General features: G+C 36.7%; 14 protein-coding genes and 4 pseudogenes across 14 annotated transcripts; 16 read left to right on the top strand and 2 right to left on the bottom strand.

Moving 5' to 3' along the window:
* Nucleotides 1–12,711: 12,711 nt before the first annotated feature.
* LOC113179754 (MOB-like protein phocein pseudogene) lies at nt 12,712–13,367 on the bottom strand (annotated as a pseudogene).
* Nucleotides 13,368–32,417: 19,050 nt separating this feature from the next.
* On the bottom strand, nt 32,418–32,826 carry LOC113179665 (histone H3.3A-like; annotated as a pseudogene).
* A 7,385-nt stretch (nt 32,827–40,211) lies between these two features.
* Nucleotides 40,212–42,731, top strand: LOC113179755 (protocadherin alpha-1-like). Its single transcript, XM_026384490.2, has one exon. It carries the CDS (start codon nt 40,212–40,214, stop codon nt 42,729–42,731), a length of 2,520 nt encoding a protein of 839 aa, XP_026240275.1.
* Nucleotides 42,732–48,583: 5,852 nt separating this feature from the next.
* On the top strand, nt 48,584–51,056 carry LOC113179694 (protocadherin alpha-2-like). The gene is given in 2 exon segments (XM_026384429.2): nt 48,584–50,976; nt 50,978–51,056. Coding segments are annotated over 2 exon segments (2,472 nt in total).
* Nucleotides 51,057–55,868: 4,812 nt separating this feature from the next.
* LOC113178694 (protocadherin alpha-3-like) lies at nt 55,869–60,763 on the top strand. Its single transcript, XM_077796034.1, has 2 exons — nt 55,869–58,259; nt 60,674–60,763. Exons 1-2 carry the CDS (start codon nt 55,869–55,871, stop codon nt 60,761–60,763), a joined length of 2,481 nt encoding a protein of 826 aa, XP_077652160.1.
* Nucleotides 60,764–61,260: 497 nt separating this feature from the next.
* LOC113179756 (protocadherin alpha-4) lies at nt 61,261–63,711 on the top strand. Its single transcript, XM_077796517.1, has one exon. The coding sequence runs from the start codon at nt 61,315–61,317 to the stop codon at nt 63,709–63,711; it is 2,397 nt and encodes a 798-aa protein (XP_077652643.1). The 5' UTR covers nt 61,261–61,314.
* Nucleotides 63,712–74,489: 10,778 nt separating this feature from the next.
* LOC113179757 (protocadherin alpha-5-like) lies at nt 74,490–76,877 on the top strand. The gene has a single exon (XM_026384492.2). The coding sequence runs from the start codon at nt 74,490–74,492 to the stop codon at nt 76,875–76,877; it is 2,388 nt and encodes a 795-aa protein (XP_026240277.2).
* Nucleotides 76,878–81,138: 4,261 nt separating this feature from the next.
* On the top strand, nt 81,139–83,646 carry LOC144253654 (protocadherin alpha-6-like). The gene has a single exon (XM_077796125.1). It carries the CDS (start codon nt 81,139–81,141, stop codon nt 83,644–83,646), a length of 2,508 nt encoding a protein of 835 aa, XP_077652251.1.
* A 4,008-nt stretch (nt 83,647–87,654) lies between these two features.
* LOC144253658 (protocadherin alpha-7-like) lies at nt 87,655–90,042 on the top strand. The gene has a single exon (XM_077796157.1). The coding sequence runs from the start codon at nt 87,655–87,657 to the stop codon at nt 90,040–90,042; it is 2,388 nt and encodes a 795-aa protein (XP_077652283.1).
* Nucleotides 90,043–92,714: 2,672 nt separating this feature from the next.
* On the top strand, nt 92,715–96,086 carry LOC144253665 (protocadherin alpha-8-like). The gene is made up of 2 exons (XM_077796203.1): nt 92,715–95,111; nt 96,081–96,086. The coding sequence occupies exons 1-2, from the start codon at nt 92,715–92,717 to the stop codon at nt 96,084–96,086; spliced, it is 2,403 nt and encodes an 800-aa protein (XP_077652329.1).
* A 2,965-nt stretch (nt 96,087–99,051) lies between these two features.
* On the top strand, nt 99,052–101,517 carry LOC144253668 (protocadherin alpha-9-like). The gene has a single exon (XM_077796248.1). The coding sequence runs from the start codon at nt 99,052–99,054 to the stop codon at nt 101,515–101,517; it is 2,466 nt and encodes an 821-aa protein (XP_077652374.1).
* Nucleotides 101,518–104,533: 3,016 nt separating this feature from the next.
* On the top strand, nt 104,534–106,933 carry LOC113179674 (protocadherin alpha-10-like). The gene has a single exon (XM_026384394.2). The coding sequence runs from the start codon at nt 104,534–104,536 to the stop codon at nt 106,931–106,933; it is 2,400 nt and encodes a 799-aa protein (XP_026240179.2).
* Nucleotides 106,934–113,154: 6,221 nt separating this feature from the next.
* On the top strand, nt 113,155–115,620 carry LOC113179735 (protocadherin alpha-11-like). Its single transcript, XM_026384475.2, has one exon. The coding sequence runs from the start codon at nt 113,155–113,157 to the stop codon at nt 115,618–115,620; it is 2,466 nt and encodes an 821-aa protein (XP_026240260.2).
* A 3,624-nt stretch (nt 115,621–119,244) lies between these two features.
* Nucleotides 119,245–121,299, top strand: LOC113179736 (protocadherin alpha-12 pseudogene; annotated as a pseudogene).
* A 4,460-nt stretch (nt 121,300–125,759) lies between these two features.
* Nucleotides 125,760–168,571, top strand: LOC144253692 (protocadherin alpha-13-like). The gene is made up of 3 exons (XM_077796403.1): nt 125,760–128,144; nt 168,122–168,280; nt 168,338–168,571. The coding sequence occupies exons 1-3, from the start codon at nt 125,760–125,762 to the stop codon at nt 168,569–168,571; spliced, it is 2,778 nt and encodes a 925-aa protein (XP_077652529.1).
* Nucleotides 168,572–168,762: 191 nt separating this feature from the next.
* Nucleotides 168,763–202,645, top strand: Pcdhac1 (protocadherin alpha subfamily C, 1). Its single transcript, XM_077796441.1, has 2 exons — nt 168,763–171,198; nt 202,271–202,645. Exons 1-2 carry the CDS (start codon nt 168,763–168,765, stop codon nt 202,643–202,645), a joined length of 2,811 nt encoding a protein of 936 aa, XP_077652567.1.
* A 168-nt stretch (nt 202,646–202,813) lies between these two features.
* Pcdhac2 (protocadherin alpha subfamily C, 2) lies at nt 202,814–242,187 on the top strand. Its single transcript, XM_026384424.2, has 4 exons — nt 202,814–205,375; nt 214,371–214,429; nt 217,570–217,658; nt 241,802–242,187. Exons 1-4 carry the CDS (start codon nt 202,814–202,816, stop codon nt 242,110–242,112), a joined length of 3,021 nt encoding a protein of 1,006 aa, XP_026240209.1. The 3' UTR covers nt 242,113–242,187.
* A 25,186-nt stretch (nt 242,188–267,373) lies between these two features.
* Nucleotides 267,374–268,259, top strand: LOC113179758 (growth arrest-specific protein 7 pseudogene; annotated as a pseudogene).
* Nucleotides 268,260–277,882: the final 9,623 nt, after the last annotated feature.

The following is a 277,882-nucleotide window of genomic DNA, read 5'->3' on the forward strand; positions in this document are numbered from 1 at the left end:
ATTCCAATTTTACTAAATTTAATAACTAAATTTTGACTTATTCCAGAATTTTACTACAATTTTATGCCTGAATTTGAAGAACAATGGAGAATAATATCAAAAGCTTTTCATTTTTCATAAGGTTGAATTGTATGAGGCTTGATTCTGAATTAATTGTAGTAAATAATGCTCAGTGGCATCTCTCAAAGTGGTCCTGATATTGGGATCAGCAGAGATTTCCCATTGAGTCAAATTGTCAATATCCTGATATCTGCTCAACATAGGGTTCTTAAGAGAAAGAAGCTCACAAAGTATTACCTTGCTTAACAGAAGAGGTGATAGCTATCCCAGTAGATGAGTAGACATACAAACAATATGAAAAAGCAAGGGAACACATCATCCCAAACAGCCAATTATGCTTCAACAACTGACTCCATCAATACCACAGTTCAGGAAAGTTCAGATAAAGAATTTAGGAAGTTCATAGTTAAAGTGTTCTATAAGCTACACGAATTTATAAGGAGTGAAATTATAGGGAAAATAAAGGAAGTGAAAAATCACTTCAATAGAGAGATTCTGAAAAAGAACCAAACAGAAATCCTAGAAATAAAAGACTCAATAAACCAAAATTTACAGTTCAATGGAAAGCATTACAAATAGATTAGATACTCTGAAGATAGATATATTTGGCCTCAAAGACAAAGTATGTAATCTTGAAAATAAAGTTGGCCATAAATAAAAGATGTTAAGAGGGGGCTGGGTTTGTGGCTCAGAGGTAGATACATGTCTAGCATGCATGAGGCACCAGATTTGATCCTCAGCATCACATAAAAATAAAATGTCTTGGAAATAAGAACTAAAAGTATAATCTAGAGCTAGGATAAAGAGATAGTAACATTGATTCTAATTTATGCTTTAAAAGAAAGCGTAACTTAATTCTAAATTATAATTCTAATTTATGCATTAGAAGAAATACATCCAAATGGGTTGAAGATACAATGTTAGCTGTTAGAATAACAACTATCAATCAGTAAAATATTGATATATATAATCAAAGTTAATGTTGAAGTTATGTTCACCTACAACTAAAAATAATTTCTTTCAAAAAAAGTTGATAAGAGACAGTGACAAGAATTTTGAAGTATCATGTTCAGTCACAAGCTGGGATCCTAATTAGAATAAGATATACTCCATGTTCATATAAATATGTCAAAATAGACTGTACTGTCATGTATAACTTAAAAGAATGAATAAAAATTAAAAATAATAAAAAAGCAAAAAAAGAAATCTGGAACATCAAGAGGCAATCGAAAATTAAGAATCATTGGGATAGATGAAAGCTCTGAAACATAAGCTAAAGGAATGCACACTATTCAATGAAATAGTATCAGAAATTTTCCCAAACCTTAAAAATGAAGTGGAAATTAAAATGCAAGAGGCATATAGAATTCCAAATATACAAAATCACAATATATATATATTCCAGGTACATAATAAATATGTCTAACATACAGAATAAGATTTTTTAAATCTACAAGAGAAAAATGACTGGTCATAGTTAGAGGTAAACTAATATGGATTTCAACTGATTTCTCAACCCAGACCTTAAAATCCAGGAGGGGAAAATGCATGCTAACCAAGAATATTATACTCAATATAATTAAGCTTCAGATTTGAAGATAGAAAAAAAAGACAGCCTTCCATGACAAACAGAAGCTAAATGAATTCATAACCAGAAAACTTGCACTACAGAACATAATCATAATGAATATTTCATAATCAGAAATATTTTATGAAGAAGAAATAAAAAATAAAAATGAAAACCAGCATAAGTGTAGGGCATGGCTGCCTGCTTCCCAGTTTTGGGGCCGCACATGTGGCTGGGACGGCTCCCAACGATTAGCCAGGCGGTGCTGTGGGTGGTGACGGAGGAGGCGGACCACCTCCAGGATAGGTCCAGGACTCTTCTGCCCTCGTGGACAGCTTGTGCCTTCCCTTACAGACTATGGGATGGGTGTACATGTGAACTTGCTCCACCCCTCTGACCTTTATTCTGATTGGCTCCTGTGCACTATATAAGCTGTGTGTACTTCCTTATTAAATGAGATCCTGCTTTGACTGTTCTCCCTAGCACATCTGATTGTCCTCTTAGGAGGGAGGGCTGGGTGTGAGCAGCCAGTTGATCTTTAACTCTCTTGACTCATCTTGGTCAGAGCGTGCTTTCCCCACTTCTCCTGCCAGTCAGGAGGAGACGGGGGCTAAAAACTCTGACACATAGGAATGAATTAAACTAGAAGAATAGCCAATGAAAGGAGAATCGAGTCCAATTTAAACACTAAAAATACATCACAATGACATGAAATAAACAGTGTCCCTCCATAATAACATTGAATATAGATGGTCTAAACTCTTCAAACATAGATTTGCAAATTGTATTAAAAACAAGACCCCAAAAAATGCTGTTTTCAGGAGACTCAAATAACATGCAAACATCCACAGACTGAAGATGAAAGAATGGGAAAAGAGATACCATGAAAATGGTACTCATAAAAAAAACATGGGTAGATATTCTCATATCAGACAAAGTGGATTTCAAGCCAAAATGAATCAGAAGAGACATGGTCAATTTATACTGCTTAAGGGAATAATACCACAACAAAATAAAATGATTGTAAGTATTTATACCCTTAACAATTGTGCACCTATGTGCATTAAACAATCTTTTTTCAATATTAAGGATCAAATAAACTGCAGGACAATAATATTGGGTGACTTTAACACACCTCTATCACCACTAGATAGATCATCCAGACATCAACTATAAAAAGATTCTATAGAATTAAAAATATAACAGAAATATATAGAATATTTCATCCATCAATGACTGAATTCACTTTCTTCTCAGCAGCACATGGAACATTTTCTAAAATGGACCATATATTAGGCCACAAAACTCTTTGGAAATACAAAAAAAAAGGAGATAACACCCTGCATTCAATCAGATGATAATGGAATGAAATTAGAAATCAACCATAAGATAAAAAGTAGAAAACACTCTAATACCTGGAGACTAAATAATACATTTTTTAAATGATAAATGGATAGGAGAAGAAATTAGGATGAAATAAAAAATATGTAGAGATAAATGAGAATAGTGATACAACATATCAAAATATCTGGGACAGTATGAAGGCAGTTCTGAGAAGAAATTTTATAGCATTAAGTTCATAAATAAAAACATAGAAAGATACCAACTGAATAATCTAACATTATGTCTCAAGGCCCTAGAAACAGAAAAAACAACCAAATTAGTAGAAGACAGAAATTAATTAAAGTCAGGGCCAAAATCAATGAAATATAAAGAAAACATTTAAAAAGATCAATAAAACAGAGAGTTGTTTTCTTAAAATGATAAACAAGTTGATAAACCCTTAGCTAAACTAACCAAAACAAAGCAAGAAAACACCCTCAAATTAACAAAATTAGAGATGAAAAAGCAAATATCATCACAGACACTACTGCAATTCAGAGAATAATAGAAACTACTTTGAAAATTTATACTTCAATAAGTTATAAGATCTTGAAGATATTGACAAATTTCTAGAGACATATGAATTACCAAAATTGAACCACAAAGGTATAAATACTTAAATATATCTATATCAAGTAATAAAATTGAAGCAGTTATCAACAAATATAACTTTTATTTCCAACAAATAAAAAGAGACAAATCAGAAGAGATGGGGCATTAATATATGAAATATAAAAGAACCAGACTGGATGGATTCTCAGGTGAGTTCTACCAGATTTTTAAAGAAGAAATAATACCAATCCTCCTTAAATTATTTTATGAAATAGAAAATGACAGAACACTGACAAATTTATTCTATAAACCCAGTATCAACTGATACTCAAACTATAACAAAGATTTAAAAGAAAGAAAAATTCTGGCCAATATCCTTAATGAACACAGATGCAAAATGTATTAATAAAATATTGCAAAACTGCATAAAAATCCCATTAGACAGACAATACACCATAATCAAGTGTGTTTCATTCCAGGGATGCAACATACAAAACATGCAACATATGTTGATTTAAAATACAAAAATCAATAAATGTAATTCATTGCATAAATAGACTTAAATTTAGGGCTAAAATAATCATAGTATAAGGGGAAAACATTTGACAAAAAATTATTTTTATGTGGTGCTGAGGATTGAACCCAGTTCCTCAAATGTGCTAGGCAAACACTCTACTGCTGAGCTACAACCTCAGGCCCCCCATTTATGTTTAAAACTAGAAATAGAAGGAACTTACCTCAACATTATAAGGGCTATATATGACCCAAAGCCAACTTATACTGAATGAATAAAAATAAGGAATTTCCTCTAAAAACAGAAAAAAGAATACTCACTTTTATCACTCCAATTCAACATAGTGCTTGAAACTCTAGCCAGAAGAATCAGGCAAGAGAAAGGAATTAAAGATATATGAATGGGAAAAGAAGAGCTCAAATTATCTCTGTTTGCTGACAACATGATTACATATTTAGAAGACACCCCCTCAAATCCACTAGAAGACTTCAAGAGCTGATAAATTAATTCAGCAAAGTAACAGGATACAAGATCAACTTTCATAAATCAATTATGTTTTTATACACTAATAATGAACCTGATGAAAAAGAAATTAGGAAAACTATCCCATTCATACTAACCTCAAAAATAATAAAATACTTGGGAATCAATCTAACAAAAGAACAAAGTACCTCTACAATGAAAACTATAGAACACTAATGAAAGAAATTGAAGAAAAACTTAAATGATGGAAAGGTATCCCAAGTTCTTGGGTAGGTGGAATTAATATTCTCAAAATGACCATACTACCAAAAGTGCTATACAGGTTCAATCAAATTACCATCAAAATACCAATAATATTCTTCACAGAACTAGAAAAATCAGTGCTGAAATTCATTTGGAAAAATAGAAAATTCAGAATAGGGTCCTTATTTTGAATATCTAGTCTCTCTCCCCCAGAGAGTGCACAAATATCAGAAATAATCCTTATCAAGAAAAGTAAAGCTGAAACATCCAATACTGGACCTCAAATTATACCATAGAGTTATAGCAACAATAACAGCATGGTACTGGCACCAAAACAGACATGAAGACCAATGGAATAGAATAGAAGACACAAAGACAAACCCACGTAAATGCAATTATCTGATACTGGACAGAGGTGCCAAACACATTGATTGGGAAATAGATAACCTTTTTATCAAATAGAACTGGGAAAACTGGAAATACATATGTAGAAGAATGAAATTTGACCCCATCCCACACCCTGCACAAAAGTCAACTCAAAGTGTATCTGAGACCTAGGAATTAGATCAGAAACTGCAAACTGATAGAAGGAAATGTAGACCCAATACTCCAACATGTTGGTAAAAGAACTGACTTCCTTAAAATTATAAAGCATAAGAAATAAAATAAAAAATCAACAAGTGAGATGGCCAAATTAAAAATATTTTGCACTACAAAGGAAAACATTATGCATGAAGAAAGCCTACAGAATAGGAGAATATCTACTATCTGTTCCCCAGAGAGTGCATAAATATCAGAATGTACAAATAACACAAAACACTTAACCCCCCTCCCAGAAAAAGATACAAATGGCCAATAAATATATGAAAATTATTCAACATGTCTGGCAACTAGGAAAATGCAGATCAAATCTACATTGAGATTTCATCTCACTCCCGTCAAATGGCTATTATCAAGAATAAAAATAATAAATTTGTGAGGATGTGGGAGAAAATGTGCACTCATACATTGTTGATGGGACTGCAAATTAGTACTCTGGAAAGTAGTATAGAGATTCCTCAAAAATTAGGACTAGAACTATCATATGCTCCTGTTATCCCACTCCTCAGTATATATCCAAAAGATTTAAAAATCAACATACTACAATGATTCAGCCACATCAATTTTTATAATGGTTGAATTCAAAGTACTCAAGCTAAGGAACCATCCTAGGTGCTCTTCAACAGATGAACTGATCAAGAAAATTTATATATACACAATGGAGTATTATTCAGGCATAAAGAAGAATGAATTACAGCATTTGCTGGTCAATGGATGAAATTGGAGAGTACCATACTAAATGAAATAAGTCATTTGACCCAAAATCCAAAGGACTAATGTTTTCTCTGATGCAGAGAAGCTAATAAAAAACAAGGGGGATGCTGTTTAGTTGGATTTTTCACTGCTGTGATCAAAAGACAAGAACAATTTTAGAGAATAAAAATATCTTATTTGGGGGCTATGGTTTCAGAGATCTCAGTCCACAGAGAGTTGGCTCCATTCCTTGGGGCTTGAGGTAAAGCAAAACATCATGGAATCTTGGGAAAAGAGTAGGGTGGGAAAACAGTTGGGAACATGTCAACAGGAAGGGTTGGGGAGGAAGAGAATGTTCCACTCAGCCAGGACAAAATATATATTGTAAAAGCATGTGACCAGGGGCTCCCTTTCTCCAGGCTTACTCTTCCTGCCTATAGTTACCAACCATTTATTTCCCAGTAGGGGATTAACACCTGATTAGGTTAAGGATCTCAGAATCCATTCATATCACCTCTAAACTCTATCATTTTACACATGAGTTTTTGGGGGACATCTCACATCTAAACCACAACACAGGTGGAGAAAGAGAGAAAGGAGAAAAGCAGAGAGGGAATTTCACCAAAACAGAGGAAATATCAGTAGCATAGATGAAGGCAATTAAAGGGGAGGAAGGTGGGACAGGAAAAGGGAAGAATAGTGGAATGAATCTGATAGATCTTTCATGTGTACATAAATATAGCCCTGTGAATCTGAACATCAAGTATATTCATAAGATGCTAACTTTTAAAAGTATAAATAATTGCAGAAATATTAGTAAAATAGAGGTTGAGAAGTAGGGAGAGGGAAAAGGGGAAGTGCTGAGGACTGAAATAGGACAAATTATGTTCCATGTTTTTGTGATTATGTAAAAATGTATCCTGAAGTTACATATAACTAAAAAGAATCAAGAAAAAAGTCATTTGATCATAAAAAGAGAAGAATTAGGGATCACCACTAGTAGTGAATATCAATTGCCCCAATGTTAGAGAACTCATACTGGTGGAAAAAAGAACAATAAATTAAGACATATATATAAGTGTCTCATTTAATTTAGTTGTTAGTACAGCTGAGTGAAATTACATTGATGAGGTAAAATTAATGTTGAGAATGTGAGCAAATTTTACTGTGTGCATAAGTTAGTTAATACAAGTAGATTTATAGTAGTAAGAAATCCAATGAATATAAGGAATGCAGAATGTATTTAGAAGCAATTGAATCTATTTTGCAAATCAGAGAATTCATACTGATTGTAAACATAAAATATTAGGAATTGAAGAATGCCTTTATTGTTTGTGGACAAATTACTCAATATCAGAGAATTCATACTAGTGAGAAATTGGATGAATGTAAAAAATATGAAACAGATTTAAAATTCATAACTTACTATTTATTAGAGAATTCATACTGGTAAGAAGCATTATGAATATAAGAAATACAACAAGTTCTTAATTATTTGTGCATAACTTACCCTATCTTATAGTATTAAATGGATGAGATATTTCATAAATACAAGAAATGTAAAAAGGTATTTATACATAATTGAATTCTTCTAAAAATTGGATAATTATACTATTGATAACTTTACGAATTTAAGGACTATGTAAAAAGAAATTAGAGAATTCATACTGGTGAGAAACTTGATGAATGTAAGAAATGTGAAAAAATATTCAGACTTGACTATGTCCTCACTCTATATTAGAGAACTCATACTGGTGAGAATTCTTGTTAATGTAAGAAATAAAATCAAACCTTTTCTATTTGAATAATTTGAATTTAAAAAACACTTTTAAAATTTTTGAATATTAAAAACACTGTTTTTTAAAACCCCTATGAGTAAAAGGAAAGTTGAAAAGCCTTTAAGGTGCATTGAAATGCAATTTACTGGAGAAATACAAATTATTGGAAATTAGAATATTCATATTTTGAGAATGTCTATATATGCAAGTAATGTGAAAAGACTTTTAGATATAATTTAAACCTTACTACATTTCACTGAGTTTATATGCTGGTGGAAATTATGAATGTATAGAATATGAAAAAATCTCTAATTAGGTAAACATCTTGAAATAAAAAAGAGAACTCATACTGATAAATATCTTATAAATATGAGCACTGTGATGCAAATTTAATGTTCATGAAATTACTCAAATTAGTTCAATTTAATTTATATCAGAGAAAATTTTATAAATGCAAAGTATGTTTTGTCCATTTCAGAAGTCTCAGTGATTTCTTGAAATCATTCATTCTGTTAAGAAAAAACATACAGAGAAAGGCCAATGGGCAAAACATACATATTTCTCCACATTGAGGAGTCTTAGCATAATTTAATTGAACTGAGCATATATTTACTTTTTATATTTGTTTGTAGAATATCATAATATACATTCTAAAAGAAAATTTGGAAAATATAGAAAATTCACATGCTACCTTAATCTCATGTCACTGAATGGCACATTTTACTAGGTACAATTGTGAAACAGAGAGCACTGTGGAAAACATCTGATTTGGAATAAAATTTATACATTTGAGATGGATCTTATGGAAGAAAAGTGAATTTATATTTCTGCTTCCCCAGTAGTGTGTTTTTTTCAATTTGGATGAAAAAGTTTTCAACTAAAATCTGGACTTTAAAATTGTTTCACTAAATAAATCCTTAACTAAAGCAAATGGGAGATATGAGAACCTTTCAATGGACTCATTTGTAGATCCATGAAGCTCAGTCTACTTCCTTGCTTATATCTTCTTTGCTTTCCTGACACTTCCTTTACTCCCAAAAACTTGCTTTACTTTCATGGATTACTAACCTTTAGTTCTCATTCTTAATGCAAAGTGAGATAGATGGCTCCTTGGGGAGAGAGAAAAACAGATCATGAGTATATAGAGCCCTGGATCTTCAAGAATGTCTAGTCACGCATGACAATTTAGTTAGATGAACAAAACCTCCATGGTGTGCTTATAGCAAATTGACAATAACAAAAGCATAATCAGTTTAAATATCATATGTTACTTAAGAGATAATTGCACATGAATAATGGTCAGCATGTACTGGCTGCTCCCTGAGATTGAATTAAATCAACAGTTGTGCAGATACATGACAAAATAAGGGAACAGTGGGCAAGCACCATATTCCAACTCAGAGAACCATTGATTATATAAAGCACAGGAATAGTGATTATTAAGAATAATATCAAAGTAATAAAAAAGACACATTGAAAGACTACACCTGTCCTGGGAGCTTAGCCATTCAACAGGGGAGGAGAAACTCCTTCCTAGAGAATTGAAGAAAAGAAATAATAAATATTTCAAGAAATTTAGCACTCCACCATCAGGTCAATAGGCATATAGAGTATAAAGCAAATTTACTATATAATGAACCAGTGTGACTAAAGGGCAGATCTGCACTTGCTGCTGGAATCATTTTTGCATTTATCATAATTGCCATTCAAAGTGGTGTAAGGGATTGATTAAAGCACTTTGAACAAGTTCAGTGATTAAGTACCCCAGAGTGAAATCTCTGGGTCCTCTGGCACAGAGTTATAGTGCTGGCTTAGGACATATAGTAACATGAAAGCAGCCTATTAAAAAGGCTTTATAAGACAGTAGGAGAAGGGATACATTTCAGCTCATGGGCAAACTTAAATGTGAGAAATCAAGGAAACAAGATGTCTCCCAAAGTTTGCAACCTCCCAAGCATTGAATTCACAAATATCAAAGTGGATGAAATTTCAGATAAATAATTCAAAAAGTTGAGAGTTACCATGATCAATGAACTAATAGAAGACCTAGGGAATAAATTAAGATAAAAAATACAAAAGGTGAATCAGTTCAATAAAGAGAGATTCCAAAAAAGAATCAAACAAAAATCCTGGAAATGAAAGACATAATATACTAAATAAAAAAATTTGTTGAAACTCTCTGAAAGAAAACTGACACAGAACTGATTACACACACACCAAGGCAGAAACAGATTTATTGCCAAGCACCTGTCACAGATGCTCTGCATAGAGATAGAGTAGCAGCAAATGAGGGAGGGCAACAATAACTCCCCTCAGGGGTTACTTTTTCTAGGCCAGAATAATGGCCGCCTGTTAGGAGCGGGTTTAGCTCTTGTGACTAGAATAGAAAGCATCACCTCATTTAGCAGAAGGCAAGTTTCTGCCTTGGGGAACAGAGATGGGCAAGTATTTATATCTTAAAGAGAGAACAGAGACCAGCAAGTCTCTGTCTCTCAAGGAGAGAACAGAGACTGGCAAGTTTCTGTCTCTCAAGGATGGGCAAGTTTCTATTTCTTGAGAATAACAACAGTATTCATAAAGTAGGATGGGGAAAGGAAGATGGCTGTAGTTATGGCGATACTGTCACCAATATATTGAATCATGCAAAAGACAGATTTTCTAGGCTTTCAAATACAAGGTATTTGAACACTCATTCTACAATAAAGATAAAATATAAAGAAATCATTATCAGAATATATAAGAAATCTTAGACAAAATTAAGAGTGAAAACTTAAGACTCATTGGAATAAAGAGGGATCTGAGATACAGCCTAATGGCATTGATAATCTTTCCAGTGAAATAATTCAGAAAAAAATATATAAAATAAAAAACCTTTATGATACATTGTAATTAAAAATGCCCAACATATGTAACAAGCAGTTTTAAAAAACTATTTTGTAATCTTCATTCACATGTCTCAGCTCCTAATTTTGACTCATTTATTTTAATATTGACTCTCTTCCTCTCTGCCCCATCTTTCTTTCTTTACACACACACACACACACACACACACACACACACAATTTTTTTCTAAACACTTTAAGAGTAAATAATTTAAATCATGTACTTTTACCCTTAAAATACTTCAGTCTGTATTTCCAAAGAAGAAGAATATTTGCCAGGTGAAGTTTCACATGCCTGAAATCCCAGCAACTCAGGAGGCTGAGGCAGGAGGATTGTACATTCTAAGCCAGGCTCAGCAACTTAGTGAGGCCCTAAGCAATGCAGTGAGACCCTGTCTTTAAATAAAATACAAAAAGGACTGAGGATGTGGTTCAGTGGCTAAGTGTCCTGGAGTTAAATCCCTGTGCTAAAGAGAGACAGGGTGAGCGAGAGGGAATTCTTAGATAACAACAGAACAGTTATTAACCTCAAGCAATTCAACATTGATGTAACTACTTTTATAGTCTAAGAATAAGAGCTTTAAAAGTTTCAATTGAAAAAAGTCAGCTCACAATTAGAGGAGGGCCTATCAGAATTACTTCCGAATTCTCAGCAGAAAGGCTAAACTCTAGAAGGGCTTAGAAAGGTGTGTTCCAAGCCCTGAAAGTAAAATGACTTCCACGCCATGAACATAAATAACACTCAACATTGTTATATCCTCCAAAGATATCCTTAAGAATTGAAGTAGAATGAAAAATCTTCAAAGATAAGTGTTATGGCTTGGATATTATGTGTCTCCCCAAAGTTCCTATTAGTTAATGCAGGAATGTTTGGAGGTGAGATGATTATATTGTGAGAGCTATAATCTAATCTGTCCATTTTAGTTTGAATGAACAAACTGTGTGTTAACTGTAGGTTGATTGTGGTTGGAGCAGGTGAGCCACTGGGGGAATGCCCTAGAGGTTTATTTTCCCTAAAGACACTTACTTCCCTGTTTCTTGACTGCCATGAATTAAGCAGCTTTACACCATGGTGTTCTGTCTCACCTTGAACCAAAAACAATGGAGTTGACTTACCATGGACTGAATTTCTGGAACTGTGAACAAAAATAAACTTTTCCTCCTCTATGTTATCTTTGTCATGTATTTTTGTCTCAAGTACACAAAAATGACTAACACAAAAATTGGTGCTAACAAGTGGGGTCATCGCTATGAGTAACCTGACCATGTTTCAAAAGCCTTTGTAACTGGTTTGGGAAAGTTTGAAAATGCAGGTTGGAGAAGACTTAGAATGTTGAACAATTCACATCAGAGCTCAGAAATGATAATTCAAACAGAAATGCAGACTGCACTCTTGATGTTACATCCTAGCAAAAACTTGTCTACATTTTGCCCATGTTCTGAGCCTTGGTGTGAGACTGAATTTAAAGGTGTTGAATTAAGTTTTAAAACAACAGGGAATTTGAGCAGTAGCATGGATACTTTTATAAGCTTTTAGACAGTTTTTTTAAACCAAACTGTAAATTATTTTATTAACAAGCATTATAAATAGATAATACTAATCTTATTTAAAAACCATGAGGGGGCTGGGTTGTGGCTCAGTGGTAGAGCGCTTGCCTAGCAGGTGTGAGGCACTGGGTTCAATCCCCAGCACCACGTAAACAAACTTAATAAACAAAATAAAGGTATCGTGTTCATCTACAACTAAAAAATATTTAAAAAATAAAAATAAAATCCATGAGTACCACACTGGTGAGTATACAGCTCATGGATAACTTAAAAAAGTATTTCCCATTTTTAAAGGCAACACACCATATACAAAAACAATGAAGCTGTAATATGGGTGATTGATGTTTATAAAATAATATATATAGTACAATATTAATGATATGATCAATACATTTTCTATGACTCCCTTCATGTTTCACTTTCCTTAGAAAATGAATTCTGAACTTTCTCTTCTAAAATTAGTACAATCAGATTATCCTTCAACATCAAATTATATTTTATCATGAGTTTAGTAAATTGATGACATAAAAATGTTTCATTTTTATATTCATCAAATATCTGCCAGTGATAAAAATAAGCATGTGAAAATATTCTGTAAATTTTACAGTATAGTCATCCTAGTTTTTCTATAGATGAGTCTTTTATGCTAATACTGCTTTGAAAATATTTATTGCTATTCAGAAGTCATGAAGCATAATCAAGTGTGTGTCTAGGATAGTCAATAGCAGGACACTCTTCTGGAGTTTTATGAGCTGACCAAAGAAAAACCCATGGTTCATTTGCTATTATTTGGTACATGTATCTGGATGGCATTCCCTCTAAATTTTGACAGAAAGTCCATTTAGTTTAGAATTGCCTTAAATGTTCATACTCCCATATACCTTCATCTTGGCCTTCAGATGGTTCATGAATTTTGTCAGTATTAGAGGAATATTGCCTCTATGTTATGTTGAGTATATTGCTGGACAGCAAGTGTGCTGTCCATTTCCTCAAATGATTCATCAGGCCAATTATAGAAATCCTGAGCTTTGGTTCCTCCTCAGAATTACGGTCCCTGCCACCATCACTATAGTGTCAGTCTCTTAGAACTGAAGAAATAAAAAAAACTTTCAGTATGAAAGGAAAATGCATGTAAAACCAGGTCAAGGAAGACGTTGTTGAAGAGATTACAGTAACTAAAAAGATGCAAAGTATCTTGCACAGAGATAATTGGAAAGATGACTTGAAGCCATCTTTAGAATTTGAAAGACCATACTCATTTCAGACCCATGGATGTAGAAGAAAAAATTTGAGATGAGATCATGGGGCCTTGCTTACTTATGAACTTGTTTCATTATGCTCAGCCATGCAGCCACTCAGAAGCTACTGAAGCCATGATTCCAGGGTCCAAGGTACTGAGGAAGCTGATATTAAATCTTGGCATCATCCATGTAATTCTGGTTAATCAAGAATGCAGAATGCTGAAGTTAGGGTATCATGAATATTTCCACTGAGTTTTAAAAGAAGAGCCTACAAGATCAGACAAAGTTTAGCAGGGTTGGAATCCCTGCCTCTGAAATGGTAATGCATAAAGATGTGAAGGTAAAAATGAAACTAGAATGGTAACCTGGAGAATTAAGATGTGCCAGTAATATGGAATGAGTACTGAGAAAAGCTGCTGGCTATGAAGAGACGAGGCTAGAACAGAACCCATGGTGATACAACTAGCAAGGCCAAAGAGATAGGGCTGCCAAGCCTTTTGGATAGAATATCTCTCCATAATGTGTCATAGATGATACATGTGGAGTTACAGAACCTGTTTGCCTACCTGAGGTTCAGTATTACTTTGGTTCCATCTCTTCTTTCTATACCACTGTTCCTCCCTTTTGGAATGGGAATGTTTACTCTGTGCTATTCTATATTGTGTGTGTGTGTGTGTGTGTGTGTGTGTGTGTGTGTGTATAAAACTTGCTTTTGATTTTTATAGGGGCTCATAGCCAAGAGTTTTCCTTGAGTCTCAGAGGAGATGATTAGAACATAGACTTCTGGGTAATACTGAAACTTTTAAGACTGTGGGATTCTGGAAGATAAACTAAATACCTTTTGCATTGTGAGATGGACCTGAACTTGGGGAGGCCTGCGGTGGAATACTGTGGTTTTGATATGAGATGTTCCCCAAAATCTCTCATCTTAATGTATAAGTCTTTGAATGTGAGATGATGAGATGATAAGAACTATAACCTTATCAGTTAGTTTGAATGGACTGACTTGTGTTAACTGTAGGCCTATGCTGGAAATGTTCATGTGCTCTGTGGCCACTTTCCCTGCAGCCATTTCCTCTCTGTACTTCTTGGCTGCCATGAGATGAGCAGTTTTCCTTTCCCACCATCCTTCTACCACCATGTTTTGCCTTACCTTGGGCCCAAAATGATAGGGTTGACTAACTATGGACTGAATCTGTGGAACCAATGAGCCAAAATAACCTTTTTTCTTTGACATTCTTTTTGTTGGGTATTTTAGTTGCAATGATGTGAAGTTGAATAAATAAGCATTAATTTAAAAAATTTATGGGTTCTAAATCAGCATTACAGAAAATACATTAAGGAATACCACACAGAAAAATAAGTAAAAATTAAACTCTGAAGCTTGTTAATGGACAAATCTCATTAGAAGAGAAGCTAAGCAATTGATTATTAGGACCATAATAAGCACTAGAAATAAAGTAATACACATCTTTATACAGTAACACTGATTTTATTTATTCATTTAAAAATATTTTTTAGTTGTCAATGGGCCTTTATTTTATTTTTTATATATGGTGTTGGGGATTGAACCCAGTGCCTCACATGTGCTAGGCAAGTACTCTTACCACAGAGCCACATCCCCAGTCCCTGATTTTATTATTTTATTGGTGCATTATAGTTACACATATCAATGAATTTTGTTATATAACTGTACATGTACACAATATAATTTGGCCAATATCATTTGCCAGAATTTCTCACCTCCCTCCCTGCCTTTCACCCCTTAGTCATTTTTCTTTTTTGATCTCCCTTTGGTTTTTAGGAGATCAAACACCACCTTTGTTTTCTTTCTTCCACTCTAGCTTTCACATATGAGAGAAAACATATGACCTTAATCTTCTGAGTTTTACTTATTTTGCTAAATATGATGGTCTCTAGTTCCATCAATTTTTCTGCAAGTGCCATAATTTAATTTTTTCTTTATGGCTAAATAAAACTCCATTAAATAACACTGATTTTAAAGGTCTCATCCCTCCACTTAAAATACAGACTGCTTCAGAGGGTTTCAAGGTCACTTTCCTGGCTGCTCCATGGCATGAAACCAAGAAAGCAGATATGCAGCTTCTCAGCTAGGTGAGTTAACAAAAAAATGGGTGAGGACTTCATTAGAATTTAATATTGGACATTCAAAGCATATCAGGGACTCAGGAGGTTGGAAATAATAAAATAAGGAAGAAATTCCCAGTACCACTGCCATTGCTATGAATGGAGGCACAATCCAGAGTGGTCCCTCCATAAACATAGAAAAGGGATAAAGTAATTAAAAGAACCAGAATTTTTCATAGGCCTGAAGTGTGTTTGCATATGGAGAGTTTACAAATAAAAGACATTGCCTTACTAAACTTGAAGGCATGCTGCAAAATATCATTGTGTGGAAAAAAGCCACATCTCTCCCAGCTGCATGCAGAGGACAGAGGAAGGAACCATTTTGTAGCTGCAGCTCAAAAGCTGGAAGCTGGGGAGCTAATTTTTGACAAACCCAAGCTTCGCTCAAAATGCAGTCCCAGAAAATCCACACTGCAAAACATAGAGTGTGCCTAAGTTACCAGGAGAAAATTAAACATGGAGAGAGGTTTACACAAGGGACTACTGGTTGTGAAAACCCACCCAGCTCTTCTCCTCCCCCTCAATTCTGGCTGCTTAAAGAACTGGCTGGGAGAGACCTGCATGGCTGGGAGTTCAAAAGGGCAGGGATGGGAGAGATTGAGTTTGAAGACTGAATCTGAAACAAGGAAATGCAGTGTCTACAAGTGACATAGTGGATTAAGATGGGCTTCTACACCACATGAGTGTAACCCAGAGGAGATCTCTGTCGTGGAGTCTTCCAGCATGGATGGGCAATTGCTGGGCCCTGGATGTACACTGATTTAAAATCTAGAGGCCAATTGGAATTCAGTGAAGATCCTGGAACATACTTAAGCCTAAACTCTGCCTCTATTGTTCTGCTTGCAGAATTGCCTTTTTCACTCAAGCAACCCCACCCTGAGAGTGAAGCAAGCATCATACTCCAGATGACCCCACCTTCACTGCTGAGAAGAGAAGCTAAGAATTGTTTGAACTCCAACAAAAATAAATCTTTAGCTTTCATTGAGATCTTTTCATCTCTTCTATGTTTAATCATGACCTTAATAGTTCATGAACATTTATACATATTCATATAATTTAAAATCATTTATAGCATTTTTGAAGCCAGTTATTTTTCATGGATCAGTATTTTGAGAACTAAGATGTTTGAATGTTTGATTAGTGTTTTCAGTACTGTTTTGTATATATTCTCTCTCTCTCTTTCTCTCTCTCTCTCTCTCTCTCTCTCTCTCTCTCTCTCTCGATCTCATTTATCTGTTTCTCTGGATACTCTTCTCTACATTTTTCTGCTAACAGCCAATTCTATTATTCTTCCTTTCACACTTCCTTTAATTTTTTACTTCTACCTTCTCTCCTCCTCCCTCATAATCATCATATATTACATCATTTCTGTTCTCTCCCTACTATTTGAAATTGTAAACCTTTTTACAAACTCACTGTTTTACTGTAGCCAATAAACGATCATTTCATTTCTGTTTATTGTGACAGTTAACATTCTAGATGTCATAGCAGGAATTATATAATTTAATGGTGCATATTGTTTGCATTCGTAGTTGTTATAATTTGTCACCCCCTAAACAGTGAGGTACTGGAAAATTTATATAAGTCCACTGTGTAGAAATTCTCCTGGTTCCAATCCATACTCTTAGATGGGATGACACATAAACAACATAAAACAGCAAAGGAATAAATCACCTCAAACACACCAAGATAATTCAATAAAAGAATTGATCAATATCACAGTGGAAGAAATTTCAGAGAAGAAGCTTAGAATGTACATAGTTAAACTGATTTGTGAGGTAAAGAATGATGTAAGGAGTGAAATCATAGAGAGAAAAACAGGATGTGAAAGATCACTTCAATAAAAACATAAAAACCCTGAAAAAAATAAGCAGAAATCCTGGAAATGAAGGAATCAGTAAACCAAATTAAAAATTCAATAGAAAGTATTGCCAACAGACTAGGTCACTTGAAAGACAGAGTTTCAGGCAATGAAGACAAATAATAATGTTACGCATGGAGAAAAGATGTTAAGAGACCATAAACAGAATTTCCAAGAAATAGAGGATAACCTGAAAAGACAAATCTAAGATTTATCAAGATTGTTGGAGGCTCAGAGATACTAACCATAGAAATGCACAATCTTTTCAATGAAATAATAACAGAAAATTTCTGTAACCTAAGCAATGAAATGAAAAATCAAAAACAGGAGGCTTATATGGCCCCAAATATACAAAATTACAACAGACACACACCAAAACACATTATTATGAAAATGTCTAATTTACAAAATAAGGATAGAATTTTAAAGGCTGCCATAGAAAATAACAGTTCATATTTAGAGGGAGACCAATCTGGACCTCAGCTGATTTTTCAACCCAGACTCTCAAGGCTTGGGGGGCAAATATATATATGAAAGAAAAGAGACACCAGTCAAGTGTTTATACTATATCCAGCAAAATTAAGCTTCAGATTGATGATGAAACAAAAACCTTTCACAATAAACAAAAGTTAAAAGAAATTACAACTAGAAAGCTTGCACTACAAAACATACTCAAAATATTTCATGAAGAAGAAATAAATAAAATTGAAACCAGAAAAGGGAGGAACTACACTAGAAAAATAGTCAATCAAAGGAGAAACTAATTCATAAAAAAACCAAAAGGAAATCAAAGTGACAAGGAATAAAAAATCATTTCTCAATATTAGCATTGAATGTAAATGACCTAAATTCTCAATAAAAAGATGTAAACTGATAGATTAGATTAAAAACAAGATCTGATAATAGGCTGTCTCCAAGAAACTCACATCATATGCAAAGACATTCACAGACTAAAGGTAAAAGAATGGGAAAAACATATCATGCACATGAATCTTATAAACAAGCAGGGGTTTTTAGCCTCATATCCAGATAAAATGAACTTAAAGACAAGGTTAATCTAAAGGGACAAAGAAGAACATTTCATAATACCTAAGGGAATTATACATCAATAAGACATAACAATCATGAATATTTATGCCCCCCAAAATGGAGCATCTACATACATCAAACAAACCCTTCTTAATTTCAAGAATTGAATAGATACAACACAATAATACTGTGGTGACTTTGACACGTCCTTCACCACTGGATAGAATATCCAATCAAAAACTAAACAAAGAAGCAATAGAACTAAAAAATATAGTTAATAATTTAGACATAACAGACCTATATAGAATATTGTATCCATCAATGAATTACTACACTTTCTTCTCTAAAATGATGCAAAGTTCTCTAAAATCCTTCTCTAAAATGATGCAAAATTCTTAGACCATATTTTAGGACACAAAGCAACTCATAGAAAATACAAAAAAAAAGAGATAATTCACTTCATTCTATCAGATCATAATGGAATAAAATTAGAAACAAATGATAAAATAAAAATAGAGGCTACTCAAATGTAGTATAAGACAGGAGATAATTAAAACCAGAGTCAAAATCAAAGAAATTGAAGCAAAAAATTAAAAAAATTAACAAAACAAAAAGTTGGTTCTTTGAAAAAATAAATAAAATTGATAAACCCTTAGCTAAGCTAAGGAAGAGAAAGAGAAAACTCAAATTACTAAAATTTATGATGAAAATTAAGTATCATGAAAGACACTTCTAAAATGCAGATGATCAAACTATTTAAAAAATGTATATTCCAATAAAATAAAAAATCTTGAAGAATCAACAAATTTCTAAAGACACATGACCTACACAAATTGAATCAGGAGGACATAAAAAATTTAAGCAGATAAATTTCAAGTAATAAAATTGAAAATTCTGTCAAATGCATACCAACAAATTAAGTCCCAGGACTAGATGGAGTCTCAGCTGAGTTCTACCACATCTTAAAAGAAGAACTAACACCAACCCTCCTCATACTATTTCATGAAAAAGAAAATAAAGGAATCCTTTAAAAATTTTTTCTATGAAGATAGTTATCATACTTATACCAAAACCAAAGACACATAAAGGAAAGAAAATTTTAGGCCAATATCCTTGATGAACATTTGTTAGAGTCTGTAAACAAGTCAGGATGGTACCTGGCATTTTGCCAGGGGGAGTGGTTTGTGAGGTGGCACCAGCGAGCCATTAAGTGTGGAGATTTCTTATTGGTTATCTACTTTATGTTAATTAAGATAAGCTGTGTGGAATGTATAAATACCTCTGTTGTCCTACAATAAATGGCTCCCACTCCTGCTGTATCAATGTACACAAGTTGCTTGTCACCCCCCCGGCTATTTTGCCCAGCTAGCCGGGCTGATGCAAAATTCTTAATAAAACACTGGCAAATTGTGCACAAAAACATATTAAAAAGATATTACACCATGATCAAGTGAGGTTCATCACAGGGATGCAAGGTTGGTTCATCACACAGAAATAAATAAGTATAATTCATCATATCAATAGACTTAAAGATAAGAATCACATGATTATCTCAATAGATGGAGAAAAAGCATTTGACAAAATACAGCATCCATTAATTCAAAAGTAGGCCAACTCTCCATCATGTCAGCTTAAGAAGTGAATTCATCAACAAGACTCTGGAAGTGCAAGAAGTAAAATCAAGAATCAATAAGTGGGATGGCATCACACTAAAATACAGCAAAGGAAACAATCAAGAATGTGAAGAGAGATTCTACAGAATGGGAGAAAATCTTTGCCATATGCACCTCAGATAGAGCATTAACCTCCAAGATACACAAAGAACTCAAAATAACTTGACCCAGGTATCCCACTTCTTGTTTTATACCCAAAGGACTTAAAAACAGCATACTACAGGGACACTGTTACATCAATGTTTATAGCAACACAACTCACAATAGCTAAATTGTGGAACCAATCTAGATACCCCTCAGTAGATGAATGGATAAAGAAAATGTGTTACATATACACAATGGAATAGTACTCAGTATTAAAAGAGAATAAAGTCATAGCATTTGCAGGTAAATGGATGAAATTGGAGAACATAATGCTAAGTGAAGTAAGCCAATTCCTCCCCCCTCAAAAAAAACCCCAAAACAATTGCTGAATGTTTTCTCTGGAATAAAGATACTGATCCCAAATGGGGATGGGGGTGAGCATGGGTGTAAGAGACGAACTTTAGATGGGGCAAAGGGTAGGGAGGGGAAAGGAGGGGAAATGGTGGTGGGAAAGATGATGGAATGAGATGGATATCATTACCCTAAGTACATATGAAAACACAAACTTTGTGACTCTACTTTGTGTACAACCAGAGGCATGAAAAACTGTACTCTATTTGTGTTATATGAATTGAATTGCATTCTGCTGTCATATATAATAAATTAGAATAAATTAAAACCAAATAACCCAACCAATAAATATACAAAGAAACTGAACAGACACTTCACAGAATAAATACAATTGGTCAACAAATATATGAAAAAATGTTCAACATCTCTAGTGATTAGAGAAATACAAGTTAAAACTACACTGAGATTTTATCTCACTCCAATTATCAAGAATACAAGAAATGAAAAATGTTTGTGAGGACGTGGAAAAAAGGTACACTCATACATTGATTGTGACACTGCAAACTGGTGCAACAGCTTTGAAAAGCAGTATAGAATTTCTCAGAAAACTTGGAATGGAACCACTATTTGACCCAGTTATCCTACTCCTTGGACTATACCCCAAAGACTTAAAATCAGCATAGTATAGTGATGAGGCCATATCAATGTTTATAGCAGCTCAGTTCACAATAGCAAAGCTATGGGACCTACCTATATGCCCTCAAAAAGATGAATGGATAAAGAAAATGTGGTATGTATACACAGTGAACTATTACTCCACCAGAAAGAATAATCAAATTATGGCATTTGCTGGTGAATGGAAGGAACTGGAGAAAATTGTGCTAAGTAAAATAAGCCAATCCCAAAAAGCCAAAGGCCAAATGTTGTCTTTGATATGCAGATGCTAACACAATAAGGATGAAGGGAAGGAAGAATAAATTTTCATTGGATTAGACAAAGGGGAATGAAGTGAAGGGGTGATGGGAATAGGAAAAACAGTAGAATAAACCAGGCAAAACTTTCCTATGTTCATATATGAATATATGACAAATGTAACTCCACATCATGTACAACCACAAGAATGGGAAGTTATACTCCATGTATGCATAATATGTCAAAACACACTCATTGTCATGTATATATAAAATGAACAAATTAAAAATAAATAAATAAAAATAAATGCAACAGTGGGTATTGAATTCTCCCACTATTATTGTTCAATATTATGTCTACCCTCCCTTTGAGCAACCTTGATTCATATTTTGAGGCTCTATTATGTGTATTCATATTTAATTTTTAGAACTTCAATATAGAATGAAATGCCGCAGGCCGGCTGCAGCAAAATAACCGGGGGGTGACGAATAACTTCTGTAGATTGATGCAGCAGGAATAGGAGCCGTTTATTGTAGGGCAACAGAGCTATTTATACATTTTGCACAGCTTATCTTAATTAGCATAAACTAGATACATCAATCAACCAATAAGGAATCTCCACACTTAATGGCTCGCTTTTGTTACTTCTCAAACCACTCCCTCTGACATTTTGCCAGGCACCATCCAGACTTGTTTACGAACTCTAACATTTCTCTGGCAAAATACCAGGTGTTATTTTTGAGTTATTTACAGATCTTAACAATGAAACATTTACCAATATAAAATATTTATTTTTATCTCTAGTAACATTTTCATATTCAAGTCTATTTTGTCAGGTATAATTTAGTTAATTTAACTTTTGTATATCAGCTGTTTGCATATATCCTTTGCCAATCATTTACTTTCAATGTATTTCTATCTTTGATTCAAAAGTGTGGTCTTGCAGATAACATGGTTGGATTATGGTTTTTAAAAATTCCATTTTGTTAATTTCTGCCTTTTTAAAATTGATTTTAAAAAATAACAGAATGCTTTACAATTCTTATTACACATATATACCACAGTTTTTCATATCTCTGTTTGCACATAAAATATGTTGACACCCAATTTGTGTCTTCATACATGTACTTTGGATAATGATGTCCCCCACATTCCATTATCCTTGCTAACCCACTGTCCCTCCCTTTCCCTCCAACCCCTCTTCCCTATATGGAATTCATCTATTCCTCCTATGCTCCCCCTCCCTACCCCACTGAGTCAGCCTCCTTATATCAGAGAAAACATTCAGCATTTTGCCTTTTTTTAAAAAATAATATTTATTTTATTTCTTAGTTTTAGGTAGACACAGTATCTTTATTTTATGTTTATGTGGTGCTGAGGATCGAACCCAGTGCCTCATGCATGCTAGGTGAGCACTCTACCACTGAGCCACAAACCCAGCCCCAGCATTTTGCCTTTTGAATAAATAATTTTATACATTTATGCAGGAAGCCATCTGTGAAAAACATGAGAACCTCATCTTGGCATGGAAGCCAGGGAAGGATAGGCCTGGCATTGGGAATTTCTCGTGGCTCTCCACTCAATGCTCTTGACATTCCCCACTGCTATGCTAGAAAGGTCCTCATAGTGGCACTGGAGATAGGCATAACCCATTAGGAACTAAACAGCCCAACTTTAACTTGTTTTGGAAATAAACATTCTATAGAATCTCTTTGATGTCTCCCAATATAAATAAAGCAGGCATTTTGTCAGAAGCTGGATCCTTCGGCTCAGCTTGCCCATCCTGCCACCACTTTTAAAACTACTTTCTGTGCTCTATGATTTTTTTCACTATTCTATTTTTCCTAGCTTTTATTTCTCAGCCAGTTTATTTCACCAAGCAGAACCCCATGCCCACCACCCAGAGGGAACATGGGTGGAACATTTATAGTTAGGGTAATTATTAATAAAAAGGACTTCTGCCATTTTGGTTTTTATTTTCTGTATGTTTAATAGCTTTACCCTGCTCATTTATTCCAATACTGCATTATTTTTTGTTTAGTTGATTTTTACAAAGTAATAAGCTTTGATTCTCTTCTCATTTAATTCTGTTTATATTTTTTAGATATTACCCTTATGAATAACATGAGAATTACATATAACATCTGTTCTATTTTGGGTGTGTCCCCCCAAATTCATGTGTTGTAAATTTAATTCCCAGTCCAACAGCATTGGGAGTTGGAATCTAATAAGAGTTGATTAGGTCATGATAGATCTACTATCATTAATGGATTCATGTTACAGACATTGGAATTTGTTAGCTATTTCAAGAATGGTATTATGTTTTGGATGTGAGGTGTACTTCAAAAGCTCATGTGTGAAACAATGCAAAAAGTTTCAAAAAAGAAATTATTGGATTGTAAGAGTCTTAACCCAATTAGTGAATTAATCTCCTTATGAAGATTAATTAAGTGGGAACTGAAATGATAGGGTGTGGTTGGAAGAGGTAAAAATTAGGGGCCTGATTTTGGGGTATATATTTGTATCTGGCAAGTGGAGACCTCTCTTTCTGCTTCCTGATCATAATGTGAGCTATTTCTGTCTGTCACACTCTTCCACCATGATGTTCTTCCTCACCTTGAGCCCCTAGAAATGGAGCCAATCTTCTGTGAACTAAGACTTATGAAACTGTGAGACCTCAAATAAACTTTTCGTCCTCTATAATTGTTCTGGTTGGGTCCTTTAGTCAAAGCAGTGAGAAAGCTGACTAAAACAACTGGACTAATTATAAAAGTGAGTTTGACATCCTCCTGCTTTTATGTTCTCTTTCACTTTATTCCTAATGGGATGATGTAGTATAAAGACTTTCTCAAGATGTCAGCACCTTGGTGATGGATTTCCAAGCCTCCAGATCTATGGAACAACTAAACTTCTATTGTTTATAAATTAGCCAGTCTATGGTGTTCTTTTAAAGCAAAACAAAACAGAGTAAGGCATTATCCTAAAATTATAGCCATCTAATTGGTATTGATAACAATTTAATTTCACTCATAACTCTCCTCCTACAAAGCTTTATTTCACCTTTATATCATTGATGTTATATATTATATCTTTTTTTAATATTAGGGATTGAGCCAAGGCCTTTCACATGGTAGGTTAGCACTGAGCTGCATCTCCAGCCCTTTTTATTTTTATTTTGTGATAGGGTCCTACTGTTGCCCAGGCTGGCCTTGACTTTTTGATCCTCCTACCTCAACTTCCCAAGTAGTTGGGATTACAAGTGTGTGCTTTCATACCTGGATACACATTATATCTTTATTCATTGTGTGTCCAATAACATATATTTATAATTATTTTATGTATTTGTCCCTTGAAGACTATAGAATGCAAAAAGTGGGTTTACAAACCAAAATTACAATAATATTTGCATTTATATATATCTATGTTATTATCTTTCCTGGAAATTCTTATACCTTCATTCAGATTGGGGTTATTGTGCAACATTCCTTTATTTAAACTGAAGCACTTCTTGTACAGCAAGTTTAATGGGAATGAATTTGCCCATCTCTTATTTATCTTGGAATGTCTTAACTCTCATTCATTTTTGAAGGACGGCTTTGCTGGACATGGAATTATTTTTATAAGTTTTTTCAATATTTTAAATATATTATACCATAGCCATATGGCTTCCAATATTTTTTTTTCAAATTTATGGTAATCTTTTTATTCTAAAATAACTCATCATGGTCAATGTACTTTATGTAAGATATCATACTAGGCCAGAGAAGAAAACAATAACTTCCTTTGGAAACACAAACAACCCAGACAAGAACCCAGTAGCCATGTGAGATTAGAAGGTCTCCAGGAAGGGAACATAAAATGTAGATGCAACTGGATAAATGTATAGGAAGATCAGTAAAAAAAAAAAAACAGAAACAAAGAAGGAAAAGAAGTAATTTTAAACATAATGAAAGGTCAAAGAGCACTAAGAAGCCTCAAAATTTCTTCAAGGGAGACTGCTGTTTCTAGATCTAGGGGGCAGGAAGATACAACCACTAGACAATGAGACTACCACAATGAGGGGTTATCTTGTCTCAGGATTCCAGAACTTCCAAAGAACCCAAGCAAGCACAATAGGAAGGATGCACTCCTGGAGGTTCAGAGACAGATAACAATAGCAGAAAGGCCATTGCTGTGCTGGGATGATACTTACTGGGCAAGTGAACTCTTAACATGCCTGAGAAAGGGAGAGGGGGGTAAGACATGTGTCATGGCTTTTAAAATTTTCCAGGGATTGATGTTGATTGGCATTTGACCCAGAGTACTGCCCATGGGCAAGGGTACAGCCCTGGGTATGGGTAGAAAAACCAGCATCATGCTCTCCCCCAATTAAGCTTCTGTGAATCCTCCAGTCCAAGGCCTACCTCCAACTTTACCAGTAATCCCAAGAAGGTGAAATGTCTTAGGGACAGGATGTGTTGCTCTCTCAATAGTCTCCTGATTCTCAGAGTTGAAGGACAAGGAGTATTTGAAGTTCTGAAGTCTCTGTTTCTTTCCTTGCATTCAGCTAATATTTTGACAGAATTTCTTGAATTCCAAGAATGGAAATAGACAAGAACAAATAAAAAATGAGGGTTGGGAAGGGGAGAGAGAGAAAAAAAACAGCTACCTCTCCCAGTTTAGCAGATTGTATCTGTGATATCATATTTCTTTACCATAGATAGGCTTGTTCTAAACCTAGGGACCAATCAAAAGTGAAACCTAAAATCTTCTCAGTACTTTTGTATAGGTATTAATATGGATCTCTAAATTCCACAATATATGTAGCTGATTTAGAATGTCCTGATTTGTGTAAAAAGCCTCACTGCAACTTATCTTATGGGTGTTAGGTGGTCTTTTTTATGTCTCCATACATAATCTCTTGCTCCAGTAGTCTCTTGGTTTTTAATCAACCTGTAGCTTCCAAGAGCATTTCCTATCAATTTTTCCACCTGTATTTCTAGTTAACAAACAAATAAACACCTTGTGTTAGTACTTCTGATGTTTCCTAGAAGAGGCAAATTTTAAAAATTTGCAAATAAGTTTTTTCTGTTCTTTCTGGTTCAAGGGAGAGAACTGGAAATTTGGATGCCACCAATTCAAGACCAAGTTTGATGCTGTACTAGGGAGTGATTGGGGAAAGGACAAATTAAAATACCACAAAACTTTCTCACCAATTTGTTTCTCTTTTTATATTTTTATTAATTAAATTTATTTGAGCTAGTACATAAAAAATTAAAATATGCACACTAATGGGGTGGTACTATGTGACGTTTTGATACATGTAAACATTTCACAGTGTTTAAATCTTGTTGCACATACTTTATCACCTCAAACATTTATAATTTCTTTATGGTGAAAACATTCAGGATGAATTATTCTTGATTAGGCATTTGCCTGGTTTCTGAAAACATTTATTTTCCAGAGTTGCTGTGAGTTTAGTTCAGACTACTTTTGTGGTTTTTATGTTTCCATTGTGGAATGAGTTTGGATAGTTGTTGACACAACTCCTGATTTTATAATTGAAATTTTATTTGAGTTAATTGTGGATTCACATGCAGATATAACAAATAATTATCCCACATATCCTTGACCCAATTTCCCTCATATAACACTTTGCCAATCTATAATACAAGATCACATTCAGTATATTGATTGTATCAAGATACAGGGCATTTCCATCACCACAAGGATCTTTCATATTGCTCTTTTGTACCTTCACAAGTCTACTCAGGTCCACCTCTCCCTCCCAGACCCATCTCTTTCTTAACCTCTACAACCACTAATTATTTGTTTATTTCTAAAATGTTACAATTTTAAGAATGATGTATAAATTGAATAATACAATGTGTGACCTTTTGGGATCAAGTGTATTTTTTTTCATTTAGCATATTTATTTGGAAATTCTCCCAGGTTGTTTCATTTATCAATACTTTATTCCTATTTATCACTGAATAGAATTCCATAATATGAATGTTCCATAGTTAAGTTTTATCATTTACTCATTGAAAGATTTCTGGGATGTTTCCAGTTTGGGGATATTATGAATAAAGCTTCTTTTATTTTTTTAATATGTGTGTAAAGATTTTGTGTGAATGTAAGCTTTTGTTTCTTGGAATAAATGCCTAAGGATGCTATTACAGGATTATACATCAGGTGTATCTGTAGTTCTCCCCAACTTTTTTTTTTGGTACTGGGGATTGAACTCAGGGGCACTCCACCACTGAGCCACATCCCCAGCCCTATTTTTGTACTTTATTTAGAGACAGGGATTCACTGAGTTGCTCAGTACCTCACTTTTGCTGAGGCTGGCTTTGAACTCAGGATCCTCCTGCCTCAGCCTCAAAAGCAGCTGGAATTACAACCTGTAGTTGTACATTTTTAAAGAAAATGTGATACTGTTTTATAGAGTGGCTGTGGTATTTTACATCCTTCCCAGCAATATTTGAGTAATCTAATTTCTCTGAATTTTTGCTACCACTTGGTATTTTTTACCATTTTTAGTCATTTTGATAGTTGTATGTGATATCTCACTGCAGTTTTCATTTGCATCCTCAGCAGCTACTAGCATTGAGAATACTTTCATGTGTTTCTTTGTCATCTGCACATTTTCCTAGGCTGTCATTGCTTTTTTACTGCTGAGGGTTTTTTCAGTACTAGGGATCGAACACAGGAATTTCACCACTGAGCTACATGCCCAGACCTTTTTTTATTTTCTAATTTTTATTTTGAGCAGGCTCTTTCTAAGTTTCTGAGCATGTACTCAAACTTGTGATTCTCCTCCCTCAGACTTCCAAGTAGCTGAAATTACAGGTGTGTGTCATTGTGCCCACTTGTGTGTATAAGAGAGAACATTCAATCCTTCACTTTTGGAATCTGGCTTATTTCACTTATCATGGTGTTCTCCAGTTGCATCCAATTACCAGCAAATGTCATAACTTCATTTGTATTTATGACTGAGTAAAACTCCATTGTGCATATATAATACATTTTCTTTGTCCTTTGATTTATTGGTGGACACCTGGACAGGTTCCATAACTTGGCTATTTTGAAATGTGCTGCTATAAACATTGATGTGCCTGTATTGCCATGATATATGGATTTTTAATTATTTGGGATAAATACCGAGGAGTAGAATAGCTGAGTTACATGGTGGTTCTACTCCTAGTCTTTTGAGAAATCTACACAATTATTTCTAGAGTAGTTGTACTCATTTTCAGTCCCACCAAGAATGTATGATAGTATCCTTTCCTCCACACCCTTACCAGCATTTATTATCACTTATATTCTTGACAATTGGCATTCTAACTGTCATGAGATAAAATCTCAATGTAGTTTTGATTTGCATTTCCCTGATTTCTCAAGATATTAAATGTTTTATATTTGTTGACCATTTGTATTTCTTCTTTTGAGAAATGTCTAATTCTTCTGCCCATTTATTGATTGATTTTATTTTTTAGTGTTGAATATTTTGAGTTCTTTAAATATCTTGATATTAATTCCCTGTTAAAGGACTGCATGGGCCTATTTTTATATTAATGTGTCATGTTTATCTACATGTCTACTCATCTGCCAAATAGCACATAGTCTTGAATACCAAAGTTACATAATAAAATTACAAAATAGAGTAAACTGATTATTCTCACTTTTTGCTTTTCTAAAATTGCTTTAGATACTCTAGTTCCTTTGTTATTCCACAAAAATTTTAAAATAATCACATCTACATCTATATAATATCTTGCTGGCATTTTGACAAGAATTATTTTAAATCAACGTATCAATTCAGGGAAACCTGATGTCTGTTTGTGACATGTTGAATTTTCCAATTCATGAATATAGGATATTTGTCTGTTTATTTGGGTTTTTAAAAAATTTTTCTTTCATTAATATTGTTTAGTTTTCAGAATAAAACTCCTGTACATGTTTTGTTACATTTATTCCTAAGCATTATTTTTGTTTTGTCAATAGTATTGCATTTTTAATTTTTTGGGGGGTGGGCAGAACTGGGCTTTAAAAATGCAAGGCACACACTTTGCCACTAACTATATCCCAGGTCTGCATTTTTAATTTTGATATCTATCATTGTATTGTTAGTATGAGAGAAATTATTTATTTTTGTATGTTCATCTTGCTTTCTGTGACCTTGAAAAATTCACTTATTCTAGAAGATTTTTTCCCATTCTTGGTATTTAAAATATATTATATATTAATATATATTTTATATGCAATTGTATTATTTATAAATGGGGATATCTTTCTTTCTGCCTTATATTTCCTTTCATGTATTATTGCATAGAGTAGAATTTCCAACAGTAAAATGAGTAAGAGTGGGGAGAATAGATATTTTTGCTTTGTTGCTTGTCTTAGTATTCAGTTTTTCACAATTATTATATTGTCCACAGATTTTTCATACATGCTTTTTATTAGGTTGAGGAAGGTCTCCTCTATTGGTATTTTTTCTAAAAAAATTTAAGACAACTTAAAATTTAAAACAACATTTTGCATTTTGTGAAAGGTTCTTTTCTGCACTGATTAATGTAATTATATGATTTTTCTTCTGTTGCCCATGGTATGGAGAATTATGATGATTTATTTTCAAATATTGAACCACGATTGCATACCTAGAATAAAAAGTCCCATTTGATTATGGTGTGTAATTCTTAGAACTTTTACTTTTAAATCTGTGTTTATGAGAGGTATTCATTGTATTTTTTTCCTTTTTTAAAAACTGGCTTTACCTATTTTGTGTTATAGTGATACTAGCCTCATAGCATGAATGGAGAAGTGTTACCTCCTTTTATATTTTCTAGGGAGAATTTGTGGAATTTATATTAAATTTTCTTAACATATTTAATAAAATTTCAGTGAAACCATTTGAGCCTAGAGATTTCTTTTTCAGGAATTGTTAAATCATGAGTTCACATTTTTAGTTATGGGGTTACTCAAATTATATACTTCATATTGGGTGAGTATGGAGGTTTTTGTTTTCAAAAGAATCAGTCCATCTCACCTAAGTTATCAGATTTACATGTACAGCATTTGTTTCCTTTAGATATCTTCAGGGTTTGAAGTGATACTCCCTGTTTCATCCATGATAATGCTGAAGCATGTCTTCTCTTAATTTTTCTTTGGGAGTCTTGCTAAATATGTTAATTTTACTGATTTTTTCAAAGAACTGTCTTTTCACTTATTTTTGTTGTTGTTGTTTTAAATTTTATTGATTTCTGAACTCTTCCTTTTGTGTATTTGCCTTTGGTTTGTTTCACTCTTCTAGCCTTTTTTAAAAAAGTTTTTTTTATTGTAGACACAATACCTTTATTTTATTAATTTATATTTGTGCCGAGGATTGAACCCAGTGCCTCACATATACCAGGCAAGTTCTTTCCCACTGAGCCACAACCCCAGCCCTATTTCTAGACTCTTAATTTGAGAATTTCTCTCTTACCAAAGATATTTATTTATTGCTTGCTATGGTGTCCATGTCCCCCCAAACCAATGTAATTTGTCATTGTGACAGTACTGAGTGGAATTTTTAAGAGAGGATTAGGTCAAGAGCTTCTGATTTGCATGAATTACTGCTGTTATCACGGGAATAGGTTAGTTATTTTATGTAGTGGGTTTCTGACAAAAATATAAAGTTCAGTTCTTCCTATCTCTGTTTCATATGATAACTTTCCCTTCCAACTTATGCTTTGGGATGACAGAGCATGAAGGCTCTCACCATTTATTGCCATTCCCTTGAACTTCTCAGCCCCTAGGACCATGAAATGAGCAAACTTCTATTGTCCATAAATTACTCAGATTGTTGTATTCAGTTATAGCAACAGAAAATGGACCGAGACAGCACTATAAATTTCCCTTTCTGAGGGAGAGAGAAGGGAAAGCATATGGAAATGGTAGGAGACCCTCAATGTTACACAAAATTACATATAAGAGGTTGTGAGGGGAAAGGGGGGGAAACAAGGGAGAGAATTGAACAATAGCAGATGAGGTAGAGAGGGAAGATGGGAGGGGAGGGGAGGGGGGATAGTAGGGGATAGGAAAGGCAGCAGAATACAACAGTCACTAATATGGCATTATGTAAAAATTGTGAATGTGTAACTGATGTGATTCTGCAATTTGTATTTGGGGTAAAAATGGGAGTTCATAACTCACTTGAATCAAATGTATGTCATGAGCTTTGTAATGTTTTGAACAACCAATAAAAAAAATTTCCTTTTCTGCAATGATTTAGCTTTGTTCCACAGTTTTTGCTATGTTGTGTTTTAAAAAATCTATAACCAGTTCAATGTTTTTCTTTTCTTTCTTTCTTTTTTAAAATAGTTTAATGTATTTTAATAGCAAACTTACAGGAACAGCACAGAAGACAGAAGACTACTTGCATGTAGGACAACTCAGAAAAAGTATAGTGAATGGATGGAATCTACTGTATGATAAAAATGCTACAAACAACATTTAGTTGCTGTCAATAAGAAATCTGCTTGCTTAAAAAGTCCAAATGCTGGCATTTTCCAGAAAAATTTAACAGTTGTTTTATAATTATTATAAAGTTGAACTGCTGAAATTTGTTCACTGAAACATTTTGACTTGCATTTATACTAAAAATTTACACACAAATGAAAGGGGGAAACGGCCAATGCTTGATTTCTGTCTCCTACTTTTCCACTCACAATTATATACTTAGGTAACTTTTGACCCTATGGAAAAAAATATCTAACATTCAGAACTACCAATAACAGGAAAAAGAGGAAAACCCCCTTTTTTGAGAATGAAATGTTTTCCCATCATAGTGAATTTTTAAGCATGTTTTCCATGTATGAATTGTGCTAGTTGGATGTCTTTTGGCATAATTGTTACATGTTTGGCATGGATAGCACATAGGTTGGTGTCTTCAAAAAGGCCAACCAGATAGGCCTCACTTGCCTCCTGCAAAGCACCTATAGTGGTGCTCTAGAATTGCAGACCTGTTTTGAAGTTCTGAGCAATCTCTTTCACCAGAGACTGGAAGGTAAGTTTGCAAATCAGAAGCTCAATGGACTTCTGATAACATCTAATTTCATGGAATGCCACTGTACCAGGCCTGTAAAGATGAGGTTTCTTCACCCCTGCAGTAGAGGGCATATTCTGTGAGTGGCTTTTGTAGCAGTTGTTTCCTGGGTGCTTTACCTCTGGTTGATTTGTGGGCAGTCTGCTTTTTATGAGCCATGGTAGAAAGACTTCTTCACTGACCCCACTTCTCCTTTGGCTGGAGTTCGGCAAGCTAGAGGCGGAACTGGCGTTAGACAGCGATGACTGCTAGGCAAGGCAGCTGTGAACACAACTGAAAGATGGCTCTCTCTCTCTCTCTCTTTTTTGAGCAGTCCTAATACATGAATTATTTTAAAAGTATGCTCTTTAGCTTTCAAGTGTTTAGAGACTTTTCTTTTATCTTTCAGTTATTGGTTTCTAATTTGATTCCATGTGATCACAGAATACACTCTGATTTCAAGTATTTTGAGTTTATTAAGTTTTGTTTTATGATCTTGGGTATGATATATTTTGGAAACAACTCCATGGCACTTGAAAGAATGTATACTTTGTTGTTGTTGTGTGGTTCTATAAATGTCCACTTGCTCCTATTGGTTGAAGGTGTTGCTGAGTTTTTCTCTATCCTTGCTGATTTTCTCTTTAGTTTTTCTATCAGTTGTTGAGAAAGGAGTGCTGAAATATTCAATTTTTATTATGGATTTGTTTATTTTTCCTTTCAGTTCTATCATGTTTGCCTCATATATTTTCCATCTCTGTTGTTTAACGATATGCATTTAGGATAGCTACATCTTCTTGGAGTGATTTCTTATCATTTATAACTTCCCCCATCTTCAGTAATTTTCTTTGCTCCAAACTCTTATGTGATAGATACTCCTGCTTTTCTTCAATAGTTGTGTGATCTATCTTTTTATTTCAACTTTCTTATATTGTTAATTTTAAGTGAGATTCTTATATATAGCAGATAACTTGGTCATATTTACTTTCTCAATCTGTCCATTATTTGGTATATTTTACATTATTCACATTTCATGTAATTACTGACACATATTGGCTTAAGTATGTTATTTTATTTTTCTTTTGTTTTCTTTGTTCTTTTTATTATGTCATTTCTGTTTTCTTTTTCCTGCCTTTATGTAGGTTTCTTAAACATATATTAGAATCCCATTTTTATTTACTGACAGTATTTTTTGTGTTACCTCTTTGCATAGCTTTTTATTGGTTGCTGTATATATTACATTATGTACACATCAGTCTACTGGTGACTATAACCTTTTCTTATAGTCCATGAGGTTCTGTTCATTTTATCTTCTTTTAGTCTATTTTCTCATTTTACCAGTTAAAATAAAATTTAGAATATATAATTTCTTTACCCTTCTACCCTTTAGTTTTTTTAAGAGAGAGAGAGAGAGAGAGAGAGAGAGAGAGAGAGAGAGAGAGAGAGATTTATTTTTCAGTTTTCGGTGGACACAACATCTTTATTTTATGTGGTGCTGAGGATCGAACCCAGTGCCCTGTGCATGCCAGGCGAGCGAGTTACTGCTCGAGCCACATCCCCAGCCCAACCCTTTAGTTTTTATAATTTTTGTAAATGCTTTCTCTACTTTTCATTTAAAATCACAGGCAACAGTGTTTGTAATTTTTTGCTTCAACTACTAAATAATTTTTAAATCTGAAGGAGAGAAAATACAATTTTACTTACCTACATTTCTGCTTACTGTGTTCTTTCTTCCTTCTCCATATCTCAAGATCTTTTATCATTTCCCTTCTCTTTAGGGAGTGATTCTTTTTTTAGTGATTCTTTTAAGGTAGGTCTGCTGGTGACAAATTGTCTTGATTTTCCTTCATATGAAAATTTTCTATTTACCCTTCATCTGTTACTCATACTGAGTCTAGGATTCTGATGTGACAGTGATTTTCACTTATAACTTTAAAAATATTGTGACACTTTTTTCTGGCTTTCATACTTTCTCATGGGAAATTCACTTAATTAGAATTGTTCTTCCTATGGGTAGGTAAGGTGTCCTCTCTACTGCTATTCTCAAGATTTTTTCTTTGTCTTTTATTTTCAGAAGTTTGCTTATCATATGTCTTCATGTGTATTCTTTATGTTTATCGTCTTTGGAGTTTACTCACCTTCCTAAGTTGTTTACCAAATGTGGAGAATATGTTTTTCATTCCTGAGCACTCTATCATCCTCTTCCTCATTCTTCTCTCCTTCCATGACAATAATGACTAGATCTTTCATTATAGTCCATGAGGTTCTATTCATTTAATCTTCTTTTAATTAATTTCCTCTCTATTGTTCAGATTGGGTCGTTTCTATTTTTCTATATTTTAGCTTACTCATTTTCTTTTCTTTTACTACTCCATTTTCTACTGAGATTTCATTTTGGTTATTGTATTTTTCTATTATAAAATTTGCATTTAGTTTTTTAATCATCTATTTCTTTGCTGAGACTTTCTAGTTCATTGCCAAGTGTTGAGAGCCACAGCCAAAGGGGCCCCAGCAAACTTCCAGCTGCCAGCAAACTTCCAGCTGCCGGCTGATGATTGGCTCACAGTGGCCCCAGCAACATCTAGCTGATTGGCTCCTCTGCGGTGATGTTCATTGGGCTGTTTCCCTGCCCTTCAAGCTGCCAGCTGATGATTGGCTCACAGTGGCCCCAGCAACATCTAGCTGATTGGCTCCTCTGCAGTCATGTTCATTGGGCTGTTTCCCTGCCCTTCAGACTGCCAGCTGATGATTGGCTCACAGCGGCCCCAGCAACATCTAGCTGATTGGCTCCTCTGCGGTCATGTTCATTGGGCTGTTTCCCTGCCCTTCAGACTACGGAACTGCTCATTGGGGGACTTCTTTGGCTCCGCCCACGTGACCTAGCCAATCGGCCTCAAGAGCAGGAGGATTGGGGGAGGTGGTGGTTGGGGTGTGCGGGAGAGGCTTGTGGAAGCCGGTGGTGGCAGTTGGGCTCTGAGGGTTTTTCCTGAGGAGCTGTTTTGTTTGGCGTTTGTAGTTTTAAAAATAAAGTTTGTTTCTTTTGACAAGTGGCTCCTGAATTGTGCCCAGCCAGACTGCGGCAGCCAAGGCTTTCTATTGCAATGGCGAATATACTTGAAACAAATAAATAGGAAGTTAGGTTAATGAAAGTTGCAGAAATCTTTTTCATAGAACTCTAATTCTCTGGCATCTATTCAGTTGTCTCCCCTTATTGCAGAAATCTTTTTCACAGAACTCTAATTCTCTGGTATCTATTCAGTTGTCCTCATCTTATTCAGTTGTCCATGTGGGTATGTTCCCAAACCCCCAGTTCATTCTTGAAATCCTAGTCAGTACAGGACCCTATATGTATTTTTTTCTAATACATACACAGCTATGTTTAAGTTTAAATTTAAGTTAGGCACAGTAAGAGATTAACAAAAACTAATAATAAGATAAAATTGTAACAATATACTGTAATAAAAGTCATGTGAATGTAGTCTATTTCTCTCTCTTTTACTATTCTGTAGATCTTACAACCTCAGTATACAAATTTTTTATAACATCAAGAACTTTCCTGTATTCACTGAAAGGAATCAACTTATGGCTTTCCTTTGGAATATGTGAATGGCTAGCAACATAACTCTTGCACTTCATTATTATTTTTTGTCCACACTGAGGATTGAACCCAGGGCCTTGTGCATGCTAAGCAAGGGTTCTACCACTGAACTACAACACCAGCCCAGTACATTAAAATACTTTGAGCACTCAAATGTTGACAGTGTTGTCTAAATCTATTTTTTGTCATTAAGCAGTAATCATTTTTATTGTGTGCTTGCTTTAAATACTATACATACATTAATTCAGCACTTAGAACAACCCTACATGGGAGAGCTACTCTTATCTTTATTTTATGGGGGAAGAAATTGAAGCATAGAAAGCTTAAGTATTTTTCCCATGGTCATACAGGTAATAACTGACAGTGCCAGAATAAACCCACACATTTTGGCTTCAGGGCTAATACTCAAACCAGAATATTATACCTGCACTTAGCTGATGTCTACTATGCGTTCTGCACTTTTTTTAAAAACAAAAAATGACCACAACTTATTGTCTGAAATCCACGAGCAACAGAACAATGGAGCAATTTCTTTAAAATTCTGAACAAATTAAAATAAATTGTTAATCAAGAATTGTCATCAAGGAAAAATATATATTTAAAACGTAAAAATGAAAACAAAAACATTTTTAGTAAAACAAACACTGTGTGAATTTAGCACCAGCAGTTCTTCACTATAAGAACTATTCAGACAGAAGAAAAAATGATACTAGATGAAAGCGTGGGTCTATGTAAAGAACTAAATAGCACAGAAAATATATGTAAACAAACAAAATGTATTTTTATTAAAAAGAATTCTTTAGCCAGGGTTCTGTGGCACATGCCTGAGATCCCAGCTAGTTGGGAGACTGAGGCAGAAGAACTGCAAATTTGAGGCCAGATGGGCATCTTATCAAGTCCCTGCTCAAAATACATTTTTAAAAAGGGACTGGGTGTGTAACTCAGTGGCAGATCTCTTGACTAATATGCATGAAGCCCTGGATTTAATATCCAGTAATATGCCCCACCACCAATTCCTAAGCAATAACCAACCATTTACAGCAAAAATATGATAGCTATGAGATTTATAACATTTAGAGGCAAGATGTAATGAAACAATAGCACAAAAATACTAGCAGGAAGGAAGGGAAGGATGCTGTTTTGAGGTTCTTTTATTTGATGTCACCTGATATATATAGTTTGTGGAGATGCATATTGTAAACCTGACAGCTGCCACTGGCAAGAATGTCTCAGCTCTGGCTTCCTTTCAAGCACCATGTCTTTTTCCAGTCTTCTGGCTTTTGTGTCCAGAGCTAGATCTTTTATCCTTCGTGATGTCTGATGATATTCCTGCATCTTATCTCAGGGCTACTCTTCTTCCTTGGAGAAATCCCTTCCCCCTTCTCATCAAGACCCAAAGCGAACCCTGTTTCCTAAACCAAATAGGACCACTTATCTCACTCTTATCACCATCAGCCCAGAGTCCTGGAACATTTCTGGCCTAGACTATTGCCGCAACCTCCTCAACTCCTTTGCTATCCCCTACTCCACTCCCCACCCAGTAATTAAAGCACCCTTAAAGAATGGTTCATGGGTCCTCTGCCACAAAATTGCTGATGGTTTCTTGTTGCTCTGGAATGACAAACTCTGGTAAGTGCCTTACCTCCTCTTATAGCTCATTTCTCAAAGGCTCCGGGATCTTCTTGCCTTGGAGCACAACAGTTGACACAATGCAAACAGTCCATTTTAATCCAGACACTGCCAACCACCACTTCTACATTTTCCAGAATTCCTTAAACTTAATTTATGCCTCTATTTCCTCATTTGCAAAATAAGAATCATCAGTGTTACCCACTTCCTGGGACTCTTGAGAGAATTAAAGGAGAGAATGCAAGACCACCACTCAACCTTATTAGAGGAGGGGTATTGGATCATAAAACTTTTCCTCAAGAAAGCTCTTCCTCCATCTAAAGGAGAAGAAGTCTCTTTATCCTATTTTTAAAATGAGTTGTGTTCTGTAATTACTTTTGAAATATTTGCATTTTATGGGTGAAGTCTTCAGAATCAAGGCCATGCTTATCTTGCTCCCTGATGAGACTGACAACAAGCAGATGTTTGTTGCACACATAAATATGCAGCCTCTGTTCCTCCAGTGTATAGCTATAATGTGGACTTCCAAGGACAGGGTGTAGGTTTGGCGAGCAGGTGGGACACAACTGCCCTCATAGTCTGTTATCAATTTCCATTAAAGTGCATTAAACCATCAATATGCCAGAAATTCTAACATTAGTGGAAAGAACAAAGGGAGGAATTACTGTTCAGGTCACCCGCAGGGCATGTTTCCTCTGACTAGGTTGGCCAGACTTGGGGAAACAGAGTAGTGACTAAGTGTGATGGACCTAAGACTGCTATGTTGCTCAAATTGGCTTCAAACCTGAATCTACTTGCTGAAACTGTTTGAGAAGCTGGGATTATAGGCATATGCCACCTTGACTGGCCAAAATTTATTCTTTTAAAAAAATAACTAGTGAGTTTATTCTGACCACATTTTTTAGTCAATTTTTGATGTAATTGTGAGATTCTGATTATGAATTGCACTGAAGGTAAAGAGAGGTTTATTAATAGGTTATTCTCAGATTATTTCTTCTGAAAACTTAATCATTGCACTAGATTTACATTTTTCATTTTGATTGTGAACTGTTATGAGATTTTTCAGTTTGTGTACCAGATAGCAATTCAATATTTTTATTATTTTTGTTGAAATGTGATAGTTTGATCTGAAAAAAAGCTATGACTAAAATTTTGATGTTAGAATAAAGATCCAATTGATATTAATTCAATTTGGAATAATGACTTTTTTTTTTATTTCTTTCTTTGGATTCAACTCCATTGCTGTTCCAAATCCTAAGGTTTTTTTTTTTTATTATTGGTTGTTCAAAACCTTACAAAGCTCTTGACATATCATATTTCAAACATTAGTTTCAAGTGAGTTATGAACTCCCATTTTTACCCCAAATACAGATTGTAGAATCACATCAGTTACACATTCATCTGAATAATGACTTTTTGAAGTCAAAGTTATAAGTTCAAAACTCAGGTCATTATGTTATATAACAAACAATAGGGGATATCCCTAAATATCTTCATTAAAGTATTTAAAGTATCAAAAATGATGACTTTTTTTCAACACTGAGGAAATTTTAAATGTATTTCAGAAATCTTTCTAAAAGTGTCATATGTAAGTCTTGAAAACCATATATTTATAAATACATATAAGTATAAATATATCAAATAAATAAGCTGTTCTAGAATAAAGTGAACTTTAGTGGTCAAAGTGCAATGTTTTAAAGCTTCGGTATACATTTACTTATTTAATAATAAAACTATGTGAGCTGCTAAATCATTTTAAATACAATGATGTAATGAGTGGCAAAGCATATCCCAAATGTTCTCAAATTCAATTGTAATATGTTTGTGAAAATAACTAAAGGAAAATACTGAACTAATTTCAAAGGAAATTAGAAAATGTCCTAAATCTTTAAAAAAAATTTTTTTTTTAGTTGTAGATGGTCGCAACACTTTTATTTATTTTTATGTGGTTTGGAGGATTGAACCCAAGGTCCCACACATGCTAAACAAGTGCTCTACCACTGAGCTACAACTCCAGCCCCTGTCCTGGATCTTTAAAGGACTTAAATTGAAAATGATCTTATTGCGTAAATCTCAAATGAATATAGAGACTGTACTTTGAAAAAAATCAATGAATGGATGGAAAATTCACATTAGCCACATGATGTCGCTGTATACCACAAAGTCTAGTCGATAGAAATAAGGTACCCAACACTAAAAGCTTTTAAAGGAGGAAGCTTCATTTTGTCAGCATCGGAGAGAAGACAAAAACGGTAAGGAGATACATGATTGAAAATATGAAGTAAAAAAGTAAGATTGTTTAGTAAGGTGAGAACAGAAGGAAAGGGGTAGTGTTTTTGCAATGCTGTTTTTCAGGCGAGGAGGCCTGGGATACTTGCTACTGCTTCTCTTGCTTCTCTCGGTCTGGGAGACCCCGAGCAGTCAGCTCCATTACTCGATCCCTGAAGAGGCAAAACACGGCACCTTCGTGGGCCGCATCGCCCAGGACCTGGGGCTGGAGCTGGAGGAGCTAGTGCCGCGCCTGTTTCGGGTGGCGTCCAAGGGCCGCGGGGATCTTCTGGAGGTAAATCTGCAGAATGGCATTTTGTTTGTGAATTCTCGGATCGACCGGGAGGAGCTGTGCCGGCGGAGCGCGGATTGTAGCATCCACCTGGAGGTGATCGTGGACAGACCGCTGCAGGTTTTCCATGTGGAGGTGGAGGTGAAAGATATTAATGATAATCCACCGGTTTTCAGAAGCAAAGAACAAAGGATATTTATTCCTGAAAATAGACAGTTGGATTCTCGATTTCCGATAGAGGGCGCTGATGATGCAGACATTGGTGCCAACGCTCTTCTAACTTATACCCTCAGCCCCAGTGATTACTTCTCTTTGGACATACAGGCAAGTGATGAACTGAGCAAATCTCTTTCTCTTGAATTGAGGAAATCTTTGGACAGAGAAGAAACACCAGAAATTCATTTATTATTGACTGCCACTGACGGGGGTAAACCAATACTGGAAGGTACAGTTCAGTTGCTGATCACTGTGCTCGACGCTAATGATAATGCCCCACTGTTTGAGCAAACTACATACAGAGTCCATTTATTAGAGACAACAGCAAATGGAACATTAGTGACCACATTAAATGTATCTGACGCTGATGAAGGTGTAAATGGGGAAGTTGTCTTTTCTTTTGGCAGTGATGTTTCTCCTAACATTCAAGAAAAATTCAAAATTGATCCTACTTTAGGAGAAATTAGAGTAATTGGTACTCTGGATTATGAAGAGACAAAATACTATGAAATCCAGGTAAAGGCAGTTGATAAAGGAAGTCCTCCCATGTCAAATCACTGCAAAGTTTTGGTGAAAGTGCTGGATGTAAATGATAATGCCCCAGAACTGGCAATCACTTCACTATCTTTGCCCATCAGAGAGGATGCTCCACTTAACACGGCCATTGCTCTGATTAGTGTGTCAGATCGTGACTCAGGTGCCAACGGGCAGGTGACTTGCTCCCTCACACCCCATGTCCCTTTCAAGCTAGTGTCCACTTTCAAGAATTACTATTCTTTGGTACTGAACAGAGCCCTGGACCGTGAGACCACATCTGACTATAAACTGGTGGTGACCGCCAGGGATGGGGGCTCACCTTCACTGTGGGCCACCTCTAGCGTGTCAGTGGAGGTGGCAGACGTGAACGACAATGCGCCAATGTTCCCGCAGCCCGAATACACAGTGTTTGTGAAGGAGAACAACCCCCCAGGCTGCCATATCTTCACGGTGTCCGCAAGGGACGCGGACGCTCAGGAGAACGCCCTGGTGTCCTACTCTCTGGTAGAGCGGCGGGTGGGTGAGCGTGCACTGTCGAGCTACGTGTCAGTGCACGCGGAGAGCGGCAAGGTATATGCGCTGCAGCCCCTGGACCATGAGGAGCTTGAGCTGCTGCAGTTTCAGGTGAGCGCACACGACGCTGGTGTGCCACCCCTGGGCAGCAACGTGACGCTGCAGGTGTTCGTGCTGGATGAGAACGACAACATGCCAACACTCCTGGCACCTGGGGTGGGTGGCGCCGGAGGCACTGTGAATGAACTGGTGCATTGGTCAGTGGGCGCTGGTCATGTAGTGACCAAGGTGCGCGCGGTGGATGCTGACTCTGGCTATAATGCGTGGCTCTCTTATGAGCTGCAACTGGTGGCAGGTGGTGAGCGCAGCCCGTTCCGTGTGGGTGTATATACTGGCGAGATCAGCACAACACGTGCCCTGGATGAGGCAGATGCTCCGCGCCATCGCCTACTGGTTCTGGTGAAAGACCATGGAGAGCCGGCACTGACTGCCACAGCCACAGTGCTCTTATCCCTGGTAGAGAGTGGCCAGGCGCCAAAGGCCTCATCACGGGCATCGGTCACCACTGCTGGCCCTGGAGTGACCCTGGTGGATGTGAATGTGTACCTGATCATAGCCATCTGTGCAGTATCCAGCCTATTGGTTCTCACGCTGCTGCTGTATACTGCATTTCGGTGCTCTGCGGCGCCCACGAAGGATGTGTGTGTGCCTGGGAAGCCTACACTGGTGTGCTCTAGCGCAGTGGGGAGCTGGTCTTATTCCCAGCAGAGACGACAAAGAGTGTGCTCTGGCGAGGGCCCGCCCAAGACTGACCTCATGGCGTTCAGCCCCAGTCTGTCCCCAGGTTTGAACACATCAAACAGAAATGAACATCCAGAAGCAAATTCAGATCTTTCCGGTAATGTAAGTCAAACTTTTAAGCTTTGCCTTAATTTTTTTAAAATTAGATATAACTTATCTAATGAGCTTTTCAAATGTCACTTTAAAAATATGTTCACGGTGTTCATTGACATTGAAACAAACCTTACCATTTAATGTAGATGCTCTATTACATGTAGCTGTGTGTTGAATAGAACCAGGACACAAAAGCTCTAGGGGCAGACTATCATATACATTGATTTAAATGGTGGCATACTTTTAAAAATACTCCAACACTAAGCAGTGCTTGTGATATTTAACAGTATGTCAATGGGGTCGTATACAGTGATATTTTCAAATTTACTTATTATCTTATGTCCCCTAGTGAAATGTCAAAACTCTTTACAGTTAATTGCAGGCCAATTATAGAAACCATCTGCCATCTCTTCATGTTGCTAAATTTCAAAGTGGGCAATAAACAATATTTTTAAGCCCATGAAATTTAAAATATATTTATTAGGTGATACTTTAAATCTGCAACTAAAAATTTACAATCACTTCATTGTCACTATGAGCAATTTCTTGTTGCCATTAATCTTGACTTCTCTGTGTCTAGAAGGCTTAATATTACATGAATTTGTTATTTAAAAGATCCAGTTAGGAAACACAGCACACCTCCCATTTACTTTGCTAATGTTCTAAACCCTTAATTTTTACCTCATTTAATTTTTCCAATGATTTTGCAAGGTGAAACTTTATAGTTGAAGTGCTGAGGCTCAGCAGAACCATATTCAGCATACTTACTAGATTTTCTTTACATTTCCCAATGATACACAAAAACCTGTTTGCTCTAATACATTCCATTGCCTTTTATAAAACATATAAGGTAGCTTACAAAGGAAGAAATTTGCAAAAGCAAATTTTAATAATTCTGCTAAAAGTCAATGTATAAAGATCAAGACAGAGGAGTGAGTGATTTTTCAAAAATCAAGCAGAGACCGAGTGCAAACTTTTACACCATCTTCCTGGAAGTGAATACAGAAATATAAATAATAATAATAATAAAAAGTACTCTATACCCATTTTTCAGAAGGGAAAAATATTTTCTTCCTGCTATACAATCAAGGAAGATTTGATTATTGATCATTATGTTGATCAATATATTCGTGCACTATAATGGACAGTATATTTTATAGCAGTTTTGCAAAATGAGTTGATATATATTGGATATAGAATTTACTAGTCTTTGAGCCCCAAGCATAATGTTATGTTTTGTTTCCTATGTTTAATTATGGTTACATGAGTACCAAATAAAAATATATTTGTTTACCAAATGTTCAAAGAAACATTCAAAAATGTCCCATATAAGTTCCTTTATGAAAATATTCTAAGAGAAATTAATATAATTTGCTAGTTAAACTTTCACAAATTTGAGCTAGTACAGACCCATTGCTTAGAGAATTGTAAGAATTAAACTGAAAGCATGTTTCTTTATCTTTCCAAATACTAACTATCATATCTAGTCTTTTATTAATCATCAGCAAAAAATAATAATAATTTAGGGTCCTGATGCCAAGAAAACATCCCATTTATTCTATATATGAGATAAATTTTTCAGGATTATCAAATTGGAAAAGATAGAGTTGGAAATCACAAAATAAATTTTCTTCCCAACTCATGCTATGTTCCCCTAACTTCATTTGTTAACAGTATTAATGACCAGGCTTTGGATTAATTCTATGGACATTCAATATTTAATTATTATTGATTCAACAACCACATATTGAAAGCTAACACAAACTAAGCCCCATTATAGAATCCTAGAGATGCAGCAATGGTGAAACAAGGTAGCAAGGTCCCTGTATTCAAGGGGACAATATTCCAACCTATTTAAAATAACAATTGGGTTATAAAACGTCTTGGATTTGATGTAATATTGCTTTGCAGTTTTCTTTGTCAAACCAGGGTGTCCATAGAAAAATCTCATTCTATTTGTGACTTTAAAAAATAAGCAATAAGTCAGAACATTTTAAGTAAGCTTCTTGAGGAAAAAAGGCAGGCTAAGACATTTTCTTTTAATAAAATATTGCTCAGAAAACTGTGTGTAGGGCTAGGGGTGTAGCTCAGTGGTAGAGCTTGCTTAGCATTCAGGAAACCATGGGTTCAGTCACCAGCACTAGAAAGAGAAAGTGGTGTGTAATTATCCTTGCTAAAATACAGCAGAAAAAAAAACCCAACTAGTTGGAAAATGCCATGAAAAGGGCAATTAAATTGATTGAATGATTAAGAGGGATAGAGTGAACTATGGTTTGAGGCCAAACTGAAAATCATACGTGGTATGTAAAGAATAAAGATATAATTTTTTCATTACACCAGAAAAACTGGGGCTAGTTGTTGACATTTAAAACTACAGTTGCAAAAAAAAAAAATAAAATAAAACTACAGTTGCACAACTCATTAAAGAATTTATGTAGTTTGAAAAAGCAATTATCTCACAGCACTTTAATGAGAGATTAACCATAAGATTATTAGTGGAACTGAGCATCTTTTGATAATACCAGTAGCCTTTTAATGGCCTAATGGCATTCATATATACCTTCACACAAATGCATTGGAATCACTGTCAAAAACAAAGTTTGAGATTAGTACATTATAGATCTAAGAACAGATAATTCCTTCTGTATTATAATGATTGTTGTAAAAATTAAATGTTTTCTGGGTTGGTTGAAGACATTAACTTGGAGGTGAATCTCAAATATTAATCACTATTAAACCAAAAGACATGGGTCACTCCTAAACAAAATATATTATATTACTTCATCTCCTATTCTTCATAAGATGAATCAGTTGCTTTATTTTCCTACTTTTCCATCTGGTCTTTCCTATGATTCATTTGTTACAATTTACTATTTTAGTATTAAGAAGAACATAGAATAATACAGATTTATGGAAATTTGTTCTTTAGTGCTTATTTCACAATATATTTACAATTTAAATTAGACAATCATTTAGGAAATGTACTGATTTAAAAGTGGTCATATTCTTAAAAGTTGATATTATGAAGACTGAGAGCTTATTAGCAGATTATAACCATTGTTATATAATATGATTAATTTTGGTTAATCTTTAGTATCAAGGGCACTGCTTATTGTCTATCTGAAAAGAACTAGGCAAGGGTGATTGTGCTGTGCATATTGGGAAACACTGTATTATTATCATCTTTCTGTAGAGTCTACAACTTTCAAATGAGCTAATGGGAACAAAATATCATTGATTTCAGTAAAATCTTAATAAAATATGAACTTTTAATTTGAGATTATTTGACCTCAAAAATTAGTTTTGGTTTCATGATTATGATTTTAAGAATGGTAATTTATTTGCAAGCCACCTTGGTATGCTGATACCAATGCAACTTATTTTTTTTAAAGATTGATGTGATTTTTTTATACCTTTATTTTATTTATTTTTATTTGCTAGGCAAGTGCTCTACTGCTGAGCCATAGCCTCATCCCCCCAATGCAACTTAATTTTTAGAAAAATATTTTTTACACTTCCTGAAATAAAAGGTAGAAAACTTGAGAAGATTTTATTTTTGTATGCTCCTTCTCTTAAAAAATTATCATTCTGAACAATAGAACTGCAGTTCTATATTCTAATATAATAATAAATAATTAGAAAAGTGAAGTTTTAGCCGAGGCATTTCTGAGACTGCTATTCAGTAAAATATACAAATAGGCAAGAATGAGAAATAGTTGTTTACTTTAGTAGTCACTATCAATATTTCTGTTCTCGTCCTTCTTTTTTTAATTTGTTGTTTTTAGGTATACATGACAGTAGGGTGTATATTGACTTGTCATACATACATGGGATGCAAACCATTACAATTTTGATCCCTTTCTTGTGGTTCCTGTTCTCCTACTACTGAGAACACTGGAAGATTTCACTTCTCTATTGCCTTAATGTAGTATGGTTGTGTGATTTTCTTTGGCCAATGAAATGCAAGTACATGTCTCTTTCAAACAGTTATGTAATGGCCAGTGCAAGACTCTCTTCTCCTATTTTTTTCCTGTTGCAGCAATTACAGAAGCACAGGTTGACATTGATATTGAGATGCCATAAGAAACCTGGGATGCTAAGCTAACATAGGGAGAAAAGCTGTCATAGGAGTCTTCTATAACTACAGATAACTTTGCAGGAGCATGAAATAAAATTTAAGAGTTTATTTGAGACTAAAAAATGAAACAGTGAATGCACAACAATATATTAATTTGTGTTTCTGCCATTAAATTACTGTGAAAAGGATACATTTTAATACATTTAATAATTAACAACAAGTAATACAAGTGATAGAACATTATTATTGACATTTTAATCAATGCAGCTGACCATTAGGCAGATTATGTAATGGCTTTTATGGAAAAAGTTTTCGTTATGATTTCTTTTTTATGATTTCTTTTTCTTATGTATAAAATGTAGAAGAAAAATAGCAAAGTGAAATTTAAAATGGCATAGGTATACCTTCTTTTTTCTTGCTCATTATCCATTCCCCCTTTTTTCTTCTGGGTCTTTGTAGTACTTTTGTGAAAGGTCGGTTTGAAGGTTTTTCAAGAGTGAATGCTCAGGCTCATAAATATTATGGAACTTGGTTTGTTTTGGTAGGTGCAAAGAGTGCAGTTTCACTAGTGTGTATTGTATTAGTTTCCTTGGGTTGCTGTAACAAATTACCACATATTGGTGACTTGAAACTAGTGACTTAAAACCAGTAAAAAATGATCTGTTTTATATATAAGCCATTAAATTATGCTTTACTTTTTTCCTTAAGTCAGTTTATGTAGGATTCTTTGTGAGAGTATGATTAATATAAATATTAATATAAATATTCACTTCGATAGACAGAGTTAAGTACTTTAAGATACTGGATTCTAGGAAAAAGTTAAAATAGGGTTCCAGCACCAGGAAAAGCTAGTTTTTCTTAAAATTTTGTTTGCTTTCCTCTAGGAAAATCACCCTTTATTATGGATTTTGAACATTGTCACAACTCTTGATTCATTTTGTTTTCATCTCCATGTTATTTTATTGTTTTCACATTTTTCCATGCAAAGGGACCAGCTAAGAATTACTAAAAGATAGCTTCAAATAATTAACATTAAAAAGATTAATTGTATTGTTCTTGCATAAAATTCAAATGTAACAGAAAAAGAACTATCCCTAAATTAATAATTCAAATGAGAAACAAATAAATTATTAATGTTCAAACATCTGTAAACAATTCAAAAATAAAAATTAAACCACAAAATAGCAGTATACAATTGAGTAAAATACCCTTTGATACATATGTGCTTCCTTTGAAGAAACGGTTTAAAATGGTAGTATGCCTAAAAATGGTAGTATGCCTAAAAGAATTGAAAGCAGGATATTCAAGAGAGTTTTGCACACCTGTGTTTGCAGCACCACAATGTACAATAGTCAAGAGGTGTAAGTAATCTAAATGCCCAAGAATGGTTGAGTGAATATACAAAATGTAGTACATACACACAATGGAATATCATTTAGCTTTAAAAGGCTACACATGGATGAACTTTCAAGACATTATGTAAGTCAAATAAGCCAGTCCCCCAAAGCAAATACTGTGTGATTTCACTTATAGGAAATATCTAATGTAGACAAACTTATAGAAACTGAGTAGTATGGTGGTTACCATGGTGGGGTAGTGGAAAATAGGAGTTTTCTAATTGGATACAGAGTTTCAGTTTTACAAAATGAAAAATTCACAACAATGTGAATATATTTAATTACTGAACTACACACTTAAACGTGGTTAGCATGGTAAAAGTAGAAACTGTGTTTTAGCCACATGATGTCGCTGTCTACCACAGAGTATTCTCTAGGAAGAAAAATACCTAGAGCCCCTTTGTTACTCCAGATAAACGGAACATTAACAGAAGCAGCAGGACTTGATCAGAGATTCGAATATTTAAAAATTTGCAGAACATGGTCCTTTAATTTGACCAACTCACTGAGGATTAGTAATGGTGTCCTTTCTGCGAAGGGGTCCAGAGGTCTGGCAGTGTCCTCTGCTCTCCCTTCTGCTCTTGGCAGCCTGGGAAGTGGGGAGCGGCCAGCTCCACTACTCGGTCTCCGAGGAGGCAAAGCACGGCACTTTCGTGGGCCGCATCGCCCAGGATCTGGGACTGGAGCTGGCAGAACTGGTGCCTCGTCTGTTTCGGGTGGCGTCCAAGGACCGCGGGGACCTTCTGGAGGTAAATCTGCAGAATGGCGTCTTGTTTGTGAATTCTCGGATCGACCGGGAGGAGCTGTGCGGGCGGAGCGCGGAGTGTAGCATCCACCTGGAGGTGATCGTGGACAGACCGCTGCAGGTTTTTCATGTGGAAGTGGAGGTGAAGGACATTAATGACAACCCGCCCGTATTTCCAATGACAGTTAAGACTATCCGGTTTCCTGAATCTAGGCTGCTTGACTCAAGGTTTCCTTTAGAGGGAGCATCTGATGCAGACATTGGAGTAAACGCTCTTATCTCCTACAAACTCAGCTCTAGTGAGTTTTTCTTTCTAGACATCCAGACGAATGATGAATTAAGCCAATCCTTGTTTCTTGTGTTGAGAACATCTCTGGACAGAGAGGAAACTGCTGAGATTAATTTGTTACTGGAAGCTACGGATGGTGGGAAACCTGAACTCACCGGCACTGTTCAAATACTTATTAAGGTATTAGATGTGAATGACAATGAACCAACTTTTGCTCAATCAGTTTACAAAGTGCAATTGTTAGAGAACACTACAAATGGAACTTTGGTGGTTAAATTAAATGCTTCTGATTCAGATGAAGGATCAAATGGTGAGATTGTGTATTCACTCAGTAGTGATATGTCTTCCAGTGTACAGACAAAGTTCAAAATAGATAACAGCTCAGGGGAAGTCAGAACTAAGGGGAAATTAGATTATGAAGAAACAAAATTCTATGATATTCATGTCATTGCATCTGACAAAGGAACCCCATCAATGTCAGGACACTGTAAAATTTCAGTAAAACTTGTGGATATCAATGATAACACGCCAGAAGTCTCAATAACATCACTCTCGCTTCCTATCCAAGAAAATGCTCCACTGGGCACCGTCATCGCCTTCATCACAGTGTCAGATCGGGACTCTGGTACCAATGGGCAGGTGACCTGCACGCTAATGGCCCATGGTCCCTTTAAACTGCTGTCTACTTTCAAGAATTACTATTCCTTGGTGCTGGACAGCGCCCTGGACCGAGAGACCATAGCTGATTATAAGCTGGTGGTGATTGCCAGGGACGGGGGCTCCCCTTCACTGTGGGCCACAGCCAGCGTGTCCGTGGAGGTGGCTGACGTGAACGACAATGCACCAGTGTTCGCGCAGCCCGAGTACACGGTGTTTGTGAAGGAGAACAACCCGCCAGGCTGCCACATCTTCACGGTGTCCGCACAGGATGCAGATGCACAGGAGAACGCATTGGTATCCTACTCTCTGGTGGAGCGTCGGGTGGGCGAGCGTGCGCTGTCGAGCTATGTGTCAGTGCACGCGGAGAGCGGCAAGGTATATGCGCTGCAACCTCTGGACCATGAGGAGCTTGAGCTGCTGCAGTTTCAGGTGAGCGCGCGCGACGCTGGTGTGCCACCCCTGGGCAGCAACGTGACACTGCAGGTGTTCGTGCTGGATGAGAATGACAATGCTCCCAAACTGCTGACACCTGGGGTGGGTGGGACAGGGGGAGTGGCGAGTGAGCTGGTGCCATGGTCTGTGGGTGCAGGCCACGTTGTGGCTAAGGTACGAGCGGTGGATGCAGACTCTGGCTACAATGCATGGTTGACCTATGAGCTGCAAGTGGCGGCGGACGGTTCCCGCAGCCCGTTCCGAGTGGGGCTGTATACCGGTGAGGTCAGCACCGCGCGCGCTCTGGACGAGTCGGATGCGCCACGCCAGCGACTGGTGGTGCTGGTGAAGGACCATGGCGAGCCGTCACTGACCGCCACAGCCACAGTGCTGTTGTCTCTGGTGGAGAGAGGCCAAACGCCAAAGGCCTCTTCAAGGGCATTGGCAGGCGCTGCTGACCCGGAGATGGCGCTGGTGAACGTCAACGTGTACCTGATCATAGCCATCTGCGCTGTATCTAGCCTGTTGGTCCTCACACTGCTACTGTACATGGCATTTCGGTGTTCCGTGGTGCCAACTGAGGGCGTCTGCAAGCCTGGGAAACCCAGGCTGGTGTGCTCCAGCGCGGTGGGGAGCTGGTCTTACTCGCAGCAGAGGAGGCAGAGGGTATGCTCTGGCGAAGTCCCGCCTAAGACAGACCTAATGGCCTTCAGCCCTAGCCTACCTCAAGGTCCAGACTCCGCAGAAGGGCAAGCATCTTCAGAATCAAAATACTTCGGAAAGGTGGGTTTTTAAATTTCTTTCCAATTCTAGAATTTTCCGTGTTTCATTCTTTAGGAATTCTACTAATTATTTAGATTCATAGCTCTGCCTTCATTTTGAATCATCATTCTACCATCCAACATTGATTATGTATTAAATATCAATAAAGAACAATTTTTATTAAATTAGAGATTAATAGAACAACTTTCTTAAATGTTATTTTTATTTTTATACTTTGGCTTTTTCCTAATTAAATCTCTCCATGAGTAAGAAGGATGAAAACACACTTGAGCAAAAATTCACAATTTAACATTAACTATAACTATTTGAATCTCTTAAAATTTTTAAATCAGAATTGGAGAAATTTTAAGTACATTATTACATAATATTTCCAGTTTATATGATCTTTTCATTCTATTGGAATAAGGTTATATTTATTCTGGACATTTCCTATATTGTTCTTTGGACCAGTCATATATTTGTTTTTATCCATTCATGCAAAAGTAAGTGAGTTGCTTTTTCTTACCTTGTATTTGAAAGTATCCTGAATCTTTAATGCTAGGACCTCTAAAAGTATTTATCACACTCCAGCACTTATATGCCAGCACTCAGAAATATTTGTTAATCTTAGATTTGTCTTTTATAAGTAAAATAGCCTATTATTTGGGATAAGAATTTCACACTACAAAATCCTTGAGTTTTCAGTCAAAATAAAGAATTCACTAAGAAAGGGTCCTTTCAAGTCTTAACACTTTAAAATCATATAGGATTGGCCTGGTGAGACCTTTTCTTTTTTTAATTGGAGATTTCTCTAACCCAATCTTTGTGTTAGTGTTTGATTAAATCATCCTTCCAGTATCATCATTAGTCTAGTGCATGCAGGTCTTTCACAATACAAACTGGGAAGCTTCTGCTGGCACCTCACTGTGCCAGGGATTACATCACTGTGAGTTCACTCAGTTTCATCAGGTAACATTCATATTCTTAATGAAACTGAAGTTTCCCCAGAAGGTAAGGCCTGGCATTGGATGATTACATTTTCTTTAGAATATACTATAATGAGTAATTGAAACACTGACCTTCCCCAGTAAATTGATAACTGAGAAGGACTCTTTTTTGTTTTGTTTTGTTTCAAACCAATGGGGTTAAATATAAAACTGTCTTTTGTTATTTGGTTATCAGTTATTTGCTCTTTTCCCCAGATAATATGTACATATTGATGAATCATATCATTAACTTCCACTAAGTGATCTTGGCTTCAGTCACTTCATAGGTAGTCCAGAAGTTTTATATGGAATATGCTTTTAAAGGAGTTGGGAAGTTTGGTGGATAAATCTTGACCTATAGTCAAGCACAGTCTATGCCTACAGGAAACTTACCTACTTAGAGTTGATAAGTCTCATCATGCAAAGTATATATTTCCTGAAAATCAGAAAAGTTCATTTAAGGTTTTACAGAGAAAAATGAATGGTTTGAACAAATGAGGATGAAGCTCTTCCCTGGGAGTTTTCATCCTACCTAGAGTATGGCATGCAGAATATATGAATGGTCAGGTGGAGTCTGTCCTACTGGAAGTCTGGTCATTATGTTTCTACTGTAGGTAAATTGTAACCTTTAAAAATTATATTCAGATGTACCTAGATCTCCAAGAGTTACAATCTATGGTTCAATAAATTCTTATTCTTATTTACATTTTTCTTGGTTAATTTGCTTAAGGAGATAACTAATAGAAACGATTCCCTGATACTTTATGCACACATTGGTCCAATCTTCTAAACTCATGTTCCTTTAACATTATCTTATCTTCTAATAATCAGTACTGGAGTCTACTCTGCTATAAATTTCTGTGAGGCATTCCATCTTTCAGTTAGTATAATTCTTAAAAGCAATGCAAGGCCCATAATATTACAATAAATTGTCAAAAGTATCTCATTAATATGAAGTCTGTGATGATATAAAATTTTAATTTTGTCTTTCATTTTCAAACTAACTACCACCTTTCAATATTCATCAAAGTTATAGCTGGCATTGTAATATCTATACTTATTTTCTACATCCATGACATTCACAAACAATTCTTTAAAGTTTACTTTCTTCTTCATGAGCTAGCACAATATAATCAGTTAGAAATTATGAAAGTTTTATGCTAATAAATATATAAATATAATGCTTTACTTATCTTGCTTGAGAAAGTTAATTTCAAACGTTAATTTATTCACTAAAATTAATTGATAATATATTCTATTATAAATATAAATGATAAACTATGAGTAAATTGTATCATGGCTTCCCTTTAGTAAAACACAGGAAACTACAACTTGAATGAAAAGTGTTCTCCAAATTCTTAAATATTGAATTGCATTTAATAATGGTCAGGCTATATGCACGGAGTTGTAATATTCTTATTGTTCCTAATTCTCTACAATAGACCTTTACCAAAGAATTTTATTATTTAACTTACAAATGCTCAGGGAACTCATGACTCTCACCAAATTCAGAGAGACCTTTGAAATATTTCATCATCTACTCTTACCTGTATTGACTGGTGACTCATGTTTGAAGGTTGCTTTTCTCTCTTTTGTCATTGGTTAAGTCACCAATTCTTTCAGATAACAACTTTTAAAGCAATGGAAATCTAAAAATTCATCCAGAGTGGAATTTTTTTTCTGGTACTGATGATGGAACCCAGATGTGCTCTACCACTGAGCTATATCCCCTACCCCTTTTATTTTTATTTTGAGACAGAGTTTTCCTACCTTGCTGAGGCTGGCCTCAAATTTGAATCCTCCTGCCTCAGATTTCCAAGTTGCTGGGATTATGTGAGTGTGCCACTGTGTCCAAACAGAGTGGAGGCATTTAAAAAACAAAATGATCACATTTTGTAAATGCTTTAGTATATACGGGTAAATTGGAAAACAAAAAAACTAGTATGTTCTTACTTGTTGTGGTACAAGTATAACAAATATCCAATTACACATTGTTGTCCTGCAACAGGAAATAAATTGACAAAACAACTTCACTGGAAAAGACTGATTTCTTACATATTTATTTAAATAACAGGTTAGACAGTTAACAAGAATATAATTCTTGAATAAGGGACATAGGAGTAATTTACAGATATCCTAGAATTAATAAATATAAGGGAACCTATTTTGAATATTGATAATTGCCATAATGATGTGTGTGTACGTGTGTGTATACACACACGTACACACACACATATACACACACACGTACACACACACACTTTATGTATACATACATTTTTACCAATGTTTCCTTTTTTATGTTGTGATGGTCACAAATCTCAAAAACTCTGCTTTTTCCATAAACTGTAGTCTGAGAGGCTAAGTGATTAACGGTATGGCATCGTAAATCAGATTGACATCCCACCCTTACACTACTAAAGTCATTCTTAAGTTGCTTAACTTCTGTGTATTTGTAAAAAGTGAAGCACATTCATATATTTCTGATAAGAACACAAATAATAATAAATTCTGGAAAGAAGGTGGGGGAAAAGGTACACTCATACCTTTTGGTGAGATTGAAAAATGGTGCTACCACTCTGGAAAGCAATATGGAGATGTCCCAAAAAACTAGGAATGAAGCCATCATATTACCCAACTATCCCATTCCTTGATCTATATACAGAAGAACTAAAATCAGCATACTATAATGATAGACAAATCCATATTTATAGTTGTGCAACTCAACAATAGCCAAGATAATGAGCCAGTCCAGGTGCCTGTCAATAAGTGAATGGATTAAGAAAATGTGAGATATATATATATATATATCTCACATATATATATATATATATATATATATATATATATATATATATAGTAGAGTTTTACTCAGTCACAAAGAAGAATGAAATTATGGCATTTGCCAATAAATTGGAAGTTGAGAACATCATGTTACGTGAAATAAACCAAACTCAGAAATTCAAGGGTCAAATGTTCTTTCTTATATACAGAAGCTAGAGCAAAGTAAGGGGAAAAAAGAGTGAAGGAGTGTTTTTAATATCATAAATATTGAAGGAAAGTCAGTGAAGTAAAAGAAGGAGACTAAAGGGGAGGGAAGAATGATGGGAAAGGGGAGGAAATGAGGAATAAACTTAACGAAATCATAGTATGTACATGTATAAATATACCACAGTGAATTCCGCCTTTATGTATACCTATAAAACACCAATCAAAAATAAATAAATGAGAAAGGTAGACAAGTAGAGTAGAGAAAGTGGAATAGGGAAAGGGAAAAGAGGAGGGAAAGGGAGAGAACTGGGGACTGAAATGGATCAAATTAAGTTTTATGTATGTATGATTATGTCAAATTGAACCTAACTATTATGTAACTATAAAGCTCCAATAAAAGGAAAAAATCCTACTCATGTAAAAAATGCCTTTCTGAGAGGATATTTGTGAGAATTTAATGGATTGATTCCATTAAGACAAATATAACAGTGCCTGTCATGGGAAACATTTTCAATAGATGTTCATTGTTAACAGTAAATAATCGATATCTTACTGTATGTTATGAATCGGAATAATTGAAATTGATCAATTAGTATAAACTTTCTAAGGACATAGCTTGATAAACAAATAATTGAGTGAGTACTCAAAGTATAATTGAAAAGAAATTTAAAATTTTGAGAAAGTTCAATGGTCATATAAGGAAAGGAAGATAAATATATTTAATACTTACATATTTAGCCACATGATGTCGCTGTCTACCACAAGGTCTTTCTCCACAAAAGCAGTCCGCATTACGTATTCACGTTGAAGCCTTTCTTCATCATCTCTGAAGTATGGTGACGGTGGGAGTTTAAGAAATGAAGAATAAAGAAATCAAATTATTGTTTTAAAATTTTGGATTGATGTAAGAGGAACCAAATATTTAGGAAAAGCTGGCAATGGTGTTTTCCTGGCGAAAAGATCCTGGAACTCAGCGTCTGCTGCTCTGGCTTTTGCTCCTGGAGGCTTGGGAGTCAGGGAGCGGCCAGATCCATTACTCGGTTCCCGAGGAGTCAAAACACGGCACCTTTGTAGGTCGCATCGCTCAGGATCTGGGGCTGGAGCTGGCGGAGCTGGTGCCGCGTCTGTTCCGGGTATCGTCCAAGGACCGCGGGGACCTTCTGGAGGTAAATCTGCAGAATGGCATTTTGTTTGTGAATTCTCGGATCGACCGGGAGGAGCTGTGCGGGCGGAGCGCAGAGTGTAGCATCCACCTGGAGGTGATCGTGGACAGGCCGCTGCAGGTTTTCCATGTGGAGGTGGAAGTGAAAGATATTAACGACAACCCGCCAGTATTTCCCATGGCAGTAAAAAATCTATTTATTTACGAATCCCGACAGCTTGGTTCTCGGTTTTCGCTAGAGGGCGCATCCGATGCAGATATTGGAACTAATTCGTTGTTGACTTACAGTCTTGATTCCAGTGAATATTTTGCTTTGGACGTTAAAAGAAATGATGAGGAAATTAAATCCCTTGGACTGGTATTGAAAAAACTTTTAAATCGAGAGGACACTCCTAATCATCATTTACTAATATCTGCGGTTGATGCCGGGAAACCAGAACTCACTGGCACCACTGAAGTGAAGATCACTGTCTTGGATGTAAATGACAACGCCCCAACATTTGAGAGGTCGGTTTACAAAGTCAGATTATTTGAAAATGCTTCATATGGTACCTTAGTAGTGATCGTTAACGCCTCTGATTTGGATGAAGGAGTAAACAAGGACATTGAATATTCTTTCAATACAGATGTATCAGCAGAGATTCTGTCGAAATTTCACTTAGATCAGGTTAGTGGACACATCAGTGTAAAAGGAAACATAGATTACGAAGAAACTAGGTCATATGAAATCCAAATAGAGGCGACAGACAAAGGAAATCCTCCAATGACAGATCACTGCACGGTTCTAGTGGAAATTGTGGATACCAATGATAATGTTCCTGAGTTGGTTATCAAATCATTATCGTTACCTGTTTTAGAAGATGCTCCACTTGGCATGGCCATAGCCCTGATCAGCGTGTCAGATCGTGACTCAGGTGCCAACGGACAGGTGACTTGTCACCTGACGCCACATGTTCCCTTCAAGCTAGTGTCCACTTTCAAGAATTACTATTCGTTGGTGCTGGACAGCGCCCTGGACCGCGAGACCATATCTGACTATAAGCTGGTGGTGACCGCCAGGGACGGGGGCTCCCCTTCACTGTGGGCCACAGCCAGCGTGTCCGTGGAGGTGGCTGACGTGAACGACAATGCACCAGCTTTTGCACAACCCGAGTACACAGTGTTCGTGAAGGAGAACAACCCGCCAGGCTGCCACATCTTCACGGTGTCTGCGCATGACGCGGACGCGCAGGAGAACGCTCTGGTGTCCTACTCTCTGGTGGAGCGGCGGGTGGGTGAGCGTGCGCTGTCGAGCTTCGTGTCAGTGCACGCGGAGAGCGGCAAAGTGTATGCTCTGCAGCCTCTGGACCATGAAGAGCTTGAGCTACTTCAGTTTCAGGTGAGCGCCCGCGACGCTGGCGTACCGCCCCTGGGCAGTAATGTGACTCTGCAAGTATTCATACTGGATGAGAACGACAATGCGCCAGTACTGCTGGCCCCTCAGGTGGGTGGCGCAGCAGATACAGTGAGGGAGCTGATATCTGCGTCACTGGGCGCTGGCCACATTGTAACTAAGATACGCGCAGTGGACGCTGACTCTGGCTACAATGCGTGGCTGTCCTACGAGCTGCAACCGGTGGCAGGTAGTGCACGAAGCCCATTCCGCGTGGGACTGTATACAGGCGAGATCAGCACCACACGAGCCCTGGATGAATCGGATGCTCAGCACTACCGTCTGCTGGTGCTGGTCAAAGACCACGGGGAGCCGGCACTGACTGCCACAACCACAGTGTTGCTGTCTCTAGTGGAAAGCAGCCAGGCGCCAAAGGCCTCAAGGGCCTTGACTGGCGCCGCAGGCCGCGAGGCGGCGCTAGTGGATGTGAACGTGTATCTGATCATTGCCATCTGCGCGGTATCCAGCCTGTTGGTGCTCACCCTGCTGCTGTACACAGTGTTTCGGTGCTCTGCGGAACCCAACAAGGACACTTGTGGTCCTGGAAAGCCCACGCTGGTGTGCTCCAGCGCGGTGGGGAGTTGGTCGTACTCACAGCAGAGGCGACAGAGGATGTGCTCTGGAGAGGGCCCACCCAAGACCGACCTCATGGCTTTTAGCCCCAGTCTTCCACCATGTCCAGTTAACCAGGATAGAGAGGAGCAACTGGCTATGGACATGGATCTCTCTGCCAAAGTGAGTAATTTATTATTCTTTCCAAAGCGTTCTCCTTTTTTTTTTAATTTCTGTGTTTCCACCCCCTTGAAAACATGTTTAAGGTTAATTACACTACACTCTGTTCTACTAATTAGCATTTTTCAGTTGCTGATTTTGTGATTAAAATGGTCAGATTCTTCATGACTAAATTTTGAATGAAGAAATAAACAGTGAGATTAACATTTATAATGTTATTTTGTTTTGTTGATAAGTACAGTAGCAGGATTATTTTATTGCTAAATGTCTGGGTACAAATAATTTTTTTTTCTTGGACGAATTTCATTATTTACAGAATTCAACTGTAACTTGTGGCCAACTGCTTCCTGCAGAATAACTGTATCTTTTACCTCTTTTCATTGCATCATTCAGGCTGGCCTAGAACACTCGGCCCTTCTGTTCCAGCCTCCCAAATCTTTAAGATTAGAGGCATGCACCGCTATGCTTGTTTATCTTCATTTTTTTCATTATTTTTATTAGCAATAATGAAAATATCAATATGAAGTGAAATTTTAATTCTTCTGTGGCATATTTAAATGTTATTTTAAAAAGAATTTTTAAGTTGGGCATGGTGATGCATTCCTGTAATTCTGGTGACTCTGGAGGCAGAGGCAGGAGTTCACAAGTTCAAAGCCATCCTCAACAATTTAGTGAGATCATGTCACAAAATAAAAAAATTAAAGGGCTGGGATTGTAGTAGTGTAGAGCCCCCTTGTGTACAATTAGTAACAAATTGAAACCAATTGCTCAAAGATATTGTAGAGAGTCCAAAATGTAAAATAATTATGTCCCTCACTCCTCTCTTTTCCCACTTCATTTTATTTTCAAGCACTATCCTTTGCTGCCACTTGTTCATCAAGTATTAATCCAGCCTTGATTTAATATTTATTTTGTTAGTTCTATTATCATCCTGTTATAAATAATAGGATCATCCAAAGTTCTTGCCTTGATGGATATGAGACTTTGGTCTTCAAATTGAACTTTCTTCTTCTTGAAATTCTTGACTAGCAAGACTCTTGACAAAGACATTTTGAAAATTTTTTAGTTTTTTTTCTTCTTAGAGATGTATTGATGCTATACAAAGTGAATAGTGAATAGGTATTTATTTCAAATAAATATTTTTATTCTGTTGCATTCCTCATCTATACATTTAAATATTTTTAAAATAAAATGACTGAGAATTGAATTATTTTCAATTTTTCCCAGTGTGCTTGATCTATGATCATTTTGTAAAAACAAAAGTTGGGTCCCCAAACAGAGAAAGTACTCTGATTTCTATTTTTATTCCAAAATTTGTTTTTTTGTGTGAGTGTGGCTCTTCATGGAGAAGGAGAACCCCCAAACTATTTTCACTAGGTGGCATTTTTTTGTTTAGGCAAACATGAAGGAAATGAATTTAAGTATTTAAGCAGCAAAAAGTTTGACAATAGCTATTACCACTATCTCCTTCTATATTGTTTATTTAGAAAAATGTATAATACTGTATTGGGAAGAGTTAATTGCTCATTAAGACTGGAGATGATTCAGAGATGATGACTATAAAACATGAGCATGAAAATCAAGCTAAAAGCCACGCTTTCCACATGGAAATTGAAATATATCTTAATTAGGGCAATTTCCTAGAGAAAATATTTTTGTATTATTTAGAAAGTTTACAGAGCGCTAAGACATCATATTTCCAGATTAATCTTATGATCACCTTATATTAATGTATTTTATTAGGCAATTAAAAACAAACCATTTCTATTGTTCTAAATGTCTAGTAAGTGTTTAGTGTCTATTTTTTATTTTTATTTTTATTTGTTTTAGCTGTAGTCGGATACAATTCCTTTATTTATTTTTATGTGGTGCTGAGGATCAAACCCAGTACCTCACATGCTAGATGAGAGCTCTACCGCTGAGCCACAACCCTAAAGGAGAATTTTAAGAAAAAAATTGAAAGTAGCCAATTATCCTGTTTGACTAAAATATATAAGTTCAATAGGAGAAAGCAGGAATCTTAGACACTGGAAAAGTAGTGGTCTAAGTAGTCATCTTAGACATTGGAGAACAGGCAGGTATTTATAAACCAATAGAGTAAAAATTAGAATACTCTTCTTGCTTATAGGAGGTAAATAAGTTACAGTCAATAACATTATCTGGAATACTTCACCACACAAGCTATTCACTAGAAGTTTCTTTTTAAAAAAAATTTATTCGAATTTGTTATATATGACAGCAGAATGCATTCCAACTCATATTACACATATATAGCACAATTTTTCATATTTATGTTTTAACTAGAAGTTTCTACTTCCTTGTTAAATCCCCCTTGAGCATTTGGCCCTTAGGTGACTCAAGGAAGATATTCAATGAAATTATGATAGTCTTTGAATGCTTCTTAAAAATATTTGCAGATTAACCTTTCAATGGCTTTGTCCTTGGAACCAATTTCCCCAGGTACCATTCCCTTTGCTTCAACACCAGTAATGCAAGTACAAGGATAAGCAGGGTGTCATAATTAATAATAACCTCTAGAATGCCAAATAATACAAGGAAACTATCATGAATTTTCCTTATCAACACTTCACAATTGTATATTTTCAAAGTTTTCATTAACTACAGTTGGTTCTTTGTAAATACTTAAGATCGGTATAAAAAAGGATTTCCACTGTAGTAGAAGTTACTTCTGTGGTAAAACTAAGAATCACAATCAAATTTCTTTGGTGGAGAATGTATACCTCAGTATTCTTGTTATCCCAAAACTGGAAATGTGTTCGGAGAAGCCCCTAAATAAAATAAGACCTGGCAATGATAGTAGTTATGGGTTTCCAGAATCGGTACTTACGGTTTGAAGCCACATGATGTCGCTCTTTACCATAAAATACATGACAGGAACAAGAATAAAAGGGAAAATATCTCTTCTTACTGGAAAGAAGCTGCATCCTCAATCCGGCATTTGAAAAATGGAGGATGCAGCTGCACGGAAATGACCAAACAGATTTTTCCTAACTTTGAGACAAGATTCCTAATCATAATAAAGCTCTGAGCGCTTGACATGGAGTTTTCCTGGGGAAGTGGCCAGGAATCCCAGCGCCTGCTGCTTTCCTTTCTTCTCCTCGCAATCTGGGAGGCAGGGAGTGGCCAACTCCAGTACTCCATTCCCGAAGAGGTCAAACACGGCACCTTCGTGGGCCGCATCGCTCAGGATCTGGGGCTGGAGCTGGCGGAGCTGGTGCCGCGTCTGTTCCGGGTGGTGTCCAAGGACCGCGGGGACCTTCTGGAGGTAAATCTGCAGAATGGCATTTTGTTTGTGAATTCTCGGATCGACCGGGAGGAGCTGTGCGGGCGGAGCGCGGAGTGTAGCATCCACCTGGAGGTGATCATGGACAGACCGCTGCAGGTTTTTCATGTGGAAGTGGAGGTGAAGGACATCAATGATAACCCGCCTGTGTTCCTGGCGACACAAAAGAATTTGTTCATTGCAGAATCCAAGCCACTTGATACTCGGCTACCACTAGAGGGCGCCTCGGATGCAGATATCGGAGTCAACGCTCTGCTCACTTACTCGCTGAGCCCCAATGAGTATTTTTCTTTGGAAAAACCATCCGATGACCCACGGGTAAAAGGTCTTGGGCTTCTGTTACGGAAATCTTTAGACCGGGAAGAAACTCCGGAGATTTTTTTGGTACTCACTGTCACTGATGGGGGCAAACCCGAGCTGACAGGCACAGTCCAGTTACTCATTACAGTACTGGATGCTAATGACAATGCTCCAGTTTTTGACCGAACACTCTATACGGTGAAATTACCAGAAAATGTTCCAAATGGAACCTTGGTAATCAAAGTTAATGCTTCAGATTTAGATGAAGGCTCGAATGGAGACATTATTTACTCATTTTCTACTGATATTTCACCAAATGTGAAATCCAAGTTCCACATAGACCCAGTTACAGGACAAATTATCGTAAAAGGATATATTGATTTCGAAGAATGCAAATCCTATGAAATTCTTGTAGAGGGCTTTGACAAAGGACAGCTTCCACTCTCTGGCCACTGTAGAGTTATTGTAGAAGTAGAAGATACGAATGACAATGTCCCAACTTTGGAATTCAAGTCCCTATCACTTCCAATCAGAGAGAACACTCCACTGGGCACCGTTGTCGCACTGATCAGCGTGTCAGATCTTGACTCAGGTGCCAACGGACAGGTGACTTGTCACCTGACGCCACACGTTCCCTTCAAGCTAGTATCCACTTTCAAGAATTACTATTCGTTGGTGCTGGACAGCGCCCTGGACCGCGAGACCATATCTGACTATAAGCTGGTGGTGACCGCCAGGGACGGGGGCTCCCCTTCGCTGTGGGCCACAGCCAGCGTGTCCGTGGAGGTGGCTGACGTGAACGACAATGCGCCATTGTTCGCGCAGCCCGAGTACACAGTGTTCGTGAAGGAGAACAACCTGCCAGGCTGCCACATCTTCACGGTGTCTGCGCATGATGCAGATGCTCAGGAGAACGCTCTGGTGTCCTACTCTCTGGTGGAGCGTCGGGTGGGTGAGCGTGCGCTGTCGAGCTTCGTGTCAGTGCACGCGGAGAGCGGCAAGGTGTATGCTCTGCAGCCTCTGGACCACGAAGAGATTGAGCTGCTTCAGTTTCAGGTGAGTGCCCGAGACGCTGGTGTGCCTCCCCTGGGCAGCAACGTGACGCTGCAAGTGTTTGTGCTGGATGAGAACGACAACATGCCAACACTGCTGGCACCTGGGACAGGTGACACAGGGGGAGCTTTGAATGAACTGGTGCAGTGGTCAGTGGGTGCCGGCCACGTGGTAACGAAAGTGCGTGCAGTGGATGCTGACTCTGGCTACAACGCCTGGCTGTCTTATGAGCTGCTCCAGTTAGCCGGTGGCTCGCGCAGCCCATTCCGTGTGGGTCTGTACACCGGTGAGATCAGTACGACCCGTGCCCTGGATGAAGCAGACGCGCCACGCCAGCGCCTGCTGGTGCTGGTGAAAGACCACGGTGAACCGGCGCTGACCGCCACCGCCACAGTGCTGGTTTCCCTAGTGGAGAGCGGCCAGGTGCCAAAGACCTCCTCCAGGGCACTGGCGGGCACTGCTGGCCGCGACACGGCGCTAGTGGATGTCAACGTGTACCTGATCATTGCCATCTGTGCAATTTCCAGCCTGTTGGTGCTCACGCTGTTGCTGTACACGGCATTTAGGTGTTCGGCGGTGCCCGCGGAGGGCTCCTGTAGACCTGGGAAGCCCACACTGGTGTGCTCCAGCGCGGTGGGGAGCTGGTCTTACTCGCAGCAGAGGAGGCAGAGGGTGTGCTCTGGCGAAGGCCTGCCCAAGACTGACCTCATGGCCTTCAGCCCCAGTTTACCTGATTCTAGGGACAGAGAGGATCAACCACAAACTACTGGAGATTCCTTGGCAAAGGTTAGTTTATAATATCCTTTTGTTCAATCTGAATAGTCATACTCTTTTGCACTCTCATTTTACTTCTCATAATTAAATTTCTCTCTATCAATTTTCTCTACTTCTGTTTATACGTTTCTTTTAACTCTAATGTCCTGAAGCCAAGGCAGGATGGTGGGCTAGGTATTTGGGAGGCTGTGGTGGAGGGATCACTTGAGCCTAGGAGTTACCGCGGAGACAAGCCCAGGCAATAATGAGACCCAATCTCAAAAACAAACAACAACAAAACAACAATAAATCAATAAAAAGGAAGTAAAAAAATAGAACATGAAGACCATGTACATTACTTCTTTTTATTCTTCATTATTCAACACATTCATATAGCTATAATCTCCAACATATTGTAAGGATTATATTTGTCATTTTCAATGGTAATTAACGTTTAGGAAATGTTTTACTATTTTCACCTATAAGACATACACAAATATAGTCAGACAGAAACAGAACAATTCTATTAAATTTTCTGAAAGTGAAAATCAGTCATCTCCTTTCCTTAAAGCCCCTCACATACCCATTCCAAATCACTTTCTCTTATTGTCTCCCAAATGTAAGCACACATTTAACAAATTGTGGTAATTGTATATTTCCTGCAATTCTCTGAGGAGAACTGCACAAAATGTTTTGTCCGTGTTTGTGTGTTCTTTGTATTTATCACTCATCAATGTTTATGAAGTCACCTGTATTGTTATGTAGTTGTCATTTATTTAACTCCATTGAAAAATTATTTTATGAATATACTGTGAGTTATTTATTCTATAGTTGAGGAGCTTGCCTTGTGTTTGATTATGCCTACTCTAAACAATGCTATTCTTAAATATGTTGTACATTTTTGATGTCCATCTACATATATTTCTCCTAAGTGTTTAAGAGTTGGGTTAGTGTATCACAGAATACATATTTATCTTTAGTAAAAGATGACAACAAATTTTCCAAGTTGTTTTTACCTGGTTTCAGCTGCTCTCTATCATCTCTATATTTGCCACATTATTTTCATGTTAGTCATTTTACTAGGTGTGTTTTTTATTTTTCTCTTGAATTTATTTCGTGTTTCCTGAATTTGAAGTGAGATTGAGAGCTGATAATGTAGCTCCGTGGCATATAACATATTAAACATAGTAAGGACTTGGGTTGTACCCCCAACACTCTATTTAAATAAATAAAAATAAAAATGAGTTGTAGCACCTTTCCATGTGATTATTGAACATTTTTCTATCTTGTTTTATTTATTAGCTATTAGATTTCCTACCTATTTTCTATACATTTTAAAAAATTTTCCCTTTATTTCTTCTAGGGAGCTTCCTTTCTTTTGCTGTTATTTTTTCTTAGATCTTTAAAAACTAAAAATATTCTGGACACAAACTTTATTTTGTAGTCTACTCTATGGCCTCTTTCTATTCTTTTAATTGTGTCTTTCAGTGAATAAAAATTCTCAATTTTAGTTAAGTTCAATTTATCAAATTTTCCTTCTTTATGTCAGGAACATAATTTCCTGTGTTTTATTTTATTGTTCATATTAATCTACAATCCATTTGGAATATTTTTTCATTGTTTTGATATGGGGGAAATTTTTGTTTTCCTGAACTTTTTGCTGACTCCTAAAATGAGGTTGGAAGCATTTCCATCTCTTACTTTTCTTGGAAGAATTTGAGAAGAATTGATGTTCATTTCTTAAATGTTTGATAAAATTCTCAAGTAAAGCATGTGTGTGTATTTGTGTGTGTGTGTGTGTGTGTATTATTAATACTAATTCAACCTCTCAGTTGCTATTGACTTGTTCAGCTATTCATAATTCAGTCTTGACAGGTTTTATATTTCTAGTAATTCATCAATTTCTTTCTAACAAGTTATTTAACTTGTTAGCATGTAATTGTTCATAGTAGTCTCTTATAACCCTTTTTAGTTTTATGGTACCAGTCTTAATGCCACTCCTTTTATTTCTAATTTTGTTTATTTTTCTTAGTGTCATGAAGGGATTGTCAATTCTGTTGATCTTTTTGTAAAATCAACTCATTGTTGTTGTTTATTGTCCCTATTCTATCACTCATTTATTTATGCTCTAATCATTATTCTTCCATCTTCTTTGGGCTTAGTTTGTCCCTTTTTATTAATTCCTTAAGTTATAAAATTAGATTTTTAATTTAAGATATTTCTTATTTTTAATTTAGGTATTTATTGTTATAGAATTCCCTCTTAGTACTGTGTTTGCTGCATCCTCTCAATTTTTGTATGTTATGTTTTCTTTTTGATTTAAAAATATATTTTCTAACCTCATTATTTACTTATTGTCTGACCCACTGGTTGTTCAAAAGTCTGCTGTTTAATTTCCACATATTTGTGGATTTTTTCAATTTTCCTCCCACTATTGATTTCATTCCATTGTGGTCAGGAAATAGTATGATTTCAGCCTTTTAAAACTTGTTAAGACTTGTTCAGTGATCTAATACATGATCTATCCTGGAGAATGGGACATTGCAATATCTTACTTTTATTGTGTTGCTATCTATGTCTTTCTTCAGTTCTGTCAATGTTTACCTCATTGTAAAGGTGCTGTGATTTTGGGAAATATATTGTAAAATTGTTATATCATCCAGGCAAATTGACCCCTTTATGATTATGTAAGAGCTCTTTTTGTTCTTGCCACAATTTTCAACTTCAAGTTTATTTTGTCCAAATAACTACTGCTACACCCACTCATTTGGTTATTCTTTGCATGAAATATCTTTTTTCCATCCTTTAACTTTCAAGCTCTGAGTCCTTAAATCTGAAGTTAATCTCTTGTAGACAGAATATATTTGGAACTTATTCCTCATTCAGTTATTCTATGTCTTTTGATTGAGAGAGTTTAATCCATTTACATTTAAAGAAATTATTGATAAGGAACATCTTTCATTTGTCATCTTGTTAATTGTTTTCTGTCTTCAGTTATTTTGTCTTTTTGTTAGCTCCTTTGGTGTTTTGTTGATTTTTTTGTAATGATGCATCTTGATTCCATTCTTGTTTTCTTCTGCATATGTTCTATATATATTTTCTTTGCAGTTATTATGGGTTTATATAAAACATAGTTATAGTGATCTATTTTAGACTGATAACATCTTAACTTCAATTGCAAAACAAAAAACTCCACTCTTACATATTCCCTTCCCGTCTTTGTTATTGATGTCCCAAATTACCTCTTTTAAACTTATGTACTAATTAACATTCTGTGTATTTGTATTTTATGTTTGTATTTAATTTCTATACCAGGTTTAAAGGCAATTTATGCATTGCTATTATAGTATTCTGTATTTGTTTATATATTTATCTTTATTAGTGAGATACTTTAATATGCTTATATGTTACTGTTTAGTGTCCTTTCATTTTATCTCAAAGAATTTCTTTTTAGCATTTCTTGTAAGGTAGATCTAGTGGTGATGAATCTCAGCTTTTGTTTATCAGAAATAGCCTTTGTCTTTTATTCATTTTTGAATATTTGAAGGACAGTTTTGCTGAATGTAGTATTCTTGTCTGGCAATGTTTTCTTTCAGGAGTTTCAACATATCTTACTCTTTTCTAGCTTTCAAAATTTCTGGTAAGAAATTTGCTGATAGTCTTTTGGGTATTCCCTTTTGAATAATTAGTTATTTTTCTCTTGCTGCTTTTAAAATCCCCTATTTGTTGTTGACTTTCAACAATTTAATTCTAGTTTCCAGGTGTCAGTTTACTTTGGTTCATCCTATCTGAAGGCTGTTGGGTTCTTGAATCTGTCCATTTGAAGAATGTTCATTTCCTTCTCTGAATTGGGAAATTGTCACCCATAATTTCTAGAAATAAACAAGTTTTCTGCCTGTTTTTCTCTCTTCTCCTTTTGTGTGATGAAAATAATGCATATATTGGACCCCTTTTAGTGTCCCATAAGTCCCTTAGGTTTTCTTCACTCTTTTTTTTCCCCTCAAAAAACTTGCTCCCTGCCTGAGTAATTTCAAATGACCCTTCCATGAGGTAACCTACTGTCTTTGATCACATCCTCTGTTGAATCCCTCTAGTGAATTTTCTCACTCAGTTATTGTATTTTTCAACTCTAAAATTCATGTTTAGTTTTTTAAAATTCTATGTCTGTTGAAATTCTCTTCTGTTTATATTTTATTTTCTGGAGCTCACTGGCATCTTCATGATAGTTTGAATGCTTTGACAGGTAATTCATATCCCTCCATTTCTTTAGATTCTGGAAATTCTTGAAAGTCTTTTTATTTTATTATGCCATATTTTCCTGTTCCCTTCTGTTGATATGACCCTATTTGGAAAACAGTCATCTTTTCCAAGTCTTTCTGAACTTCCCTTTCATCAGTTGTCTTGGTAGAAATTCTGTGGCTCTCTGAACCCTCTTCTGTGCATACATCTTCTTTGGATTTTTGTGCATAATTCCTAGTTAGAGGGATTTACTGGTTTCTTTTGTCTGTAACTCATTCTCTGTTCACTTTGGTGTCTGTCTGTTATGCCATGAATGCTCTAAAGCCATAGTATTTGCTCACCTCTTTTGTTTGTTTGTTTGTTTTTGTTTGTTCTGAGTAGTCCCCAGGCATCTACAATATGTTGTGTTATCAGTGCCTTGATTCAAATGAGATATCTGGGATGCCCACTGAAAAACCAGAACATTGGATACCTACTCCATTCTCCCCATTTTCTTATGAAGGAGAGTCTGCTAAACTGTCAACTTCTCTCTATTGAGTTGCAGGTCCTCTGGAATACCAACACACCACTCAGATTTTATTACTTTCAGCTGCCCACAGACATTTTTGCAGGAATCCCTTAGCATTAGAAGACCTGTGAGACAGAAACCAGCCCCTTGGACAGATTGTGCTGAAAAGTCAGAATGTGGGATGTATGCTTCACTCTTCTTGTAGTTTTTCCTAGGTAGAAGATGGAAGCTGGGTGTTTCCTCCTGATTTAGTGGCACCATGCTAGGGGAGGAATATGGGGAGAAAGTCCCATAAATTTTTTTAACCAGCTTTAATATCAAAGTTTTATATTTGAAGTTCAGGAGTCTCTTACCTCTTACCTCATTTCTACATTTGTCACAATGGGAACTGTTCTGTGTTTTTTGTTGTTGTTGTTGTTGTTGTTGACTTGGTATATCTGTTAGTGGAGCGTGTAGGGATTCCTAAAACATCGTCCTGCTTATGTCAAAACCTGTTAACCTTTAATAATATAATATATATGTAACACATATATAAATACATGATATATGTACATACATACATAATTTTCCTAGAGATTAAAATCCACATCCTGAAAAAAACCACATTCTAGTCTTATTAAAACTTAAATTAAAACAATACTTTTACCATGTCAAAACAATGCTAAGGCCTTGAATAGTATCTCTATTTACCTGTTCCTCACTTTCTTTAACTGGTATATCTTTTAGTTATACATATATCCACACAAAATGCATCATTATCATTGTTTTGTACAGTTAACATAAATTTATGTTTACGCTTCTTTCTGGGTTTATAATCTTTTTGAAAAAGTTTTTAATTATTTATTTTAAAGTGACCTGCTGGTGAAGAAATCCCCAAGTTTTTGTTTGTGTAGATATCTTTATTTTTAGTATCACAATAGTTTGCTGGGTATTAAATTATGGATCAGAAGTTATATTTTCCAGCACTTTGAAGATGACATTCCATAGTTGTAGTTGTTTTCACAGTTGTCTCCTTCTCCTCCTATTTTCTTCTTCCTTCTCCTTTTTCTTCTTCTTTCACTACTTCTTCTCTATCTCCTTTTCCTTTGTAGTTGAGATTGAATCCAGAGGCACTGTACAACTAAACTACATCCTCCATCCCTTTTAATTTTTATTTTAACACAAAATATCCCTGAAATTTAGTGATATTAGTGAGCAACTGAACAAGACCCTGTCTCAAATGTCTCAAAATAAATAAATAAAAAGGGTTCAGTGGTTAATTGTCCCTGGGTTCCATCTCTGGTACAAAACAAACAAACAAACAAAAAACCCAGGCAGGCTTCAAACTTGTGATTCTTAATAGAATAGAACTATTCTATTTAGGTACAATGCACACATTTTAATACCAGTCTGTTGAGTCACTAGGATTACAAGCATGTGCCACTATACCTGCTCACAGATATCTTTTGAGAATATGGCTACCAAGTTTATTGTTTAGATATTGTGCCTTTTTCTCTCTCTAGCTACCTTCTATACTTTTTAAATTAAAAATTTCAACAGCTTTTCTATTATTAATGCCTAGTTTGCTTTATTTTTATCTTGCTTACACTTTTTAAAGTTTCTTATATCTGTGGGTTGATATGTTTTATCAGTGTGAGACAAAATTTAGCAGTCTGCCTTCAAATATTGCTTTTAACTCATATTTTCTCTCTTCTTTGACTCAAAGTACATGTATGTTAAATGTTTTCAACATATCCTTTATGTGTATTATCCCCCATTATTGTTTTTAATTACTTGTTTTTTGTTACATAGTATATATATTATTCTGACTCTTCTCTTACATTGGTAATTCTTTTTTCTTATTTTAGTCCTTTATCAAAATCATCAATTGAATTCTTAACTTCAGTTATGGCTTTTTCAGTTTTAAAATGCAATTTGCCTTTAAAAAATACATTACAGTTTTTTTTTGGTGGAGCTCTTTATTATGCATTTAATTCAAAACATTACTCATGATATTTTTGATCTGTCAGATCATTTTAATAATTGAATCATCTGTGTGTCTCTTTCTATTGTTTATTTTTATGACCCTCTTTCTTGTTATGCCTAATAATTTTGAATTGAGTTTGGATATTGTGAATAAAAACCGTGTTCTGGATGATGTTATCTTCTTCCTCAGCAGAACAATGAACTTCTAGTTATCTGCTAGATGTGGATTTAGGGTATTTATGATAGAGCTTAACTTGAAATAAGTACTCTACCTCTTCTTTTTTGTTGGATACTATGCAATATGGCATTACAAATATTTTCAACATCTTATTTTTGTTTCTTTCAATTCACTTCCCCCATTCTATTTTATAGACCTACTTAAAATAAAACAAACATCAGGCTCAGGATTTGTACCATATTTGAAAAATCTGTTTCTTTCTTCTCCATTTCTGAATCTCAAGAACCAAGATTATTAAATCTTTTTCCCTTTGATTACCTGGAATATTGAATAATTGCATTAGAAACTTTCCTCCCCCAAAGTTTCTATTTACTTTGGCTAGCATTTTTAAACTGAATGTAACCCAAGAGAACATCATTCCCCTCAATTTAATGATGAATCAACTGTATCCCCAAGACAAAACAAAACTTACCTAAGATCACATGCTTAAGTTTAACTCTTTGTCTCTTTGTCTAAGGACTAATTTTGAAAGACAAATGCTAGTGATAGCTTAAAACATGGTTATAATTTAATACATTTAAAGATAAATCAAATGTCAAGAATCTTATTTTCTCCTGAAATATCTATATAATACCATGAATTATTTTCCCAAAGACATGCATGTGAATCCTGTTCTTCATTGAATATAGTTTTAAGTACTCAATATTTACCAGAAGTATTAAAACAATACACACATTATTAATACCATATTGTCAGTTTTACCTCTTAATAATTGATATTTACTTTTTTGAAAGGATATTTCATGTTTTATAAAACTTTCTACAATAATTTATGCTATAGCCTTGTCATTTCACATCAATTACTGCTCTGTAGACTATAACTACCAGGCATGGTAAGCTCAGTGGCTAAAGAGGCTGAAGTGGGAGGGGGTCCACAGAGGGATGGGCGCAGAGGCAGGGTGGGAAAGTTCAAAGCCAGCCTCTTGCAGTGTAGGAAGTCCCTAAGCAACTTAGCAAGACCCTTTCTCAAAATAAGTAAAAGTGGATTGGGAACATGGAAATGTGGCTTGGTGGCTAAGCATCCCTGGGTTCAATCCCTGATACCAAATAAAAAACAAACAAAAAATAAAAATAAAAGAATGTGAGTACCGTCTGCTGATGTTATTCTGAAAAAACTTATCATTTTCTTTTTTCCTTCTATTGGGTATTAAAATATTTTAAAATTATCATGAATAATGTTCAATAAATAGTATTAAAATTGATCCATATTTTTATTAATCATCCTTTGTCACTATAAAAAATACATGAGATAATCAACTTACTAGGTTTATTTAGATTTATGGTTTCAGAGGTTCCAGTCCATGATCAGTTGGCGACCTCATTTTTAGGCCTGTGTTGAGGCAGGACCAATCATTGTTAGGAGTCTACAACATTCACCTCTGGCCAAGAAATCAAAAAGAAAAAGAGGAAGAAACCAGGGTCCCAGAATCCCTTTTAAAGTCATGTCCCGCCCCCCCAGAGACCTAAATCTTCCCCTTAGACCCCATATCTTAAAGATTCTTTACCTCCCAAGTGTCACCCTGGGAAGAAAGATTTTGCCTTGTGGACCTTTAGGGACATTAAGGTAGTAACTATAATAGTGTTTAACTGATCTGAATGTTAAGGGAAAGCCATGATAATAGGGATAGTAATAATCTTACAAAATATAAAGGCAATGATAAACACATTTTCAAAGATTATAACCAAAACAAATTCTGTGACATTATTTTATTTCTTTACAAGATTGACCTCTGGAAATCAAATAACTTTCAGCTGATTGCATTTTCTGGTAATTTCTTATTTTTTCCAAGCTATATTTTATTATGAATTTCTTGGCACTGAGAATTACATGTTTTAAATGTAAAAGTATGCAGAAATATAATTATGGTTCTGTTAGTACCTCTTGACCTCACAGGTAAGGAAGATTTTGTAATGTTTAAAGAACTCTATAGAGTGTATATAAAAGCAGAATATTAAATATTTCAATTAAAATGTTGGTGACATTTTCTTTTGGCTATATTTATTAAGCGAAGTCAACTATATTGACTGAGTAAAATTCAAATGTAAGTTCATGCAGAAGAACAATTGAGGGAATAATGGAACTAATATAGAAGTAAGCTGGTTATAAAATGGGTATTCTTTTCACATGATTACTTTTACTGTAATCTACACATCTGGCAGAGAATTGTAGGATTTTTACTTACTGAATAAATACAAGAGATATGATTACTCAAATTATACAGTAATAGCAACTTGGAGAAATGCTGTCTAGATATGTCTAATTTTAAAATATTGTCAGGGGCTGGGGTTGTGGCTCAGTGGTAGAGTGCTCACCTCGCAGATGTGAGACCCGGGTTTGATCCTCAGCATCACAAAAAATAAATAAACAAAATAAAGATATTGTGCCTATGTATAATTTAAAAATAAAAATAAAAATATAAAATAGTATCAAGATGCTTACTAAAAATTGTTTTAGTATATACTAAAAATTGTTTTAGTAAATTTTGACTTCTGGAATATTGAAATTTCTATATCACAATTTTGAGTAAACACAAAAGTGGTGATATTATAAAAAACATAAAGAACAAAATTTTCATTAATTTGGAAACTAGACTTCCAAAAAAGGAACTCAGGAAAGGATGTCATGAAATGAAATAGTTTAGTTATTTTAAAAATAACATTAATAAAAATTCAGAACTAAACATTACAAATTAGAATAAAAATTTGTTTAATGAGTAATGCAAAGGTAGTACATATCCTTTAAAATGATATGGAAAAATTTAAAGAAGATATCTAAGTAGAGAAAGAAAAATCAAAATTTTATTAAATGTTATTATGCCAGGCCTGGTGGTACATGCCTGTAATCCCAGCAACTAAGGAGGCTAAAGCAGGAGGATTTGAGGCCAGTTTGGGCAGTTTAGCAAGGTCCTATCTCAAAATAAAAAAATAAAAATAAAAAACGGCTGGCCTCAAGTCCCTGTGATTGAGGAGGTGGAGGCAGGAGGTTTGCAAGTTCAAAGCCAGCCTCAGCAACTTAGCAAGACCCTATCTCAAAATAAAAAACAAAAATTAGAAAGGGTTTGGGACTTCACTCAGTGGTTAAGCCCCCCTGGATTCAATCCCCAGTACCAAAAATAAAATAGCCACTACTGCCACATCATGTCCACCACAAATATGGGAAGTTATACTCATGTATGTTTGATATGTCAAAATAATAGTCTACTGTCACATATAACTAAAAAGAACAAATAAAAAATTTTAAAGGATCAAAAGCATTTAATGATCTTTGATAACTCAAAATTTTTATTTATTTTGACAATTATATAGTAATATTAAATAAATAATTAATACCAAAAAAATACCTGGTACTGGAAAAATATTTTTATCAGTTGGAAATATATAAACCCTTAACTAAATAAAATAGAACATTGCAAATTACTTTAGTAGGGATTTGGGTGTCATGATTTCAGAAGTGATTTTTTAATATTTTAGTGATGTGCTTGTATTGATTCATTTCAATTTAGGTTTTAATATTTTGACTAGAGAAAGGAGATATACAGAGTCATAGAAAATGTCACTGAAATTGGGTAATATTTGATAAATATTTGACAAACATAAGGTAAATAAAGCAAAACACGGAAAAATACTTACCCTTTCATCCACATGATGTCGCTGGACACTGACAAATCTTTTCTCCCTCCTCCAACATACAAAGCATACAGTGAGTACATTTTTAACAGGAAGGAAAAAAGACCTTCCATTTGTGGCTCTGCTACAAAAGATCAAACAGGCGAGGGAATTGGGGAAAAAAAGTAAATTTGGATTAAATTTCCAGAAGATATTTTGTGGCGATGCACTAGAGATTGGAGACGTGCAACGAGATCGCGAGATTGCGATGCTATATTTCCAAAGAGGAAGTCCAGGATCCTGGCGCCTGCTGCTCTCACTGCTGCTCCTCCCAGCATGCAAGAAAGGGAGCGGCCAGCTCCATTACTCGGTCCCCGAGGAGGCAAAACACGGCACCTTCGTAGGCCGCATCGCCCAGGATCTGGGACTGGAGCTGGCAGAACTGGTTCCTCGCCTGTTCCGTGTGGCGTCCAAGGACCACCGGGAACTTTTGGAGGTAAATTTGCAGAATGGCATTTTGTTTGTGAATTCTCGGATCGACCGGGAGAAGCTGTGTGGGCGGAACACAGAGTGTAACGTCCACCTGGAAGTGATCCTGGACCAACCGCTGCAGGTTTACCATGTGGAGGTGGAGGTGAGAGACATTAATGACAACCCGCCTAGGTTCTCTCGATCAGAACAAAGATTAAATATTTTAGAATCAAGAATGCCAGATTCGCGATTTCCGGTAGAGGGCGCATCTGATTTGGATATAGGAGTCAATGCAGAATTGAGATACAAAGTAAATCCTAATGAATATTTTGACTTGGATGTTAAAAGAAATGAAGGAGAAACAAAGGTTTTAGAGCTAGTTTTGAAGAAACCTTTAGATAGAGAAGAAACACAAGAGCATCGTTTATTACTAATTGCAACTGATGGAGGAAAACCTGAACTAACAGGTACAGTTCAGTTATTGATCAATGTATTGGATGCGAATGATAATGCCCCAGAATTTGATAAACCCATTTACAATGTAAAAATGTTGGAAAACACACCGAATGAGACTTTGGTTATTAAACTGAACGCCTCAGATGCAGATGAAGGTAGCAATAAGGAAATAATGTATTTATTCAGTAATCTTGTTTCTGATGATGTAAAATCTAAATTTTCAATCAATTCTGATAGTGGTGAAATAAAAGTTAAGGGAGAACTGGATTACGAAGATTGTAACTTATATGAAATTAATATTGATGCTGTAGATAGAAGTACATTCCCATTAACAGGACACTGCAAAGTAATAGTGAAACTCCTCGATGTGAACGATAACTCTCCTGAGATGGCCATAACCTCCCTCTTTCTGCCTATCAAAGAGGACGCTCCCTTGGGTACTGTCATCGCCCTGATTAGCGTGTCCGACCCTGACTCTGGTTCCAATGGGCAGGTGACCTGCTCTCTGACGTCCCATGTTCCCTTCAAGCTGATGTCCACTTTCAAGAATTACTACTCGCTGGTGCTGGATAGCGCCTTGGACCGCGAGAGCATATTCGAGTATGAGCTGGTGGTGACTGCGAAGGATGGGGGCTCGCCTTCGCTGTGGGCCACAGCCAGCTTGTCCGTGGAGGTGGCAGATGTGAACGACAATGCGCCAGTGTTCGCGCAGCCGGAGTACACGGTGTTCGTGAAGGAGAACAACCCGCCAGGCCACCACGTCTTCACGGTGTCCGCGCTTGACGTGGACGCTCAGGAGAATGCGCTGGTGTCCTACTCTCTGGTGGAGCGTCGGGTGGGCGAGCGTGCGCTGTCGAGCTACGTGTCAGTGCATGCGGAGAGTGGCAAGGTGTATGTGCTGCAGCCTCTGGACCATGAGGAGCTGGAGCTGCTGCAATTTCAAGTGAGCGCGCGCGACGCTGGTGTGCCTCCCCTAGGCAGCAACGTGACTCTGCAACTGTTTGTGTTGGATGAGAACGACAACGCGCCAGCTTTACTGGGACCTTGGCAACAAGGAGCAGGCGGCGCTGTTAGCGAGCTGGTGCCGCGGTCAGTTGGTGCAGGCCACGTGGTGGCGAAGGTGCGGGCAGTGGACGCCGACTCGGGGTACAATGCGTGGCTGTCCTACGAGCTCTTGCCTTTGGTAGGTGTCGCGCGCAGCCCGTTCCGCGTAGGGCAGTACACTGGCGAGATCAGCACCACGCACTCCCTAGACGAGGCAGACGCGCCACGCCAGAGTCTGCTGGTGCTGGTGAAGGACCACGGAGAGCCAGCGCTGACCACCACCGCCACAGTGCTGGTGTCTCTTGTGGAGAGCGGCCAGGTGCCTAAGTCCTACTCGCGGGTGTCTGTGGGCGCAGGGAGTCAGGAGGCTGCGCTGGTGGATGTCAACGTGTACCTGATCATAGCCATCTGCGCGGTGTCCAGCCTGTTAGTGCTCACGCTGCTGCTGTACACAGCATTTCGCTGCTCGGCGACGCCCACCGAGGGCTCCTGCAAGCCTGGAAAGCCCACGCTGGTGTGCTCCAGCGCGGTGGGGAGCTGGTCTTACTCACAGCAGAGGAGGCAGAGGGTGTGTTCTGGGGAAGGCCCGCCCAAGACTGACCTCATGGCTTTCAGCCCTAGCTTACCTCAAGGTCCCAACTCTACAGACAATGTGAGTCTTATTCACCCTATTCTTCCCTCTTAATTCTTGAACATTATATATTGCATGTTTTATTCGATAATTTCTTTAGTTTTTGAAAATTAATAATAAATAATTAACAAAATAATTAATTAGTAATTATTATATCAGCTTCTTATATTTCTTATATTTATACTAATTTATACTTAATATTATATTATTTAAAAATTCTAGCTTATTCAAGATATTTTTGCACTAATATGATTTGTAGTTAGTATTTTTATGTGATTTTACTAAAATAGACACTAATTATCTTATTTCCATGTCTATAATATTTTCAAAGATTTTAGAGTTTAAACACTTTAATTTTTATTCTCTGGGAAATATTGTAAGACATATATTTTAGAGTTATCTATTCCAATGTCTCATTTTATGACTACACAAAAGTGTTTTTACACCACTCCATCAAATATGCTTTTTTCCTTTCTGTTTAATTGCAATTACTTTTTTACTACACTATAAAAATTTAATTTTCTTTTGTCAGTCAATTTGTGTGGTATTCCTTTCAACTCTGTCTAGAGAGTTGACTTTGGATACTAACTATGGATTTGTTATGTACAGCTTAAAATTTTAGGGTTAATGTCTCCTACTGAATAGGAGATGCATGTATTATCACCTAAAAGTCTAGTAATACAAAAGAGGACAGGTATAATTTCCCTTTCACCTTCATCACAAAGCTTCTTAATATTCCTTATATTCCTTTTTCAGCACTTCACACATTTCTATTTCTTGGTTATCCTTCTATAGATTTTTAATCTTTATACACTAAACATTCTTACCCCCTTAAAAATGTAACATTAGTATCAATTTTAATCTTGTTTGGGTTGGGGATATGGTTAAGTGGGAAGGAGCTTGCCCAACATTCATAAGGCCCTGGGTTCAATCCCAAGCATTGCAAAAAAAAATTTTAAAAAATATTGTTTCCTCCCCCCCACACTTTATAAGATGTCTTTGTAATCATTACTTATTAAATAAGGATATTTATCATTCTATTATCTAGTTCTATACTGTTCATGTGTTTATATGATAATTATTTTACATGATAATTTAATTTTCCCAAAGCTTAACATTGACATTTACTGGAACAATTATTTAATTCACCTTAAACTTGCATATTTTTCAATTTATAAATTATTTATATTGGTGAGAAATGATTGTGATCTCTTTCAGTTGCAAAATTCCTAATATATTTAGTTAGAAATTTGTGCTTATTGCTGTTTTTCATTTTTAGACTAATACAAAAAAAATAAATGTATTCTAATGCAAACTCCTCTCTTGAGTTTGTTGTTTACAAATAGAGTTGTTTACACAAAACTGTACATTGGAATGTACACACACAACAGTCCTCTTCATTTAAATAATGAGAAATGTTTCTCCATTTTTTTGTTATAATTTAATTTTTTGCATAAGTGTTGGTTTAACAGAAATTATTACATGCTTCATACACTGAAATGTTAGTTCCCTGTTTTATTGCATTGCCAATTTCTTTTATTCTCACATGCATTTAATTTTATAATACCTTTCTAATACCATACTAAATAGGTATTTCTAATATTTGAGGTACTTTGGGGAAATCTTAGAAATTGAGAATGGATTCTTGCCACTGTTAACAACTGCCAACATTTTAAAAATTAAGTTAATTTTGAAATAACTCTTTAGCTTATGTTATCACTATTAAATTTTTCTGTCTGTGTGTGTGTGTGTGTGTGTGTGTGTGTGTGTGGGAAAGGAGTTGCTTGTTTATAGAAAGATTGACTAAGAATATTTTTATTAACATAATCTCCCTCTACCAGAATGAACTATTTGAATAAACAAAATAAAGACAAGGTATAAGGTGTTTATCAGGAGGTCAATATTTGTCTTTTCCATATCAATTTATTTTACACAATGAATTTCAGTATGATTTATAATTTTCTACCTGGAGCCAATAATATTTATTAATGGTATCCCAATTATGCATTATTAAGCTTTGGAGAATTGCTAAGAATTGCAATGGAAAGATAAGTAAGATACTTAACTTTATTTCATTTCTACAAGAAATTTAGTGTAGAAAGTACAATTAACTGAGATCAAAGTGTATAAAAAACAATGGCTACTAGAGAAAACCTTCAATCAGAAGACTTCAGATCAATGTATTTTTATGAAGACCTATCTTCACCTAAGCAAAAGAACCTTTCCTTTTGGGGTTTTTTATTGATTAGCAAATGAACTCCTTGATTGTTCAAAATAACTGCAATAGGAAATTTGTGAAAAAGACTGCAAAATGGATCCACATTAATTACATTAATAATTTTTTATGGAAGGAAGAACTTTGTATTACACTTGTGAGACTTAATGTATGAAGAATTATGGAGAAAGGTGGAGATGGTCACTTGCATTTGGTGACTCTAATTTTCTTCTTTGAAAAAGGAATTAAATCACCTTCACTTGATGACATTAAATGAATTAATGGTGAAGATGATATTTGGGCTTGATTTTAATATATGACAACATTATTACAGGTAATGATAGAGATGTTAACAAAGTTGCCTTGACCAAAGTCTGTATTGAGGAAGAGGAAGTGCAAGTGTTCTATACCGTCTGCAAAATACAATTCATATTGGAGAATAATTGAAAGTAATTCTTGAAATATTGGGTTATGATCACAACATAGGTCACCTTGAAGTGATTCACATGTCTTAGCATTTCTAGGTTCAGTAAAATTCAATGAAGAGTTGTACTTCGTTCACATAGATATGGTGTATGTGAAAGTGAGGTGGACTGTGGGCAGATTTTTGAATAAGCCTGGTAAAGGGGAAGAAGTAATAATAAGTTACCATGGATAACATAGATAATGTGTATACCATTATAAAAAAAAAGCATGGAGTTAGGGATATAGTTCAGTGGTAGAGTGCTTGCCCAGCTTGCAAAAGGCCCTGTGTTCAATGCCTAGTAGTATTAAAAATATGAATTATTAATTAATTTGTTTGGTATTAGAAATTGAACCCAGGGATACTTTACCACTGAGCTACATTCCCAGCCCCTTTTGACTTTTTTAAAAAAAATTTAAAACTGAGTCTTGCTAAGTTAGGGATTCACTGAGTTACTGAAGCTGATTTTGAACTTGCAATCCTCCCGCCTCAGCCTCCCAAGTCACAGGGATTACAGGTATGTGTAACTATGCTCCGAAAAAAATGTGAATTTTGAAGATTTGAATTTGGGGGTTATTAATGACTAGTCATTCTTCCACATTAAACAGATTGTATTCAAGAAGTCAGCATGTATGGGTGAAAGTGACAATCAAAAACAGAAAGGAAAGATGAAGATGTGGGCTTAGGAATACCCTAGAAAGATGAAGCATGAAAGAGGATGAGAAAGAACATTTAGAAGATATACCAGGAGGCTGAGGTTCAGAGAAAAGGATGAGCTCATTCTGGACAATGGAAGAATCAAGAGTAGAAAAATATACTGGGTAAAATTCACATTAGAATTTGAGGTGTTGAAATATATGGAATGAAAATATTTTAAGTGGGAGGAGTAATATAAGCTGCACAGAAATTAAGAAATGTCATAAAGAATGTTAACTAAAATTTCACCTTCTATTATTATATAAAAGAACCTTAAGATTATAGATATTTATGGTACAAAGAAAGAATGGACATCAATGATCTATGAGGTTTTAAATTTTTAGACAAAATTAGGTAATTTTAAATTATATTATTTCCCTAGAGCAATATATAATACATGTATATGTATGTATATATTAATAACATCACTATGTTTTGTGACAGCCATACATGGGCAAGTTTCTTATCCTTCCACACTTCTAACTTTCCAAGACTAGTTGGCATCAAATTTAAAATTTTTAAAGTAAATGTTTAAATTTTTGGAAGAAAATTTGTATTTCTATGAATAGAGACTTTCCTCTAATAATAGAAGTCAGGAAAGATGACAATGACTTTGAAAATAATAAAGACAAGGATTTACTTTCAAAGTAAGGTAAATAAAAATATATATACTAGCATTCTTTGATATTCTCAGTTTATGTATATTATATATATCTATGTGTACATATAGATAGGAATTACCAAAGAATGATACTTTAATCCATTGAATGAATCCATTTCTTACTCTTTGGAACCGCATGATGTCGCTGTCTACCACGAAATTACAAGTAGCCAATATACAAAACCCATTCGTCCTATTACTTCTTTACAAGACTGCTGAATGATGGCGGACTCAGAAGAATTGAATTAATAGACTTGGAAACATTCAGCATTTCATTTTTATGCTCAGAAGATATCTTCTAATGGAATTAACACAAGAAATATTTGACATGGATTTTACCACTGAAGGCAGACTGGGAATGCGATGTCTGCTGCTCTCCTTTATTCTCCTCATAGCCTGGGAGGCGGGGAGCGGCCACCTCCATTACACCGTCCCCGAAGAGTCCAAACACGGCACCTTCGTAGGCCGCATCGCCCAGGACCTGGGGTTGGAACTGGAAGACCTGGTGCCGCGCCTATTTCGGGTGGCGTCCAAGGACCACGGGGATCTTCTGGAGGTAAATCTGCAGAATGGCATTTTGTTTGTGAATTCTCGGATCGACCGGGAGGAGCTGTGCGGGCGGAGTGCAGAGTGTAGCATCCACCTGGAGGTGATCGTGGACAGACCGCTGCAGGTTTTCCATGTGGAGGTGGAAGTGAGGGACATTAACGACAACCCCCCGGTGTTCCCGGTAAAGGAACAAAGAGTGCTGATTTATGAATCTAGGCTGCCAGATTCTCTGTTTCCACTGGAGGGCGCATCAGATGCAGATGTTGGATCAAATTCCATCTTAAACTATAAACTCAGTTCCAGCGAATACTTTGCATTAAACGCTAAATCAAACAGTGATGAAAATAAACAAATTGGACTCGTGATAAGAAAATCCTTGGACAGAGAGGATGCTCCTGAACATAATTTACTCCTGATAGCCACCGATGGAGGCAAACCTGAGCTCACGGGCTCTGTTCAGCTGCTGGTCACTGTGCTGGACGTGAACGATAATGCTCCTAGTTTCGAAAGGTCTGAATATGAAGTGAGACTCTTCGAAAACTCAGACAAAGGAACTACAGTTGTGAGACTGAATGCTTCTGATCGGGATGAAGGAACGAACGGGGCAATTTCCTACTCTTTTAATAGTCTTGTTCCACCCATGGTTACTGACCAGTTTAGTCTAGATGCAAACACTGGAGAAATAACAATTCAAGGGAATTTGGATTTTGAACAAGTAAGTTTATACAAACTCCGCATTGACGCGACAGACAAAGGCCACCCTCCAATGGCGGGTCATTGCACCGTTTTAGTGAAAGTTTTGGATGAAAATGATAATGTTCCTCAGATTGCAATGACGTCCTTATCCTTGCCTGTCCGGGAGGACGCTCAATTCGGTACCGTCATTGCCCTGATCAGCGTGTCAGACCGTGACTCTGGAGCCAATGGACAGGTGACCTGTTCCCTGACTCCTCAAGTCCCCTTCAAGCTGATGTCAACTTTCAAGAATTACTACTCGCTGGTATTGGATAGCGCCTTGGACCGCGAGAGCATATCTGAGTATGATTTGGTGGTGACTGCGAGGGATGGGGGCTCGCCTTCGCTGTGGGCCACTGCCAGCTTGTTGGTGGAGGTGGCAGATGTGAACGACAATGCGCCAGTGTTTGCGCAGCCAGAGTACACGGTGTTCGTGAAGGAGAACAACCCGCCAGGCTGCCACATCTTCACGGTGTATGCGCATGACGCGGACGCGCAGGAAAACGCGCGGGTCTTATATTCACTGGTGGAGCGTCGGGTGGGTGAGCGTGCGCTGTCGAGCTACGTGTCAGTGCATGCGGAAAGCGGCAAAGTGTATGCTCTGCAGCCTTTGGACCATGAGGAGCTGGAGCTGCTGCAGTTTCAAGTGAGAGCGCGGGACGCTGGCGTACCGCCCCTGGACAGCAATGTGACTCTGCAAGTGTTCGTGCTGGATGAGAATGACAATGCACCAGCACTGCTGGGACCTTGGCAACAAGGAGCAAGCACTGCTGTTAGCGAGCTGGTGTCGCGATCCATTGGCGTGGGCCACGTGGTGGCGAAAGTGCGCGCGGTAGATGCAGACTCTGGCTACAATGCGTGGTTGTCTTATGAGCTTCTGATGGCGGCGGGTGTAGCCCGCAGTCCGTTCCGCGTAGGGTTGTACACTGGGGAGATCAGCACCACGCGCGCTTTGGATGAATCGGACGCGCCACGCCAGGGGCTACTGGTGTTGGTGAAGGACCATGGCGAGCCGGCTTTGACCGCCACAGCCACGATATTGGTGTCTCTGGTGGAGAGCAGCCAGGCGTCAAAGGTCTCCTCTTTGGCGTCCGTGGGCGTAGCAGGCCAGGAGGTGGTGCTGATGGACGTCAATGTGTACCTGATTATCGCCATCTGCGCGGTGTCCAGCCTATTAGTGCTCACGCTGCTGCTGTACACCGCCCTGCGGTGCGCAGCTCCGCCCACCAAGGGCGTGTGCGTTTCTGGGAAGCCCACGCTAGTGTCTTCTAGTGCAGTGGGGAGCTGGTCTTACTCCCAGCAGAGGAGGCAGAGGGTGTGTTCTGGAGAAAGCCTGCCCAAAACCGACCTCATAGCCTTCAGCCCCAGCCTTCCACCTTGTCCAGTTGGGGCGGACATAGGTGACAGCCACGATTTGAATGAAGATCATTGTGCCAGAGTAAGTCTAAATTTTCATAATTACTGTTTAATATGTGTTTTTTTTAAATTTATAAGTATTTTCTGAAAGCCTAGGTTTTACATTTTTTATTCTTAAAATTTTGATTCACTTTACTATATTTATATCTTTTTATTCTTTTCTTATTACAATCTCATTGGTTTGTTTTTAGTTTTAGTGGTGAGTGGGATTAGGTATTTACCATATTGTGAATCTCGTGATTTTTTTTTCTCAAAATCAAAATTTTATTTGATATGTCATTTTCTATATCATTTTCCCTTTTTTTGTGGTTGATTTCCTAGGATTTTACCTTTTTGGATTTAAACTTCAGGAAAGTTATTTTGAATATGTTTTTACTTTGATCAAACATTGAAATCTCAACATCATTATGTCACTTATGTTTTATACTTTCTGGGTGTTTTTTTAAAAATATTTTTTAGTTGTTGATGGACTTGTATTTTCACTTATTTGTGTGTGGTGCTGAGAATCTAACCCAGTGCCTCACGCATGCTAGGCAAGTGTGCTACTGCTGAGCCACAACCCCATCCCCTTCTGGCTGTTTTTGTTTGTATTTTTGGTGTTGGGTGTCTAACTTGGGGCCTTCTGCATGCTAGGTTAATGCTGTACCACTAAATCCCCTTCCCTGCATTTTCCATTTTAAATTATCCTCTGCTGCTAACTTTTATTACATAACACTTTCAATTTATCTATTTTGTGCCAGAATTCTACCCATTATATATTATTTTACATGTTGTCTCACAGGCCATTTTGATTCCAAGAGGCATCAAATGTTGCTCATTTAGGGATAAAATACAAAACAGTGGTTATCAGATTGCATACCTGTGATGGATATGAAGGAGTGAATGAAGAGGTTTCATACTTCAATAATGTTATTTAGCCCATGGTTATTACTCAGTTTATTAATGATACAAATACTGTATAAATAGTAATTTCAGTGAGTTTAGACTTTGACCAGAGTGTATTAATACAAGATCTGCATTCCTGGGGTATGGCTCAGTGGTAGAGTACCTAGCTCACACAGGAAAGACCCTGGGTTCAAATCCTGAAAAAACAAACAAAAAGAAAAAAAAAACACACAAAAAAAATCTCAATAAACAACAACAAAATAAAAAAACTGCATTCCTGTGACTTTGCAATTATCTTATTTGTGAATTTCATTTGGTAGGGTTCACTAAGTATAATTCTTTTACTATGTTTCTATATAATTATTTAAACTACTCATTATTTCTTTATATGAGAGGCAGCAAAGAGAAGTGACTCAATATATTGAGCAGTGATACTCTTTTCCCTTGCCTAAATTTCACCACTACCATTTTTATGTTGTGCAACATTGGATAGATTATTCTTTTGGATCTCAGTTTCCTACTTACAAAAGAATAAGAGGGAATTGTTGTAATGATTTAGCAAGTTGGTAAGTATATGGTATTTGTAACAGTGTTTATCAAGTCGTAAATGCTTAATTAAATTTAGTAATTATTATTCTGAAAGGGAAATAAAAGCTTTTATGTCAGAAAGCTGTTATTATGAATTCCGTATCATTTTACTTGGTGTAAAGATATTTGTTATGGTATTCATAGGGTGGTCATAATTGCCAAATCAGAGATATATCTATCATTTTGAGTGTCATGTGTTACATTGAAGAAAATGATATCAGTTTTAAAAGATACAAATTGAATTGAGATATTTAAGATGCTGAACCCTCAGTGATTTCCTGAAGATTATTTTAGGATTTTCTGTTGTTCATGTTTTTTAGGAAATACCAGACCTTCATAAACCTGAATGAAATATTTTCCCACATTTTAAAATTGTTCAAGTTTCATTAAAGGAATGAATTAGGGTTTGTTCTCCCTGCTGTGTGCTCAATTCTAATATTTAATGAAAGAAACTATTGAGTTTTCTGGGGGTTTTTTGTTGTTGTTTATTTGTTTGAGACTGGATCAAGATGTGTTAGGCTGGGATTGAATTTATGATCCTCATTCTCTGGAGTAGTTGGGGGTGACAAATCATACCTCAGCATGTCCTGCTCTGAGTTTTTAAAAATGATTATATAATGATTTTAAACACTTATTTTGCACTAAAGAGCAAAAAAGAAAAAAAACCTCCAAATCTCCCCTAGTTAAGAGCAGCAAAATCAGTGCTTTTTACACTAATCAATAAAAAGCAAAATTTGTGTAGATGATTGTATCTAGCAACCTTAAAACAGTTTGCTTTCTTAGGAATTAGAGAAGAACCACAATCATTGCTACTGAGTAAACATTTCTAAAAAGTTTCTATGCAGTCTCTATAATACTGTGCCTGCCAAGAACCACTGAGTCAAAACCCAATCCCTGGCTTCTAGAATTTCATAGAACAATAAAGACGTGTCATACATAAACATGACTAATAAAATTCAGAATATTGTAAGAGGTAGAAGAAAGATAAATCATAGTATAATTAGAATTGACCAGAAAACTCTGCCTATTTCCCTAAGTTGAGGTGAATCTTCCAGAGTCATGATGATATTAGTGATTTTAAGAATATTGAGAATAATTGGTGTTCTTAGGAAGAGAAAAATTTAAATGAGTGCACAGAAAATTCCAAATATTTCTGAAATCAGGGAATTATCCACTTTGGTTAAAGTATATGATTCTCACAAGAGAGTATGAAATAAGGCAAGAAAATTAATGTGAGAAAAATCTCTTGAGGGCTGGAGATATAGCTTGCCTTGCAGGCACAAAGCCATGGGTTCAATCCCCAACACCACACACACACACACACACACACACACACACACACACACACACATCTCTTTGAGTAACTGGACAGAAATTTTTACTTTCTTTGAGAATCATTTGGAAAGTCATCAGAAAGTGTGAAGCAATAGTAATAAAGGTGTTTCAGGAATATTACTGTAAGTATCTGGTGAGGGTGAATGAGGTTGAGATGGAAAAGGTTACACAATAAAATGCTTTGGCAATAGTCAAGGAAAGCAGCAATCATTAGAAACTCATTTAGGAAGACAACAAACATGGAAAGCGTTAAAAGAAAAATGTGATTATTTTACCTGCATTTGGGAACAGGGTGAAACATTTGAGAAAAGTAACATTACTAAGCAGATCTAAAAAGCCTTGACTGAAAGCAATTGCTGGTCACATGGCAGATTAGCATAAATATTTAGTTAATGAAATGTTTACACATTGAAAGAAATACTGCAAATCATATTGGAGATGATAATAAAGGCATGTAATCATAAAACACAAGGTTTAGAAAGGATGGAAAGAGTAAACAAATATGAATTCCTACATCAGAATATGTAAATTCTGAAAAAAGGAGAAATTCAGAATACTTGTTCCTCAAAACTTACCCAAATACAAATTCTTATCTTCATATATTTAAAAAATCTTGTAATAGCTTATTTTAATAAGAAAATTATCTAAGTCATTCACATACTCCTTACCTCCTTAGAGAAAAAGCCTAAATTTCCTACCATTAGTACATACTTCAAACACTAAATCCCCAGATTGCAATAGAGTTTTCTTAACAGGTTATATTAAATCTAAGAATATTAAGTTTCCTGAACCAAATGAATTTAAATTTAGTGTTATTTAAATGATTAGCATTATTTTTCACTTATATTTATCTTTATTTAAAAACTGTTGATAAAAATTCTTCTAAGGCATAAAAGCCATTATGGTGCTACCAAATATTCAAAAGCTACAATTATGGTCTCATTAAACATACATAATTATAACTCCAAGAAGCATGAAAAATATTGTTTCACATTTTAACACAATGAAGGAAAATATTCAGCGTTTGAAATACACTTTTAATTTTATTAGTAAAAAGCTAAATTTTATAATTCCTACTTACAATTTGGGCCACATGATGTCGCTCTAAACCGTGAATTGCTCTCCTATTCACCAAGTCATCCTTTATTCATTGGAAAGACGTTCTGCTGTTTCACTCTTTGGATGCAAAACAATGGCCAGCATATAAGGAGTGGAATGAAGTTATATTAAGATTCTTCTAAATTTTGAAGCAAGTCTCTCTGATGGGAATAAAAGTCAATAATTTGAAATGGTGGACCTGAGTGGATGCAACAAGGAGAGCCGACAACTACTTCTGTTTATGGTAATTCTAGCAGCCTGGGAGGAGGGGAGCAGCCAGCTCCATTACTCGGTCCCGGAGGAGGCAAAACACGGCACTTTCGTGGGCCGCATCGCCCAGGATCTTGAATTGCAACTGAGGGAGCTGCTGCCTCGCCTTTTCCGGGTGGCTTCCAAGAGCCCTGGAGACCTTCTGGAGGTAAATCTGCAGAATGGCATTTTGTTTGTAAATTCTCGGATCGACCGGGAGGAGCTGTGCGGGCGGAGCGCAGAGTGTAGCATCCACCTGGAGGTGATCGTGGACAGACCGCTGCAGGTTTTCCATGTGGAGGTGGAAGTGAAGGACATTAACGACAACCCCCCGGTGTTCCCAGCCACACAAAAGAATCTGTTTATAGCAGAATCCAGGCCGCTTGACTCTCGGTTTCCACTAGAGGGCGCCTCGGATGCAGATGTCGGAGCCAATGCTGTGCTGACTTACAGACTGAGCCCCAATGAGTATTTCTCACTGGATGTACCACCCAGCCACGAGCAGGTAAAACCTCTTGGACTTGTGTTACGAAAACCTTTGGACCGCGAAGAAGCTCCAGAGCTTTACCTATTGCTCACTGCTACCGACGGAGGCAAACCCGAGCTGACTGGCACCGTTCAGTTATTCATCACAGTGCTGGATGCCAATGACAATGCCCCAGTATTCGACAGGACACTCTATACAGTGAGATTACCAGAAAATGTTCCTATAGGAACGCTGGTAATTAACACCAATGCCTCAGATTTAGACGAAGGAGTGAATGGAGATATTGCTTACTCATTCTCCAGTGATGTTTCTCCAGATATAAAATCCAAGTTCCACATAGATGCTGTGAGTGGGGCAATCACAGTGATAGGACGTATTGATTTTGAAGAAAGCAAAACTTACAAAATTCAAGTAGAGGCAATTGATAAAGGTTCCCTACCACTGGCTGGTCACTGTACAGTTCTTGTGGAAGTGGTGGACACTAATGACAATGCTCCAGAGTTGACTGTCACTTCCCTGTCTCTTCCCATCTCTGAGGATACCCTACCTGGCACAGTCATCACCTTGATTAGTGTGTTTGATCGCGATTCTGGTACCAATGGACAAGTGACCTGCTCTCTGATGCCTCATGTCCCCTTCAAGCTAGTGTCCACTTTCAAGAATTACTATTCGTTGGTGTTGGACAGTGCCTTAGACCGCGAGACCGTATCTGACTATAAAGTGGTGGTGACCGCCAGGGATGGAGGTTCACCTTCGCTGTGGACCACTGCCAGCTTGTTGGTGGAGGTGGCTGACGTGAACGACAATGCGCCAGTGTTCGCTCAGTCTGAGTACACGGTGTTCGTGAAGGAGAACAACCCGCCCGGCTGCCACATCTTCACGGTGTCTGCGCATGACGCGGACGCGCAGGAGAATGCCCTGGTGTCCTACTCTCTGGTGGAGCGTCGGGTGGGCGAGCGCGCTCTGTCGAGCTATGTGTCAGTGCACGCGGAAAGCGGCAAAGTGTATGCCCTGCAATCTCTGGACCACGAAGAGCTGGAGCTGCTGCAGTTCCAGGTGAGCGCGCGCGATGCTGGCGTACCGCCCCTGGGCAGCAATGTGACTCTGCAAGTGTTCGTGCTGGATGAAAATGACAATGCGCCAGCACTGCTGGGACCTTGGCAACAAGGAGCAGGCGGCACTGTGAGCGAGCTGGTGTCGCGGTCAGTTGGTGCGGGCCACGTGGTGGCGAAAGTGCGGGCGGTGGACGCAGACTCTGGCTACAATGCCTGGCTGTCTTATGAACTTCTGCATGTGGCCGGTGTCACGCGTAGTCCGTTTCGCGTGGGGCTCTATACTGGCGAGATCAGTACGACACGCTCCTTGGATGAGATGGATATGCCACGCCAGAGCTTGCTAGTGCTGGTGATGGACCATGGCGAACCTGCCCTGACCTCCACCGCCACAGTGCTCCTGTCTCTTGTGGAGAGCGGCCAGGCGCCCCAGGCCTCTTCCAGGGCGCTGGCAGGTGCCGCTGGCCAGGACGCTGCTCTGGTGGATGTCAATGTGTACCTGATTATAGCCATCTGCATGGTGTCCAGCCTGTTGGTGCTCACCGCGGTGCTGTACTTGGCGTTTCGGTGCTCCGCGTCGCCCACCCAAGGCACGTGTGGTCCTGTGAAGCCCACGCTGGTGTGTTCCAGTGCTGTGGGGAGCTGGTCCTACTCCCAGCAGAGAAGGCAGAGGGTGTGCTCTGGAGAGGTGCCACCCAAGGCTGATCTCATGGCCTTCAGCCCTAGTTTGCCTCAGGCTCCTACCTCTACAGAAAACGTGAGTCTTAATTTTTTCCAACAATTTAATTGAGAAAAAGTATTGCCTTATTTTTCTTGTTAAAATCAACCGTTCATTTTACTGTTTTTTTTTGTATTTTGCTAATTGAAATTATGGATTCACCATCCTCTTTTAAATGGTGGATTTCCAAAGTCATTTACATATCCACAGTTTGTAATTAACTTTTTTGACTTGATGATGAGAATGGAATCCAGGCTTTCCTGGGGCATGCTCACTCACCTCTATGGTGAGCCCCATCAATGTTTATAAATGTTTTAAGTATTGGATTTTGGTATATATATATTGACATATTATTTATTTTTTGTGTTATACTTACCATAATAAAACACGTTTCTATATCATCTGTTTAATTTTGCCTTTTATATTTAGTCTAAAGTTGGATTATTTTAACTTCTAATTACACCAGTTTATTTTTTCTGCAAGCAGTTGTGTAGTACTGGCTTCTTTGTAATTTACTTTGTAAAAATGCATTTGCCATGTAGAAGATGAATTAAATGATACAGTTTAAGATACATTTAAGATACAGTTAAATAGTATACTCTTCCTTATTTGTATGGAATATATGCTCATAATCAAAACTTTAAGAAACTGAATTCCAAAAGTAGTGGAAGTAGCCACTTCAAACACTAATCCATTCATTTTATCTCTCTGAATTACTAAAGTGGTTCCAGATTTTTTGTATATTCCCAGGTCAGTCTGCCACTTACTCTTTTGCCCTTCATAATTTTCTTCTTTAATATATTGTTTATAGTTGATTTTTCATTTAAAAAATCTGTATCTCATTTTATTATATGAATATATCATGATTTATTTATTAAATTATTTTATGGAGATTTGTGGAATAATATCTTAATTTTCTAAGCTCACATTAATTTGAAAACTCACAAATAATATTTTGGTTAGTTATTAATGCTAACATTCAGTTTTAGAATATCTTGGAATTTTTTTGTTTTCAATATAATTAAAGGTAGAGGTATATCAACTCAAGATAATGTCTGAAAATCAATAGAATTATTTGTCATCAAGCAGTAAATTGTCATTCACAATAAGCAGATCAAATTTTCTGCTTTTGTTGATAGAAGAATCAATTTTTGATCACATCTATAAATATTGTAGACTTTTAATAATGACAATTGTAATTGTTTTACTTTTATTTCTTTTATTCTTAAAAGTATTTATGTAGCTATTTATTTTAGGGTACTTCGGATTGAACCCAGGGATTGTTCTACTGCTGAGCTACTGCTCTACTGCTGAGCTCTCTTCCCAGCCCTTTTTATTTTATATTTTGAAACAGAGTTTAGCTAAGTTCCCCTGACTGGCTTAGAAATTGTGATCCTCCTGTCCCATTCTCCTGAGTCACAGGGATTATAGTACAATTGTATCACTATGCCTGGAATACATGTAGACTTAAAAAAATCTTCCTGGTATTTTATTTAAAAAGTAAGTAGTCCTATTTTGGGAAGTAATAGAAGTTGATAGAGGATCTTATTCATCACCCCAACCTGTCACCAACCATCATTATTTTTTTGAGACAAATTTCTTTTTAGAAATTTAAACTCTTTTACTTATGTTCAATGTTATGGATTTTTTTTGGGGGGTACTAAGGATTGAACTCAGGGACACTTAATCACTGAGCCACATTCCCAGCCCCTTTTAAAAAATTTTTTTTGAGACAGGGTCTTACTATGATGCTTAGGGCTGGATAAATTGCTGAGGTGGACTTTGAACTCCCAATTCTCCTGCTTCAGCTTCCTGAAACCATTGTGATTACAGGTGTGTGCTACAACCCTTGGCAGATTATTTTTTTTCTTGTTGGTGGAAAATGCTTGTTGGTGGATGGGGGTTCACTTTCTCTATGGGCGAAGATGGCAGATGTGAACGACAATGTGCCAGTATTTGCACAGGGTATTTATGTTGGCAAAAAAATCTGTGAAGCAAAATGGTTTAAGTGAAAGGTCTACTTAAGCAAGCTACAGATATATTAAATATTATAAAGAATGTACACTTGAATTTTTCTTGTACTAATAAGTGAAAATTAGGAAATTTAATATTCATAGAATGAAGTAAAACAGAAACTTAGCAATAATTTGCCAGTTGATAAGATGAAATAAAGAAAAGTTAGAATTATATGATCACCTTGTTTAATATATCCTGGTGGCCAGATATACATAAACACAATGCTTCCACAAAAAATGTGTAAGATAGTTTATAGTTCTTATACATATGTCACTATACATTATTTATGGCTTACAACGATTATGCTTGAACATAAAACTAATACCTGCCAATATTGTAAATATTGAGAAAAAGTATTGCCTTATGAGGAAAGAGATTCCTGCTAAAACCAACTTAATGTAAAAATTCATATGGCATAAACACACTTAAAATTAATAAGGATAAGGGTCTATATTAAATTTGATAAAATAAAATATTTATTGCATAAAAGAACAATTATTGAGGAGTGAATTCAATAATGAAAACATTACCCTTTGGAGCCGCATGATGTCGCTGTCTGACAAATTCTGTCTAGACAAGATCCAGAGACGTTCCTGTAGCAGTATCCGTCTTTCAAAACCAAACAATCGCAGATGCAGCGAAATTGGACTAGAAGCATCCAGATAATACAATAGTTCATCTTTATATCCGGACAATATTTTCTGATAGGAACAAAACGAGTACTTGACATGGTATTTTCCTGGCGAGGAAACCCGGAATCCGGGCATCTGCTTCTCTTGATTCTGCTTCTCTCGGTCTGGAAGGATACGAATAGTAGACAGATTCACTACTCGGTCCCCGAGGAGGCCAAACACGGCACCTTCGTGGGCCGCATCGCCCAGGACCTGGGGCTGGAACTGGAAGAGTTGGTGCCGCGCCTGTTTCGGGTGGTGCCCAAGGACCGCGCAGACCTTCTGGAGGTAAATCTGCAGAATGGCATTTTGTTTGTAAATTCTCGGATCGACCGGGAGGAACTGTGCGGGCGGAGCGCGGAATGTAGCATCCACCTGGAGGTGATCGTGGACAGACCGCTTCAGGTTTTCCATGTGGAGGTGGAAGTGAAGGACATTAACGACAACCCTCCTGTATTCCCAGTAACGGAACAAAAGCTGTTTGTTTCAGAATCCAGGCCACTTGACTCTCGGTTCCCACTAGAGGGCGCGTCGGATGCAGATATTGGAGCTAACTCGGCTTTAACCTACAAGCTTAACTCTAATGATTATTTCATGCTAAGCGTGAATTTAAAGAACGAGGAGAATAAACAGGTTGAGCTAATATTAAGAAAATTCTTGGACAGAGAGGATGCTCCTGAACACAATTTACTCCTGATAGCCACCGATGGAGGCAAACCTGAGCTCACGGGCTCTGTTCAGCTGCTGGTCACTGTGCTGGACGTGAACGATAATGCTCCTAGTTTCGAAAGGTCTGAATATGAAGTGAGACTCTTCGAAAACTCAGACAAAGGAACTACAGTTGTGAGACTGAATGCTTCTGATCGGGATGAAGGAACGAACGGGGCAATTTCCTACTCTTTTAATAGTCTTGTTCCACCCATGGTTACTGACCAGTTTAGTCTAGATGCAAACACTGGAGAAATAACAATTCAAGGGAATTTGGATTTTGAACAAGTAAGTTTATACAAACTCCGCATTGACGCGACAGACAAAGGCCACCCTCCAATGGCGGGTCATTGCACCGTTTTAGTGAAAGTTTTGGATGAAAATGATAATGTTCCTCAGATTGCAATGACGTCCTTATCCTTGCCTGTCCGGGAGGACGCTCAATTCGGTACCGTCATTGCCCTGATCAGCGTGTCAGACCGTGACTCTGGAGCCAATGGACAGGTGACCTGTTCCCTGACTCCTCAAGTCCCCTTCAAGCTGATGTCAACTTTCAAGAATTACTACTCGCTGGTATTGGATAGCGCCTTGGACCGCGAGAGCATATCTGAGTATGATTTGGTGGTGACTGCGAGGGATGGGGGCTCGCCTTCGCTGTGGGCCACTGCCAGCTTGTTGGTGGAGGTGGCAGATGTGAACGACAATGCGCCAGTGTTTGTGCAGCCGGAGTACACGGTGTTCGTGAAGGAGAACAACCCGCCAGGCTGCCACATCTTCACGGTGTCTGCGCATGATACAGACGCTCAGGAGAACGCACGAGTGTCCTTCTCTCTGGTGGAACGTCGGGTGGGCGAGCGTGCGCTGTCGAGCTACGTGTCAGTGCATGCGGAGAGCGGCAAGGTGTATGCGCTGCAACCTCTGGACCATGAGGAGTTGGAGCTGCTTCAGTTCCAGGTGAGCGCGAGGGACTCTGGGGTGCCGCCCTTGGGCAGCAATGTGACTCTGCAAGTATTTGTGCTAGACGAGAATGACAATGCACCATCACTTCTGGGACCTTGGACACAAGGAGCAAGTGGCTCAGTGAATGAATTAGTGCAGTGGTCAGTTGGTGTGGGCCACGTGGTGGCAAAGGTGCGAGCAGTGGATGCTGACTCTGGGTACAATGCATGGCTGTCGTATGAGCTGCTGCCAGTGGTAGGTGGAACACGCAGTCCATTCCGTGTAGGGCTGTACACTGGTGAGATCAGTACCACACGTGCCCTGAATGAGGCAGATGCTGCACGCCAGAGTCTACTGGTCTTGGTGAAGGACCATGGAGAGCCATCGCTGACTGCCACTGCCACAGTGCTGATCTCTCTGGTGGAAAGCTGGCAAGCTCCAAAAACCTCTTATAGGGCTTTAGCGGGTGCTGCAGGTCAGGAAACAGCACTGGTGGGTGTGAACGTGTACCTGGTCATTGCTATCTGCGCTGTGTCCAGTCTGTTGGTGCTCACGCTGCTTCTGTACACCATGCTGAGGTGCTCCTCGGGGACCGCCCAGGACAAGTGCGCGTCTGGGAAGCCCACACTGGTGTGCTCCAGTGCGGTGGGAAGCTGGTCTTATTCACAAAAGAGGAGACAGATGGTGTGCTCTGGGGAGGTCCCACCCAAGACCGACCTCATGGCCTTCAGCCCCTGTCTTCCACAATGTCCAGAATCAGTGGATGTGCGTGAACAGCAAGATTTAAATGTTGATCATTGTATTCAAGTAAGTACCTATCTATTTAGAAATTTTCAATTGTATTCGTGGTAATTTTATAATTACTTTTAAGTTTATTTCACTTTTCTGCATATGATGCAATCAAAATTGAAACTTTTTTTTAGTTTTAAAAAATACTCTATAAATTATCCTTATTTTTAAGGGCTCTCATAATTTCTTTTGGTACCAGGGATCCACAAGTTGTCCTTAGACTCAAATTATCATTAGATAATTTTTTGTACAAATATTAATTGTAGTCTTTGTACGATTCCAGTAATCTCTGAATAATATTCTAATAAAATGCTCTCACCCAAACATTTAAGCTTTCATGATTAGGCATTGAACTTTTAACCTTATTTCCTAACCTATGCTTTGAAATATATGTTTTAAATAGTTTCTTGTTTTTATAGCACCACAAAAATTTTTGCATTATACTTATGTTTAATATGATTTAACTGGTAAATATCAGAAAACTGGACTAGATAATTTCATTCTTGCAAGCCAAATATAGGATTTTCAAATCTTTGTTACAGAAAATTTTCAGAATGATCAGAACTCATTAGTTAATGTAGAAATTCTTGGTATTTTTCAAAGTCCAAGATTCTTTCCTTTTTCTCCTTCAAGTTTTCCAAGGCCTTAAGCATGTTGGTTAGTGTTCTACCACTGAACTACAACCCCAGAACAGTTCTTTTAAGCTTCTTGTTCTTGTAGTTGGTTGTGTCTGTTTTTCTGTGCTTCTTGTGACTTTTTGGCCTACCTTGATATTAAATATCCATTATATTTTGACCATATTCCTTTGGAGAGATTAATGGAACTTGATGAAAGTGAATGAAAGGTTTCTGGGATTCTAAGTTCTTATGTTATAAACATACTTCTTAATTTGCTTATTTATCACTTACTTATGAATTTATGGGTATTTTCCTTTATAAAAGTGATCTTACTCTTACAATTTCTATTCTATGTCTTCTTTGTTCTCAGGTATAATTTTACTGAATTCTCCTTCTAAATATTTACTTCATTTTACAAAAGTAATTTTCCTTTCCACCAGAAGCAAGTTTCTTTTCTACCATCGAGCGTAGCATTTGACAACTTGTCATTTCAGTCATTTTAGTTCTTTGTTTATCCAACTCTCTAATTGATATTTGCATTGTATTTGATGGGCATGCTTTTTACAAAGAAGGAACCTAAACTTATTTCTTGTATTTTAGCAGTATTCACTTTCTATTCTATGTGCAGTACTGCTTTTAGCTATTTTCTGTTTCTTAAGTTGAAAGTCATTAGAGCTTAGTTGTTACATATGGTGGATTCTGGAGCTTCCTGGATTAATTATCCCCTCTAGAATGTTTTGTTTTTATGGCTTATGGTAAAATTTTTTTTATCCGTACATGGTTTTACATTTATGCATAATAAATATGAATTCTATCACCTAGAACTTATTTTGTGCCAATCAATTAATATTTATAAATTGTTTGTAATAAAATTTAGCAAATGATAAGGACATAACAAAGGGTACTTATTATTCCAAGAAGAAAAGAAGTTATTGAATGCAAAAGAACTAAAATGTCAGCAAAATTAAATAAAATGTCAGAAAGTAATTTTATTTTTATGTAAAATTATTCTTGTGAGGACTTTTGAAATTGACCCAAGACTTCTAAGTATTTTGAATGCTATGTGGTAGAATGAAAAAATAAATCTAACGATCAGTTTTCAGGTCCCAGCAGTTAAATTTGCATAATGTATGTGGTAAAATATTTTTGGCTATACAAAAGGATGACTTATCTTGGTATTAAATGCCCATTAAATTTTTATCATATTCTTTTGGAGAGAATGATGGGACATAATGGAATAGAATGAAAGGTTTTGGGATTCTGAATTCTTATAGCATATTATTAACATAGTTTTAAATATCTTTATCACTTTATCACTAGAGTACTTCATGATCACAGTTGTATTTTATTCCATACTTATAAGTTGCAGGCTGGGGATGTAGCTCAGTGGTAAGCATTTGCTTAACATTCATGAGACCATGGGTTAGGTTCCAGCACCAAATAAATAAATAACCCAGCATAGTTACAGTTGCCCGAGATCCTTCAGTATCTGAGTAAGTATTTGAAATATTTCTGTGTTTCATTCAATTAATATTTTTCCCCTTTCTTAAAAAGTACATAATAGTATTCTGATATGATTTAAAATAATTTGTTATAGTACTCCCAACAAATGAAATAAATTATTTTATAGCATTATAGAATAAATACATGCTTTCTTAATAAGTAGAGAATATTAAAGCTACCAGTCTTCTTTAAACATTTAACAGGGTCCTTACACATCTCTAGAAACATGTCATTATGTCAGAAATTACCCAGCCTCAAACTTGAGATTTTGAATAAAACAAATAATATGAATTACATAATGCAATGAGCACAAAAGAGGTAATGAAGTTGGAATTGAAATAAAATAATTCCCTGTTTGCGTCTTTGAAGGAACACCTGAAGGGTCATTGTGTTCTCAGTGGTTTTTTGCAAGGGTTGATTTCCACTGCAGGACACCAAAAATAATTTACAGTGCTGCTAAAGAGAAAACAAACAAAACTGAAGACACAGAGAAGCCTCAAATGACTAGAAACATGGAATGGCCTGCTTTATTTAAAACATGTGAATTGCATAAAAGATAATGTGAGAACATCTGTATTTTGAGCACTAGAAGCAGTTGGGAGCTATCAAAAGATTTTGAGCAAAATAAATTCACACTGTTTCAGCAATTTGAAGGAGAAGACAAACTGGGAAGGTACTGCAGTCATCAAGATTAACAGCAATTGAAAGTGACTCTAATTGATAAGAATACAAAAGAAAATATAGGTATTTAAAAACATCAGTGACTCAAAAACTTTCATGTACTTGCTTTCAGACTCAAGACTAAAATATAGATTTAATAAATTTGTTCTCACTTTGGAATGAGAGACCAAAACTTATGACAGCTTTACTTATGTAGAACCTAGGCAGAAAAAAAATCCCACCTTAAGTCTAAAATCAGAAATTGCCCTAAGTGTTAAGGATAAGCAATAATGAAACAAAAATGCATTGGGAAAAGACATAATGAAGCTCTATTGATTTTAATGAAAAGATAATTATTCACAAATGATAAGGATCAAAAAGAATCAAACTATTAGATTCAAGAAAGAAACACATTTGTGGGAACAAATTTAGTAACTGCTATTAAGAGAAAATTATGAAATATTTTTTCTACCCATCGAGATATTAAAACAAATTTGTTCTATTCTTAAAGTATTTCACACATATTCAGCTCATGAAATTACTTTAGAAAACTACTTCCAATGTTTGCTCCCTGAGTAAGTATCTTTCTGGGCTCCTAGATTCAGTAGCCACAATATCTTACGAAGTTGTGTTACACTAGAATCTTAAATCTAGAAATATGGAAGATTCTGAATTCCAGAACAAAACAATTTTCCAATTTAAAATTTGTGATCATTTAACTGATCATCTTTATTTATTATCACACATTTCTGTTAGCATTTTAATATTATGTGGGGAGTTTTTTTCTGGAGAGAACTACATTTATGGTCACAATGCATTTTTTAGATGAGATCGAGTCTGATAACACTTCCTCCAGCAAGAAAAACGTACTCCTCTATTTCAACAATGATTAAGAAAGAATTCACAGAAGGAAATAAAACTTTTCAGGATAATGGTGCAATTTTCATTCATGAAAAATGTACTTACTCTTTGGGCCACGTGATGTCACTCTTGGCCACCATATTCCGTTAAAAAGGGAATACAGAAATCCTTTTCCCCGTGGGAAAACCACGCTCTCTTTTTTCACTCACTCCATGATGATCAATGGCGAATACAGGAGGACGGGACTGACAGAGTCAGTAGATTCCTCTTAATTTCGAGGCAATTTACGTTAATCAGAAAGAGATCAGGTATTTGAAATGTTGTACTCCGGTGGAAGCATTCCAGAAGGCCAGCACCTACTGCTTTCACTTCTGCTCCTCACAATCTGGGCAGCGGGCAGCGGGCAGCTCCATTACTCGGTCCCGGAGGAGGCAAAACACGGCACCTTCGTGGGCCGCATTGCCCAGGATCTTGAATTGCAGCTGACGGAGCTGGTGCCTCGCCTGTTCCAGTTGGATTCTAAGAGTCACGGAGACCTTCTGGAGGTAAATCTGCAGAATGGCATTTTGTTTGTGAATTCTCGGATCGACCGGGAGGAACTGTGCGGGCGGAGCGCGGAGTGTAGCATTCACCTGGAGGTGATCGTGGACAGACCACTGCAGGTTTTCCATGTGGAGGTGGAAGTGAAGGACATTAACGACAACCCCCCGGTGTTCCCAGCCACACAAAAGAATCTGTTTATAGCAGAATCCAGGCCGCTTGACTCCCGGTTTCCACTAGAGGGCGCCTCGGATGCAGATGTCGGAGCCAATGCTCTGCTGACTTACAGACTGAGCCCCAATGAGTATTTCTCACTGGATGTACCACCCAGCCACGAGCAGGTAAAACCTCTTGGACTTGTGTTACGAAAACCTTTGGACCGCGAAGAAGCTCCAGAGCTTTACCTATTGCTCACTGCTACCGACGGAGGCAAACCCGAGCTGACTGGCACCGTTCAGTTATTCATCACAGTGCTGGATGCCAATGACAATGCCCCAGTATTCGACAGGACACTCTATACAGTGAGATTACCAGAAAATGTTCCTATAGGAACGCTGGTAATTAACACCAATGCCTCAGATTTAGACGAAGGAGTGAATGGAGATATTGCTTACTCATTCTCCAGTGATGTTTCTCCAGATATAAAATCCAAGTTCCACATAGATGCTGTGAGTGGGGCAATCACAGTGATAGGACGTATTGATTTTGAAGAAAGCAAAACTTACAAAATTCAAGTAGAGGCAATTGATAAAGGTTCCCTACCACTGGCTGGTCACTGTACAGTTCTTGTGGAAGTGGTGGACACTAATGACAATGTTCCACAGTTAACTGTGAAAACTATCTGGCTTCCTGTTAAAGAGGATGCACAATTGGGAACAGTTATTGCCCTGATCAGTGTGACTGACCTAGATGCAGGCGTGAATGGACAAGTGACCTGCTCCCTGATGCCTCATGTCCCCTTCAAGCTAGTGTCCACTTTCAAGAATTACTATTCGTTGGTGCTCGACAGTGCCCTGGATCGCGAGACTGTATCTGACTATAAAGTGGTGGTGACCGCCAGGGACGGAGGTTCACCTTCGCTGTGGGCCACCACCAGTGTGTCTGTGGAGGTGGCTGACGTGAACGATAACGCACCGGCTTTTGCACAACCCGAGTACACGGTGTTCGTGAAGGAGAACAACCCGCCAGGCTGCCACATCTTTACAGTGTCTGCGCATGACGCGGACGCTCAGGAGAACGGGCTGGTGTCCTATTCTCTGGTGGAGCGTCGGGTGGGCGAACGTGCGCTGTCGAGCTACGTGTCAGTGCACGCGGAAAGCGGCAAGGTGTATGCGCTGCAGCCTCTGGACCACGAGGAGTTGGAGCTACTGCAGTTTCAAGTGAGCGCACGCGATTCTGGCGATCCATCCCTTTGCAGCAACGTGACATTACAGGTGTTCGTGTTGGACGAAAATGACAATGCGCCAGCGCTGTTGGGGACTGGGACGGGGGACATGAGCTTAGTGGTGACCCAGCTGGTGCCTTGGTCTGTAGGTGCAGGCCATGTGGTGGCGAAAGTGCGCGCGGTGGACTCAGACTCAGGTTACAATGCATGGTTGTGTTTTGAGCTACAAACGTCGGTGGGCAGCGCTCGCAGTCCCTTCCGCGTGGGACTGTACACCGGCGAGATCAGTACAACTCGCGCCCTGGATGAGACCGACTCGCCGCGACAGCGCCTTTTGGTCCTGGTGAAGGACCATGGGGAGCCAGCGCTGACTGCCACCGCCACAGTGCTGGTGTCTCTGGTGGAAAGCGGCCAGACCCCAAAGACCGCTTCTAGAAGCTTGGCGGGTACTGCCAGCCAGGAGGCAACGCTGGTGGATGTCAACGTGTACCTGATCATTGCCATCTGCACGGTGTCCAGCCTGTTGGTGCTCACGCTGCTGTTGTACTTATCATTTCGGTGTTCAGCAGCGCCCACCCAGGGCGAGTGCGGGTCTGGGAAACCCATGCTGGTGTGCTCCAGCGCGGTGGGCAGCTGGTCGTACTCGAATCAGCGAAGACAGGGGGTGTGCTCTGGAGAGGTCCCACCCAAGACCGACCTCATGGCCTTCAGCCCAGGTCTTCCTCCGTGTCCTGGATCTGTAGAAGGAGTGGGAGAACCGCCTGTTGTTTTGGACTCCCCTGGGAAGGTAGGTTATCTTAGAATTTATTTTTGTTATTTGTTATTGAATGATATTTTTCAGCTCCTGTGGTACATTTAAATTTTTTTTTTCATTTTTCTATAACTCTACCAGACTTTCAAAGTAAAAGTTCATAGTTTTACTTTGAATCTCATAAGTTTGGAACAGACTTTTGTTTTGACTTTCTTTAATTTTTTTTCTTTTTACATTTATTTATTTATTTATTTATTTATTTATTTATTTATTTATTTAATGTGGTGCTGAGAATTGAACCCAGGGCCTCACATGTGCTAGGAGAGTGCTCTATCGCTGAGCCACAACCCCAGTCCTGTTTCAACTTTCTTTTTTTTATTATTATTATTTTATTATTTTTTTTAAATGTTGGTTGTTCAAAACATTACATTGTTCTTGATATATCATATTTCACATTTTGATTCAAGCGGGTTATGAACTCCCATTTTACCCCGTATACAGCTTGCAGAATCACATCAGTTACACTTCATTGCTTTACATTTCATGTCTGTTGTATTCTGCTGCCTTTCCTATCCTCTACTATCCCCCCTCCCCTTCAACTTTCTTAATGAGAAACGTCAAACTGTATATTAAACAGGCATTATTATGTGACAAATTAATTTTTGGAATATGTAATTATTATGAATTGCCATAGCACTTGACAACCATTCAGTGTTACAGCCAATGCAATTGTTATTCATTCAGTAAGCATGAATACCACTCTATCATTTATTCTAAATTTACTCTAAATCATTTATTTCTAAAATTTGCGTTGTAGTTTGGTCTAGTTTTATTGTTTATTATAAACTCTTAAGTTTGTTTTTGCATTTAATTTCTCTGAATGAAGACTTTCTTGATATGGTTGTTCAGCACTGCTAAGTATCTTTTACTGCAACAAGTAATTTTCTTAAAATCCTGGAAAACAATTTCTCTATTTAGGAATCAAAGATGGCCACAATAATGATTATGAAAATTGAAGTAAATTTTAAATAAAATATTTCAGTTTATTCTAAATCTTATGCCTGAGGCATGCTTCAACACAGTCTGTTTTTCAAATTTACTTCATTCAAAATGAATAGTCCCTCAGCTCCTGTCATCAAACCTATGTCTATCAACACATGTTACCTTGAATTCAGACTTACACTTGTATATATTTGTCTTTGAATGTTTTTCAGGTTCCATGTGCCATTGATCTTGGGCTTAGGTATTATGTGTTGTATGCAATTATGTGATATGAATTGAGTAGTGCTATAAATGTCATCCTTCCCCTCAAATTTCTTCTTACCTCTTAGAACTAAATTTTTTGAGCACTGAATTATAAAATTTACTCATTATTATTCATGAGTATATTGATTAACTGGTAATTTAATCCTTTGTGTTAACTTGATTATCCTCTTAGACTAGTTCTTCTCAAGTGATAGTTACTAGATAGGACAAACTAAATTACTGCCTAAACTAAATTATACACTTATTTTCAGATTCCAGATGATAGCTCAGATTGAACATTAGTATTGTGAATGGATGGATAATTCATTATATTTAAATGTATGCCTTATAAGAAAATAGACACATAAGCTGATGGATCAAGTGATCCTCATTTCTGTCAATTTTTCTATTTATAAATATTGTTCTACTGTCCAGATTTTAAAAATGACTAAAGTAATTTAAAATTATTGATATGTTTAATATATGTCTTTTATAAGCCATAACATTATTAAATTTTAAAAAATCATTTAGACAGGATAAAATTTCTATTTAAGATTTTTTGGAAAAAGAGAAAACTCAGGATTTTAAAGCTACATAGATCTCTTAGTGGAGAATTTTGCTTTCTGAATATTTTTGCAAGAACTTTGAGAGAGGAAAAAATATATATATATATATTTTTACTGCAGGCAGTGTGACAAACTTTACTGACATTGATAAAACTATTAGATTACAGAACTGTGTCTTTTTGGTAATTAAAAAATTAAATGTTACAGGGATGTAAGCTGTTGACTATGAAAGTAGAAGTGGTACATTTGTGAATTATAATCATAATTAAGATTCTTTTGCTCATGTAAGATATAATAAAGTGAAACTTCTCCCCATACAATTGATTTCTTAATAAAGGTACTTTTCTGTCTTCTTAGAGACAAGAAGCACCCTCTCAGCATGTCCAATAGCAATGATGAAAGCATTGTAGAGTGACACTATTCTATACATAATAATTTTTCCTGAGGACCCAAATTTGTTCTTGAGAATCACGAAAACAAATGTGGCCAAATTGAGGCTGGAGAGTAATTCCTACTAAGGAAGCACTCATTCTCCTTAAAATACTATCCCAGGCACTTAATATACCATAACTCACAACCCATTTTTTTTTTACTATTATAGTATGAAAGTGGAAAGTGAAACATGTAAAGGTTGAATGGTTGAAGATGTAAAGTCACATTACTAGTAAGTAGGATAATAAAAATCTAAATCGAGAAATGTCTGATGTTGAAGACAGTAATCTCTCTACATTTTAGTGATGACTGGAATTTAGGAGTCGCAAACATCTCATGGGTAATTGATGCTTGTGATTAGTGTCGAAAAAGGTTCATTGAAACTTAAAATAATGACAAAGTGAAGTAAATATCAAAACTTGAAAAGACCTACGATTGTCATCCAATAAAATGCTTCTACACAATATGCAAACTTGAGAGCATTTGAAATTTAGCTAAGATAATCAAGTGGTTAAGGAAGGAATTAGTTCTCCGAAGTTCTGTGTCAAATAAAATGTTGTGCCATGAATAAAGTCAATATTATTATATACAAGAGACTATTATAAGGGTTTGAAAGTCCAGATAAACACATATAGAAATAAGAGATGAATGAAAGAAAAGTTAAACTCATGGAATTGTACTTACGAATCAGGCCACCGGATGTCGCTGTTGTCCACAATATACGTAGCCTTTTAGAAAAAAAGGAATAATCCACTGTCTCTCAAGGTCTAGGAAGTAGCTATTTTCTTAGATCTCAACCGTTTCTATAAAAAATGGAAGAAAGATATCGGATGGGAAATGTTCAGAGTATTCATAGACTAGTAAGACAAGAGAAAGGTGGGATGTTGATCGCCAGATCCGGCCTTCCCGGAGCCCGGTGTCTGCTGCTCTCGCTTCTGCTCCTGACAGTCTGGGAGGCTGGGAGCGGTCAGCTCCATTACTCGGTCCAGGAGGAAGCCAAACACGGCACTTTCGTGGGCCGCATCGCGCAAGACCTGGGGTTGGAACTGGAAGACCTGGTGCCCCGCTTATTTCGGGTAGCGTCCAAGGGCCGCGGGGACCTTCTGGAGGTAAATCTGCAGAATGGCATTTTGTTTGTGAATTCTCGGATCGACCGGGAGGAGCTGTGCGGGCGGAGCGCGGAGTGTAGCATCCACCTGGAGGTGATCGTGGACAGACCGCTGCAGGTTTTCCATGTGGAGGTGGAGGTGAAGGACATTAATGACAACCCTCCGATGTTCTCCGTAACAGAACAAAAGATCTCAATACCCGAGTCTAGACTGCTTGACTCTAGATTTCCGCTGGAAGGCGCTTCTGATGCAGATGTTGGAGAGAACGCGATGATTACTTATAAACTCAGTTCAAATGAGTTTTTCATTCTTGATATTATAAGCAAAAAAGACAAAGGCAAATTCCCAGTCCTTGTTTTGAGAAAACTGCTAGACCGTGAAGAAAACCCCCAACTTAAGTTGTTACTGACTGCAACGGATGGGGGCAAACCTGAATTCACAGGATCTGTTTCTGTGTTCATTTTTGTGTTAGATGCTAATGATAATGCTCCTACATTTGACAGATCCGTTTATGAAGTGAAGATGTATGAAAATCAGTTGAATCAAACGTTAGTAATATGGCTAAATGCTTCTGACGCGGATGAAGGAATAAACAAGGAAATGGTGTATTCTTTTAGCTCTTTGGTCCCACCCATCATAAGAAGGAAATTTTTAATAAATGAAATGACAGGAGAAATAAAAGTAAATGATTATATTGACTTTGAAGACAGAAACATTTATGAAATTCATGTAGATGTTACAGATAAAGGAACTCCACCTATGGTTGGTCACTGCACTGTATTAGTAGAAGTCCTCGATGAAAACGACAATTCTCCTGAGGTAGTTGTCACTTCTTTGGCTCTCCCAGTAGAAGAGAATGCTCAAGTGGGCACTGTCGTTGCCCTAATTAGCGTGTCTGACCAAGACTCTGGAGCCAATGGTCAGGTGATTTGCTCCCTGACACCCCACATCCCCTTCAAGCTGGTGTCCACTTTCAAAAATTACTATTCATTGGTGTTGGACAGCATCCTGGACCGCGAGACCATATCTGAGTATGAGTTGGTGGTGACTGCGAGGGATGGGGGCTCGCCTTCGCTGTGGGCCACAGCCAGCTTGTTGGTGGAGGTGGCAGATGTGAACGACAACGCACCAGTGTTTGCGCATTCCGAGTACACGGTGTTCGTGAAGGAGAACAACCCGCCAGGCTGCCACATCTTCACGGTGTCTGCGCATGACGCGGATGCGCGAGAGAATGCGCTGGTGTCCTACTCTCTGGTGGAGCGTCGTGTGGGTGAGCGTGCGCTGTCGAGCTACGTGTCAGTGCATGCGGAGAGCGGCAAGGTGTATGCTCTGCAGCCTTTGGACCATGAGGAGTTGGAGCTGCTGCAGTTCCAGGTGAGCGCGAGGGACTCTGGGGTGCCACCCCTGGGCAGCAACGTGACTTTACAAGTGTTTGTGCTGGATGAGAATGACAATGCACCAGCACTGCTGAGACCTTGGACACAAGGAGCAGGCGGCTCTGTGAGTGAGCTGGTGTCGCGGTCAGTTGGTGTGGGCCACGTGGTGGCGAAGGTGCGGGCGGTGGATGCAGACTCTGGCTACAATGCATGGCTGTCTTATGAACTGCTGCCTGTGAAGGGCGGTGCTCGAAGTCCATTCCGCGTGGGGCTTTACACAGGCGAGATCAGCACCACGCGCTTGCTGGATGAGGCGGACACACCCAGTCAGAGCCTGCTGGTTCTGGTGAAAGACCACGGTGAGCCGGCACTGACCGCTACTACCACAGTTCTGGTGTCTCTGGTGGAGAATGGTCAGACGCCAAAGGCCTCTTTGCGAGCGTCAGCTGGAGCTGCGGACCCAGAGGTGGCGTTGGTGGATGTCAATGTGTACCTGATCATTGCCATCTGTGCGATATCCAGCTTGTTGGTGCTCACGCTGCTACTGTACACCGCACTGCGGTGCTCAGAGGCGCCCACTGAGGGCGCGTGCAGGCCTGGGAAGCCCACGCTGGTGTGCTCTAGCGCGGTGGGGAGCTGGTCATACTCTCAGCAGAGGAGGCAGGTGTGTTCTGGTGAGAGCCCACCCAAGACTGACCTCATGGCTTTCAGCCCTAGTATTCCTCCTGGTTCAGGTTCTGGAGATAGTGGAGTCCAACAGGAGATCTTTGAAAATGTGAGTACAGTAATACTGTGATGTATTTCATTCCCGTTAATGTCACTGACATATTAGTTCACCAATTTATTATTGTAAATTCATTGTTTTCTTAAATTTGTTTTTGCCTTTCTCTTTAGATGGTCTATTGAAAGCCTACTGCAAATCTAGCCATCTTCATCACTTTTTACTACAGTCATTGAGAATATTTCTTAGGAATATTCTTCAGTTGCTAAATATAATAACAAAATAGCAACACTGAAATAGGATGAGTCAACGTTTCCTCTTGCTTCGGAAAGTTAAGTTTGCTAGGAAGAAGGCAAAGATCATGATGGGAAATGTAGAATATGGCTCAGTTTTCCAGCAATTTCATTCTTCCTATTCTACTTGATGTCCTCCATTTCTTATCATGTTTATGTATTCAAAACTACCACCATTTTATTTTATAATTTGAGTTTAAAACATGTTTATTTCTTAACTTTCTATATCTTTAAATTATCTGTCACTAATGGAGATGGGCATGGTTGAGGCAGCTTCGTTTTATATACAATTTTTTTCTTTATAATCAACAGCATGCTTTTTTGAGATGGTCTTTGCAGTGGGTAGAGTTTTAGCCTTGCCTTTGGAGGTCGTTTTAGTATTTTGGGGGAGGGTCATTAATACCCTTGTATTATCAAACTCATTTTTTTTCAAAGTCTACTCTTTTAGATAGACAATATTTTCCCTTTTACTAACATGATGTCAGTTCTGCTTAATTATCTGTTAAACTCATTGCTACTTTCTTCCAGTTTAGTTTATTGAGCTCTTCTACTTATTTTGAAGATTTATTTGGGCACGGATCATACTTATTTTCTTCCATTCTTAGCACTTGTCATGAGGCTGTACTGAAATATTTTAGATAGGAAAATTAGCACTTGTGCTTTCAGTTTAAGAAATTCTCATAAATGGTGAAGTGCAATATTGTTGCCTGTGCTTAGCAAGATGTGTGGTCTTTAAAATGACATTTTAAGCATAGGAATAATGAAATATCAGTAAAGGTAGTTCCACTTGAGTACCTCCTTGTTGATTACTCAGAATTTAACACAGTATACTCCAGATACATTTAACACAAAGTATATTTTGTTTTGTGTTGGGGTTGTAGCTTTAGTGGTAGAACACTTGTCTAACAGGCACAAAACCCTGGGTTCAATTATCAACAGTGCAAGAAAAAAAAATTGTGGTTTCAGCCCCATCACCATGTGAGTTGTTTTATTTAAAGAAATCGCAGAGAATTTGTAATTAAACCTGTAAAGGTATCTATTAAATAGTATGGAATGTTAATTACAAGTTTGTTCTTTTGGACTTCAATTACAAATGAGATACTCTTTGATTCTGCTGTGTGAATACATATTTGCATTTGGAAGGAGAGTCAAGTTATGGACAGGGTAAAGTCCAAAGAAACACTTTGAAGGTGTTAGTGGCTATTTTCTGTTTTGAAAGAGGAACTTTAGGAGGATGATTTCCATGAAGATAAACATTAGGAAAATCTTTAGAAAAGGGGTTACCATCACCCATGCCTTCATATATTATGCGTGAATCTCTCCATCTGTAGATGGGGGAGAACAGGAGCAAATGTTGGTGATTATATAGTAAACCACCACTGTATAAGCTATTTCTATTTGTTAGGCATGGTATGAAGGGCTTAAAATACATCTTTTCATTTAATCCCAATTAATTTATGATAATTTGTAAAATACTGTACATAGAGCTATCCAAAGTTTAAAGATAAGGGAAACTGAGATATTTATCTATCTTCTCCAGTTCCTTTCAACTAGTACATAATGGAGATAATGTTCAAATGCATATCTTTCACAATCCAGAGCCATTCTTTTTTTAATATTTTATTTTTAGTTGTAGTTGGACACAATACATTTATTTTACTTTTATGTGGTGCTAGGGATCAAACCCAGGGTCTCACTTGTGCTAGGCAAGTACTCTACCACTGAGCCACAACTCCAGACCCAGAGCCATTCTTTTATTCATCATAATGTAGAATTTTCTTCAGTAAATCTTTTCTCTTTTATCAAATAGTGCTGGTTATGAAAATTGAGTGCAATCAGTATACAGGGAAATCCTTTCTGTTTTGCTTTAAAAAGCCCTTCATGATTATATTAATCATTAACTTTGTGCAATGCTATGATTGAGGTGGACATTAGGATTTTTTTTGGTGAAAGTTTTTCTTAGGAGAGTTCATGATTATCACATGTTTTAATCAATTGCTACATTGACAGAGGCATTTATATTATTTAATCAGTAAATAATTAAGAATTGTATTATAAGAACTATGGATCAATTGTTTAGAAGTGGTAGAGATAAAGAAGAGTTATTTAATACATGAGAAACATCATAGGCTGCATTTTCTAATAATGCTGCAAAACACCAAAGTCAAATATCACATAACAGAGTGACCTTGTTTGTTCTTTGTCATGAATAAGGATAGTGTTTTAGACAAGTATAAATGATAATGTAACTTCAAGGATCCTGAACATGGTCAAAGGATTCAGAAGTGTTTACAATGTTTCATACTTCCTTAACAGCTTTAAAGGCATTGGCTTTCCATGAAAATCTTTAAATGTATGTAGGTCTTTCTCAGTTCAGCCTTCTTCAGTCTTATTGTTGGCTGAGAGACTTGTGCCAACTAAACAAAGGATTTGAAATTGTGTTTACTAAATAAGTCACGCTAGAGCAGAGTCAGCCTCATTCAGTAGATCCTACAGTGGTTGGATATTGAATTTTAATCTGATTTTAAAGAGCTTCCTGAGGTTCTGTGAATGGCTACAAAATTAATTTCTGTGTTTTATGTTTTCAAGAAATATAGCACTAATATAACATAAACTATGCATTCTAACTAGGACTAGCAGGATACACAGGTAGCATTTAAAGCTAACCAAATTAATTTTGTAAAGGTCTAGAACAAAATTTCTTAGTCCTCAGTTGATTTTGCAAAGTCAGAGTTAATGATGATAATGATATGACCTATTGGCATTAGCCTAGAGCCAAATATTAGGCTCATCCCACAAAATGAATTTGAATAGAGCATTTTTTTCTCTCTGGGTGATTTAGATGGTGACACCTGAAATATTATAGCTAATGAAAAAGATGGATCATTGACTCACACACCATATTGAATGTTTCAATGACTTGCCATTTGCCCAGGGCCAGTATGTATAATCACAAAATATCATATTATTGAAAATTGACCCCTAAATTAACATCTGTTTTTAATTCAAATATATATTATCATCTATCATGAGTAAAATTTCTCATATTTATATCTGTATTTAGGAAGATACCTCATTGTGCATGACATCTCAATTCCCAGTTCCCATAATTAAGTGGTTGGAAATCTGTTGCTTATCTTGTTGAAAAATAAAATATTGACATGCTTCAAATGTCATTTTAAATACACTGTTATCTGGTCAAATGTTGTATTTGAATTAAAAGTTCATATGACTGATAGATAATAGAATATGACAGGTGTATAATAGAATTCAGTGCCATAAAATGTGTATACTTTTTAAATTTTTAAACAGAATTCTAATTTACTTTAATAAGAGTTTAATGTTATGACAATATTGGGGAAAGAGTAAATATGAAAAAAAGTGAAACAAAATCACAAATTAGTAGTAGAATGTATTTTTAAAGTCAAGATTAATGAAAGTATCAACAAAGAAGTATGATGACCATTTTTCTCATATGCCATTGCAATAATTTTGGGTTGCAGATGATCCATCAAAATGAACACTGAGGAAGAAAATAGCTTGAGCCCCCAAATTTAAGGCAGCCTGGGAGATCTTGACTCTTCAAAAAACCTATATAAAAATAAGCAACTTTGGGTTGGGATGTGGCTCAAGCAGTAGCGCGCTTGCATGGCATGCGTGAGGCCTGGGTTCAATCCTCATCACCACATACAAAGATGTTGTGTGCGCCAATAACTAAAAAATAAATATTAAAATTCTCTCTCTCTCTCCCTCTCTCACTCTCTCTTTAAAAAAATTATTTAAAAAAATAAGCAACTTTATGTAACAAAATATTTAAGCTAAAATTTTTATTCTGAGTCACTTTCTACTCTAAACTTATGTTGTGTCATCTTTTTTCTCCTAAGTGGTTATGAGAAGACAAAGAAATCATAACCAAATCACAGTGTCAGGCAATGAAAACTCACATCAACAATTCTGATTTTCTGTAGTATATACACACAATGGAATATTACTTAGCATAAAGAAAAATGAAATTATGGCATTTGCCAGTAAATGGATGGAACTGGAGACTATCATTTAAGTGAAATAAGCCAATCCCCTAAAACCAAAGGCTGAATGTTCTCTCTGATATAGGAAAGCTAACACACAACAAGCAGGGGAGGGAAGAATAATAGTTCATTGGATTAGACAAAGGGGAATGAAGGGAAGGGAGAGTGAATAGGAATAGGAAAGTATATTCCAGATACATTTAACACAAATGAATGAATCAGACATAACTTTCCTATGTTCATATATGAATACACAACAGTAAACCTCCACATCATGTACAACCACAAGAATGGTATCCTAATTAGAAAAAGTTACACTCCACATATGTATATCAAAATATACTCTACTGTCATGTATATCTAAAGAGAACAAAAAAAAAATCCCATTTCACTTAGTATTCTATGAAATTCCATTTCCAAACTCTAAGCACATCTTTAGACACTCAGAGGAGATTTATTAGAAATCACTTTGCTTGTTCTGGATGAATATATTATTGAAATTCCCAAATTCTTCAACAACAAGCCATTTTAATTAATGTATTTTGATTGGATTGAGAAAACCAATGTTGGTGACTTGGAAGTAGAAAAATGGTACAGGTATTTTTTTGTGGTGATTTTTAACTTCATGGAGTTATTTCATTGAAAAAATTATTTTACAGTTGAAAGGATTATTTCTATTATATTATTCCTCCATTACTTAATGTTCCATTTGGATGTCTTATAGTATTAACAATGTAACTTATGTGAGAAATCATCTATGTCAAATTCATAATTCATCTAGGCCAAGGGACTTTTCCTTTGTAAATTCTGTATTTTAAATTAACAAACTTGAAAATACATTATTTATTTTTTCTGATTATTTTCCTATTGTTCTTCAATGGCTATAAAGTCACTTGTAACAAGAAGACAGTTAAATGTAAATAATGAAGAATCAGAACTGAAGGAAAAAAGATATGATATAATTAACAATAGTGCTTTATATATTTCAATATAGCCAGAAGAGATGATTTTGAACGTTTCATCACAATGAAATGATGTATGTTTAAGGAGGTAGATATGCTAATTACCCTGGCTTGATTATTACACAGTATATACACAAATGAAAACATTCAATTGTACCCCATAAATTTGTACAAGTATTACATGTCAATTTTAAAAATTAAAAGAGACATGAGAAGGCATATTCATATAGATAAAAGCATACTATGCAGAACATAAAGTCTGAAGAGTTGTTATTACTAAGATTTAAAGTTTTTCTTTGAGGGTGAGGCATGTAGCCTAGCGGTAGAGGGCTTGCCTAGCATACAAAGGGCCCTAACTTCTGCAAAAACAAAAAACAAGCTCCAGTGTCACAATTATTTTTGAGTTTTCTAGCAGACCCAGTTACAAGGGAAGTTGGAAGTAAAATAATTCAATTTTGATAATATGTATTTTAGATTTGATAATATTTTTGTATGAGGGACAATAGGTAAACATTAACTCTGTTTTTCCAACAGGTTTTTTAAATAAGTGAACTCTCTTTTTCTCTAAGTACTTAGATAAGTGAAATAATAATTTTATAATTCTAAAAGAACCATAGAAAGAATTTAAATTTGATGTTATTCAAGAAACAAAGTGCCATTTCCACATATATTTGATTTCAATACAACTTAAAATCTGAACGTTCCATAAAAATCACTTTGGAATTGTTTAGGAAAAAGTAAGGTAAAACATGAAAATTCTGGGGTGATGGATGCAGTGTACAGTACTCACAATTTCAGGCACAAGGTGTCGCTCTTTGCTTGAAAGAAAGAGTCCTCTCATGGATTGGTCTGGTCAGGCATTCCTCCTAAAAAACGACTCCATCATGTTGGATGCTACTATGAAAGGATCCTTCGAAACTTCTCAAAAATTCAGCGAGATTTTAAACCTGAATTGAAGTATCTGGTACAGTAAGTGTAAGAAAATCTTATTTTTGAAGCCAACTTCGTGGGCAATGTTAGGTTTTCAGCGAAGGAGTTTGGGTACTCTGCGACTACTGATCTCGCTTCTGCTTCTGGCAGCCTGGGAGTCAGGGAGTGGCCAGCTCCACTATTCCATCCCGGAAGAGGCTAAACATGGCACCTTTGTGGGCCGCATCGCTCAGGACCTAGGGTTGGAACTGGAAGACCTGGTGCCCCGTTTGTTCCGGGTGGAGTCCAAGGGCCGCGGGGACCTTCTGGAGGTAAATCTGCAGAATGGCATTTTGTTTGTGAATTCTCGGATCGACCGGGAGGAGCTGTGCGGGCGGAGCGCGGAGTGTAGCATCCACCTGGAGGTGATCGTGGACAGACCGCTGCAGGTTTTTCATGTGGAGGTGGAGGTGAAAGATATTAATGACAACCCGCCAACGTTCTCTCTCAGAGAACAAAGCCTGCTGATTTTTGAATCTAAGCAGCCAGACTCGCGATTTCCGCTAGAGGGAGCTTCTGATGCGGATATAGGCGAGAATGCTCTATTGACCTACAGACTAAGTCAAAATGAGTATTTTACTTTAGAATCACCAACGAATAGTAAGACGACTAAAAGACTGTCGCTTATATTAAAGAAGTCACTGGACAGAGAGAAAACTCCGAAGCTTAATTTGCTACTGACTGCCACAGATGGAGGGAAACCAGAACTCACAGGCACCCTTCAGCTCTTGGTCTCTATCTTGGATGTTAACGACAATGATCCGGAGTTTGAACAATTAGAATACAAGGTGAGATTGATGGAAAACACTGCTAAAGAAACTCTTGTGATAAAGTTAAACGCCACCGATCGAGATGAAGGAGCAAACGGGGAAGTAACATACTTCTTAATGTCAATTAAGCCCAATGGAAAACTTTTATTTACACTAGATGAAAATAATGGAGAAGTGAGGGTCAATGGAACTTTAGATTATGAAGAAAATAAGTTTTATGAAATTGAAGTGCAGGCCACAGATAAGGGGAATCCCCCGATGGCAGGTCACTGTACAGTCTGGGTAGAAATCGTAGACACTAATGATAACGCTCCTGAAATTACTGTGACTTCTCTGTCCCTCCCAGTAAGTGAGGACACTCGGCCAACCACAGTCATTGCGTTGATAAGCGTATCCGACCGCGACTCCGGTGTCAACGGCCAGGTGACCTGCTCTCTGACGCCGGATGTTCCCTTCAAGATTGTGTCCACCTTCAAAAACTATTATTCACTGGTGTTGGACAGTGATCTGGACCGAGAAAAAGTGTCAGCATATAATTTGGTCGTGACTGCACGAGACGGGGGCTCGCCTTCACTGTGGACCACAGCCACTGTGTCAGTGGAGGTGGCCGACGTGAACGACAATGCACCTGCGTTCCCACAGTCTGAATACACCATATTCGTGAAAGAGAACAATCTGCCAGGCTCCCACATCTTCACGGTATCCGCGCGAGACGCGGACACGCAAGAAAATGCGCTGGTATCCTACTCTCTAGTAGAGCGGCGGGTGGGTGAGCGTGCGCTGTCGAGCTACGTGTCGGTGCACGCTGAGAGTGGCAAGGTGTATGCACTGCAGCCCTTGGACCACGAAGAGCTTGAATTGCTTCAGTTCCAAGTGAGCGCGCGCGACGCTGGTGTGCCTCCACTCGGTAGCAATGTGACTCTGCAAGTGTTCGTGCTGGACGAGAACGACAACACGCCTGCGCTGCTGCCTACTCCTGTAGGTGGCACGGTGAACGTGAACGAGCTGGTATCAAGGTCAGTGGGCGCCGGCCACGTGGTGGGTAAGGTGCGCGCAGTGGATGCAGACTCGGGGTACAATGCGTGGCTCTCCTACGAGCTATTGCCAGCTGCAGGTGGCGCTCGCAGTCCATTTCGCGTGGGGCTATACACTGGTGAGATCAGCACCACGCGCGCCCTGGACGAGACAGATGCACCACGTCAGCGCCTGTTGGTTCTGGTGAAGGACCACGGTGAACCGGTTTTGATGGCCACCGCCACAGTGCTGGTATCTCTGGTGGAGAGCGGTCAGGCGCCAAAGGCCGCCTCACAGATGTTTGCCAGCTCTGAGGGCCAGGCAGAGGCGCTGGTGGATGTCAACGTGTATCTGATCATAGCCATCTGCGCGGTGTCCAGCCTGTTGGTGCTCACGCTGCTGCTGTACACAGCGCTGCGGTGCTCGGCTGGGCCCACCGAGAGTGCGTGTGGACCTGGGAAGTCCACGCTGGTGTGCTCCAGCGCGGTGGGGAGCTGGTCATACTCGCAACAGAGGAGGCAGAGGGTGTGTTCTGGCGAGGACCCGCCCAAGACCGACCTAATGGCCTTCAGCCCCAGTCTTCCACCAGGACTAGACAGAGAAGATGAAAAAGGAAGGCAGGAGGCAGGATTAAATAACCCAGTACACGTGAGTTTTCTAAAAATTCCACCTATTCAGAATGTTTATGCTAAATTATTTGGATCGTTTGTTCACAGAAATTTTTAAAATGAGAACTCTGTATTTTGAATATTGTTTTAAAGAACAATATCTGTTAGTTATATATGCCAGATGATACATATATCCATTCTTTTAATAATGAAAAATTATGTTTCTTATTTTTAATGAATGTGCTCTTTCTTCTAATGTTTGATTAGAATACATTGAAAGAAGTTTTTGAAGAATGGCCCTACTGTTGTTACTTGAGTACAAATAATCACAATTTTTGTGGATTCTTTAAATTTACCAACCTTTTTCTTTTAACAGCATTTTGCCTTGATATTTTCACATTATTGAATTAATTGGTTAGAAAAATTCTGTGTCAGTGATTGAACCCTCTTCATTAGGTCTGAAATTATTTCCTTTTCTATAGAGCTTAATATCCATCTTAAATGTATTATCCTTCAAATAAAATTTAATTTTGCATCTACTTCTGTGGCAAAACCTATTTTTATATTATTTGGAGGAAAAAATCCAGCCTTGCATTGTAATATGCTGAAAATAACATCCTACAATGGAAATAATAAGATTGTCCATTCTTAATTTTTTTTCTGTGAGCTGGCAATAGATTTATCTAGCACATATTCAAGCAAAACTCCCTGATTCATGTTTCTAAAGTAAACTAGGCAAGTAAAATTATTAAAATTATTCAAGCAAATCATACAAACTTGCTAAGGGCATATATGTTTATGATATCTGCAATATGTGCTTATGGGCATTGTTTCCTACATTTTTTGAATTTATCTAGAATTTAACTCCATTAAAGTGAACAAAACTGATAATTATCATTGTATGCATTTCACTTTTATTCCTTTTGTGGTACTGGGGATTGAACCCAGGGTTGCTCTATCTATCACTAAGCTATTTCCCTAGGCCTACTTATTTATTTATATATAGATAGGATCTTTCTAAGTTGCCAGAGCTGTATTCAAACTTGGAATTCTCCTGCCTCTGTCTCATGGATAACTGAGATTATAAGAATTTACTACTGTGCCTTACTATTTCACATTTTAACTGCTCTGTCTTTAAATGTCTTATCTCTTAATGTTCATGAAAAATTCTTTCTGTGTAGTATAATCATGTAAGAGTCTAGCAAAGATCATTTATCACTAGGAATTTCTTCTAATTCTTTGTGTTTTTTTGTTATGAATATGTTTGTAGAATTCTTTGAGAATCAGACATGGCTGTTTTAAGGTTACACATCATGTCATTTGGCATAATATTCTAAAGGAGTCCATTCTTGGAACTTGGATCAGGAACTCCTATATTTGTTTGTTTATTTCTTCTTCTTCTTCTTCTTCTTCAAAACTTTTGTATTTCAATATTAATTGGCTAATAACATTCTGTAAGTATTAAAAGTAGGTAAAATATATTTAAAATTGTATAAATATAATAAATATGAATATTAAGGCATACATTATTGCCATTTCCAAATGAAGTCATTTGATTAAGTCAAGTTCATCTAAATTTACTTTTAGAAAGACATTGGAGAATTTTAGATTACAGTTTAAATTTTTGTAAACCATTACTTTTGCATCACACAAATAGCTGGTGCACATTTAGATAATTTCAAATTACCAGAAATAATTTTTATAGATTCAGAGTCATTCATATTTATTCTTACTGTCAGAGTTACATTCTTGGGTAAAATTATAATTTCACCTTATTTTTTAGTTCAGGTAAGTACTAAGATAACAGATTTTATTACCTGCTTAATAATTTAATTATGTACAACATTGTATGAGAACTACATGACAGTATTTTTTTTTCCTGACAGTACCTTAGCAATCCAGGTACATTAACATCTTTGAAAACAGAAAATAGGAAATGAAACTTGGTGGTGATGTTCAACAATTTAAATAATTAGTTTGATTATATCAAAATTAAAGTGGTTTTCTTAAGTAAGAGCCAGTTTTATAGTTATTTTATACTCAGTGGTTATTTTTTCTGGTTATACAAAGGCCTCACACCTCACTTACCTTTATTGTTGTATGTAAGAGGAATGGCAACAAATTATGGGCTTGAAGATTTGAGTTTGAATATTAATGAAGCTATAAAATCTATGTTTATTTTTCGTATCTATTTTGTTTTCATGATTATCTTGACTTATTAAAAATTATGAAAGCTCTTTTGGTTCACCTTGAACCATAGTCACCATTTTGATTTTCTGAAGAGACTTATATTTTGAGTAATTACTAACTGATCTGTAGGGAGAGATTTAACGAGAAACCAACATGTTTGTTTCATGTTCACATTCTTTTGCCTTTGGTTGGTGAGATTAAGTGCCTTAAAACACTTCATGAGATCATTTGCATATTGGTCTGCCATTGTTAGCTTAGGATATTGTGAAATTTGGCAGCTTGACTCATACATTTTCATGGCAATGCTTTATTTCTTCCAAAATAAAGCTTTCTAGAACTTGTGCTTTGCATTGCTTTAACATGCTATGGGAATAAGAGCAGGTGTATGAAAAGCCATCACATATTAACATCAATGAACCCCAAATGACAACAGTGTTCATATTTATGATGAATTACAATATTCAATAGAGTTGTAAAATTTATATATGTGAAATGTTTAGCTCATAGAAATATTTATGTTTCATTTTCTCTACTAGATAATGGCATTCTTAACATTTTCCTAACATCTTACAAAAAGTGTTTGGAAAGCACTTTATCATGAAAACAGTGTGAATTGTAAGCAGTGTAAGGTTAGGAGTGATTATTCCCCATAATAGTTAAAGGATAACTTCTTTTATGCCTTATTTTCAAAGGTTTTTTAAAATTTTATTTATTCTAATTTGTTATAGATGACAGCAGAATGCAATTCAATTCATATCACACAAATAGAGCACACATTTTCTTGTCTCTGGTTGTACACAAAGTAGAGTCACTCCATTCGTGTTTTCATACATGTATTTAGGGTAATGATGTCTCTCTCATTCCACCATCTTTTCTACCCCCATGCCTCCTCTCTTCCCCTCTCTCCCCTTTGCCTTATCTAAAGTTCTTCTATTCCTCCCACGCTGCCCCCCATCCCCATTATGAATTAGCATCCTTATATCAGAGAAAACATTTGGCACTTGTTTTTTTTGGGATTGGCTAACTTCACTTAGCATTATATTCTTCAACTCTATCCATTTACCTGCAAATGCCATGAGTTTATTCTCTTTTAATGCTGAGTAATATTCCATTGAGTATATATATCAAAGGTTATTTTAATGATAATCTTTGAAGCAGAAAATGTTTTCAAACTACAACATAGGCATTTTTGTCTTGTTGCTACTAACATATAGGTTAACTAAATAGAATCATTCACAAATGATCCATGAAATGATCCAAAATAGAATTTAGAGAGACCAAGAAATGGCTAACCCCAAAAGAACCTGTCTTCTTTTTGTTGTATTTACATAATCAGTCACATATGTCCCTATACACTCAAAAGGTGAAGAAGGAAAATTCTGTCTGAGCACATAGTTACCAGCCATTCACATATAGGGTCAACTCCATATTGACTGGAACGCAGGTCAAAAATTATTAAACAGGTACATAAAGGGTCATAAAAATCTCATGTATGCACTCCTTTAAAACGGCCTTCACTGTCTGCAATGGTGTTTATAGAGTGGAGGACTGATTCCTGCAATTGCTGCTCTCGCTTTTACTCCTGGCAGCCAGGGAAGGGGGAACCGGTCAGCTTCACTACTCAGTCGCGGAGGAGGCCAAGCACCGCACCTTTGTGGGCCGCATCACGCAGGACCTGGGGCTGAAAATAACAGAATTGGTGCCACGCCTGTTCCGGGTGGGGTCCAAGGATCGCAGGGACCTTCTAAAAGTAAATCTGCAGAATGGCATTTTGTTTGTGAATTCTTGGATAGACTGGGAGGAACTGTGCAGATGGAGTGAGGAGTGTAGCATCTACCTGGAGGTGATCATGGACAGACCGCTGCAGGTTTTCCATGTGGAGGTGGAGGTGAAGGACATTAATGACAACCCACCAGTGCTCAGAGAAAATCTGCACCTCTGGACACAGTTTCTTCTAGAAGGCGCTTCTGATGCAGATTTTGGCATAAATTCTCTCCTAACTTATACACTAAGTTTAAACGAGCATTTTGCACTTCAAACAACAACAGCAACAATAAAGATAAAAGCACATTGCCTGAGTTAATTCTTCCGAAGTTATTATACAGAGAGGAAACCCCCGAACTTAATTTATTGCTGATGGTCATTGATGGTGGTAAACCGGAGCTAACAGGATTGTTCAGATTGGAATAACCATCCTGAATGTGATGCCAACGCTCCAGAGTTTGATAAGCTTGGTTATAAAGCAGTATTGTTTGAAAATGTCAGAAACAACACTAGAATAATTCAACTAAATGCTTCGGATCTGGACGAAGGCCTGAATGGGGAAATTTCCTGTGAAATCAGAATGATTTTGCCAGTGAGTGAGAACTGCAAGTTTTCAATTAATCCAGGTACAGGTGAAATTAAAATCCACAGGGAATTAGATTTTGAAGAGAATAATGCTTATGAAATTCAGGTTAACGCCATTGAAAAGGGATTCCTTCCATGGTAGGCCACAGCTTGGTCCTGGTGGAGGTTCTGTACCTGAAAATGGTTACTTCACTATCACTCCCTGTGAGAGAGGATGCCCAAGGGGGCTTAACGGGTCTGACCATGACTCTGGGGCCAACAGACAGGTCACCTGTTCCTTGTCATCCTACATACCCTTCAAGCTGGTGTCTACATTCGAAAATTACTATTCCCTGGTTCTGGACAGTGCCTTGGACCATATCTGCCTATAAAGTCGTGGTTACTACAAGGGATGAGAGCTCGCCTTCGCTGTGGGTTACCACCAGAGTGTTCGTGAAGGTGGCGGACGTGAACGACAGTGCGCTGACTTTTGCGCAACTTGAGTACGCGGTATTGGTGAAGGAGAACCACCCACAGGCTGCGGACGCACAGGAGAACGCACCGCTGTCGTATTCGCTGGTGGGTGGGCGATCGTATGCTGTCGAGCTACGTGTCAGTGCACGCGGAGAGCGACAGTGTGGGTGTGCTGCAGCCTCTGGACCATGAAGAGCTTGAGCTGTTGTAGTTTCAGGTGAACGCGCAGGACTCTGGCGTGCCGCCCCTGGGCAGCAAAGTGATGTTGCAGGTATTGGAGTTGAATGAAAATGACAAAGCTTGCTCCCTGCGAAGTCAGGGGCGGGCATCCCAGGTGGCACAGTGAGTCAGCGTGTGCCGCGATCTATGGATGCTGGGTACGTGGTAGCGAAGTACGTGCAGTGACCCTGGTTCAGGATACGATGCGTGACTATTTTATGAGCTGCTGCCGGCGACTGGTGTCGCGCAAAGCCGGTTCCGCGCGGGGCTATATACTGGCGAGATTAGCACAAGGCGCGCCCTGGACTAAGCAGACGCGCCAAACAAGCGCCTGTTGGTGCTAGTGAAGGAAAATGGCGAGCCCTCACTGACGGCCACTGCCTCAGTGCTTGTGTCTCTCCTGGAGAACAGTCAGGAGCCAAGGAACCGGCAGGTGCTGCAGACCAGAAGATGGTGGTGTAGATGTCAAGGAGTACTTGATTATTACAGTCTACGTGGTGTCCAGCTTCTTCATGCTCAAACTGCTGTGTATGCCGCCCTGCGGTGCTTGGTAGAGCCTGCCCAGCGCGCATGCCGGCTTGGATAGTGCAAGAGGATGTGCTTCTTCGAGGTGGAGGTCGGGTGGTACTCACAGGAGGCAGAGGGTGTGTTCTGCAGAGGATCACCTAAGACTGACCTCTTAGCCTTCAATTCCAGTCTTCAGCCATCTCAAGAAGATTGTTTAATTCTTCCAGGGAAGTAAGTTATTGATATCATTTATGTATATGTTTCCCTGTAATAACTTGATTTTAGGTTATAACCATATCCTCTTTTTCTTATTCTTTTCTTCATAATGTTATCCCGTAAACCATGAAATGTCTACTGTTCTCTGGTCTGATCATTCTTTTCTTAAATCTTAAATCTTATCACTTAAATCTTAAATCTTATCACTTGTTTACTTTAGTTTCACATAATTTTCATGTATTATCATATTCTAAAATTACATGCATCATTGGAAGATAATGGAAGCCCTATTGAAGTTCACAGAGAGTAATGAAGTTTAAAAGCAATCAATAAGGAGTTTTTATAAATTATCAAAAATTTATAGCAAATTGTCTGCTAATTAAGAGGTTTTCAGCTGAAAAACTTTTCCTTCTATTTTTTTCATTTCTACATTCAGTAACAACTGTGTACATCTTTACTTATTTTCAGAAACAACATATTTAATTAACAATTATCTCAAGATAAGAAAATATGAAGAAATGTAGAAAGAAAAACAATGAACTTTTCTATACAATTTACATGGATTATTTTGCTTCTGCTGACCTTAATGAATTCTAAATGAGAGAAGCTCATATGTCCCAAATTCTGATGTTGATTAACATATAAAAATTTTCACAATTATATGTCACTTTCTTCATTCCAAATTAGTAGATATGAACTTTGTATAGAATTGTATATAACTCTTTAGTTTTTTTTGAAAATTTGATTTGCCATAAGCAATTTTGATAGATGTAAATATCATTAAAGTTAGAAAACCTTTGACTCTACATATGTATCCATCTCAAGCTAAAAGTCAAGATCTTTGTCTTAATCATTCTTATTTTGAATATTCATGTTATTCAACATTACTTTAGGGAATGAGTTACATAGATATAATGAAGACCATAGATCACCACATCTGAAAATTTCCATTTCTCTCCTTTTTCTTGCTATCTATGAGTGATTAGCATTGAAAATAATAGTATGTCAAATTAAAAACTGACCAGGTGTTTGATAACTCTTAAATTTATTTTTTAATTTGGTCATAAATTTAGGATTTCAGGCAAATTACAAAAATAATTAAAAGAATTACTAAACTCATTAAACTTGATTCCTTAATTTTTCCTTATGTACTAGGGCCATTAAAGTAGCCTCCTTGATCCCCATTCTAATTTCTCTAAAGGCTTAAATTATGACAGTAGAAATGAATCAAAAGAACCATGTACAGGAATTGGGAATATAAGATGTAGCTGTAGAGGATTTGCCTAGCATGTGCCAGGCTCTAGCATGTGCAAGTTTAGTTACCAGTAGTGAAAGTGGAAGGAAAGAACCATGTATATGGTAGCAAGGTAGAAGCAGCCAGATGATTAATGACTCAGTATAAATGATGAGAAAGATAAAAGTTGAAGATAACACCCCCTCCCTTTTCAATTTGGTCAACAGGGAGGATGTGATTGCCCTAAAAAATATGCAAAACAGAATTGGAAAAACAGCTCATATATGTTTGATCATGTAAGGAATGGAGAGGAACATTTAAGAAAATGGTATTTTTGAGGTTTCAAGAGAACACTACTATGGCTGGAAGTATGGATCTAGAATTCAGAGGAGATTATAGAGTAAATGCCTGAGGGAAAAATATAAATCCTTGAAAGGATAAAATCACCAAGAGAGAAACTGAAACATTTAAAAAATAATAATTAAAAAAAAACCAATTTAGGTGGATAGTTGTCTTAGTTCCTGGAGCTGCTATAAGAAATGACTGGATGGTACACAACAAAAATCTATTCACTTACAGTTTGGGAGATCTGAAGTCCAAAATCAAGGTGTTAGCAGGGTTTATATTCCCTCTGGAAGCTCTAGGGGAATACATCTAGGGAATATATCTGTTCTTTGCTTCTTTAAGTTTCTCATGGGTGGTGCCATTCCTTAGCTTGTGGCTATATCATTCCATTCTCTGCCTCCATGGTCACCTAGCTTCCTCCTCTTCTCCATGTATTCTCTGTGTACATGTGATTGCACTTAGGGCCCACCTGTATACTCCAGGATACATGGCTCTTTGCAAGATTCTTCATTTAATTACATCATTTGCCTATAAAGTAATATTCAAAAGTTCTGAGTCTTAAGATGTGGGTATATCTTTTTGAGGAACCACCATTCACCCTACTATGGTAGGCCTAAAATCTCAGGGAGAATAGATAGGCAGCTGAGATCAAACTTCAACTAAATGTTAGAAATTAGAGGTGAAGGAAAGGAGATAAACAAAAGTTTTTTCCCCCAGAAGTATCATGTTTAAGTATATATGTTCATATACATATGTTTTAATAAAAACATATAATACAATTACTTACATATAAATTGATGCATATTTTAGTTAGAGATATTTGAGAATTTTTTTGTGTGAGAGCAAAGAAGCAAGTAAAGAAGGTGATACAAAAGACAAAACAGGAAGCAAGGGAATGAAGTGAAGATAAAAACATGAAGGAGATGAAAATGGAAAATAATATTTTTCAGATTATAGGGTTAGCATAAAAAGTGGGAACAGTTTTTTTCCTGTGAACTAATAGGGAGAAAAGTAGAGACTACAAAGAGAATTGTTGATATGAGAAGAGAGCAGTGAGTTCACTCTCCTAATAGGAAAATTATCCAAAAGTCAAGCAGTAGGAATGGAGTGGAGAATTGTGAAGAGAGAAGGACAATATAAAATAATTTCTGAAGGCAATAGGAAGAGTTTATTAGTCAACTTGAGGGCCAGCTGTAGAAAATGTGTAAGTAAACTTCTAGAGAATATAGTCATCATCATTAAATAACTACTTTTTACTGAGGTCAATAAGAATAGAGAAAATGAATAGTTATTGTGTGTTGGATGCTAAAGAATGTTAGAGAGCAGTAAGATAAACAGTTGACTGATCTTATGATATCTGGAAGGACATATTTTAAATGGTTGACTATGAATTTTAGTTTATGGGAGAAGTTTGTGAAGCAGTGGAGGGCCAAATAGACAAGAATCATTAGAACTAATCATGAGATTTTCCCATTATGAGAATGAAGTATGTTAGTAGAAGTAATGGAGCTTGAGAGGATGATGATAGCAAACAAATACCAAATACTCTATATAAAGTTTAAGAGGGGAAAGAGGTACAGAAATCAACCCAGCTGTCATTTCCTACAGAGTTGTGCACAGAAATAAATATCAGAAAGACATTTATTAGAGCTATTATATATTTTTCATTGTGTTATTTGGCCTGGACCTGGTAATGATAGCAATGGATAAAAGATTCACTTCTTTTCCTTGCTTACAATGTGTTAACACCTTTGTCTTGCTATTGTCACTTACTTGGAAAGTCAGAATCAATTTAAATGGTAGTAAGTTTTTTCTTAATGATGATGAAATGAGAAAGGGAGGAAAAAAGAAAAAGAAGGTAAGTCTATTGGTTGTAGTTTAAATTCTATTAAATACACAGGAGGCTGGTTCTTAGCATGTTTTTGGCAAAGGAAACTTAAAACTTCAAAGCATTGTTGTATTTAAATAGTCTTGAGTTTACTGTGTATTTATGCACACACACAAGCTCACACACATTTGACTAAACACTTTCTTTCATATACAAACATTTTACCTACACGGCATAGTCACATTTGGATGAATTTATAAATATGGTGAAATAATTCAAAATCTGGTGTATCACTTACCAATATCCTTCGCATTCATCTGCTTTTTTCCCCCTTATGTGATTGTTATATTTCCATTTGGAATCAGTGGCCATTGTATGAAAAGGTCTTGAAAAATATTACAGGAAAAGGAAATTACAACCAAAGCCTACAGGAACTAGAGATCCATGCTCTCAAGTGAATGTATAATATTCTCCCTTTAAAAGTTCTCCATGGAGGTTTTACACATGAAACAAATTTGTGGAAAAATTGAACACATCAACCAATTGTCAAATAACATCCAATGCTGAGCAGCATACAACGATTTACTGTTTCTGTAAAGGTATATATTTAATCTCAAATTACATATTTGCGGCGAAAAAGTCGGTAAATGTGAGGAAAACGATACCCTACATCAATGGAAAATATGAAGACCTAGTCATTCTTACACTTACACATTCATGCGCATGGTGTCGCTCTTTACTGAAAATGTTTCTGCGAAGAAAGGCACCGTATCTTCCTCCAGAAAATTCGTCAGGTAGTGGGAAATCCGTTGCGAATTCTCTCGCACTAGAAGCTCATAAAACGGATCCTTGAGAGGAAGTTTTATGTAAGGCATTCTATATACTGTAGATATCTATGAATCCTTATGTGTGTATCATGCTGTTTTCCTTGCAAAGAGACCCGGGAGCCCGGCACCTTCTGTTCTCGCTTCTGCTCCTCACAGACTGGGAGGCCGGGAGCGGTCAGCTCCACTACTCTGTCCCGGAGGAGGCAAAACACGGCACCTTTGTGGGCCGCATCGCGCAGGACCTGGGGCTGGAGATAACAGAATTGGTGCCACGCCTGTTCCGAGTGTCGTCCAAGGACCGCAGGGACCTTCTGGAGGTAAATCTGCAGAATGGCATTTTGTTTGTGAATTCTCGGATCGACCGGGAGGAGCTGTGCGGGCGGAGCGCAGAGTGTAGCATCCATCTGGAGGTGATCGTGGACAGACCGCTGCAGGTTTTTCATGTGGAGGTGGAGGTTAAAGATATTAATGACAACCCGCCGGTATTCCCTGAAAATAACAAAAGCATAATGATTGCAGAATCTAGACCTCCAGAAACCAGATTTCCACTAGATGGCGCTTCGGATGCAGATATTGGCGCAAACGCTGCCTTGACCTACCGACTGGATCCCAATGATTATTTCACTTTGGATACGCAAAACAATCGTGAACAAACGTCTTCGTTATCACTTGTTTTAAGGAAAACATTAGACAGGGAGGCAATTCAGGAACATAGTTTATTACTGACAGCCAGTGATGGCGGTAAACCAGAGCTGACAGGCACAGTTCAGCTGTTGATCATAATTTTGGATGTGAATGACAATGCTCCAGAATTTGATCAATTCGTTTATAAAGTTAAAGTGTTAGAGAATGCACTTAATGGAACACTCCTCATTAAACTAAATGCCACAGATCCTGATGATGGTACTAATGGAGATATAGTTTACTCTTTTAGAAGGCCCGTGTCTCCCTCAGTGGTGTATGCATTTAATATAAATTCCAAAGACGGAGAAGTTAGGACAAAAGGTAAACTGGATTTTGAAGAAAAGAAATTATATGAAATATCCGTGGAGGCAGTTGACCAAGGGAATATTCCAATGACGGGTCATTGTACCCTTTTGGTGGAAGTACTAGATATAAACGATAATGCCCCAGAAGTAACCATCACTACTCTGTCACTTCCCATTAGAGAAGATACACAACCTAGTGCAGTCATCGCCCTGATCAGCGTGTCCGACCTTGACTCTGGTGCCAACGGACAGGTCACCTGCTTTCTGACGCCCAATGTCCCCTTTAAGCTGGTGCCCACCTTCAAGAATTATTATTCGCTGGTGCTGGACAGTGTTCTGGATCGTGAGACTGTATCTGACTATAAGCTGGTGGTGACAGCGAGTGACGGGGGCTCGCCTTCTTTGTCGGCCACAGCCAGCGTGTCCGTGGAGGTGGCCGACGTGAACGACAATGCACCAGCGTTCACGCAGACCGAGTACACCGTGTTCGTGAAGGAGAACAACCCACCGGGATTCCACATCTTCACAGTGTCCGCGCGGGACGCGGACGCGCGGGAGAACGCGCTAGTGTCCTACTCTCTGGTTGAGCGTCGGGTGGGCGAGCGTGCGCTGTCGAGCTACGTGTCAGTGCACGCAGAGAGCGGCAAGGTGTATGCGCTGCAGCCCTTGGACCATGAGGAGTTGGAGCTGCTGCAATTCCAGGTGACCGCGCGCGACGCTGGCGTGCCTTCCCTGAGCAGCAACGTGACGTTACAGGTGTTTGTATTGGACGAGAATGACAACGCGCCCACGCTGCTGCCTCCTCGGGCAGGTGGCTCTATGAGCGAGCTGGTGCCACTGTCAGTGGATGTGGGCCAAGTGGTGGCGAAGGTGCGCGCTGTTGATGCGGATTCGGGCTACAATGCGTGGTTATCTTATGAACTGCAGATGCTGGCGGGCAGTGTGCGCAGCCCGTTCCGTGTAGGGCTGTATACTGGTGAGATCAGTATCACGCGCGCCCTGGATGAGGTGGACGCGCCACGCCAGCGACTGCTGGTGCTAGTGAAGGACCATGGCGAACCAGCACTGACCGCCACTGCCACAGTGCTGGTGTCACTGGTGGAGAGTGGTCAGGTGTCAAAGGTCTCTTCGCGGTCGTCCACCAGTGCCTCTGGCCCAGAGGCGGCGCTGGTGGATGTCAACGTGTACCTGATCATCGCTATCTGCGCGGTGTCCAGCCTGTTGGTGCTCACGCTGGTGTTGTACACGGCATTTCGCTGCTCCGCGGTGCCCACGGAGGGCGCGTGCGGCCGTGGGAAGCCCACGCTGGTGTGCTCCAGCGCGGTGGGGAGCTGGTCTTACTCACAACAGAGGCGACAGAGGGTGTGTTCTGGAGAGGTCCCACCCAAGACCGACTTAATGGCCTTTAGCCCGGGTAATGCTCCAGTTTTGGGTTCTGCAGAGGAAACATGCCAGGGAGAAGGGCAGGCAGAGTTCTTGAAAGCGGTAAGTTCCTATTTTAAAGAATAGACTTTTTTTTTTTTTTTACATATTTGCTTTTTATTTTTGGTTAAAGAATTTTTGTAAATCCTGGACAATCTGATAATTTTTTTGTTCTTAGATATTAAAATATATACATACATCTTAAGAAATAGTCTTAACTAAATATTTTAGCTTTCTTGACAGTTGTTCATTTAAAATATCTTTAATCCCAATTTTGAGATTGTTTCTTAGGTTAATTTTAATTTCCCTGCTCTTTATCATCTTTAACAATTTGGTTATTGACATTTAGGTTGGATTATTCTTCATAGTGAAACCTGAAGTCACCACAATGAAGTGTCCAAAACTGAAATAATTTGATTTTGTTGTCCTGTTAATAGTTTTCTGTATTTATTACGTATTCCCCATATACAAAAATCCCACGTTTTGAGAACTTAAGCATTTTTTAAAAATGTTGTTTTAATGAGGCTAATCAAAATTTAAATTTTTGAATCTTTTTATTTAATTTACACATATGCCTACATACATGTATTATTTTAAAGTGCTTCATAACTTTTCACGGAAATGCCTCATTTTACAGTTCATTTTTTCTTTCTTTTAAATAATTTCTTTTGGCACTCCTTTGTTGTCTTCTAGGCACATCAATGTTTCCCTCTCAGGTATCCCGTAACAAGCTCCTTGTGATTTTCCTTTCATATTTTATTTGTACTCAGATAATTATTCATAAATTTACATTCATGTAGTGATTTTTTGTTATTGTTTAGTTTTAAATATTTAACATGTTATGTATTTTAGATCTCTTTGTCACAAGACTTTTGGGAAATCTTTTATTTTAATTAGTTATGTATGACAGCAGAATGCATTACAATTTATATTACATGTATAGAGAACAATTTTTCATATCTCTGGTTGTACACAAAGTAGAGTCACACCATTTGTGTCTTAACACATGTAAGTAGGGTAGTGGTGTACATCTCATTTCACCAACTTTCCTAACCCCATGCTCCCTCCCTTCCCCTCCCTCCCCTTTGCTCTATCTAGAGTTGTCTAATCCATCCATGCTCCCTGCCCCAAGCCCATTGTGAATCAGCATCCTTATATCAGAGAAAACACTTGGAATTTGGTTTTGCAAATGTGAAACTATTAATAGCTGTGTGGTAATGATAGTGTGGACATATCACTACACATTCAGTTATTCACCTGGGGATGAGCAAACACTTTGTTTTTAGTGTTCTTTTACAAAGAACTTGTTGTACTATCATTTTATGTATTTCCTAAAAACTGATACTTGATTCTCACAGTGGAATTGATCACCAAAGAGTATCAATAATTTTAATTTTGAAGTATGTTAATAGGTGGTTTTCCAAAAATTTTGTAGTACTTGAAATTTCCACCAAACAGTTAAGAGCATTCTTTTCATCTTATCTCCAGAAGCAATAGAGGATTTACTTTCTGTTGCTGTGATCAGTCTGAAATATCAAACAAATATTTTATTATTTGTTTTAATTAGATATACATGACAGTAGAATGCACTTATATACTTTGATGTATCATACATAGATGGATATAATTTCTCATTTTTCTGAGGATACATATTGTAGAATCACATTAGTCATACAGTCACATACATACATGCAGTAATAATGTCTGTTTCATTCTACTATTTTTCTTATCCCCACATCCCCTGCCTTCCCCTCCTTTCATTTCTCTCTACTTAATCTGAGGTAACTTTTTTTTGCATTACAATTCTTAATACACATAAATACCACACTTTTTGTAATGCTAAGTATGAAGTCAGCAAATTCCCCCAAAACAAATACCGAATGTTTTCTCTGATATAGGGAGGTTACTCATAGTGGAATTGGGAGGGAGAGCGTGGGAGGAATAGATGAATTCTAGATAGGGAAGAGGGGTGGGAGAGAAAGGGAGGGGGCAGGGGATTAACAAGGATGGTGGAATGTGATGGACATCATTGTACAAAATACAAGTATGAAGACTTGAATTGGGTGTCAATATACTTTATATACAAACAGAAATATCTGTTATTTTAATTTTAAATTCCTATATGCCACCAGTGGAATTGAAAATTTTATGTTATTTTGTTTTGGACTTTATTGTCTTTGATTTATCAATAAAACTCTTTACCCATTTTCACATATGAAAAAAATGTGGTTCTTAATTTGGGAAAATTCTTTGGACAACATAAATATTACCTATTTATCTGCTAAATGCATCACAAATGTACTTTTCTCCAGTGTCATTTCTACTGATTTGTTTATAGAAGATTTTGCAATATAAAAGTGTTCAAAATTCATATAGTCAAACCTGTCTAATTTTTATTTAATGTATTTTAAAGTTTGAAGGTTAGTTTGAAAAGTCTTTCTAACCTCTGTATTGAAATTCACTGGGCTAGGGGTAAAGCTCAGTGGTAGAACACAGGACTAACATGCACCAGGCCCTTAGTTCTATCTCCAGCACCACAAATATATATATATACACACACACGTATATATATAATTCATTAATTAAATTTATTTAATAAACACATATTCAATGTTCTCTATATACCAGAGGTTTTACAGAATAGGAATATAGCTTTGAAATTCATTCTTTTTTTGTTGTTGTTAAATACAAATTTCTAGATTGGTGCCATTTTATTTTTGCCTGAAAATTTTCTTTAAAATACTTCTTGTGTTCTGGTACTGAATTCACTCAAAATTGTGAAAATTTTTTATTGCACTTTCATTTTTGAAAACGTATTTTTACTGGATATATAGGATAATTTTTGAAAGGTGTTATTCATTCCCTTGCCTCCTGGCTTGAATAGTTTCTGACGAGAAGATTGCTATTGTTTTTACCTTTGTTCTGCTGTGTGTAACTTCTTTCCCCTCCATCACTTCTTATAGTGTCAGTTTAAACTATCCTTTTAAAAAATGTCATTTTTATCATTGATTTTTGCAAATTGATCATTATGTTCTTTAGTCTTGTTTTCTTTATGTTAGTCTATTTGGGATTTGTTGATTTTCTTGATCTGTGGATTTACCATTTTCACCAAATTTGGGAAAATTTTAACCATATTGCTTCAAATATTTTTTCTTCCTTTCTGCCTTTCTGTGACTCCAATTATACATATGTTGGACCATCTGATGTTTTCTTTGTCTTTTCACTCTTTGTGCCTCATTTAAGATACATTTCCTGGTATATTTTCAACTCCACTAATTTTTCCTTTTGTAGTATGTCATGTCTTCTAATCCTAACCAGTATATTTTGAAAAATTCAGACAGTATATTTCTTATCTCTGTGAGATTTCACTTGGGTCTTTCATTTTATTTATCTCCACATAATATTCATCTTTTGATCTATATACTTGATTATATAAGTATATTTATTATAGATGTTTTAACAGTCTTGTCTCCCTGTTTGAACGTTTTTCTCTGCTTCTTTTGATTGATCTTTCTTTTTGTGTGGATTGTGTGGATTTGCATGGCAGGTAATATTTGATTAGATGCCAGACATAGTGAATTTTACATTGTTAGGTACTGAAGTTTGTGTGTGTGTGTGTGTGTGTGTGTGTGTGTTTTCCTCCTCCACCAGGGACAATTTTGCTCCTGCCCCAGTAGATAATCTGAAAATACCTGGATACATTTTAGTACTTACAACTAGGGTATTGCTATAGCACCTAGTGATAGAGGCCAGAGATACTGCTAAATATCCAATAATTGCTGCTAAACATCCCACATAACAAAGAATTATCCAGATCAAAATATCAATAGTGTTGCTACTGGGAAATTCTGCTTTCAAGAGCATTGAACTTAATTTGACGCGAAGTTGAGTTTCTTGATACAATTTTTTTTTCTTTCAAAGCTTGATTTTAAGCTTTGTTAGTGCACATTTAGGATAGCTTTTAGCATAGGACTAATTTGACCAGCTTTTAACATAATAATGCCTTAGGACACCTAATGCCCTGTAAAGTCTTAAGAAGTCTCTTTTCTCTGACTGATGGGAGTGCAAAACATTTCCAGCCCTGAATGAGTTCTAGGAATTATTCTGCTTACTCATTTGAAGTGATTATTTCCCTGGATTTGTGGAGTTTTACCCAATGCACATGCACATTACTACTATTCAACCAAATTTTGTAGAAGACCCTTCTGCAGATCTGTGGAGCTCTTTCTCAGTTCATTTTCTTATATCCTTCTTTGCAAATTCTATTTTTCTGGGCCTTGCTTAGCTTTGATATCTTTATGCTGGTGCAGTGAGGCCACTGGGTTGTTTACTTTTCCCCCTTGCTATTGCCTAGTGTGATGAGGACAATCTTAAGGTTGATCTTATTTGTATTCTCTCTTGAAGATTGTAGCCTTCCTTACCTATTGTCTGAAAACAGTTCCTTTATATACTTTATGCAGTTTTCTTATTGTTTATCATGGTAGGATAAAACAGAAGTTCATACATTATTGTATATCATTGCAAAATATCTGTCTACTCTGTTTATTTCGTTGAATTTTAAATTCCAAAGAGTTTGTTATTAATATCAACAAACATTTTTAAAATCAGAATTTACTTGGATATCTTTTCATTAACCCCTATATTTTCAACCTTATTCATTACATTAAGTACATTCTTATGAAAGGATGAAGCTCAATATTGCTTTTGAAACTTAATATTATGCCTTTCTTTTAATGTAGAATTTAGATCATTCATGTTTAGTGTGATGCATTATATATGTATTATATATTTTATTTCATGTTTATTGTTTATTTTACTTTTTTAATATTTATTTTTTTAGTTGTAGTTGGACACAATACCCTTATTTTAATATGGTGCTGAGGATTGAACATAGGGCTTTGCATGTACCAGGTGAGTGCTCTACCACTGAACCACAACCCAGCCCTGGTTATTTTACTTTTTTGTCCTTTTTTATTTTCATGATTTTGGTGATTTACTAAAAAGGAATGCTTATTATCTTACCTCTTTTAATTTGGAAGTTCTAATATAGTTTTTGTCTCTAATAATGCTCATATTCTTTCCTACTTATCTCTGTATTTTAACATTATAATTGTGAATATAACATACTTATGGAAAAGTGATTAAACACACATGTATGGTTTAACACATATTTATAAGTCAGACATGCTGTAATCTCAAAGAACTGGAACAATGCAAAAAAATTTGTTTTTGGGTGGTGGTGCTGGGGATTGAACCCAGGGACTTGTACATACTAGGCAAGCACTCTACCAACTGAGCCATATCCCCAGCCCTAATGACTAGATCTATTTTTTAACTCATTTAATCTCCTTTGAATTATATGCCGTTTTATCAGGTTTCAAACATTAGAGGCCTAAATTTTTATTTTTTTATTTTTTAGTTGTAGATAGATGGTGCAGTCCGGCTGTAGCAGAATAACCGAGGGGTGACGAACAACTTGTGTAGATTGATACAGCAGGAGTGGGAGTCATTTATTGTAGGACCGGAGGGGTATTTATACATTCCACACAGCTTATCTTAATTAACATAAACTAGATACAGCAGTCAACAAATAAGGAATCTCCACACTTAATGGCGCTGGCGCCACCTCACAAACCACTCCCCCTGGCAAAATGCCAGGCGCCATCCTGACTTGTTTACAGACTCTAACAGATAGACACAATGTCTTTATTTTATTTATTTATTTACTTACTTACTTACTTATTTATTTATGTGGTGCTGAGGGTCAAACCCAGTGCCTCATACTTGCTAGGCAAACACTCTCCTACTGAGCCACAACTCCAGCCCTAGAAGACCTTATTATTTTAATTGTTTATACAATCAAGATTTTTAAAAGTAAATGTAGAAAACAGGCTCAAGAAAGCTAAAAGTGGGCTTTTTGAAATAATCAATAATAATGATAACCTCTAGTGCAGTTGAACCAGAAAAAAAAGACACAGGAAGAAAAAATGATATCAAGAATTTACAAGGCTCAATTTTAGAATTTTATACAAAATTATATTTTGTTCCAGTGTAAAGAATCACCTGCTAAAAAATAAATGATTTTTTTTAAATGAAAAACAAAAGAAGAAGAACTGGTCGGTGTGGTGGTGCATGCCTGTAATCTCAGTGGCCTGGGAAGCTGAGGCAGGAGGATCACAAGTTCAAAGCCAGCCTCAACAGAAGTGAGGCACCAAGCAAATCAGTGAGACCCTGTCTCTAAATAAAATACAAAATAGGGCTGGCTATGTGGCTCAGTGGTCAAGTGCCCCTGAGTTCAATGTATACTCCCCCTATAAAAATGATTAAAAGGGGAATGTCACTAGAATGTAGAAAATGCTAACATGTAGCTGAGAGTTTAGATTAATTGGGAATATACTCTGAAAAATGTCACCTGCTATAACTGACACAAGAGGAAATAAAGCTCTGAACAGTCCTTTGACCACTAAGGAAACTGAATTAGTAATCAGAAGCATTCCCACCAATAAAACTTTAGGTACAGATAATTTCAATAGTAAGTTCTATGTTCAAGTGAGAAATAATTCAAAGAGTATATAAATCTTTGAGTATAGAAGGAGATGCCACTTTTATATTATTTAAGAAACTACCATAAATTGAATACTACTGGCAAAAAATAAATCGGGAAGAAAAACAGGGATATGGAACTATCACTCTGAAACTTAAGTGCAAGAATTGTTTTAAACTTAACAAAGTAAATCAAGGAATATATAGAATGAATTATAAATTGTGATCTAATTATGATCAAATGTGTCTCTCCAAGAAAATACAGGTTCATTTGCCGAAGGAAAACCACAAATGTCATTCAATACATTAATTCTTGCAGACATCAATTCTAATTTTAAAAAATTCATATAAGCAATGACAGAGGCAATATATATAAACATTCAACTGGAAAAATCAGCTGGAAATAAAATTTTTTAAATTTCAGTTTGTTTGGGGTTTGGGTTTTGGGGGTTTTTGTTTTTGTTGGGGGGAGGGTACTTGGAATTGAACCCAGGGGTGCTCTATCACTAAACCACATGCAGCTGTTTTATTTTTTTATTTTGGGACAGAATCATGTAGGTTGGTTAAGGCCTCACTAAGCTGCTAAGGGTGACTCCCAACTTCAATTCTCTTGCCCAGCCTCCTGAGTTGTTGCAATTACAGGCATGCACCAGTGCACCCAAAGGGAAATGAAATTTTAAAAGATATTACACTTTAAACTATCAGGTATCTGGATATAAATCTAATAAAGCACTTGTAAGATTTCTATGGAAAAAATCCATCCCTACCCTGAGCCAATGAACATGCCTATATTTTAGAGTAGAAGCTTTATGATTTTTGTCTTTTATAATTGGGAAAATCTCTTCTTTTTTTTACTGCTTTATAGTGTCATTCCTATGACATATATACTGTTCATAATTATATGAGTCTTTATAGGTGTAAAATCTATTTTATTAATCTTTTTGTCTTATATCAGTACCGCAAGTATCACATAGTTATTATAACTGTAGTTTTTAATTAAGGCTTGAGAGCTGGTAGTATAAATCCTCCTACTTTGATGTTCAAAGGGAAGTAATTCTATTTATTTTTGCTGTAAATTTTAATTGACAAATAATAATTGTTACTATTTCTGGGTATAGTTAATAGTAATATACTGTGTTTCAAAATTGCTAATAGTTATTTTTATGGAATAGATTTATATTCTTGCCATAAAAATTAAATTGATGAGGTGGGTATGTTAATTAGCTTTTTACCCCCAGTAGTAGTAATTGAACCCACAGCCTTACACATTCTAGGCAAATGCTCTACTACAAAGCTACAGCTCCAGCCCTTTTAAAAATATTTTTTTTTGAGACATTGTTTTGCTAATTTTCTCAGGCTGACCTCAAAGTTGCCATTCTCTGTCTCAATATCTACCTAGAGGAAAACATCACATGGGCAGCAGGAATGTAGCTCTATAGTAGTGCTCTTACTTAGCAATCTTTAGGTCCTGGGTTCAATACCCAGTGCTGAAAAAAATCACCTTATATTCCAGTTTTATCTTATCCAAGAGTTGATAATTCTTGACCATCACTATTTCATTTAAACTGTGGTTTTTAAAGTTTCACATATACAAAAGAAATTCTATTTGAGTTTTGAATTTTGATTGGTATTGAATTAAATCTATAGATCAGTTTTTGGGGAGCTAATATCTTCAAAACATGCATTTCCAACTCATGAACATAATATATCTTTTCTTATTTAGGTCCTCTCCAATGTTTTTCTAAAGATTCTTGTAACTTTTTTCCATGCTTCATCACTGTAATATGCTGATTTTCAATCCCTTGGGTATAAACCAAGGAGTGGGATAGCTGGGTCAAATGGTGGTTCCATTCCAAGTTTTCTAAGGAATCTCCACAACTGCTTTCCAGAGTGATTGCACCAATTTGCAGTATGAATGTACCTCCCCCCACCCATATCCTTGCCAACACTTTTTATTCTTTCCTGATTGGAGTCAGGTGGAATCTTAGAGTAGTTTTGATTTGCATTTCTCTAATTTCTAGAGATGATAAACTTTTTTTATATGTTTGTTGATCAATTGTATATCTTCTTTGAAGTGTCTGTTCAATTCCTGTGCCCATTTGTTGATTGGGTTATTTTTTTTGTGTGTGTGAAGTTTTTTGGGTTCTTTAGATATCCTGGAGATTAGTGCTGTATCTGATATGCATGTGGTAAAGATTTTCTCCCAATCTGTAGGCTCTCTCTTCATGTTATTTATTGTTTCCTTTGTTGAGAATAAGCTTGTAGTTTGAATCCATCCCATTTATTGATTCTTTATTTTACCTCTTGTGCTTTAAAAGTCTTGTTAAGAAAGTCTCCTAAGCTGAAATTATGAAGATTTGGGCCTACTTTTTCTTCTAATAGGCACAGAATGTCTCTTCTAGTGCCTAAGTCTTTGATATACTTTGAGTTGATTTTTGTGTAGGGTGAGAGATAGAGGTTTAATTTCATTTTTTAACATATGGTATGGATTTCCAGTTTTCTTAGCACCATTTGTTGAAGAGGCTATCTTTTCTCCAATGTATGTTTTTGGCACCTTTGTCAAGTATGAGATAACTGTATTTATGTGGATTTGTATCTGTGTCTTCTATCCTGTACCATTGATCTACATGTCTATTTTGGTGCCAGTACCATGCTGTTTTTGTTACTATTGTAGTATAGTTTAAGTTCTGGTATTGTGATACTTCCTGCTTTTTTCCTCTTACTAAGGATTGCTTTGGGACTCTTATTTTTCCAAATGAATTTCATAATTGCTTGTTCTATTTCTATGAAGAATATCATTGGCATTTTAATAGGAATTACCTTATATCTGTATAATACTTTTGATAGTATGGCCATTTTGACAATATTAATTCTGCCTATCCAAGAGCATGGGAAATCTTTCCATCTTCTAAGGTCTTCTTCAACTTCTTTCTTTAGTATTCTGTAGTTTTCATTGTAGAGATATTTTTCACCTCTTTTGTTAGATTGATTTCCAAGTATTTTATTTTTTGAGGCTGTTGTGAGTGTTGTGACTTATCTTTCAGAAGATTCATCACTGATGTATAGGAATGCATTTGATTTATGGGTGTTGGTTTTATTTCCTGCTACTTTGCTGAATTTTATTATTAGTTCTAGAAGTATTCTGGTGGAATATTTTTTGGATCTTCTAAATATAGAATCATGTTGAAGGCACATAGTGATTTGTTTGATTTCTTCTTTTTCTATTCACATCCTTTTAATTTCCTTAGTTTGTCTTATTGCTTTGGCTACGATTTCAAGGAATAGAAGTGGTGAACGAGGGCATCCCAGTTTTTAGAGGAATTCTTTCATTTTTTTCTCCATTTACAATGATGTTGGCCTTGGCCTTAGCATAGATAGCTTTTACAATGTTGAGGTATGTAACTAGTATCCCTAGTTTTTCTAGTGTTTTGAACATGAAAGTGTGCTATATTTTGTCAAATTATTTGCTGCATTTATTGATATACTGATGATTATTGTCTTTAAGTTTATTGATATGATGAATTACATTTATTTATTTCCATATGTTGAACCAACCTTGCATCCCTGCGATCCCACTTGATTGTGGTGCAGTATCTTTTAACATGTTTTTGTATGCAATTTGTAATCTGATTGAAAATTTTTGCATCTATGTTCATCAGGGATATTGGTGTGAAGTTTTCTTTCCTCGATGTATCTTTGTGTGGTTTTGGTATCAGGGTGATACTAGCCTCATAGAATGAGTTTGGAAGTGTTTCCTCCTTTTTGATTTCATGGAATAATTTGAGGAGTATTTGATGTTAGTTCTTCTTTGAAGTTCTTGTAGAACTTGGTTAAGAATCCATCTAGTCCTGGGCTTTTCTTGGTTGGTAGGCTTTTGATGGTGTCTTCTATTTTATTGCTTGAAGTTGATTTGTTTAAATTATGTATGTCCAATTGATTTAGTTTGGGTAGATCATATGTCTCTAGAAATTTGTTGATGTCTTCAAGATTTTATATTTTATTGAAGTATAAATTTTCATAATCGTTTCTAATTATCTTCTGTGTTTTAGTAGTATCCACCATGATATTTCCTTTTTCATCACAAATTTTAGTAGTTTGAGTTTTCTCTTTCTCTTTGTTAGTGTAGCTAAGGGTTTATCAATTTTATTTATTTTTTAAAGAACCAACTTTTTGTTTTGTCATTTTTTTGAATTGTTTCTTTTGTTTCAATTTCATTAATTTCAGCTCTGATTTTAATACTTCCTGTCTTCTGATTTTGGTGTTGATTTATTCTCCTTTTTCCTAAGGCTTTGAGGTGTAAAGTTTGGACATTTTTTTGTCGTTTTATTCTTTTAATGTATGGTATGAGCTCAATGCAATGAACTTTCCTATTAGCACTGCCTTCATAGTGTCACAGAGATTTTGATATGTTGTATCAGTGTTCTCATTAACCTCTAAGTATTTTTTTATTTCCTCCCCGATTTCTCCTGCTATCCATTCATCATTCAATAGCATGCTATTTAGTCTCCAGATGTTGGAGTAGCTTCTATATTGTATTTTAACATTGATTTCTAGTTTTATTTCTATATTATTTAACATTGATTTCTAGTTTTATTTCATTATGATCTGATAGAATGCAGAGTAGTATTCTTTCTTTTTTTGTATTTGCTGAAGGTTCTTTTTGGTATAACATATGGTCCATTTTAGAGAAGAATCCATGTGCTGCTGAGAAGAGAAGAAAGCATATTTGCTCAATGATGGATGAAATACTCTAGTCCTCACTTCCCAAATGCTTGATTTATAAATTTGGCAACATAGTTGCTTTTCTAATTTCAAGATTTTCCATTTTACCTTCAAAGCTGACCATTTTTCAGTTGTGCAAAGTATTCAACAAATGCAGAAATAAAAAGCAGCATTTTGAAATTAGTTGAGGTCAGTGCAGTTCTACTCTGAAATCAGTTTAGCTAAAGGAATCTGGCGCTCTTGTTGAATGAAAACAGGAGATGGGAAATGCCTACCATTTGACTTTGAGAGGATAAGCAAGATTTACTCATGATGCCTGGATTTGGGGTGGATTCCAATCTATCATTGCCCTGTCACTGTCAAATACCACATAAAAGTTCAAACATAATGTCAAATCTAAAAACCACGGAGAAAAGAGTTCAGTTCCCAAAGGAACAGAAAGAGCTTAACAATGTGAAACGTCATCTAGAATATATTGGCGTTAAATTAGTACTGCTGAAACAATACATTGAGGATTTACAGTAACACCTGGAAGTTCCTTCTAATGTACATATAAATTGAATTATGAAGCTTTTTATATAACCTGTTTTATGGCCTTATAGATTTCATGAACCAAATGAAAACTGAAATCTCCATTCCACATTCCATCCTTTATCTTGAGATAAAATATACTTATTTTCAAGGTAGAGTTTTAAGTATCCATATTTCTTATGCCTCATTCAAAGAAATCTTTTCTCAATTTTGGATGTTGTCTCTTTTTATCTTGTATGTGAAACTCCAGTAGATTTAATATCAGCATTCATCACCTGTGAAACCCTTCACATGTCCTTCAAACCAATTAATTTGGAATTCTCAGTGCTTTCTGTGCCAGTGGAATCAGGTGTGGAATTGGTGGATTTGATGCAGACCTGCTTTTGAATTTCTTTCACTATGCTCTTACCTTTTCATATCAAGTATTGCTTTCAAAATATCTGACAGTATATTTTTATTTTTTATAAGTGACATTTATTTACAAATATTTTTGCCTGGGTATTCATGTTTTTTTCCTTGACATTTTCATTTATATCATGTATATTTATGAAAATATATCTTGATTTTGATTATTCTGAGTTAGTTGTCTCAGATAGATACATCAGACATTTTCTGCAATATGCAGTTTCAAGTTTTATTTTCCTAGATTATAGATTTTAGTATTCTATATCATTACTTCAGTTTTTTCCTCAAGGACTCCAATTACACACGTATTAAATACTGTATCTTTCTTTAATAGCTAACAGTTCTAAATTCTACTTAATCTTTTTATAAGATTTTAATTATTTCTTATTTTCATCTTATATTTTTCTTAAGGCATTATTCAGTGTTTATTTGCTGTTGTGTTCCTTCTAGTTTACTTTTTACTTCTGAAAAAATTCTTTTGCTTTTTAAATGATTTTTTTGCTAAATTTTCTCATCTTTATCATATCTATTTTTAAAACTCTCTTTTTTAGTCAGTCATCTCATAACTGAGTCTTATTTGTTTATTTATTAAATTTAAATTAGTTTTAATTATTATTTCAAATGATACACGAAAACATAAAAATTGTATATAGCAATGGGGTACCATGGGAAGTTTCAATGCACGTATATATTGTATAATGCTTAAAACAGGGTAAACATAATCTGTCTGCACAAATGTTTATCATTTCTTTATAGTGAAAACTTTAATAATCTCTTCTAGCTTTGTGAAATTATTAGTACATAATTGTTATGTATAGTCACCCTTCTATGTAATAGCATATCAGAATTTCTTGCTTCTATTTAACTGTAACTTAGTACTCACTGATAAATCTTTCCCTGTGCCTCCTTCCCACCTAATCTCTTCAGCCTCTGGTAACCACCATTCTACTCTGAACTTCTATGAGAGCAACAGTTTTAGATTTTACATGGGTGAGATCATATGATTATTGTATCTTTTCTCTGCCTAATTTCACTTAACACAATGATCTTCATTTCTGTACATGTTGTTGCAAATTATAGGATTTTATTCTTTTTTTCATGGTTGAAAAGTATCCATTGTGTATCTGTTCTACTTTTCTTAATCCATTCATCTGCTGATAGACATTTACATTTCTTAGCTATTGTGAATTGGGCTACAATGAACATAGGAGTGCAAAGGAAATGAATTGTTGGTTTCATTTCCTTTGGATAGATTTATACCCAGTAGTGGGATTTATGGATTATATTGTAGTTTTATTTTTAATATTTTGAGGAACCTTCACACTTTTCCATAATGATTGCATTAATTTACATTCCCACCAATGGTTTATGCAAGAATTCCTTTTTCTTCACATTCTCTTCAACACTTTTATCTTCAATCTTTTTGATAATAGTCATTCTTACAAGTATGAGTGATATCTCATTGTGGTTTTGATTTGTATTTCCCTGATGGTTACTGATAATGCACATTTCCCCCATATACCTGTTGGTCATTTGTATGTGTTCTTTTGAGGAATATTTGTTTAGATCTGTTACTCTTTATAAAATTGGGCTATTTGTGTGTTATTATTAAAATTTTGTATATGTTTAACTCTAAGTATAATACTGCCTTTTCCAGACTATCATATAGTTAGAACCATATGTTCAACCTATTTTTATTACTAAGATATACCCATTTAATGTTCCTTTGTGTTTTTTCATGGGTTCATCACTAAATTTATTTTTACCAGTGAATAATATTCCATTGTATGAATATACCAGAGTTTGCTTATCTGTTCACCTTTTGAAAGACATCTTGGTTGCTTCCAGTTTTTGTCAATTATTATGAATAAAGCTGATATAAACATTTATGTGCAGGCTCTTTTCCCTACCTCCTTTTTTTTTTTTTTTTGGTACTGGGAATTGAACTCAGGGTCACTTAACCACTGAGCCACATCCCCAGCCTTTAATTTTTTTTTAATTTTGAGACAGAGTCCCACTGAGTTGCTTAGTGCCTTGCTAAGTTGCTTAGGCTGGCATGAACTTGTGATCCTCCTTCCTCAGTCTCCCAAGTTGTTGGGATTACAGGTGTTCACCACTGTACCAGGCTATGTGCAGGTTTTCATTTGGACCTGCTTTCAAATCAATTATCTAAATACTTAGGAGTTGCTCAGTTTTATGGTAAGACCATGTTTAGTTTTGTACGAAACTACCAAACAGTCTTCCAGTGTGGGTATACCATTTTTTATTCCTGCCAACAATAAATGAGAGTTCTTATTGATCTGCAATCCCTGTCAGCATTTTATATTGTCAGTTTTTTAAAATTTGAGGCACTCTACTAGGTGTATGGTCATCATCTTATTCTTGATTAAATTTGCAATTCTTTATGTGTGATATTTTCATGTTTTTCACCTGTATATCTTCTTTATTTTGGTGGTGGTGGGGGGAAACCAGGGATTGAACTCAGAGGCACTTGACCACTGAGCCGCATCCCCATCTCTGTTTTGTGTTTTATTTAGAGGCAGGTGTCTCAGCACCTCGCTGTTGCTGAGGCTGGCTTTGAACTCCTGATCCTCCTGTCTCAGCTTCCTGAGCCACTGAGATTAAAGATGTGCACCACCAAGCCTGGCTAATATATCTTTTTTAGTGAGATCTGTTCAGATCTATTGCCCATTTTAAAACTGGATTGTTGTCTGTTGAGTTTTTAGAATTATTTGTCCTTTATCAGATACAGGTTTTACATGTATTTTATCCCAGCTTGTGGCTTGTGTTTTCATTCACAAGCAAAAATTTAAAATTTTAATAAAGTCAAACTTAGCAGTTTTTTCTTTCAAGGATCATGTCTTTCATATTTAAAAATTCTTTGTCAGGACTGAGGGTGTAGCCCAGTGGTAGACTACTTAATTAACATGCAAAGGTCCTGGGTTTGGCATCCAGTACTACAAAAATAATGAATGAATGAATGAATAACATTTGTTGCTCAAATTGTTTCATCTCTGGACATTAGGAGCTCTTAGCTGACCCCTTTGATTTTAGTATATTCTTACTTTATGGTACTACAAGATGCTTGAGGTTCATCTTGTATATTTCTTGTTCCAGTCTTAGAATCATGCATTTCTACAAGGAGCTTTTATTCAAAAGTAGTATTAGAAATCAAGATCTGAATATGAGGTGCACCCACTGTTACTATTGTGCTGTTGCTTCTAGGACCTCTCAGCTGACAGAAAGAATATATGTATATACCACTGTATGCATATGCACATATGTACAAATATTCTTTTTGTAACTATCTATATTTATATCAAGATAAATGTGAGTTATATTGATGTCTTCAACTCTAATACTTACCACATGGATCATTCCAGCCCCTTCTATTTGTTATCTGAACCTTTTCACTACAACATTTGTCATCATCTCCCATTTGTCATCCATTTACTTAATTGTTCAATTAACTTACTTAATTTATTTAAGTGTATGTATAGTGACTTCAGAATGTTGTACTTCTGTGATAACAACTCTATTAACTGTAGTACAAAAATGTTCCTTTTCCCTCTAGTCTTATAAATCCCATCATTTCCAGAGTTGCTGGGGTCAGCACCTTATTACTCAACTTCCTTCACTGCAGTTATTTCATATATTTCTAATATTTTTATTTTTAAATTTTATTTTATTGGTTCTTTTTAGTTATACATGACATTAGAATTCATTTTGACATAATTATACAAACATGGAATATATCTTATTGTAATTCAGACCCCAGTACCACTCCTTCCCCTTCCCTTAACCCTCCCCCTACTCCCTTCCCTCTATTGGTATTTCTGCCATTTACCCATAATTATTTTTATTAATTAATTTCTGGTGGATGTACTTGATGGTGAAATTCACTGTGGTATATTCACATATGTACACAGGAAAGTTATGTCAGATTCATTCCACTCTTTTTCCTGTTCCAATCCTCCCTCCCTTCCCTTTTGTCTAATCCACTGAATTTATATTGCCCCCTGCATCCCCTACCCTTCATTTTGGGTTAGCTTCCACATATCAGAGAAAAATTCAACCTTATTTCCCTTAGCATAATAGTCTCCAGATCCAGCTATTTACTAGTAAATATCATAAAGTCATTCTTCTTTGTGGATAAGTAATATTCCATTGTGTGTGCATACCACATTTCCTTTTCCATTCATCTGTTGAAGGGCACCTATTTGATTCCTAGCTTAACTATTGTGAATTGTGCTGCTTTAAACATTGATGTGATTGCATTATTGTAGTATGCCGATTTTAAATCCTTTGGATATATATACTGAGGAGGTGGGATAACTGGGTCAAATCTAGTTCCATTTCTAGTTTTTGTTTTGTTTTGTTTTGTTTTGATAATTAGGCTATTTTATTATTTTCTCAATTAAAATTATTTTTTTAAAGGAAAGAAGTTTATTTTGGCTCATTGCCCAGAAGCTCCTTTAAAATTTATTTTAATTGGCAATTATAATTAGCCTTACAAAAACTATTTATTTGTTCTAAGTAGTTATACATGACAATAGAATGCATTTTGACACATTATACATAAAATGAATACAACTTCTTATTTGTCTGGTTGTACATGACATAGAGTTACACAGGTCATGCAATCCTATATGCACACAGGGTGATAATGTATGATTCATTCTGCTATCATTCCTACCCCCATGCCCTACCTTATTCCCTCTCTTTACTTCCTAAATCTAGTCCAAAATACCTCTATTCTTCCCCTCCTTATTGTGAATTAGCATCTGCTTATCAGAGAAAACATTCAACCTTTGGTTTTTTGGGATAAGCTTATTTTGTTTAGGATAATATTCTCCAGTTCCATCCATTTACTGGAAAATGCCATAACTTCATTCTTCTTTAAGGCTGAGTAATATTCCATTGTGTATATATACCACAGTTACTTTACTATTTCTAGTTTTTGAGGAATCTACATTCTGCTTTCCAGAGTGGTTGCACCAGTTTGCAGTACAACCAACAATATATGAGTATACCCTTTCCTCCACATCCTTGCCAACATTTGTTGTTACTTGTATTTTTTTTAAAGAGAGAGTGAGAGAGGAGAGAGAGAGAGAGAGAGAGAGAGAGAGAGAGAGAGAGAGAGAGAATTTTTAATATTTATTTTTTTTAGTTCTCGGCGGACACAACATCTTTGTTGGTATGTGGTGCTGAGGATCGAACCCGGGTCGCATGCATGCCAAGGAGCGAGCTACCGCTTGAGCCACATCCCCAGCCCGTTACTTGTATTTTTGATCATTGCCATTCTGATTGGAGCAAGGTAAAATCTCAGTGTAGTTTTAATTTGCATTTTTTTAAATTGTTAGAGATGTTGAACATTTTTTCATTTAATTGTTGACCATTTGTATTTCCTCTTTTAAGAAGTGTTTATTTAGTTTCTTTGCTCATTTATTGATTGGCTTATGTAACATATTTAGATTTTTTTTTACATTCTGCATTCCATTCCAAGATGGTGTAAATATTAAAATTTATTCTTTGTTCTATCAAGTACTATAAATTTTGACAAAAATCCTAATGTCTTGTGTTCACAATTAAAGTATCATGAAGAATAGTTTCACCTTGTACTTTACCTATTCAATCTTACTGTCCCCTACTCTACCTTGAACCCTTGGCAAAACCTTTATAGTTTTACTTTTCCAGTAATTTGAAATGTTATAGTGAGTACCTTTTTCTGACTGAATTACACTTTTGATTTACCCATTGCTTTATTTTTTAAAGAGAGAGTGAAAGAGAGAAAGAGAGAGAAAGTATTGAGAGAGAGAGAGAATTTTTTAATATTTATTTTTTATTTTTCAGCAAACACAACATCTTTGTTTGTATGTGGTGCCGAGAATCAAACCCGGGCCGCACGCATGCCAGGCGAGCTTGATACCGCTTGAGCCACATCCCCAGCCCTACCCATTGCTTAAAAAAAACCTTTTTTTATTTGTAGGTGAACATAATACCTTTATTTTACTTATTTATTTTTAATGTTGTGCTGAGGATCAAACCCAGTGCCTCACAACTGGGCTACAACCCCAGCCCCTACTCATTGCTTTTGTGTCTTGACAGATCATTTCTTTTTGTTGATGGATACTACTCCATTGTGGAGACATACCACAGTTTGTTTATCCATTCATATATTAATGAATATATTGCTTGCTTTCAGTTTTTGTTGACTAAGAATAAATCTACCATAAATATTCATGTACATCTATACACTTTTTATTTCCTTCTCTTTTCTGTTTCAGCAAGTACTTCCAGAACAATGTTAGATAGAGGATAACCTTGCTTTGTTTCCAATCGGGAAAAATTGTTCAGCTTCTTACCATAAGGATGATGTTAGCTTTTTTTTTTTTTTTTTGGTAGATGTTCTTTGTCAAATTCAGGTTGTTCCTTTCTATTCCCATTCACTGAGAATTTTATCATGAATTGTTGGCTCCTGTCAGGTACTTTGTTTGTTTTAAATTGATTGATCATATTATTTTTCTCCTTGTTAATTTGGTAGATTACATTAATTGATTTTGAAATGTTGAGCCAGCTTTGGATATTGGGAATAAATTCCACTGGTTTGTGATATATAATTTTTAATACATTAGTGGATTCAATTTGCTAATATTTTCTTGAGAATTTTTATATCTATGTTTGTTTTAGTTTTCCCATTGTTGCTGTAACAAAATACCACACATTTAGTGGCTTTTAATAACACAAATTTATTCTCTTGCAATTCTAGAAGTTCAAAGTTTAAAATTAAGATGTAAGCTAGGCTTTATTCTTTCTGGAGGCTTCAGGAAATAATTCCCATTTTCTTGCCTTTTTTGTTTTAGCTTCTAGAAGCTGCCTGCATTCCTTAGCTTGTGGCTGCTTCCACCTATCACTTCAATCTCTTGCTTACAAAATCCCATGTCCTACTACTGACCCTGTTTCTCTTGCCCACTTCTTATAAATGAGCTTTGTGGTTACCTAGGGCTCACCCCAGTAATCCAGTATAACCTGCCCATATTTAAAATCCTTAATTTAATCACAGCTGTATTCCTTTTATCATGCAGAGTACTATATTCAGAAATTATTATATTAGGACCTGGACATCTTCAAGGCATCATTATTCAATTTACATTTACCAAAAATATTCTTGAAATCTGATCTGTAGTTTCTCTTTCTTGTGATATATTTATCTCATTTTGTTATTAGTACAATGCTGGACTGATAGACTGAGTTAGCAAGTGTCCCCTCTTCTCTAGAAGAGATTGTAGAGAATTAGTATCATACTTAAAATGTTTGGTAGAATTCTCTAGTGAAACCATCTGGGCTTGGTGCTTTAAAAATGTATGTAATGTGTGTGTGTGTGTGTGTGTGTGTGTGTGTGTGTGTATTTTCAAGTCCTTTAATAAGTTTAGTGCCATTGAGATTATCCATTTTTTAGTGATTTATGTTTCCAAAGAATTGATCTATTTCTCTAAATTATAAATATATGGGGCTGGGGATGTGGCTCAAGCGGTAGCTCGCTTGCCTGGCATGCGTGCGGCCCGGGTTCGATTCTCAGCACCACATACCAACAAAGATGTTGTGTCCGCTGAAAACTAAAAAATAAATAAAAAAAAAATTATAAATATATGGGCATAGATTGTTCATAAAATTCTCTTGTTATCTTTTTACTGTTCAAAGGATCAGTAGTGATTAATTCCTACATTTCTCATAGCACTAATTTGTGCCTTCTTTCTCTCTCTCTCTTTTTTTTTTTTTTTTTTGGTTAGCTTGTCTAAAAGTTTATCAATTTTACTGATACTTTCAAAAAGCCAGCTTTTGGAGAATTCTTTTTGTTATTTGGAAAATCCTTTTTTTATTATTATTGATTTCTTCAATTGCTTCCCTGTTTTCAATTTCATTGATTTCTACTTTAATTTTTGTTATATCTTTTCTCATTGTCTTTGGCTTAGATAATTATTCATTCTTTTTCTAGTTTTCTAAGGTGGAAAATCATCTTATTGATTTTAGATTTTCTTTTCTAATATATGAAGCTATAGTTTACCTCCCAAGTGCTGTTTTTTTTTCTGAATCCCACAAATTTTAATAAGTTGGATTTTCATATATATTTTATATATTTCACACACACACACACACATATTCCTATTGTCTTCTGTTACCCATCTTGCTATTTGAAGCATGTTATTTAATTTCCAAATATTGGGGGATTTTCTAGCATTATTGATTTCTAGTTTGATTCCACTTTGGTCTGAGAACATACTTTGTATGTATTTTTTCTAATTTTAATGGTGTTTTTTTAATGGCCCAGATGTGGTTCATCTAGTAAAAGTTCCACATGAACTTGAAAGGAATATGTGTTCTTTTGTTTCTTGTTAAAGTATTCTATAAATGTCAATTAGATCAAGTTAAGTGATGGTGCTATTCAGTCAACTTCATCCTTACTGATTTTTCTGTGTCCTTGATCCATTAGTTACTGACAAGGGGTTTCAAAGTCTCCAATTGCAATTGTAGATTTGTCTATACTCCTTTCCATTTGATAAGTTATTTCTTTGTGTGTTTGATTCTCTGTTTTTTTGAGTGCATACAAGTATAGAATTGTTATATTTTCTTGGAGAAATGACATTTGAATATTATAATGCTCCTCTTCATCCTCAATAATTTTCTTTGTCCGGAAGCTGGCTTTGTCCAACATTAATAGGCTACTCAGTGTTTCTTTTGATCTGTATTAATAAGGAGCATTTTCTCCATCTCTTCATTTTTAACATGTCAGAGTGTTTATATTTAAAGTGGGGTTCCTGTAGATAACATATATTTGAGTCTTTTTAAAATCCAATCTGTGCTTCTAAATTTGTGTATTTAGACTATTCAAATTTAAAGTTAATATTGTTATATTACTATCAAGTAGGTTCATAACTTTTCTATATATTGCCAGAGGCTTTTTCCTTTGTTCTCTTTTTGTCTTTCTTTTCTTTCCTTCCTTACTCAATCCTTCCTTCCTTCCTTCTTCACTCACTTCCTTCCTTTATTTCTTTCAGTACTGAGGATTGAATCCAGAGGGCTTAACCGCTGAGCCAATCTTTTAAATTTATCTTCTAATTTTGAGACAGGGTCTTGCTAAGTTGCTTGGGGCCTTGCTAAGTTTCTGATGCTGGGCTCAAATTTGTGACCCTTCTGCCTCAGCCTCCTGAGTCACTGGGGTTACAGGCTTGCACCACAACACCTGGCTTTTCTTTGGTTTTAATAGAGCATTTTATATGATTCCATTTATCTTATAATTATTTAAAATCATTTTATATGATTCCTAATTATCTTATAATTATTTTTAAAATGTTTACTAGTTGTCCTAGAGTTTATAATATACATTTATAACTAATCTAAATCTACCTTCGAATAACATTGTTATGCTTCCTGTACATGACAGGTACATTATAATTTCCCAATTCCTTTCTTCTATCCATGTGACATTGTTCTCATTCTTTTCACTTATGGATAGGCTATAATCACGCTCTGCATTATTACCATTATTATTTTAAACTTTCATCTTTTAGATAAAGGAAGAATAGGAAATGTAAAACATTTGATTTTATCTTTATTTATTCATTTTTAAACATATTTTTAGTTGTAGATGGACATAATATCTTCATTTATTTATTTATTTTTATGTGGTTCTGAGGATGGAACCCAGTGCCTCACACATGTGAGGCAAGCACTCTCCCACTGAGATACAACTACAGTTCCTCTTTATTTATTCCGTAGCAGTCTTTATTTTTGAATATCTGAGTGTGATTTATATGATTTTTTTCATTCAATTTGAAAAAATATTTTTTGATATTTTTTGCTGGGCAGATCAAAAGGCAATTAGTTCCCTTAGCTTTTCTTTGTCTGAAAAAAATGTTTTTCTTTTTATTTTATTGGTAACAAATTTATTGAGGTATAATTTGCATACCACAGAATTCACCCATTTAAAGTATACAGCTAAATGACAAATATAATCATTTTATTAATTTTTTGATCATTTAATTAATTTTCACTATATTCAGTGTTGTGTAACTGTCATCCACAATAGATTTTAAAACTTTTTATCACCTGAAATAGATACCTCACACCCTTTATCAATCACTCCCTTCCCAAACTTTCCACCTTCAAGACCTAGACAACCCCTTATCTACTTTCTTTCTCTATAGAATTGCCTATTCTGAACATTTTATATAAATGAATTCATTCAATACAAGGTCTTTTGTGACTAGTGGCTTTCACCTAGCATAATGTTTTCAAGGTTCATACATATTGTGGGGTGAATCTGTAATTCATTATTTTTTATTACTGAAAAACATTGCATTGTATGGAATGTATCTATTTATCTGTTCATCAGTTGGTAGACGTTGAGGTTGTTTCCATTTATTGGTATTATGAATAATGATGATGGGCTGGGGATGTGGCTCAAGCGGTAGTGCGCTCACCTGGCATGCGTGCGGCCCGGGTTCGATCCTCAGCACCACATACAAACAAAGATGTTGCGTGTGCTGAAAACTAAAATATAAATAAATATTTTAAAAAAATAATGATGCTGTGAACATTTGTGTACATGTTTTTCTGTGGAAACATGTTTTCATTTCTCTTGTGTGTCTACCTAGGAGTGAGATTGCTGGAACATATGGTAATTATATGTTTAATATTTGCAGGAACAGCCAGCCTGTTTTTCAAAATGGTTTCACCATTTACATTCCCACCAAAAATGTATGAGGTTTCCAACTTCTGTATGCCCTGGTCAATCCTGGTATTGTCTTTTTGTTTATAGTCACCCTTATGCATGTGAAAGAACATCACATGATGGATCTGATTTTCATTTCCCTGATGTTTAATGATGTTCAGCCTCTTTTGATGTGCTCACTAGTTGTTTGTATATAATATTTGGGAAAATATTCAGATTTATGCCCATTTAAAACTTGGTTTATTTGCCTCTTTATTTTTGAGTTGTAAGAGTTCTTTATATTCTGACAGGTATTTTGTTAGATATAGTATTACAAAATATTGTCATTTAGTGGGCTGCCTTTCACATTTTTTTGTATCCTGAGGATTGAACTCAAGGGCACTCAAACACTACGTCACATCCCTAGCCCTTTTAAAATTTTTAAATTTTGAGGTAAGGTCTTTCTAAGTTGCTTAGGGTCTCACTAAGTTGCTGAGAGGCTGGCTTGAACCTGCATGGCACTGAGCCTTTCTTTTATATTCTTGGTAATATTTTTACTTTTTAAAAAATATTTATTCTCTTAGGTGTAAATGTACACACACAATGCCTTTATTTTTATGTGGAGCTGAGGACCAAACCCAAGTCCTGTCCGTGTAAGGTGAGCGCTCTATTGCTGAGCCACAATCCTAGCCCCAAAATTTTTACTTTTAAAAACATCTTTATTGAGATATAATTCATATATATAATTTACCATTTAATTGTATAATTTCTTGTTTTTGAGTATGCCCAGTGAGTTGTGTAATTATCATCACAATCAATTTTTAATGATGGTACTGGAGACTCCAGGGCCTCACATATGCTAAGTACATGCTGTAATACTGAGTTACACTCTCGTCACCATAATTAAATTAAGAGCACCTTTATCATCCAAAGAGGAAAAGCTGCTGGAGAGAAATAGGGGATGATAGTGTTCTTTGAAGGAACACAAGTTTTAAAATTTTATGAAGCCCAAGTTGCCTATTTTTTTCTAAGAAGCCACCACCAAATCTAAGACTGTGAAAATTTATATCTACATTTTCTTATAAGTGTTATATAGTTTTAATTCTTACATTTTGGTTCTTGATGTACTTTGAGTTTTTTTGTGTATCGTGTGAAGTAGCAGTCCAACTTCATTCTTTACCCTGTAGATATTCAGTCATCACAGCATCATTTATTTTATCTTATTTTATTGGTTCTTCTTAGTTTTACATGAAAGTAGAACCCATTTTGATGAAGTTAAACTAGCATAGGATATACTTATTCTAGTTAGGATCCATTCTTGTGGGTGGGCCCAATAGTGGAGTTCACTTAGGTAATTTCATATGTGTACATAGGAAATTATGTTAGATTTATTCTACTATCTTTCCTATTCCCATCCCCTCCCTTTCTTTTGTTCCCTTTTTCTGATCTACTAAATTTCTCTTTTTCCCTCCCTCCTTATTGTGGTTTAGATTCTACATATCAGCAAAAACATCTGACTTTTGGTTTTTTGAGATTAGTTTATTTCACTTAGCATGATATTTTCCAGATCCATACATTTACTGACAAATGTCATAAAGTCATTCTTCTTTATGGCTGAATAATATTCCATTGTGTATATATACCACAATTTCTTTATCCATTTGTCTATTGATGGGCATCTAGTTTGCTTCCATAGCTTAGCTGTTATGAATTGTGCTGCTGTAATCACTGAGATGGCATCAAACTAAAAAGCATCTATAGATGCTAACACACAATAAGGGGTGGGGAAAATAGAAGTTTATTGGGTTAGACTAAGTGGAATGAAGGGAAGGGAGAGGGAATAGGAATAGGAAATATAGTAGAATGAATTGGACATGATTTTTCTATGTTCCTATATTAATACATAACCAGTGAAACTCCACATCATGTACAACCACAAAAATTGGATTCCAACTAGAATAAGTTATACTTTATGTATGTATAATATGTCAAAATATACTCTACTGTCATGTATATCTAAAGAGAACAAATAAAAAATCTTCTTCACAGAAAAAGAAACAATCAAGAGTGTGAAGAGAGAACCTACAAATGGGAGAAAATCTTTTGACACCTGTACCACAGATAGGGCATTGATTTCCAACCATACAAAGAACTCAAAAAAATTAAAGGCAAAAAAGCAAATAATCCAACCAGTGAATGGGCAACGGAATTTAAAAGACCTTTCTCAAAAGAAGAAATATGAATGATCAACAAATATTGAAAAAATGTTCAACATCTCTAGCAATTAGAGAAATGCAAATTAAAACTACAATAAAATTTCAACTCACTCTAGTTAGAATGGCAGTTATCAATAATACAAGTACCCAAATGTTGGTGAGGTTGTAGGGAAAAGGCAATGCTCACCCTCTGGAAGGCAGTATGGAGATTCCTCAAAAAACTAGGAATAGAACCATCATTTGACCCAATTATCCCACTCCTCAACATACAACCAAAAGATCACAACCTCATTTGCTAAAAAAAACTATTCTTTCTCCACTGAATTGTTTGGAAGTCTTTTTTACAACTGGTTGCCTGATAAATGTCAGAGTTCATTTCTGGATCCCCAATTTTATTTTATTTGTCTATATATCTATCCTTCTGCTGGTCCCATACTTGTTTACTGTGGCTTTGAAGTAAATTTTGAAATCAAGAAGTGTTATGCTACAACTTTAATCTTTTCTTTCTTCCAACAATTTTTTAGCTGTTCTGGGTACTTTGTATTGCAGGTGAATTTGAGGTTTGTCAATTTCTGTGAAGCAGTCAGCTTACTTTTGATAGGGAGTTTGTAGAATCTCTAGATCAAATTGGGGAGTGTTGCCATCTCAACAATAGTAAGTGTTATGATCCATGAACATGGAATGTTTTTTCAATCATATGGAAATTTTTTTCCATTTATTTAGATCTTTATTTCAACAATATTTTGTAGTTTTCAGAGAATATGCTTTATGCTTTTGTTGTTGAATCTGTTTCTTAATATTTAATTCTTTTTCATGATATTTTAAATAGAATTTCTTTTTAATTCACTTTTTATTTTATTTCACTTTTGATTTTTAATTGAAACTTATGTATTATGATTAATTTTTATTTATTGAAATTGTATTCTTATTTATATCATTTATTAGTTTTAGTAGTTTTTTTTTAGTTTTAGTAGTTCTTTAGTGCATTCTTTCAGATTTTCTATACACAGGATTATTTATCCCCAAATAATTACAGTTTTAATCTTCCTTTGCAATCTGATTGCTTTTGGTTTCATTTTCTTGTCTAATTGCTCAGACCAGAACCTTTAGTAGAATGTTGAGTAGAAGTGGTGAAGGACTACAACCCTGAGTTGATAGGGTGAACACAGGTTTTTAACCTGTAATCATGCTCTTACTCATGGGTTTTAAATAAATGTCCTTATCAGAAAGAGGAAATTCTCTTGTTGATAGTTTGTAGAATTTTTTAAATTATGAAATGGTGTTGGAGTTTTCAAATGTTTTTTCTGCATCTATTGAGAATATCATGTGGTCTTTGATTTTTATTCTGTTAATATGGTATTATGTATGGGCTGAATAGCCCCCCTGCCAATTCACATGGTGAAGTCCTAACCTCTACTCCCTCAGAATGTGACTATATTTGGAGAGGGGGTCTTTAAAGAGGTAATGAGATCATTAGAGTGGATCCTAATTCAAAATAACTGTTGTCCTAAAGAGAAGAGAAGATTCAGACTCAGGCACACACAATGTAAAGAATGCCATGTGAAGATACTAGGAGAACATGTCCTTCTACAAGCCAAGGAGAGAAACCTTAGGAGAAACCAATGCTATCAACACTCTGATCTTGGATTTCTAGTCACCAGAAATGCAAGGAAATAAATTCTGTTGTTTATGCCACCCAGTCTGTGGTTGTTTTAGCAAACTTTGGTCCTGTGAAGTGGAGTTTTATTGTAATAAATACCTAAAAATGTGAAGCAGTTTTGGAATTGGGTAATGAGTAAAGTCTGGAAGAGTTTTGAGGTGCATATTAGAAAAAAGCCCACCAACCTGAAGAAACTCTTGGTAGAAATGTGGATGCTACAGGTGACTCTGGTGAGCTCAGTAATAAAAGAGACTGTAGACAAAACTTCTATAATTTTAGAGATATACATATGTCACGAACACAGTGTTGGTAGAAATATAAATATTAAAGATGTTTCTATTGAAGTCTCAAGTGGAAATGAGACACATATTATTGGAAACTGGAGGAAAGTAACTCCTTTTTATAAAGTGGCAAGAAGTTGACTTAGTTGTGTAACAGTGTTTATGGAAAACAAAACTTATAAATGATAAACTTGAATATTTAGTTGAGATTTTTAAGCCAACTGTTAAATGATTAGTCTGATATATCTTTGCTTTTTAGAGTGAAATATAGGAAGAAAGAGATAATTAAGGAAGAAATTGTTAAGCAAAAAGAACTTGGACCAGGAATGTAACTCAGAGGTAAAGTGCTTGTCTCAAATGTATAAGGCCCTGGGTTCAGGCCCCAGCACTTGAAAAAAATGGAAACTAGAACTTGAATATTTAGGAAGTTTTCTATCTCATAAATAGCATATAAATCAGAAAGCATCATTTGGAGAGATTATAACTGTGTGACTTATGGACCAATCAGCCATGTCAGCCAAAATAGAGATGGGATTATACCAGCAGAAATGCTGGCAGCTTGGATTCCAGGGGGCAGAGAGGGGATGAAGCAAAGAGAGGCTGTTGGGCTTCTGAAATTGTACAGCACAACTATTGCTGTGAACATGAATTTTCCTCCAAAGAAAAGTTTGAAGAAAAGGAAGAATGACCCTAAAATTGGTTTAGATGTTAGCAAAGCTTCCTGTACCACCAGAGACCCAGAAGGTGCAGGGCTAAGGGAGTAAGGCTGCCACTCTGGAGAGACCAGAGTTGGCACCACCCCAATGGGCCCAGAGTGCAAAGCACTGAACCAAAAAGATTTTATTTTTCAGCATTAAAATCAGTACAGTTTTGCCCTCTAGGTTCGGTTATGCTTGCCTCTTGTGGCTAATTTTGTTTTATTCCTTCCTTTTGAAATGAGAATGCCTATTCTATGCCTGTCCTAACATTGAATTTCAGAAACAGAAAACTTGTCTTGCTTCACAGATTCATAGCTGGAGAGGAATGTAATTTTGCCCCAGGAAGTATCATACCTCACATCTCACCGATGCTTGATTACATTATATTTGGGACTTAGAGTTGGGAGCCTGCAGTCAGTGTGTTATGGGTTAAATTGTGTTCCTCTCCAAATTCATTCTAAACCCAGTATTTTGAGGTAGGGTCTTTAATGAGATAATTAAGTCCATTAATTTAGACCCAAATGTAATACAACTAGTATCTTGTAGTAAGAGGAGATTAGAGCATCAACTCACACATAAGGAAGATCACATAAAGATACAAGGAGAAGATGGCCATTTGTAAGTCCAGGGCAGGAGAAACTACCCCTGCTAGCTATTCATGGACTTCTAGCCTTCAGAACTGTAACAAAATAAATTTCTTTTTTATTCCTGGAATGAATCCTACTTGGTGAGGGTATATAATTAATTTTATATACTGCTAAAGTTGTTTGCTGTTATTTTGTTAAAGATATGTGTAACTGTATTCATAAGAGATATTGTCTGTAGTTGCTATGGTTTGGAAGTTTGTGTCTACTAAAAAATTGTGTTGAAATTTAATTTCCAGTATGATAATATTAAGAATTGGGGTCACAAGGATGTGATTTATGAGGGCTCCTCCTTCATGGATGGGATTAAGGCCTTATGTGTCAAAGTGGCTTCCCAGAGCATGAGGCCCTTTTGCTATTTTGCTCTTCTGTCATGTGAAGGTACAGAATTCAAGGTACCATCTTGGCAGCAGAGATTGGATTCTCACCAGACACTGATAACTTTATTTGGTCTTAGTGTCAGGGAAATATTAGCCTCAGAATGGAAGCATTCAACTTCCTATTCTTTGGAATAGTTTGTAAAGAAATGTTATTGATACTTATTATTTTTTCAGTATTGAGGATTGAATCCAGGAGCATCTAACCACTGAATTACACTCCCAGTTTGACTATCCTTCCCTCCCTCAGTCATTCATTTCTCCTCCTCCTTCCTTTTCCTTTTCTTCCTTCCTCCTCCTCCTTCTTCCTTTTTCTCTCCCCCCTCCTTCTCCTTTTCTTCCTCCTTCTATTTCTTTCATATTGAAATAGGATCTTTCTAAGTTGCTGATGCTGCCCTCAAACTTGCAATCCTCTTGTTTCAGTCTCTTGAATGGCTGGGATTACAAGCATGCATTATTGTGACCATCTTATTTACTTAATATTATACTTATTTAAATGTTTGGTGGAAGCCAGGCTTAACCCCAGCAACTTGGGAAACTGAGACAGGAGGATCACAAGTTTGAGATCAGCCTGGGAAACTTAGTAAGTTCCTTCCCCACCCTCCACTCTGTAAAAATTAAAAGGACTGGGAATGTAGCTCGGTGGTAGAGCACCCTGGGTTCAATACCCAGTGCTACCAAAATTTCAAAAAAATTGTTTGACAGAATTCATTGGTAATGCATTTTGGTCCTGAACCTTTGTGTATAGCTCTTTTTAACTAATTAATTCTCTTTGCATTTTATATTTCTTTTTTACTTTTTTACTTGATTTTAGTATTACTATATTTGTAGGAATTTTCCATTTCATTTAGACTGCTCATTTATTAGTATACAATTGTTCATATAGTTTCCTTATCTTTCTTTTTATTTATGTAAGGTCAATAGTAATGTACCTTGTTTCATTTTTGGTTGTAGTAATTTGAAACTTTTGGCTTTTTCTCTTGGGTAGTGTAGTAAAGATTTGTTAATTTTATTGATCTTTTCAAGGAAGAACTTGTAGTTTCTTTGTCTTTATTGCTTTTTCTTACTATTTTTCTCATTAAATTCTTTTCTAATTATTTTCTTCCCTGCTTCTCATTTGAGTTTACTTTTCCAATGTTTTAAGGTAGACGGTTATGTTATTGATTTGAGCTCTTTTTAAAAGAATGTTGACAGCTATAAATTTCTAAGTCCTGCTTAAGCTGTATCCTGTAAGTTTTAACATGTTCTGTCTTCATTTTTATTCATCTAAGGTTATTTTCTTTTAAAAAATATTTTAAAATTGTTGATGGACCTTTATTTTATTCATTTATTCATATGCAGTGCTGGGAATTGAACCCAGTAACTCACTTACGCTAGGCAAGTGCTCTACCACTAGGCCACAACCCCAGCCCTAGGTTATTTTCTAATCTCTCTCTCTTGGTTTATTATTTGACTTGTTGGTTATGTTATTATGTATTGTTGAATTTCCACTTGTTTGTGAATTATCCATATTATTTTGGTTATTGATTTTTAATTTTACTCCATTGTGGTTGAAGAACATACATTGTATGATAGCAATCTTTTAAAATTTGTTGGTTTGTTTTGTAGCTTAGCATATATCTTGTCATGGAGAGTGTTCCATGTATAATTGAGAAGAATGTGTATTCTGTGGCTGACAGATGAATGTTCTACAGTTTTTACTGTGATCTAAATGTTTCGTCTTCCCTTCCCACATTTATGTTGAAACCTAATATTCAGTGTGATAGCATGAAGCGGTTGTGCCTTTGAAAGCTGATTAGGTCATAAGAACACTACCCTCATGAATAGGAGTAGAGCTCATATAAACTGGGCCCTAGAGAGTTGCCTTGCCTCTTCTACGTGTTAGGACACATCAAGAATACAACATCTGTGAAATGGAAAGTACATCATCATCAGACACCAAATCTGGTGTCTTGATCATAGACTTCCCAGCCTCCAGAACTGCCAGAAATAAATTTTCATTGTTCATAAGCTTCATAGCATATAGTATTTTGTTATAGCAGCCCAAATAGAGGCAGATATCTTTTAGGTCTGGTTGGTTTTTAGTATTGTTCATGGCTTTCTTTGTTGATCTTCTGTCTAGTTATCCATTCCTGGGAGTGGAGTATTAAAATCTCCAGCTATTGCTATAGAATTGTCTATTTTTTCTTTCATGAGTTTTTAGTACTTTTTTAGGTTAGGTATGTATCTAATTGTTCTGTCTCCCTAATTCACCCCTCTGTCATTATAAAATGTCCCTTTATATTTATAGTAATATTTTTTGTCTTGTAGATTGTGTATTGCCCTAATGCCTCTTGTGTTTGCTGTTTCCACAATATATATTTTACCATCCTTTCTTATTTTATTATTATTATTTTTGTGCTAGGGATTGGACCCAGGGGTGTTCAACCACAGAGTCACACCCCCAGCCCCTCTCCCTTTTTGAGACAGGGTCTTGCTGGGTTGCTTAGGGCCTTGCTAAGATGCTGAGGTTGGCTTTGAACTTGTGATCCTCTTGCTTCAGCCTGCGGAGCTACTGGGATTACACGCATGGGCCCCTGTGCCTGGTTCCTATTTTTATTTTTCAATCTAAAGTTTGTTCCTATAGACAATATATAGTTGGATTTTGTTTTCTTTAAAAAATCTAGTCCAAAACTCTAACAATTCTACTTTTTGTTGGATTATTTAATCCATGCACATTTAATGATTTTATTGATACAGTTGGATTTATGCCTGACATTTTCCTCTTTCTTTCCTATGTGTCATCATTCTCTCTTATTCCTATGCCTCTCCCTTTCTTATTTATTTATAGTGAGTATTTTATAATTTAACATTGCAATTCCTTTAATGTTTTAAAATGTATTTGTTTGAGTTGTTTTCTCAGTAGTTTCTCCAGAGTTTACCATACACATTCTAGCTTAGTAGTATCTACTTCAGATTTATATTAATTTGAGTGACATATAAAATATTATAAAATAAAATATAACTTTATTCCTCCAACCTTTTCCTATTATTGTTAACTCTGTTACATCTTTTGGTGGGTTGAATTGTGGCTCCCACAAAAGTTATGGAACCTGTGACTTTACTTAGAAAATAATCTTTGAAGATGTAATTAAGTCAAGGGTCTGGGGATGAGGTCATCCTGGATTTTCCAATGACTAATTCCAATGACAAGTGTCTTTATAAGAGGTAGAAGAAGAGAAAACACACACAGAACAGAAGGTCATGTGGACCTGGAAGAGTCAAGGAATAGAATACTCCTGGAGCCTCTAGAGGGAGTACAGCCCAGCCAGTAAATGGAGTTTGGACTTGTCCCCTCCAGAACTAGGAAAAAAATTGTTGTAAGCCACCCAGGGTGTGATAATTTATAACAATTACTACAGAAAACCATATTGTTGGGTTTGTTATATATATATATATATATATATAACAAACCCAACAATACATTCTTAGTATATCTTTTAGACATGCTGAGAGAAAAAAAAGAGCAATATACATTTATAACATTTCTTATATACCATTTCTAGTTCTTTTCATTTGTTTCTGTGGGTTTGAATTACCATCTGGTTGTCATTTCCTTACCTGATATAGCTGCTCTCCTACCCACCTCTTTTGTGTGATTGGCAAATTTGTTACATTTCTGTTTTATGTCCAACAACACATTTCTTTTATTGTTTCATACAATTGCTTAAGATACAGGTTTTCTATTTTACTTTCAAAGTGTAGCCCTCAGAGCTTAAAGTCAGACTTTGGTTAATCAAATCAGCTCCAAGAGAGTAGATCTAGCTCTTTTATTTTATATATATATATATATATATATATATATATATATATATATAGTAATTGAGTCCAAAATTATGTTTACTTAATAGCCACATTGTACTTGGGGTTTTTGTTGTTGTTATCCCAAATACCTGAAACTGGATAAGTTGTTAAAAAAAGGGGAGGGGGTTCACATTGACTTGAAGTTCTGGAGGTGGGAAAGTTCATGAATATGGTGTGGCATTTACTTAGTTTCTTGTGAAGCCTTCACAATGGAAAATAGAAGAAGAGTTCATGTGGTAAGAGGAAAAAGAATGAGAGTGGAGGAAGGAAGTCAAGCTAGCTTGATAGCAACCTGCTCTCACAGTAACTAATCCAGTACCAAGAGATGTAATATACCACTGTAATACCAAGATGGGCATTAATCCCCCCTGAGGGTAGTACCCTATCACCTAATCTCACAGGTTGCACATCTGAAAGGTCCTACAACTCTTAATACTGTTACATTGAGGGCCAAGCTTCCAACAAAATGAATCTCTGGGTGAAAAAAATATCCAAATGATAGCAAGCCATATCACCTATTTTTCATGATGAGTTGAAAATAAGAATTTTGTGTCTTTTTTTTTTGCTAGATGCAAAACTGTCAAATATGAGACAGTTCTAGACTTTTATATCTATTTTTTTTAGCATTAGGTACTGAAGCCAGGGGCACTTTCCCATTGAGCTATATCCCCAGACCTTTTTATTTTTCATTTGAGACAGGATCTCACTAACTTGCCCAGGCTGTCCTTGAGCTTGGAATTCTCTGCTCCAGCCTCCCAAGTCTCTGGGATTACAGGTGTATGCCACTATGCCTGGCTTATACTTACTTGTTTTAAAACTCAAAAATTTACTAACATCCAGCCTATCTGTTTCAATTACATCATATATTTACCTACATTCAAGCTTCATATTGGTAAGCACTCAAATTAAATCTTCCTCTGAGTTACTGATGAAGTTTTCTTTAAGTGTGGTTGAAAAGGAAGTCCTAAAATCACTACTAACCATTCTTCCTAATATCAGTTTGTTACATAATTAATGTGTAATTTGATATAAAATTCTCAACATTTTTCTGAAAAGTGTGTATACAATCTTATGCTATATGATGGTTTAAAAATGATAAACAAAATGTCATCAGGAAAGATACTTAAAAGTCATTAAAAGTAAATAATAATAATAATAATAATGTGACAAAGTACTAGCCAATTTCATTTTAAACACTAAGTACAAGAACTATTCCCATAAAAATCATGAGCATATCAGGACACTTATTATAGACTTTATTCAATACTGTCATGGATGTTTAAGACAACACAGGATATGAATACACACACATGCATTATATTAGAAAGAAGAATAAAATATATTTAAATTATTAAAAAATGTCTAGGTAATACAAATTTTTACCTGCAAAATCCCCTCAAAATTAAAAGAAATCCCAGAAAAATTGAAGGAAAAATAATATTTCAATGAGATGATTAATTAAAAATATTAAAATCAGAACTTTCCCACATACCTACAATAATTAAACAAAAGTGAGCTTTTTATCAACTATGGATAAATGAAAACATACACTCAAAAGTCTCTTTTCTACCATAACACTCAACAAAAATAACAAAAAGAGCAGCAGACAAAATAAAATAAAATCACATCTGTGATGAAACTCCATAAACATTTGAATAATACTATGATGATTATGAAGATAATTTCCCAAGTGCCATGAAGATTGGATGAAGATGTGAGAATGCTGTGAAAATATACCTACTACTGGAGATTTCAGGAAGGCCTGGTAGATCAGTGTTTCCATGCGGAAATTTACTCTGAGATGCAAAACCAATGACTCCTTGTTTTGGAACAAAAAGATCTAGGTAAGAGACTGAAGGCATGATTCTCGTAATCCTGTGACTAAATAGGATAGAAGTAAGGGCTGAATGCCATAGTGAGCAGATGCATCATTATTTCAGGATTGAACCTAAGGATGTGGAAAGCTCAAGAGAAAACTCTGAATGACCAGTTGTCTTGCAGTTGCCAGTTCTCATCAGTTTGAAGACATGTAAAAGCTATGGTACCCACAAAACACTCTATCAAAATGGCAAAAAAAGAGAATGTTTAACTTTAAATCAAAGTAGTTGTTACCCATCTGATTACATATTCTATCTGCAAGCAGCTGGTCTTGGAAGAACTTCTCTCAAAGATAAGTAGTGCTCAAAAGAGCCAACATGGGATCTATATTCGTATTGCAAGAAAGGAAAAACTATATACATGACAAATTACAAATGAGAATACACACCTGAAATTTTATACAAGCAGATTTTTAACAGAAGTCTTTAGCCAAAAAACTCACAAGACCTAATTAATCAATTATTTTAAGATTAAGAAATAAATATTGTATATATTTATCATGTACAGTATGCTGTGAAGTTTGAATATATTGTGGAATGGCTTAATAAAACTAATTAATGTAGTAATTATCTTGCATACTTTTTGCACTGATAGCACTTAAAATTTACTCTGCAATTTTTGAACATAGAATACATTGTTTTAATAGACCTTTTGAATTTATGTCTCCTAACTGAAATTTTGTATCCTTTGACCAACATCTCCCCACTCCAACCCCTTTTGACCACCACAGTATTGCCTTCTTTTATGAATTCAATTTTGTTCGACTTCATGTGCCATCATCCCTGGGTATCTGTGGTATTGGCTACAGGGCCCCCACAGATTCCAAAACTTGTGGATGATTAAGTTTCTTATATAAAATGTGCATAAAACATATGCACATCCTTCTGTATACTTTAAATCATCTCTAGTTTAATTATAATACCTAATGTAATGTAAGTGATATGTAAATGTTTGTTACATTTTATTGTTTATGGAATAATGACAAGAAAAATGTGCATGTTCAGTTTAGAAGCAACTTTTAAAAAGTATTTTTGATCAGTAGTTGGTTGAATTCAGAGATGTGAAATCCATGGATATGGAGGACTAACTGTGAAAATGAGATCATGTGATCTTTATCTTTCCGTGCCTGGCTTATTTCACTTATATCCTCTGGATTCATCTATGTTATCACAAATGACAAGGTTTCCTTCTTTAGTATTCCATAGTGTATGTATACCACATTTTCTTTATCCATTTACTCACTGATGAGTCACTGATGGAGACTTAGGTTGATACCATATCTAAGCTGTTTTGAATATTGAACATGAGGGTACAAATTGTAGTCTCTTTGACATATTGGTTTCATCTTCCTTAAATATACACCCAATAGTGGGATTGCCAGATCATATGGCCATTTTTTCTTCAACTTTTTGAGGAACCTCCATGCTGTTTTGCATTACAGCTGTACTAATTTATATTCCTACCAACATCATGTAGGGATTCCCTTTTTTCCACATCATTACTAACATCTCTTTCATCTTTGACAACAGTCATTCTAACAGATGTGAGATAATATCTAACTGTGGTTTAAATTTGCATTTCCCTGATAATTAGTGATTTTGAGCATTTTTCATATACCTGTTGACCATTGTGTGTATGTGTGTGTCAGGGGGTGGGGTGTGTTTTGAGATATCTATTCAGTTTCCTTACTACTCCTTTTTTTTCCCCCTCCCAGTGCTGGGGATCCAACTGGGGGCCTTGCATATGCTAGGAAAATGCTCTACCTCTGAATTATGTCTGCCATCCCCTTTACTCAGTTTATTTCTTCTTTAAAATTAAAAGTTTTTTAACCTATTGCCTAGAAATAAAATTAGAGAAAACTAGAGTATAAAAATAAATACAATTTACATTAATGAACATTCTACTCAAAGTGAAAAATAGCAATAAAAACCATGTATGTAAGTCAAACTTCATCAAAAGCACAAAATAGTATTTGTTACTTTCATGACAAAAAATGTGAACGCTAAAAATATGTAACACACACACACTTTTGTCTCAAATTTTAAAATGCACTCAAATTTCTCATTCTTAATCTAAAACTAGTTATAACTTCCTCCAAAACATACTTATTTTCATTAGTACACACAAAACTCTTAGCATCTACTGGAAAGACCCACAATGATATGATTAAGCTTTACCCTGCATTTGCAGAATGATAAAGCACAGTTCATCATATTAAGAAGATAATAATTTTATTTATTTTGCCTATAAATAAGAAATTGGTATTTTGGACTGTCTTCTAATCCTTTATTCATTTCAAATGTGTTGTTTTCTTATCATTGAGTTGTTTGAGTTCCTTATCTATTTTGTATATTCACCTCTGAATATATGGTGTTCAATATTTTCTTCAGTTCTGTTTGGAAAACTTAATTTTCAATGGCCTCAGAGAATCTAGAACTCAAAACAGAGTTCCAGAGTTTCAATGACAAAATGAAAAGCCACAAAAGTCATGAAATGTGAGCTGGAACAATTCATGACATAAATGGAAGAGAAATATAAAGTCATCACAGAAATTAAGGCCATATTAGAAGCAGTAAAAAAGGCGAACAGGTTCTGCCTAGGATGTAGTCCAGAGCAAGAAGAAATACTTGAGAAATTTGAGAAAAATAAATGGGAAATGGCAAATAGTTTAGCAGAATTAGAGAGAAAAACATAGATTTGAAACACAGAAAAAAAGAAATCCAACTTACTCCTAATAAATGTCCTCAAAGAGACAAAATATGTGGAAAAGGAAAAAAATACCCAAAGGGACCATTCAAGGGAAAAAATTTTGAAATACAAATAAACTTCAGATTTTTACTTCCAGTAATATAAATCTACTTTTGTCTTTAGCCTGTGACAACTCAGCAAATAGGCATTGGCAGTGGTTTGCCCTGATGGTCAGACTGCAATCTTGGACTCTTATCACATATACAGTATTTAGAATGAAAGGACAAGACATCTTTTTCTTGGAGCTGATTTACCTACCTGAAATATGACTTAAGTTCTGAGGGTCACTATTTGTAAGATGGAAAATATTTTTATAGAAAGGTTTTTTTTTTGGTCAAGTGTGACTTTATTTTTTTAATTTGTTATAATTAATTATACATGACAGCAGAATGCATTTTGATTCATAGTACACAAATGGAACACAATTTTTCATTTCTCTGGTTGTACACAAAGTAGAGTCACACCATTTGTGTCTTTATACATGTACTTATTGGTACATCATTAATAAAAATAACAAGTAAACATAACATAGAGTTAATTAGAGTGTAAATTTACAAAGAAAGGTCCAAGACACTTTAGAAGGTATGTATGTCATAGAGAACAATTAGTTCCTTAGAATAAAAACTTGGCAAAGAAATTCTGTAGTGATTTGTTATTGGAAAAGAGTCTAAGATAAAAAAAAAGAAAAGACCAAAGAGGATGTTTTATATCAAGAGTGCTTTAGCTACTTTCAAAACTTGAGAAACAAAATTAAATGACACAGATCTCTATCTTCAAAGAACTCCCACTCTATTAGACTTGCTTTGGGCAATTGGTTAAACTATCATACAGGATTAAAGTCTGTTTAATGTGATGATGATGATGTCTTATTTGTTGATTAGTTTCCATAGTACCTAATATATTTCTAGGGAACAATCTAAAGCACTAAGAAAATTTTGTTTAAAGTACAAGTATCCTTTTACTGACAAGTGCTTAAGTGGGTATCAGATTCAATATTTTCTTCTTTTGGCTTTGAGATCTGTGAATATTTTAAAAAACAGCAATGAGGCAGTAGATGCCAATACCTTCTCCAACTTCGCTTTCAATTCAATTCGGGCTTCATACAGAGAACCACTATGGAAATTTACCACAAAAATCCTTCACACATTCCTCAGATTTCTAGCTTTCCTTGTTCCTATAGCCCCATTTAAACTGCCACTAACATCTATTTTCAAGGCATTTAATTTTTGCCTACACATACTGTCCACCTAGATATAGTTTAGTATTCTTAAACCTGGTGTAAGAGGCTTCACTATAGGTCTAAAATTAAAAGGTTTCTCCAAAAGTCAAATGCCATCTCTCCAAATGTATTTCATATGCTACTAGTGGAAAGAATAACTTTTAATCCCAAAGCAGTTAGCTTGACTAGTAGCAGTAAATGAAGACAAGGAAATACAAATCCTAATCTTTGGCACTGAAGCCAATAATTTGTTTGTTTTTGAAATTTGTTTAAGAATAAGTTCAATTTTTGTGGACTATTTCATATCCTAGTAAAGTTTGCTAATTGACTCTACTCTTGTGGCTGAACCTAATGGGCACACATGTTTCTTGTTTAAATTTTGTCTGAGACTTAGTTCCTTAATTCACAAAGGCAAACTAGTCAGGGTGCACTTACTATTTACACTGCCTTATGTTACATCCTATATATAGTTCCCTGGAAGAAACAGGGAATGGATCTGTGATGTACAGGGGAGGTAAATGGTTCTCAGTGGAACACTGAACTCCACTTTTCAGTGGGAGAGTTCCACTTTTGATCTTAAAAAGAGAGTTCTGGAGTTGTCACTCTCCCCACAATTTAAATCAGCAATTTAAAAATATTACACAAATATTCAAACATAAACAAAAAATTGAGAGAAATTATAATTAACCTACATGTGCCATCACCCAGCTACATTAATTATCAATGCTTTTAGGCAATTTTTAACCAGAAAATGTTCTGGGAGCTTTAGTTCTTTGATCAGTTTTCAGTTTTTGCCTTTCAAATTTTTATTCTTGGAGCTTTGAACTCTGCAACTATATTTAAAAGAGGGTTTGAGTGAGGAATTCAGTCATTTCAGCTCGCCTGTCTCTCAGAAACTGGGTTTAGGTGGCAGGCGGAATTTGGAGGTGTTGTGGTTCAGAGATGTTTCTCACTGAACTGATCACCGTCGCGATTTCCGTGCAGAAGCCCGAATTGAATTGAAAGCGAAGTTGGAGAAGGCATTGGCATCTACTGCCTCATTGCTGTTTTTTAAAATATTCACAGAGAATGAATTTACAGAAGGGAGTTTCCTGGTCGCACTGTGGAGACTATCTCAGTACTTTCTTTCCCCTCCACATATTCTCACAACTTGTTTGGGGACAAGTTGTCAATTTTTAAGTTTCTGGTTTTGGGTATTTTTACTGGTTTATGACCTCCTCGGTTACTCTGAGCGTCTAGAGTTGTCTGTACTCCCAGTAGGGCTTCTTAGGAAACGAGAAACTGAGGTCTGGCAGAAAGCAAGAAAAAACAACAAACAAACAAACAAAAACCCCACATAAAATCGTAAGCCTTGCGCTGGCTTTGCTGCCTCAAAAGCCTGAGTCTGGGGGAAGTTTGAAGTGGATACTGTTCCCCAAAGTGCCCTCCTTGTCGCCTACATTGAACTCTGGGCGGCTCCGGAGTCTTAAGAGGGTGCGGGAGGGACTTCAACCCTCAGCGAGGAGCCTGGGAACAGCACCCAACGCATCACAGCACTGGGTTCCTGGGTTCCTGTTTCCTTAAGCCTAAAAGGCGTGGTCTGTCACGTTCACGGTTCCGCCTCTCACCGCCTCCGCCCCGCGGTTCTGCGCCGAGTTCTGCACTTACAGTGGGCAATACAGGGGGTCAGTGGGTCACAGGGACCGGGCTAGACGGTCGACTTGGCGTGGAGGAGTCCAACCGGGTTCAGTCCCACTTACCAGCTGTCTTCTGGAAGAGGTTATGACTGGGGCAGTGTTAGGGCGTCGTCTTAGGAAACGCCCTTAAAGGTGAGACTAGTTTCTCGGAACGAATTCCTCGTCCCACCGTGCGCCTGCAGCCAGAGCCAGGGGCGAGATCCCACCCCGCCGAGACTGAAGAGGGCTCTTCTCCGGCCCTGGCAAGTTTACTCGCCTCTGCTCCCCTAGGCGGCGCTGCGCTCCTCCGCACCCGGCCGGATCCTCTTTCCCAGACGGCGGCAAAGCCTCCAGTTTAGCAAACAGAGCTCCCAGCCGGCCAGCGCCGGGTAATTCCCGTATTCCAGAGGCCGAACGTGGGCCGGCGGTCGCTGCACTTCTAGTTCGCGTCGGCTCACAGAACTTGCTCCTCACGGTGACTTACGGTCTCCGGGAGTCCGGAGCATGGTCCCAGGTCACCGCTGGTGGAGCGTGGACGCCAAAGGGGAGAATGATGGGTTGGATGGTGGTGGTACTCTGTTTGTGGGTCTCCTGCGGCGCTGCCGCCAAACAGTTGGAGTACTCGGTATTGGAGGAGACCCAGCGGGGCGTGGCGATAGGCAATGTCGCCGCGGACTTGAAGCTGCCGGCGTCCTCTCTGTCCTTAAGGAACTTTCGCATCCTCTCCCACCACCACGAGCCCTACTTTGGAGTGGACCTGGGCAGCGGTAACGTGGTGGTCCGAGAGCCCGCGGACCGCGAGCGGCTGTGCGGGACCAAAGCTTCCTGCGTCTTGACCTGTGAACTAATGTTTGAGGACCCTCTGGAGCTGCACAAGATGCGTGTTCACGTCCTGGATACCAATGACAACTCACCTCATTTTCCTGCCGGCGATGTGCAGTTGCACATCCCGGAGTTCCTAACACCTGGAGCCCGCTTTACTCTCCCTAATGCCCAAGATGCCGATGAGGGAAGCAACGGGATGCTCAGTTACAGCCTAAGCCCCAATCAGCACTTTCGCCTGGACATGGGGTCGCGAGTCGACGGCAGCGAATACCCGGAGTTGGTGTTGGAGAAAGCTCTGGATCGCGAGCAGCTTGCCACCCATCTGCTGGTCCTCATAGCTCAGGATGGTGGGTTACCTGTGCGCTCCGCAGACGCACAAGTCACCATCATCGTGGTGGACACTAACGACAACGCACCTGTATTTGAACGCTCTGTATACCGTACCAAGGTTCCAGAGACTGCACCAAATGGGACGGTGTTGTTCCAAGTTCGGGCCTCGGATCCAGATGAAGGCTCTAATGGTGAAGTCTGGTATTCCTTAAGCAATAGCACTCAAGCAGAGCTGCGACATATCTTTCACGTACATCCTAAAAGTGGGGAGGTTCAGGTAGCTGCTTCACTAGGTGCACCAGAAACGCTGTTGGAGGCATACATTGAGGCAAGGGACGAAGGTGCCTTCGGTTTAGTGAGCACTGCCAAACTGCTGGTGGAGGTGACTGATGTGAATGATCATGCCCCGGAGGTGGACTTCATGACTATCTCCAATTCAGTACCTGAGGATGCTGCCCCTGGCACAGTGATTGCTCTCCTTAGTGTAAAGGACGAGGACCTTGGTCCCAATGGTAGAGTCATTTGTAGCATGTCCAGCAGAGGCCCTTTTCAGCTGAAGGCTTCCTTTGACAACTACTACAGCCTCCTGACTGATGGGCCTCTGGACCACGAACAGATAAGTGAATACCAGGTCCTGATCACTGCCTCAGATGGTGGCTCACCCCCACTCAGCACCCAAAGGACCCTCACTGTGTCAATTGCTGATGTAAATGACAATACACCAAGATTTCCTCAACCACAACAAGAAATTTTTGTGGCTGAAAACAATGGCCTTGGGGCCTCTTTAGGCCGTGTGTTTGCCCAGGACCCAGACCAGGGGAAGAATGGCCTTGTCTTTTATGAACTGTTGGATACTCTTAATTCTGAAGGGATGCCGGCCTCTAGCTTGGTGGCAGTGGAACCATCCAGTGGGGATATCACTGCCAAAACTTCCTTTGACTTTGAGAAACTCAGGGGATTTCACTTCCAAGTGGAAGGCTGTGATAGTGGCATTCCTCCCAGAAGTTCAACAGTGACCGTAAACTTGTTTGTGGTAGATAGGAATGATAATGCTCCAGTCATCTTGTTTCCCTTGCCCAGAAATGGCTCTATCCCAGTGGAAGCTGTGCCCCGCTCTGCCAGAATAGGACACTTGATCACAAAAGTGGTAGCAGAGGATGCAGACAGTGGTTCCAATGCCTGGCTGTCCTACCATATCTCTCAGGCTTCTGACTCTAGCCTTTTCAGAATTTCAGCCAATATGGGAGAGCTCCGAACTGCACGCTTAGTTCTTTCCACTGATGCACTTAAGCAGAGGGTAGTGGTAGTGGTTCAGGACCATGGAGACCCTCCACTTTCCTCCTCTGTCATTCTGGGTGTACTATTGAGCAATTCTGTGCCTCAAGTCCTTCCAGAATTTGAAGATGTCTGGGAACCAGGAGGGCAACTTTCTACCCGGAACTTGTACTTAGTAATTGCCCTGGCCTGCGTTTCCTTTCTGTTTCTGGGGTGCTTACTTTTCTTCATGTGTATTAAGTTGAGCCAGAGCCCAGGTTATTGCTCTCAGAGCTGCTGTCACTCTTCAGAGGATCTGAGGTATGGAAGGAAGATGGCTTCTAATCATTATATGACATCAGCCACAGTAGATGTCACTACAGTAGAGAGACTAACTCAGACATATCTCTATCGGGCCTCTCTGGGACTTGGTTCTAATCATAACAGTTTGCTGTTGCATGGGGAACATAATGCTGCTGACCTGAGAAATCTGGCCACTGGGGTAAGACTGAATTTGCCAATCTCCTGTATTCAGATTCAGAATAGGAAAGGGGATCATACAAATGTCAATGTCATGGTAAGCAAATTTTATGGGATTTGATTCTTCTGACTGGGAGATGGCTGCTAGCTATATTCTGAAATGTTTTTTAGATGAATCTTTGATAAAATTTAATCAATTAAATGGAATACTTTTAAGCATACCCTGTGCCAAGAATTCTGGGAATATAAAAGTGTTTAGAAGATTATCATAAGCCTCAAGGAGATTATGGTTTAGTTTTGAGAAATAAGGGTAAAACATTAAAAGCTATTAAAATAATAAAAGTAATATAGAGGTCTAAATCAACAACAACAAAAAAATGAAGCACCAGAGCATTTCTTGAGAAACATATGTGCAAGACACTCTGGTACGTATAATGAAGAATAAAAAAATATTTAAAATCTTTGTATACTAAAGCAAACTATCATGGAAGAGAACACATTTATCCAGACCATTACAATGCATTATTAAATGGTCACAATACCCACAAGAGATGTAAAAATGAATTGCGGTGGGTATTCCAAGAAAAGAGAGAGAAAGCATGAGAGAACAGCTGGATAGGGAGGGAAACAGAAGTGGCTTTGTGATAGAGATAGCATTTGATTTGTATCTTGAATGATATACCATTTGATAAAATGTGGCCTATTCTGTAGCTTACACTTTTCATGAATATCGTTTTGGCAAAATATTCTCCATTGAGAAAGGCACTCAGAATATAGCTAATGGCTCCACAACAGTGTTTTGTCATTACATAGAAATTATAAGCATGTCTCAGAACATCTATTTGTACTCATATAAAGAAGAAAATAATATTGGGTATAGGACTTAACAACCTTTTATTTTGCATATTTTTAAATATATTTTACAAAAAAGAAAAATGACTAATTTTTGTGTCAGAAGCATTTGTATGTTCAAGGGTGAACTTACTATTCAAAGTCCATTAAACTTGGATTTAATTTTCTTATTAGTTTAGAAGCCAAATATACTTAACAAATAGGTAAGTGCCATATTTGAGATTAATGTATCTAATCAAAGATAAATGATTCAAATACTATAGTTTATTCATAGTGGCTCTTGACATTTCAAAATTTTTTTGAATGGAGTCAGGAAAATACCTTTTTTTCCTAGGAATTCTACACTATTACTTTCTGACCTTTCTCATAGAAATTATGGATATATAGAGAGAGGTATACAGAGATAAGGAAAGGAAAAAATGAAGCGTTCCTTATTTTGCTCTTTTAGGCTATGAGGGGGAAAGGGAAAGTGGGTTATGAGTTATTCTCTCACAAATAATGATGGTAACTGGAAATAAAATAGATTCACATCCAGCATATTTTTGTAAACTTAATATTATCACAGAAGAACCCAATCTGTAAGATATGTCTGGTAAATGCTTGCTGAAGGAGTTAATAAATAAATATGCAAATTTGTGAATTGAATTATAATACTGTTCAACATCTAGGGGAAAGTTTCACTTTTCTGCTTTTCCTGTGTATATATAGTTAGTTTGATGGTCACTTTCAAATTATGTTGTTTCAGTGATTATTTTCTTCCTCAGCACATGTACTAATCAAATAGCAGAGTGATTTTCTGGTCCAAGAGCTAGCTCAGTGTTATATTCTGGGGCAAAGCAAAAGTCCAGTCTATAGATGTCAGTGACAAAGGGATCAATGGGGTCACATGTTGTTTCATTGTGACATTTGCAGTGAGTGCTACTTACAGAATCTCAGTTAATTTTGAGGGAGAAAATGGGTCCCCCCAACATAAACATGAAATATCAAAGCTATTAGTATATGAATACTTTTCCATCAAGAAAATTAACCATTTATTCCTTTTATTTTATTGTTTTCTGTTACAGAGTTGAGAACACTAGTAATGGCTTTGAAGTTTGGGAATCAGGAATTATTTGAGAAAAACATTTTTTACTATGGGAAGGAAATACATATAAATTATAGGAAGACCAATGAACCTGGAAGTTAGAAGGATAATTAGATACTTGAAAATATATCAAGTAACAGAAAAATCTTCACCACATTTAAAATCTTCTCCACATTTAAAAAGCTTTTTAGTTTTTATTGGTGCATATCAATTATATAGAGTAGAAGGGTTTTACTGTGGCACATGCACATAAGATAATTTGATTGACTTCACTCCCCATTAACTCCCTTTTCCCTCCTTATCTCCTCTCCTTCCAGATCCCCTTACTCTATCCTAATGGTCTCCCTTCTATTTTCATGAGACCCTTTTTTTTCTCTCTAGCTTCTATATGTGAGAAAAAATGTATGACATTTGTCTTTCTGAGTTTGACTTATTTTACTTAACATGATGCTCTCCATTTCTTTCCATTTTTCTGCAAATGACACAATTTTCTTCTTCTTTTATGGCAGAATAAAACCCTGTTGTGTATTTTATTTATTCATTACACATTTAAAAACTGATATGTGTAATAAAAAATCAGAGATAGGCTTCTCATAAGTGCAGGAATATTATGCCATCCCATTATTTAGTTCAGCAATCCTTTCTCATCATTGCTGATATTTCACTTTTTGATAGTCCATTGGTTTGCTAATAATTTTTGGAAGTCTGGATATTTCCATATAAATAATGATTTTAAGAACATGAATAAACAACTTATGTACAGCTGAAGTTCTGTAGTTCACACAGGCATTTATTATTTACTTCTTCCTACTCAATAACATATTGATCCAATCTCGATTCTTTAGCAAAGAATGCTTGTTGTAGTATGCATGGAATGTCTTAATATCAACAGAATTCTAAAAATATTTATTGCTTGAATTTTATTAAACAAAGTTCCTTTGAAAATCATGAAATTTAAAGATTATGTGTACCTAAGTCATAGTCATTTTGATACATGTGTTCATACTTTGTTCAAATTTTAAGCTCATCCCTCATTTTATTTACAGTGTACATTAATATAGTAAGTATAAAATACTAAAAGTTGTCGGTTTAAGAAATTTAAAAACATGGTTTTTATTGTGTCTCTCCTATTAATAATATTTAAAAGATATAAACAAAATCGATCCACTGATGATTGTGCAATAAATAGACAATATGTATCTTTTTTTGTTAAGAGTCTTGGATTGGGGTTATAGCTCAGTGGTAGAGCACTTGCCTAGCAAGTGTGAGACCCTGGATTCGATTCTCAGTACCACATATAAGTAAATAAAATAAAGGTCCATTGACAACTAAAGAAAAAAAAAGAGTCTTGATGAGCAATTTAGTTTTTTCAGTTGGTAACTAAGATAGTAAGTACCTCATTAGAGGTAAGGAGGTACTGTCATTTACATATTAATGTAAAATTTACTTGTCATTTAAAATTGTTTGCATTGGAAAGTTATTTTAGATAATATATATTAATGTAGTCAATATATGTGAGATAGCATACAACTGGCCATATTTCAATATTCCACATGAAAGTTATAGTTTGAACATACCAATGTCATATTAGTGTATTGTTCTTCTTGAATTAAACCAGTTCCTTTTTTTCTAGGGCCTATTGGATATAGGAGAGTTCTGCTCTGCAGTATCATTTGTTAAAAGTGATAGAATATTTTTGGCATTCAAGTTTTTTTTTTAAACATATATTCCACAAGTAAACTTTCCCATAGGTTAGTGAAATCTTTCCTTATATCTATTTTGACTTTGAGGCTGATAATCACACTTAAAAAAAACTTAGGAATACTGTAAGAAAGCTTGCACAGCATATAAAATATATGGAGGTTTAAAAAGTTATTTAAATAGTATACCAGTGTTTGTTGTATAATAGAGAACTTCAAATTCATACTGAAGAATGAAAAATAGCATTATAACTTGAGTGGACAAAAGGAAAAATCTATACTTGGAAAACATGAGTGGCAAAATATTGACAACATGTCTGACAATATTAGTGACCTATTGATTTTTGTTGTCTTTAATATTTGCTGTTAGAGGAAAACAATAATATTCCAGAGACTAAATACATTTAATTGGGTTGGGAGAAAGGTGGAATAAATTGCTAAAAGGTTTTTTCATTGCTCAAATGCATCTCATATGAATATATTGACATTTGGCAGAACTCAAATATGGAGCACAGCCCAGGATTCTGACTAAAGTATTATAGAGTGAAAGAAATTTGTTGGTAAGGATCATTCTTTAAAAATAAAGCAAAACAATCAAGGTGACCACTTCTTTCATTCTCAGTTTTAATCTATGAGCTAAGGGAATAGTTTGAGATATAAACAAATAAAAAAGATATGAAAAAGATAAAAACAATTAAGATTAAGATATCTTGGTGGGGTTTTGCATCTATGTTTATCAGTTTAGATTGGTTTATCATTTTCTTTTCTTATTTTCTTATTAAGGTTTAGTATCAAGGTTATGTTGGCTGTATTGAACAAGTTAAAATTTTTCTCTTTCTATTTTTATTTCTATTCCCTGCCCAAATTTGTTAATATTGGTGATGTGGTTTTCTTAACTATCTGGTAGAATTTACTAGTGAAGCTCTCTGTGTCTTTGTTTATAAAACATATCTTTTTCATCTTTCATCTATTTCCTCCTCAAGCTATAAATGCAGAAGGCCATTATATATTCATTTGGAACTTGTTTTAGAATCTAGGAGCAGATTCTACTCTGTGTTGCAGAGAAAGAAAAAGGCCTTTTATTCTATTGCATCCCAAGTATTCTTGGCTGTTTCTAGAGCCATATGGTTGCCATGTACATGTATTCTGTTTTCATAGTGGAACCCAAATGATAAAATCTAAAATGTACTCTTTTAATCCAGGCACATATGGATCTTATTTTTTATTTTTGTTATATATGACAGAAGAATGCATTACAATTCATATTACACATATAGAGCACAATTTTTCATATTGCTGGTTGTACACAAAGTAGTCACATCCTTCATGTCTTCTTACATGTACTTAGGGTAATGATGACCACCGCATTCCACCATCTTTCCTACCCCTGTGCCCCCTCCCTTCCTTTTTCCCCTTTTCTCTATCTAGAGTTCATTTAATCCTCCCCCCACCCCTAGCAAAGTACGGGTCAACATCCTTAAATCAGAGAAATTATTCTGCATTTGGTTTTTTGGGATTGGCTAATTTCACTTAGCATTATGTTCTCCAGCTTCATCCATTTACCTGCAAATGCTATGTTTTTATTCTCTTCTAATGCTGAATAATATTCCATTGTGTATATATACCACATTTTCTTTATCCATTCATCTACTGAAGGGCATGTAGTTTGTTCCACAGTTTAGCTATTGTGAATTGTGCTGCTATAAACATTGATGTGACTGTGATCCTGTAGTAGTCTGTTTTTAAGTCCTATGGGTATAGAACGAGGAGTGAGATAGCTGGGTCAAATGGTGGTTCCATTCCCAGTTTTCCAAGGAATCTCCATACTGCTTTCCATATTGACTGCACAAATTTGCAGTCCTATGGATCTTAATCTTAAGCAAAGGCTACAGTTGTTTTGATTAGAATAAAAATGATGTTCGCAACAAATAAAAACAACCAGTTAAGATATATTGTGGAGTTTTGCATCTATGTCGGTTTAGAATGGTTTATCATTTTCTTTTCTTATTAGGGTTTGGTATTAAGGTTATGTTAATTATATTGAACAAGTTAAAAATTTTCTCTTTCTATTTTTATTCCTATTCTCTGCCTATGTTTGTTAATATTGGTGATATGGTTTTCTTGACTATCTGGTGGAATTTACTAGTGAAGCTCTCTGTGACTTAAGTTTTAAGTGTGGGAAAATTTAAATAATGAAATTAAATTTATTAATAATAGAAGTATTCATATTTTTACTTTCCATGTTTCATTTTTGGAAATTTAGTTCAAGAAATATGTTTTATAAAGAAAAAATTATTGGAAATTTCAGTCCATTACTGAAGAGAGTAGTTGCCCATCTGTGAATGGAAGAATAGGTAAAATTTCAAAATTTCTGTTTCAGGAAGATAATAGTTTGAAAATGGCTTATGAGCCATTAAAGTTTCACTATCGCTGACCAGAGAATCTGAAATCCTTAGGCAATTTCATCTAAACTTTCAAATACCTTGGCATAAAGTGTGTATATCCTTTGTGATCTTTATCATACCTGCAGGGTCTGTAGTGAGAGTCTTCTTTTCAATCCTGGTATTATTACCTCTCAGTTTTCACGACTGGACTTGAAATAGTTCATTAATTATATTAGTCTTTCCAAGGTAATGTTTGGTTTCTGGGGTTCTCTTTTTTATACATTTGCTTCTATTTTATTAATCTCTGCTCTTTCTTGTTCATATTCAGTATGCCATTTGTCTTCTACTTTCTAGTTCAGCTTACTGATTATAGGCTTTTGTCATTTGTAATGTATGGATTTAAAGCTGTAAATTTTCCACTAACAATGGCATTAGCTGCCTCATGCTAATCTTATTTAAAAATTTTAAGTGAGATGTAACATACATAAAAGTTCATACATTGTAAACACACAGCTTACTGAAGAATCCAAAGCTAACAGAATCATGTAACTACAACAGAGGTAAAGAAATTGAGCATTACTAGTACCCTAGACATCCCTTCTAAAATGTAACCATCATCATGGGTTTCAACATGTAGTATATTGTAGTCATATATAATATAATCGGATTAATCATATATGATCATATGCTGTGCTTCTGTTTTCATGTTGGGACTTTTTTCACTCAGTAGTATATTTGTGTCACTTATCTGGGCTGGTATGTGTAGCAAAAATTCATCTGTTAAATTTCTGTATGGTTTTATTGAACAAATCCACCATAAGTTATTTATCCTTTTTATGTTGATGGATTTTTTTCAAGTTTGTTTTTATTGTAAGCAATTCTGATGTAAACATTTTTTTCATGTCTTTTGGTACAAATATATTTACATTTTTGTTGGATATATAATTGGTAGTAGGAGTTTCTTGATTATAAAGTATTTGAATGCTCAGTTTAATAGCTACTGACAATAGTTCCCAAATTAGTTGCACCATTTTTTCCTCCCACTAGCAGCATTTGAGATTTTCAGTTATTATACATGCTTTTAATACTTAGTGTCATCAGCATCTTTAATTGTCATCATTATGGTGGTATGATTGATTAGTATCTCATTTATTAGTTCTAGATTTTTTATTGAATGGTAATTAAGTACCAAACAGTTTGCATCAGTGACTACTAAAATGTTAATTCCATTCACCCCTCCCTTGCATTATATAATTTTTCAAGTCAGGTTTATTGGTCATTTGGAAATATTGGTTCACTGAGATATTCAGACCTTCTAGATGCAGATACATTTTACTATACAATATTTTTTAAAAAGCCCACACATTTGTTCATACTACCACTGATCTCACTTGAAAATCTTAGTATTAGGATTCTGGAAGCTCACAGTGGTGGACACAAGTTTTCCAAAAGTCTAATTCACATTCAAAATCTTGAATTTATTATCTACAATAAATATTGTCAATTATTCCCCTTGTAATGACAGGCCCATTCCATTCATTTTTGAGAGAATATTTGTCAAATACTCTTATTTACACTTGATATTAGCCAAAAGGCCAAGAAGTGATGAATATTCACATATAAATACCTGTAGTTTGTCAGTCTTTCTTGTCAGTAAAAATAGTGTTCCACTTAAAAAAAGTGCTTTGTTCATCCCACAACTCAAAACAATCACTGATTGCTTTTCCTTGAGGCAACCATCATTCTTAAGGATGAAACAGAAGTATTTTTGGCATACTTCCTATTTCCATTTCCTCACACAAAATATTTAAAAGATGTGTACCTAATTGTTGAGATTTATCAATATAAAAATTAATAATATCCAATGCTTCATCAAAATTGCTTTTTGACATGACAAGATTGCTATTTTTCTTACTGCAAATGAGTACAATGATTACTACCCAGCTTGGAGCTACTATCTTGACTCCATCTATCATGCCCAGTTTTAACCATCAGTGCCTTTACATCATCAGTGCAAATGTAAAGACAGTTAAAAAGGCAAATAGTGTTTTAGCATTATTTTGAACATAAATTGGAACTGATGTAGACACCCAAAGGATCTACAGATCACACTTTGAGAATCACTGTTCTAATTTTATTATTCCTTCTTTCTTTATTAATGATAAAATTTCTGTCAAGGGAATAAACTTCTTCTCGACTTTTTGATTAACCTGAAGTATAGTTCACATAGGGAAGGCAAGATAAATACTTATTTCCCTTCATTTTATAGTTTTGAAAGTAATCAATTGATTCTTTACTTTCCTACAAAAAGGACCAATGAATTTTTCACCTGTCACAGTTTCTTAGATTTAAACTTATTTGATAGGTCTCAATACATTGCATTTATTAATCTTATTACTCAAATTATGCTAACTTTACTAAGTGGGGTTCTGTTTAGATTAGCTGCTGAGTCTCTCTCTGTATGGGTCTTGTTTTGAACCTTTTATTCTGAAATAATTATAGATTCACACAAAGTTACAAAAGTAATACAGAGAGGTCCCAAGTGTTCCTCACCCAGTTTCGTCAGTGATGACATCTTGAGTCTTCTTTACACTACTCTTGATAGTTTTTAGAACACTTCATTGCTTTCTGATATGACAAGATGTCCAAGTCAACTTGTATATTTCCTGTCCCAAACTTGCAAACAGCCATTCCATACTCATCTAACTTGTGATGTATTACATCTTTTAAAAAATTAATATCCCTTAATTTAATAACAGAAAATACCTAGAGATCCGGATAATCTATAACAATAAACATACATATTATTCAAATCATATTTCTAAAAATCATCTCACACTAAAAATAATTTAAGGACCCTTGGAGAATGGCTGATTCCAGGTCTGGCACAGGAAATATACAAGGTGATTTGGACATCTTGTCAAATCAAAAAGCAATGAAGTGCTCTAAAAACTACCAAGAGTAATGTAAAATGTCATCATCAAAGGATGTCATCATCAAAGAAACTGAGTGATAAACACTTGGGACCTCTCTGTATTACTTTCATAATTTTGTGTGAATCTATAATTATTTCAGAATAAAAAGTTTAAAACAAGACCCACACATGAGAAAGACTCAGCAGTTAATCTAAACAGAACCCCACTCAAGTTCAGCTTTCTGAGGTTTTTACTTAATTAATCAGTATTACATTTGTATCCATTTCTCCCATCTGCAAAATCTCACTTTTCATCTCATTTGTTATTCCATACTGCTTAAATGATGGACTTAGAAAATAATGCCAGCACTACTCTAACTACATGACTACTCTAATGTTTTAATATTTTTTTCCATTCTTTCTATTTGTAAGGTATACCCCAGTAGACAGATACAATCAAATTACTAAATTTTAAAATCTCTTGAAATAGTTCCTCTTGTGTATAAACCATCAATTTAGATATAATAATTAGGCTCATTCAGTTCAAGTTGCTTTCAAATTTAGGCCTTGCTTTTTAAGTTTAACTTTATTTTATAATTATGTGAAATATTTCCATGGTTCCAAAATAAGTTCATAAAACAAGATATATTTAGTCTAACATCTGTTGTTCCATACAATACTCATTCTTCTCTACTTTGATTTTTTTAGTTGAAGATATAAACTCAATTATGTCAAAATGAATCCTAATGTTAAAAAGAATCAATAATATATGAGTTCAAGATTACTCTATAAGTATTATATAGAAATACACCTTGCTTCTTAATAGCGTTGATTAACAGAAATTCCCCATTTTAATGATATTCAATTCATTGATATATTTCTTTATACTTAGTATTCTTTCTATCCTCTTAAAGAAAATGTAGCCTATTTCAAGATCATGAAGACATATTTCCTGTATTCTTCTAGATTGTTGCTGTCTGATAGAACTTGCTGACATGTAGAAAATATTCTGTATCTGCAGGTAGACCTGTGGCTACTGAGCATTGGAAATGTGTCTAATGAAACTGAGGGATCAATGGCTAATGTTATTAATTTTAATTAAGCTTAAATTAAAATAGCCACCTCTGGCTAGTAATGTAGTTCCAGAAACTTTCTTGTTTGAACTTGAAATTTAGATCTTGAATACCTGATACTATTTTTGAGTACAATATAAAGTAGGAGTCAAGATTTGTTTTTGTTTATGTAAATCCAGTAGGATTTTCTATATATACACAATATTTAATAAAAGACCATCCTTTTCTCCTTTTCTCACTATGTACTCTGCAGTGCTCACTTTGTCATAAATTATATATATATATATATATATATATATATATATATATATATATTTGTGTATACACACACACACATATATATATATATATATTATATATATTATAATATATATATATATATGAACATTTATTCTGTTTCTGGACTCTATTTTATTTCATTAGTCTATTTGTCTATTCTTTTATTTCTCTTTTTAAAATTTGTTCTATTTAGTTGTACATGACAGCAGAATGTATTTCAATTCATCATATGCAAATGAAATGCAACATTTCAGTTCTCTGGTTGTACATGGTGTAGAGATGCACCATTCATGCAATCATACATTTACCTAGGGTAATGAGGTCCATCTCATTCCACCATCTTCTTCTAGACCCATTAACCCCTCCCCACCCTCCCCCTTGCCCAATCCAAAGTTTCTCCATTCTTCTCATGCCTGGCCCCCATAATAGAGCAGCATCCACTAATCAGAGACAACATTTGGCTTTTAGTTTTTGGGGATTGGCTTACTTCACTTAGCATGATATTCTCCAACTCTCTCCATTTACCTGCAAATGCCATAATTTTATTCTCTTTTAATGCTGAATAATATTCCATTGTGTAAAGAAACCACGGTTTCTTTATCCATTCATCTATTGATGGGCATCTAGGTTGGCTCCACAGTTTAGCTATTTCGAATTCAGCTACTGTAAACATTGGTGTAGCTGTGTCACTATAGTATGCTCATTTTAAGTCCTTTGGGTATAGATGGAGGAGTAGGATAGCTGGATCAAATGGTAGTCCCATTCCAAGTTTTCTGAGGAATTTCCACACTGCTTTCCAAAGTGGTTGCACCAATTTGCAGTCCCACCAACAACGTATGAATGTACCTTTTCCCACACATCCTCTCCAATACTTATTATTGCTTGTATTCTTAATAACTGCCATTCTGACTGGGGTGAGATAAAATCTTAGAGTATTTTTAATTTGCATTCCTCTAATTACTAAAGATTTTGAACATTTTTTCATATATGTGATGATTGCTTGTATATCTTCATCTGAGAAGTGTCTCTTCAGTTCCTTAGCCCATTTATTGATTGGGTTGTTTGTTTTTTTTTGTATTAAGTTTTTTTTTTAGTTCTTTATATGGAGATTAGTACTGTGCATGTGGTAAAAATTTGCTCCCATATTGTAAGCTTTTTCTTCACCTCAATGATTCTTTTGCTGAGAAGAAGCTTTTTAGTTTGAATCCATCCCATTTATTGATTTTTTTTTAGTTGTAGTTGGACACAATACCTTTATTTTACTTATTTGTTTTTATGTGGTATTGAGGATGGAACCCAGTTCCTCAAATGTGCTAGGCAAGAACTGTACCACTGAGCCACAATCCCAGCCCCTCATTTACTGATTCTTGATTTTATTTCTTGTGCTTTTGGAGTCTTGTTAAGGAAGTCAGGGCCTAATCTAATATAATGAAGATTTGGGCCCAGGTTTTCTTCTGTTAGGTGCAGGATCTCTGGTCTAATTCCTAGGTCCTTAATTCACTTTGAGTTGAGTTTTGTGCATGGTGAGAAATAGAGGTTTAATTTCATTTTGTTGCATTTGGATTTCCAGTTTCCCCAGCATCATTTGTTGAAGAGACTATTCTTTCTCCAATGTATGTTTTTGGCACCTTTGTCTAGTATGAGATAACTGTATTTATATAGGTTGGTCTCTGTGTCTTCTATTCTGTACCATTGTTCTACATGTCATTTTGGAGCCAATACCATGCTGTTTTTGTTGCTGTTGCTCTGTAGTATAGTTTAAGTTCTGGTACTGTGATGCCTCTTGCTTCGCTTTTCTTACTAAGATTGCTTTGGCTATTCTTGATCTCTTATTTTAGTCTATTTGTCTATTCATTCTGTGTTAAATATAGTAGCTTTAAATTTGCATTGATATGCAATTATGTAAGTGGTATTTTTTTGTCTCTGAGATTAGCTTAGCTATTTTGGGCCCTTTGCATTTCTATATAAATTATGGAATCAGTTTGTTAGTTTCTACCAAGACTCCTGATTTGAATTTAATTGGTATGACATTGAATCTATAGAAAGTATGGGGTATGTTGACAATAATTTAATTGGATTTTATTGAGACTACAAAAATATGGGTTTTTTGACATATTGACAATATTGAGACATCCAATTCATTTATAAGGAATAATCTTCCATTTATTTTATTTACTATTTTTCTCAGTGTTTATATATGTTTGGAATGAGCTATCTTTTGACAACTAGCAAATAAAAGACATATTACGTTTAAATGAACAGTAACAAAGATGACAATTGATATGTCAAGAAAAAAATAAAAGCCAGAAAATACTGGAATGACCTTCAAAGAGCTGAAGGAAAGTATCCATATACCTAGAATTTTATTTTATTTTTTATTTTTTTAAAGAGAGATAGAGAGTTTTTAATATTTATTTTTTAGTTTTTCAGCTAATACAACATCTTTGTTTTGTATGTGGTGTTGAGGATCGAACCCGCTTGAGCCACATCCCCAGCCCAAACCTAGAATTTTATACGCAATGAAATAGCCTTCAAAAAGGAAGGTAAAGAAAAATATTTTCAAATTAACCAAAGCTTAGGTAGAGTATCCCAAGCAGATCTGTACCAAAAGAAATAGAACTTGATTTCTGTAGGTATATGGAAAATATTCCCAGGTAGAATTATAGAAATATTTTAAGTAAGAAAGAAGATGAGGTGAATATTCACTGATTAAAACAAAAACACTATTTACATCTAATGAGTGAAAAATCACTGGGTCAGTGATAGTCTGTGAGCAAGAATTTGAAAGCATTAAAAGAAATAAAAGCGACAAGAAATGATATAAAATTGTGATTTGGCAATTCTTTGTGTGCCTTCAGCTGAACTGTTCAATAAAGCAGACACTAGCCACATATGACTACTGAGTGCTTGAAATGTACTGCAAGTATAAAAGCAGGTTTTGAAAGATTCAAAAGGCAATTATGCATACTAGAATAAAAATGTAATAAGAACTGAAATATATGATAATAGTAATAAAAATATGAGTCAAGATCGACAGAATTAAAATGCTATAACGTCATTTCATTTTCCTGGAAGCACTAGAACTAGAAACTATTTAGACTTTAAAGTCAAGGATGTATGTTGTAGTCTCTAGAGTGATCCTCTTAAAATATTAAAAGAATATTTAACAAATAAGCTAATCATGGGGAGAGAGTAGGATAAAAGTTATTTAATGCAAAAGAAGGCAAAAGATGAGAAAAGGACAATTTAAACATATGGGACAAATAAAAACAAATGACAGATTTAAATTTTTGTATGCTGGTAATTATAGACTAAACCCTCAAGTTAACAGACATAGACTGGTTAGAAATTAAACACTTATATGTCACTTGCTAGAGACACACCTTTATTTCAAAGACAAAACAAAGTAAAAATTAAAAAGATGGGAAGAGATAACATGTGAACACATCAAAAAGAAATAATATAGCTACTATGACAGTTATAGTAGACTTTAAGTCTTATGTATATAGATAGGATTATTATATGATGATAAAAGGGTCAATCCATTAGGAAGATAAACTAGTCATAAATTTCAATGCAATATTATCCTCTTTAATTACATTAAGTAAAGATGGCTGGCCTCCAATAAGAAGTAGAGAAATCCATAATTAGAATGTGAAATTTTAACATACAAGGAGACAAAAGAAAAATCATAAGAATAAAAATCTGGAATAACAGGATTAACAAGTGTGTATACATGTGTGTGTTGAAAAACATTATTATTAGTGAAACATACTCATATTATTGTATGTAGCTATATATCCTTCATTCCCATTGTATAATATTTTCAGGGTATGAGTGTTCAATCTTTGTAAATGTTCTACATGTTCATGAAAAGATAGTATTCTGAAATAGCTTATTGTATTGTTCTATGCAGCCATTAAGTCAATTTTATTAGTAGTATTGTTCAAATATTCTGTGCTTTTTAATTGTTTTTGTTTATTTTTATCAGTTACTGAGAAAATTATATTAAAGTATATTGCTATGAATTATGAGTTGTTTAATTCTTCCTAGATTCTTTTTTTTTGTTTTATAAGTTGTGAACCTTTTTATTTAGGTGTGTAACTAAATTTAAATTTGTAGTATCTTTCTGCTAAATTAAAACTTTTGGCATTATTTATTATTCATTTCTACTTCTGCTGGTGATGAACTACTATGGTTTTCTTTGCTTGAATGGTCAATAGAGAATTTTTTTAAAAAAATATTTTTAGTTATGGATGGACACAATATCTTTATTTTATTCATTTATTATTTTTTTATGTGATGCTGAGAATCAAACCCAGTGCCTCACACATGCCAGGCAAGTGCTCTACCGCTGAGCCACAACCCCAGACCCGAGAGTGACTTTTTTCTTGTCATTTTTGAAATGATACTTTTTCCCTGAGTATTGAATTTTAGGTTGTCATTTATTTCCTTTTTGCTACATTAAAGTTATCTCCTACTTAACTTCTGGGTTCCACTGTGGTTATTGTGCTGTTTTATTAATAGTTTATTATGTTTTTTCAATTTTACTAATTTTAAACTCTTGTGTGTTAAAAACACCAGTATGTTGTTAAAAACACCCTTTGAGTTTTAAAAAACTTTTTTTGGTGCTGGGGATTCAAGCCAGGGCCCCTCATATGCTTGGCAAGCACTCTAGCACTGACCTACATTGCCAGCAAGTTTTAAATTTTGTTATTATGTTTTTCGTTTAGAAAATTGTAATTATTATTGTTCAAACCTGCTAGGATTTTTTTTATTGTTTTCTGTTTCTTGAAATTATTTTAACCTTACCTTTTATTTATTTAACTATATTAAATCTCCATCTTACAATTCCAAAGTCTGAAGACTGCAAGTATGTTTCTGCTGTGTATTCTTTCAGCTGGTTCTTGTTTGCAGCTCCATATTTTCTGTGTGCCAGGTTTTCTTTGACTCGTCATGGTCATTATCCTGAAAATATTTGTCAGGATATCATGAGGTCTTTCCTTCAGGATAAATTTTTATTTACTTCCTCCAGTACCTGAATATATTGCTTGTAATACACTTTAAATCAAATTCAAGACTTGAGGGTCCCAGCTATTTAGACTATATATTTACAGCTGAAAATATATAGGATGTTCAGTACTTAATTGTTAATGGGATTTTTTTTCCTTTCCTGTTTACCTTCTATTGCCAATTCAAACTCCTCAGCAGTTCTCTGAGGTGGTGAATAGATGAGCTTAGTTTTTATATACCATTAGCTGGAGAATTTAGTCCTTTGGAATTTCAGACTAAAGTAGTTTGTTTGCTTGCTTGTAGCACCTCAAATCTGTGACTTCACACATGCTAGGCAAGTACTCTGCTACTGAGCTACATCTCCAGTCCCTAATGTAGTTTGAAGATCCTGTAAAGGTCCCCATTTTAAATATATACTGGTTCTTAATTTCTGTCTTCCTTACTCCATATTTATCTGATTTTATATCTAAGTTTATGTTGACATAGAATTTCTGAACAAAAATCAAGCTCAATATTCTGGTTTCCTCCAGAATTTGTCCCAGCAGTCCCCCATTATCTTGTCAGATCTCCAGGGCCTTTTAAGATAATTATCTTAATGTTTCATCCATAATACTTACTTTCAGTAGGATGGCTGCTGTGAATAATTTAGTTTGCCATTATTTGATATTCCCTGTAATTCAGTGTTATCACTAGCAGACTAGCAACTAAGTCATATTGAAATGCCTTTTTTCAATTACTTTTTAAAATTTATTCTTTTTATTTATACAGCAGAATGTATTTTGTCATATCATACATACATGGAGTATAACTTCCCATTCTTATGGTTGTACATGATGAGAAGTTATGCTGGTCATGCATTCATACATGAACATAGGAAAATTATGTCCCATTCATTCTACTGTCTTTCTCATTTCCATACCCACTCCTTTCCCCCTATTTCCCCCATCCCCCCCCCCCATTGTGAGTCAGCATCCACATATCAGAGAGGATATTCTGCATTTGGTTCTGGGAGATTGGCGTATTAAATACTTGTTTAATATGGCTTAAAATATTTAAATTACATTTATTTTTTTAAAGAATGCCTTTATTTTACCCAAACCTTTTTAGAGGGATTTCTATCTCTAGATTAGAGATAGAAATCTCTATCTACCTATAGAGATAGATAATCTATCTCTAGATTAGAGGGATTTGGGGGAAATGATTCATAAGTAAGATCTACTATGAAATATTTAGGAATTGAACTGGAGAGCAAATGCATTCACTTAAAACATTTGCATAAACTGTCTTTATTGAAGGTGATATTTGTAGCTTTACTTGACATAAAACCATTTTCCAATACCTCTATTCTAGCCATTCCACTGATAACATATTTTTGAGCACAAAATATTCAAAGTATAGAGAGAAGTAAGAAATAATCAACATTATTAAAATATATTTAATAATACATAAATAAACCATCAATTATAATCAGTCAGATTAAAACCACGATGGAAACAAGTTCACTCCACCTAGATAGCTGAGAGGGGAGTTCATACCCCATATTGATGAATATTAATGAACATTGATGAAGTATGTTGTCTGTTGGAAAGCAGGGGCAGGCAGGGAAATTTTCCCAAGTAGGATATCCCTTTAGCAGAATATTAATGCTTGATCTGGGAAGCAAGCGGGGAGGGTAGAGTGGAGGATGAGAATTTTAGCCACAGTAGTAACTATAAATAAAGGTCTGGAGGAATGAGAAAGCATAGAAGGAATTAAAATCATTTGATTTAGTCAAAACATGCTATACTTGTAAAAGCAAGTTAGAAACGTGGCTGTATAACCAATGTGATCCTGCAATCTGTACATGTGGAAAAATAAGAGTTCATACCCCATTTTAATCAAATATATGATATGTCAAGATCATTGTATTGTCTTGAGCAACTAATAAAAAAAAGTGGACCAAAAACAAAAAAAAAACAGGCAACTAAAAAAAAAAAAGCAAGGTAGAACTTCAGGGTTGATAAGTAAATGAGAATCAGACATAGAAGATTGTTCGATGAATTGCTTAGGATTTTAGTATTTATCTTAAGAATATGGAGAGCCATTAAGAATGAAAAAAAATCTAAAAACAACTTTTGCATTAAATGGACATCACAGGCATTTCAGAAAAAAGAGAAGAAAGTGTAATCCTAATAGCCAAGTGTAGTCACAATTATGTATTTCTACAGCTCTTTTAAAAAATGTTTTCTATGCATGTTTTAAAACTAGCTGTAATCAATTATAAGTATATGGTATTTTATTAAAAAATTAATTTATATTTATAAAATGGAGTAAAATTTTGGAGAGTACATTTTCATCTGTTTTTAATTTAAGGCCTTAAGTTGTTATAAAACATTTGCCAAGCTAGTTTAAATGACTATGTACAATTATGTAAGCTATTATAATTTGGATTGTTTCTGTATTTTAAAAATACCATGTAAAATGTAAAGTAAAATTATTTACATTAATATCTATGTTCCCTAAGAGTGGAAAATCATATATATAAGAAATCAAAGTAAGTTGATTCGAAAAATTTAAATTATCTTGCGTCAAATCATATAAAAGTACCTGGGTAGATGATGTGCATACAAGTAATTGTAGTTTTTCTATTTGTCAGTGGTAAAAAATAAAATGGCAAAAAGTTCTCATTCAGAAAAACAATAAACAAAATATTTAAGAATAATTTTAATGAGAAATGTGAAAAGTATGAAATTTTGTTGAAAAATATTTAAAATCTTGCATAAATGTGGTAGCATGATATATTATTAGATGAAATATTACAAAGGTGTTTTTCCCAAATTAGCTAGATTGTGTCCTGTGTCAATAAAAATTTTAATGGGTTTATTATTTTTTAACATGATATTTTTTTCAAAAAAATTGCCTCTAAGAATCAATATGCAGAAAAAATATTGACAAAATGGAAAAATTTTAAGGTGTAGACATTCTATTATAAGAATAACATTTGGAAAAACATTATTATAGCAATGTTGGTTAGTATCCATGGGATAAGAACAGATTGGAGAAAGGGAAATGAACTACTGTTAAAATATCTAGACACTTGGGAGGTTTAAACAGGCTAGGGGAAAGGAATTGACTATGATATAAAGGAGAGAATCCATAGGGTTTAGTTACTAAATGTGGGGGTTACTGTAAAATAACAGAGTCTATCAAGATTCATGGAAAGGATGAGTTTAGTTTAGAAATATCACTAAGTGGAGATAGATAATAGTTGAATTTGTTCAGAGAAGCTGGATTCTAAGATAGATTTTGAGTCATTTACATAAACATGATCCTTGGAGCTAGAGTATTGATAAAACGATAAACAATGCATAAAGTGTATGTGTGGTGAGGAGAGGGATAAGGTCAAAATCTTGTGGAATACATTATGAAGTCTGAATTCCATATTGAATCGGAAAGAAACAGTAGGAGATGCAGGGGAAAAAAATCCAGGGAGGGGTGCTTTATCTAGATCAAAAAAGGAAGGCTGAAGATAGAGGGTTGATAATTAAAGGGCTGAGGCCTGTTAGTGGTGTGAAGGAATATATTTCCTACTTTAAATGGTCTAATCAATGGTTTAATTATTTGAAGATGGTTTTTCTGATATCTAAAGCGATCATTTTTAAAAGTAGGGTAGAGCAGAAGTACAATGTTGTATTCTATTCATTCTAATGGTATTTGTCATATTATTTTGTCTGGGAACATCTTAACCAGTTGGAACAATAATGTAGAGAATTTGGGGTTTTGCTCCTAACCATTTTTGTATTTTACAGCTCTGCTGAACTCCACAGTGAAAAGTGCCTATTTCCCTATTGTTCTGAAGTGAGACATTAGAACTGTCCTTATTTCTTCCATCCATATACTCTGCTGTATAGTTTCTATCATCCAAGAAACATCTCTTTATGCTCTCAGTTTCTAATATTGGCGTATTCCATCTATAAATTATTGTGTGAATGATTTTAACCTCTCTACTGGATCTGCTTTGTAGTATTGAATGTTACAATTTTCTTTTAACTCAGAAATAGTTTTCTTCAGTCCCTTCTATCTAACCACATTTGGGGCTATTATGGAAATAATACTAAAATACTTTTTTTATCAGGTCCAACAAAATCAGATTGTCTCTATTCTCAGTACCTAGTAGTAATACAGATGCCTAGAAAATGAATAAGAAATGTAGCTTTCCCATTCCTGTTCTGTTGATAATTGGAAAATGTTATGCAATAGAAAAAATTACACTTGACTTCTTCTCATAAGAAAGTAGTATATTCTGAATCTCCACCAAAGCCTTTAAAACATATCTTCCTAAGGTTAATGACAGCCTGAGCCAGATAGTTAATTATTAATGTGCATAAGATTAAATGTATCTTCCTATCACCTGTCTTCTACCATTAAGAATTCATTTAAGTATTGGGAAAAGTACAGTTATGCTACATGCATACTGGTGTGTTATGAATTAAATTTTTTTCTTTTCTAATATTTTAAAATTTATTTATTTATTCTAATTTGTTATACATGATATCAGAATGCATTTGAATTCATAGTACATATATACAGTACAATTTTTCATGTCTCTGGTTGTACACAAAGTAGAGTCTCACCATTCGTGTCTTCATACATGTACTTAGCGTAATTATGTCCATCTCATTCCACCATCTTTCTTACCACCATGCCCCTCCCTTTCCCTCCCTCCCCCTTGCTCTATCTAAAGTTCCTCCATTCTTCCCATGCTCCCCACCCCATCCCCATTATGGATACGCATCCACATATCAGCGAAAACATTTGGCATTTGGTTTTTTGGATTGGCTTACTTCACTTAGCACAATATTCTCCAACTCCATCCATTTACTTGTAAATGCCATGATTTTATTCTATTTTAATGCTTAGTAATATTCCATTGTGTATATGTACCACATTTTCTTCACCCATTCATCTACTAAAGGGCATTTAGGTTGGTTCCCCAATTTAGCTATTGTGAATTGTGCTGCTGTAAACATTAAAATGGCTGCATTATTGTAGTATGCTGTTTTTAAATCCTTTGGGTATAAATCAAGGAGTGGGATAACTGGGTCAAATGGAGGTTCCATTCCCAGTTTTCCGAGGAATCTCCACACTACTTTCCAGATTGGTTGCACCAATTTGCAGTCCCACCAGCAATGTATGAGTGTGCCTTTTCCCCCACATCCTCGCCAAACTTTTTTTTTTTTTTATTCTTAATAGGTGCCATTCTGACTGGAGGGAGATGAAATCTTAACAGTAGTTTTGATTTGCATTTCTCTAATTGCTAGAGATGTTGAATATTTTTTCATATATTTGTTGATTGATTATGTATCATCTTCTGCAAAGTGTCTGTTCAGTCCTTGGCCCATTTATTGATTGGATTATTTGTTTTGTTGGTGTTACGATTTTTGAGTTCTTTATGTATCCTAGAGATTAGTGCTGTATCTGCTGTGTGTGTGTGGTAAAAAATTTGCTCCCATTCTGTAGGCTCTCTATTCACCTCACTGGTTATTTCTTTTGCCTATAAGCTTTTTAGTTTGAATCCATCCCAGTTAGTGATTCTTGCTTTTATTTCTTGTGCTTCAGAGTCTTGTAAGAAAGTCAGGGACTAATCTGAACATGATGAAGATTTGGGCCTACTTTTTCTTCTGTTAGGGATTGGGTCTCTGGGTTAATTCCTAGCTCCTTGATCCACTTTGAGTTAAGTTTTGTGCATGGTGAGAGATAGGGGCTTAATTTCATTTTGCTGCATATGGATTTCCATTTTTTCCAGTACCATTTGTTGAAGACTCTATCTTTTCTCCAATATGTTTTTGGTGCCTTTGTCTAATATGAGATAACTGCATCTGTGTGGATTTGTCTCTGTGTCCTCTATTCTGTACCATTGGTCTATAAGTCTATTTTGGTGCCAATACCATGCCCTTTTTGTTATTATTGCTCTGTAGTATAGTTTAAGGTCTGGTGTAATGTGCTACCTGTTTCACTCATCTTGTTAAGGATTGCTTTAGCTATTCTGGGTCTCTTATTTTTCCAAATAAATTCCATGACTGCTTTTTCTATTTCTTTGAGGAATGTCATTGGGATTTTGATTGGAATTGCATTAAAACTGTATAGTGCTTTTGGTAGTTTTTTGCTTTTGGTAGTATGATCATTTTGAAAATATTAATTCTGCCTGTCCAAAAACAAGGGAGATAGTTCCATTTTCTAAGATCTTCTTTAATTTCTTTCTTTAGTGTTCTGTAGTTTTCATTATAGAGGTCTTTGACCTTTTCGTTTAGTTGACTTCCAAGTTTTTTTTTTTTTTTTTTTTTTTGAGGCTATTGTAAACAGGGTGGTTTTTCCAGTTTCTCTTTCAGAGGATTTGTCACTGATGTAGAGAAATACCTTTGATTTATGGGTGTTGATTTTATATCCTGCTACTTTGCTGAATTCTTTTATTAGTTCTAGAAGTTTTCTGGTGGAATTTTTTTGGATCCTCTAAGTATAGAATCATGTTGCCAGCAAATAGTGATAGTTTGAGTTCTTCTTTTCCTATCCATATTCCTTTAATTTCTTTCATCTGTCCAATTGCTCTGGCTAGAGTTTCAAGAACTATGTTAAATAAAAGTGATTAAAGAGGCCATCCCTGTCTTGTTCCAGTTTCTAGAGGAAATGCTTTCAATTTTTCAATATTTCTCCCATCCATCTACTCTGCTGTATAGTTTCTATCATTTAGAATGATGTTGGCCTGGGGCTTAGCATAGATAGATTTTACAATGTTGAGATGTGTTCCTGTTATTCCTAGTTTTTCTAGTATTTTGCACATGAAGAGGTGCTGTATTTTGTTGAATGCTTTTTTTTTGCATCTGTTGTGATGATCATGATTGTTATCTTTAATTGTAATGATGTGATGAATTACATTTATTGATTTCCATATGTTGAACCAACCCTGCATCCCTGAGATGAACCACATTGATCATGGTGCACTATCTTTTTGATATGTTTTTGTATTCAATTAGGCAGAATTTTATTGAGAATTTTTTTTTATCTATGTTCATTAGAGATATTGGTTTGAAGTTTTCTTTTCTTTTCTTTTCTTTTTTTTTTTTTTTTTTGATGTGTCTTTGTCTGGTTTTGAAATCCAGGAGATGTTGGCCTCATAGAATGAGTTTGGATGTGTTCCCTCTTTTTCTATTTCATGAAATAATTTGAGGAGTATTAGTATTAGTTCTTCTTTGAAGGTCTTGTAGAACTCAGCTGGGTATCCATTTGGTCCTGGGCTTTTCTTGGTTGGTAGGCTTCTGATGGCGTCTTCTATTTCATTGCTTGAAATTGATCTGATTTTTGATGTGTCTCAACATCCTTTCATCTTTTTAAAAATCAAATAGTCTAAATTGTCATGGTGCTTCTTGTAGCTCTGTGCAGAGAAAAGAGCCTTAGAATGTTGAGAACATAAGCATTAGTTTCTGCTTCTTTTATGATGACTCTCATAATCTGTCACCCTTGGGCTCACAAATATTTTCTTCAAACTAATTTTATCACTGAAAAATTGTTTTATCTTCTGTGTAGTTAGGAGTTAAAAAGTAAATGTTCACGTTTTTAACCATGGTACTCATTATTTGACCTATTTAGATGAGCAGAGTGATAAATTATGAAATATTATCTATATGTCTGCTGCCATCTGCCTCACTTAGATTTGCCTCTTCTTTGAAGTATAATGTCAATTTTTATTCTATAACTGATTTATAAATTAATCAATATTTTATCTATAGTTCTATAGAAATACTCTATTGAAGGTTGTATGCACTCAGTGTGGTTTGATTAATTTTACTTTAAGAGGAGACAGGAAAGGGAAATGCTGGGGACTGAATTAGAGCAAATTATGTTCCATGTTTTTGTAATTATGTCAAAACAAATCCTAATGTTATGCATAACTAAAAAGAACTAATAAAAATTGCAAAAAGCTTAAAGTATTATAATTATTTTAATAAGCTATCTAGCTTTAAAATTTTTTATCAACTTTGTTAAAGTTATTTTAATATAATCACATCTACTTAAATTATGTTATACAATGAGTTTTGATGGTTGCATGCATTCTTAAAAGCACCACTACCATGAAGACACAAAAAATTTCCATCACCCTCAAAGTGTCCTGTTGTCTGTTTTATTGTCATTCTTCCTTCTGACCCAGGGCCCATAGAACCACCAATTGCTGCCATCACTATATACTATTGCATTTTAAAAATAATAAATGGAATCATTCAGTGTGAACTTTTTACATCTGCTTTCTTTCACTCAGCATAATGACTGAGATTCTTCATGTTGTGTATTTTCAGTAGTACATTACTTTTGTGTAGTAGTATTCTATTATATACCATATTTTAAAAAATTGAGTCACTTATTGATGGACTTTTGTGCTGTTCCCAATTTTTTTTTGTATTCCATATTTTAAAAATTTGAGTCACCTATTGATAGACTTTTGTGTTGTTTCCAATTTTTGACTATTATTAATAAGACTTTTGTGTACTCTTTTATTTATTTAATACCTGTGAGTAGACAGGTTGCATTTTATGATGGGTATATAATTTGTGAGCATGGCTGTCCAATGTATACTATGTATACACTGATTTATGATCCAATAAATATTTCATATACAGTTGAGATTTTAAATGAACTATGATAATCAGATCAAAGGAATACTAGAGAGTACTGCAGAAAACCAGTCACAGGAGGCTATGATGAAAATTTAATTACAAAGGATATTGAATATCTGAGGGTGACAGCTCTGTTACAATAGATGTAACACTGAAGTGAAAAGAAAATTTTATTTGGTTCTCCTTGAAATCGACTCTGTATTTCTTGGAAATTATCAAACCTCTCTGTTTTAATTTTTATATCTTAGCTGAAGTTATCACCATACTGTCTTTGGTTCACTGGATTTAATAGACAATTGAAAATAGATTAAGATAAAGAATGCTCACAAATTATTAATTGTATTTGGGAGTTTTGTATATTTTTTTCTGTTCTGGGCTAAAAAGCTAAAATTGGTACCAATCAAGATATATGGTTGTAGGTGTATCAAGCTAAGTGACTTTAAGATTTTTTTGAGACCATTAGTTCAGAAGCATTGTATAAGTAGAACCAGTGCCAGATTTTTCTTCTGAATTCTATCAGCTGAGTACAGTGTGCTTCCTTTGCTTATTATGAGAGAGAGAGAGAGAGAGAGAGAGAGAGAGAGAGAGAGAGTGAGAGAGAGAGAGAGAGAGAGAGAGAGAGAGAAATTGAAGACTCAGTAATTTCTTTCTAAATAATTTTAATAAAATGAGGTTTGCTAAGGAAAGGTTTAGTACCATTAGTATTTTATCAAAATACCTTAAAGTATCTTTTAATATTCATAAAACAGTACATTTTAGCCTGGCTAATTTAGAGAATTAATACTTTACCAACCTTATCATGTTGCAAGCATAGCTATTAAAGGAATTTTGTAACAAAATCTATCTAAAAAAGAAAGAAATTTGTAGTTGTGAAAACAACTGAGATAGGGCTCCATAAAAATACTTAAATAGCTTGTGACCAATAAGATTCTTAAGCAGGGGTGCATGTATGTGCAATGGTCAGATGTTGTATCAGACCACTAGAAACAGAGGCACGGGGAAAAAGGTTCCTAGAGAATCTGAAAAATTTCTTCACTGTTTTGGAATCTCATTTCTTCATCAATACCAACCTCATTAGTCTCTTGTAAGGATTAAATGACTATATATATTAAACTGTTAACCCTCAAGACATCAGAATACAAAGGGAACCCAAATAAGCCAATGGTACTCTAAATATATGAATGGGAACTTTTGAGAACCAGATAGGTTGATTTGTCTGTTTCAAGGCAACAAACACAGTGGAAAAAGAAAGTAGAAATTGGGCCTTCATCTAGACTGAGCTCAGGTCATATCTTGGAAAACAGTTCAAATTCAAAACACCTCAGCAATATCTAAATTTAAAATGCACACAAGCCCACACCCACACACATTGAAATCAATGAATGCTTTGGCTAAAACCCACTTGGGAACAAGGATGTTCTTTAGTGCCAAATTCTCATCTTATTTTATTCTGTGGCCAAAATTCTAAGAATTAGAGAAGTGAAACAGGGCCAAACAAGGTTTTCTATTAAAATAAGAGGTCCTAAGTAATGAATGGAAACTTGGAACAGATCTTAATGGCAATAGTAGAAGCCAGACTTTAGCTGAAATACAAACTTATGAATGTGGGGCACGTATTGAATCTTAAATAGAATATTTGTGCTTTTAATGAGTCAAAAACTTAGCTTAACCTAGACAGTGCTGATTTTTGTTCCAGAAGAGCTCAACTTGGTGCTCAATTGTTGGAAGCTTGCTGCCTCCTTGTCTTCAGTCACTGATAAAATGCTGAATAGGATAAGACCAAGGATAAATCCCTATAGTCCCTGTTGTAATTCTCCTTCCAGGCTGATGAATTCCATTAATAAACACTCTTCGGTACTGTTCAACAGACAATTATGAAATCACCTAACCTTAAAACTATACTGTATTGCTATCTTTCTTCATCTTGTCTTCATGAATATATAGGGAGACTTTATGTCTCCATGAATTCCAGAAGACTGTGTTTGTAGTACTTAATTTATCAATGATTCTACTAATTCAAAATCTAAAACATCCATTTGAAAAAAAATTAAGTCTATGTTGTAGGTTGTAAGTTAACAATTTTTAAAATAGTTTCTAGGAAGAATGTCTTCATTTCTAAGTGCTCATAAACAATAATTTTGAAATCATTTATATCAAACTCAATGGCACTTTTTTTTAAAAAAGAGGAAATTTAGTTCTCTAGTCATATCTGTAGGGTCTTGTAGTACCTTGGAAGATCATTTATCTGGTTACAGATCCTTGACTCATATCACTTTTGTGCTTCCTATTTCCTCATCAATCTTGAGGTTCAAGTTTTATGTAGCCATTTTCTTTGATGAAAAATGAAGAATGTGGCTAAGAGTCTAAATAAATCTTCACCTTTAATATTCTGTGAATCTTATTAGGGCTGCTCAATTGAGAATATTGATGGAGAAATAAAGTTTGATTTTTATCTGTTATCCACCCCAAGATGTTAGCTATCTCTCCCTTTTTAATACTCATCCAAAGATGGCTTGAGTCCCTTTTGTTTATTCTCAGCAATTTCTAGAAATATCAGCCAAGTATCATCATATAAATTTCTCAGAACTAAAAATTTAAAGTATCTCTTCCCAAAAGCCATTTGCTAATGCCAAATATTGTACTACTGTATTCCTTCTGGAGGAAGGGAGATGTAAAAAAAAACTCAGCTGTCATTTCATGTGAAAAATTTGGGGCACTAATTCTATAAATAATGCTGTAATTATATTGAAAAGTATTTTTCTTGTGGAGGTGCCTGAAGATCAGGCATCTCATCCATTGTTTTAACTAACCTTTATTTTATTTTTATGTGGTGCTGAGGATCGAACCCAGTGACTCATGTGTGCTAGGTAAACATTCTACCGCTGAGCCACAACCCCAGCCACCATCCATTTTTGACAAGATGAAAAGTTTTAAAACCACTTTGAATCAGACTAAACTTTGGAGATGGCTTTCTGTCTCCGTCTCTCTCTCTCTCTCTCTCTCTATATATATATATATATATACTATATATATATATAGTAGAGGGACATAATACCTTTATTTTATTTGTTTATTTTTATGTGGTTCAGGAAAGTGCTCTACCATTGAGCCACAATCCCAGCCCTGTCTCTTTTTAATTATATAACAGGTACTCAGCCTGTGGAGCAACATAAATTCACAAATTAAAAATGAAAACTAGGCCCTTCTCTGTTTGACAGATACTCATAATTGTCATCCCCAAACCTGATCAAACTAATGAGCATGTCCTTTTGTCCTGTGGTTCTGCAAAATAAAATGATTTGAATCGATGTTGATAATAGAGAATGGAAATTTATGTGAATTAGGAGAGTTTACTGAGTGCCAGTATTTTTCTTGTAGCTTAATTCTATTGTGTTGTGATTGGTTTTGCTCCTGTGCCCAATGATCTCCTGAGAGATGTATTTTACAAATATAATTAAGAAATATAAGTAAGGAACATTATTTCAAAGTTCTTATCCAGCTTAGGGGAAAACAAACATTCTGTCTTATGGCTCTTCTTTAATCTTGTCACTTTTCTTATTATAAGCAAAGAATACCTTAATTTTATAACTTATAATTTTAATATAAAGTAGAAAAATGACAGCATAATACCTTTGGGCAAAACCCTTTCTAGGGTTCAGCAACTTTGTTAGTTCTCCCAGTTTGAAGTACTTTGTTTTATATTTTCATTTGACAGCTTTAAAGGCAAAAATTCATAGTAAAATCATTGCATGCTCTTGATCCTTCCTTTTGTAAGATGTGTTTTATCCACATACAGCAAAGTGGGAATGCCTGAGTTGCAGCAGCTGTTCTTGAATTTGCTAAAAATAGGGTCGGAAGAAGATGAAGCAATTAACATGTATTGAGAATTATAAGATTTCCAACACTGTGAAGGAGACACAAATATAAAACATGGCTCCTGCTTTTAGTTTGCTTATAATTGGAGAATAGTAAAGTATTTGTATGAATTAAAGAAGGACACGTATTAGCATTCAGAGATAGGCTGCAGATTGTGAAAGAGAAAGAAAGATCCTTATGTTTAGAATAGACACTGTTTCATGGATTGGTGGGTTTTGAGCAGGACCTTGAAATTTACATAGGATTTGGAATGAGGAAGAGCAAGGAAGAAGCTATTTTATTTAAATTACATAAGCAAATTTCTGTTTAAAAAATTGAATTGAGCCCTCTGTGCCTTGCTCTATACTGGGTGCTAGAAATTACAGCAAGACATTAGTGTTCACGTGCTGTTCTGGAATTACTCTGTACTCAGTTGCTAGGGTTATTTCTTTGTATCTTAAAAAAGTGAATCTCTTGTGAGGAAATAAATTCTCTGGAGGAATTCCTATGGAAGAAGTTCCTTTTACTTGGCAATTTAACAGGGGGCTGTTTGGGGGAGTAGTTTTCAAAATATAGAGTTGTTTTCAAAATATCCCAAACTTGTAGAATAAGTTGTAGAAACCATTGAGAAAGCTTAATTTGGGTGCACACTCATCTTCCCCATCATCATTGATTTCTTAAATGATATAGTTGCAGTTGCTTGTCTCTGTTTATTATCTAAGGGACCATGCCACATGTAGATTATTAGCTAAGATGTTGTTTGACAATAAGAAATGGTTGCATTTAATCACATCCCAGTTGGGCTGGGGTTGTGGTTCAGCAGTAGAGTGCTTGCCTAGTACATGTGGGGCCCTGGGTTGGATCCTCAGCATCACATAAAAATGAATGAATGGAATAAAGGTATTGTGTCCAACTACAACTAAAAAATAAATACTTAAAAAATAACATCACCATCACAAATACCATTAATATTAATAATGCAATTGTCAGTCCCTATGCAATTTGTTTTATATACTTTATCTTGTGTAATCATAATACTAGTTCTCTGAATTTTATTTAGTATGATTTTCCACACTTGAAATAAGTAAATTGAAACTTACATTAAGATATATGTCTGAAGTCACATAGTTAGTCATTAGCAGGAGTGTGGCTGACTTCAAATACTGCACTCTTAATCACTGTTCTATTCTGTTTTTGAGTCAGGTGTTCTGCAAGATCTAGGGGAAGGAATGCATAACAGTGTGCTCAAAACACTAGTATTCATATTTATAGAAAGGGCCCTCTACCAACAGTGAGACCAATCACATTTGATTAGTTGGTAAGGTGGACAGAAGCCTCAGACCATAGCGTGAGGAACAAAATTATTGTAGTGCCAAAACTAGAATATACCATCTTTTTAGTACAATGTCTTTGAAAAGGAGGCTAATTGTGTTGGTTCTCTGTTTGCCTTCTCAGTCATTAAGGGAGAACACACTAGTTGGAGCTTATGATCCTGAAACATCAAAATGGACAACCTGGGAGGTGTCCTTGCCAGAAGATGAGGAGATTGCTGAAAAACAATTTGTCATTTTTCTCCTGAGACATGACATTTAGGGGATTCTGTTAAAAAACATCAACAAGCCTCTACCACTTTAATCTCTTCCTTAAGTGCCTGTGATCACTTCAGGGGCAGAGGGCCATACATGGTCAATACCCAGAGGCAGGTTTCTGAGCTATGGGCAGAGGTGGCAGTGACTGTGAGGGCTGGGAGGAGATGAGGGGAAGAAAGGTCACTTTTCCTGACAATTTACAACTTGATTCCACTTATAAGCCATTTGTTTTCAGAAATAAGTAATGGGTGAGGACATAGGCCAGGACTACAGTTTGTGCACTTGAGAGATTAAGGCTCCCTGAGATCAAATTACCACAGCAAACAGAGACAGAATTACTGAGGGATGTTTGGGGAGGATGCAGACAGAAGAAGGAGAAGCCAGAGACCAAAGAAAGGAGACAGGAATAGATTTTGATGGAAATTGCCTCCCACTCTGCACCCTTGAGGGAACAAAGAGGACAAATAAGAAACAGCAGTGCTAAGAAAAAGATGGGAGTTTCACTGTTAAAAAAAAAAAAATTTGGTTAGGTCATGCATGGAATGTTGTTAGTGAGTGTACTTGGGTAGCAGGAAGGATGTGCTAGTTCAGACCTTTGAAGTCTGGGTGTTAGGATTATAACCCTGGGTCTTTAACTGTGTCCCCTCAAGGAGGGAAGCATGCCAAAAGTCAGCTTTTGCTCTGGCTTTGTTCCAGTCCTTAGCTAGAAAATGACCAACAAAGAAGATCTACAAATACAATGATGCTGGAAGATGAGGAAGAGAAAGGACATTTTAGTGAGTGCTTTTCTGCATGTTGGGCAATAGATTTTAAACCTCTGTGGGAAAGATAAGAGGGCCTGTAAAGAGAGAATATTCAGAACTGAGAAGCAGAGGCAATGACACAGCAGGGAAAGGCTTGCCTGCTCCTTCTGCCTTCTCATTCATGGTAGAGAATTTGTGTGTCACTTCTGCAGCAATATAAGGGTAGGCTTAGGGACCCAGAGGCACAGAGGTTTATAGGAAACTTATATTTATAGAAGATGAGCTGCAGTCATTGAAATTGCTAGCTATTGTAAAATAAATCCCAGCCTCCCATATTTTGCTTAATAACAGATTTTTTTTTTAACTGCAAAGCTTTAATGGAGTTCAAATTCCAGCCTGGCTTAGAAGATCATGAGTAACACTCTTAATTTAATGATTTTGTAGGCTCTTGAAGACATTGTCATCTATTAAAGAAAAAAATTAAAATCACTCTTGAAAGAAAATGTCTTGGGTGAAAAATGAAAAAGATTTGGAGATTAGGGGAAGAAGCCTTAAAATTTCTACCAATTTTTTATCTAGTGTGTCCTAAACGGGTCAAATAAGAGGTTTGCCTGCAACTTCAAGGAGCTAATGGAGTTTTAAACACTGAAATATTTGTTATTTGCCAAGGTACACACTAAAAGTACCGCTTGACTAGGAGCAGAATTGAGTATTGAATCCCAGGATGCTGGTTTTAGTTTTGCTCCCAAAAGGCGGACAGCATTTGCTATCCCCTGCCCTTTGCCCTAGGAGTTAAGCACTTTCTGTAGTACTAAAGAGTGTTCCAGAGATGTCGTGGGGGTCAGGTAAAATAATCAGTTCCCATCCCAGTGGCTCCAGAGCACCGCCCCTGCATTTGTGTCCTTTAAATGTTAGAGCCGCCACCCAGGTCCCCATACTTAGCTAAGGTTCTCAGTTTATTTTCCTGGATTGCGCTTGGAAATCTTTTTCAGGGAGCCGATAGCTCCTGAGTTCCAGGGTCTTAACTGCTTTTCACAGACTAATCTTATAAGACCTTTTAAGCAGGCGAGAGATCTTGGAAAGTGGATGGACAGGACCTTGGGGGCAGGGAGACAGGGAGTGGCCGTGTTCCCGCCGTCTGCTGGGATCTGGCGGGTTCGGGGTGGAGGAGATGAGGCTGGAGTGGCTGGGCAGTCCGAGGTTGCTGTTCACCACTTCGGTGCGGAATCGGAGCTGGACTTGCTGAACACTCCTCCCTCTCCCCCTCCCCTTCAGCTTCCTTTTCCCTCCCCCCGGAGCAGCTACGGCAGCAGCATCAGCTGCAGGAAGCGGAGCCGGGCTGAACGACTGGAGAAGAGTGGAGGAACTGGGGTATGGGGGATCAGCCGGGGCAGAGGGGCCGGGGCCCCTTGAGAAGGCCTACGAGGGGAGCGGCCCCAGGCGTTTGGTAGCGCGTGAACTGTACTGGAGTCGGCGCGGGGCGGCACGAGCGGAGGCGGAGGCGGGGCCCAGGCGTGGAGCAGGGCTGGCTAAGCTGCTGCCTCGGGCCCTGCCCGGCTGCCTCCGCCGCCGCCGGAGGCTATGGAGCAGGCTGGCACGAGACTGTGGGCTACAGAGCATCCACGACTCCGGCGGCCCCTGCCGTGGCTGCTGCTGCTGTCTTTCCTACTGCTGGTGGTGCTGCTGCCCGGCCCGGCGGCCTCCCAGCTACGGTACTCGGTGCCTGAGGAGCAAGCACCGGGCGCACTCGTGGGCAACGTGGCTAGAGCGCTGGGGCTGGAGCTGCGGCGTTTGGGGCCTGGCTGTCTGCGCATCAACCATCTGGGTGTGCCCAGCCCGCGCTACCTGGAGCTGGACCTGACTAGTGGAGCGCTCTTCGTCAACGAGCGCATTGATCGCGAGGCGTTGTGCGAGCAGCGGCCTCGCTGCCTGCTTAGCTTGGAGGTGCTGGCGCACAACCCTGTGGCGGTGAGCGCAGTTGAAGTGGAAATATTGGACATCAATGACAACTCGCCGCGCTTCCCGCGGCCCGACTACCATCTTCAGGTAAGCGAATCGGTGGCGCCTGGAGCGCGCTTTCACATAGAGAGCGCGCAGGACCCCGACGTGGGCGCCAACTCAGTGCAGACCTACGAGCTCAGCCCCAGTGAACACTTTGAGCTGGACCTTAAACCCCTGCAGGAGAACAGTAAGGTGCTGGAGCTGGTGCTGCGTAAGGGCCTAGACCGCGAGCAGGCAGCCTTGCACCACCTGGTTCTCACGGCTGTGGACGGGGGCAGCCCACCTCGCTCAGGCACCGCGCAGATCTCTGTGCGCGTCCTGGACACTAATGACAACTCCCCCGCCTTTGACCAGTCCACTTATCGCGTCCAGTTGCGGGAGGACGCACCCCCAGGCACATTGGTGGTAAAGCTGAATGCCTCAGATCCGGATGAGGGCTCCAATGGGGAGCTCAGATACTCCTTGAGCAGCTACACCTCGGACCGAGAAAGGCAGCTCTTCAGCATAGATGCCAGTACCGGGGAAGTGCGAGTGAGTGGGGCGCTGGATTATGAGGAGGCCTCCTCCTACCAGATCTATGTGCAGGCGACTGACCAGGGTCCAGTGCCCATGGCGGGTCACTGCAAGGTGCTGGTGGACATTGTGGATGTGAATGACAATGCACCAGAGGTGGTGCTGACGGACCTATATAGCCCAGTGCCTGAGGATGCTGCACCCAACACTGTTGTGGCCCTTCTCAGTGTCAATGACCAAGACTCAGGCCCCAACCGGAAAGTGAGCTTGGGTCTGGAGGCCACATTGCCTTTCAGGCTGAATGGCTTTGGAAACTCCTACACACTGGTGGTGAGTGGCCCTCTGGACCGGGAGCGGGTGGCTGCCTACAACATCACAGTAATAGCCACTGATGGAGGAATACCACAACTCACATCCCAACGGACACTGAAGGTTGAAATCTCTGACATCAATGACAATCCACCAAGCTTCCTGAAGGACTCCTATTCCATCTACATCCAGGAAAACAATTTGCCAGGAGTGTTGCTCTGCACTGTGCAAGCCACAGACCCAGATGAAAAGGAGAATGCAGAGGTGACCTACTCCCTCCTAGAGAGGGAGATTCAAGGGCTGCCAGTCACCTCCTATGTCTCCATTAACAGTGCCAGTGGCAGCCTTTATGCTGTCAACTCTTTTGACTATGAAAAGTTTCGAGAGTTTTTTGTGACTGTGGAGGCCCAGGACAAGGGGAAGCCACCACTGAGCAGCACTGTGACCGCCAATGTGTATGTGGTGGACGTGAATGATCATGCCCCTCACATTCTGTACCCTACCTCAACCAATTCGTCAGCAGCCATTGAGATGGTGCCTCGAACTGCCCCTGCTGGCTACCTGGTCACCAAAGTCATAGCCATGGATTCAGACTCTGGACAAAATGCTTGGCTCTTTTACCATCTAGCCCAGACTTCTGACTTGGACCTCTTTAAAGTAGAGCTGCACACAGGAGAAATTAGGACTACTAGAAAGATAGGAGATGAGAGTGGTACCACTTTCAATCTGACTGTGGTGGTCCGTGACAATGGGGAGCCATCACTTTCATCCTCTGTGGCCATTACAGTAGCTGTGGTGGATAGGGTTTCTAAAATTCTCCCTGACACTCAGAGACATGTGAAGAGTCCTCGGACATACTCTGAAATTACACTTTATCTGATAATAGCATTAAGCACAGTATCTTTTATATTTCTTTTGACAATCATTGTTTTGAGCATCATCAAGTGCTACCATTACACTGCATATGGCACTTCATGCTGTGGAGGCTTCTGTGGAGTGAGGGAGCGGTGCCCTGCAGAACTATACAAACAGGCCAACAACAATATTGATGCCAGGTTACCACATGGCCTCAAGGTGCAGCCTCACTTCATTGAGGTTCGAGGGAATGGCTCCCTCACCAAGACCTACTGCTACAAGGCCTGTCTGACAGCAGGCTCAGGGAGTGATACTTTCATGTTTTACAACACAGGGGCCCAGACAGGACCAGGGCCTGGGGGAGCCCAAGCAGCAGTGACTGACAGCAGGCACCTCACAGGCCAAAGTGGGCAGAGTGCTGGAAACCTGATTATTCTCAAAAACGATGTTGTTTCTCAAAATGAGGTGAGATAGTGTTCAAGGGGTATATTTAAAAAAAGTTCTGTATTTTCACATGCCCCCTCCTGATATCATGTGGTTGGCTTTATTGAATTATTCACAATGACAGGTTATCTGACAAATTAAGTGTTAATAGTACCTCCAATTTGGTCATAATCTGCTGTTTCTTCTCTAGAAAAATAGCACTAGAGAATTGTTTTACCTCCCATTTTTTTCACATGTAGGAGGACTTATCCATAAAGTTGTTTGAGAAGTGAAGATTAGTCTTAAATATTTGAATGTTAAAGTTCAGCTTTGTAGAGCAAAAGAGCAGGTCTGGGAATAAAGATTATGTTTGAGAAGTAACATTGTGAAACTTAAGGAGAAAGAGCCTCTGTTGTATCCCATATAGGAAAAGTTGGGTTCAAAAAAATCATTTTTTAATTCTATAGGAATGGTTCTTTACATCTATCTATCTATCTATCTATCTATCTATCTATCGAGCTCTGAGACCTCTAGGGGCTGGTGCAGTTACCTCTATTTGGGTGTTTATACCTCGGACTGTATGTAGTACAAACTGTCCAGTTAATCTCTGGTAATTGCACAGAACGAATGTGGTAGGATCCTCTGGAAATGCACATCAGAGGTGATAAAGCCATAAACTATAGACCTCACCCTGAAGCCAGTTTCCTTTGGCCATATGATGTGGTCACTGTTCTGTAAGGAGGTAATGTTCCTCATGTCAGAGGAAATGTATAATGGTAAGGCAGAGAGATTATACATTTTTATGGTTGGGCAAGGGAGATATTAGAATGACTGGGTTAGAGATATGAGGGAATGGTGAAAACCAGGACATGCTAGGATCAGGGAGGAAGAAAAAAAGAAATGTCCCCTAGCCACCTTTCTTGGCATACTCTGAATTCATTTTAAAAGGATATTCCTGCATTTAGTTAAGTGCAATCTATAAACTTTTGATTCCCTCTTGACCACTCCTGGAATTTTGATGAGATAAAGTAACTTTATCAAGCCCCTAATGTCTTTAAGTTAAATGACAATACTTCAAAGCACATGTTCATTTTCTGGATCTAAAATTTGGTTTGCAATGAACTACAGAAAGCTTTGAAAGTGGATAGCTTCATGAAGACAGGTATTAGTATATGTGCTAGTTTTAAGAAGTTATACAGGCAGATTGTTCATTATTGTGAAGAATGCACAAATTATTGAAAAATGCATAGATGTGCAGGAGTGTGTACTATACTTGTCTCTGTATGCATGCTTGAAGTAATAGAGATTGTCTTTTTGGTACTGTAAACTTGGATTTCAAAAGACAAAATTTTGTCCCATACATAGTGATGAATTATCTTTTGAAACAACCACTTAGGTCTTTTAGAACTAGTACAAATTGAGTTAATAATATTTGTCTCTCCTATATTTTTGTAATGTCTTTTCATTGACATATTGCTACTTTTTTAATGTATGGTCACATTATAAGTTCTTCTTTGAGTAATATAATGCTTAAGTACAGAATTTTCTGTCCTTGATTGAGAGTAGAATTTCCCATAGACATTGTAGATTTATTATCAGAAGAGCCTGATGTTAGTCAATGCTGCCTAACCAAAGGATGTAGATTGCAGATCAAGAAAAATGGGGGTGGGGGAGGATATCAAAGAGTTTCCAGAATTCTTTAGATGGTAGCTTTTGAAAGCATGTAAAAGGGCTTAGTTTTAAATAAGAATGCTCTAGACATTTGTTTAACAAATTCCTGCAAGTTCTTTGGGCTTTGGTTGAGCTGCAGGGGTTGAAGAGGCTTGGAAAGCTAGCCAAGCAAGCCTCAGTTTTGCCACCAGCTGTGACCTGGAGGCTCAGATGTGTGGCATTCTTACTCTCCATCTCATGACTCAAAGCTTGGGGCAGTTTGATACATGAAGTGTTTCTGTCTTACATGACCTGTATGTTAATAGGGACTTTGACATACAGCTCTTTAATCTAGGGAGAAAATTGTGACAGAAAATCTTGTGGAATTTTCTTTTGGAATTTTGCTGGGAGAGTGCATGGATTTAATAAAGGCAGATTTCTGCTAACCTCTTCTGGAAATTCACCGAAGAGTCCCAAATTATTGCAGGTATAGGGAAGCAGTGAGTCACTTTGCTGTAGCAAGGCAAAATGGAAGCAAAAGTCAATTCAATTTTGAAAGTCATTATTGCTACATTAACTTGTTAATTTCCCATGTTGAGCTTTCTCTTTCTTTACCTAGTTACTTTAAATGACAGGAAAGCCCTGAGGTGTAATTAATGCCACATGCCTACAATAAAATTGGGTGGACATTGAAAAGGGAGAGTAAAGGAATGTGTACTCACTGACCACCCTGCTATGTAAGAAATACTCTGCTTTGCAATGTGTATATGTGCGATTCCACTCCCTCCAAGTCATACATTAAACAAACATTTATCAACATCTAACATAAAAGAAAGCTCAGAAAGGTTAGGTAACAAAGTTACACTGCTAATGGTATTTTAAGTCATTTTTTTAAACTCAAAGACTCTGCTTTTTTCAATAGTAGGAAATGACGGAAATCCCAATGTTTATATTTTTTTGATATGGGATTGTCAAGCATTTAGTCTATCATTAGTTCACCCAGTAACCAAAACCAACTGTTTTTGGAAAGATTAATTTCATGCAAGGAAGCAGATAACAAAAGGGACAATCAGTCAATAAAATGTTACTCCCAGCTAATATATTTTTATTTGTTTATTTGCTTTAAGTATTGGCAAAGCTTGCTAGGATATTTTATCCCTGTTCCTCCACTGATCTCTTTTTGCTTAGTAAACATAAGCATTTAATACCAGACTTTAATCTTTTTGGTGACTCTACCACCCCCCCCCCCAATTATATTATTTCATGAGTCACCTGTGCATCTAGGTTTTTAAAGCATCTGTATACAACAGGGCAGAATTTCTTTTTGGAGATTTTTGAAAATTTGATACTGAATTTGGCACCCTCTTCAGAGTCTCTGTGAAAAGAAACTGAATTTTAAGATAGATTCTATTTATTTGTGGTGCAATTGCTAATGAGTCACTGTGAGTACTCTGGGAAGATTTGTCCAACTGCACCTTAGTGGGGCCAAGTGGCACAGCATGTGGAAATAACAAAAGAATAGTAGAGACAGCAAGTTTGGCATTCAACTTCTTCTTATTTTGAAGCAATTTACAGATGTCAAATTCTCAGTTATTTCATCTTAATTCCAGTTGTTATGACCAGAAAGAATTAACCCTTTTTTCAGTGCCACCTAATTTATTTCCTCCTGAGACTGACTTCTCCATCTGCTGACTCTGTCCGGGAACACAGTTTACTCTCATTGTAAAGACATAATGGTGAACTTGTAAAAATTGTACAATGGTTAGAATAGACCAAGAAATTGTATCTTTGAACTTCCATTCCAGTGTTCCATCCTCTGATGGCCACTTTTTAGGGGGTGGGGTTGTTTTGTTTTATTATTTCATTTTGGTTATCAGATTGCTTTTCTGAGTAAAGGTTTGTTTTCTTTGGTTTGTAATATAATAAATTCTTCACATTACTTACTCCCTTGCTTTTTCTACAGACTGCTGAGCCAGATGGAATTATGGCTGAGTTCTTCTGCCTCTTCATTATGCACATATTATGACTGATGGAGAAATCTATTTATTATGACTTGAAAGTCATTGGCCTGCCCTTTCTTCTGACCCAGGAGTGAGCCATGATATGGGCATCTGGTCTAACTCAGTACACTGCAGGGACACAGCCTGGCATATAATATATTGTCTATTGGTGTGCTGCCTGCTTGACAGAATAGCAGCCAGTTCTGGATACTTGCCTTGGTTGGCTACCAAGTTTTGCTCTCAATGAGAGGTCAGAATGATGTCGGTTTACAAATGTTTGAGGAAAATTTGCCACCACCAGTCCCAGAGATTTAGCTGAATTTGATTGAGTATTAAAGGTGTCTTTGAATGTGACTTCTACAGGACTTCACCTGGATCAATGTTTCTGTGTGATTTATGATATGAACATAAATTTAGCTGATTCGTATTGTTACAGAGTTGAGGTCTGCTGGGAAACTGAGGCAATGCAGAGACTCCCCTTTAAGCCCAAATTCTTATGATCAGGTTAGAAAGATTTTAGACATGTTTCAAAGTTATAGGCATGAGTTTATTAGAAGGGATAGAAAAGGGGAGAGGGGACACTCTGAAGGTAGAGTGGATTCCCTCAGATTGGAGAGGGATGGCACGCCTCTCCTGTCCTTCAGTTTTATTGGGATCCCAAGGAAGTTTCCAGAGAGTCCCACCCAGGTTCACCTCTTAACTTTTGACTGACAGTATGATGACATCAGATTTTGAAGTCCGCACTTCGATGTCAATGCTAGGTGACTTTGGCCCATGTTGACCAGTTCTAATTGGAACCTGTTCTTATAGATTTTATGGTGAGAGGGAATTATTCTTATTTCCTTGAGTTCTGGGATCCTGTCTGTGTATGTCACAAAAGTCTCCCCTTTCAGGGTATCTTGTATTCTTATTGACATTTTGGGGCCTACACTTCTCCTGCAAGATAACAGTTTGTTTGTTGAGAAATGTAACATATCCTGTCCTCCTGAGCCAGTCAGGACTGCCGGTAAATTGCTTTTTTAAAAGTGAAAGCATGTGGGGGTCAGCACAATGGACCTAGTTTATAGAATTTTTCCCTAAACCTCATGTGTCTGCCCCTTAATATGATAATATTTTGAGTATTATAATCTATAGTCATAAGTTTAAGAGGATCCCTTAGTAGTGTTTTAAATCTACGAATCTAAAAGCTATTTAAGCTTCCCCCCCCCCAAGAGTTTGAACTTGACCTACGTAAGGAAATATCTGACATTGCACAGGTGAAGAGAGATGTTAGTTCCTTTCTGGTCATGCAGGATCAGAACTCTGGGCTCCAGGGAGGTACTGCTCTGAGTGAGGGAGCAGCTTCTATGCTAGCAGGCCCTGCATCCAGAATTAAGCAGGCCTAGCACTTTCTGTTGTACTGAAACCTATTAGGTATGTTTTAAAGTCATGGTTATTTTATTTTCCTGGCTCTGTGGTTTAGGGTTGTAAATGACTATGTTCAAAGCAAAGTATTCCACCCAGAATTCTCAAATTTATCATCTTATCATTTTGACTTACTAGAATACCAGGAGGTAATATAGTAACTATTAGATGAAATATTATATTTCTTTTTGACTTAATGTACTCCTTTTTTACTGTTTTGCAACAAATTGCTAGGAATTGGTAGTTAAACTACTAATTTAGTATCTCACAACCCAGTACCATGTGGTTGAGTTCTCTGCTCAAGTTTTCACAACTCTGAAATCAACATGTTGGCTGGGCTGAAGAGCTGTATACTCTTTTGGAGGTTTGGGGGAGAAATCTAGGTCATTCAGATTGTTGGCAGAACTCAATTCTTTAGGGACTGAGATCCACTATTTGCTGGGAGGTCACTTTCAGCTTCCAGAGGTTGTTCTCAGGTCTTGTCCCACGGCTATCTTCAGAATTGGCAATAGAGAATTTTCTCTCACGTGGAGTCCCTCTCATACTTTATTCAAATCTCTCTGATTTCTGCCTTTGATCTCTGGACTCAGATTTAAAGAACTCATGTGACTAGGTTAGTCTACCTGGATGATCTCCCTTTCTTAAAGACAACCAGCCACATTATGTAACACAATCAAGGGACTAAGATCCACCACAATCACAGTCTTATATTTGGTACATCAGATGTGAGGTCTTGGGAGAATCTTAGAATTCTGTCTCAGTTTTTATCAATGTTCACAAAATATCACTATGAAAAATATTGTGGATATGTTCTGAATAAAGGCCTATTAAGAAGGAAAAGGAGATATTGTATGTAGTCTCAGGTCTAAGAGAGAAATATTTTGAAGGTATCAATGTAGATTTCTATGGTAAAAAGTTAACATTATTCCACTGAGTATATTGAGTTAATGAATAAAATAGGGTGTTTTAGCCTGTTTTGCTTTAAATATGTCTTAGAAGAAGTGATTAATTCTTCTGTACTCAAATATTCTATTATATAAATCATAAATAATACTATTGCAGGCTATATTAATCTTTGCTATAATTTTGATAGAAACTCAAGTGAGTTCTTGTTCTTCAAGATGCTGCTTCACCCACATGAACTACTTGATTGAGTTTTTCCACATCTGGGGTTTTGTGAGTATTGTTCTACTGTAAGACTAAAACAATAGTAAATACTGGAGTTCCTTACCAATGGAAATCAAGTGTAGTTCTGGAATGTACCAAGTATTAGAGAACTAAAGAATGGTTAGTGCAAGGCCTTAATATATATCTTGTGTCAGATATATTAGTAGTCAACTTTTCAACCTGAATTTTTCTAGAATTTCATTAAAAATTTTGGAAGAAACAATTATTACTTTTAATTTTGTATTTTTTAAAAAATAAATCACTATTGAGGAAACTTGGAAATAAAAAGGAGGAAAAAAGAAAAATATATGTCATTCCACAAAAATTTATTTAAAACACAGACTTTTGTGTTAGAGGAACCTAAACATGACTGTTAGCCAAATTCATCACCAGTCAGGCAAACAATTTAATCTCTCTAAAGCTTTGATTTTTTTCATTTTTGTAGCAAAAGTATGATAATGTTGACCTTGCATGATAGTGCATTTACTTAAAATATTTTAAAAACCTACCAAATTCCAGAACCCTACTAGGTTCTGGGGATATAGCTATGGATTTTTTAATATCTGAGGACACTCATATGTCATGTGAGTAAACTGCTTTCACAGAATTTATGGTCTGACAAAGAAAGAATTAGGATTCATACAATAATATATGCAACGCTTATTTTATTGTCTAGTAGCAAATGGCTACTTAAAACATATTAATTACTTTCTCTTTGCCTTTTCCCTGTCTGATCTTACTGCCATAGGAAATCTCATAACTATGATTCTCACAAATGAATCTGAGAAACATGTTGTTGCCAAAGAACTATTGTAGAAAATAGCAAGCAGCATGACAAATTAAATGTATCATTGAGGAAGTGAGATTGTGTAATGAACTCAGTTCCCATTCAATCCTGGTAGAACTGTGCCTTTCAGCAAAATGAGGTTGGTGATTTCATTCCAAAGATCAAGTTGCAGCAGTTTTCATCATGAATGTTAGCCAATCATAAAAAAAAAAAAAAAGAGTTGGCAACATTTACTTAACAGATGTCAAAATCTTTCTTGAAGGAAGGTTCTGTCAGCTGAAAAGCTAACTCTAGTGCTGCCAATGTCAAGGGGGAATATGGTGATGATAATGAATAAAAAGTATTTCAGTCATATTTTTATGTTTATAAATGGTCTGCAGGCATGTACAGGTCTGTTTTTCCCTCCTCTTCCTTCACTCAGGAGTAATGTTAACTGGGTATGATTCAGATAAACTGCATAAGCTGGAAGCAACTGAAGAGACTGAGAAGCTGGGCTGAGGGGTATAGCTCAGTGGTAGAGCACTTGCCTAGCATGCATCAAGGCCCTGGGTTTTGTCTGCAGCACTATAAAGATTGTTGCTTCTAACATTACTGATAAAAGATCAGAGCACCTTTCATTGGGTCTGTAGATAGTTGTATGCTATTTTATATGGACTATCCCTAGCATTTTGTGAACTTAAAAACCAAAGATAAAGCCATCTGCATATTCATATCTTACCAGCAGAGTGGAATAGGATCAGAGAGGGAGGCTGATTATGTGGGGACCTTTGAGATAAAGTATCCCAGAGTTGTAACTTTTTCTGGACCTTGACTTTGGCTCAATCTTTGAACAACTCAATCTAGCCAATCCCAAATCTGTTAGATGGTTAAGATGCTCATCACTTCTCCTCTGGGTGTTATGAAGAAGTATGTTTAGGAAATATTTTTCATCCCTTAATTGTAAGACGGAAAGGAACAAGAATTATCAATACTTTGAAATAGTATAGAAACTATTTGGTTTTTGTCTACCAAATGTGTTAATTATAACTCAAAGAAAATACAAAATACAACCTCCATTCTCTCATATTTCTATTTGATAACTTCAATATTCAGTGACAGAGCCACTTTAATTTCTGTTCATGAAGAAAACATCTAGAGAAGTGTGCATCACAAGTTTTTCATAGTAAAATGTGGGTTAATTGATATAAAATAGTGATTGATTTTGTCCCCAGTGATTCTGAGTCGCTTCTAACCAGCAGTCACCAGGTGCCCGTATCTTCTTCTTTCTTTGTCCCCTCCACTTTGACGGGGGGGGGGGGGGGGGGACTCCCATTGTACATGTGGTGCAGAATGAGGAATGAGTGCGGGTCTTCTCAGATTAACTGAGTGAGGAGGTAAGGCACTCAGAGGAAAGCAGGGAACAAGTACAGTTTTATGAATAGGATTAGGTAACAAAACAAGGTCAAACTCTGACATGGTTTGTTTTTCTCTCTCTAGTATTCCTCTTTAGTCAGTAGAATTGGCTCTTATCAGTTGCTGGTATTATGACTGGGCACATCCGTCCTGGGTCAAACATGCTGCAGTCTGCAAATCCAGCAGCAGATTGCAGTCCTCTGCAGTTCAGCCAGGCCAGCAGAACTTGTATAGTTGTGAACACTGTGATAGCTAGAATTCCGAATTGAAGATATGCCCCTAATGGGGCCTTTGAGGGCAAAAGCAATGAAAGATTTTCCTGTCTGAAGGCAGACTCCCTTTCCCTTCGTGTTTTAGGATCACAGACCTTTATTGGCAAGGTGAAGCCAAAGCTAGCCCTCATAACGTTACTAAATGTGGTTTTTTTTTATGACATTCAATCTGTGAGCTAATTTAATTTTCTCCTGAAGTGTTCTATATAGGGATATCATCCTAGAGTTGTACTTGAAATGATTCTTTCAATATTTTTGTTTAGCTATCTGAAAATATTTAAGGGAACAGCGAATCAACTAAGAGCAACCCTGGGAAAATAATTATTTTGCCGTTTTAACAGAAAACTCCCTTTGTGATTTTGCAGCCACGACAGCCCAATCCTGACTGGCGTTACTCTGCCTCCCTGAGAGCAGGCATGCACAGGTATGTATTTCCCTCCTTCCTTCACTCAGGAATATGTTAACTGGGTATGATTCAGATAAACTGCATAAGCCAGAAGCAACTGAAGAGACTGAGAAGCTCCGCGGGGGTATAGCTCAGTGGTAGAGCACTTGGCTAGCATGAGTTCTGTCTGCAGCACTATAAAAATAAGACAAACAACAATGACAACAAAAACTATGAACCATTATAGATGCTCTGTCAAGAATGCAATCATTTTTTTATCCTGGTCTATTAGTTGAAACATTGGAAGTGATAGATGTTAAATGGTTCTCAAATTCTGGGAAATGAGAATCTTCTATAAAATCACACACAGAGATTTCTGTGTACTTTCACCAAAATTTTCTACAAGGATGTGTCAATTAAAATTTTTAAAAAATTCTATAAGGAAGTAATTTTAACTTTCTTCATCCCTCTTACTTACACTTTCTGTTCCTCACTTTAAAAAAATAGCTAATATTGATGCTTTCAGACTTCAGTATATTATGCAAGGTATATGCACATCTATCTTATTTTTCTATCTCACATTGACTATTATATCCTGTTAACCACAACAATTAATTGCTAGCTGGGTGTGGTGGTGCATGTCTGGAATCCCAATGGCTCAGAAGCCTGAGGATCATGAGTTCAAAGCCAGACTCAGCAACTTAGTGAGACCCTAAGTAATTTAGCAAGAAAAATGGGCAGGGGATGTGGCTCAGTGGTTAAGTGCCCCTGGGTTTAATCCTCAAAACAAAACAAAACAAATAATTACTATTCTTGTTAATGTTCACCTCTGTTAGTATCTTCTCCATCTTATTGTCATCAATAGCATAAACTTTTCAGAGGACAAACCACGTGCAGGGCCTTTATTGAATATCTGGAGACCAAATCTAGCTTATTTTAAATTAACCTAGAGTAATAGCATTACTCTAAGACTCAGATTGAATATAATTTTGCTTTTTCTACTTAGTCTTTTTGACAGTAATTGATTAACTACCATTATTCCCAGAGCTGATCTAATATCATGCCATGGGGTCAAATAAAATATTCATTATTTGTGAGTGTCTTTGGAAACCAAATGGGGAGGACCAAGAAGTTAATGATCACTATTACCCAAAGGATTTAATGTTAAAGAAGAAATAAAACTCCAAACGTAAGCCCCTCAAAATATCTGGGCAACTGTTAATTGAATCTTCACCAAACTTAGACCCATGTTTAGCTTACAGAGTATATGTAGAGTTAATGAAAAATTTGTTCTAGTCGATTAAAAATACATTAGATTAAAATAAATTAACATCCTCTCAAGTATTATAAATGAGCAAAAATCATTATTAATGGATACTATTTCTGAATCAGAAGCATTCAAAAAAGGCCTGAAAATTGTAGTTGACTTGGTAAGATGTCATATTGGAATCTGGGTTATAATTTGAGGCCAGAAACACTCATGCAGATGCCAGAACACTAAGTATCAGAAGGAATTCTTTATACTAAAAAAATCCAATTTATGCTTTTGTCTGTATCTGAGCTATTGGTGGAACCACACAATAGATCAAAACATGTTCAAAAACATGTTAAACTCTTGAAATTGAATTAGTGCTTTGCTTGAAAAGTACCAAAACTATGAGATGCACCTTAAAAACTACATTTAAAATGAAATATTAAAACATATTTTATCCTTGTTCCACTTTCAAATGAAAAAAAAGCCAAAAATGCTCCTATTTATATTTCAATTAAGATATTATAAGATTTAAATAGAAGAAATGAAACAGTATAGTACATTGAACACATATTAGAGTTGTAAATTTAAATGATACTCATTTTTTTCAATACATGTGTTTGATCTCTTGGCCTTTCCAGCCTCAAATATTATGTAACTGCTCTTCTGAAAATTCTGCTTTGAGCAGAACTGGTTCCAGGATAGTTACAAATTTATGAATCTGATTGAGTCCATATAATTGTTGGTAAGATCCCAAAACATCTGAAGATTAATATTTATACAAAAAAGGAAATTCTAGGTTGAAGATAAAGGGAATAGTAGTTGAAGGTGAAGGTCAGAGCTTAATGAATAAATTTATACTAGATATGTTGTTTGAAGTAAGAGAGTAAGAGAGCCTTGAACTTATAGTTGCCTTTCCTCATAATAATTAAAGTTTGCCTGATCTGTTGCTTCACATAATCCCTCAGCTAGTAGTCTAAGTTTTGTTTTAGTTATTTAATTTGCAAGATAAACAAATGTCTAGTTAAGAAGTGTCCTCTCATTTTGGTGAGAGTCTAGTTGGATATTGACTCTTAAGATCCTTCCTGGGGGCTGGGGATGTGGCTCAAGCAGTAGCGCGCTTGCCTGGCATGCGTGCGGCCCGGGTTCGATCCTCAGCACCACATACCAACAAAGATGTTGTGTCTGCCGAAAACTAAAAAATAAATATCAAAATTCTCTCTCTCTCTCTCTCTCTCTCTCTCTCTCTCTCTCTCTCCTTTCTCAAAAAAAAAAAAAAAAGATCCTTCCTGTTTATTCTGTCCTTCATTCATTCATCCACACATATTTGAAGGTCTAATATGCATTAGCAGTACACACACATAAATACAATGTTCTCTCTATCCTTGGACAGTTTTTGTTCTCTCTCTGCTTTGGACAAAATGTTAATACTACCATATTAATCAATCAAATGACCAATTTTTGTATGATATTACAGTTTTCAGCAAATGATTTTAGTATTTTTTTAGTATTTTTTTTCCTCTTTACTCTAGAGATCCCAGAAACAAGAGAACCTACAAGGGAGGATTGGCATCCTTGAGAACAAGCTCTCCTCATCTGCTTCAGCATTAAAATGTTAAAATGCCATTAGCCATCCAGTGGTTCTCCTGTTAGATTTAGTGAGTACCACATGGCATTAATGAAAACCAAAATTCCCATAAAGATAGAGCATATTTATTGCCAGTGTGGTACAGCAGGAAGTAAGTCAGTGATGATTATGCAGTTTATGTAAGGTGACTGCTCAGCAATAATTGCTGCAGTTCAAGCTTGAGAAGAATGTGTTAGTTGCAGCCCTGCCTCCATAGATGTAAGCAGTTTCCAAAGTGGAAGGAGAAAGACATTTGTGCTAACATATCTAACATATATTTGGGTCCATATGTTTATTCAGCTCTGTGCACCTGGAGGAGGCTGGCATTCTACGGGCTGGTCCAGGAGGGCCTGATCAGCAGTGGCCAACGGTATCCAGTGCAACACCAGGTAAAGAGCTGAGATCTCTATATTCCTGTTTGGTTTCTGGAAAACAATCAAATGACCAATTTTTGTAAGACCAAGAATGTTGATGACTCCCTTTTGATTCTTTCTTTCCTTTGGGGAAAATATTGATTTCTATACATATATAATTATTTTGATTTTATACTTATTATTTGTTAAGAGTTAAAAACAGCATGAGGGTATGTGTGTGTGTGTGTGTGTGTGTGTGTGTGTGTGTGTAATGAAATTCTTTCAAAAAATGATCTGATACCTTTCAAATGTGTAGGCCATCCTAGCCACATAGAGATGCCAGATCTGCTTCTCCCTGCACAGCAATATCCTCCTGCAGATGGAATTTTATTACCTTGGCATTCACACTGCCAAACATGACCACCTCAATTTTTTTCATTTAGAGGATCAATGGGGACTGGTTCTTAATCTAAACTTTCAGGAAAGAGATTCTCCAGGTAGAGGGGTGGGGGCTGGGGTTGTGGCTCAGCAGCAGAGTGCTAGCCTCGCACATGTGAGACCCTGGGTTTGATTCTCAGCACCACATAAAAATAAATAAATAAATAAATAAATAAATGTATTATGTCCAACTACAATTAAAAAATACATATTAAAAAAGATTCTGCCACATTAGATAAAACAGTCAATGGATGAATAAATAAAGGAAAATTGCTTAAACTCACATTTCCTTATTCTTGCCCAATCACTAACGCATTGTCATAAGATAAAAAATATGGCTTTTGCCCAACCCAGAAGCTTGGGAGGCTGAAACAGGAGGATTGCGAGTTTAGAGCCAGCTTCAGCAAAAGTGAAGCTCTAAGCAACTCAGTGAGACCCTGTCTCTAAATAAAATACAAAATAGGGCTGGGAATGTGACTCAGTGGCCAAGTGTCTCCGAGTCTAATCCCTAGTACCAAAATAAATAAATAAATACATAATTTTAAAAATATATTATATATATGAAATATGGCTTTGGAGGCATATTATATATTGGCTTTGGAGGCCCAGCCCTATGGCTGTTTTCAGAAAGGGAAGATTACAGATGGTAGAGACTAAATTATCCAACTAATTAATAATTATACTATAGTTAATAATGGTAGTGAATTTTCATTATTTATTCTATGACCAACATAATGATAAACTTTCGTATGAATTACATTCATTTATTTCTCATGAAAATTATTATTACCCCCATCTTACAAATGAGGAAACCAAGGATCATGTAGATTTAAGTAACATCTCCAAGGTGACAGAATTAATAAGTAATGAAGACAGAATTAAACCAGGGTTAGTCTAACCCCAGAGCCTGTGTTTTCAGCAACAAGACAGATACTGTTTCTTCTTGTTAAATTTGTCTACCATAATCTTCTATTAATAAACCATCACAATGATGATAGTAGTTACTAATTATCAATATATAATATGCTTAGACACTGTGCCAAGCACATGACATGTTAGTTTGATTTATTCCTCATGACAATTTTGCAAGGAACTTATTATATCTGTTTTAATTTAAAAAAAAACATTGGAGATGCAGAGAGGTTATGAAATATATATATAAATTCACACAGCTTATAAGTAGCAGAGGTAGGATTCAAACCCAAATTTGTCTAGCTCCAAATCCAAGTGTATATAACTTGGATTTATTTTCATAAATGGCTGTCTTGCAAGAGTCCATCTGAATTCAAATATGTACACATAACATATGTACATATATACATACATAACAAATGACATAAGAATGAATGTGTAAAAAATTGTTTCCAAAGATAATCAGGTGCCTTTCAAATAATTAGGCTAAATAACATGTGCAGCTAAGGAACTATTTTTACTGGCAACTGAAAGGGCTTTCATTGATTGTAATCAGCCAGCATTTGCTATTTATGAATGTTGCACAATTCAACTGAAAGTAAGTTTTGTCAGAAAAAATGCATAAGTTGAAGCAATTTATTAGAGAGCTAACACTGCCAGATGGCAAGGAGAAGACCATAAAATAGTTCATTGAACAAATCTGCAACCCCAATGTCAATTTGAAGTGAAGAATTGATGTAGGAGAAAGTAGTTTGAGACTACCAAATGTTACAGGATATGGAGGCATCTGGAAAAGTGAGAGCTACTCAATCAAAGCAGCCACATGAAATCATGCCTTGCTATCTTGCTTTCATTTCAGCATTATTTTTTTTTCTCATAGGAGCACTGTAGGTCAGCCTGTTGAGGCAGGAACTAATTTTGAATTCATTCTCCCTCTCATTCGTGATGCTGGCTGGTGTATATTTCTAGGCAAATAGGAAATAGGAACTGTCTATTGATTATTTCATACACCTGGCCTAGGTCTCTCCTTCAGATTCAAAAGGATGTTTTTGACAGAAGGTAGGGAATGGGTCTCCATTGCTTACCTTTCCTACTGGTGATGCAGAAGTCACAGGCCTCATGAACCTTGCTGGCTACAGGTGAAGTCTTCCGTTTACTCAATGGTGATCTAACCATACTTTTCAACATGCTTCTGCATCAACAATTGAAGTTAAAAGGCTTTTCCTCTATCCTGTCCTTTTGGTACTTTTAGATTTCAGGACTCAAAATAGGTTCTGCACTGTTTGGATGGAATATGGCATAAAGATTAAGATTACGATTTGGTGTCAGTTCTGAATTGAATTCCAGTTGCAAACTTACTTGCTGGGCGAGCATAAACTAATTGCTTAAATTCACACTTTCTTAATTATCCTTTGTTTAAATTGATTGTAATAAGAATAGCACCTATCTTATTTATTTGCCATGAAGACCAAAAAGAGAAAAAAAAGGCTGATCATAGGACTTGACATATAACATTAATAAATATTTAATATTGTTACTCCTTTTTTTTCCTGCAATACTTTTATGCAATCTATGATATGGCCTTAATTGATAATTTGATAGCCAGAATTCAGTAGTTCTCATTTGTAGGCCCTGATACAGGTCCTCTGAGGTAGTCTGGATCTCCCTGACATCTGTTTAGTCCATTTATCCCTCGGCAGCCCCTCTGGAGATGAAATAAAAAAGGTTGTATTAGTTGTGGCCTAAAGAAAAGGAAAATGTTCCCCAAACTTGGCCCAGCCTGCCTGTCAAGTTTCTTTTGTCCTTAGTACTTCATAGTGAGTGTGTGGTTGCTTCCAAATGGCATCCTTACACTTGTGCTTGAGCCCTTCCCATGACCAGCCAGCCACTCATTAGTCTGTTCCTAGGGATACTTGTAACGGTACTCGGTACTCGGTACTTGTGAGGGCTATGGCTATGTGCATAAGGGGGTGGAGCCTCCTCTTGCTCCAGTACTCATTTATGTGTATTTCTTGAAGTTGCTTTTTCCTCTTTTCATTCTTTTGCTTCATGACTAAACTGTTGATTTATTTTTATACTCTGTAAAAGCCTAGGATAAAGATGCCATAGTCTGAAGGGATCAGTGGAGGCATTACCAGGTGATGTTTTCTGCTGGATGAATACATCAGGCATTAAGCTGGTTAATCCTGATTACTGACCCCTTTCTCCAGCCTTACCTCTTGTGTGAGCAGACCTGGATCATGGGCTCCCTTATTTTCTTTCAGCTTCTCATGAGACTTAGCAGAGGAAGAAAATTAGCTAAACAGGGAATGCACAGAATACAGCTACAGCCTCCTTTTCAGTCGCAAGGAGTATTAAAGGGCTAGTCACTCTCTTTACAACTCTTTTTAACATTCTGAATGTGAATGCCCTGAAGAGGTTTTAATGAATGCTCTCTTGTGATTAGTTCCTAGAGAGAATCCTGTGAGGTTATAAAAAGATGGTCCCTGCCTGCCAGGGAGCTGGTCTGGCCACAGTGGGCCAGCAGCTTTGCTATCTCCTGCTAGTTTTTCTAGGGTCCTCTTTCTACCTTTCATGAGATCTCAAGACTTACTTAAGGTAATAGTTACTTTTAGAGTGGGAGATATAGTCAGCCATCCATATCCTCAGGTTCCACATCCAACTACAAATGAAAAAAAAATATGAAAAAAAATTGCATCTATACTGGACATGTACAGATACATTTTTCTTGTCATTCCTCCCAAACAATATACTATAACAACTGTTTACATAGCATTTACATTGTATTAGGTATTAAAAGTCATCTAGAGATGATTTAAAGTAGGAGGATGTATATAAGTCATATGCAAATACTTCACTATTTTATATAAGGGACTTAAATATCTGCAGATTTGGGTGTCCATGAGGGTCCTAGAAACCATTCCCCATGGATACCAAGGGACACTGTAAGATGCAATTTCTCTATCTTCAAGTGTTCAGGGAATCCCAAAGCACACAGCTGCCAAAGATAACATTATAGTTTATGGATCAAGGCCTCAGAGGATCTGGGACTAAACAGTGAAAGATAATTAGGTAGGAGAGAATACTAAGGCATTGAGGCTTAGCGAACTTTAATTTACAGTGACTAGACAGTGATTCTTAAAGTACAATTTCCAGAACAGGAGTACCAGCAATACCTAGGAACTTTTTAAAAATGTAAATTCTGAAACCCTACGTTGGACTTACCAAGTAGAAACTCTCAGCAGCCTGTTCAAACAAGCCACCCATGTGACTCCAGTGTACCCTAAAGTTTAAAAATTCATCTAGAGTAAATATTCCTTATGTTGCCAACTATCTTTGGAGGCCCAGAAACTGCAAGGAAGGCATCTGTTTATGATTCTTATGGGAAGCTGGGACCTTTCCCACACCAGAGAGATAATGAATTGCTGAGAGCTGGAACTCCAGAGTCAGAATGACCTTCCTTTGAATCCTTGCTCTGCCCCTCAATAGTTGTATTCCGGAACCATTACTTAACTTTTCTAGTCTCAGTTTCTTTCTCCGTAAAATTGGAGATAAGAGGAGTATCTGCCTCATAAAGGTTCTTACAAGAATTAAATGGTATAATAATCACATATTACAGAATAACAAGTCTGTAGTAAATAATAGCTATTTTTATGATTTTTCCCCCCAATGGATGAGTCTACCCTTGAACTTCAAAATCTAGATCCAAGTTGTTCTGAGTAGTCTCTGTCAGAAAGCTCTGTTATTATAGAGAATATTTTTTTTTTTACAGTGCCTCTTTGTTTCCATGGGGAATTGCTTTTTCCCTGATTTTCTACATTTCTTTATTCTGTAGAAGATGTACATAGTTTATGTGCCCTAGTTTTATAGAGGTTGGTGCTCTTATTTGTCTTAGAGATTCCTGCCTCTCTAACAAAACCAGCTCCCCAAGGAGAGACTCCATGGAGACTCCTCTGATTTTTTTCCCCAGAAAGAAACCATGTACCTTAAAATTTTTGGAAGCCATTTAGGAGCACTGTCAACATGAATTTTTCCATCTCACGAGTGACTGCAGCCTCAGGCCTTGTTGAAGAATTTAGAAAGCATGCTGTTCCACTAACCTGCTCACCCTAGACTTCTGCCGTTGTCATGGCAATGACAGTCCTGGGAGGTGTGTACATATCCTTATTTGGAAAAAAAAAAATGAGAACAGAGATTTTGTGAGTGGGGCAGCTCCCTCCTGTCAGTGTCCTCCACTCTCACTGTCCATCTGACAGCCCAGGAGGGCCAACTCAGCTTAGAAATCTCTAGCTGAGGAAATTTAGTCCTTGTAAGATACAATTTCACTTTCTGGTGGGGTGTGGAGCTCATATTTCTTGGAGTTCTCTATGTAGGTTATGATGAACAAAGAATTGGTTCTGGACTTGCCTGGAGGGAGGAAGCAAGTCTGATGTAGGAAGGGGACTTAGCATTCTAAATCTAGGAGAAGCCATGAGCTTAGTGAATGGAGCTTCTGACTTCATCCATTTGTGATTTTCTTCATCTCCTTCTTAGAGGAACACTGTTTTGTTCTTGTATTTCTTGTTTTCAGTGGGGAGAAAACTTTATGGAATGACCATGGTGGTGCAAGGCATTGTGCTAAAAGCCCCCTGTGATTTCTTTTTTTCTTTCTTAAATTTTATTTGTTCTTTTTAAATATACATGATAGTAGAGTATATTTTGACATATGTATACAATCATGGAGTGTTTTTAATGGTCATGTAAGTAAAGGACTGGAATTGAGATATCCTGGTTTTTCTAAAGTTAAACATATCTGTATAATAAATAGCTCCTGAGATAGTTCTTTCCCTATATACCTTGCATTTTCCTGCATCTCTCTCATTTCCTTTGTACAGTTCTTCCAGGATTGGAAGCCCTGGACAGAACACAGAGTTGGGCCGTGGTATATAATAAAAGAATTTCTTCCATAATAGTGGCCCCAAACAGAGAACATTAAATGGGGACTCAGATTTATGCTCCAGGACACAAATTTTAATGAAACACATGGTAAGCGGGAAAGAGCAGCAAGAACTGTTCCCTTATGCTACAGTTTCCTTCAAATCCCACACATGCAGAGATACAGGCCAATATAGGATAAGGAAATGGAGGATATAGGATAAGGAAATGGAGGAGCCTCGTTGTAGTTCTTTTGATTATCATTGATCCCTTTACTGTGCCAACTACATGAAGCAATATAGTGTGGTCCCTGAAAACTTCATCCTCAGAAACAACTTTTGACTACATCTTAGAAATTATACATTTTATCCTTTTGTTTCAGAGTGTCACTTGGAACAGGAGAATTTCTGAATTACACTTCTAGTTCTCACAACAAACCATTCTTTGTAGCTGAATTTTTAAGCCCCTTCTCAGGATCAGGTTTCTGCCAGGGAGATCCTAGTGTCACAAAGGATCAGAATTTGTGGATGAGAAGGTCATTGTCTAGTTGGTGAAGGATGTTCCTTCACCAACTTTGCCACCTGAGTCACCAAAGGTGACAGGCTACCTGTGTGTTTGATAGCTTTGTGGGGAAGGTGAGATGAGGTGGAATGTCTGCATCTCATTCTGTGGGAAAGATTGCTGGGATTGTTTAGAATCAATAGTCTTGGAACTCCTCTCTAGGAGGTATTTGAATAAGAAAACCTGCTTATGACCTGGGTTTAGGGCAGAGGAATACTAATAGTTTGCAATTCCTTTTAGCTTTGCATCTCTAGCAAGCCTTGCCCTGAGCCTCCCCTAGTAAACTAGAAATTAAAGCCTGCCCCAACAACAGCAGGGGACTTTCTTGAAAATATTTTCTGAGAAACAGCCCAGATTCCAAAGGAACTTGAAAAATTCATCTTCACAGAAGCACTCAGCTTTGTGGATGAGAAGGTCATTGCCTAATCTGGAGAAACATATTCAGGTCAAGCACTGGCTAGAGACCAGAGGCCTCTAGGGAAAGGTCAGAAGATTGCTCATTGCCAGAAAGCCTGGAAATGAATGTGTGGATTGGAGATGAGATTTTCTGTGCCTCAGCACTCGGAGTCTCATTACTCACAATCAGAAAACGGAGGGGGTGGCAGAGATAGATGCTGTTCTGCTCTTATCTAAGTTAGAGCAAGAGCTTCCTCAGCAATAGCTCTGACCACAATGGTCTATCTCCCAGGGAGTGGGCTATGCGAAGGATGGGAGAAGTCAGTCCTAAAGAGGGAAGTGGGAGAACAAAGGATGTTTGTGCTACTGTTAAAACAGGAAATTGCGAGTTTTATTAAAAAAAAATCTTTATACTCAGAGGCATATTCATAAAACAGTAAAGTATGAAAAGGTAACTTTTAAGAACCAAATTTGGATCCACAAGAGAACAGAAACAATGAGAAATTTATCATTGCTAGTATTATATCCCTTGTCTGTTGAATACCCACCCCGTCCTGGATCTCTCACATGAAAAAGCAACCAAATTTTAAAAATGAGTACATAAAGTCTAAATGAGCAAGTTCATTGTTGATGGATCAAAAAAATCCACCAACTTGGTCTTGCTTCCAACAGCTGTGTCCAGAGCTGTTTCTATAGGCAGCATCATGGGCCAAAGCTAAGTAGTGGGGTGACAATCCACAGATATTCCTCTCCTGTCTCTTTTGACTCTGCATCATAGATACATACTGTCTTACCCCAGAATACCCAAAGTATCTCTGTTCCCAAACTCATCTGGAATCAGGTAACCTAAGGGTCTGTATTAAGACTAGAATTCCCATCCAGTATGAGTGATTTACATTAGATGCACATTAAATTGCATGTCAGAGAGGCCAGATTTGGGGGGCTAAGAGTATCACAAGGTATAAACAGCTCTGGGGAAGACACCTTTGAGTCTGTGAGTTTCACTCTGTGTTTGATGGTGTGCTGATGTACCATGGACTACAGATTTTTTCGTCTTAGCTAAAGCCTATTAGTGGAGATGGTGGGGGCAAGCAAGCCTAAGGAAGATCTTCTTTTCTTAAGGATGTGTGCCAGTGGGAGTGTCTTTGTTGGTCAAAAGTCTTCATATCCTGTACTGTTGCCCCCTGTATTATAGAACAAGAGGAAGGAAGACTTAACAATAGCTACTATTTATTGAGAACTATGATAAGCACTTCACATGTGTATTGCATAGTCAAGCAACTTTAAGGGAGAAGTACATTGTTTCAGATAAGGAGATTGGGGCTCATAGGAATTAATTGACTTCCTTACATTTACATAGCTAGTAAATGTGTTTTCCTCACTTAAATATTCCTAGTTTCAAACAAGATGTCTACACACACTGATTCTTAAGAAATATTTGTTGAATTCATGAACAAATACAATGACAAGGGGCAGTATTTAAACCCATACCTGCCTGCTGCTGAGCCCTATACATTTAACACATGACTACTACTTGTCCCACATGACAGGTGAAGGGAAAAGCTTAGTTGTGTCAGTGTCTGAATTCCAGGCCAACTTTAAGGTCTGTATTAGTTTGACATTACTGCTATAACAAGTTACTATAAATTTAAAGATTAAAACAATACAAATTTATTATCTTATAGTTGGCAGGGCTGCATTTCTTCTGGAGACTCAATGGAAGGACCCATTTTCTTGCCTTTTTCAATCTTTAGAGACTCTCAGCATTTTTAGGCTTGTAGCCCCTTCTTTCATCTTCAAAGCATGCAGTACAGCATCTACAAATCTGTATGCCCCTCTTTCACTTTTAAGGACACTGTGATTATATTGAGCTCACCTGGATATTCAAGGATAATCTCCCTATCTCAAAATCCTTAACTTAATCCTATTAGCAAGGTCCTTTCTACCATATAACATAATGTATTCACAAGTTCTGGAAATTAGGATGGGGGGCATCTTTGGAGGGATATTCTTCTGCCTACCACAGGATCTTTCAAGTTCAGGTAGCAGTAGCTGCGTGTGTGTGTGTGTGTGTGTGTGTGTGTGTGTGTGTGTATTACAGTAGAGGTGAAGGTAAAATCAGGTGCATATTAGGAGCAAGATGAGAGTATAGTGAGTATGGACTAGACTTTAGACCCCTTTTTAAGGCTACTAATTGTCAGAAATCTGGTGGAGACTGATTGGTCATTCCCCTTTCCCTCCAAATTTCAATTAATTAAGAATAGAGATAAGGAGCCAATCGAAGGATCAAAGTTAGCATCAAGTTTAGTATTGGTACAAAATAGCCTAGGGTATGTGGTAGGGTATGTGGTAGGGTCTCCAACTTCCAAACTGAAAAATGGCAGTCATCTCCCTTTGTGAGAAGGTGAGATGATGATATGATTATTATCAAATATAGGCTGAGGTAGAGCAGAGAAAGGGAATGAAAATTAAGGTGGAAGAACAATGTCTGTTGATGCTAACCTTGCCCATTTAAAAATGAAGCCCAAGGTCTGGGGATAGAGCTCAGTTGGTAGAGTGCTTGCCTCACATGCACAAGGCCCTGGGTTCAATTCCCAGCACCACCAAAAATAAAAAAGAAAAAGAAAAAAAGAAGAAGCACAATCCATTTAATATCAGGCTTTCAGTAATCCACACCCCCACCCCAATTAGATAAACCAATTAGATAAGCAACTCTTCCTGGGCCCAGTAATAAAATAGAGCTGATAGTTGTCCTCCTAGTACATTCCCCAAAGCTAGGACTACTGATTTGATGGGCATTCCTTTCTCTTTGGATAGAGGTGGCATGTGGAAAGAGGAGGAAAAGAGTTCCCGCTACATTAGTATGTTAAGGACTAAGAGATACCACTCTGCTCCAGGCTTAAGAACATCAGTCCAAGAGGCGGAAGGAGGCAGAAGAGGACAGAACTCTTTGGATCATTCACAGCCAGTTTGGAAGGAATCAATCATGGCACATGGTAGATAGTAAAACAATCACAGTCCACAACGGATCCAAGGGAACAGGAAAATGTGTGTCGCCTGCCTTGCATGCATCTAGCATCTGTGAGTGCAAATTAAATGTATACTCAGAACTTCCCTGAAGTTGAAAAGAGGAGAATTAAGGGCCTAATCCATATGTACCTATGCATTGAGGGCTGAGGAGTAGGGAGTGCTTCAGCCAATATTACCAAGTCCCATCTGTTTTCCCCCAGTGCTGCTTATGTATTGAGAACAGGAGTTATAGTGGTTTGGGGACAATTTTATGGATACACACAATACCTTGGGATTTGTCTGATTTTTAGTGGTATCTTGCTTAAAACCTAGTATCACACCAGTTCCCTCCTTGAGATTCTAAAGGCAAGAAGGCACCTCCAAAACTTAGGGCCTCTCTATATCTCCACAGCTTGACACTCCACATACCACTCCCAGTGATTGGGCCATGGATTTCATGAAGGAGCTTTCCTAGAGGCCAGCCTCCCCTGTGGGCCCCATGTGTCACTGAGATGTTAGTCCAACTACTGTCCCTGTCATCTGCAGTCAGTGGGGCTGTGTTTAGTCAGTGGTCAGTTTCACCTCAATTTCCTTCAGTTAGACCAAGCACAAACTGATTTCTAAATCTGCCTTTAGAAAATCTCTTTAGGGAGGATAAGTGTTTTGGTATATCCTCTCCATGTCTAGGGAATTAGAGATATAAATTAGCTTCTTTGGTCTTTCTCACGCAGAGTTACAACCTTGCCTCCAGGATAATAGCCCTCTAAATGGCTGTGATTTGAAGGGCACCAGGAAGATTCTCCCACAAGCCACTTCTCAGGCAGGTCCCTAGAACTCCATGATTAACCATCACCAGCAGCATTTTCTGTTAAAATCCTTATTTATTCCTTACCCCTACCCCCAACCCCCATAAAGAAGTGAAATATAAAGTATCCCGCCCAGGGGATCTTTCCTTGTCTTTTCTTCAATATAGAATGTGGTTGTACCCCTCTATATAGTCATCAAATCATCGTGTATTAAGTTCATACATCAGGCTAGGCTCTGTTCTAATATGAATAAAATATTAAAAGTAATATAGTTCTGTCTTCATCTAGTGGATAAGGCAGAAATGTAAAGAAATAAGGTGGAAATTTGATAATGTCATATGATAAGGACCACAGTTGTGTCATGCATAGGTAGAACAATGTCAGAGAAGGAAGCTGGAACAAATTGCCAGGGCCTGTCCATCCAGAATGGGGCCCAGGATTTGTCACTGTCATAAGCAGTACAAACCTTATGTAAATAAAGTAAGCTGGTCCATCTTTCTCAAAAGGATCTTCAAAATTGTTTTCACAAAGCCCCTCTCAGCAACCATGAATAATAAATGTGGTGGGAGACCAGAAGATGGAATTGGGAATTTAGGGGTTCAAATCAGAGATATCAACTCACTAGATATTGTAGGATGGTGAGGGGAAGAGAGATCTGGGCAAAGGAAATAATACATGCAAAAAAAAAAGTCAGAAGTGCATAATTTGGATGACTAGGAAGAGTACATCTAATAGACGGGGTGGAATAGGGCTGCTGGGAAATGAAACCAAAAAGGTGGACTAGAGTCAGATTTGTAGGGCTTTAAATATCCTGTTTAAAAAGTGAAGTTTTATTTGCTGGCAAAGGAGAACCACTAGGTAGGTTTGTTTTTAGGAAAAGAGATTCTTTTAAGATCCCTTAGCTTTATTGAACTTTGAAAAGCTACCTATGAGATGACAAAATGAGTTAATACTAACAACTCTGTGTTTTTGTTTTTGTTTTTTCCCAAGCCAAGAATTACAACTTTAAGTGTCTAGAAAGGGAGAATTAAAGGGGAGATAAATATAACATTTTTTTTTTTTTTTTTACAAAAGGACAAGCTTTGAAAATGTTCTTAGGCAATTCTGGTGTGTTGGTGTGGGTCATGTCAGAGAAAATATGGACAATGAAGGACAGATTTGCTTAAAATTTGCCTTATATTAGTTTCTTAAGAGAGGCAGCATTACATAGTGCCTCAAATCCCTGTTAATACCACCTAATAATTGTGCAAACTGAGCTCAGATTTATTAATGTGTAAAAGAGGAAAGAGTGTAGATTGTGTAATAATTAAATGAGATAATGCTCCGGGTGCAGTGGCACATGCCTATAATCCCAGCGGCTGGGTAGACTGAGATAGGAGGATCCCAAGTTCAAAACCAACCTCAGCAACAGCAAGACGCTAAGCAACTCAGTGAGACCCTGTCTTTAAATAAAATACAAAAAAGTGGGGAGGGGCTGGGGATGTGGCTCAGTGGTTGAGTGCCCCTAAATTAATCCGAGGTACCAAAAAATAAATAAATAATGAGATAATGCATGCAAAATGCTCAGGACAGTTCTTAGCTTGTGGTAAACACTCAAAAATGTTATCTGAATCGTATCTCTACTCAATTTAATACTTCTGTCACTTAGCACCATGCCTCCCAGTAAAATGGAATTCAAAATGTTTTTGCTGGATTAAATGGATGGGATTGAAGTGTGTAGAGTTGGGGTGATGGTGGTGATGGAAAGAGTTTTCTCTGCATCTCGTTCTCTGTCTACTGCAGCATTCTGACAGCATCTCCATTTCATAGCTCAATGCAGAGATATCACTACTTGTCTTGAAATGGTTGCTCAAGGCTGAGAAGTGACACAGCAACACAGAGCCTGGGATTGCTGCCAAATTTTAAGAAGCACAGATTGTAATGTGAGAGGGGGAGGGTAAAAAAGAAAAGTTTGAACTAAACGAAAGCCAGAAGCTGTTTTACTGTTAGGTAAAAGGATCATGCCTCACATAGTTCCAGGTGGGGCAGGCAGTATGAAACCTTTGGGAAGTCACTGTTAAGTGCTGATGTTGAAGGAGAGACCCAGCAGAGGACTCAAGTCCAGGCAAGGCTGCCTTCATGAGGCTCCACATATAAAGAAGGCTCTGTTTGTCTCAATGTCACACAGTCACTGTCTTGAGGTTCTTAATTTGTTAATAAGCTCTCCCGCCCCCAGCACACCCCATTTTCATGTGTCACTCAATCCCACAAATTATGTAGGGGGTTCAGGCTATTTAGGGCATTTTGTCTTAGCTAGTTTTTGAGCCACATCAAGTTAGTGTTTCTTTCAATGCCTATCTCTATTTAAAAAGAAACAAAAATTAGGAAAAAAATAATCTGTTCAGAATCTTTAAAAAATGAATAATGCCTCATTACCTACTTCTAGCCACACTCCCCAGAAATAACTACTACTAAAGTAGTATATTTAGTAATAGTAGTAGTAGTACTGGGGGTTGAACCCAGGCATTCTTTACCACTGATCCACATCCCTCTACTTCCAGCTAGTGCTGTGTGTCACTTAACTCAGCCCTTTTTATTTTTTATTTTGAGACTGGGTCTGGCCAAGTTGCTTAGGGCCTTGCTAAGTTTGCTGAGGCTAGTTTTGAACTTGCTATCTTCCTGCATCAGCTTCCTGAGCTGTTGGGATTACAGGCATGAGCTAAACCTCACCCTGCTCAAAATGGTATAATTCTATGCATAGTAGCATATAGCTTGTCTGTGTGTGTGTTTAACACACACCTAAACTGGTATATATAGATCTGCTTTATTCTTCTTCATAAGGGAGTAGTACTATGTTGTATGCTGATATTTTATTTATCCACTTTCCTTTTGGTATCTTCATATTTTAAACAATGCAGTACACATTCTTATACATATACCCTTATATCTTATCCATTCCTACTAGTACTTATAAAAGATAGATTTCCAGAAATAGGATTGCTGGGTCGTAGGCTATAAAAATATCAAATTGCTGAGTGCAATGGCCCACACCTGTAATCCTAATGGTTTGGGAGGTTGAGACAGGAGGATTGTGAGCCTCAGCATCTGCCAGCCTCATCATCTGCGAGGTACTAAGCAACTCAATGAGACCCTTTGTCTGAATAAAATACAAAATAGGGCTGGGGATGTAGCTCAGTGGTCAAGTACCCCTGAGTTCAATCCCTGGTACCAAAAAATCATCGTCATCATCATCATCATCAAATTGGCATTCTCTTATCTGCAATTGGATTGCACTTATTATACAATTCCCTCTGCCCTCTACCTCCAGCTAGTGCTGCTGTATGTACTTAACTCAGTGACACCACCAATAAGAGACTTAGCCTCCAGATAGAGAATACTGAAGCCGAGAGGGAAGAAAATATACTTGAGAATAATAATAACAGCTAAAATATATTGAACACTTAAATTATGTACCATGTATTATTCTAAGTATTATTCAAGGATAAGCTCCTCTAATCTGTTCCAATCCCAGAGATAAGGCTAGTAGTAGTAGTAGTAGTAGTAGTAGTAGTAGTAGTATTTTGGTAACAGGGATTGAACCCAGAGGCACTTAGCCACTGAGTCACATCATCAGCCGATTTTATTTTTTGAGACAGGGTCCCTCTAAGTTGCTTAGGGCCTCTCTAAGTTGCTGAGGCTGGTTTTGAACTCAGGATCCTTCTGTCTCAGCCTCCCAAGCCATAGGATTACAGGTAAGTACCACTGCACCCAAGAAGGTTATCATTATTCCCATTTTACTGCTTAGGAAACTGAGACATCTCAGGTTTAATAAGGTTATGCATCTAGTAAGAGGGGGACAGGATCTGAAGTGGGGCTGTTTGACTTCTGACTCTGCCCTTAACCACTGCACATAAGTCTCCAGAAAGTTCAATGCCAGTTACTCTACCTTGTCTGTTCCTTAAAGCTATTATTGTATTTACTCATTTACTTGTCTTTTTCAACAGTGTAACTAACCTAATATTCACATTCATATTCCTAATTCCTAGCATAATGCCTAATTTATAGTAAATAATCAGCTTAGTTGAATGAGTAACAATGCTCCTGGGAGGTAGCTAGTGTATCCATTTCATAGATGAAGAAATTAAAAGTCATTGTTAATTCTGCTGTCATATATAACTGATTAGAATAAAAAAATTTTAAAAAAGTCAATGTTAACCAAATAGTATAGTAGAAAATGGTAGCAAACAGAAGGGTGGAGCTGATGTTTGAGCCCAAGTCTCCTTTTTTCTTTTCTTTTTTGTCCTTTTTAGTTATATATGACAATAGATTATGCTATGACATAATTATAAAAGCAGGCAATATAATTTGTTCTAATTCAGTCCCCAATATTTTATTTTCCCCTGTCTTCCTCCTACCCCCTATTCCTTCTCTCTACTGATCTTTTTGCTGTTTACTTTGATACCTAGTTCAGTGTATCTGCCTTCCACCCACTCTGGTGTCTCCTTCAGAGGCCCTGGAGCATAACTCCCTCCCTAGCAACCATTGCTAAACTGGAAAACTTCACAGCTGGATGTCCTCCATGACCCCTGAGGGGAAGAGTCTAATAGAGGGTGGGTCTCAGGAAAATAGAGCTCCTGGAAGTACTTTGTCTAGGAATTGGCTGTTGGGGTGGGGTGTGTGTGTGTGTGTGTGTGTGTGTGTGTGGCAGGAGGGGGGTGGTCCTAGAGGGATACTACATAGTGGTAATATCTATCCTTATTTTAGAGTTTCTGCATGCCAGGCATTATTCTCTGTAATTTAAGAGTCTTGTCTCTTTTTAATGCTCACAATCCCATTAGATGGATATTGTTATCATTGTTTTGCATGTGAAAAAAGGGTGCTGAGAAGCCAAATGACTTGCTTAAGGTTACCTTACAAATAAGTCCTTGTTGGGAAGCTGAGATTCCAGCTCAAGTCTGTGTGATGTGCAGAACCTACATTCTCAGCACTCTGTTCCCCAAAGATTATACAGAGGGGGAATTTTGAGAAGAAGCTATAAAGGGAAACTACCCTCCCTAGATCCTGGGGGACCTTAACAACTAGGAAATAAGATAGAGAAAAACCATGTAGCCTGAGCCCTGCTGAGCTACAGGGGTCATGGAAAGAAGAAATGTGATTTTCTTCTTTTTTTAAAAAGCTGACTGTGGAGAGCTATGAAGGTTTGAGACCAGCCATTCCAATGTTTGAATCTGGGTTCGCAGCACATGATGTCTTTATACTCTTAACCTAGAAATGGCAGAGTTATTTTGGGCACAAAGCGAGAGAGCTTTGGCTTTAAAAATATGCCAAGTGTATTTATCTCTTCCGCTCCAAGATTACTGAAAATTAGCCCAGCTGTGGCCTGAGGCACCAAACAGCCACAGAATCTTATTACAGATCAGCTCAGCCCACCCAAAGAGAGTGAAACACCCAAGAGTAGCAACTCCAGTGGCTCTTAGGGAAGGTACAGGATCAGCCTCCCGCTTGCCAAGCCTTGCTTGCAATCTCACTTACACTATCCTCCGACCAGCTATTCTAGATTTCAAAATGCTGGACTGTGATTCCAGTTCAACTCTGTCTCCCACCACTTCCCCCAAGGCTTCACAAGAAGTAAAAAATAAATAAATAAATTAAAAATGAATGAATGTATGAATGAATGAACCAACAAATGACAATTGGATTATTACTAAATGACAGTGGGACAAGAATTTTTCAGCTTTTTATTGTCAAAACCCTGTGCAATTCAGGGCAAATCATCTTGCTGTAATTCAAGCCTTCTGATTTCTTTCTTTCCTGCTGGAGATCAAATCAAGACCTGTGCCTGCTGGGCAAGCACTCTATCACTGAGTTACTTTTCCAGCCCCAGTCTTCAGATTTCTTACATATAAATTAAAATCCTTTATATACATATTTAAATATATTATAAATTTAATTAATTAATTATAATAAAGTAAGTGTATTTAAATAAATATACATTGCCAAGTGCTTAATAAACTGCTTGACTCATGATGAGCAATCAGTAATCCTTAAACAAATAAATGACCTTTTTTTGCTCTGATCTTGTTAATAAGAAAAATTGAATGAGGTTTTACTTTGTGTCAGACAGTGTCTATGGACTCTATAAGGACAATTACATTTAATGGTAAAACAACCCTAAGAGATGGGTGCTATTATTATTTCCTTTATAGATGAAAACAGGCCCAGATACATTAAGTCTTTTGCTGAACATAATTTACATGATGTACTGGGGCTTAAACCTAGATATTCTAATTACAGAGCCTAAGGTATTAGAAAGAACAGGGAGTATATTTTTACATTCCTTTCTTTCCAGGGAAAATTCTTTCCATTGTTCACTGAAGCACCAGGGAAACACTGGAAGTGCTAAGCCAGGTGTTGGTAGCTTTCTCTCTCTCTCTCTCTCTCTCTCTCTCTGATTGAGGACAGGATTTGGATTTCAGACCAGGATTCTCCTGTATTTTGTGGCTTTTTACTAAGACAAGCTTTGCCCAATTCTTGAAGGATTGGGAGGAGGAGCTCATCCAGTCGGTTCACAAACCCACAAATGGGATGGGGGTGGGGAGGTAGTTGGAAATGTTTTACAACCTGGTGTTTCAGCGGTTTGAGGGTGGATGGCTTTTGCCTTTGGTCAGGCTATGCCTGTGTAACTCCACAATCTGTTAAATTCTGGGAAAGAGAGGCAGAAATAGAGACACAGAGAGATTAAATGGTCGCTCAAAGCCAAAAGGTGCAAAGGAAATCAGAGCTGCTTGAAAGCAGACAGGGGTTGGCTTTCAAGGTAGAGGCGACAAGGACAAGGAAAAGTAAAGGCGTCCTGTCCCCGTGCAGAAAGCCTCTGGCTTTTCATTTGCAAACGGAGGATTTGCAAAGCCTTCAGAGCCCTGATTCTTCCCAGGGTAGTCGGAGACTGCAGCAGCAGGCCCCGCACCAGAGAAGGAGCAGTCCAGCGGAGCAATCTGACTGGGCCGGAAACGGCTGTAATCATGTAAAAGCTTTTGCTAGCTGCACTGACTTAGCGAAGTGGGCGGTAGGCCGGCTCCAGAGTGCTGTCTGGCAAGACAGTCCCCAGCTTAAATCAAAATGATGGGTTTTCTGGAAGCTCTTTATTAACCTCCGCACTGAAATCCCAGAGATGGTAACAAAGGAATGAATGGGGAGTGAAGGGGCGGAGCTGAAACCTGGAGACTGTACTGCGATTTTCCTGACTTGTCACTCCCTCATCCACACCCCTCCCCCCTCCTCCTCCACTCCTTTCCAACTGATCCTAGTTTAGAGGATCCTGCCTACCTCTCTGGGACTCCCAGACGATAACAAAACAGTTAATAACCATAACAATTGCTATTATTGTATTATATTTCAGGGGTTTCCAAGGACCTTGCTGTACAGCTCAAGATTATCTCTTGACTGGAGCCTGCCTAGATTTGAGTTTTAGGTTCCACCAGTTAATAATCATGTGACCATTTGTCCTAAGTCCATCAATAAAAGACATAGACGTCAACAATGTCTGTTTTATATGGTTCTAGTGAGAACCAAAAAGAGGAAACATGTAAATCAGAAAACTCTTTCCTGATCTTGGTTATCATCTAGAGCAGTTCAGAATGGGGATTCAGGGTGAGTTTTACAAGCGTGTCCTTTGCTTCAAAATCTTAGAACCTTCCCTGGCATTTGATTCCCAATCAGTCCTGGTCCCTGGGATCCAACTACATAAGCTCAGGCAGCCAGGCTTAATTTAACATGCAAGAGGAAAGTTAGGAATTTTGCCAAAAAGACTCCTGAGCAGGGCCAAAGTATATTATAGGATTACATGAAGTGGCCAACTACAACTGGAGGGCAGTTTTTATAGTAAAAGATGAAGATATAAGTGTTTTTTTAATAAAACATGTTGTGCTGGGCTGTAATTCCAGCATCTTGGGGGGCTGAGGCAGGAGGATAGCAAGTTTGAGTCCATCCTGGGCAAGTTAGTGAGGTCCTGTCCCAAAACACAAAATAAAAAGAGTTGGGTATTTAGCTAAGAGATATAGCACACCTTAGTTCAATACCAAATACTGCCTTCCCCCCACAAAAAAGTATGTTGTTCTGATTTTTAAAGTTTATTTTTACTTTTTGTTCTTAAAATTTTTGATACATAATTATATATAATAGTTATAATAGTGAGATTCATTGTGACATTTCTATATAGGCACATAACATAATTTGGTCAATTTCATTCTCCAGGACTTCTTTTTTTCCTGACTTTTAAATGTATCCCTATTCACTGTGAAGACATTGACCAATACTATCCCCACCAAAAGAAGCATCACCATTTTTTAAATAATTATGATCATACTCCACTAAAACTTTTTAAGTCCTATTAGTTTTAATCTGAATGTCTGTCTGGGAAGGGCTCTGCCTAAAGATTCGGATTCCCACAAACTTGATGTCTGCCATAAATACTCTTTCTAGGCTCGTATTTGAGTCTTGACTGCATCTCAGTCTCATATTTGAGGGTGAGTGAAGTCCTGGGAGCACTGGGGAAGGGACTTACAGGAGATCCCTGGAGGGAGGAAAGGAGGCAACATTGAATAAAGAAATGTTTCCTCCATTGATCTTTTGTTGGGATTGACCTCCATCCTGGATTCCATCAGAAATGATTTATCTTCCCTTCTCATCTTCTTCAGGAGGGATTATGTCCTTGAATCTGCCCCAAAGGCAGGACATTTTTTAGGCAAAATTAGCCAGAGTTCTTCAATGTTCTTAACCAAAAGGCACTCAGATTAGGAGGTCAGGAAATGCTGTTTCAGATTCTGGAGCTATCCTTTCACCTGAATGATTCACAATTGAGATGCTGCTGAGCCAGCCCTCAGAGACATTTTGCTTAGACAACAACCAGAACATGTTAGGCACAATGTCTGTGAGGGACTGAAGAAACCACATCTTGTTCTGCTCTGTAGAAGCTGAACATGTGGAGGATGCACCTGAATAGATCTCTGATTGCTTCTTGGAATTTAGGCTGAGTCAGACTCATGCTCCCAGCAAAGGCTTGAGAAGCTTAGTGGCACGTAAAAGAAATTAACTCTTGATGGGCTTGCTGTGAGGGACTCCCTAGGCCAATAAACCTAGCAAATAATGTTCTTTAACTCCACAAAATGAAGGTATTTCTGAGCTCTGCATTTTTTGAATGTCAGCCCTCAGACCTCAGGTAGTCCTGTATATAGCTGGAAAATTTTTCATTCTGGGCTCTTGTGAGAGCAACTAGAGAACTGTGGGGTGATGCTGAAGCCCTCTTTTAGGCACCAAATCAGAGGATCTTAACCATTTTCTAAAATATTTCTTTCTTTTTTTTTCTTTTAATCTCAGTCTCTCAGAGAAAGGGTCCATATTTAAAGATTAATAGGCAGATTTTGGTTCAATTGCAGATCTGATTATCTTAGACAAATAAAATTCAGCCTCAGAGGAAAAAAATATATATCTATTGTCCCATCCCCAAACTGCTATGGTGTCAGTTCTGGCAGGATAAGCATGGTATAAGGGAAAGGGTTGGAGGGAGAAAAGAAAGCTGCTTATGCCTTCTCCCTACTGCATGCTATAAATTCACAATATCCTTATCTGGCTCTCCTAATCCCAAGAGCTGTGCCATATATAGTTAGCCATATGTGATACCATTTATGGAGCTTTTACATTGTGCTGAGGATCAAGCTTAACACTTTACATGCATTACCTCAGTGTCTGTGGGGACTCCAAAAGTGGCATCAGTGAAGAGTTGTTTGGTCTGCTAAAGAGTAGGTGCCACTTCCACTTCTCACAGCAGTCCTTTTATTCATTCGTCCATGTTCAACCCCAGGGCTGCATACGATTTACCTATCCCAAAGAAAAAACTGTAAGGACTCATGGAGAGGGTTTGTACATTTTATTACTAATGCCCTCTTCAGTGGTGGCAGGCCGTGATACAATGAAGGGCTGCACCATTCCTATAAGCACGGGAAATATATAGGATAGTTGCACACCCACTGTGCAGGTGGGTTTCTTCAGATGTTTTATGATTACACTCCTTTACTTTATAACCACAATCATTCTGCTTTGATCTTCACCTGAATATTGGAGACAAGAGAAGGAGCCAGCTTCCCCTCTCCATTTCCTTCATTATCATTCTGTAGAGTCTTATCCCATTGCAAGCTTTTCTAGGCACTGATTAGTATTTAGTCTAATAGTCCAACAAATAGTCTAATAGTCCAAAATAGTCCAACACCTGTTCAGGCCAGGAGTTTGCTAAACACTTGTTATACATTGGTGAATAAGCAAATATATTTCCTGCCTCTGTAGACCTTATGGTGATAAATACTACTAGGTGAAGGGGGTACCACTTGTCTAGAATGGTCACAGAATGCTTCTCTGAAGTTATATTTAAACATAGACTTGAAGAATGAGGATTCATGCTAAAAATGGAGGGGAGATCATTCAAGAAAAAAAGAAACCGTAAGTGTGAAGATCTTGAGGCAAAAACAAAAACAAAACAAAACTCCAAGAGGCATTTAAAGAACTGAAAGAAGGCCTGTGTGGCTGGAGTATAGTGGTAAAAGGAATATGTGGAGATTTGGAAAATAAAAAATATCAGATTATTGAAGAGACTTTTATGTTGTATTAAGGAGTTTGAGGTTTTTTTTTTTTTTTTTTCCTTCTCAAGGCAGTAGAAAGTCTGAATAATTTTAAACAGGAATGATCTAATCTAACTTCTATTTTTAAAGGATTTTACTGAACGTATGCTATACTTCCCTTTTTAAAAAGGGAGAAAGACTTAAAGGAATAAAGATGTCTTGGGCTACTGTGTGGAAGATTGAAGAGAGGCAAAAACAGAAGCAGGTTGAACAAGAAGGAAACTATTGGTGTACTTTATTAAAGGGATAATGAGGTCCTAACAAAGTGAAAATGGGGAGAAGAGGACACAGACAAAATATATTTAGGAGGCAGAAAAGACAAGTGTTAATAATATATTATAAATAGAGAATGGAGAAGAAAGAAAAATGACTCTGAACTTCCTGGCTTGAGCAATGGGAGGTAAATAGGGTATCACTATACAAAAAATGAAAAGGTTTAGGAAGGAGTAAATAAGATGAATTGAGAGTTTGATTTCAAATTCCTTCAGTTTGGAATTTCCATGGAATTCCCACTTTGGAGATATCAGATAGGCAGTTAGATATATGATATTAGAACAAAGAGAGATGTGAAATACAAATCTATTTCTCATTGGCATATTTAGATGGGATTTATACCCCTAAACATGGCTGAGATCTCAAAAGGAAAGAGTAGAGAGAAATTAGAGAAGCAGGTCTAGGGACAAACCTCAGGAAACATCAACACATACCAGAGGAGTATCCTGCAAAGGAAACTGATGAAGAATAGCCAGAGAGAAAGGTCAGGAGAAGGTTTTGTCTCTGGGGAACCAGAAGGTGGAAGTATGGAAGATCATTGAGCTGAAAGCAATTAAGATGTAGTAAATGCACGAATTCTCTCTGCCTTCCTTCTGTTTTCCTAAAAGCTGAACATAGATTTACCAAGATAAAAGATTTCCCCCACCTTCTGCCAGGGAAAACAAAGGTTAGCCACTGAGGACACCATTGGATTCAGCTTGGAGGTGGTCCCAGCGGAGTCTATGTTAACAACCTTTACCAACCAGTCTTCATCTGCCATTTACTTGCCTTGCCTCAAGCTGCTAGCCATAGGGACTCAAAGTCCTCTTTGTTTTGTCACTTCTCTAAAAGCTTACTGTTCTTTGTTGCAGATGCTGTAAGCTGAAATTCAAAGCTACCTCTTTGAGAACTACTACTTCCCTGGGTGTTTCTTATGTACATATGAAACATACATGTTCATAAACTTGTTTGATTTCTCTTGTTAATCTGTCTTGTGTAACAGAGCTCTCAAGTCCAACTAAGAACCTATGGGTTATTCTTCTCCTATATGACAAAGAAATAGTGTTTCAGGAAGGAAATGACAAATGCTTCTAAGAGGTTGAGTAAGCTGAGGACTAAAATGTGACCATTGATTTTGGAAATAATATAGTGAGCTTGACATGATCGATAATTAGAGGACATTGAGAAGTGATAGGGAGTAAAACATGGAAATAGCAGATCCAGATAGTACCAAACTGCAACTGATTATTTGGAAGAAGTTTTCACATCTCCACCAAAGGAGCAGCGTCAGATACATAAACACTGCTGCAATGTCAAAGAGTTCCAGGGTCGTGACTCCTGGGATCACTCTGCCCTGACATGCCATTACTCTTCTTTTCTGCCCTGACTCTGTGGTATGTCTTCCAACTAGACTCTTGGGAAAGTCTTGTATTGAAAACCCCCATGGGTGCATAATCATTTCCCCTAGGCTCAGTGCAATTTTCACCTCTTCTTGCAGATCCCCCTACCTTTCTCAAGTAAAATGAGTGAATTTTCTTCTCTGGAGTCCCACTATATGAATTCATTGTTGTTCCATGTATTAGACTGACTTATAATTGCTTGAGTGTATGTCCCAACTGGACTGTGACCACACTGAGGGAGGGGACTTGGTTTGGAAAGTGAGATTGGCTCCCAAGTTTTATCCAAACAAATAAGACCATTTTACAACAGGATTCCCTTCTCTTATGTGGTGCAGTATCTATCTATATTCTACTTTTTCCCATCTCTTGTTTGTTCCATCCCACCACCTCTCAAGATTATTACAATAGGATTAGGACTGACTAATTGGTTTAAAAGTTTATTTATGTTTTAGGTAGAGTACAAATCAAAATACATTTGTAGCAAAAGTTTTCTCTAATCCATGTACCAAAAGCTGCATTTTCTGTTTTAATCCAATATATTTCTTGTCTTGTATTTAAGTAAGTAAGATGAGTAAGATCATCATAATCATGTTGTTTAGGAAATTCATCACAACAGATAAAAATTATGTTACTAGAAAACTAAATTCTTGGACACCCTGGTGAAAAAAATCTTCCATCCTGCTGATTTCCATACATTGGCCCTCCCCTGAGGTTTCAAGAAATAACCCACAATTTCTTGGGGACCCAGCTGTCTGTACAGCTTTTCTTGTTCTCTCCCAGTAGAGTGGCTTCAAGGGCCTATGTTGACCCTTACTGATTTTTTTTTTTGACATTTTGTCTTTCAGAACCAGAGGCAGGAGAGGTGTCCCCTCCAGTCGGTGCTGGAGTCAACAGCAACAGCTGGACCTTTAAATACGGACCAGGCAACCCGAAACAATCCGGTCCCGGTGAGTTGCCAGACAAATTCATTATCCCAGGATCTCCTGCGATCATCTCCATCCGGCAGGAGCCTACTAACAGCCAAATTGATAAAAGTGACTTCATAACCTTCGGCAAAAAGGAGGAGACCAAGAAAAAGAAGAAAAAGAAGAAGGGCAACAAGACCCAGGAGAAAAAGGAGAAAGGGAACAGCACGACTGACAACAGTGACCAGTGAGGTCCTCAAATGGAAACAAGCCACTTAGCCAGTTTTTGTAATAATGGCAAATCTCTTCCCATGTAGCAACTCCCTGCTCCCTTCTCCTATCAACATGAGCCCTCTTAGAGACCTCAGAAATCTGCAGAAAGTTCCCCTGTATATGTTTAGACCAAATTTTACAGGTTTTGTCTTAAAAGCTTTCCTAAGTCTGGTGTTAACTCTTTCTCTCCACTCTGGCTTGTTTTCAGAACCTAAAAAGCAGACCCAAGTTTCCTTTCTCCTCCGCCGCAAAGGAGAAGCATCCCAGTCCCGCCAGTGAGAGGTTGGACTCTCTGCCCTGTGCTCCGGGGATCCTGTCTTGATGACACTTGCAGGGCAGGCTGAATGATTTTGAGATTGAGCAGCTTGGGTGTTTGTGGCCACTGCAGATATTTCAGTGCCAGATATTGGCTGAGGTGGGTCAGATTAGACTATTTGCACAAAAAGGGCTGGGAAATAAAGGCAAGTAAACAGTGGGAGTTATCAGTCTGGAGGGGAAATGTGAGACTGAAGAAACCAGACTTTCTAAATTTTATAACTCAAGAGGTAGTGGCCAACCTCTAGCAGACAAAACTTTCCCCCGCTGACAAGGCTTTAGGAGTTCCTAAAGTCTGTTTGCTGTGGTGTCCTTGTACCTAAAACCTGCATTATACGTACAAGCAAACAGTTCAGTGTTTAACAGAGGGTCAACCAGGGCAACAGAAGCAGATCTGATGTGTTTCCTGTATATGTCCTTGTGCTCACTTTATTAAAAATTCTTTTGCACACAATGTTTATGAAAAGGCTAGATCCTTTTCCAAACACATATGCAAAAGCAAAAGAAAAAAAGAAAAACCCAACACCTCATTTTATGCTGTTTGTTATTTGATAGATTTATTTAAAAAAGAGAAAGTCTATAACTATAAATCTTCAAAGAGAAATATGATGAATATTTCCCCTAAACTCCCCTCGAAAGAGAATTCAGTCTACAGCCATTTAAATGATCATTGCTGCTACAGAAGTGCTTTAAGAGAATTGCCTGAAACATCTGTATTATACCGGCCACCCGCCAATCACAGCTTTACTCTTTCAGGTCACTCTGGGGCTGCCTCTTGCATGTATTAATTACTAAATAAAAGGATCTTTCTTTCTCTTTTCTAAGAAAAAATAATGTGCACTTTGAATACACAACCTTCTCTAACCAACTATATCAAGACCCAGAAATTGAAGAAAAATACTGTTTTCGCATACATACAGTGAGCAGACTTTTCAATCCTCTAATTCTGTGACTTGTCTTGGTGTGCTAGCCTACACCTTCTCTTTGGTTTAGTTATCCTTTTCTATAACACTCTGAATTGCTAATCTTACTAACACCTATGATGTTACCTGAAATCAATCTCCCATATGTATGCTGTATGCTATTATAAGACTCCTGAAATATACTTACTCTGTGCTTGTGTATGTGAATGTTAATGCAACTATTACCTAGAGTGAACTTTAAGCTTTATTGTTGAATGTAATTCCATTATATTTCCTTTTGTACACCTGTGAAAAAGTGGAGTAGTGTTTTTTTAACCATTGTTAATCCGCTTTTGTGTATGAAAGACACAGTAAAATTTCTTTCTTAAATCAAGATACTGGTGATTCAAGGAATTTTATTTATGGTCAGCCAAGAGCTAGCTCTTGCCAAGATTCCTCTGGCAAGGGAATGGATAAAGCTGTTTTTTTCTAGTAACAATTCTGGAATGAATACTGGAGATATTCCCTGAAGGTGTGCAAGCACAAATTTTACCAATCTGACCTCTTTGAAGTTGCAGAATGCTTGAAATTCTAATGCTATCTGGAATATCAGCTCATAGAAAATAATAAAATTTACTGTTACCTTAAATAACACATTTTAATTTTGTTATGTACGATTTACAAGTTTGATATATTTAAAAGGTAATATAAAGGAAGTAGGAGTCTGTCATAGAAAAAAAGGCATTAAATCTAAAAAAAAAAAAAAAACCTGTCTTGTCTACTTTTAGCTTCATTCTCCCATATTTTGAAGGGTGTGTAACTTCAGCTCTGCAGGATTGCATGGGGTAAAACTTGTTGCCAACACATGTAAACCATTGCTACATTGTAGGTTGTGATCATTTTGCCCCACTGAAGCCCATGTAACTGACCTTATGTGCCTTTTGAACTAGGAGAATCGGGCTAATTTATTAATGATGATAATTATAATGTATCTGTACAGCACTTTTTAAATTTGTGAAGTGCTTTCCAATCCATGTTAGTTACTAGTCCATTACAGCTGTAAGGATAAAACACGTCATGTGGATTCATTTTTAATTGGTGCTATTGGTATTTCCTCTGTTATTGCTAATAAATGGAAACTGGTGGTATGAAAGAAATGGTGGTCATTTCTAAGTATAAGGGTAGGAAAAATAGAACACTGATTATCATGAGCTATTATTACTGAAGAAGATTGCCATAGTATCAAACTTACTGTAACACCCTCTGGCGATTACACTGGTTTTTATGTTCATCACTGAGGTAAAACATCAATGGAATTAAAAAAAAAAACCTCTATAATATTATTAGAATGGGAAGCCAGGAGGATGCTGATTACTTCCCTTCACATTATTTCAGTCTTCTTAATAAGAATTGCAACAGACCAGGGCTGAGATTATAGCTAGTGGTACTCTACTTGCCTAGCATACATAAAGTCCTACATTTGATCCCCAGCACTGAAAAAAAGGAATCACATCAAAATGTTTTTTATTACTAGAGCCCCTCCAGTCAGTTTGATCATTACAGTTCTTGTAGCTCTCTATAATTGGAAAGTCAAATAATGCCTTATAAAATCAACTTTTTGTTTTTTTAAGAGACAGCTTTATTTAGGAAAGCTAATACACATTCAAAAGGGAGAATGCAGGGCATCTCAAGAGAGAGACATCTTTGGGGGGAAAGAAAGAGCTACATATTCAAGAGAGAATGTGGGCCATTTTGAGAGTGAGAAGCATCTGAAATTAACTTTTATTGAGCATAGAATATATGCTACCCTACTGAGTAGGTTCAGTTCATAGTACATGCTCTATAACAAATAAGTTATATTGTCCTTGTATAGTTCAATTTTTTATTAGCATAGGCTTTAGGTACAATAATGGTTCTTAACCTGGAGCAGTCCTCCACTCCCCGACCCCTAGGGAGCATTTGAAGATGTTTGGGGACATTGTAATCTTTATTACTTGTGGCGGCCATTGCTACTGGCATCTAATGGGTAGATACCAGGGGTGCTATCAAAAACCCTATGATACACAGGACAACCTTCCACAACTAGTAATTTTCCAGCCCAAAATGTCAAGATTGAAAAACCTTGCGACAGAATGACAATATAATTTGTTTAACCCATGTTTTAAATGTTAAGAAGATACAGTTAATTACTTTAGGAATCAAGATGTAAACTGGGACTTTCTCAGCTAACTTGGAATGCTGAAGGATTCTAATTATTAATTGTTAAGTTCTGTCAATGACTAGATGGGAACCTGGGCTAAATTACTACTTCTGTGTTTCAGCCTCATTTTCCTCATTTCTAAAATGAGGATAATTATAGAATAGATATTAGAGATTTGTGGGGAAGTTTTAACAAGATAATCTCAAACTTTTTAACACAATGTTTATTGAAGTGCTCAATAAATGGTTGTTATTATTTATAGTCCTTTTCTTCCACTTCTGTACCCCTTTTTCACAGATAACAGCTATTAGACTCAGAACACTTTTCCTATTGATTAAAATATGAATGAGAGATGGCAAAATGAATCAACATAGATTTGGCATTAAAATAGTTTATTTACTCCACTTTTTTGCTCATTCCTGGAGGAAAAAAAAGTCAAGTCCGTTTCATTACTCCTTACCTATTTCCATCATGAATAACAACCACTTCTCTAAGTGTTCAAGTGAACAGCATGTTTATAGGTGTTCCACCTCAATGATTAGTGATCTGAAAGCCAGGGACCAAAAGGCTTGAAGTCATTCTGCATTTTCAAATGAACAAATCCCATGAGTCTAAGTATAACATCAGGAAAGAGAAGTGTTACCTCCAACAACTTCTTTTTGGCAAATGGATAAAACGGAAACACCAACACACCTACACATTTGCCTAGAATCCCACAGGTAATAAAGGACAAGTCAATTTGCGTTTCTCTTAAGAGCTAGGGTACTTTGTAAGGGTCTCACACAATCAGAGTGCAGATTTACTCTTTAGAAGAACTGCAACTGATTTCAAAGGATGATTCCCCTAATTAGTATCTGGAATTTTGGCTAGTGGCTTTTAGGCTCCTAGGTAAAGATTCTAGTCTTAGGATGTTGTGGCCATGAATTTTATGTTTTTTAAGCTCAAAATCCCAAAGTGCAAATGTAATTGAACAAAGACTTATTCTGGTGTTAAATTAAAATTTTAAAATCAACAAAACATCAAGAGATACATTAAAATAAGTAAACAAACAAACAAACAAAAACTACAGATGTACCTCATCAGGACTTGAAACCTTAAGAACTTCCCTAAAAAATATCAAATTGAACATTACTTGACCCTATATAATCAGGTTTTCATGTACTTCCTCTTGTTAAGAAAAAGCTGATATTATTGTTTTTCCCCTGAATTAACTTGGCTGTTGACAGGCAGGATAAATCTTGTAACCAAGACGTCCTCTCTGATTTTATGTGCATGTACACACAGACAGACAGACAGACACACACACACACACACACACAGACTTTTATTATAATTAAGAAGGGGTCCTTAGTAAATGAGTATGGTGCTAGCTTCCCTTTGAAATTGTACCCAAGAATGGTACATAACATTACCAGTTAGGTAAAATGTTAGTGGTTCTGATTTTCTCCTGAGGTTGATTCATGGGGAAATGTCTGTTGAAACATAAAGTCTTAAAAATCTTTTTCCTTAAAAAAAAATCTATGAATTTGTCTTTGAGCTTAAGTTCCTCTTCGAGTACACTAGTAGATTGACTTCTGTAATATGGAGTCTAATTTTTACAATGAAATTAGAAAGTAAAAATTAAAGAAGTCAAGTGAAGAAATTAGGTAGTAAAAAGCACAAAGCCCAGCAATTTGTTAGGTTAGAAAATGTGAACTGGAGATCATTGATCCACAAAGAACATGAGCAATTTAGTCAACTACTCAATTACTCAGCCAGTATCTGGATAAAGCTGAAAAAATTGACAACTAATGCACAAACATGTATGAGGACTGGTTAAACAACTCTTACTTTAGGCTTTGCTTTTGCTAGCCTTACTATATTAATTGTATGACATATTGGATTTTTATTGTAAAAGTAATGCATGTTCTTTTAAATAAATCAAAGAATCTAGAGACATATAAAGAAAACCCACTCATCTCCTCACTCATTTCTTTTAGTTCCCCCTCACACAAATATCCATTGCTAATAGGTGTGTTTTCCCACATTTTTCTCTATGCATTTATACATATAACATAAACATAGGATCAAAATAAAATTTAAAAAATTAAATAAAATTTAAAAATAAAAACAAAATAATGTCATAATTGTTATTATGTATATATTTTTAAACTTATCTTAACTTGGAAACTTCTCCAGGTCAACTCAAAAAAGTATTTTAAATTCCTGTATAAGTTCTATATGAGGGTCAGATCATATTGCATTCAGCTTTTTCTTTATTAAGGCATTTGGGTTACAGCCAAATTTTTATTCCTAAAAACAAAAGGAGTACTTGTTTTCAATAATAAATTCAGTAGTTGAGCTTTATAAATCCTGGCTTATGTATATTTCAGAGGAAGTTTGGAAAATCATTATGAACTTTATGTGAACTACTCTATAAAAGTCATATCCCTTTATCTGAACATACACTTGTTTTAGTAATCAACAGTAAACTAAAATTCTACTTACAGGTGGATGATGAAAAACAGAGACTAACATTCATAAGAAAGAAAAAGGTTAGAAAGATTTGTCATCATTTACCTACCCAAAACAACTTCATGGGAAATCCATTTCACCCCCAAATTTCTCCATCCAGTCACAGATTAAGATGCACATAGGAAAAACAGAAGCTTCAAATACAATTTAAATACTTGCTCAGACTTGTGATATTTTAATACCATTTGTTTGAACATTAGACATAAAGCAATCTAATGTGATTCTAGGTTGTTATATCTTGGCTGAGAAATAGATATATGAGATTTGTATCTATGGAATGGACGACTTCATTTTAAGAAAAAATCAATTGCTTACCAAATAATGAATCTGTGTCTGCTAAATATCAAGGCAGTTATTCATGTGTCTAAAAAAAAATACCAATTACAAAACCATCTGCTTTAGAATATTTTTATACTAAATTATCAATACTGTTTTATCTCTCACACTAGTCTTTTAAGAATGACATTCCCAAGTCCTTTGGTTTATTCCATTCCCCATGGTTAACAGCACTCATTATTCAGACAAAGCACATATTTCTTCTCAGCTGTAGGAACTTTCCAGATTATCTTCCTCTTTGTTCTCCTCAAGGATAGGGCCAATTTTCTAGGTACTTTGGAATCTGGAATCTCCATCCTTCCTTTCACAACTTTCACAGTGGTACAGCAAGCTAAGAGCTCAAGTCAGGTATCTGGTAAGCATCAATGGGTGATGCACATATTTGGGAGTAGTAGCTGGGACAGAAAGGCATTGCTAGATCTCACCTAGGGATGGTTAATTATAGGGTGAAGAAGAGGTCTTTTTTGAAAAAAAATTATTGTAGATGAACACAATACCTTTATCTTATTTATTTATTTTTATGTGGTGCTGAGGATCAAACCCACTGCCTCACATGTGTTAGGCAAGTACTCTACCACAGAGCTACAACCCCAGCACAGGAAGAGGTCTTCTGCAAGCTAAGCCTACTATCACGCTAAGTGAAATAATACAGTCCTCTAAAAAACAAAGGCTGAAGGTTCTCTCTGATATGTGGATGCTAACACATAATCGGGGGGGGGGGGAGCAGTGGAGAGTAGAAGTTCATTGGGTTGCACAAAGGAGAATGAAGGTAAGGGGCGGATGGGAATAGGAAAGACAGAAGAATGAATAGGATATAACTTTCCTACATTCATGTGTGAATACACAACCAGTAAAACTCCACATTATGTAGAACCTCAAGAATGGAATCCTAATTAGAATAAGTATAATATGTCAAAGTACACTCTCTGTCACGTATATCTAAAAAGAACAAATAAAAATGGGATACATAAATATAAATGAATAAATAGTAAAATACAGATTTCCAAAGTCCAGAACATAGAAATTTGCAAGTGAAACAACTACAGAGAGGTACTATTAAGTTTTGAATCTATTCTTTCATTCCTTTTTTGAAGCATATATAACTGAATGGTTGAAAATACCTAATAAATAACAACTTCTCCCTTGTCCAAGGTATTGAATTAGTTGATAAATAAAATAGTGGCATAAAACATTAAAATATTCACTTTATTAATTATAAAGATGAGCTAGAGGCACAGGTTAGTGTTAGTGCCAAATGAGACTGTTAAAATTCCCCTGAATTTGTCAGATTTTCTATTACAGTATTAATTAAAAAAACAGTGTGGAGAAGGAAAGAACTATTATTCCCAGAAGGCAGCTCAATTCCAAGGAGGAAAAGAGGCAGAGCTGAGCCAAGTATTAACAGTTTATTTTTCCCCAAATTGCCAAGCAAATAAATCACTTCAGTCTCACAAAGTAGTGAACAGAGGGGTATGGAAAAGCTAAGAGTGTGATTGAGTATCACAAAAGAGAGCATCAAGAGGTAGAATATGCAGTTTTCAGTGTGTGTATGTGTGTGTGTGTATGTATGTGTGTGTGTATGTATGTGTGTGTGTGTGTATATGTGTGTGTGTGTATATGTGTGTGTGTGTGTGTGTGTGTGTGTGTGTGCGCTCACTGAGGATTGAACCCAGTGCTTAGTGCATGTGAGGCAAGCACTCTACAAATGAAGATCTGAGCTAACTTTTATTCTTAAAAGTGGAATAAGTGCCAGGCTTGGTGGCACACACCTTTAATCCCAGTGGCTGGGGAGGCTTAGGCAGGAGGATCGTGAGTTCAAAGCCAACCCCAGCAAAAGCGAGGTGCTAAGCAACTCAGTGAGACCCTGACTCTAAATAAACTACAAAATGGGGTTGTAGATGTGGCTCAGTGGTCAAGTTCCCCTATGTTCAATCCTCTGTACAAAAAAAAAAAAAAATGGAATAAATAAAACAACAGGAATATTAAACTTCTACATATTTCAAAATTGTAGAAATAGCTCATGAGAACTTCTACACCTTGCCCTATGTTGCATTTATTAGTCTTTCTTATTTTTGAAAATGTGATATGTAAAAGTTGTAATTTAATTTGCATTTCTTTCATTATCATAAATTTGAACATTTTTCCATCTTAAGAATATTATTTGACTGGTCTAGCTTACAGTATCAACTATTTACCAGAATACAAGATGACTTTAAACATCTGAGCAGCAAATTTGGCTTTGAAACTGTGTGAAATATTGATGGTGTTTTTGGCCCAGTGGATATATTAGATAGATTGCAGTGTGAGATCTCAGAATCAATGTTCAGTCTATATATTTGTGCAATGGATAATTACTGTAACAAATGCAGACTTGACATTACAGTAGAAAAAGCACAGTGCATTAGGCCTGTGTCCCAAGGGGCTTGCTAGATCAGGAGCTTGGAAACCATCAAACACTAGAGGCCAATTACCTTGGCTCTACAGCACTAACCTTCATAATTACCAAACCAGATAATGCAAGATTTTGTCTTCCATTTTTCTGAAAAGGAGCCCACATGTCACTGCTCCTGGTTCTCTGGTACTTGAATGGAAGTAAAATTAACTTCCCAAGTAGCAGACCCGGAGTCAGCTTTTTGTAGGTATTACATTTATTGAAAAAGTTAGGAATATATGTTAATAATACCAATAAAGTAAGCTTTGACACTAATGTGTAACTACATATCAGGAAAGATACTCAGTTAAAATACTTAATATTTGTAAAGAACTTACAAGAGCATCAGGCACAGAGGAAGTACTGAGCCATTTTTAAAAAGCTGACAATATGGCGTCTGAGCCAATTTTCAGTGACTGGGAATCTATTTCTGTTTCTTTTTTCTTCCTTCTTCTTCCTCCTCCTTCCTCCTCTTCCCCCCTCTACAATCAATCCTCTCTCAGTTACTTTCTTTTTCCCTCCACTGATTCTTTTCTAATGCGTGAATAAAAAAAATATTTGGATCCATTTTTTCATGAGCGCTCATCATATATGATATATGGACATACGTACATTCAAACATATAACACAAACACAAGTGTGTACACATAATAGTAAAGGCCTTATAACTTTTTACAGGTGAAATCTCCATTGCAATGTTTAAAAACTCTATAGTCAAAAAATAGAACTGATCAGCAAAACATTAACCTTCCCATACTAAGCAACTTAGCAAGGTCCTAAGCAATTTAGTGAGACACTGTCTCTAAATAAATAAATAAATAAATAGAAATTTTAAAAATGGGCAAGAAGCCAAGTGTGGTGGTATACACCTGAAATGCCAGTGACTGAGGAGGCTGACTCAGGACAATTGCAAGTTCAAGGCCAAACCATAGCAACTAAGTGAGATCCTCAAGCAACTTGATGAGACCTTGTTTCAAAATGAAAACAAAAAAGGACTGGGAATGTAGCTCAGAGGTAAAGTATCCTTGAGTTTAATTCCTAGTTTAAAAAAAAAAAAAAAAAAAAAAAGGCAATAGACTCAAATAGACAGCCTTTTTTTTTTTTTTTTTTTTTTTTTTTTTTTTTTTTTTTTGGTGCTGGGGATTGAACCCAGGGCCTTGAGCTTGCGAGACAAATACTCTACCAACTGAGCTAGACCCCCAGCTCCTTTATTCAGCTTTAAAAAGGAAGGGAATTGATATATTCTACAACATGGATGCTTTAGTCAACTTTTTCACTGCTGTGACCAAAAGACCTGACAAGGACAATTTTAGAAGAGGAAAAGTTTATTTGGTGTTACTGGTTATAGGGGTCTTAGTGCATAGACAGCCTATTCCATTGCTCTGGGCCCAAGGTGAGGAAGAACATCATGGCAGAAGGGTGTGGCATAGGAAAGCAGCTCAGTATGTGACAGTCAGGAAGCAGAGAGAGCGCTGCTCACCAGGGACAAAATGCATACCCCAAAGGCAAGCCCCCAGTGACCTACCTCCTTCAGTCACATCTACCTTCCTATAGTTATTACCCAGTTAATCCATTCAAGTGGATTGTTTCACTGATTAGGTTAGGGTTCTCATAACCCAATCATTTACCCCTAAACTTTCTTGCATTGTCTCACACAGGAGCTTTTGGGAGACACCTCATATCTAAATCATAACAATGGATGAACATTGTGAACACTATACTAAGTGAAATAAGCCAAACACACACACACACACACACACACACACATACACATACACACACACACACACAAAAAAAAAAAAACCCAAAACACCAATACTACAAGATTCTGCATATATGAGGTAGTTAGAGTAAAAATCAGAGAAAGAAAGTAGAATGGTGGTTGCCAGGGTCTGTGGGGAGGGAGGAAAATGGAGTTATTATTTAATGGACACAGTGTTACAGTTTACAAAGTGAAAAAAGTTATGGAGATGAAGGATGGTGATTATTGCACAATGCTACAAATGCATTTTAAAAATTGGTTAAAATGTTATATCATATGTGTATTTTACCATAATAAAAAATTGAAAAAGATTATACACTAAAATCAATTCAAGATGAACTAAAAAACACATACAGTGAGAAACATCAGGGTTGGGGAGGGATGTAAGAAAACTATTAAAAGTAAGTGTGGAAGTCTGGGGCTGTGGCTCAGCAGTAGTGCAGTTGCCTGGCATGTGTAAGGCACTGGGTTCAATTCTCAGCACCGCATATAAATAAATAAAAGGTCTATCAACAACTAAAAAAAAGTGTTTTATACTAGTATGTTATACCATAGAATGGGTAATTTTAAAAAAATCTCAAAGTGAACAAAGACCTTATAAGAGGGCAAAAGAGAAAATATTTATTTTGAATATATAAAAGTTTAAAATTACATCACAAAAACTACCATGAACAAAAGGATAAAAACTCAGTCATGAACTGCATTAGAACATTTTGGTCAATGACTTACCATATATACAATGATGGAGCTGAAAATTTCTATATACCTAATATTTTCCAAATATTTTCCAAATATTTCCAACATATTTTCTATGTTTAGATGTTTTAAGATACACAAATGCATACCATTGTGATATAATTGCCTACATTATTTAGTACAGTAACACATTGTTCAGGTTGGTACACTAGGAGTAATAGGCTATGCTGTATAGCCTATTAGACTATTACACTATGTCCCCTACCATCTAGGTTTGTGTAAGTACCTTCAAAGAAGTTCACAAAAGAAACTCACCTAATGACACATTTCTCAGAATGTGTCACTGTCACTGACACATAACTATATAACATTATTCATATCATAGAAAAGAGACAATTTCTATGCATGTAAATTACTCCTATAAGTTAATATGAAATAGCACAAAAGAATAAAAAACCATCAGTAAATAGCAAAAAAGAAGTAAATACTTAAAAGGATTAAACTTGAGGAATCACACAAAGCACAATGTATTTTAAATATTTTTAGAAATAAAACTAATGCAAATACTTGACAATCCATTAGAAACTAACAGGCTAAAAATAAATTCTTGAACTGCCAAGAAATGGGAATAATTTTACTTTTAAAAATATGTGAAATTATTCAGAAAACACTAAAGGAACCCAATCTGCATGCTCTACATATATTACAGCAACTGATAGTTCTGCTATGCCTAGAGTTACTGATGGAGTCAGGAATTTAACAGATGAAAACAGAATGTCCAGTTAAATTTTAATTTCAAATAAATAATGAATAGTCTTTTATTATAAGCATATCTCATGCAGTATGTCCAAGGCAATATTTGGGACATTCTTAGAGGACATTATTATTTGTTTTATCTGAAATGCAAACTTAATTGGATTCATATACTTTATCTGATGTTCCTGGGCTCTACTACAGGCAAAATAAATCAGAATGTTGTGTTGTAGCCTGGGTATTCTTATTTTTTTTTTTTAATTTCCCAGATTAGAACCACCCAATGCATGCCCAGGACTGAGAATCACTGCTCTAGAAAATGTTAATTTTAGGTGAATTAATTAGGTAAATTGGCATTGGCAGATTGACTTTAGGGGAATTGGTATCAAGGTGAATTAAATCCCTATTGCCATCTTAGCATGCTATTTTAAAATGTTGTTCATCTGTGTTGGTACATTATGTCCTTCTAAGAACCTAATTCATTTTGTAGGTATTATTTATAGGAGTCCCCCTTTGAATCTGGCACCTGCCTCTGGTTCCCTTTTTTTCATCAGTGAGTGTCACTGAGAGAAGCAGTTTACTTTTCTTGCCTCTTAGTTAAGGCCTCACACTGAAGATGTGATATACTTTTCATACTGGAGGTTATAGTTGAAATATCTGGTTTTCACTCTTAAACAGTATTATTTTTCTCTTGTATAGTCAGAAAAATTTCAGGTAAGAATAATCTCCTAACTTGTATTACAGACATAACCAGAAGCAAATTTAGGCTTCTGAACCCTAATTAATTAAGTTAATTTAAGAAAAGGTGTCATGATGAAAGTCTCTGATTTTGGTTGGTGTTTCTCAGAAAAACAGTTCAAACTATGTTTCAGACTTTTCCAAAACATAATGCCACTTGAGGTCACTTCTTTCTTCTTCTCAGTAGCTAATGTGCTATCTATCTCCTCATCAGCTCCAAATGACTATGTGGCAGAGAAGAATGGGCTGTTATTTGATGCCAAATTGAATCTGTGGAGACTCAGTGAACTAAGACTAGAGTATTATTACAGTGACTCAGTATGTATCTGTCTGTTTGTGATTTTTAACATTGATAGCAAGCTAGACTTACTTTTAATTTCCTCCTAAATATTAGGATGTTTCAAAGTGTCCACAGTTACTGATTAGGCTATTGTGTTTCTGATCTTAGTGATAGAATGAAGGCAACTTTTAAACTTGAAGAAAAATTTCATCTGTGAAGTTCTAACTAAACTTTCCACATCTCAGGAGTACTCATTCTAACTGCAGGAAAACATGAATATTCTTCAGCTCAGTCCTAATTCTCAATCATCCTTGTTGCCCTTTGGTTCTCACAGGCCATTGACCCATGTGAGAACTGGCAGCATAGGTAGCTCAGTTATCATCCCAGTGTTCTCATCTCCTGAGAATCATGCGCTTCAGAAGTGGCTTTGACTTCAAAAAAGGCAGAAAGTCGGAACCTTGATTCCTCTTGCTATGGATAATAAATATCAGGGTATGCAAAGAAACTCTCATACTAGGTAGAAACTGCCCCTTGTCCCTGATCTTCATATCTCCATTGGCACAGATAAAAGGTGTCTGTGCTTAAAGAAAGTCATCAGTTTTAACTAAGTAAGACCTCCAGAATCATGAATTTTTTGGCAAAAAGTTTTTAACCTCCTGCACCCATGTTATAGCCTATCACCACTATGAGTATGGGCCCATCAAAATTAACTTCATGTTTTATGTCAGTTTCTAAAACTTCAGAACTACCCCATTATCTCTTTTACCTAGAGAATTACTCCCTTGCCATTTAGTAGATTTATTTTTCTTATGTTATTCCTACCTCTCCTCAACTCCTGAAACCTTTCTACTATTTGCTGTGGTCAACCATTATCAAAATTTCTTATATACTCGACCTCTTTTCTGAAAAATGATCTTCTTTATGTAATTGAAACCTAGTTCTCCCTGAGTACATTATTTCTATATTCATCTCAAAATGTAACTCTGGTTTCTCCTCAGCCTTTATACCATGAACCTAGAAATAAGAAATTCTCTTTCTTGCTCCTTGACCATTAGATGAACTCTCTATGCTCATAGCTAAGGCCACCTTTCCACTTATTCTCAAACATGCACTCAAAGACATTGCTTTTTATCACCCTATATTATCAGTTTTCTCCTTTCTTTTGAATCTTTCCTATCAGTGTACAAGAAGGTTGCTATATCTCACATCTTAAAATAGCCATCTATTGACCTTATTTTTCCTACCAGTTACTGCTAATTTCTCTCTTCTTTACAAAGATTCCTTGAAAGAGTTCCCCATACTTACCAGCTCTAATTCCTCTCCTAATCCTTCTTTTTTCAAAGTTTTAAAATAATTACATTTAAAAAATTAGCTTTCATAACTACTTTGAACATTCCATCAAATCCACCATCAAATCATGTCAAAATTCCCTTTGAAATATATAATTTTAACTCTTCATCCTAGATTATCTCTTCTTCAGCTGCATGATTTTTGTGATGTGCTCTTCTCCATGGGGAAGCAATTTATAGATTATTCTTCTAAATCCAATAAAAGATGAAGATACATATGTGATAAATATGGGCCTTTACCTGTAGGCATGATTTTCCAAAGTGAGTTAGCATAATGAAGAACTTGAGAAAATATATGTTGTGATTCCTCCAGAAATTTCTCTTCTGCCAAGATACAATATATGAACAGGAAAAATAAAATCCAAAAAGAGTTTTTAAGTTTCAAAATATAGGTTAATATCATAATAATTTTTCATTCTGTCCACAAATACTTACTGAACTTCTGCAATGTGCCACATATTGTGCTAAGCACTGACTGGATAAATAGAAGAGAAAGGACAAATATTTTTGTGGTCTCATAGAAGTCATGGTGGTGTGGAGTAGTTAGTGAAAATGTAAAGAAATATGCAAAAATGATTTAAAATTATTATTACTTCTCTTTAAAATAAACATTATACTGTACTAAAGAAAGAAGGTAGATTGTGGAAGGCAGAACAATCCCCTTCTCTCAGTATGTATATATCCTAGTTCCCAGAAACTGTGAATATGTTATATTAGATAGCAGTTGGGAATTAACATTGCTAATTAGTTAATTTTGAGATCACAAGATTACCCTGGGTTTTATATGGGTGAACCCAATGACATCACAAGAATTCTTAAAAGTGAAGGAGAAAGGCAATAAAAACAGTGCTGGAGTCAGGAAGAGATTTAAAGATGCTTTGCTGCTGGCTGTGAAAATGGAAGAAAGGTCCACAAACCCAGAAATGCAGGTGTCTCCAAAAGCTGGTTAGCACAAGAAAATCAATTCTCCCCTAGAATGCCCAAAAGGAAAGCACTCCTTGATTTTATCCCAGTGAAACTCATTTCAGATTCCTCACCTTTGCAAGTGTTAGGTAACATATTTGTTTTGTTTAAAGCTATTGAGGAAATTTGTTAGAGCAGCAAATAGAAAAATAACACAGGAACTTTAGATAGGACAGACAAGAAGCACTTCTCTAAAGAGGTGTCATTGACTGAGTTGAAGGATAAGATTGAGCACTCTGTGCAAAGAGCTGGGGATAGCATGTCCCAGGTAGAGAAAACAACAAGCTTAAGACTGAAAGGAGATGGATATGTTCTAGAAATTGAAGGAAGATCAGAGCGGGTATGGCAACTGAGGAGGAAATACTTAAGAAGAGATTGGAAATTTAGACAGGGTTAATTTATGCAGTGCCTTATAGGTTTTATTAAGGATTTTAGATTTTACTCTCAGTGCAATGGGAAAACACTAATTGTTTTTAAACTTGGTAATAATATGATATTTTAGTCACACTTTCATCACTGTGACCAAAAGACACAAATCTTAGAGGAGAGAGAGTTTATTTTGACTCACAGTTTCAGCATTCTGGTCTTCTGAGTTTCCACCAGAATCTCCCATTGAGCTCTGCTTATAACATCCTAAAGGTTTTCTAACCTGCATCTCTAAACTTTTCAAAATTCCTTTCAAATACCAGCTCTAGAGGCTTCTGAACCACTTGGTCAGGTTAGTCACAGCAATAACCCCTTCTTCTCAGTACCAATCTCCATTTTAGCCAGTTTTTCCTTTGTTTGACCAAAAGACCTTACAAGAACAGATTAGGGGAGGAATTTTTTTTATTTTACTTCATGGTTTCAGAAGTTCAGTACTTGGTTAGTTGACACCATAGCCCTGGGCGTTAAGTGAGGCAAAACATGACAGAAGGGCAAGTGGAGGAAATCAGCTCAGGATACAACAGTCAAGGATAAAATACAAACCACAAAATCACACCCTTAGTAACCTACTTCTTCTAGCCACACCCTACCTGCCTACAATTATGACCCAGTTAATCCATATCAGTATATCAATCCACTGCTTGGCTCTCTTAGAACTCTTGTAACCTAAACATTTCACCTCTAACATTCCTGCATTGTCTTACACATGGGATTTGGGGGACACCTCATATCCAAACCATAATACATGATTTGCATTATGTCTTTTTTAAAGATATACTTTTTATTGCAATATAACATTTATAACATATACAAATCATAATGTACAGCTCAATAAGGTTTATGGATCAAATATACTCAAATAATTACCACTCAGATCAAAACCTTCAAAATACATACTTGAATCTCTGAAACTTCCCTCATGCCCCTTCCAATCTTTATCTCCATCAAAGGAACCACTCCTCTTAATTTATCATCTTAACAAAGTTTTTCCAATGATTAAACTTATATAAATAGAATTATACAAAATGTTTCATTTTATTCCTGAATATTTTGCTGAAAAATTGTGTGTGAGATTTATGTAAATTGTCTCATATAGTAACAGTTTTTAAAAAATTTCATTGCTATATATATTTTTAAAATATCCATAACAATATGTTTATCCATTCTATTTTTGAAGTATTTTTGGATTACTTCCAGGTTTGACTATGAGGTACATGTCTTTTTGTATACACATATGCATTTCTATTGAGAATATGTCTATGATTGTAATTACTGAACCATAGAATATGCTTATATTGAACTTTGGTTAATGCTGTTCTCAGAGTGGTTGTGTCAATTTACAATTCGACAGAAATGTGTGAAAGTTGGAGTTGCCCCATCCTTTTCTACTCTTGAAAATATCAGCTTTAATTTACTGATTTTGCCACTCTTTTAAGTGGGCAAAGGCATTTCATTGTGATTTAAATTTATATTTCTGTTTTTAAAAGAGAGAGAATTTTTTTAATATTTATTTTTTAGTTTTCGGTGGATACAGTATCTTTATTTTATTTTTATGTGGTGCTGAGGATCAAACCCAGAGCCCCACGCATGCCAGGCAGGCATGCTACCGCTTGAGCCATATCCCCAGCCCCTTAAATTTATATTTCTTTGATGATTAAGGATGTTGAAAACCTTTGCCTATTGGATATTTGACTATTCTCCTTCATTGGTTTGTTTTGAAAAGATTGTTCTGAATTCTATGCTGGGATTATATTAACCAATTTAAAGCACTTGTTTAGTTGTGGTACAATATGAATAAAGTTTGAAGTATTTATGAAAATTTTACAAGTGCTCCTTTACAGAAGGAATGCTACAGAAACACAGGCATGCTGTATAACACAATCAAAATATAATTTATCTGTTGTCAAATTATTACTGAATCAGATTATGCTTTCTTAAAATTGTTGATTTATCCTCTTAATGTAACTCACTCTTGACCTTCCCAATATCAACTTTAAGAAAGTATTGGGCTGGGGATGTATCTCAGTGGCAGGGCAGGTACCTTGCCTGTGTAAACGCCTGAGTTTTATCTCTGGCACCACACATACAAAAAAGTGTCATACTGTCTTATGAATTGAATTTATTAAAGAAATTGTGTCCTTTAAATATCATTTCTACAATTTCTATGGAAATTTAATGACTGGGGAAGATAAAATGCCATTATGCATACAATTTAGTTTATAGGTCTCCAGAAAAAGATAACTTTGCTAGTTTTGAAACCAAGTTAGATGAATTCTGAGACATAAATATGTGGAGAAGAAAGGGCATACCCAATTAATGGGATTTCTGGTTCTTTGCCCAGAGATCTGCAAAATCATACACTACAAGCTAAATTGCTCTTCTGGAGCAAGTGATTTGTACAACCAGAATGTGAAGGGCTCCACCCAACAATAAATTAACTTTGTGCTGCATGCTTTATTGCTCTGCCCTGCATTCTGGTAGGTTTTCTTTCATTGTTTCTTTCTTGGAGCTGGCTTGCCTTGCTTATTCTCTTTTAAATATCACTCAGCCAAAACTCTTAGTCTTTGCTCTTAGACGTTCCTTCCTTTCTATTCTCTTTCCCTCCAGTTTTTATTCCTAGAGTTGAAAAAGCAGAGCCTTTCTGGTTATTGTTCTAGCACATAGAGTTATTAGCCCTGAGAAGTAAACTGCTTCTTTTCATTTCTTAAACCTTTATAGTCTATATTTGAGTTCTTATTAGGCTACTTCTGGTCCTTTCACTTTTCTTAAGCCTTTTATTCCAAATATTTATGGTTTCTGAAGATGGGCTGGGTTTCTTTTTATCCCTGCTCCTTCCTGCAACAACCACTGCAGTCCCTTCTGCAACCCCAAGCAAAGAGATGTGTCGGCAGAATGCAGTGCAGCCATAAGTCCAAGCCTGACAGGACGGCACTCGGCCAAGTCTCGTGTGCTGCTCTCCTTCCACTACACCCTCCTCGGCTTGGTCTATATTTGAAGAGCTGGGTACTAAATTAATTTCCCGGGGGCAGATGGGGGAGGGAGGAAGAGGGAGTGTCTGAGGGACAAAAACTGCTGTCGACTCGCCCTCTGCTGGTTAAAGATCTGAATCACTGCTGCCAACAGATTAAGAAGGAGAAAGCAATCAGTAAAATGCGGATAAATTACAACTAAAACTCGGCTTAATTTAGCCTGTTTGCCAATCTTAAATAGATAGTGTTCGTCTTTAGCCTTATCTATTTCTCCAGCACTGATATTTAATTAGACTTTGACTCTAAACCTTAGACTTAATTAGACTTTGACTCTAAACCTCTAAGCCTTAGTCCCAGGTAATATATTGTCCTATCCTGAATCCATCTTCATCTGCCCTTGGGTTTTTGCCATTCCAAACTGCGAATTAAAATCCCCCAAGGTATTCTTTTGTCTAATTAGTCGCTAGGCAACTGGAAATGTGGTACCCAAACCGTCATTTATAGAACACACTCGTGCTTCATTCCGAAGTCTCTTTGCCTAAAATAGTAATTTCATGAGAGAGAGAGAGAGAGAGAGAGAGAGAGAGAGAGAGAGAGAGAGAGAGAGAGAGGCTGTTTGTGTTCTTTGGAAAACGGAGAGGAAAAACCCGGTTCGTCCCCATGGTGGTTTCTCAAGAAAGCTGAAAGCTGCAGGAAGCTTTGTACAAGACAATGTACTCGCCGCCATAACTCACACAGACTTTTGTACCGCCTTTGCTGTCTTACGCATTTTGTTGGAATAAACCAAAATGCGGAGTTGGGTAATCAAATGCCTGTACCACAGCAAGACAGCATTTACAACTCACTTAGATTCCAGTGGGTAGTGAGGGGGGGAAACCCACAAGATTTTGTTAATGTGGATTTTTATTTAATGTCAGCTGGTTCCTCCGCCAGTCTAAATGTCCCAGATCAAGGGATTCCAACCCCCCCTTCACTTTTGGCATTGTAAATTAGTCAATCATGCGGTCCTTGGAGCCAGTTCGGATTGGCCAGTTCCCTAGTCGGGTGAAAATCTCTGCAGCGAGTCATAAGACTAAACCGGGCGGTGTCGCTGTCCGTTTCTAGGGTGCTGAACTCAAGGCGTGGCCAGAGATTTCCTTTACATGACAGCTTCCGGTAGGGCGGGGTCGGGATCGCGTTCAGAAAAGCGGATCCACCTGCCACCTGGTGGTAGATAAGGAAAATGCAATTTGTAAAGTTCAAAAAGTATTGAGACCCTCTGAGGACACAAATTGGAGGTCTTGGGGGTTTTAAACCTCAGTAGATAGCCTTTGAGAGATCTTCTGTTTTAAAAGTCATAACTGGGTACAGGAGAATGAAAATTTTCCAGAATGGTGTTTCACTTCCACTTAAGAAATATTTTACAAACACATTTAAATTTCTCCAAGAATCTCTTCCAACAGGTATTTTATTTTTAAATAGGTATTTTAAAATCATTTGTGTATATTGGCATTGATAAACACTTACTAAAAATTAAAACAATATATTTTATGGGAAGTAATGCTAAAGAAAGCTTTATCTTGTTATTCAAACACATTTAAGGCAACAGCACAGAGTACTGCTCTGGTCTCTGTTCCTGGAACATACAAAGTTGGATTATGTTTAGAAAGTGGTAAAAAGTAATAGAAATTTTAGGAAGGAAAACTTATTTCTTTTAACTTTCTTTCAACCCTAGTATATAAGCTATCAGACAATTGAAAATATAAAAACTTTGTGGCATGCTTTTTACTATTTTAGACTGTGCATTTTTACACAGTAATGATTAAGTCACTGTGAAATACATATGTATATTTAACTTCAGATGAGGCACTCTTAAGTTGCTTTGCACATAGAGATTCTTTAATGAATAACAAGGAAAAAGAAGAAAAATGGTAATGACATGCCTCATTCAAATGTTTTTTTTAAAATAAAAAATACATGGAAATGCATATCTTTTTTTAGAGGCTATGAAGTTAGAATTCCAACTGACCATTTAATTTCTATATCTCTCTTCTTCCCAATCAGTTTAATACTATTTTTACCCACTTGAAACATGTGATTACTGTATAACTGGAACATACAGATCATATTGAGCATTCAGATGTATGCATTATATAAAAAATCAATTCCAGAAAATTAAGACTGAAGTGAATTTCCTTTTCAAACTAACTTATCATTTGCCAGCTAATCAGTGAATAGTTGATAGGTTTAAAAATATTTTTTTTCATTTAATCTTCCATGGAAAATAATAGTTGCTATTTCTCTTTTAAGGTTCAAAGCAAAATTTTATTGGCCAAAATATTAATTTCAATGAAATTTTAGGTATGAGTTTGTCAATTTAATTGCCTTTAATTATAAAATATATATCAACAAGAGTTTAATAAGTGGGAGAATTATCACCCTAGCCTCATTTTGGTTAAATTAAAAAGTTTTCAAACACTTCTGGATTTCATGGAAAGACACATATAGCCTCTACTACCAATAGAAAAACAAATAACATGAATAAGAGTGTGAAAGCCATCTGTCTAAAATAAGAGTGTAATATAAGTCTGGCTTATTAGTAGTATTATTATGACTTCTTATATTACTATGGAAGAGGGAAACATTATATGCACATGCACATGTTGAACAATAAGAGGCATTGTTATATAAAGCAGCAGATGGGAGATAAAGAGCAGCTGAAATAAACTGAGCTGCCTAAGAAAGTCTTCCATTCCCCAAAGCAACCTGTTCCTGCCAAAATGAACAAAAGAGCTCAACTGTATGAGAGGACACAATAGAAGAAAAGAATTCTAAAATAATAGTAAAGATTAAAACCACAGGTATAAACCTCAGTGTTTTAAAAATACATCTGTTCCTAAAAATAGACAGATTTTTCAGGCTTAAGAAGTACTGTGAAAGAAAATTAAAGCACCAATAAAATGATTATGATAATAAATATAAATATAAATATTAAAACTCAAAAACTATTTGAAGTTGGGAAATTATAAATAATAATAAAAGAAGAACAAATGGGGGAACACACTCTAACACTCTAGTTAGGACATTTTTTCCTGAAGCTACTGAAAATAATGATAAAGTTCTCCACAAAACAATTTCAGAATTATTTAAACCTATGATTTAGATGTGAGTAAATGAATAAATAGTATTTATGTAGTCATAAATGTTAGAATAAATTTAAATCCAAACTAATTTTATAAACAGGAAATGTAGCATCTCAAAGGACAGAATATAGGGAAAATTTTGTTATTCAGTGTTGGAGCTTTGGCTTGCTGAAAACCTTGAACTAAAGGAGACTGGAAGACTTCAGCAGCAAAGTCTTTCTGACTTTCTCTTGTCCTCCTCTTTCTCTCCCTTAAAAGAATCCATAGAAATGGGAATTTCTTTCTGAAGGCATGTTATGGAAACTAGAAATCTTCTTCCCCAGAACAAGCCATAAGACCCAGAAGTATAGCTCCAAACTCCTGCCTTTCTATGTAAGAACTGGTCATAAGAGAATTCTCTGACTTACCTTGTCTAATGGTAGATCATACAATCCTCATTTCAGAGGGGTCCTATCTCTCCCCTGCAGGAGGGAATACTACACAGAGAATCCAAGAGGAATCTGTGAAGACATACCTTTCTGGGTTTCCCTCCTCAGTCTATAACCATTAGACCCTTTTTGTCCAATAACATTTCTACACAAATGTCCATTCTTCACCAAACATAAGCATAAACCAGTTCCCCTCAATGTTAGATCATCATATCTGAAGCCCCCAATGTCATGTAAAACTTTGATTACATAAATTTGTTATGTTTTGCTATCTCTAATTCATCTTTTGTTATAGAAGTGTCAGCTATGACTTATGATATGTGAGGAAAGGTATCACATCTTTATGTTTCTACACCACTATGAGGCCAATTATAATTTTCTGGTTTGCTTAAATGGATTTGCAAAATAATGGTACTTGGGTAATAGTATAATAATTCCAAAATTATTATATGTGTATTTTAAGATTCAGATGAGTAAATATATTTATAGTACTAGAAACTTAAGGATTCTTACCTTGGTAAAATGGGGGACAGAAATGAAAAAAACCTATATATTTTGGGAGCGGGTACTGGGGATTGAATTGAGGGGCACTCAAACCCAGAGCCACATCTCCAGCCCTATTTTGTATTTTATTGAGAGACAGGGTCTCCACTGAGTTGCTTAGTGCCTCACTTTTTACTGAGACTGGCTTTAAACTTGCGATTTTCCTGCCTGAGCCTCCAGAGCCACTGGTATTACAGGTGTGTGCCACTGTGCCTGGCAAGAAACCTACATTGATGGACTTAAAGCATAAGCATCATGATTTCATATATACATATGAATGTATATACACACTTAAACAATGTAGTTACAAGTGTGTACTAATTCAAGGCAAGCTTCATCCATGCATGTTGGAAACTACCAGTCTATGAAGTGTTTTGGGAATAGCATATTCACATAGTTTCAAAAATTTTCCCCAAAGATCACTAATTAATTTTAGAAAGTATTGAAAGGTAACTTTCCAACTGAGAAAATTAATGAACATGATCATATAAAGAAACCACCAAATATGGGATAAAATTACATAACATGTTGCCTGATGTTATACATTGAGAATGACACAACATCATCTAGGTGATGTTTTTGTGAAACATTTAACCTGAGTCTAATCAATAAGAAACAAAAATTTTTAAATTGAGGGATATGTTATAAAAACATCTCATTTTAAATTTCCAGAGTGCAATAATGACATTGAGGTTATGTGGGTCAATGTCCTTGTTTGTAAGAGGTCCATGTTAGGATATTTTGGTATGATATATCATAATGTCTGCAATTAATGCACAGGAAAATAAAATATTCATAGATTATATAGGTTGGCTATTGTCATATAGTGCAGTGTAATAAAACGTCCTGAAATTATTAGCTAAAACAATATTAATTCCCGCTCATGCATGTGGAAATCAACAGACATAGGTTGAGATCAACTGTGTCTTGCTTTCAAAAATGCAGATTTACCTAGGATCGTTCCATATGCCTCTCTTCATTCTTTAAATAATGAGCCACCCAGAAGATATTCTTCCCATGAAGGCAGAAGATGAAGAGGACAAACCCAGTTATGTAACACATTTCAAGACACAACACAGTGGAAATTTATTCTCTTACAGTCCCGGAAACTAGAAGTCTGAAGTAAGATTCTATTCCTTTTGAGGGATTAGGGGAAGATAGTTCTTTGACACTGCCTAGTTTCTGGTGTTTGCTAGAGATGTTTGGAATTCCTTGTCTTACATAAGCATCAATCCAATCTCTGCATCCATTATCACATGGCCATCTTCTGTTTGTGTGCTCAGATAACTCCAAATTTCTCCCTCCTCAAAGGACACCAGTAATTGGATTTAGAGCCAATACCAATCCAGTGGGACCTCATTTTAATTTAATTATGTTGGAAAGATCCTATTTCCAAATAAGATCACAATCACAAGGATCAAAAGTTAGAATTTCAATATCTCTTTCTGGGAAAAAATCCACAACAGTCTGCTAACATGCCATTGTGCCGCAGTCTGGCTGGGCACAAATAACTGAGCCACCATGAAGCACTTGTAGGTTCAAACAGCAACTCTTTATCCGGAACTCTCACCGGCACTCCACACACGCTCCCCGGGAACACTCTCACCCTCCACCACGCCCCCCCCCCCCCCCCCCCCCCCGCACCCCAACGAGAACTCCAAAGTAGCGCCCGGGGCAGCAGGAGCCGCCCTATTGCCAGACAGCAAAGGTCTATATACAACTGAACACACAGCTTAACTTAATCATCATCATCTCAATGGCTCACTGGCATCACCTCTTAGCCACTCCTTCTGGCAAAATGCCATGCGCCATCCTGACTTGGCTGTGGCCCTCAACATCATTGGCCAAAACAACTTACATGGTTAAATGCAAAGTTAAGAAGTGGGGAAGTATTGAAGGAAGTTCCCTCCCTGGGGCCTATTATTCATATCCTTTACTCTCTACTGGAGTTTATCCATCAACAATGATCCAGGAGTCATCTTGGGACTGCAGCATGGTGGAATCTATGGAAAATGAAACCCAGATCTGTGTTGTTAATATTGGTCTCCCCGTTAAATGTGATGTACTGGAAATCTTCAGGGACACTATAAGTTACAGAGTAGAAACTTTACTGCCTCAGATACTCACTGCTAGATGGGAAGACACACAACAACCTGAAAAAAAAAACAAGGGAATAAAGCACTCCAAACAAACCAAGATGCTCCAATAATAGAATTCATTGACAACACAGTAGAAGAAATGTCAGAGAAGGAGTTCTGAATGTACTTAGTAAAATTGTTCTGCAATTTAAAGGATGATGTAAGAGAGCAAATACAGAAAGCAAAAGATCACTTCAATAGATAGAGATCCTAAAAGAAGTCAAACAGAAATTCCTGAAATGAAGGGATCAATAAACCAAATTAAAAATTTGATGGAAAGTATCACCAACAGATGAGACCACTTGGAAGACAGAACCTTGGGCAATGAAGACAAAATATATAATCTTGAAAATAAAGTTGACCACACAGAGAAGATGAAAAATTGTGTAACATTCCCTCACTCAGACACAATCCTGAACAGCAACTGCTAAAGCCAACAGAGTGGAGCTATTGTGATTGACTACTTCTGTGCTGATAAGAAGGACCTCCAAGGCAATGGCACCATGGCTGGGTTTGAACTGTGGCTCCAAAAGCAACTGAAAGACAAACAAATGCAGAAAGAAATATCTGAATACACCTGAGAGAGGATAAAGATTGAAGAAGAATATGCAAAGAACTTGGCTACATAGGAGGAAGGATCCCTAGAAAAAGTGTGGACTCAGGTGAAGAAGAGCTTGGCATATGAAGCAGAAGTTCATCTCAAGTTCTCCACCAAGATTCACAGTGAGGTATAGAAGCCCTAATGAACTTTTGTGAGTACTTCAAGAAAGATATAAAACAGTGTGACCACCATATAGCTGACATCTGCGAACGACTTGCCAGCTGCTATGCATTGGTGGAGAAGGCCCAGAAAGCCCTCACAGAGCAGGAGAGAGACCTGAAGATGAAGACCCAGCAGCTGGAGATTAAACTGAGCAACAAGATGGAGGAGGATGTCAAGAAGGCATGGAGGAAGTCCACACAGACTGGCTATGACCTCATGTGCTGTATGAACCTCTACAACCAAGACAAGTCCAAGAGGTTTGAAGAGATGATGGCCACCACTTTGGAGCTGGGGAAGCTAGAGGTGGAGAGGGTGGAGATTATCTGGTAACAACTGTGCCAATACACACAGCTACAGCATGAGACAGAATGTTCAACCAAAGTATAGTTCAGCCTGTGAACCAGCTGCTTCAAAAAGTGGACCTGGCCAAAGACAGAGAGCTGTGGGTCAGAGAGTACAAAAGAGGCAACTTTCGCCTTGTGCTCATAAAGATCTAGCCATGCCTTGAGGCTCCCCGGGAGGAGGGGTCCTACCCAGGAGAGGGGCTGGGTGTCGTGGAGAGGAGCTGGTGTGCTGAGAGCCATAGCCAAGTAGGAATGACGCATGGCAATTTCCTTGTCAGCCTACCCAATGTTGCTTAGAGGAAGGACTCTCCATTGTGGAAATGGGCTTGCCTTGGACCCAGGTCATTTGCAGTGACGTTGCATGAATATTTGAGAGTTTTGATTTGAAAGGTGACCTTGCTCAGGGATTAGGGTGGATCAGGGTTTAGGGTGGATCCAGGTTTAGGGTGGATCCTGCTGGGAATAGGGCGGTTCCAGGTTTAGGGTGGATCCTGCTGGGAATAGGGTTTATCCTGCTGCCTCAGGCGCCTGCTCCTTGAGTTCCTGTTGAGTTCTTGCGGGATTCAGAGGGTATTTGGTACGCAGAGCCCAGTGGAGGGTGGATTTTCCCAGAACATGCGTGTAGAGTGCCGGTGACAGTTCGAGAATAAAGAGTTGCTGTTTGAATCTACAAGGTGTGTGGTGGCTTGGTTATTTTTTGCCCAGCCAGACTTTGGCATTTGGTGGCCCGTATGGGGAACGTCTGAAGAGAAGGTAAGTGAAATTGCTCACTCCTGAGGAAGAGCGAAAGAATGGGTGACCATTTCAATAAACAATGTGTTCTTGTTTTGATTTATTTTGTTTTTATTTCAAGTTGCCTGTTCCTAGAACTTTCTCAGGCAAACTGGGGAAAATGGTTGACTCAAGGTTTGAAGTTGTTTGCCCCTGAGGAAGAGAAATTGTTAGAGGAAGGAGGCACCCCAGTGAGACCAAGAACAATTAGGGCATATGTTGCTACAATACAAAAATGTAGCCCATGGCTTTTTAAAAACGAGTTATTAAGTATATCAATGGGACCATCATGGTATCCTGTAGAAGGATTTTTCTTCAACAAGAAAGAGATGGCTAGTTCTGTTTACTACATTTGTCTAAGATCTTGGTTTTTACAGACATCTGATTAATTTACAAAGCTAAAGTGTTAAAATATCAACCACCAAATATAAAATCAAGTACTCTTTACTTATTTAGATCCATAAAGTAATATATTTAAACATTATGTGTGTTTTCATAAATTGGTAAATGAAAAAAAGTTTAATATTGCTTTGTGTCTGTGTCTTTGCTAAAACAAGGTTACTAAGAGTTAACATTCTATCATGTGTAATTTATATACAAAGAGTATAAGAAGTTTCAGTTGGGTTTCAATTATAGTATTATAGTACCATAAAAAAACATGAAAGTATTTCATCTTATTAAAGTGGAGTAATTTGTCTAATCAGAAATTTTATAAGTGTTGTTTCAGAATGTGAATTTATAAAAAGGGTTAATAGCTAGAAAAGTGATATTAAAAGATTGAAGATGTGAAAATATATTTTAATATGGAAGGTTAAAAGAAAAAGAAATGTTTCTAGATGAGATAATCTCTGTGTGGTAAAGTAAAAAGTTGTAAAATGCCATTTAAAAAGATTTTGAGGAAACTAGACTTACTTTAAAAGCTTGAGAAAGGAAAAAAGAAGAAAAAGCTATTTGTACATGGCAGATTGAGACAAAGCTTCTTAATGGAGAGTCCTTCCTCTAAGCAACATTGGGTAGGCTGACAAGGAAATTGCCATGCGTCATTCCTACTTGGCTATGGCTCTCAGCACTGGTGCTCTTGCTGGGTGAAGCTGCCCTCCTACCCATTTCCTGTCCACTGAGGAGAGAGGAGAGAGCTGGTGATTCTAGAAGGGTGATCTGGATGATGTCTTCTCGGCCTGGGAATATTTGGGAGAATCCCAAATATTCCCAGGCCGAGAAGACAGATCTGCAACTCTGCCTTTGTCTCCAAGACTGAAACCCCACTAGCCCTGTGCCTTGCTTGTTGCTCCGAGAACAAACTGAGGCTGGAACTTTGTGGTTCCTGCTAAGTTCCACAGGGGGTGGCCATCACACACTTGTGCCCTTGGATGCCACAAGGCCCATCCTCTAGCTGGTCCCTTTATCTCTGGGGCTTTGGAAGATCAGGGGAAGGCTGTATCTACCTCCAAGCCAATGTCAGGATCAGAATCATGGATAGAAGTTGTCATCAGCTCAGCCTGTACCTAGAATTCTTTACAGCCTTCTCTCTCTATTTTTCTCATTGCATTCTGGGGACCTAAGTGTGGCTTTTCTTGGCCACTTTTCATCCCCATGGGTCTTGATAAGGCCTGTTTTCTATCTTCCTAGACCAACCCTCCCTAGAGAGGTTAGGATGAAACTACCTCATCCTACAAATTAGCCCCAAGTCAGAGCACTGAATCATGGTTCCTATCAGACCAGGCATGTCTCTGAAGTCTCTGGAAATCCTGATCCATCCATTCTTCAGTTGCTTTCTCAAGGCAGTTCCATCACCACCCTGCCACCCCTGAAAAGTCTCACTAGAGGAAGCTTTCCAAAGTTCCCAGCCAGCAAGATCTCTGTCAGCTGTGTGCATGTCCAAAAGCTTTGAGGAATGGAGATAAACCAGCTCAGCTCAGAAACTATATAGGGCTGGGTCAGTCCCACATAGGAGACAGGTTGGGGCAAGTCTTTTCTCATCTCCCATATGGCTCCATCCATGCTTGATGGGGTTTGGACTACTACTGTCCTTTATATGAGCATTGCAGACTCTTGTGGCCACAGGAGTTCATTGCTATCCAGGTGAGACCTGTCACCTGGTCTCCAGCTCTTCTGAACTTTTTAGAGCTTTGTGCCAAGCTCTCAGTTGGTGTTAGCACTCCCTCTCTCTCTCTCTGTCCATTTTCCATGGAGAAACTTGGGCCAAGTGTGACTGGGGAAGCTTTTAAGCACTGCTGCTCATTTCAGCCCATCACTTCCTTTTTCTACTACAGCAAACATGATCTCCACCATATTAACCTAGAGAACCAGCCTGAGAGGTCTGGGAGAAAAAATTGACATAGTGAGCAAGGAACAGATTCTAGCCAGAAACCCATGCTCTGAGAGTCCACCTTTCTTCATCTTTCCCATTGATGGCTTTGGACTTGATTCTTCCATCTCCATGGGAACAGAATTCTACAAGCACAACTCACTGAACTTTCCTTCAATTTTACATGTTAACAATGGATGACATTAATCTTGAATCTTTTGGCATCTCTTCCATTGAAACAGACTTGCTTTCTCATAGTTTATATTAGAAAGATGTCCAATATACTAAAGCAAACCAGATCTTGTCACTTTTCTTTTTTTAAAAAAATTTTAAATTAATTTTTTTAAAAAAATGAATGATAGCAGAATGCATTACAATTCTTATTACACATAGACAGTACATATCTCTGGTTGTATATAAAGTATGTTCACACCAATTCATGTCTTCATACATGTACTTTGGATAATGATGTCCATCACATTTCACCATCTTTGCTAGCCTCCTGCCCATTCCCTTGCCCTCTTACCCCTCTGCCCTAGAGTTCGTCTATTCCTCTCATGCTCCCCCTCCCTACCCCACTATGAATCAGCCTCCTTATATCAGAGGAAAAATTTGGCATTTGCTTTTTTGAGATTGGTTAACTTCATTTAGCATTATCTTCTCCAACACCATCCATTTACCTGCAAATGCCATGATTTTATTCTTTTTTATTGCTGAGTAATATTCCATTGTGTACATATGCCACATTTTTTTATCCATTAATCTACTGAAGGGCTTCTAGGTTGGTTCCACAGTTTAGCTATTGTCAATGTGGCTGTGTCCCTGTAGTATGTTGTTTTTAAGTCCTTTGTGTATAGACCAAGGAGAGGATCGCTGGGTCAAATGGTGGTTTCATTTCCAGATTTTCAAGGAATCTTCATACTGCTTTCCATATTGGCTGCACCAATTTGCAATCCCACCAGCAATGTATGAGTGTACCTTTTTCCCCCACATTCTTGCCAACACTTATTGTTTGTCTTCATAATAGCTGCCATTATACTGGAGTGAGATGATATCTTAGAGTAGTTTTGATTTGCATTTCTCTAATTGCTAGAGATTATAAGCATTTTTTTTATATTTGTTGATTGATTGTGTATCCTGTTCTGAGAAGTGTCTGTTCAGATCCTTGGCCCATTTATTGATTGGGTTATTTGTTTTTTTGGTGCTTGACTTTTGAGTTCTTTATATACCCTAGAGATTAGTGCTCTATCTAATGTGTGAGCCTAAATCTTGTAACTTTTCTTACTGAAACATCCCAAGCACAAAAACCAGTGTGAAGGTGTTCACAAACATGAAGGGTGGGATTTGGTGAGATCTGTTCATGATTGGAAGAGAACCACTCCTTTGAGATCTGGGCTTGGACCATAACACCAGCTATCAGTTTTTGAATATTTCTTGGCTTTTTTTCTCTAAAAATGGATGCTAGTGGTAATAGCCTAAAAAACACTTGGGGATAATAAAATTAATTAACTTAATGAAAGACCTGTACAATGAAAACTACAAAACGCTGAAGAAAGAAATTAAAGAAGACCTTAGAAGATGGAAAAACCTCCCTTGCTCTTGGATAGGCAGAATTAACATTGTCAAAATGACCATACTACCAAAAGCACTATACAGATTTAATGCAATTACAATCAAAATCACAATGACATTCCTCATAGAAGCAGAAAAAGCAGTCATGAAATTCATCTGAAAAAAATAAGAGACCCAGAATAGCTAAAGCAATCCTTAGCAAGAAGAGTGAAGCATCACTATACCAGACCTTAAACTATACTACAAAGCAATAATAACAAAAATGGCATGGTATTGGCACCAAAATAGACTTGTAGACCAATGGTATAGAATAGAGGACACAGAGACAAACCCACATAATTAATTATCTTATATTAGACAAAGGCACCAAAAATATATATTGGAGAAAGATAGCCTCTTCAACAAATGGTGCAGGGAAAACTGGAAATTCATATGCAGCAAAATGAAATTAAGACTCTGTCTCTCACCATGCACAAAACTCAACTCAAAGTGGATCAAGGACCTGGGAATTAATCCAGAGATGCTGCACTTAATAAAAGAAAAAGTAGGCCCAGATTTTCATCATGTTGTATTAGGCCCTGACTTCTTAGAACAAGAAGTCCTATAGAACAAGAAATAAAATCAAGAATCAATAAAACGGGATGCATTCAAACTAAAAAGCTTCTTCTCAGCAAAAGAAACAATTAGTGAGGTGAATCAGCAAAAGAAACAATCCTACAGAATGGGAGCAAATTTTTACCACACACAAACCAGATAGAGAACTGATCTCTAGGATATATAAAGAAATCAAAATCTTAACATAAAAAATTAAATAATCCAATCAATAAATGGACCAAGGAAATGAACAGACACTTCTCCGAAGATGATATACAATATAAACAAATGTTCAACATCTCTAGAAATGCAAATCAAAACTACTCTAAGATTTCATCTCACTCCAGTCAGAATGGCAGCTATTAGGAATACAAAAAATAATAAGTGTTGGCAAGGATGTGGGGGAAAGGCACACTTGGTGGGACTGCAAATTGGTGCAACCAACCTGGAAAGCAGTATGAAGATTCCTTGGAAAACTGGAAATGGAACCACCATTTGACCCAGCTATCCCACTCCTTGATGTATACCCAAAAGATTTTAAAACAGCATACTCTATTGATGCAGCCACTTCAATGTTTATAGCAGCACAATTTACAATAGCTAAATTGGGGAAGCAACCATATCCAGATGAATGGATAAAAAAATGTGGTATATATATATATACAAATGGAATAATATCAGCATTAAAAAAGAATAAAATCATGGCATTTTCAGGTAAATGGATGGAGTTGGAGAATATTATGCTAAGTGAAGTAAGCCAATCCCCCCAAATTAAATACCAAATGTTTCTCTGATATGTGGATGCTGATTCATAATGGGGATGGTGGGGGGAGCATGGGAGGAATGGAGGAATTTTAGATAGGGAAAAGGGGAGGAAGAGGAAAGGGAGGGGGAATGGGTGTAAGAAAGATGGTGGAATGAGATGGACATCATTACCCTATGTATGAAGAAATGAATGATGAGACTACTTTGTGTACAACCAGAGACATGAAAAATTGTGCTCCATATGTGTAATATGAATTGAATTGCATTATTCTGTCATATATAACAAATTAGAATTTTAAAAAAGTGGAGAAGTATCAAAGGATTCAAATAATATGCAAACAAATATTTGAATGAATTAAAGAAGACAGTACAGGATAAGAAAGAGCATTTTAATAAAGAAAGATTCTAGAAAAGGATAAAACAGAAATATTGGAAATGAGAAGCTCAAGAGGAAGAAAGAATGCTGGGCTTAAAGACAAATTGGATGAACTAGAACATTCAAGTCATAGTAAAAACAAGAAAAAAATTAACTATGAACAGAAAATACAAGACCTCAGGGGCAATATTAAAAGGCCAAACTTAAGACTTATATATTTTGGGAAAAGAGTAGAGATACAGAATAATGGCATGGAAAACTTGTTCAGGGAAATAATAGCAGAAATGCTCCCTAATCTTGGAAATGAGATGGGCATTTCACTTCTGGTGGCATTTAGAAAATAAGGTAGATGTGACCAGGAAAGAACCTCTTCATGACATATTATAGTTAAAATTACTTTGTTACAAAACAAAGAAGGAATTTTAAAAGCTGCAAGAGAAATGTGCCACATGGCTTATAAAGGCAAATTCATCTCGTTATTAATAGCTCTTAAATCTTGCAGTAATCTCCATTTACCAGATTTCTTTTTGATGACAAAAATGGGAGTATTATAGGGAGATACAGAATGTTGTATATGTCCCTCTGCTAATTTTTGTTTGAGCAGGTCATGGGCTGCTTGTATCTTTTCTTTAGTCAGGGGCCACTGAGGAACCCATACTGGTCTTTCTGATTTCCAAGTAATTTTTATTGTCTCAGTGACCCCTCCCAATCCATTCTATCTATTTCTTGATCTATTTGTATTGGTGCCACTATACTTTGTCCTTTTTCTCTTAGTCCTTTTCCTTTCCTAAAACCTTGTCTAGCCATAATAGTGGGCGCATTTGAATTGATGTTATTTGTTAATGTTAGTCCTAATTGATCTAGGACATCTCGACCCCATAAATTTATAGGAAGATGATCCAATACATATCGCTGTATAGTTCCTTCACATCCTTTAGGATCCTTCCAATCTAATACCATCACACATCTATGGGGTTTAGTTGCCACTCCTAGTCCTCAAAGCGTTTGAGTGGCTTCTTGTTACGGCCAATGTTTTGGCCATTCTTGACAAGAGATGATGCTAAGGTCTGCACCTGTATCCAGTAGCCCATTAAATTCATGTCCTTGAATATTTAGTTTTAGCATGGGGCGAAAATCTAAATTTAAAGAAAGCATAGCCCAGTCTACACCTGTGGAGCCTAATCCCCTGGAACCTCTTTCTATAGTATGGCTGGAAAATTTATCATGTAGGCTGGGTATTATTAATAACTGTGCTATTCTATCTCCTCGTGAAATTACTGATATGCCCCTTGGAGAACTGGCTATACTTTTTATTTCACCTTCATAATTGGGATCAATTACCCCAGGACTTATCATAAGTCCTTTTAGAGTAGAAGAACTGCATCCTAATAATAAGCCTACTGTTCCTTGAGGAAGAGGTCCTTTTACCCCTGTGGGAATGATTTGAACTCCCATCTCTGGAGTTAGTACTGCTCTGGCAGAGGTGCAGATGTCCAACCCTGTGCTCCCTCTGGTTTGTCTAATGAGGGATCTAATGGATAATGTGTCCTGGGCACTACCCTGATGGTGTTGCTGGGTTCCTCCAATGCCTCGTATATTTGTGGTCATGGGCCCTGGAGCATTGGGCCCCCCTGTCCATTTTTTGGCAATGGAGCCCAATGCTTTTCTCCACTATATCATGGGTAAACACCTGGTCCTTGTCCATTTTTTGATAATGGAGTACCCTCTATAGTGGTTTGAGAACAGCATTGATTATCCAAATGTCTGCCTCAAGGCATCATGGGCAAATACCCGGTATTCTACCCCTTTGATCATATCCAGTCTTGTTAAACCCTCCTTTTATGAAGCAGCTCCTTCTAAAATGTTCCATTTGTCCACAATTGTAGCATGTTTTTGGCCTGACACCTAAAGCCTATTGTACTGCAGCTGCCAAGACTTGCCCTTGTTCATTAATGTCTCTGCATAATTTAATATATGTGTTTAAATCTCCATGTTTCCATGGTCTAATGGCCTCCCTGCACCATCTATTTGCTTGTTCATTTGCTAGTTGTTTTATTAATGGCATCGCTTGTTCTACATCCCCAATGATTCTAGTAGCTGTTTGTATAAGCCTATCTATAAATTTAGTGTAAGGTTCATTAGCTCCTTGTATTACCTTAGATAATTGACCTTGTAAATCTCCATGCCCCTGTAAAGTTTTCCATGCCCTAACCACACCTGAAGCAATTTGTGATTATATGGCAGGATCATATCTAATTTGTTGCAGCTGACCCTCATATGGTCCTTATCCTAACAACATATGTAGATTTCTCTGAGGATAACCGGCTGCTGCATTTTGCCTAGCCATCTCCGTGCAAAGTCCCTGATTGACAACCTTCCATAACAGATATTGTCCTCCATTTAGCACAGCTTTGCACATACTAGCCCAATCTGCTGGCGTCATGTTCAAGTTGGTAATGGATTTGACCATACTTACAGTGAAGGGTGCTTGAGGACCATAGGTTGTTACAGCCTCTTTCAGCTGCTTCACTGTTTTGAAATCTAAAGCATGGTGAATTCACTGCCCTCCTGCCTCCTAAAATACAGGGCATGCTAATCTTTGAGGTCCTGTCTCAGGATCCCATCTATCAATTATGGGAGTTGAGGGCCACTCAGCATATGTTGTCTCCGTATACATAGGTGGAGCTATTGGTTGGACACCCACGCCCTCCGGTGATAGAAAGGTGTTAGTAGCAACCTCCTGTTGTAACTTCTCCCCTGATAGCCCTTCCTCTTCTAAACTTTTTTCCCTTGTCTAACTCAAGAGACTTCCTCTTTTACTTGATATAGGATGTCTTCTCCTAGACTAAGCAAACAAGATTGTACCAACGTCCACAACGGTAATGTGCCAACTGGAAGAGTTCTTGGGCTTTCCTTTTCTATTCTTTTTAAATCTTCACCATGATGGTTCCATTGTGATATATTAACAACCCCTCTTTAATGAACCATGGGCTATACCTTTGTATCATCTTAACGTATGCCCTAACTGTTCTTGATTTTACTGAGATGCCTCCTTCCTCTAGCAATTTACTTAACACCTTTTTGGTTTGGTTTTTACTAATTTTTAATTCCATATTTCTGCTATAAAGATAACGCAACCCAACAAGATAACACAAAACAAAACTGAAACAAAACAGAACAAAAATTCGTTGTACCAGTTTTTCTATTTTCTTGACGTGTATCCGTGGTCTATCTCTATCTCTTCCTCAGGGCTGAACAACTTTTCTAGCATCCTATTTATTTCTAGGGGCAGGCAGCTTGAAACAGAAAGGTAACAAATCAAAACAAGAACACATTGTTTTTTGAAATGGTCACCATTCTCTTGCCCTGCCCTCAGGGGTGAGCAGTTTC

Source organism: Urocitellus parryii, chromosome 1 (genome assembly GCF_045843805.1).
Source record: "Urocitellus parryii isolate mUroPar1 chromosome 1, mUroPar1.hap1, whole genome shotgun sequence".
Taxonomy (NCBI): Eukaryota; Metazoa; Chordata; class Mammalia; order Rodentia; family Sciuridae; genus Urocitellus; species Urocitellus parryii.

Excerpts from the sequence above, each read along its gene's own strand:
- LOC113179755 (XM_026384490.2), top strand. The coding sequence starts at position 40,212 with ATGCTGTTTTTCAGGCGAGGAGGCCTGGGATACTTGCTACTGCTTCTC.
- LOC113178694 (XM_077796034.1), top strand. The coding sequence starts at position 55,869 with ATGGTGTTTTCCTGGCGAAAAGATCCTGGAACTCAGCGTCTGCTGCTC. Across the intron at positions 58,260-60,673 it reads ACATGGATCTCTCTGCCAAA|ATTAACCTTTCAATGGCTTT; the intron begins GTGAGTAATTTA and ends AAATATTTGCAG.
- LOC113179756 (XM_077796517.1), top strand. The coding sequence starts at position 61,315 with ATGGAGTTTTCCTGGGGAAGTGGCCAGGAATCCCAGCGCCTGCTGCTT.
- LOC113179757 (XM_026384492.2), top strand. The coding sequence starts at position 74,490 with ATGCTATATTTCCAAAGAGGAAGTCCAGGATCCTGGCGCCTGCTGCTC.
- LOC144253654 (XM_077796125.1), top strand. The coding sequence starts at position 81,139 with ATGCTCAGAAGATATCTTCTAATGGAATTAACACAAGAAATATTTGAC.
- LOC144253658 (XM_077796157.1), top strand. The coding sequence starts at position 87,655 with ATGGTGGACCTGAGTGGATGCAACAAGGAGAGCCGACAACTACTTCTG.
- LOC144253665 (XM_077796203.1), top strand. The coding sequence starts at position 92,715 with ATGGTATTTTCCTGGCGAGGAAACCCGGAATCCGGGCATCTGCTTCTC.
- LOC144253668 (XM_077796248.1), top strand. The coding sequence starts at position 99,052 with ATGTTGTACTCCGGTGGAAGCATTCCAGAAGGCCAGCACCTACTGCTT.
- LOC113179674 (XM_026384394.2), top strand. The coding sequence starts at position 104,534 with ATGTTGATCGCCAGATCCGGCCTTCCCGGAGCCCGGTGTCTGCTGCTC.
- LOC113179735 (XM_026384475.2), top strand. The coding sequence starts at position 113,155 with ATGTTAGGTTTTCAGCGAAGGAGTTTGGGTACTCTGCGACTACTGATC.
- LOC144253692 (XM_077796403.1), top strand. The coding sequence starts at position 125,760 with ATGCTGTTTTCCTTGCAAAGAGACCCGGGAGCCCGGCACCTTCTGTTC. Across the intron at positions 128,145-168,121 it reads AGGCAGAGTTCTTGAAAGCG|CCTAAAAGGCGTGGTCTGTC; the intron begins GTAAGTTCCTAT and ends TGTTTCCTTAAG. Across the intron at positions 168,281-168,337 it reads GCGTGGAGGAGTCCAACCGG|GGCGTCGTCTTAGGAAACGC; the intron begins GTTCAGTCCCAC and ends GGGCAGTGTTAG.
- Pcdhac1 (XM_077796441.1), top strand. The coding sequence starts at position 168,763 with ATGATGGGTTGGATGGTGGTGGTACTCTGTTTGTGGGTCTCCTGCGGC. Across the intron at positions 171,199-202,270 it reads ATACAAATGTCAATGTCATG|ACTAATCTTATAAGACCTTT; the intron begins GTAAGCAAATTT and ends TGCTTTTCACAG.
- Pcdhac2 (XM_026384424.2), top strand. The coding sequence starts at position 202,814 with ATGGAGCAGGCTGGCACGAGACTGTGGGCTACAGAGCATCCACGACTC. Across the intron at positions 214,430-217,569 it reads CTGAGAGCAGGCATGCACAG|CTCTGTGCACCTGGAGGAGG; the intron begins GTATGTATTTCC and ends ATGTTTATTCAG. Across the intron at positions 217,659-241,801 it reads GGTATCCAGTGCAACACCAG|AACCAGAGGCAGGAGAGGTG; the intron begins GTAAAGAGCTGA and ends TTTGTCTTTCAG.